This window comes from Erithacus rubecula (genome assembly GCF_903797595.1).
Source record: "Erithacus rubecula genome assembly, chromosome: 10".
NCBI lineage: Eukaryota > Metazoa > Chordata > Aves > Passeriformes > Muscicapidae > Erithacus > Erithacus rubecula.
The window spans coordinates 8,437,813-8,726,170 of NC_136662.1; the positions used below are offsets into that span (position 1 = coordinate 8,437,813).

Sequence of the window (288,358 nt, forward strand, 5' to 3'; positions counted from 1 at the left end):
TCAGGTCAGATTCTTCCTTCCTTTGAAAAACAGGTTGAAAAACCCTTTGAAGACTTCTCCCATCTTTTCCTTACCCATCTGGTTACAAATTTAATAATATTAGTCATTATCACTTTGTGTTTCACATTTGTATTCTGCATCTACTGTGCAATGCATTAAATGTTTCATGACAGTAACTCAAATACTCCTAATATGGATTATTAGTATAATCAGTCCATCCATTTTATACTCATTCTGCCAAAATATCCCAGAAATTTAACAAGAAGATATTAAATTTAGATAGCAAAATTGTGGGCTAGTCCCAGTATATTTTGTTGCCTGTGCTCATGTTTCAAATGGTTTTAAAAACACCAGAGCATTCTTATAGCTTCTATTCCCAGTTTTCACACTAGAAGTGACTGTGAATTTGTTGAAGTAGGCATCATCTGAACCTGAACACATTCACTGTATTTGCTCCTTGGACTCAAATACAAGAATAATCTACTAGAACTGCTCTTCAAAATGCTCAGTAGACATACAGCCTTGATTACATAAAAACACACGAGTGCTCTAAATATTTAGTCCAGAGGCAAGAACAGAGAGCCCTGTGTGTGGGGGCTGATCCCAGCCCAAACCCAGTGGTGCAGTGTGAACCCTTCCTTCCCCTTCCCCTTCCCCTTCCCCTTCCCCTTCCCTTCCACCTGGCAGGGGAAGCTAAAGGACCCAGGAGCCACCATAAATGTCCAGAGGTTTAATGACTGTGCCACAGCTTTCACCTACTAACTGCAAGGCCTTCTCGAGCAGACTCCAAATTCCTGCTGAAATGAAGACTTGCTTTCCTGGACTAGGCCTGGAATTCCAGGGAAACAATGGTCCTTTTCAAGTCATCTCAGAAATTTCACAGGTGAAGGGAACAGGGCAGTCATTCGATCCCATCCACAAGGAGCCTGCAAGCATTTTAAAAAGTGAAGACAGAGTTTATCATGGAAGCACTGGCAAAACTGGTTAGTGGCAGAAACAGGCAACCTAGACCCACAGCTCAGGAGACCCCAGTGAAACATCAATCCATTTGTCTTTTACCTCATGCCACAGCTTCTCCCTTTTTTCAGGCCTGGGCTACACAGCTCACAGAGCTCAGGAAGCAGGTGTCCGAGCGGTGGCACAGTGCTTTGGAACTGTGGTTTTCATGCTTCTTTAGCCAGAACTTCACCTTAGAAAGAGCAAGTTAAAGGGAGCTATTATGGGGATGTAGTTATTATGGAGAACACAGACCTTTGAAAGGACCTCAATTCAAGAAGCATCTCACAGTGACTCCAGTTGATTTGTTAGAACAAGATCAAATTCACTAGAAAACATTCAGAATGGGATGCTATGAGTGCTGCCTGTCACTGATAACACAGTGAACTCAGAACATTAAAAGGTTGCATTTGCAGATCCCTCATACTCTAAACATCCAAATGCAGTATTCTAAAGGGACACAAGAGCTCTCAGTTCTGTGAAGACAACTACAGAAGTTTCCCAGATGATTTGGTAAATATCCAGAATTCTTAAACTAGAATGTGTCACCAGTTCATGTTGTTATTTGTTATGTTGTTATTTTATTTACATAGTTTAAAAAAATTAAAAAAAGAAAACAAAAACAACAACAAAAAAATCCCAAACCACTTTCATATAGCAGTTGTTATATTGAGAAGTATTTTGCCTCTCAAATTCTGAGAACTTTTGCACTCTCTGTTTCCAGCATGTTATAGGGAATATTATGGTTATTGAACTTTCTTTAGGAGAACTTGAAGGATAATTGAAAACTGAAACTCATTTAAGAGTTCAAACCTGAACTACTTTCTGTGAGCAAATCTGAGGGAATTAACCAAGTCATTTGATATGCAAAAGTACCAGCAAGGGGGCAATATACATGCCTGAGACAAGCTAAATAATGACTGACTAGTAAGAGACCAATACTTCATACATGAGTTAGGCCTCTGACCTAGCTCATCCAGGCAGGGGAAAGTTGTCTTGATTTTATTCAACGTTGATTTTGAAATACCTCTTTCCTAGTATTACAAGGGGAAATCTGCTTCAGTGCTTACTTCACTTCTTGTCTCTGTACCATAATCAAGAATTGTTCCCCTGCTTTTCTTCCATTAAATAATCCAACTTACTGCCAGGAAACAGTTTCTTGCAGGTCAATTTGCATTTCCATCTTGAATTCAATTCTGTTCTTGGAGAAATGAACGTCTACCTTTTTGGTTTTCCAATCAATCTCATTAACAGAACTATTCCCTTTTTCTTTATGAAAAAGCAATGTTGATGTGTAAGTCACCTCAGCCTGACAATTCAGGTTAGAATGTTGCCAGGCCTACACTGCAAATCCTCAGCAGGATTTTCCTGCAGTGAGGATGCCATCAAAGCCATCAGTGGTGCTTATGTTACCATTGCTAAATACCTGTACAATTATTATATTTGGTCTTGCTTTCCTCAAGCTCTTCCCACCATACTCTAGAATTACTGAAAAAAAATATATCAAGCTCCCTGCCTGTTTCCTTGGACATCAAAAAGCTGCAAGTCACACTCCTGGTTTCTTTGCCCTTTCCTAGCAACTCCCTCCATATCATCAGGCTGAGCAGCAGCACATTCAAAAAACCCCTGACAGGGACAAGTCAAGCTCCGAGGGGAGGCTGCCGAGGAATTGCTTCTGGGGTGAACAGAAAACAAGGGGGCTCTGGAGTGTGCTCACAGGACTTGTGCTGTGCTTGGAGGTGATTTCCAAAGAAAGTGGGTCAGCCATGCCACCCTCACAAAGGCTGGTGCAGTTTCCTGCAGGGGGAAGATTGTTTTCCACAGACACCCCACCCCTGTGGCAGAGAAACGGGGCTTGTTGACATGAGGAAGGACACCTTGGTGGGCAGCTCTCCTCCTGAAAAGGCTGGAAACAGTTGCAGAGGTATGTGAGGCAAAGAATGTTGTTGGAGTACTATTTTTCAATTATTTTTTCCTCTTTTTTTTTTTCATTTTTAGAATTGGACTTAATAACTACAGTATTGGATAATACAAAGGACTTTAGAATTACTGGAATAGCTCTTTTGGCAGCCTTGGTCCTGCTTTACCACGAGAAATCCTCAGGAACTCTCCATCATTGTCACACCTTGAAGTTCCATTTCAGTTTTTCGTAAGTCTGCCTTTTAGTACAGAGTTTGAACTGTTGATGGCTTGTGACTTTGAAAAAAGCAGGAGAACCACCTTGGTATTTGGGTTATCATTAGTCCCATTCAGTCCCTTTATTTGTACGTGTGGAAGTTGTTTTTTCTTGTTTGCTGGAACTCTGTTTCACCACATTGCTGTTTGAGTTGGCAGTGCTATGCTTCTTATTAGAACAAACAGAGGTCCAGAAACCGATGAAATATAAATAGAAGGCTCACTGTAGTCTACTCTTTTCAGGGAAAATAAACATTGGGGGGTGTTTAAAAAAACCCAAATAATTCTGTGATATACCTTCCTGATTAGCAGCTAAAATCTAAATGGTTCATTTTTAGAGGTAAGGCTAACCAGAAAGATTATGCTGGGCTTTGCTTAAAGGAACCTATTTATCTCTCTATTTTTATAATTTTCACAAGTTTCCACTACTTCAGACATAGGATATTGATTATATATCTGGCTACAATGTTATATTTAAGCTTCATCAATTAGAAAATTAAATCCTCAGAATTCCTGCAATCAAGTTTCCTTTTCCTTTTCCTTTTCCTTTTCCTTTTCCTTTTCCTTTTCCTTTTCCTTTTCCTTTTCCTTTTCCTTTTCCTTTTCCTTTTCCTTTTCCTTTTCCTTTTCCTTTTCCTTTTCCTTTTCCTTTTCCTTTTCCTTTTCCTTTTCCTTTTCCTTTTCCTTTTCCTTTCCTTCCTATAAAGTAATAGAAAAGGGTGTGTGAGTTTTGTTAGAGTGGTGATTTCTTTCCCCTAAAGAAAGAAAAATAGTTTTAAACAGGTTATGTTCAAGGTTTTATAGGAACTCCAACTAGGAAGAGCAAAGAAGACAAGGAATAGGAATACAAATATAATCAATGCTATCAGTTCTGAGTTTGGCAGAATGTGCTGTGTGTGAGACACACAATGCCTGTCTCTTAGCACAAAAATGGATATATTTCCTTCACTGGGCTACCCAAAGGCAGCTATTGTCACTTTTGAGTGCCAGCCACTGGAGATGGGCTAAATTTGTAGTACCCATTACCTGTAAAGCAAACCAAAGCAGCCACATGAAACCTGACTCAGAGAGAACCTCAGAACTCCAGGGCTGAGTGTTTGCTGCTCAGACCTGAACTGTGCCTTCTCTTCCCCACCTCACACCCTGCTCTGCCCATCTTGGAGGAGTAAATAGAGCCATTCATATAGACACAGAGGAAGAATTCTGAAAGTTATAAAAAATTCCCTGTATGTAGAGATGCCTCCTACAGTGCTAACCACGACACTAATGATGAAAAAGCTGCACCCTACATGTGCAAACTGGCATCCTTTTTACTGTACATAGGATTTTACTGTATGTATGTTTGCTTTTAATGACAGCATTTCATCAAGAGTGAGTATTTTTGCTGTTTTTACTAGTTCTCATTCACATTTGCACTGGTACCTAACAAATGGATTCCTGTCCCATAGGTCAGGATTAGATAGGAAGCCTTGAAAACACAGACCTCCCAGAAAAAAAAAAAAAAAAAAAAAAAAAATATATATATAATAGAAGGACAATAAAAGAATTTGTGAATGCTTTTTAAAGCGTTCTGAGCTCCTGGTAACCCAAGGAAACCTGTTAGAAGATGTACATTGAAGTTATACCCCTGACACAGACTTTAGGCCTAGGAAGAATTATCAGGATGCAGCTGATCCACAGAGAAATTTTCACCAGTTCCAAGCAAAAAACTTCAGACTAAGATCCCCTTATCCCTTTGAAGGAATGAATGCATAAACAATCTCTGAAGCAATTTAAGAGGCAAAACAGTCTCGCTTTCTTAAAAAAGCCTGAGGACTTTTTGACTGAATATTCTTTGTTAACAGCAGCAAAAATTGAGTCATAATTAGTTAAGTATTGGAGACTGTCTTTTCAAAATAGCTAGAATAAAATTTAATTATAATGGAACTACAAAGAAAGTTGCATTACTGTAAAAAAAAATCTAGAATTCTTTTTATACCATCAGCCATCTTTTTAGCAAGAATATGGCAATGGTTTAGCAAGTGAGAATTAAATTCTACATTTCTTCTTACTTCACAGAACAAGTAGCATGTGTTTGAAAGAATGACAGAAGTACACTACTGTACTTTACTAATGGCATCTCCCATCATGAGCAGTCTAGCACAGATCTCTAATTTCTATCATACCATTTGTTAAATACAATCCTAACATCAGTTTGTTGAAAACAAACAAAACAAAATTCCTTGTTAAAGCTAAAGTCTTTCAAAGCTGAACAGTAAAGAATTAAGACAAGTTGGTTTTAATTGAGTGAGGACTACAGGAATTTGGGTAGTCTGATATTCATTCTCTTCCCCTCCTCTTCTTCATAGTTGCATAGCAGCCTCCCACTGCAGGAGGGGAAGCTAAAACCTGCTATTCTGATATTGATTCCCCCAGCCTACCCAGGTTTCACAAACCTCCTCCAGAAACCTTTCTCAAAAGCCCAATGAAATGGGAAATTAGATAAGCTTCCCTAGATTCAAACTTCTCCAAACTTCTGTGGGGAATTACAGCAAATGCACTGGGAAGTATTGCATTATGATGTATTCTGTTCCTTCTGGAATTCCCTTCAGAGAGAACTTGTGGGCAGTCCGAGCTGTAGAAGAGTTTAATCTCCTTTATCAAGTTCACAGCTGGGCTTTGTAGGATTCTGTTAACACTGTAGCAAAGCAACATTAACTTCAGGTACGTGTGAGACAGGAATGTCAACTGAATAAGTGGTGAAATAAGATCAGAACACTCCCTTAAAATACATTTTAAAAGTCCATGGGCTCTCTTCCCCCTTTGTTTGCTCCTCTACTTAATCCATTTTATCAAAGTCATAAACTTAAATTTTAAAAAATAACAAAACCAGAAAACAACAACAAACAAACCCCAAAGATATTGCCATTCTTTCTGTGCTGTGAGTGCATTGCTGAATGACTTACTTGCCTCTGCACAAACTGGAGAGATGCAAAGGCCACTTCACTGACAGAGATGGTAAATTTGTAACTCAGCTGTGTAGATTCACCTATTTTTACTGCAAGGATTAAAAACTGAAATTGGTACAATGCTCTAAACGTTTAAGAGAAAAAGTTCCCAAGTGCTCAGAGAAGACTGGTGAAAGCTAATGTCCACTGCACAGGACCATTTCCCTCTGTGCTCAGCTTCTGTGTGGGCCCACTGTGGAATGGCATGGATGCCTGATCCAAAGCTTACTTTGATGCAGCTAGTCAAAAGATTCCAGTTCATTACCAGGGGCATTTTTGGAGCCTCAATAACTCTTACAAATCTCTAATGTGATGTTTTTAGTCTGCTTCCTCTCCTAATGCCAGGCACATCACATGGACATCTGCATCCCTGTAAGTTACTCCTCTTATAATTTCCATGCCTTGTCAATATTTTTTTTAATTTTTTTTTTTTAATAATTTTAAAGGCTGAACAACCTTTCTCTCAAATTTGAAGTAATATTTCCAGAAAAATATTGAAACAAATGCCATATAGATAAGGTGTGTCCTTCTGTTCAAAGTGCATTTGGAGTCATACTGTGGGTGTCACTGTTCATCTGTGGCCTCTATTTGAATGAAGAGGCAAAAATATAATGACACTAGAAGTCTTCATCAACAGTTCATTTGTACAGCTTACTAGCCTACAATAAATCACAAATCCTGGAGGACAATATATACTGAGTCCCTGAACAAGTTTCAGAATGAAAATAAGTTAATATAAGGTACTTGTACTCTGTCTTCAGCTGTGTCTGTTTTGATTTTGCTCTTTAGAACACACATTTGTCAGTGCACATGCACACACATGCATAAACACATCATGTGAGTGGATACTGAATAAACCACCCTATAGAGAGGGAGTACAATATTTCACTGACTGTAGAATGAAGTCCAATTTTATTGGCAGACTCCAATGATACTAGACAATAAAACATTTGTACGTTTTGCTGCAGACAGTCTGGCTGGCAGTTTCAGCAGCTCTAATTTATTGTGAATAAATAATTTCCTGGAATCTCTGAGGAGTCATTTTAATGCTCCGAAAAAAGTTAAAATCTGGCATGCTGTTCAATTTGTTTTCTGTTGTTTTGAACCAAAAATACTTAAAATGAAAGAATTAAAAAACCCACCCTGATTTCAAAGAAAGTGCTTTTTAGATGTTAAATCTCCCAGTTTCACACTGGTTTTACACATGAATAATTTTTGTTTACTTCATCTTTAAATATAAAGGCATGACAAATACCATCTGTTTTTTTTCTGTGTGTTATTGCTCAGTACCAAGAGAAATTGTCCAGGTTAAAGGACTCCCATATTTCTGTTTGTTTTTCTACCCTACCATAAATTGATCATTCCTTATAACACAATGATGATCAGACCATTTTCAAAGGCAGTGTGTTCTTGAAGTATGAAACAGAAATTCAAAAACAACTTCAGAATCTGTTAGAAGCCAACTGTAAAAATATAGATGGAGTCAATTAGTTGATTCAGTTTTGCAGCCATCAGCAAAAAAAAAAAAAGAAGCTTTGGTTTCCACAGTTGCTGAGTACATTTTTTCCATGAGGCACCTCACAGCTCCTGCCAATGGAGTTATATATAAGTAACTATTGCACTTTTATTAAATTCTCATTACCTTCATGTATCCAGAAGATATCAAATAAGAAACTGAACTAAGGAAAGGAATACATTTTAATCACCAGCAGCACCTCTTAAATACCTAACATCATTCTCAGAAACTACTTTGTTGATTCTCGGCATAAATAATCTCTATACAATTCACAGAAATATAGTAAAGCTAAAATCTGTACTGGTAATAGGGAGTTATAGTGGAAAACACTGTGTAAATTTAATTGTAGGTCTCATTCCCTGTAATATTGAAAGTGTTTCTACAGACTAGTTACACTGTGAGGAAACAGCCCATAACACAAAGTAAATTGAGAAGCAGAAAAGGCTGCACATACATTTTTGTGTGACTGGGTAACATCATAAAAAAGCCAAATGCCTATTTGAACACTAGGTCAAAGAAACAGGGGATCTTCTTTTTTGTAGCAGAGTTGCATGACCCTGTTCCCATGGAGTCACTATTTCCTTTTCCTGCAGTCTTTGCAGGGAGCTGCTTCCTTCCTCAAGTGCAAACCCAGCATTACTTTCCTCACGTTTAGCCAGGCTGAAGGTGTGCAACATATTTGGGTGAAAATGGACAGGTAGCAGTGAGAGGCTTGCCTGTGCCCTAGCAGAAAGCAACAGACCTGCCATTAGCTGCTGCCTGGGCTGTTTGTTTGAGTTGGCACTAAGAAGGCAAAAATTCTTTGCAAACAAAAGGTGCTTCCCTCTGCCTGCAGCAACCAATCTCAGCCCCACCAGTTTGTTCTCCAGTCCCCTCAACATCAAGTACAAGCTACAAATTTCTGATTCCTTTTGTCTACCTGTGCTCCAGTTGTTCAATACTCTGTGAATTCTGTGAGATAGGTGTGATGAAATTTTCTCTTATGAATTTTTAATTCAAATGTGAAAAAAACTGGGATCAGGGTTAGATCTAGCCTCAACTGAATTTTACTGCAATGACGTACAGAGCTGACGGAGAAATTTCTGAAACTGGAAACTACAGCCCACAAGAATTAGAGGATTTTTAAACCCTGGTGAGATGTAACATTTTTTAAGAACAATAGCTTTTAACATTTTTATTCCGTACTGCTTTGGATAATTAATTTAGTAAGCCAGTTTGTTTGTCATTCATGCATAAAATAAATTAATATACATGTTGCTTCCTTATTCATGAAGTCTTTAAATTCAGCAGATGAAACTGTCTTTCTGCCAGAAAAAACACTCGGTTATAAATGACTGTCAATAAAAAGTAAAGCCAGCTCCAATGAAAAAGTGCGCTGAAAGCAAATACCTGTTGAATGCTGAATCTTTATTTCCACTCTTTGTAGAAATAAATACATTTATGGTTTGTTTATTGCTTGCAGAAAGAAACCCTGTTCATCCTCCCCTGCTCCACCCATCATTTGCTGGTCTAGCTACTGAGCAGAGCTTAATCACAAAATGTCTGTGTACATCAAACAGATGTTCACCAGCAGCAGAAATTCACTGTCTGGCATGAAGTTATATTGTGTTTGTAGACTCTACTGAGCACACTTTAGTTGAAGAGCAATGCTTTGTGTCACTGTATCTATATCTCATAATAAAAAACAAGTGCCCACTTCAAGTTATGGATCACCTCTATTGTCATTCCACAGCAATGTGTTTTACAGATGTCTGCAAATGAATTTTAGGCTGAACTCCCTTTGCTTCTGAACCATAAGGAAGTATGATATGCTATCTGTCTGGTATTTAGTTATTAAATTTTGGTTGAAGAGCAGTTAGAATCCCTCTGAATTCATTTGAACTCCTGTTTTAAACAAGACCTCTGGCATTTGACATCTGACCAATGGGTCTGACAGGTTTTAAGCACGTTACCTTTAGCTGGCTAAAGTGATGTAGTAACAGCACTTTATTTCCTCTGAAGCCAGCAGCTGACTCTTACCTTCATGTGAAAACTTGGATGGGGCTTATCAGCTCCTCCACAGCACTTCATGGCACTTGCCCCCTTGGGATCATGGTCTCTGTCTGCTGTTATTGAGAGGGACAGGAATGAAACCGCAGCAGCACCAGGAGCCATCCTTTCAGACTGTGTCTGACACAAGCACTGAGTGTTACATTATCTGCTTCACTGAAGCAGAAAGAGGAGACCATCAGGGAGCTGGCTGTGCTCCCTGCTTTTCTGTTCTTCCCAGATTTGGACACTCTAGTGCAACCTGTGTGCTGCCCCAGCTCTGCCAGCTGGCAAGAGTTCCCAGAGGAGAGTCTGTCAGTGAGGGTAGCTGTGAAAGAGCCTGGGAGCTGCCCTCTCCTCTCTGCTGTGATCTGGCTGCAGTGCCTGTGCTGCCAGGGCTGCTGGGCTGGCACATGCTGCCACCAAGCAGGAGCCTCCCAGCCCTGGGCCAGTCCTCACACTGGGGATGGGGACCTGCAGCATCCCCTCTGCTCACCCCTCCAAGTGATATTAAAGCCCAAAAGTTCCAGTTTGTCCTTCTGGAGAAAATTATTTAAAAAGTTTAAACACAAGCTTTTTTTTTTTAAGTACTTCTTTACCATTTTTGCTGCAAACAGAAAAATTGTGTTCTACCACATTAATTCCAAACCACAGACATTGTCTTCATTTTATCGTGAACCTTAGGACAAAATACTTTGTCAACCACAAAAAAACCCCAAACCACACCAAAACAAAACTGAGATCAGCAGACAAGGGGAAGAGCAACATATGAAAATAAAGAGCTGTGAAATTCTGCATTAAAAAATAGCATGTTGAATTAGTACACAATTATGTACAGAACTGCAGACTCTTCCAAATAAACTCATACTGGAGATTTTAAAGAAACAGTCTGCTGAAATATGTCTAGCACAGCAATGCATAAGTGCATATGGGTTGTTCAACTGAAATGACCTGATTGAAATTGCAAATTTACACATGAAATCTTAGTCAGAGGTTCTGTATGTGAGTGGATAAGGAGACATGGATACTTGGGCTATGAATATGCTCTCATTCCTACCACAAAATGACATAGAAAATACATTTCAGACATACCCTGGCAACTGAAAATAGAAATGCCATATGGTAAACATCTAAGTAATTGCCAGATTAGGTCCTTATTGAGCACTAGTCTTCCCTTTTGCAAACAGTTTTTAAACTGAGATAACTATGCTCACTGTCCAGAAGCTGGGCTTCAAGCTCAGCCCTGCCAAGCTCTTATTCAGCACAGCTAATGGGAGCACAGACAGCAGCAGGCCAGGGCTGCTGTACCCTGGATCAACTTGAACCCTTTCAGTAATGAGATACATATTCTGTCCCAAATCTTCTCTTTCCCCTTCAGTCCAAGCTTCCAAATGTCTTTTGCAGTGGGTAGTTATGAGAATATGCTAAGCTATGAGAATAGTGGTTGGCATAAAGTAACAGCAGGCTGTCTACAGCTTACCCTAGGGAATCCTCAATTTCCCTCTTAGGAATAAGTTAGGCTGAACATATTAGTGGAAAGGATCCTACCTTGAGCTAGGGACTTGTTTCAGTACAACTCCTGTATTACACTTGTCAAGGCAGTGTGGTAGTCACTGGATCTCTTTACTTGCATCACTTATCAAGAGATACTATTAATTATTTGTGCAAATATTACAAAATAGTACAATGTTACACATTGATGAGATGAACAATACCTCTCCATTACTTTCTATTACTCTCTCAACAGAGAATTCTGTTTTCTCCACAGAGATTTTAGAAGACCTGTTTGAAATTACTATCTGAGCCTAGATTTTTTTTTTTCACTTATTCAAACTGCAGAAGGATAAACTGTTATTTACTTTGTATTGTGATGCTCTAGTCTTACTTAGGCCCTCAAGTTATGCCAACATCTGGATTTATTCCTCAAAATCTCTTGTCTAGTTAGAGACAAATCCTTCTTTCTCTTTTTCCTTTGGACTAATAATGAAAAAAAAGTTGACAGAGGAGTCACAACAAACACAGATATCTTCTTGTAGTGACAAAAAGCAAAAGAAAGCCTTAAATAAATATATCCTCAAAACAAGCCTCATTTTCTGGACAAAGCAAAATTTCAGGAAATAGACATAGCCTTTGAAATCCATTCTTCTTCAGGGCAGAGATCAAGCAAAGTTTTTAGTGAAGTAAACAGGAGAGTCTAGAAGCAAGTGTTTCTATATTCAAGTGGAGTTTGAGGGTTTTCCTCAGTTAAGGATAGATTGCAGCTAATAAAAGAGTTTGGCCACTCCCAAGACTCACTTTAACTTTTGCTTCTAACTCCACATGCTCCAGAAAGGCCAGCAGAGCTACCAAGCACCACTGAGCTGTGGTCCTGCTTTTTCACTCAGATTACTTCACAAAAGCACTGCCAGATGTCCTGTCCACATGTTCTGCAGCTTTTCTGGATTCTCTGTGAAGATGATGCTTGAGAACATGTCTCAAGGATAAACCTAGACCCAGAAGATCAACTTCAGGCACTTCTGATTCACACAATTCATTTCTGGATTGGGTTGAGACAAGCTTCACCAAGTAGCAGAATCTTCAACTTGGTCATCATGGCTATTACTGTAACCAGTGGAGGTTACAAAGCTTCAAATGGATTAATGACAACTCATGCAGAGATGGGTTGGATCAGGGGATGTGGAATATGCTAGTTCCCTATTCTGGTTTATAGCAATAAAAGGGATAGCATAAGGACAATCCCTCTTTTCCTAATCAGTTCTGTGCTTAGTGCTACACAGAAATAGCAATTCCAATCTTAGGTATTAAGAGAGGAACTAAGAGTGAAACAGAAGTGTTATAATTACAGCATTTAATCAAAAAGGTCCACATGAATTGATTAGCATGCAATTCTAGATCCTCATCACAGAATAAACAGCCACAGACTAAGTTGTAGAGGACAGCAAGGATGCTGACACAAGACTGTCTCCATACAAGAAAGTAATTAGAACTACACCCTGAAAAGAGGAAAATTGGAAGGATTAAAATAAGTAATAAAATTAAGTACTCATTAAATTAATAATTACATGGAAAAGGTAAGAAATTTATATTCTCAGTCTCTCCTAGTACAAGATACAAGGAGCATCAAGCAAGGTTTTAGGATCAGATCAGAATCACAAGGTCTGTTAACTAATGAAATCCAGTGCCCCAGAGTGCTGTGGATTGAAAGTCCTTTATAGCTCACTTTTCTCTGTTAAAGAATGCAAAGAACAACAAGTAAAAATGTTGATAATGTAGCTCAGAAAACCCCACATTATCCTTCTGTAGCTTTTGATTCTTTGGCTACTGTTTTCTGTTGTTCTCAGATGATGACTTGATTCATTTGTGCCACTACTAGACCTTGGGTAATTTGTGTCATCAAGTCTTCAGCTACCAGACAAGCATTTTCCTTCTCCTGTCCTTCTTGAAGGGAAGAAAGGACAGGAAGTTTGAGAAATAAGTGCAACGGTGAACAAGAAGACACTGGAAAAGAACATATTAATTTCAAGTTTTCAGGCACATATTAATTTCAGAGAAATGAGAACTAATTCTCAAAATAAAAAAAAAACGAAAAAGCTATGTGTGACACCATCTAAAAGTTTCTTAAAGTATTTAATTCAGAATCCCTAATTTTAAAACAGCAAACTGTAGTTAGATAGTGTGAAAAAGCCCAGTGCAAAATTAAATATCTGGTTTTTTTCCTTCTATTCCTTTTCTGCCTTGGCTGTCCATCCAAATTTGAGTGCTTCAAGATGTTGGTTTTATACTTGACACATTTTAGCAACACTATAGGCATAAACAGAGTTGTTGGTGTTACAGTATAAGACAGCCTTGGTTCTCTCTGACAAACCAGCAGCTCTGTGACTCTGACACAGCCTCACAGCTGGACTATGCTGGAATAAGAAGATTTTTCTTTGGTTTACAAGATTAAGGTCTTCTGAAAGTTTAAGTGGAAAACTTGCTTTACCATTTTGCAGTTACACGTAGGAAATCTCTGCTAGGCTGCAAGAAAACCACTGGCAGGAGCCTGTGCAGCCAAGGAATCACTTCCCCTCATCCCACCCGTCACCCACCGCCTGCATTTCTCACCCTGGCTGATTAATGGTGTGCTGGCCCCACAAGGCAGCCTTGTTCTTCCCCATAGCTGTTACACTCCAGTGGTTGTGAGTTTCTCTCAAAAGTGTCAGAATTAAAGGCAAGTTATGAAAGCCCCATTTCATTCTGTTTCAGGAGTCCATCCTGGTGCTGTATTATCCAGAATGTCTGTTGAAATTAAAAGACAAGCTTATTTGGTCAGGATTCCTTTGCCCTTTCTGCCCTTCTCCATCAACATCCCAGATTTCTTCTTTCAACAGTGTTGACTTATAAACTAAATATATCAGTAAGTACAAGACTATTGCAGACAACTCCTTTAGTTGTTCAGTGTCTTTTTGTCTTTTATTCCACCCTGTCCCTTTCACCTTGTTCATAATCCAGTTTTTTTATTCCACTGGAAAAAAAAAAACCCTCAGAGTGTTTTCCTTTTTACTGCTCTTGCTTCTTTCTGCTGTGTTTGACTGTTGTGAGTGGATGTCCCTTCTACTGTCCTGCCATTCAAGATTGGAAAAATGCTAAAGCCCTCTTTTCCCACTGATTTCCCCCAGTCCCAGCTGTGGCTCAGATAAATTAGCCAGGTGAAGCCAAAAGCTCAGAAATGCACACAACTTTCTGCCAGCACTAATCCCCCAGTGCAATTTGTATAATGATAGGAAAAAGGAACCAGAAATAAAAATCACTGAATATAGAGAGAACACTGAAAGTTTATGCAATAAGTAACATTAAAACTATTTATTGCATTGTAGGACACCCTGTGTAAACTTGTAACTAAAACAATTAGTAAATAAAACAATCAATAAAGCTCAAGAGTAGGCAGCGTTTCAATACTGAGGGAGCCTTTCATAATGTCAGCACTTATCAGCACTTACTGTCTTCTAACAATGCTCTTTTTAAAAATTGACACAATTAGATTTTATGACCGTGTACAGTAAAATTTACTTTGCAACAAAATATTATTTGTTTAGCTTTTGAATTAAAGAAGAGCAACACTCCCGGGAGATACCACATTGATTAACATTGGGGTTCTTTTAATAAATGATATTTTATTAAATAACCCATTAAAAATGTGGTTAGAAATATATCATAAAGAATGTTACCCCACTATGCTCTGCAGCTCTGGTATTGCAGTTTTGATTAAGATAATTTGCAACTTCTGTAAAATACCATCTTCTCACTGTCAGCAGTTTAGAGATGCCAGAGTGCCACAATGCTAAGAAAGAGGTGAGTGCAAAAAGTGACATTTATAGAAAAGCAGACTTGAATGCAAACAATAAGTAAAGCAGAGTATGTATATAGTGTGTGGAGTTTGTGATGATCCAGATGATATTGCTGTTTCTCTAAAAAACTGTGATTAACTTCCTCTGATCATAATACTACCGAAGAGAAAAAGCGAAAATGTAAGTTCTTCATTGACAGCCCTGTTCAAATATATAAATATGGCACATGGGACAGCAATTAGTGAACAGAGTCACTATTATCCTCTGCAATCATTTCCAAACAAATGAAGGAAGAAGACTGCAAAACCATATGGTACATATATTATAAAGTAACCTGTTCCATTCTTTAGACTTACTATTACTGCTTTTGACACAGCTACAGGAAATAAAAAGCTACTGGAATGCAGACCAGGAAAATGTATTCCCAGAAGGCTTTGTAGAACTAGAAGCTGGAATCATTGAGTGGAAACAGACTTTGCAAAGCAGTCTCCCATTCTTTGCTGCTTAGATGATCTGCTCAAATATAAAATACATTCTACAAATGTGGCCATATTTGGTAGCTGTGCTTTTAAGATGATTATTGAAAGAAAGTAAAAGAAAGGAAAGAGAAAAAGAATTTTTAAAAAGTTAAGTCTCTTAATGGAGAATAGTAATGTAGAAGAGAACTGTTTTCAAAAGAGAAAGCACAAAGTCAAACAATTCATATTTTGTGTTTTCCTTCTCTATCCTTCTTAAAGAACTGGTTAAAGGAGTCATATTAATACCTATGAAAAATATATGATCCACAAATCCTGTAAAAACTGTTTTATAATATTGAAGAGCACATGCTAAGACATTTAAGTCAATACTCCATTAACATAAATATTTTAAAATATTCTTCTTCACAATACCTAGCATCAGTGTAACACCCTTGCTCTGAAATGGTAATAATTAAACTGCAATGAAAGAGTACATTCTATAAATGGAAGAAAGCTTGTGAAAAAAATGAAAATTTTACTTAGTCTGCCAATGATTTAAATTTCATTGCCAAATATGGGTAAAGTCTTGGCCTCACTGAAGGCACTGTATCTATTATTCATGGATTTAATCCTGTATGTTCTAAAGAAGTTAGCAGGAATCCTTACATCTCACACTAAACAGAGCAGGCAATAGAACAGAAGAAGAACAATGGCCTGTACACGACCTCACATTATTTGCTCATTTGTCATTTAGCTATATTGATAACAACATATAGATAACATTGATAATACAATAAAGTTTGCTGAATATTGCCATCTTGACAAAGTGTACATGCTTGTAAAAAGGGAAGTAACTTGCTGAGTTATTTAAACAGATCAGCAAATATCTCTTTGAATTGAGATACTTGTGCTCTGATGAACAGTTACACACAGCTTATGAACTCTCACAAAACCAAGATAGGAGCTCCCTATATGAGGGTGCTTGTAGGGCAGCTGTTTGGGCTGAAAAGAGCAATATTCAGTGGTCAGTCCCTGATACCCTCTTCTAGAGGATTTTAGCCAACAGGACAGTGCTACCCAAGGTCCAGATTTCCTAGAATTTATCTACTTTTTGCCTCTGGAAATTGTGTCTCAGTACAAACTATTGCCCTGCTGCTAATTATTTAAAAATAAAGAAACTTGAAGCTGTTCTGACAAGGAAAAATAGAGGATAAAATTTGCTGTACATATTGTCTATTTTGTCAAGTTGGCTCAACAAGGTAAATGAAACTGATGTGTTGTAATTAGTGCACACAAAGAATTAACTTTTGTCCTTGAAATCTAAGATGAAAAAGTGAAATACTGACAGAAGCAACAGATCTCCAAGGTATTGTATAAATCTTGTGGTCACATCCAATTCTGCTGATGCAGAAAACCACAAAGGGTGTTGTGCCCTCCACCCAAACCCAACTGATTAAACACAAGTTGCCCATCAGCTGGAAGGGTGGACTCTGAGCAGGGGGAATGAGCAGGGTGCAAATGATCCTCCAAGATCCTTTGGGCAGACCAGGCTATTGGAAATGAGATCAAGATGATCACCTTCTGCATTTTAACTCTGCCATTTCTCTTTAATCTGTCAGCTCACAATTCAATGCCTATGCTTCTGTGACATCTCTGTGGTATCATAAATACATGCAGCTACTCAGAACATTAAGGCAAAGGTCCCAAATACCCTACAACTGCCTTCATGCTGGTCAGAAAAAAATGGGAAGTTCAGTTGCTAGAGAGTGAAGAGTGACAACACTAGCTTTCCTTAAGAAGATGTAAAAAAGCCCAACTGAATCCATACATGAAAGAGACGACTGCCAGCAAAGAAATTATGTTTTCTTCCCTCTGAATATCACTGTTTACAAGAGACCGGGGTGGTAAGCAACTAAGCTAAGATAGGTAAGGGCAGGCAAGAGGAGATGTAATGAGAGATATTAAGGAGCAGAAAAGCAGATGGAAGGAAAAGGAGGGTATAGGCAAAGCAATTTCTATTTTTTGTAGCGTCTTTAAGGTAAAAAACAAGAAAACTAATGTGCTGAGTAGGTGTGAAGTCAATAAATGGGTTCAAGATACTGAAGGGAAAAGCATTTAGAGTAGATTATGGTGATGACTTTGGCAGCAACACCTTAGACTGGAAAAGTCCAGCTGGGGGAAGGCAAGAGTTGTCAAGGAGATGATGAGGATGAAGCAACAGCACCGGAAACTAAAAAAGAGTCTTAAGACTAAGTCTGCAGAAACTCTTCACACCAGCCAGATCTGAATATGCTGAACTGGGATGAATCCTTTGGCTTCTGTGATGAATTTGTCAAGGCAAAAGACATCATTCGTTCGTAATACTCAGATTTATGCTTCTATAAAAGAAAAAATCCCCTGCTGTTTATCCCTCAACACTTTATGAAAATAGAAACAAAGAACTGGAAAAGTGTATACTCTTGTTTACTGGATAACATTCCAGTAGGATGTATATAGGGTTCCTATTTATTCAAAGGTATGAAATGTCTCTATATTTACAACAAAACCTCAGTTTGCAAAAAAGATGGTGTAGTTTCACTTAGTTGAAATTGAGGAATGCCAGCAACAATGCTACAATTTTTTGCCACCACCCAAAATTAGTAGGTTAGAACAGCAGTTGCTGTTGCCAATATTTCTTCCTTATTTTAGTTGCTGTGGTTCCAGAGGTGCCAAATCAGCCTTTCTGGCTAAAAATTCAAAGCCTACAGGAAGCAAAAAATACAAAGTCTTGCAGTTTGTAATGAATGTCTTGGGTCCAATCCTACAAACATACATATAGGTAATTTTACTTGCATAGTAAATCCCATTTACTTCTCTGGAATTATTCCTATTACTAAAATGCCTCATGTATGTAGGAGTTTAGAAGCCTGGACCTGTTCTTCACTGTTTCTGCCATTTGCTGGCAATGTTTTAGTAAGGGAGATATTTAAAAAAGATCCCAGACAGGACTATGAAGAAGTCCAAAGGAGTAATTAAGAAATGGTCAAAGCAATGTAACAGTAAGGATAGAAAGACTTGTTCTAGAACTAAAGCTGGTGATTTCTGCAGGAGTTACATAAATGCACTGAGAGCCCTTTAAAATTTTTCTTGCTCCTTTCCCTCCTTTTTACAAATGAATAGAGCCATTCATTTCAATGGAACTTTTGTCTGTGTGGGTCTGGAAAGCTGTCTGAGGAACTTGCACAGCTCCAGGTAGCAAATGTTTGCAGAATCCTAAATGTTAGACAGTTTGTAACACTAATCTGGATGGCCTCAGTGCAAAGTGAAGTGACTCCGTGGAGATCACCTACTACCAAGACTAAACCAAACTAAATGTTTAGCCATACCAAGTCATTGGATACTTTGAAATATTATTAAAAGGAATCAAGAATTGGCCTTCCTTTGCCTAGGCTAATCTACAGCAGTATTGAGAGAGGTGGGAAAAAAGGCCTGTGAGTCTAAGTGTTCATGTCAAAAAAGAAAATGAACATAAGGAAGTTCATCATTAAAATTCAATGTGGTCTTCACTAAAACAATGAACTCCAAAGACCAAGGTCTTACACACTCTCAGATGCACACTCATATTAAAAGATGTCACTCTTTTGCCACTGTATGCACTTTATTTTCACAGTCTGAATATCAGTTATAAGCAGGATTTGATGACTAAGTTGCCTTGATACTAGCTTGCCCTCCCAGGAGGGCATTTAAGACCCACAGGGCACACAGTTCTGTATGTGCATGGATATAAGATGTTTTCTTACTAGTGCTTGATTACATGGCACCAGTATGTGACCATCTCTTTCCAGTAGAGAAAGGTACCTGTTTGCAGTGAGAAATGATGCATTTTATTCGCAGCTGGATTTTAATGGAGCAGGTTTAAGTAGCTTCCAGCTGTCTTTGGAAGGACTTGTCAGAATTTTCCTCTGAAAGGAATCTAGAGATATCCAGGAAATAGCAATAACTTTAATAAATCATGAACTGAAACCACTGAAAGCTGGAACTATTCAGTAGCATGAAACTGAAGGAGGAGAGGAAGAGAGAGAGAAGCAAGTGTGACAGTATGATTCGGGTGAAAAAAAAGCATTTTGAAATCTAACACCTCCTGTTGTGCAAGATGACTCAGAAAGGCAACAATTATTTCAGGAGTTGTGCTGGGGCACAAAGCCAATGACAAAATATCCATCCTTGATGCAGGTGAACAGGTCATGTCTTACCTGACATGTCTCCCAATGAGTGGCTGTGTGCACATACTTTCTTACACAGCTGCATATACTGGAGAAGACAGAGGTATTTATGGAAAATGTAATGTAAAATACCAGTCAGAACTGTCTTTTTTTGGGCAGGGGGTGGGGGGGGAGGGGGGGGGAACCAAAAACAACAAAACAAAACAAAACAAAACAAAAAAACAACAACAAAAAACTTATCTCTTTTAGAGACACATTTTGCCTGAAGTTCTTTCTTTCAAATTTCCTCACTCACTTGCTGGCTCAAGAAAATTTCACCAAACAGGAAATATCTATAGTTCCTAGTGAGAGCCAGAGCCAGCTCAGAGGGTACACGTGAAGTTGTGTGAGTGCTATCAACTTTCCTGGACTCTGTTGTAGTCCCATTTCCACATCACTGAAGGAAAAGTGATTTGTTGCTGAGTTACTTCAGAATGTCTGATAAAACATTGCCTTATATCAACAAATTGTTTTAGGATTCTCTGCCTGGATGCTCAGAGTATGAACTGAGTTCCCAAAATGTAAGTTTTAGAAAGACTTGATAAAAAATGGACCTTTATAAAGGAAGCAAGAAAATTCTTCTTTGTATAATGGCAGTCAGGAGGTCAGCTTCAGTTATCCCCATGTAACCCCTCTGAACTTGCTCAATGGGGATGCAGTGCTGCAAAGGCAGGGCAGAGCTTAGCTCAGTGTGTACATTTCAGGAAGAAACCTTCACCACAGAGCTCAAAAGAATCCTTGTGCTCTCTGCACGAAAGGTATAAAGGGGTGCTTGTTAATGTTAGTCAACACAGTCCGTTTTCTGGAAGGGCAGGGATTTTGGTAAGAACCTGTGGCAAGGCAAAATTTCTCCAAGAGGGGAAAAAAAAAGCAAATGAGAATTTAGAAAAACATAAAAACACTACCTACTCTGTACATCTTTGTAATTGTACGACACATTCCTATGGGATTGACTTTCTGCAGGAAAAAATCAACAGCTCAGTAACTGACACTATCATGTAGTGCTTTTAACTTTTCAACATATTTTTGATCTTTAACATAAAAATTATTCTAAAAATTGTTTCTTGAAAGAGAAGGAGAAAAGAAGCAGTGTGCTTGTGTGTGTGAGGAAGAGAGAAAATGAGATCTTTTGTATGGCTTAGAGAGAAAGTCAGATTAATTTAAAGACTATTGAAGGGAGCTTATATCTGGAGGTGTCTGTAGGTCTGAAATAACACCAGGAGTGGGTGGTACCCTGCTGTATTTGGTACTTTGCCCCCATCCTCTCACCATGCCAGTCATGTCTTGGCTGCTGGCTGCTGCAGGTGAGGCCAGGTGAGATGGGCAGCTCCTGGGCACTGGACCCTGTGCTGCAGCATGGGCAGGGATCCCAGCCTGTCCAGCTGCTGGCCCTGCTCAGGGCAGTGCAGGGCCATTCCCTCCTCCCAGCCAGCAGCCTGCAGTTCAGAGGCTTTGGGGCTCTGTGACACGGGTGAAGGCTGTTCCCCATTCTGTCCCAGTAAAACACTCACATTGTTCCTCGAGCTCTGTGTGCCTGCAGAGGGGGCCAGAGAATTGGGCAGTTCCTGGCCACTGGCTGCCACTGAATGTCTCATTTTAGACGACCTGGGAAATACTTTGAACAAAGAGAAGCACAATGTCACTCAATGTTCCAATATAGTATGGCCCTCCGAGGCAATCTGCTCATCAAAGTTTTTGCTTTAGTGGTTTACCAGACACTTTCAGTCTTCCCAACTCTTTGAAAATGCTAATTTTTCTTGTTTACAGCAGTTTATGTTTTTTACTTCAGCTTTTGTGGAACGTGCGCCAATAGAGTCTTAATGATCTTTGTATTTTTAAAGCATTTTGTCAGAAGCTGAATGCAATATGACTTTTCCAAAATGGTATGGAAATCATGATCCATCTGTAAATTCTCTGTGTACCACAGTCATTTATTACTTCATACTGAAATTTGAAACATGAGAACAAAGCAGAGGCAAAGCCAAATAAAAAAGCCACACCAGAAAGGAACATCTGCAAAATTCTATGAAGAAAAATGCACAAATGTTATGAATTAAACCTTTTCTGACTTTTCTTACAGCTGCACAACCTCACACTCAGCAAGACAGGAAGGACTATCAAAATATTTCCTATTCAATATGAAGAAACAGAAGCCCATACCATTTTTTGAAACATTAAATAAAAGTCTGCTGGCATACTCCAGATAATCTAACAGCTGATAAAGAATGAAAATGTGAATCATAAAACGCAATATAAAGTGCAAGCAATTTCAGCTTTAGTCTTTAACACAGTCTTTGCTATGGCTACAGTTGACTTTGTTAACAAGTGGTAAGATCCAATGGAGAAGATGCTGCATTTCACATCTGGAGGGCATGCAGAAACTTTTGCAAAAATTGGAAAACACCAGTTTGTGAAAAGGGAAGGTGCTCATAAGACCAGGAATGTTTCTGTGAGTTTTAATTTTGTTAAAGGGTTCAGTGTTATTCAGAAATAATATGCCTTTTCAAACACTTCTCTTGACAAACCAAATCATAATTGGGGAGTAGGGGAGGATGACAAAGGAAAAGATAAATTGAAATAGTAGCCAGTCATTCATCTGTAAACTCTTTCAATCAGCTGGTTAACTGACCCTTTCTAAAGTTAAAGCTTGTCTTAATATTAAGGAAAGGCAATCTCAAAAATGGGGAGCAATATCCCAGATAAACTGCTTCACCATCAGTAACTGACTGCTTACATTGAGATGTGGTCTACACCACTGAAGTCAGTGTGAGAAGGGTTTGGACTCGAAAAAAGGTAAAAAATTCTGGCCACAGAGCAGATACTACAAAGCAAAGCACATTTCAGGAGGATTTTAGGTGGTAAAATTCTAGATTACATACTTGCCAATTTGTGAATTATGTAAGAAAATTGATACATTTCTATTTATCAAGCACTTAACATTCCTCAATACACTTTCCAATATCAGCATAATAGTTATTGTATTTTGACAAATATTAATTTGAAATTCTTCTTGTCTTATGTATTACTGACTTCTGCATTGTAGGGTTTTGCAGGTCCACAGGTGTTGTGGGGCCACACTGTATGCAGAAGAAAGAAGTTTGAAAAGGAATATGTCACAGCACTGAAGTATGCTGTGAAACCTCTTTCTCTGCAGTGGAGAATGAAGTACTGCTCATGGAAAATCTTCTACTGAAGGACCATTCCCACATCACAGCTAGCATGGCCTGTCCCCTGTGAAATGCCCTGGGAACTACACTTTCAGTTTTCCTTTATTGTACTTTGCTTTAGGAACCCTTAAGTAAGAAAATATTTTGTTTCCAATAACTGGGTAGAAACTGGAACAATATCTACAATCTCTGCATAATCTTTTAGCAGAGCTGTAATGGAAAACAAAGAGAGGTGTACTAGCAGACAAACATTTCCTTATGCTTATCTGTATTCTCACTTAGAGTTTGCATGTGAAACCAGAATTTATTTATAAATAAAATATATAACTTTTCTCCAAAGCTAAATTATTCTGACAGACATTGCTATTTCTAGAAGTGAAATAGAAGTGACAATAGTCAGAAGAAAAGTGCTAACTATCAGATAAACATTATGCAAGACAAACATTATCTGTTTGTTCTAAACATTTTCAACCTTTATCATTGCTATTAAACACGGTGAATGATGTATTTGTAAGTAGGTTTACATTTTTTGCAAAAGAAGATTTGTTTGTAAGCCAAAGGCTGGATATTACATTTACAAAGACCATGCTGTTTTCAACACTAGAAGCATATGAATAAGAATATTTCTGGAAATGAATCTGAAGAAAGGTTCATAAAAGCATTCATTAAGGGAAATCAAAGATTTACAGGATCAAACTAATTAAATAGAGAAAGGGTGCATCAAGTATTTTCAGACAACATTAAAAGCTGCTGAGAGGGCACAAGCTGGGCTGTATCACTGTCCTTTTCATCAGAGATGAATGCTCATTAATTATCAACACACTAAAAAACCACCCCCATTTCCTACCTCTGACTTACTCATTCCTCAAATCTGCACTCACTGAGGTACAGGAGCACAGTGGGTCTGTGCCACTAAGTGCACAGGGGGATGGAAATGCTGGCAGTGACAGTTCCATTCCAGACTGTAAAGAACCATAAAGAGCTGCTGGTGACACCTTAGTCACCAGCTGTTAGCCACGTTCCAGCCTTTACACACAGATAGAGCTGCAGTTTCATGATACTAAAATATTTCTGAAATCCTGGAGGAGAACCATATTAAACACAAGAAAGTGTGCATAGACTGCATCAATTGAAATGTTTACATTAATTTTCATGAACAGGGGCTTCCTTTAGCTGGCTTAAAGGTTCATGTGCTTTGTGGTCAGGGTAAAGAGAATTGCTGTCTTTATTTGCAGTTCAACTTGGCACTGAAGTAGCAAATAAACTTTCTCTATGGCTGCTTTCCAAAGCAAACAGAACTTTTATCTTTACTTGAAACTTTTATTAAAACAATGAATATCACATCTAGCATGTATAAATTCCTTCTGTCCTGCACTAAAGTGGAGCATGCAGGAAGGATAATTTGGGTAATTAGCTCAAACTAAATCCTGGGTTGGAGGAAAATTCATGCATAGTGCAATGTGTTAATGTGGAAGGGTGATCAGATCTTGTGCTGCTCTGTTCACCCTCTTAACTCTACCGTCTCCAGAAAAAAGAAACTTGACTCAAATGCAGTTCTCCTGGGAACCCTGCTCTGGCATGGTTCCTTTTCTTCCATTCACAGTGAACCTTCTTTAGAAGTCATAATCTGCCCTGGAATCTGGTTTCGTATTTTGAGTCAGAAAAATACTAGCTCATTCTTCTCTTTATTCCACAGTATGTGATACACCATTTTTCTGATGCTATCAAATATATTTAACACCCCAATTAAGGTTCTGGGATAAACATTTTTAATATTTAACTCTAATATAAAACTTGGACTCTCCCCTACATAGAAAGAAAATTTACTTGAATTTGGATCCTTGATATTTGACACTGGTAATAGACTGTTCACTGTTTCCAGCCATTCATGGATATGTTCCAGATAAGTCCCTGACACATAAAAGAATTTTATGTTATTTGAATACTCTTATGGTAGCTGGAAGCATTTTTCAACAAAGGACCTCACTCAGGGTGATATATTTGGTGAGCAAGCTTTCCAAATAATTCTTCACTAAGCTGCACTGTACTGCTGCACACTGGTAATGTACATGTTAGAGATGTTGTACTCAGCACAGATGTTCCACCAACACAAGTATTTCAAGCTGAGAAACTGCTGGCTACTAATCCTACATTATTTAAAAGGAACCCTATTTATACATCTACTGCTACTGCTATGAGAATGTTGTAAAGATGAAAGAAATGTTACCCTGATATAAAACTTCAGCAAAAAAAAACAAATCCCCAGTTTTGTGGACAAAGAGAAATATTCTAGAGAATGCCAAATGTGACTTCTTGACTGTTCCTTTAACAAGACAAAAACAGGCACTTCAAGAGCAGGCAGACATTGATTTGCTTGGGGAGGTTGAATGTCTGAGCAATATCAGTTTTGTAGCACATTTCCTACATGGGGCAAGGAACTTCAGCAGGTCTATCCTGCAGGCCATTTATCTAAGAACACAGCAGATGAGAGGCAAGCAGAAGTGATCTGGGCATTAGTGGCTATGCAGCCATGGAAAAACTCAAGAACCTACCTAGAAAGTGTTAGATAATTGGATGTCAGCCTGAAGTAGTATCTGTGCTGCTATGACAGCACTGGCAGCTGAAGACACTGGCATTTATCTTTTAAACATGACCTAATTGTCATTTCTTCCATTAGTGCTAATTGCTCTAAGTGGCCCTTATGTATCAAGCTCTTATGTCAGTTGAATAACATCTGCTCCCTGCTCATGATGAAGTGTTTTAAACTAGAGAAAATTTTTCTCATATGGATCCTGTAGAGCATTTGCTCTACTCTTTCTGTCCTGTGTGCTGAGGAAGGGCAGTGTGCAGAGCATCTGTTTTACCTTATCTGCAGCTGGAATAGATTCTCCAGGCAAAGGTGAGAAGCAGAAGGGGACCCAGGGGTTACAGCAGCTACACTCAATATCCCCAGTGTCTCTTTGCACTGACACACCTGATTTCAGACCTCTGTTTAGTACTAGATTTATAAGGATATCCCAGTCTCTGAGCCTCAAAACCTCTTTGAGTCTCTAAAAGATTCAGAGAACAGAACAGAAATAATATAGCCGCAATACAAATTGCACTAGAAAACTTTAACATAAGCCAGCTTGTGAAGAGAAGGATTCTCTTTCCATGAACATGGAAAGAATCACACCTCATCCATCCTGTGATGTATGCAATCTGAAATTGCCATTGAATGTCATCCACAGATATATATAAACAACAAAAGGCATTGGCTCTGTTCCCCTCTTTTGTGCAGCATGTACAAATTCTGTTGTATTTTTTCCTTTTTGTTATTGTATTGCCAATCCTGAATGAAAGAGTTTACCAATATATAAAAAGATTTGGATGGAAATATAATACCTGCAGTTTTGTAATTTGTCTTTTCTAAAACCCCAAAACACCATGCATAGCTTTTTCAAATTGAAATCTGCAGTCATGCCCCAGCCACAAAAACATGCCTATGCTATCATGTGGATCCCAGAAATTACAGTTTGTTTCTGTAATCCTAACTGCAGAAAGTCTCCAAACTTTTTATTTTGGAAAAAACATATTTCTATGTTGTTATTAAACCTTTTAAGATCACTTTCTATGAATGCTATTATTTCAAATGAACAGGTTGGTATTTCAGAGGGAATTAAAAGGTAGGTAGTTTACCAAAACTAATACCTGATTGACTTTGTTTTGAAGAATGTTTGAGTAGACAACAGTCTCAAATTAAAGCAATTTTGTGATCCAGATCTGGCCAGGCTTTGGGCAAAGCCATTTATGTCCTTGTCCATATTGATGACTTTTCTCTAAGCTGCTTTAGAGGTGACTCCTCAGTGCTATGAACTGTATCAAGCTCCACACTGCTCCACTGTGTCTGTGGATTCAGCTTGGATGCACTGGGGTTTGTATGTTTGTGCCAGTTAAGATTAGAGACCTCTGCTAGTAGGCTTTGTTTTATTGGTGTATATTTTACCTCCCTGTCACTTACTATTATTCTTTACACAGTGCTGAGTTCCTGCCACAGCCTGGGTCATCAGAGGGATATCTATTAGTGCATCTGCTTATATAAACCATGTTCTAGTGGTAAAATCTTTTGCAAAAATCTTCATTTAAAATTACCATTATTTTGCTAGCACATTCCATAAGTTTCTGAGTTGTGACTAACTATATGCAATTTATCTAGGAAATCATGTTTTTAAGTGATATGAACGGTGCTGGTAACTGAAAATAATAAATTAAAATGCAAACAGGAGGCAGTTGTTCAGAAATTTTGGTGGTTCTGATGCAGCTGGTTTGGGCTGAGACTTTTCTTAGCCTTGTTCCATAAGCTACGATTTTCCATTCAGAATCATTTGAAAAGTGCAAGGACGCAGATTTGATGGCATTGGTCAAACACTCATTTTCTGGCCATGCTTGAGACACAGATATAAATGGATTGGTAGTCCTGTGGTGGTCCTGTGGTGGTGCAGACCCAGCCAGTGTGCCAAGAGTGGTGCGATGTCACTGTGTGATGAAGTACAACAGAGTCTCAAATGCATTTTGCCTTTTAAGAAATGCTTCCATCTCCCACACTAATAAGGGCCAGGAGGAGCTATTTCAGCTGGTAACATGGTTAACACATACTTTCTCAATGTAGTAGCTGTTCTGTCTTTCCTGTCATGAGGATATATGGATTTCATTTTTTCACTCAAGACTGAGAACAGTCGGGATTTTCTGTTTTCTGCTGAAAACTGTCAGTTTTTATGGAAGCAGAACAACCTCCCTAGGCAAAAAATGAGACTTATATCTGTGCCTTAAAAAAATTGATCTAAACTAATTTCAGAATAGAAACTTTTAGATAAATTCCTCTTATCCTTTGACACTTGGTCTACATTTCCCTCATTTTCCAGGACAGGCTTTATCAATAGTGCTTTTTGCTATGTGCTGGTAAATGTCTGCATAACTTAGAAGCCACAGGCATCCAGGACAGAGTGAAGGAACAAGCAGTACCTGATGGAGGCATAAAATAGCAAGTGTTTGTGAGAGGTACGAGGAAGGTTTTCATGCGGCTCAGTTTATCCAACTGTGAAAACATTGCTCGGGATATTAGAGAGCGGCTGCTCCGAGCTCTTTTGGCTGCTGACCAGGATAAATGGTCCAAGCAGAGGAGCTGACTGCAGATTAGTTACATATAAAGAAGACACAAAGAGAAAGGAGAAACATGACCCAAGAGAGAGCAGCATGTGGGTTGAGAGATTAATCAAGCATTTCCTGAGTTATTTTTCCCTATGTCCTGCTCCTCAGTGAACTCTACTCTTTCCCTCTTTCTCAATCAATCCCACCTTGCTCAGTTCTATGGGTTTACACACAGAGTTGCAAAAGTTATCACATCTCTTTCTTCAAGAATGCTCTCTGGTTTGAGACACAATGATACAATTGCTGAAAAAAACCCAACAAACCCCAATACAGGAAGGGAACCGTTCAACTCTACCACCACAGTTTTCATTGAAAATATTATATGAAATTCACAGACAAAACAAACAATTATGGCTTTTCTCCATTATGACATCTCCCTCAATCACACTTCCATGTCTTTTTCCCCACTCTGAACATAATTCTTACTCTTACATTTGATTCAACTGTGTGTAAGTTTGCATCTCAGATGATCTTTCTGCACTCATCAGCACTCCATGAATGCCCCTGAGAGCTCGTCAGTCATCCCATTGCCATTCTGAGCTGTGTTCAAAGAACAAACTCAAGGAGAGTTCAGACAACGTGAGAATGAGTTTATTTAGTGTTCTTGACAAGCTGGAAAGATCTCCATGTTCCAGGATACTCATTTGTATACTGAATTTTCATCCTGTTTGAATCTGGCTGAGCCCTTTTGTACAAAGCCAGTATTTTGCCACAATCTACTTAGGAATAGTTAAAAGCACTGCAACAAAATTGTATCCTAAATCTGGAAAAAAAGCTGACAAAATCTGAAATCTGTATGAAATTTGATACTTGTCTGCCCCTGATTTTATATGCAAACTGCTCAGATACCATTTAAAATATAACAATGTGAAATCTGTTGCTGATAATTGCAGCAAGCTGGAGATGATTCTACTTCCAACCCATCTAGCATCTCTAAAATAGTAGGTATAAGCATCCCTGACTGCTGAAGTAATATTGCACAGAAACCACTTGAATATAAATCTACCACAAAGACACCTGAAGGTTTGCAGTATTCAGGACATGCTCTGGTCAGCACTTTTGCTATCACAGAAATGTATAACTGCAAGAGATCTTCCTTGCAGAACTCACCCTTTAGAGCATAAAATGAGGCATTATCACCTACACAGAGAACAAGTTTTTGTTTGACCTTATCTCCAATTGTGAAGGATTGCAAAGACTAAAAGGTGCCCTGCTGTAGTGATTTTTTCCCATTAAGGTACTCTTAATTGAGTTTCCTACTCATTTTTTTCTGTCACCTAAGTTAAATAGTCCTGTCGTAAATTAAAGAGTGGTATTCTTATGATTTTAAAGTCAGACAGAGAATCAGCTCTCTAACGAGCTTATGCACATTGGAGAGTCTCACACATGACATTTGATGACCTTTTCCACAAATCTTTAATAATTTTCACTTTGCCAAGATATGATCATTTCAACTTTGCCAAATACTATATTCTTTACCTCAGCAACTTATAATGTTCTCCTGTGGAAAATCTGATCTATTGGGGTTTTTTTCATAGATAAATAAAATTTATTATTGCTAACAGTGCCATGCACATTAATGATGACCTGGTATCCCCACAGTATGATATATAGAATCTCCTTGCTATCCCACTTTTTCAATATTTCTACAAAGTAATTGGCAAATTGCTTGATAACCTGCTATTATACACCTCTGTCATCACACCTATTTCCATGTTACACTGCAGCCTGTGCACAACCTCCTGTTCTGCAAAATTAACCCATGCCATTCAAATCTTTCTTCATGCTATTTAATTCTTAAAACAGTATGATTGCAATGCACTTTGACTATATAAAGCATTTTCTATCATTCATTCATACTTATTTGAATATTATTTGAGTTTGTAGAAACCAGTGAAGAACTGTATCATTTTATCAGCAGCAACACTGATTACTGCTGCCTAGTATGTTTTTAAATGTAGTTCAGTTTCACAGTTCACTGTGCTTACAACACATTTTTATAGATGGTTGCTTTGCCATATACATGCTGTACTTCACGCAACCACTTTAATGTGTTGTTTTTACTACAAATAAATCTGTTCTCTGCTGGGCATTTATCACTTGTTTTTATGATAAGTTCATATATCTTAAATGAATGTTCTTTTAAGTCTTCTATTGCAAAACACAGTTTTAAGCTACCTTTTAAAATTCACATTTGTGTGTTGCAGTACTAATGACAGAGCACAAATGGAATTGGAATTCCCTTTCAGATGAGCAAGTACAAAGGAAAACATGTTAAGACTGTCGGTATTAAACTCCATTTTAATTCCTTTATGAGACCATTCCCTAACTCTTCAAATTCAAATATTTGTTATGCTCTCCAGTTCTACACTATCATGATTAATGCTTTCCTCTGTGGGCCATTTTTAGTAGATTGTTGTAACCTTCTCACATCATAATTTAGTGTGGCTTTCCCAAGTGTTAGACAAAGATCTATTCTCATTTTCATTCTTGGCCAAGTTTCTTCTTAGAATGCTTTGATTACTTCATTCTTTCCAAACACTACATTGTTTCATTTTCCAAAGATTATTATAAGACAGATATGACTTTGTAGAAGACTAGTGGGAGATAAATTTTCAGCTAACTTAATTTCATAATACGTGCCAAAGCAATAGTTATAATTCCAGCCTAGATAAAGGCCTTATGTCTCGGTCAAAATGACAACTACAACCAAAGTTTAGTCATAACTATGACAAATTTCACTTTCATAAGTGAGGTTTTATTCATTTGTTTGAAGAATTTTGGGGTTTGTATGGTTTCATTTGGTGGGCAGGATTTCCCCCCCAAAATCTTCATATATCTACTTTTGTTATTTGGAAAGCTCATTTGAGAGTCCCAAAGGACCTTGAATTCCTTCAAGATTAGAGTTTTAAGTTTTCAAGCATAGACTTTTATTTCTAGTTAGTAAAACATTTTAAGCATTAAATTATTGGTTGCTAAATATTAAACTTAAAAAAAAATAAGTTGTCATTTACATTTAGCTATGGTTAGTCGGTGAAAATTGTATATTTGAAAGGTGTAGTTCTATATTTATTTGAAGTTGAATCCACTAAACCACAAAGAAATGGTTTTCTAGTCTCCTGCTTCTAGAAAATCAAATAGAAGCTTGTAATTACTTGAACTGCACACCATCTTCAGCAGGAGTCAGAGGAGCTGGAGGAGTAGGTATGTCAGGGAAGTAGATCAGCATTCTTGGGGTTTAACATACTTCAGAATAACTCTCTTTGTTTAAAATATTGTTCAGTGGTATAATGAGGAATTGAGAAGCATTCATGATGTGCTCCTACTTTGAGTTCCTACTGTTAAAACTTCAGTATATTGTCATATGCTGAGCAACAAGAAATATTTTCATTTAATTTGTTTGATTTGAAGCAGGTATTTGGAAAAAAAAAATCTTAGTCCTCCACAGATTTTGAATTTTTATGTGGTTGTAACAGCTCATTTTTCTTTATCTGATTAAATGTCTATGGAAAGCTGTTCAAACAGGTTCATCAGTAACATATGTCAACCACATAAAATTAGGCCAAGCACTGCCATCTGTTAGCAGCTATTTTCTTAGCTTGGAAAGTTCAGAAAAGGAAGAGCAGCACAGAAATCAGTTCTGTGAGAGAGTATTGAGCACTAAACCGAGCAAGCCAGAGGAATCACAGAACACTCTGAGCTGGAAGGGACCCACAGGGGTCAGCAGCCCCAATAAGTGCATGGCCCATGTGGGTCCCACACCCACCAGCTTGGTGTCAGTGCCTGCCCATCTCAGGGTGAGCATTGCCAGCGGCACAAGGAGGCAGTGAAACATCCCATCACCCTTGAGATGCAGGGGAATGTTTGTCTTCTGTGGGTCCTACATAAAATCTTTCTTTGTATCCACTGTATAGCCTTGCAGTCTGAGCCCTGGAAAGAGCCACTTTTCTCTCTGTAAGGAATAGTTTTTTATCACAAGAGTATCTTTACCCAAAAGTAAAAATGTTTCAGCACCTTTTTGCAGTTTTTTTATGTATAGTATAACTTAGGTTACAATGCTAGAAAGACTGTAGGCCAACATATTTTTTAAAATAACTATAAAATCCTGAAATTATCAAAGTGATTAAGTACACAGTAAAGGTCTGCACTCAGAATGCCCTAAACTTTGGTTATTCAGTGTTATTTTTTGTGATATTCTTGAAACTGAATGAGGCTTTTTTCCCTCTTGCAAAAGCCACCTGAAATAATTTAGTTTTATTAAAATAATTTTTAAATTAATGGATTAATAATGCACCATAGCATCTGTAATAGTACTGCAGCTCCAGATCTCACAAATATTATAGAATTTATGGGACTTATAGTCCAGCTGGGAGACCTATTTAGGATGATAAAGAATCAAAGCAATGTCCTTAGAGAGAAGTACAGTTATGTAGTTTAGTAAAATGTTTTGAAATAACAGTTTAATACAGATAAGAAATTATAAATTCAGATTTGGGTCAAGCATAGTTTAAAGATTTTAATTAATTTTGACTTTCACCATCTGAAAAAAAGACTCAAAATAATTAACATCCATTAAAAAGTTTAGTTTGTAAGATCTGTGTTACCTATTGAGAATATATTGTTGTTAAATGAAATTTCCAACCATTTCTAGTTTAGACATTGTATAAAATTCTGTCTCTGCCAATTAGACATGCATTAGTCCCTCAGCACAAAGCAATTTTACCATGTGATGTTCTAATGCAAAAGGCACGACACATGAAAAAAGCACTGCCTTTGCAGAGTGGATATTTAGTTATTCTTTAGGTAGTCATTTGTGGCTTTATGAAAGGACAAATGTTAAAATAAGGAGAGAAAGGCGTTCTCTTGCAATGGGAGAGGGATACAGAAGATTACAATACAACGTACAATATAATCATACATTTACTGCAGAAAACCAACCACAGAAATATATACATTCATTCTGAAGTTCTAGTGGATGTTCACCTACTTGAAGTTAAGGCCAACAGCTCCCCCACCCCCATAAACTACTGCCTAAGGGGAGAAAACATCAACAAATCAAACAAACCCAAACAACAAAACCAAAACACATTCGTGACTTATCCATGGATCTCAGTTCCCTAGCTGCTCAACTTGAGGCTTTTGGATTATAAGATGACCTAAAGGAGCTAAAAACATTCAGAATATGCAGGTAGCTGTTTTGTAAGTTATTTTAATCAATGCATTATGAGGGTTTTGAAAACTGCCAAGCTGCAAATAAAAGCCATTCCCAATCCACAATCCTTTTAAATATCACCTGCAAAGCAAAAAAAGGAAGCAAAGTTGTTCCTCCCTTTTATCACCTAATGATTAGCACATATGCCCATGAAATTCTCTTCAGACTGACAGAATCCAAGTACATATTGCCAAGTGAGAGATGTGGATGTTGGAGCCCACTGCCCTGGGCAGTGGCAAAGTTGTGCAATTTCCATTAAATGGGTAGAGGCTACAATTCAATAAACCACGTGAAGAGGGAAAAGCAGAGGAAGGACAGCACCACACAGAGTAGGAAATGACCAGTTCTGGTTTTAGCATGACTGTAAACTAGAAGAATTTTTGCTCACCCTCTCCATAGCGTACTCCAGCCCTCACACTGACCTAATTCCTTAGTCCCAAGTCAGTGACTCAACAGAAGGATTTCCCAAGGCATGCCAGCAATGTGCAGCACCTGAGGGGAATCCCATTCCTCCTTGGCCTTACCACTCTCTCCTGAGTGCTCAGGTGTGCTGGAGCAGGTCACTCTGATACCAAAGGCTCATATACCAAAGACTGACTGCAGAAAGGACAAAACAGCCACCCCCATCACTTAGCAATCCACCCCAAATATGGGATTAATTGAATTATTTGTTTATTTGTTCATTTGTGGGGGCTACAATAAAGGTGGGGGCTCTACTCCTACCTTCCAAGTACTCCTCTTGCATTCCTGCTTCCAAGAATGTTGGTTAAGGCCTCAACTTCTCAGACTATTGTATCTATATTGGAATACAATCATAAAATATAATGTTCTTTTCTACGTTCCTTGTTTGCCTGGATAGATTTATGTCATTATTTTAAAACCAGTGTTCATTCGTAAGGATTGCATTACCACAAGTTTTTCCCTTGTCTGCATTTATTTACTCATTTTCCCATAAGAGAAGAAATAAATAACTTTAGAAATTGGTTGGACTCAGTTCATGTACTAATCATTATATATATGTATAGAAGTAAAAAAATCCAAAAAACTTGATATGGCAGTTGCCACTATAAACAAAATTAATAGATTCTAAGGCATGAAAATACATTTACTTGAAGGAAAAAGAAGACTTCTTATCTTTCAATTGGTTTTTTAATACAATCAAATTAAACAGCTTTGAGGGAGGAAAAGTAGAAAAATACTCTAGTTGTAACTGGTGTTCTGGGCCAGGTAGATTCAGTATGCTGTGTAATTGACAGTTCCAGTCTTCCCTTTCTACCCATGAGAAAAGCCTTCAGTGTCTGTTACTCTGCTGTTCAACTGGTTATGGGGGGCATAAAATGGTGTCTTTCTTATGAGAAATTCATTGAGATATACCAATTGCACCACCTGAAAATCCCCTACTTTACAATTCAAGAGGATAAAATTATGTTTAATAGTAAATAAATTGTTTCAGAAAAAAAAGTCAATTTGGAGATGGTGTTCTGGGTATACTGATTGTATCCTCTTATTACTACAGATTTATATTTGCATTCACACTTGCTAGATTTAGCTAACTTGCCACAATGAATTATTTTAAAAGTCAAGGAGCAAGGAGTTTCCATCTACAGAGGTGAATAATGATTGACTAATCTTTCTGGATGTTGCCAGTAGTAAATGTCTCCAGATTTTGGCTCACACATCTTTGCCATAATGTCTAAGGTGACAAGTAAATTCAGCTTGAAAAATGTAGGAAATACTAGTGCTGGCATATACTTAGTAGACTCAACATATCCATCAACACCACGTATTTATCCTCAAAACTAAATTATGAATTTTTGTGCCTTGGGTCTCCTACTGTCCTTTTCTTAAAAAAACGAAGTGAGAAAGATGACTCTATTTCCCTGCCTACGAATCTTTTCCATTTGCTTTTAAAAGCTACTTCTTGTTCACCCACTCTACATAACATTATTGTCAAGTATTTTTCTCTGATAGTAGTGATCACATCATATCCTTCACAAGTAGTGTAAAGATGTGTCTGTGTCTCTCTCATGACACTTCTAGTGACTGGAAAAATATTCCCAGATAAAGACATCAGTGAATTGATGGATTCACAGTTTCTGCTAAAGCAATCACTGTAACTTGCAAACCACTGCTTCCAGACATGGGAAACATCCTGAAGCAGGTAAATTTAAAATTATTTTTACATGTTGGAAGCAGTTGTCAGTGCACCACATATCTACCTAGATTTATTTTATTTCTCCCCAGGATCAACATGCAATGTCAGATATTAAGTCCTGTGGAGACACAATAACATTACAGAATTCATGCCAAGAGTTCCACCTCTGAGACTCTCTGTGCATTAGCTATCGAAACAGCTGACAACTATTTATTTCAGTTGCTCTATAAAAACTCCCTCAAACTTTCTAAAATTAGTCTCTAAACCACATAAAGATACAATTACAATCTTTGTGAGCTTATTTACATAGCTAGTATATGTGACTTTAACAAAGAAAAATATGATTGGCCCATAATAATTAACAATATCAGTTTCATCAAGAAGTGATAATGCTTTGTTATACCTCAAAACTGGTATTTTTTATAGAGGCAGAATGATCTTCACTAGAACCTGAGAACCACCTTTCTACCCTATATAACCTTCAGACCATACATTAATCAAATAACGAGTGTTAAGAAATATTTCTCAGAACAGTTAGAATTTTAGCATAATTTAAATTAATTTTACTCTGGATATTATAGTGGCTGTCAATATCATAATGTTCTGCCAAGGAGATGCAAGGTGCCTATTTCCAGTGAGACACAGATCAGACAATAGCCAATGGCAAATCCAAGTTTCACATCCTAATCTCTTGAAGTGAAATCCTTCCCCCTCTAGAAATCAAGGGGAGTTTCACTTTTGACTTTAGTAGGAAGGACTTAATTTGTAAAAAAAAAGAAGACTTCTTTATTGAGATCCTTTAATTTTGTATCTTGTTGGCTGACACCTTTTTAAGAAGTTCAGTTCTGAGATCTGTTCAGTCACAATCCTTAGTTTTGCAAACCTCAGGGGGTCCAATTAGAAGCAGAGAGAAATTTAAACAGGTATATTTTGCCACTTAACCACAGAAAACCATTTTGTACCAGACACATAAAAAGCACATTTAATTATTAAAATGAATTTGCAAGCATGAAGGAAGTTCAGGGAGCATGGTTAAAAGGTAAAGTTTTCTAATGCTGTTCAGTTTTCATGGGCTTTTACACTCTCATCTGAACTGTTCACATTAGCCAACCAAACTGTATAATAATTTATCATGATTTTCCCTTTCTAAGTAGGAAAAAATCAGTACTATTTAAACTTGTTCTACTCATTTACTTTTTAGATTACTCAAATTGAAATTTAACATTTTTCACTTTTTATTGTCAGACATCAAACACTGAAAAAGCATTTAAGTATTCCTTTTGACAGAGTCCTTCTTAATTGCAAAAGGAACCAAGTTCAGTGCTGTTATTTAGTTACATTTTAAAATGTTTCTTGGACTCTCTACAATCATTTTATTCTCATAGACTGGATGATGTCTCCAGCATGACTAGTCCAGACTCTGGATGCACGCTCTCCTGACTTTATAACAAATACTTGTCATCTGCCAAACTCAACTTGCTAGGGCTTAGTCTACATTGTAGTTGGAATAGAAAAAGCTAGGATATCCAAGCAGAGAGTTTGGTACAAAAAACCCCCAAAAAAACAAAAAAGCCCCAACAAAACAAAACAAAACAAAACAAAAATTCAGGAAGTAGACAACAAAGGCACTTAAAAGAGACCACAGACTTTCAGGGGGAAATCTCAACTGAGATGGATTTCAAAACATAAGAAATATTAAAAAGGAATCAAACACTTTGTCATCACTTGTCAAGTGGCTCTTTCAACATGTCTGTACCTGACAGATTGCTCTCCCTCCTTCCAGGAACAAAAAGACTGTACAACCAATGTTAATATTGACATTACACAGGCAAAACAATCTCATGAACCACCATGATGGACAAGAGAGGAAAACCAGAGACTGTGATGAACACATGGAGCAAATTTTTGGACATGATCACTAGCACAGTCCCCTCTCTGTACTAGTGCTTTTTACTTCTAAACAGACCAGTTTTATAAAGTCAAATAGTCAACATATTCAATGCACTTTTCTCCATGATCCCTCCAGAGTTTTTACCCCATAATTCACTTAGCTACTTTTACTGGTTTCTTTGTCATAAAACTTCTTCAACCATTTTGCCAAAGTGCAGTCCAACAAATTTTGTGGCGATTCCTGATGTGAAAATTTACGTAAAATGTTTCATTTGATTAATTTAATTATTTTTCTAAATGAGAAAGCCAGGAACTAGCATTGGGTATTTTCTGCCAAGAGAGAATCTGACTCCCTGGAGTAAGTTTTCATGAGAAAAAAAACACAGCCAGCTCAAAGTCAGGCTTTAGATGAAAACAGATAACCTCTCCTGCAGAAAAATGATAAAACTCTTCTATCACTTCCTCTGTGTCAGAAGACAAGAGCTGGAAATCAGCAGGCTAAGTACATTGGCCAAGTGTGTAATTTTCAGTATAGACTGTTGAGCTGTTACTTTTGCACGTCTCTCTGCAGTCTGATGTGGACAAAGCACAGCTGCCAAGTGTGCAGTGCTGGGACAAAGCAGAAATAATGAAGTGTTACAGCCCAATAGGGAATGCAGGTTAAGGATTTAAACAGGCAAAAGTGTGAAGGGCTGATGCAGAGCAGTCCAGCTGCCAGAAAAAGGAATAGGCAAGAGGGAAAAGTACCTGCAGTAATCACGTCAGAAGAGGCTACCCAGGCCTACAGTCAGGACAGTGGCCAGTCATTTATTAATATTTTGAAATCTGATTTCAGTTTAAACTTCAGAAAAGAGAAACTAACAAATTCTATTCGCTGGATTGAACAGTGCATATGAAAAATGCTGAAGTTATCTGGAAAAGAAAAGGACAGTGTGGGGCTGTGGATATCACACAGGAAACGTTAAATGATGGCAGTAAAATAATAATTTAAAGAAACAAATTAGAAAGCCCCACCAGCAATAAAATGCACCGATGCATGTTGTATAAAACTGCAAGAATTACAGCCTAAAAAAAAGTGGTGACCTAAAATTATTCAAGCACCTCTCAAGATAATAATAATGCAGATCCAGTATAAGATAGTTAAAAGAATGAAAAAATATTTACAATAACATGTCTAAAGATAGCAAGACAAGGGGTATGAAAATATTTTTCTTTGGATCATTTAATCTCTGGAATAATTTCCGTTCTTCCTGTTAGAAATATAATACTGAACTGAATGAAGCTCTGATGAAGAACTGAAAGCAAAGGAAGCAGAAAGGAAAGTAAGATCCCAAAGGTAAATAGGTGTAATATAGACAGGAAAATATAAGATTTAGATCTACAGTATTATTCTCCAGTCAATTAAAGGAAATGCAGCCTGTTTTTCTACCTCTATTACCCTCCCCATAGCCCCAAGATTTTAACTGGGTTCCAGATAAGCACAAAAAATTTGATCCATTTAAAGAATCTGAAGTTATTTAAATTCCATATGAAAGAGTTTTTTTGCCCTAAGAGTGGCAGCTGATAAGAGCATTAAAACACATCACACAAGAGTTTAGGAACAGAGAGGATGGCACATGAAAGTGAGCAGGACTGCAAAATAAAGCAAATGTGCTACTGCAAAACTCTCTTGCCTCATTTCATGAGTGTAATGATCCAAAGTTTAGGGCAGCAGAGTGGCACTTGCTAAACACATCATAACATTTCAATGCCTGGCCTTTAAACAGCTCAGCTGCCCTAGATCATCATGCTCTGCTGAGAATTCCAGGAGAAAAAACCCAGCTTTTGCTGAAGCAGTAACAAGGGGGCAGCCTGCCAGATTAACTTTTAGAAAAACTGGGGAAAAGAAAACAAGGCAGCAAAAAAACAGCCAAATATAATTTGAAAGCTAGGATCTTGAAAAGATACAACTAAAGTACTTTGGATTTTTGAGACTAGTAGTAGGCTAGAAAAATATTCTCTTGTTACACTAAAGCTAAAGATGGAATTGGTTCAGTTGGCTGCTGTAAAGGTGTATCAAGAAACCATGTTTTTAGTGGGCATTATTTTTATGTGTTGGCATCTGCATTCATCTCTCAAAATGAACAGGATGGGGCCATAGACACATGCCAGAGATTGATTACTCTCATTAGAAGGATACCTTCTCATTAAAACTGTGATATAAAATGTTGGAAGATCAGAGGTGTGAGTCCTCTCTGTTCATCTTTCAGATCTTCCAAATAGCTCAGCATACAGAAATTGCCTGCTCTTAACATTGTTTCCAGATGTACTTTTGGCCAGCTTTCATCTTCTATTTGGACTGATATGAATGACCTGAACCTTGGGAACATAATTATACTCTGGGACAAAAATGTTATTCTCTGCAAATAAGGAACAAAAGCTGCAAAGCAAAGATATGTGGTGACTTAACATCTAAGTTGTTCTTCACCCCAGAAGAGAGGGCAAAGGACGTTTTGATTACTCCACCCACTTTTGAGTTTCTATGTATGAGCACATTCCAACATATTCAAGGAGTTAATTACATGGCTTCAGAATCAGTCTTACAGCACTGAGTGCCCATTAAATTACAGATTAGCAATTGTGTTATTATCATACTTTTTTTTTTTTTTTTGAGAAAAAATAGACTCTTTGGAAAAAATGTAGTTGAGCTAAATAATTAAGTCAAAGCTACAGAATTTGAATTTGAACAGTGAGTACTAATCCCTCTGGTAGGGAAAGCAGGACATCCTCAAGTATTATGATGTGCAGTATAACCTTAGAAACACTGCTTATAAGATATATACATATACATATACATATACATATACATATACATATACATATACATATACATACACATATACATACACATATACATACATACAGTGTTACACTGGTGTGGGTGACATTGCTGGGCTGTGTGTGTGACACTCCCGGGGGTGAGTGAACCACTTTGCTGAGAATTCTACTATTAATTTGGTGGAAGAACCTCATTTTGGAGCAAAAGGACAAATGACCAACCAGTTATAGTACAGGTAATTCTCTGGGGACCTCCCATCACATACCAGGTACATATCTTCCATCTAATAAAAAGTACATTTCATCACTGTATAAGACACCAGGGCAATAAAGAGAACAGCACAATTCCAACTGCTAATCAGTTTGATGCCAGTCAGCCCAGCCCAACAGAGAAGGGAAATCTGAATAACACAACACTGTTCCAATTAGCAGAGCCCCAGGCCTTACTGGTGTATTTGCATCACTGTTTATTTCTACCATTCATATTCAGTTAATATTTTACAATTTCCTGTATGTCCTTTACTATACCAATTATTTGGGTAATGCATTCCAAGCAAAACTCATTCAAGCAACATTACCTATAAATGAATTTTGTTTGAGGCACTTGCTTCTTTAGAGGAATAAAATGCTGAGAAGAGGCTTCATCTTGCTGGTGAATACTGGGCTGTTTTTCAGAGTGCTCACTGGGAAGAAACCAGTCCCTGTTAGCACTGAAACCAGCAATGCTGCAGTGAGCTCAGAGGCAGCTTTTTCTCTCTTTTCTGTAAGAATTATTTTTATAAGACAAAATTACTTCCTAATTTTGATGCTGGAGTCTGTGAGTCTGTTCTTCATGGAAGAACCATACATGTGCAGCTCACAGAAAATCCTAACTCTTTAGATCACTTTCTGCAGTTTCCAACTTCTCTTACGTATGACTAAATATGAATTCAGTGCTACATAAACATCTAAATGAACCTTCCTCATCATTCACAAGTGGGATATTAAAACCACTAGACATTTGAAGTTAAGGCACAATACACTAGCTTTCTAAAATTTAACTTGAAAAGGAACAATTGATTTTACTGTAAATAGATCAAATTTGCTTAAGAAAACAATTATCCTACATATCACTGATTTTCATTTATTCAAACAAAATTGTTTCTTCCAGTAAAAGGCCACTATGAGTTCAAATATATTTCATGTCTACTTTTAACAATTGATGTTTTCTTTTAACTAAGGGCAAACATTAACATTTGAACACCATAAATTTAGTTTCCAAGCAGCCATACCATTTAGTTCACTAGAAAAAAGCACAGAAACTGTTTTGCTAAACAGTTGAAGAAAGACCAGTTTAGATAATAGACCTGCTGAAAGGGAGCATCATTATTTGACTTTTTATTACAAATATAGACAGTGTTCCATTGCTTAGGTAGAATCTGAGAACAGTTTTCCCTTTAATATCTGGCTTCTGCACCAAAATTATTTTTTTCCTTCTGAAGAAGGTAAAGCTGAAAAAACATAAGTTCTCCCACCAGTGGGAATCTCTGTCCCATCAAACAAGAGGTCAGCAGTTCACTGCTGTGGAGTCAAGACTGGCTCTTTCAGAAATATTCCTTAATCATTCTTTTTTTGTTGTTTGTTGTTCGGCTTATTGGTTGTTCTGGTTTTGCAGCAGTGGGGGGAGACAAGAAATTCTTGTTGGGATGGGTAACAATATTTTCAAAAGTCTAAAAGTTGTGTCACCACATGGAATTATACATACTAGGAACTACATTTATCTCCTTCTCTTGATATGTTCTAAGACAACCTTTCATATCTACCACATCCCTGTCCCAAGAGAAGTTCAGCAGATGTTGGACAGAGCTGGAAGATTGGCCATAGCACTGCTCTTCTGACCAGAGACTGGTGACAATTGAGCCAGGATCCACAGCATTTTACCTGGCTCTCTGAACCATTATTGCTGAAAATAAAAGTATAAAAGAGAAGCAGAGGCCAGGCTTTAAATTGCTAGCCTCCTGCCCATGCAGCTGGGGTGCCTATTTTGGTTTGTCTTTAGAAATGGAATAGGCTGATATGTTTTCAGTAGGTGGGGAATCAAACATACTAGACCAAAAAGTCAAAGTGAGTTGGATAAGTAAACAGAATATATCAAAGGAACTCAACTCCTTGGCAGTGGTAACAGTGGATTCCAGTGGAGCTTGTGTCTGGAAAATTGGACTCCAGGGCCCAAAGGGATTAATTTTTCAAATTTGTTTTACTTTCCTGTTGCAGATTTGGAACTTTGTACTCTTAGGTCTTCCACTCATTTTCTTTTCCCCTCTAAGAACTGGATAGCAGGTCAGGGAAAAAAAGTTGAAAATATGTACTAATTACACAGTAGATTGAAAGACTTCCTTTCAACTTGGTACTATAAATAGGCAAACAAACAGAGCTATTGACATTAGTCACTATCAAAAAGGAAATTATTTCTCTGATTATTCCACATATACTGTTTTTCTACAACTGTATTTTAAACTCATAACATTGCCACAATATATAATGAGGTAACCATTTTGTCACATCATTGTTATGAAATGCTATTTCACAGCATTGTAAGACACCCCCAAAAAGAGAATGTGAGCACTTACATACTGTGAGGCCATTTACTAACAAGGACCTGATAATAATGTCCTTCTGGGACTGGGACACAGTGCATTGTTTTGGGAAACCAGTAATCTTTAATTCAAACTATAAATTACAATGACTCTTGGCATTCCATCAAAGTGAAGCCTTTGCAAGCATAGCTATTTTAGTTTTTTTCTATTGCATCATTAAAAGAAACAAACTCTGGATCCTTTGCCCAAAAGTTAATAGGAAGAAACGTGACAACTTTCAGATTAACAATATTTAGAGAAATGCTTAAGGCTTCAAGTATACTTTTTAGTCTTTGATTTGAATGTCTGGACTTCTTTGAGACTAAGCAAGTCTCACTTTTAAAGTGGGGTTTTACTGCTAACAACCCTCTCTAGTAATAATATGGAATCATAAAACAGTTTGGATAGGAAGAAATCTTAAAGATCATCTCATTCTAATCCCTGTGCCATGGGTAGGGAAACCTTACACTAGACCAGGTTTCTCATAGACAAAACCAGATAAAGTAGCTGTAATACCTAAAGAAATGTTTCTCTCTCATTACTCAATTCAGCTCATCTAAAGCAAAGGGAAAAAAATCATTTATTTCATTGTATACTGAATGAAGGCCTAAATGAGTGCAAGTTAGCAGATGAAAGTCTGGTTACCTCAGAGCAAAAACAGTTAAAGCCAAATCCTTCAGCTGTTTAACCCAAGTTGAGTGAAATAGTTCATCTACTTGTAGAAAGATCCTTTCTCATCAAGAGGTATTTTAAGGTAACCCACATCACTACATTATGCCAATTCTCTGTCGCAGACATAATTCGTTCTGATTTGAGTGAAATTTTAATCAGCTGCCAGGAGAGCAAGTCCTTCACTGGTGGCATTCAAAACCAGCTCTAATACCCGAGCTGCCTTGGGAATTAGAGCTGACATTATTGTTACAGCTCTGAATGCACATACAATGCATTTTTATCTTGCACAGCTGAAAAAAACTGTTTTCTATGCCTTGAAAATTACAGAGAGTAAGCTTATAAAATAGCTACAAATTACAACAGTTGATAGCTGTTTCATAAGTGTGAAGTGCTACATGTAGATAAGCAGTGACTTGAACTTAGCTGAGAGACATTCTGAACAGCAATTACATTAAAAAAACCAAGTATTTAACCTAAACCAAACAGTTTTAGAGTTTTATTCAAAGGCAACATATCCTGTTTGGGTTACAGTGAGGGATGCCTAACACAAACAACACAAAATTAAATTCTTCCTTCCCAGAGAGCACAGGTGAAGACTTTTCCAGGAGGTTGTATCACACTCTGGGCATCCTACTTTGTGTGCAATGTATGGGAAGAATCAGGAGTGGAGAGAAACTGCAAGCTTTTCAGGTGTGCAGAACATTTGAAAGAACTGAATTTATTCTCTAAAGAGCAGACTAAGGAAAGGTACAGTGAAGCACTCTAAAAGATGCAGAACAAACAAGGGAGGAAGTTGCTGTTCATAAAAAAAAATAAGACCAGAAAGCTAATTTTCAGTCTGCAGCACTTTCTAGCTGTACAATCAATGACATTGACAAAAAAGATTGTGTGGTATGTTCAGAACTCACAGCTTTCTTTCCGTGGGACAAACTTCAGTGCTCTAGGTTTCCCAAGCCCTCCTTATTTGTTGTAAACTTCATAAAATGGGATTGTACTCAATGGTGTGCAAGCCCTAGATAATGTAAACACTGACACATAGGTATGGAAAGCAATCTTCTGAATATGAATCAACACCCAAATCTACTAAATAACTACTTCTTCAGAAAATGTAACTTGCAGCTCACACCTAAGCAGGGCTTCATCAATTTAAGACAGAATTAAATGAACTCACAGTGCCTCATCACAATAGTATTGTAGTAATTGTTGACTTATCCCCTGCTTGAAATATAACTCAGCAACAACAGTGAATTATTCCACTTTTAAGTCTGTATTCCCTTAAGTCTAGGATAATAGCATAATTTAGTTTGGAAAGGACCTCCAGAGATCATTTAGTCAAATCCACTGCTCAAAAGAGGACAAATTAGATTGGGTTTCTCAAGACCTTGTAGAGTTGAGCCTTGACTATAGCCCAAGAGAGAGATCCAAACTCCACTCCAGACAGCATATTGCTTGATGAATTATTCATAAATATGTGTTTCAGCAGGTAAGAATGACCAGGTTGGTTCTGCAGTAAGAATTGTGTTAAGCTTTCCAGGGTTTTGCAAATCTAATTTAAAAAAAACCCATTGCCTTAAATACTTTTATTAGTCATTGTTAAGAAATCTAGAAGCAATGACATTGTCTCACATATTAAATATAATTATTTTTCTCAATATTTGTCTAACTTATTTGGGTACTGATTTTTATATCATACTACTACCCCCAAAGTGGATTATACCAGAAGGATGCACTTGAACTTCCAGTGCGAGTCAAACATGAAATTGGCAGCCTGGGAATTTTCAAATCTAAGCTTTTATACTGCACAACCAGAGAATTTGTGAAACAAAATCCAGCTTTGCTTCCAAATCTCATGTCTGAAACTTCTGCTTGAAGTTGAAGATGCTGATGGTAAGTTTCCTGTGCATGCATCTGTGGCTTATCACCAGAAGTTACAGTTAGCCTGACACTCACCCAATTTCTTTGCCTAGTTAATATATTTCACACCTGCTGCCCATGTACCTGCACAGCCTGAATATTCTATAAACAGCATGCACCTATACTCCTGACTATAGAGATATTTTCTGCTTTGCTTCTGAATTCTCATCTTTCCACAATCTTAAAAAGTAGAATCCTGTAAAGGCAAAATTAAGCACTTATAGAATATGAAACAACTTTGTTGTCTGCCATCTTTATGGAAAAATATACTCATTAAAAAAAGGCAGGGGAAAAAAGGAAAAATAAGGAAAAAAACCCACTAAACTCACAGTTAAGCCCTGATACCATTTTACCACTGATTTTATTTGGTCCCAAGAACATTATAAAGCCATTCTAAAAGGGAAAGTAGGGATTTGTTACCTGGTTTCTCACAGGTACAAATCATTAGGACATGGGGACATATGTGAAGGAACTAAATAATCTTCATTCCTTCCTGAAATTCTTAAAATCTCTAATCATGCTCTGAAGAGAAAAATTAACAACAATTAGGTCATATGCTTAGTATTTCTAAAATGTGTATCTTAGTGTTTGTTGCAGCAAGGTACACCACACTTCTTGGAAATACTTGAAACAGCCATGCAGTAAGCTGTGGAAATTGGTTTTTAAGTACCAGATTTTGTTCATACATTTTTCTTTCAGTGATTTATTTAAAGCAGTTGAAAGATACAACAGTGGTTTTGCAGTAATGAAAATTCCATTTCTTGTAGCACTTGTGTCTTGGCTCCATAGCTGCTGATTTGCTCCAAAATCTATTACATAATAAAATGGGATTTCCAGACAGAAGTCAGTACTTCGTTGCTAGATATATATCAGGCAAAACCTCTTTTACACGTTGGCTGCTAATTATATGCTATTGGTTCTTGACAGAAATACTTTCTGGATTCCATTTATTTTTTTGTTCTCATAAAGATATTTAGAGAAGACCCCATAGCATACTTCCATCTTATTTTCCACAAAAATCTGTCCATCTTTTACTGGGACAAAGTGAGACTTTAAAATGAGCAAGTGAATTCGGACTCTGGTTGGAATTTTTTAAAAACCTTTTTTCCTAAATTTGACAATTTGAAATTTAAAAGGTGTTTTCTGAGGAAGGCATACATCAAAAATAGCAGAAGTAGCAGAACAAACTGTCAGAATCTAATATTCGATGAGCAAGGAAGTATTACCATTTCTAAGGAGAAGTGGTGTGTAGTGTTCAAACTTAAATACTGGATCAGGGTGAAATTCAAGATTATAAACAAGTGCTTTGCCCAGGAAATTTCCACTCCATGAAAGGGTGAATCTTTTTGAAGATGAAATTTTAACATTTTGGAAAAGTTGGTTGCTGGTGTGTTGGTTGGTGGGGGTATACTCTGTTTTGGTTTGGTTTGGTTTGGTTTTTTTAGGCTCTGAAATCAAATAATTCAAACAAATGCCGGAAGAAATAATTTGTCCTTATCAGACTCCTTCCTTATGTCTTGCAACTCTCACCAACCCTTTCAGTTATGTCTCCAAACACCATTCTCACCACAATCAACTTCTAGCTCTCCTATCCTGCAGTGTGATACTGACACCTACAATTTAAATAAGACATCAAGCTACAGCTGTTTGCACATGGCCACTTTGAAATAAATAAGGAGGATATTCTTCTATCTATCACTTTTCACACACACACAGTTTGTTTTTTCAATACTTTAAGATTTTCCATAAACACAGGCTACCTTGAGGTTTTTTTCTATGAAACTAAGGTCTGATATTGGTGAAAATGGAGCTTTTCATAATAAGTATTAACAGGTCTATTAGTACTCTGATTGGGTTTGGAAAGATTCTTTTTTTAAACTAACCAAAATTCTGGATCTCCTTTTCCCAAAGGTGGAAAGACTATTTTTAATATTTTTAACTTATTCCAACTCAAATACCTCCTCACATCTGAAAAAGACATTGAACAGTCCACATGGTGTTCCCTGAAAAAAAAGTGAATTTTATTTTAAACATATTTATGGGACCCAAATGTTTCATTCAAAACAGCATTAAAAGGTAAAAAAACCCCACAAACCTAGAGAATTTCCATATATGTTTCAAAATTTTAACTCTTCTACAGTTAAGTCCCACTGGAAGAGTAGTGCACAGATAATAAAAGTCCATACACTTCATATTTGATCATTAATTTAAAAACTTAACTAAGAAAATGGCATCTTATTTTGTGAAAACTCCAAATATGCCAGAAGGAAGAAGAGCCACCATTTCCTTCTGAGCCTTTTTAACTTTTCCTGTCACCCAGAGTTTATTCCATAGACCTCCAATCTAGAGCTGGCAAAATGTTCCTTCATTAGAAGTAAGTAAATATATTTCACAGATGTGTAAAAATAAGATTTTACTTCCTTGTGAATAAGGCAGAGGTGACCTTGCCAGTGGGTGAGGTACATTAAGCTGTAAGACCTTAGTGGAACAGCTACTGAATTATAAACGTTCACATCCTTTACCTGCAGCTGCAGTGAGCACAACTTTTCAGGAATCTGGAATGGACATGGGTGTTTTGCTGGAAGTAGGGGTCTACTTAGACCTCACCTTAAGTTAGTCCTCACCTCTGTGTTATCTCTGGCGTTTAAATTAGCTGGAGATTACAAGGGGAGCCAAAAACCAATTGCCAGTCATCTAGCAAAAAATGAGTAAACAAAAGGAGCAGAAGAATAGTATTTTCAGAGTACTTTCATGGCAGTTACAAAATTATCACAAGACAAAAATTTGGCAAAATACAGACTTGGATCAAAACTTTTCAGACGTGCAAAAGCAAGCTGCAAGTATAAATGGGGGAACAAAAAAATAGTTAAGAAAGAAGGAAAGAAATCCCCTAGATACTGAAGAAGGGGGATAAAAAATTAGGAATTTATTTCCTAATTCAAGAAACAAGACTGGACATGCTAGAAAAGGCAACACATGGCTACATAGTTTTTCTCCAAAATTACACAAAGCTTCCCTCAGAGCAAGTTCTAGGACCTGTCTTGAACCTCAGGAGTAATTAATTTTTGATAGGCTTGATTTCTTCTGGATTACCTCTGAAATCTGGGATTAAGAATTATGTGTCCATACACAATGGATTCAACAATTTTTCCTCTCAGACAAGTAAGAAATAAGGCTCAGATAACTTTTAACTATAGTGTTACCTGTTTTTGCAAGTATCAGTTGTTTGGTTTGTTTAAGTAATCCAACAGATTCCACAGATTTTGTTTAGTCTACAGGCCATCTTCTGAGCAACCATTTCAAGAACACATGCCAATAATTAGTTAAATATCCACTGTATGCCAGAGGCTGTAAGAGGTAAAAAGAATCCTTCAGCTGACTGTAACAAATAGAATAATAATATGAAACCAAGAAAAATGTACAATAATATTCCAAAATAGGTATTTCATGTTTATGAATCAATATTTTTGCATTCTGAATTCATCATGATCTCCACTAAATATTTCTCAAAATTCCCCAGAAGCAAAATATTCAAAGGGCCTAAGAAATACAGGTGCCATAATCAGGTTTGAAAATGTGACTTAAGTCAGTTTGTTAGCTGGATACTTTTGGAAATTTGTTTTGTCCTCTATATTTAAGGAACATCCCATTGATAACTGCATTGACATCTTATACTTCAAGTAAAACTACTTTGGGTAAGTAGTCAAACTCCCTCATATTTTGTAGAGTCCAGAAGACGACCCAATTCTTTGTGATTTCATGTGAAAACCATGCATGCTCACATCCAAAAGATGTGATTACGTGCAAGACAGTTCACTCAAAGGTACCACCAGTAGAACAGAGATTCTATGAAATACAAAGTTATCATGGGTACTTCAAACTCTGGTTTCATATTAGCTCCTTCTTAGTGACCTTATCCCAATTTTCCAGGTCAGATTTTCAGTCCTACACATACTGTAACTTCCAGGAACATATCTACAAAGCTCTCATTTTGGCTTCACTTAATACTCATGAGTACACAAGCATATAATTTGCTGATTTACCTTTCCATTTCCTTTTTTCCCTTTTAGCTCCCTTTGAGCAAGTCTGTTAGTCCCCCTTTTGTCTTTCCAGGATTGCACATGTAAGCAACATTAAAATCAACAATACCCTCACCATCTTTTTCTCTGTCTTAATGGCTCAGTTCAGTCCTTAGGTAGAAGTCCCTTTTTCAACATATCCACTTTATTTAAGGTGTAATTAGAAGCATGAGGCAGCTTTCCCCAGTTAATTCTGAAGCATCTGGCATTGACCACTACTTGCCTTCTGTATGTCAATGTATATGTTCACAAAATTAAAACCAGACTAAGATAATCCTTGACCAAGCAAAATGCCAAATTTGCATTCCACAATTCATAGGAAATCTACATCTACTTCACAGCATAGGCATCCTCATCCCCTCATGGACCTCAGTCTCTATTATTACGAAAAAAGAAATTAAACCAAAGGCAGCAAGTAATAAAACCAGTGGATGGATGACAGAGCAGCCTGCTAGTGACATTCCTTTGCCTCTGCTCCATTCTTTCTTCTGTCACATTAATTTATGGAAGCAGTGACAAGAAGTAGAAGAAAAAGCATATAACCAGCATCCATCAAATCTGACACAAATATTTTAGTTATAGGAGGCACTGCAAGAGGAAGCTTACAAACTTGGGGCGTAGTTTTAAATTTTGTCTCTTTTACTGTGGAGTATACTCCAAAGAGTTAGCTTTACAAAATAGCTTATCATACACACCTGAATTAATTCATACCACCATATCTTCATAATTAATTCTTCAATCAATTAAGGAGTGCCAATTAACAACTGTCCAAAAAAGCAAAGAGATGAGGTGACACCAGCCAGGAGTGCAGGAGCGCAGGCCTAACCACGGACATGGCTGCTCCCACTGCCCCTCTCATGCCCATCAGGGCTGTGGAATGGGCACAGCTCCCGCTGTTCCTGAGGGGCTCGGGCAATGTCACTGCCCCTCTCATGCCTGGCAGGGCTGTGGAATGGGCACAGCTCCCGCTGTTCCTGAGGGGCTCGGGCAATGTCACTGCCCCTCTCATGCCTGGCAGGGCTGTGGAATGGGCACAGCTCCTGCTGTTCCTGAGGGGCTCAGACAGTCCCACTGCCCCTCTCACGCCCGGCAGGGCTGTGGAATGGGCACAGCTCCCGCTGTTCCTGAGGGGCTCAGACAGTCCCACTGCCCCTCTCATGCCTGGCAGGGCTGTGGAATGGGCACAGCTCCTGCTGTTCCTGAGGGGCTCAGACAGTCCCACTGCCCCTCTCATGCCCGGCAGGGCTGTGGGAATGGGCACAGCTCCCGCTGCTCCTGAGGGGCTCGGGCAATGTCACTGCCCCTCTCATGCCTGGCAGGGCTGTGGGAATGGGCACAGCTCCCGCTGTTCCTGAGGGGCTCGGGCAATCCTGACCAGGGAATTCCTCTGCCCAGCTCTGCTGTTGCCCACCTTGCCATTCATCAGTGCCACCTCTCCGTCCTCCCCAGAACTCTCCTGGGTCTTCCAGACAGCTTGAGGTAGGTCTCCAGTTTTGTTAATGAACCAATAAATATGTAAAAGGCAGGAAAAAATTTGGTTTATATTCAGTAAGGGGAAGGAATCTTGCTGAAGGTTATTCATTCCTCTTGTTCTCCCAGACTTGGTGCTGTTCATCCAAACCACACTAAAAAGAAAGAAATTTTCATTGTCCACCTCTCTATTCCCTTCTCCATTGATACCTGTAAGTTCTGTTTAGGTCTCAAGAGGTTTTTTAAGGGCAGGAATTAAAAATGTTCCTAGGAAAGTTGCAAGGTCACGTTGGCAGCAGTGTCTGAGAGGTGCCTGGGCCTCCCCTCACAGCAGCCACCCCACAGCCAGACAAGCTGGGCCCTTGGGGAAGCTGCTGCTGCCTCTCTGAAAGAGGAGTAAGGAGAAAATACCACAAAGGCAGTGAGCAGTGAGGAAAAAATGTGTGGTACACAGCTCTGTCACCCCAAGATGAGAGAAAAAGGGGAGGAGGAAGCAATCCAGACACTCACCAGTGTGGCTGAGTATTGATCCTTGGCACTGCTTTTACCAGTGACTTTGCCAATGTATTATGAAGAAATCATAAGAGAGTCATTGCATAAGAGGGTCACGGCCACCCATGCCACCATGCCAATACCAGAGAAACCTCACTAAGGCACTGCCCCTTGTCAGACTGCTCTAGAGCTCTGCTTCCACCTCTCTCCATGCACAAAAAATTCCTGCACACCAGGCCCTGTCCCCTGCACACATTCCTCGTATAACCTGAGCCTCAATCTCTCTCTCATGTACCATCCATGCTTACTCATCTCCTCTGCAGGTGGTGGTGTCAGCACTTTGAGATGCCTGGGGAAATAAATTACAAGCTCAATTCTGCCATTTCAGACTGCTTGCCTTGCAGGCCTTGCTGTGTTTGTGCTCACACGAGTGCAAGGCCTGGAGTTGGGGGTGATGGACCAGCCAGCACAGAAGCACAGGAAAAGGAACTCAGAGTCAAACTTCCAGAAAAGGATCACACAAACAGTTTCTCAGTGCAAACTGTTAAATTCTCAATTAAAAAAACCCCAAACTAATTAAAACAAAACTCCCACCAAAACAACACAGAAATTAATTCCTTTCTCAGCAGGCTTTATTATCTCAAAGATAGTAGGTTGAATTCAATTACCGAGTTAAAAAATAAATCTCTAATTTAAATCATTTTTGAACAGCAGATTAACTAATGATATTTTTATAACCTGTACTATGCATGCAATGCAACTTCTCATTGCATATAAACAATTTTATTTCTTTTTAACGTAGTGTTATCCTTTTTGTGAGATAAATTGCTAAGATCATCTTGATAACCAAGATCTGTGATATAAAGTTATGAGGTAAATAACACTCCAGTCCAATTATGGCACATTTCTTAGCTATACCACAGGTAAGCTATAAACCATGTTTATCTGTTTGGCATTCTGTTTATCCTCGTGGGGGATCCAGTCTCTGCCATCTCTGCTCAGATCCTCTCAGCTGCTCCTTGTATGTGCTTGCCAGAGACGTCTTGTGTGCTGTGCCCTGCTGAGGCTCCCTCCTCCTCTGCTCCAGGCTGCCTTCCAAATTGTGCCTCACTATGCCAACTGGAGATCTGCCTAAGCAGCTCTGTTTTGTTACTGGTCAATGTCCATTAATAATACCACTTCACATCATCTCACTAATCCAAAAGCCATCATTACTTAAATAAAAGACAATCAAGACCTAATGGCAGGCCACCCTTGTGCTGCTGGACAAGTCAAAGCCAACTCAAGGAAAAAAAAAAACAACCAAAGGAGAAACTTACATCAGTCACTACAAATAGAATTTACCAATGTTTGGATATAATAGACATGAAACAAACTTAGCAAGATAAGATGCACTGCCTCCTAATGAAGTTTCTAATGCCCAAATTTTAGTTTCATACATGATGATGTGAGTCTTCAGCAATTCTATTGTTTTCCCAGATAGACATTCTGGATTTGCCCTACTGGAGCCAAGACCAGCATCTGGCCTCTTTACTCCATTCTATCACTTAAAACCAGCTGATATGAAGTATTTACTTATTTTATTTTAGGCTTTCCAACCTTCTATTAAAGCTTTTGGGTTTTGGGCAAATTTATTCCTTGGATATCACTTAAGTTACTACCATTCCTTTCCTTGGTAATTAAGATCCATCTCTAGCAATGGAAATAGAGTGTGCTAAAACAAATCTGAACAATACTGATGTTATTTTTTTAAATGTATAATTTTTATAGGCTCAGGAGTACTATTGCCCTTCTTAGTGTTCACCAGACATCCCTGCTGGCTCTAGCACATGACCCAGCCTTTTACCTTACACAGAGATATGTATAGAAGCTGACAGACTGAAGAAGCTTCTCATTAAAAAAAAAAAAAAATCCACCCATCTGGGACCACTTTGCTATTTTCAGTTTTCGAGCTTTTCACTAGAATCAGAAAGACTCAGTTGCAAGAAAGAATTTCCCTTCTCTTGTTGAAATTCAGAAACATATAAGTCAGCACCGCTGTGGTTCCAATCTCAGCTTTCAGCTTGAGGAGCTGAACTGTGGTCATTTGTTCTCTGTAACTACCAGAGAATTCAGGAAAACTGTTAAGATCAAATTATGCCTTTTCAAGGGCAGGCAACTCACATGGTAATGTGCTGAGCCACCACCAAGGAATGCTCTGGATTCTATTAATACAGGGGCAATTTTGTAGCATTTTCTCTAAATATGTAGCCTTACAAAAAAGCCTTATTTTCGTGCAGCTAGCACAGAGGAAAATGTGGTTAGAAACTTACTGGTTAAGTATAGTAACTTTGGCTTGAATAAGAGGACAATTATTCTGGAGTTTTTAATTTAGGAATTAACAGTTCCATCATAGAATAGGACACTGGTAAACATGAAATATTAAGAATTAGCATAATATTATGCATGCTTACAATGATTAGACTTGGATGCAATTTTTTGAGGTATGTGTTAATGAACATTCATTTACATCTTAATTTTTTTCTGAAAATTTTCTACATTCATTTACTCCAATGCATGATAAATTTGATAAAGCAACACTTAACAAGCTCTTGAAAGCAGGCTTTTAAAGTGTGTATCAGTTCATTATAAATGCTTTGACAGAAAGTTTCCAAACTTTCTCAATAGCTTGCTATCATAACAAAGTATGCAAAAAAGAATGTTGTATGTACTGAAATGCTTTAGATAACCTGGAAGGAGTTTTAAATTTCTTAAGTGCATATTACACCAGTACACCTTTTCTGTGGCTAATCAAAGCAAGAAAGCAGTCACAGCAGATCTGCAGGCAGTATGAGGTGTTTCAAACTGTTCATCCAGAAAAACACAGTTTCTATTTGCAGTCTAAATTCTAGAGTGCTCACAAGAGCTGAGACTTGTCAGAGCTCCACTGTGTTAAATACCAGCCCTGCCCTGCTACACACAGAGCTCCAGTGTGATTTCACTGTGTGAAGATGGCAGAGTATTTTGGCCTTGGTAAAGAGACCTGTGTCTCTCAGACTGCATGTAGTACTTTAAATATGCATTTAACATCTTAGAATTACTCTGGATATTTTTCTGAAAGCTATAGTTCAATGTTCAGATGTTGACAAAAAGGCAAAAATTAAAATAAATAAACAATCATTCAACATTGACTAGAACTCTAGCACACACATCAAAACTTCTACTAGTGATCACCTTTCACAGAAGGATGCTTCAGTATCACACTATGTAATTAGTTCAAGCAGAAGTATGGAATGTTTTGTGAAAAAGATAAACTTTGTTCACACAAAGAAGTAATTATTCAGGAGATTTAAAGCTAAGAATAGGAAATATTCATTCATATATTCAACCTTGAAATGGTAGCATTTATAACTTCAATATTTTGAATGCAAACATACAGATTCAAAAATAATTAAGCTGATTAGTATAAAATAGGTTTGTCAGCAGCTTTCAAACATGACAGTAGAAATGTTCTGAAGAGGAAACATCTTCAATAGCAAATTCCTTTAAACTGGGACAGTGCATGGAGAGATGTTCTTACACACCTGTGAGTTTCTACTCTTGGCCACTCTCCAGGACAGAATAAAGGGTTAGATGGATCATGGATCTGAGACTTTACCTGCTCTTTCTATTTTATACAACAGCATATGAATACAAAAAAAAGCATCCTGCTTCTTTCCAAAGATACTAGAAAAGGAATTTGCATGATACAGTTTTCCCAATGATCATACAGGATTTAAATTTTAAGTCTTTAACTTAAATTGTTCTGCCTCTGGCTACTGTACACTTCCTCAATAGACAGGAAATCATCTCTAGTTCCTGAGTAGACACAAGAAGGGTCCTCAGAGCAGATAGAGTTTCACAATGGAAAAAAAAGAGAATTACCAAATCAAACAATCAGTTTCCTGTCTTTCAGGAGCCTCGTGCCTTACTGTATAATACAATATAAACATGAGCTCTGTTTTCTCTTAGCATTTTCATTTCGGTTCATAATAAAATAAATCTCTTTATTCACATAAAAGAAATCAAATTAAAATGAAGTTGACACATTACTTTGGAAATTACTTTATGCCAATGATAAAAACAGATCCAAACCATGTGCTATTCTATTTTCATTCCATTCCATTATTTATAAGAACTGATTAAAACAAGTAATGAGCCATTCATGCTACAAGAGTCCAACATATAAAACTGACATTGCAGAAACTGTCAGAAATATAATTATTTATGCAGTGTCAGTCTATGGCCTGTTATCTCCCACACTGAGCACCCTGCTCCCAGAGTTAACTAAAGCACCAGAAAAGGTACAGACAACCCCTAAATAAAAATCCTGCTAGTTTTGGGAGTCTGGGACTTGGGAGTCCTACCAATTCAGATAGCCAGGCTGCTGGAGAAAAGCAGGAGATTTGGCAATAGAAAATGCCTGGCTCTGCCAGGAACAAAGTATTTTTCAGCTGCCTTTCTATTGGAGGATGATGTGGTCATGCTACATCTCTGTACGTCCATCAGAGGGGCTGACTCGATTGCTCCTGTCCCTGGGAACAATGACTGAAGGTTTTATAGGCAGCTCCAGAATGTAAAACCATAATAGGACAGACTGAAATTGCTTCAGGCAGAGGGAAGAGGAGGTTCTTAGCAGCTGAAGCAGGAGGGAAGATATTTTCTGTATTCTAAAACTTGAAAATAAAATCCTGAAATTAAAAAAACCCAAGTACTTGAACTTTCAGTAGTCATCCTGAGAAGTTTTTGTCATAAAGGTGTTTGAACTCCTCCTCTCTCACCTATCTAAATGCAGGAGTCTCTTCTCCCTCATTCTTCATTCTCTCCTAACCTTGCTGGAGAGCTTATCCCTTCCCAGGATAGGGATAATTGTCACAGGGACAATTTCAATTTAACAACTTGCTCTCTGATTATGAAATGCTTGTGGCTGTACTAGTGGCTTGTGCTCATCACTAGCAGAGCAATGTGAAGCATCTGCTTTCTCCAAAAGACAGAAGAGTGAGGACTGAAGATGGGATAAGCCATCTCATACTCTAAATGTAAAGACTTGTGGGATTTGTGGATGTAATATGTTTGCCTACCTTTGCAAATACAGCTCAGTATCATAAATAGATGATAATTAGGAGCAATCTAAGCATCAGATTCTTTCAGTAGGACTCACCCCTGCTAGTAAACATTCCTCTCAGCTTTTACAGCTTACTTAATATTCACACTGTATATACATAAGAGATTTTATTTTTTTCTTTCAGTCTCCATCAATAATTCTTCCAGAGTTGTATTGCATGAGATTTACACTGCAAAAACACTGAAGCTGTGCTGGGGCACTCTTCTTTAAGATAAAAGCCTTTTTTTTCTTTTTTTTTTTTAAATCAAACAACTTCAACATATTCATGCTGTCACTAAAATAGCTAAGCACCCCTAGGACTATAATGCTTGCCCAGACAAATGCACATTCCTGTCTGTAGAGACCTAGCCGGAATGTCTAGCATCAGAATTTCACATTTTGTGCAGTCAATTCTATTTCACGTACTAAGCCACAAACCCATTCTAGTTGAAAACAGCGGAAAGTCTGTTTTAAATTAGCTGACGCACATACAGTAGTAACAGAAACCACAGAGAGAGCCCAGATGTAAAGCATATACATACAGCAAGGCAACCAAGTAGGAAAGGCAGGTATCTCTTCAAATGCTTTCCAAATTCACAGGTTTAACAAACACTACAAAAGAAGAAAACAATATATTTACTGAACAAAAAGGCAATGCAGTGTTTTACATTTCCCTTTTACTAAAGCTCTACCAAATATGAAAGCAAGAGAAACAGGTAATCCCAGTGTGTCTTCAATGAAGACTCTTTATTACAGCAAGGGCTCTCTTCCTTTGAATGCACTGCTGCAAGAGACAGGACAATACCAACAACTAAGAAAGGCAAGCCTTGCAAAGAAGACATTCAGACTCACAAGAGCCATGACCACTTACCAGGAAAAAAAGCAGAAGAAAAAAATTATGTAGACAAGAAGTAAGACAACATTGCATTTTATACTACAGCTCCATAAAAGAGCAAAATGACCACCTGCATCAATCTCATTTTTAGACTACCTGAGATTGTTCTTGCTTTAATGTGGAGACAGAAACAAATGGCTGATAATTTTTTAAATAGAATTGTTCTGTTTTTCAAGATCATGATTGATGGTGTGACTTGATGTTAAAAAAACTGTTTCCATGATGACATTAAACCCATACCTGTAAATCAGTGTATTAAAGATCAGTGGATTAAAACAACTCAGGTCACTTTCTAATAGAGAACTGCATGAAATTATTTGATTATTAGATTAAATAACTAATTTATTTTAACATTGGGAGTATTTGAACTGGTTGCTCATCCAGCTCAGTTCTTCTCAGCCATAGTACATTGGTTCCACTTGTCCAAGGACATAGGAAGTTATTCATAACAGGTTAGTGCCTGAACCTATGTCTTTTGCTGTGTTTTGAGATTTTTTTAAGGCAAAGAAAAATTGTCTTGTTTTAAGTGGTAAAGCCTTGATTTATATTAAAGTAGTTCAGTAATTCAAGAAGTGTTGGCACAAACACTAAAGAAATTGTAAGTATTCAAAAGCACACAGAAAAAAGGCAAACTGAACAAATACTGAAAAAATCAACTTTGAAAACCCCACAGAAATCCTCTACCTTTAAGAAGGAAGCAAGAAAATCATGCACATTATGAAGCATAAGTTAAATATGAATCACACAGTTATGTCAAATTGCTATTATACAATGTGAGCAGCTGGCTCAGAAACAATTGAGAAATTGAAATCTTTTCTGTTCTGTTTTGGCTACAAAAGCAATCTTCTCTTTCACTCATTCAGGAGTGAACAGGATATTTATTTTCCATCAGTACTGATACTACAGATGCAAAAAAAAGACATTAGAGCAAAGTGTAGTATCTCACTAAGGAAAAAATATATTGTACAAAATGTTTCATTTCTTGTTCTGTATCAATCCTCTAGAACTTTCCTTTTTTCCCCTGTGTCCATCTCTAGAAATTTCTTTTACTTGCATAAGTTTTCAGTCCTCTATTTTTCTATAGTATTTGCTTCTCCTTTATATAATAAGCAAATCTATATTTGAAAATCAATTCTTCTCATAGAAATTTGTGGAAAACAATATTTTAGTAATAAATTTATCCAAATTAGCCTGACAGAGTCAGCCCATGACTCAAAAAAATGCAGTCTGCAGCATATAACAGGAGTGACAGAATCATTAAGTAGATTTTTACTCTGAGCCTTTTTTTAATGTCTTTGCTCAAGGTTTCTGTCTCAAACTGTCAGCTGGGGTAGCTTGGGAATGACAAGGATGAAGGGGTTTCCCTTCTCTAAAGTACCAACCATTTGGTGCTCTCATAGTCAGACTTAAAATATATGCAATAAATGTCTTCATACTGCACCAGTAAGTAATCACTGAAAATAGAACTGATCTTTATAATTTTTTTCTTAACAAAATTTAACAAGCATCCTTATAATACCAAGATCTTTGCTAAAAATCCTAAAGCTTTTTTTGAAAGATACTTCCTAGTGAAAGTAATTAATGGGATTTAAGCCTAAAACAAGGTCTTCAGCTCAAGTTCATTGTTGCATCCAGACATGTGGGTCTTCTGAAAGATTGGGGTTTTTTTCTTATTTTAATTAATTTCTGGATTTTAATAAAGCTGGTATATAATCCCAATGGCATTAGAGTTTTATCACCTGTACATTTGTGAAGAATAGCACAAATTGAGAGTAAATCTTCAATACAGAATATTTCTGGGACTTGTTGCATAGCTTCCTTCACACCTAAAAGATCCAGAAGAATAAAACTGTGGGCCCAAGCTGCAGGCTTTGGTATACTTTGCCAATCAATAAAAATCTCTGCTGAGGGCAGGAAAAATATCCAATATTTTCATTACAGCATGAAACTTGCATCAAGACAAAATATAGAAAAAACCAAACACTATTTATTAATAAACAATAAGGCAGAAATATTTCATGTAAAGTCTGTTACCTAAAGATCCCAAGCATGTCTTTCAAAAGACGCATTCAAAATGAAATGGTTGCAAAGAAGTAACAGAGAAAATAAGAACTTTTTTTTACAAGGAATGACTACAAGTACTGCCTGATTCAGTTCATCAAAGCTGATGGTAATGGAGAGTATGATAATCAACCATCAATATACCAAGAAAAATAACAAGTATTTTTAATGCAAATATATGATAAATTAGCCATCGATAAATGTAGCCAGCAAATTACAAGTCTCTTTTTAATATCAAAGGATGGACTTCTGGAACAATCTTTCAGTTACAGAAACAACTGAACTCATCTGAGACGAGGCCTGATTTATTTACAATAGACTTAATTTTCATGCTGTTTTACACATTTGTCAACCTCTAAAGTGTAGAAATGTTTTCCTAATGCTTTAATGTTTTTCTTGCTTAATCTATGTTTTTTAGCATCTATTTTGTGTTTCATTACAGCATAAAAAAATGCAGGAAACCGTATATAATGATACGATTCGGCTACTGTAATTTTGGTCTTGTGCATCTCAATGATCACATGGCTTTGATATGCCACAGTAAGTTTTAAATGCTGCATTCAGTGGTAAATGTGGTGAGCCACAATTGTAGAGCTTGGTAATGCTTGCTTTGGCTTTGCAAAATGGGATATCAAAGAGGTATAAGATCAACTTGCCATATTTGGCACCATCAAGTTTAAGTTAAACTTGTATCCTAGGTGAATGGACAGTCAAATAAAATCATTCCTCTGGAAATAGCAGGGTACTGTACATAAACTAGAAAAATTATTGGTTGTAAAGCAGTCTGGACTGAATATAACAAACTCAGCTGGCTTGAGCTCGGGGAGCTGTTTCTTTTGCTTCATAACAGAGCTTTTGTTTCAGAAGTTGGAGACCCTGTGTTTAGCCCAGCTACAAACTCTGAAATAAATCAAGCATGTGTAGGTTGGATAGTGTGTTTACCAAGGCTTCCCATGTGTGTATTATTTTGTCCTTGTACCTTAGTATGATATGGCTGCCTGTGTACTATCCTACACTAAGAAAAAATTAAAAATAAACCAAAGCCTTTTCCTTAAAATATTTTTTAAAAGCAATTATACCAGAAAAATACATTTCTAATCATCCAGAAGACACATCTACTATCACACTAGCTCCCAAAAAATGGCTGGTCCCCCCCATTCTCAAACAACCCATTTTCCTTATTTCTTGATGGCAAATGGGTCATACTCTGTGACCCATTCTTAATTCCTTTTGTCAGCTACCAACAGTTTCCTACTCCCATTGCCATTTTAACCTTCTTTCATGGACTAAACTACATTATATAACCCAAGTTTCCCATTTCAGGTCATTATTATCATTTTAAGGTAATTTCCAACTTAAATATACACCCATCCCAGGCATAAATATAACTAGTTGAATGTGGAAGTACAAGTCAGCATGAGGAAAGTTTATACAAAGTCTTTTGTACATTCAAATTTCAGCCAGTGTGTTCCACAAAAACAACTTCTGTGAAATCATTACCTTGGAGATGAAATAGCACTGTGCTTGAAACACACTGTCTTACAGCCCAAAATTTGTGGTTTATAATAATTACTTTAGAACATTACTCAGGAACAGAAAAACAATGGAAAGCAGGAAGTTGTATCTATTTTATTCAAAATGCTTTTACAGTACCATGACTTCATGTTCTTGACACCATCAGGAATGGCTGGGAAGTTTTACCCAGAGATATCGACACTTAACTGGGGTTAGAGGGATGCCTACCTGGCAGCAAAGGAAAGAAACTTTACTTGTACCCACAGACACAGTTGTGCCTTGCATTTTATGCACTCCCAAGGGAGATCTGTGCTTCCCTGTTCAGAGAATCACACTATGAGTCAGCCTTCAAACCTTCCACAGGTGAATAGAAAGACCAGGCAAGAAGTTAAAGGAATGCAGATACTGACTTCATCTACATACAGCACAACTGGCTGAAATATTTTTCAGACCTGAAAAGGAAATCCAGTTAATATTTAGAAAAGTGAGTAAGTAATTTGCCCAGTTTGTTGTGGAGGTTTTCCAACAATCCACATTCTTGATTTTATCCATTTCTAAATTCAGTTATTTGGCATTTTTCTAAAATACAAGTTTAGAACCCTCACTATTGGTTTGAATGAAAACCTGGTGAGCCAATTACCCAGTTTGATTTGCTTTCACCACTACTGAACAAGGCAAGAATCTAGCATTTTTTTTTATTCCATTAGGGCAAACACCCATAGGGATAAACTCATACTATTGCAGCTTAGCAAATATCCACAATATCAGCCTATGGCTACGTGGTTTGCTATGGTTTCTTCATCTGTATATTTCAAATCTTAGTGTTTCCCACCTCTTTCCTACAAAGATGACAGCAAAATGTCAAGGTTCCAAAATACTGGGAAATCCTTCTGGAGGAGTTGTTTTATGTATTCTGATGTGCATTCATTGATACTAACTGAAGAGCACTAGACTAAAAGGAAAAGGATACTAGAAAATCCAAATTATGCTCTACACCAAAACCCCTTTGGATTGGAAACAGCATCTTTACCTAAATATTGCTTAGGTAGATGTTCTTTGCTTTTCCATTCCTCTGTCACAAACTATTTTTCAAGTGAGAAACAGGAAAAACAACACAACCAAAAATAAACAAAAAGATCTCAGGAACAACTTTTATTACCTCACCAAATATTTTCTTCATTCATAATTTTGGGGAAAATTATGATAACCTTAATATATCATTGATACATTTGCTTTGTTTCTCCTTGTGAAAAAGTAGATTTAAGACTTTAAAAAATCTTAAAACAGTAAATAAGGATCCATTTTTGCACCTGTCAAAAAACAGTAAGCAAAGGATTCCTAGTAACAGATTGATTAGCAAGGGACAGAAAATTTCCTAATATGCATATAGTAATCTATCGTGGTAAAAATATAAGCAAAAAATCCTGTATACTTCTGCTACATTGATTTTCTTAAATTTCTAGTGAGAAAATGAGCAGCATAATCTCAGCTACTAAAGACCAAATCATGTGCTTCTGATATCACTTACTGATGACTTGCATGGACAGAAGTTTATTGAAACAACCACGTAAATAAAAGTGGCATCAGGATGAGATTATACTGTGCATGGCCTGAATTAAAGTTCTCTTACAGAGATATTTGTGTTTGAGAACTCAAGCTTGTCATTAGCCATCTTCCTTGCTGCTGGTTTCTGAATACTTATTCCACAGTAGATATTGAAATACAGAGTGGAAGGGAAGTCTACAGGATTTACCACAGCAGGAATTAGCATCAGGTTACAGCATAATAAGGAGTGATGAAAACTTCTTGATAAACCATACAGCTGGATTTTCTTTTAAAACAAATCTATAGTATTTTTAGGCATTTTCCCCAACTTAACACACTTAAATTGAATTATATGTTAAAATTCTTCTGATTGCTAAATAGACTGCCTTAGTCTGATGAGTCTCATTTTACAGACTTGGAAGAAGGAAAAAAAACCCCAAAACACAAGAAATGCTATTTACTGGTTGTTGTTAAAATCAACTTGATCTGTTTTATTTTACATAGGAATGTTGGGCTTTAAATTCTGGCATCTCAGGACTTACTCAGAGAATTTCCCCTTTTCAATTACATCATTCTCCTAGTCCTAGCTCTCACTCCTTGTTTCTTTTGGTCTAATAAATTTGACATGGGTAAAAATTGTCCTTTAGGCCTTCAGGTTACCATAACCGTGAGATGATGCTCCATAGCAGGCACAGAGAATACATAAAGGTACAGTTTTATGACAGTTCATTTACAGAAAGAAAAAACCAGCTGTCTGAGACTGCTCACATGTTTGGAGCATTACAGCTATGTTGTGAGAAGCTGGCTGAAGAATCAAATGCAAAAAAAAATTGCATCATGAAAGATGGGTGATAACTGGAGTTTGTCATGGTTTGGACTCATCATAGGAACACCAACAGCCATATGCTGAAAGCCAGACAGAGATAGACCCAGGATAGCTCCACAGGAATCAATGTATCTGCTTTAGAGGAGATTTCTTCCATAACCCTGGGTGTCAGGGCAGGGAGCAAGGCAGGATTTAAAGGCAGAGCTATTTACACCTTCCTCAGGATCAGCAGTCCAAAAGTGGTTAAAGGGTTTCCATCCTAAGCTAGGCTTTAGCAGAACTCAAACTGGAGTAAGGTTGCTTTTCAAGTAGACATAATGCAGATCCGTTGAAAAAGGCAGGTTTAAACAATTTCTAAACAATTTATTCCCTATCCTTGGTGCCTTCATATCCAAATCCTGCTTCCAGGCCCGGCAGTTTTCAAGTCTTGGATTACTACACATTCAGCAAACCCTTTTAATGCCTGAGGTGGCTTTCCTTGTCCCTTTATATGTAACTGTATGTCTACTCCCTGCCCTATAAGCATTTCCCAGGTCCTCTGCTGCTTGTGCTGAGCTGTGAAAGCTCTGCCAGATGAGCATGGCCAGTAACACTTAGAAGCTAATTTCAGGGAAGCCCCAACGTGTCTTCCTTTTTTCAGTTCATCTGAACTGAATAAATCCCTCATCAGGCCTAATTTCATCTTTTATTAAGTGTAGTGCACAATAAGCTTTGATCAAACAAGTGATACAATACACCTTTCATCACACCATGGATGGAATACAGTGCTCAACTGTTAATTTTAAAAATATCTTACTGCTAAATTTAACTTGCTTACCCTCACAGTACAGCAGGATTTTTCTGAAGCACCCAGCCCTCCTAGTTGTGCTTCCTGCAGTACCACAACAGAGGAGAATCCTTAGGAGCTCTTTTCCAAGGAGCTCCACAAGGGCTATATTTAATGTGACCTTGATCAAGAGCTCACTGATCTCTGCTCTTTTCACTTAAAATGACACTTTTTCATTTCATGCTCAGATATTTGCTGGGTGGATAAGGGAGCATATTTCTGTCACAGGCCAATTTACTGGTGAGGGAACAGCTGGGGAGGGTTTGTATTCTGAGGCAGGTCATCTTTTCCCATGAAATGGCCTTTACTGGCATTAAGACACTTTGCTGTTTTGTTATGGTGGCTTTGTAAGCTCCCTAAACATAGGTTTGACATAGACTAAGAAAGGCTAGCGTGGGCTTCAATTTTTAGTAACTCTTGATGTTTAACAACTTTTCTTTAAAAGAATTATTAAAAACCTTGGGTTTGAGTTATCTACCAAATCAAGACTCTCAGAATGCACAGTTTTAATTTGATTAAATAAAAGTGGCAATTTTTAAAGAAATGAAGATGAACAAATATTTTTAAAAGTATGAGAGGAAGCAAAGCACTGTCAATTTTTGACGGAAATTTTTCACAAACAAAATAATTTCTGCATTTTGTGTTGCTCTCTTCTACTTAGAAAGAAGCCACTGTTTTACAAGCCAGACCATTTTGCCTTTGGGGAGGGGAAGTCAGGAACAGGGAAACTCCCTGTTGAAGGGACAGCAGCAACATTCCCATGCCTGCAGCCCATTCCTGTGGCTCCCACAGCTGGAAATTAAACAGAAAAAGTGGGTAATGCAAATTTGTGGTCAAGTTTCAAAGTTAGTAGATTGTACCAGCTTGACATGTTTGAAATCAAACTGTGCATTCTTTCATTCCATTTTTTTATTGTTTGATCAATGTAGGTGTTTGAAATTTTATGAATATCCACTGTGACAGTGTGTTACTGTTCTCTTCACCACCACAACTCTTAAACATTGCTTGTGCTCCTCTTTCTCAATGCATTTTGAGATTAAATTTCACAATACAACTAACAGTCTAAGGGTAAGTAATATAAAATAAATTAGCAACTTCATTTAGTAGGATAATTTAAATTTTTTATATTTTTTGGGTCAAAAACAGTAAGTCAGTGATTTTCAGAAACATACCATAAAGTTATAATAACACAAGTTACATTTCTAAACAACGGGATGATAAACTACCATCTTTTCACAATTCCTTTTATAATAAAGAAATAGCTCCAGAGTTTTCTTGGGAATTTGAGACATATTCAAAGCAGATAATAAATTCCTTACAGGCTAAGGTAAGCCATGGGGGATACAAGCCTTGGAGACAAAGCAGTTCTGATAAATGAACCCTGACAGAGATGAACAAAGTGACAGACCCACAGGCAACTCTGAAGGCAGCAGCTCTCCTGCCTGTGAAGTTTGCCACAAAGCATAACATGCCCAGGTATTTTCACCTGCCTGTTCATTATTCTCACTCCTGTCAAAATGCATCTCTCTTGCTACACTGTCATTCAAAAAACACTCACTTTGGGCTCCAAAGGCAAACAGGCCAAATTCAGAGCTCTAGCAATCTGACACGAGCCCACTGAAGTCAATAGCTATGCTTGCTTATGTATGCATGAAGAATTTTGTCTCTGTATCTTAAAATGTGGGAAATTCTGACCTATTCAGTTAGGTGCAATTTAGCACAGGTTTGTAAGAATTTAAGGGACTATTTCAAACAGGAAAACTGCAAGATTGTAGCTTATCTCAGATACTTCCTGGATAGTTCTTCTGAGTTTTAGCATCAACACTTCACCAATCTCTTCCCCTTGCTGTTAGCATCATTAAATGGTAGACACTGAACGCCCATTTTCATTTAGTCATTTTTCCTTTCCCAAAGGGCAGAGCACTGCAAATAAGCCTTTCTCATTCACTGCTTCCTATGGGTCTTTCCAGGTATTCTCAGTACCATAATCATCTTGGGTCACAACAAAAGAGTATATACAGAGAACTAATAATCCATTTTGGTTTTTTCATCCACTCCAACATTTCTCCAACTCAAAATGATGGTAATGTCATTCTGGTTTAATTTGTGTTAGCATCATACAAATGCCCAGAAAATACATATTGATTATACTTTTCCTATATAAATCCCCCAGCTACATACCCTGATTTTAGAAATGTCTAGTTACCTTGTGATAGTTGGAATTATTCCTGGAGAGAAAAAAGAAACAGATAAATATAAACCCCAATGAGGTACACAGATATATTTACATGCTTAAAAATTAGGCACCTGCCAAAGTACTAGAAGGATCATAATCATAGCTGGCTTGCAGATGTGAGAATAAATAAAGAACAGAAATAGTACTTTTAGTTAAGATAGGTTGGATATTTTTATCTAGGGAAAACTAAAAGAAAAGATTGCTATATTTCATCTGGAATGAATTTTGAGCCTTTTCCATACCTAAAAATAAAACCAGATGTATGAAATCCTATTGGCATAAGAAGGCCAGCTTTGAAAAGGCTATTGTCTGCAAATGTGATGATCCTTAAGGTCTATCTTTAGGAGGACTAAGGGATTCTGAGCAATCTAGAGATGACAGCAGGATATCATATATATAATAGCCAATACTTGGAGTCAATGTTTTTTCTTTCAATTTCTAAGTCTTGTTCTCATATCTGTCTAAAACTTGGTAGAGAACTAGAAGACTAAACCATATAATAAATTTTGGAAAATTACTGCAGTCATCACCTGGAATCATACTGGATACAATAAGTTAATCCTTAGTATAAAATAAACATTGCCTCCTGTACTTCACAACCTGAAAATACACACTGTAGAGTCTATAAATATATCAAAGCTTTACTTTCTCCAAACACTGAGAATCTGCACCAGCACTGCACCTGCCACAGACAGGTGATCTCTGGTTTTAATGACTCAGTACGACAAAAAAATAGGCCTATTTGAACCTTCAGCATTTTGCCCACTGCATTTCAGCAATTCTGCAATGATTTCAGAGTCTTATCACAGTATTACCTTCTGGAATGTTCAGGGTTTTTTTTGAACAATGTTTTGATTTAGCAATCTTACTTCAAGACATTATGTATAAATTCATCAAAACGTTTTTTATTATTCCTCTATAACTTTCATTATGTGAATAAGAAAATTTTTTACATTTCTATAATTGATATAAAAATTACCAGAACAAGTTTAATACAGAAATATATGAATTTGGGACTCATCAGCATCACTGAAGATTGTTATCTAGCCCAACATTTATTAATTGCTATGATAGTTTCATAATCAATACCCTTTATTTGTCAGTGTCTGATCACACGAGTTTTAAAATAATGGAGAGGTAGAAAAATCAATGTAATAGAACTTGGATTTCTTTAACTAAGAATTCAAATGTGAACTTCCATTTTCCTATCTTTTTCACTGCCTATTTTATAGAATTTCATTAAGATACAAGTTCATTGAGATATATTTTAATCTAGAGTTTTATATGTTGTAGCTTTTCATCTTCCTCCCTCAACCATCACTACAGTAGCAGGCCTTGTTACTTTTCACTTCACCCCAGACTGGCTACAAATGAATCTAATTATTTTACAGTTTGGGCAATGTGCCTGGCAGACAGCAGGGCATGGACACCCACTGCTGCTTTGAAGATACATGTTGAAAGCAAAATCTGACGTTTTTCTGATAAATTTATTAATTTTCATGGTATTGACTAGAAAATAATCACTTCCTAGAAAAAAGATCAGAATATGGGCAGCTGAGATGATTACCAACGGCAATAGAATTACTGAAGCACTGTGAGCACCGGTGAAATATGTTTTTAAAGTGTTAAGGGAGAATGAAAACCACTAAAAGTGAATGAAGAAAAAATCAAACATATTGATCATTTAGTCTAACACACATTACAGAGCTGTATCACAGTTTCAGATAGGAAAAGATGTATGCAAAGATTTCTGCTCATCCTGCATTTACTGACTCTTTTGTGATTCTCACAGATCTGCTGAAAATCAGATTAAAATATTCACATTTTTTTTCCCATTAATCATCAAAATAGTATTTTCTTGACTTGCTTTTTCAAATCCATACAAACTCCCAAACAACATGTAAACACACTACCTCTGAGAGAGGAATTTTGTGCTCTGCAGAAATCTATGCCCATGGAGAGGAAGCTTAAGGCAATTTGAGAGTTTTAGTGCAATCCTTATTTCACTATTCCCTGCCACATGAACTACTCAAAGCTTTCTGTGAACTGCTGTTAACACACCCAGCCCACTGAGCTCCTGGGACTGCTCCCTAAGACTTTGTAGGGACTATGTAGTGAAAGCTGCCTCACATTTCAAAGGGAATAGTCAGCCCTAAACAGGCTTTTCAAATCTTAGACAATTAAAAGGCACCAACTCAAATTAAAAGCTTTTCTGTGCCTAAATTTTAAAGCTGCTACATGTAACTTAACTACTTTCCTCAAAGGGGTTTCTTTATTTTCTGTGATAAAAGCAGAATTTGGTCTAGAGAAGATACAGTACATGGCATGATAATGCATATGATTCAGTTTTCATCAGCTTGGACTACTAAAGTGACCATTATTTTATGAACTGAGGTGGATAATGAGAAATATTTGAAGTCTGAGAGTGCTCCTATTCCAAGGCAGTCATCAATTGGCAACCTCTGTGACTTCTTTGAGAGGATGTGTCATTTTGGAGGAATGAGTTAAATAAAATGGCATTTCTATATTTATTAAACTATAAACTACCAATGTATTCTTTCTTTTATTATTAGTTAGATGTAGTTTATGTTTTGGACCTCATCTTCTCAAAACTGGGCAGGTATGAAATGGAGTCTCCTGAGGCACAAGGCCTCCCTGAAATGTTACCTTTATTATCTCTGTGATCTTTCTCGTAGAACAGGATAACTTTTCCTCTACTTCAAAGCTTTAACAAGTGATCAGTTATGAGCTTTCTATACATAGGAAGAGGAAGTACAGGACTACCATGGGCATAAATTCACTTGCTGCTAGAAATTCACCTTCTTAACTCTCTCTATATCTTAATTTCTTCCGTTTAAAAGGGACTGTGAGGGTGGTAGCATTAATGCTGCCAAAAACTAATAAACATGTTACAAGCATGTGACACATGCAGACCATTAGTCTGTGCCTGCACTGCCTCCTTGTGTATTAGATAGGCCACCAGTACTCCCCCAACACAAAACAATGCCACAAAACAATGCAGAAGAGGGACTCTAAGAGGCCTTTCGTACTTAAACACTTGTGTTCATAATTTTTCCCAAGTTATAATTAAAACTGGACTGTGTTATGTAGATATTGGCCCATTGCTTCAAGAACAACGATTAAAGCAGAGCTAAACAGGGACACTCTCTTTGATAATATGATAAACAGCTGCCAATACGAGTAGCTGAGCTTGCCTACACTGTCCCCTTTGAGCTCTCCCAGCCCATGTATTGTATTGGCACAAACTTTGGTAAATTGTGACTCTTTGGCAACACTTAAAACATACCTGAACTAGAAGAGCAGCCCATGAAAACATGAAAGCTGTTCAGAGAGCTGTGCAGAATCAAACAATTATCTCCAATAATTATCCTGTATAAATTTTCATTTTCCCAATGATACTTCCTAACTCCATCCCAACTCCTAATTCTATATGCACATGGGTACCAAAAATAATTTAAACTTGTGACAATTCCATGGAACATCCTATTCCTTCAAGCTTAGAAGAATCTTGCTTTAAACATGCGTCATGAAAATATTCTTTCTCCATTCCAACCTTCAAGCCAATCTTATCCCTAACCTTCCCTATGTCCATTGCTGAAAACAAGGCATTTGCCACTGATAGCAGTAAGCTGCTTTGTATTCCCCAGCAATAATTCAGTGTCCTGAAGTCATCTCTTGTAGCATACCTTAATGAAGATTGTATACAGACCTGGCAGAAAGATAGCACACTGAAAATAAGATGCTAGATCTTGACCAGATCATTTTGTATCTCTAGATCAAATAAACTAGGTTGTCTATGAATTATAGTCCTCATCTCAGCCTCTCCTACTGTCAACAGCAGCCTTCCTAACACTTCAGATCTGTAAAAATTGATTGTAAACTGCAGTCTTGACACTTTCCTAATCTTAATCAGAAAGACAGTAAATCATTACTGAAAAAGAACAAAGGGCATCAGTTTCTAACATCACTGGTTTCTTCCTGCCTCTAAAAACCTTTGGGAAACTAACAGTAAATTGGATTCTAGAAAGTAAATCTTATGTCAACTCTGCCCAGAAGGCCAGACACCTCAGGGCCACAAAACATTCTCTGGACCATTGTATTTACTAGATTCAATCTGAAGATTCTCAAACATCAAACCTAAATTCCTAATCCTTCTAATTCTAATTCTTGCATTATTAATAGCTACAGGATCACTTACTGCCAATGGCTGAGTCTTATTAATTCTTATTTCCGGGAGCATTGTGGATGCCGCATAAAGTATGTTCTTTACACTTAGTCATCCTCTTCCAAAGCCCTAATCTTTATCTGTTTTCAAATTCTACCAATACCCTCCTAGAGCAAGTATTCCTACACAGACTAAAAGAAAACACAGCATGAGCCTTATAACAGTATCTGGCCAATTCTTCCCTCTATAGCCTGTGCAGAGTTCAGTGCAAATTTGTAATTTATACATAGCAGCCTCCTGTTATACTGTAAGCCAGTATCAGTCTCTGCTTTCCATTGGCGCTGTTTCTGTGCTTCCCTGCAGGAAACCCTATACAGCTGAACATTACTCAGGGATGCAGACACATCACAGTAAAAAACCCTAACCTCTCATGTGGCAAAGGTCTTGCTCAGATCTAGAGAATGAGTTCTAACTGTAAAACAAAATATAGACTCTTAGTTTATTTCTCCACCTGATGTAAATACTATTTTTCTTGTGGAAGAAAACCATGGGAGCTTTGGCTGCCAACTACATTAGTACAAAGATTGCTGACAAGATTTTGCATTTGGGTGAAATGAATTTACCTGTTGATCCCTTATTTCTCTAAGACTTAAACCCTCTCTTTTATGCTAGACTTCTTCCCAGACTGCTGGTGACTAAGGCATTGGTTTCTGCCAGTTAGTATAAAACACTGGTTTCTATTAGTGCCTACTTTCTTCCTATCTCCTTGCTTCCCACAGATTCAAAATGGGCAGTCATTCCCTAGCCCAAAGAGGTTTGCTGAGGGTCAAAGAAAGCCTTGGCTTCATCCCTCAAAACCTTAGACAATGGAACTAGGGGAGGTCAGCAAAGCTGTAAGCTATTATTCATATTAGAAAAAGGTATATTTCCCTTCTTGAATATAGAATCATGGTAGGTAACGCTGCCACTATTTTGTGTTTATGCATGTATTTGTTGACATATTTTGCTCCCTTTAAAACTACAAAAGGAGCTGGTTAGTATTTAACCCAGCAGAGATCATTCCACTGATCTCCATCGGTGAGACAACTTTTTACAACAGTTCACTTCTCTGAAGCAGTATAACTCACTTTTCTTCCTAATAATAATCATATAGCAGAAAACTCCCAGCAAACATAGATTTGCACCAGAAATGAAACAATGATAAAATAGCCACCTATCTAAACCAAAAGAATTAAATCAACAGAGAAGGCAGTGGGTGATGAATTTTAAGGCAGACATTTATTTTGCAATATTCACTATGTGCTGTGATAGAATTGGAGGGAGCATCAACATCTGCATGAAACCAGAAAAAAAAAGTCAAGTCAATATTCCTGAGATACATGGAAACCAACAATAAAAGCATACTCTTCTTTACAATGCATTGTTTATACCCAGTGAAATGACCCCTTTATATAGAGAGAGAAGTCTATCACTTTTGGTGATGCCAAGGAATATGTTATAAAAACTATGATTGCAAGAGAGACAAAGAACACCATATTTACAGTTACATTTTATTAAGATGCCTATAGCCTGAAAAACATGAAAGAGCTGCTGCTCTTGTGACCTACAGTGGTCCAAGGAAACATATTCTCTTCTCCATAGCTCCTAACCCCTCCCCCTCTCTGCCCCGAAATACAACAATGACCCATCTGTGTACATGCAAGAGAGCAATTCCTAATATTTAAACATGGATTAATCTGCCAACGTCGATGTATCAGGGACAGAACATAATGAATGTCACAGTGCTTAGTCTTTCTTTTCACTAAAACTGTCTTGAAGAGTAATGAGGAACAAAAAGGCCGACAGAAAGAACAAACCACTGTGGATCACAGATGATTTAATAACATCACACACTTCTGTTCCTCTCTGAAAATATTTTCACATTTTAGCCCTCTTTCAGATTCAAGAAAGAAAATATTTCTTCTGAAATTACATCTAAGAGTTTAAAATTTCTAATAAAAATCTTTAATTTTATAGCATTCATAAAGATTATCTGTGCTCTGAATCATTATCTATTGTTTGACACATTTTCATGGCTGCAATTACTTCATTTTGCACTTCACTAGAACACCATCATTGCAATTTAAAAGATTATAAACAATAGCTAGGAAAATAAGCTAAATGTAAATCAATTAAATGTAAATCAATAATTCTTAAATAATTTGATGGGCTGCAAAATGTGGATCTTCATTGAAATGGCGTGTAACTTTTCTCATATAACTGCTGAACCTGATGGCAATATATTACATGTCTGTGTGGCCTGATATACTTGCATGCAAAAATAACTGAGCTAGATCTAAATTAAAGTGGTCCTGATACCAGAATTCGTACAGAATTACACAGATTTTTATATTAATATAAGTATGCTACCTCACCCGAATAAATACTTAACATTTTTCCTCTTTGTTCTGCTTTGGATTGATGTAGGACCATGAAAATCAGTGGGTATCTTTCCATTGACAGTTTGGGAGATGAACCACATCCCCTAAACTTAAATAACTGTAAAAGCACTGTGTGAAGTTACTATTCTCCACACTGTGAGAATACTTGCTCTTTTTCACCACTATCTGAAACGCTTCCATTTCTTCTCCTGGGCAGAGACAGACTTTTTCCTTTTTATAGGGAAGAGTTTAACTGTATTAATTCAGATTAAAAAAAAGGCTCAAAACAAAGTCAGAGAAGTAATGTGTGATAAGAGACTGGAAGCAGCAAAAATGCTGGTGACAAAGATGCATAATTCATAAGCATGATAAGGAAACTTGAAACTTTGCAGCATATGAGATTTTCCCACGACTAACTATTGAGTAAAAATAATAAATTGCCATTGGGACTACCTGCTGATACGTAAGGAAGGACGCTGAAACACCAAGTTAATCTGGTCTGTTCTACAAAGCATCTAGTAAGTGACTGAGAACTACATGGACCAGCAGAGCAACAATAGTACTGACTTTTGTGGACCTGTATACAGTTAGGCTGTAAGCAGACAATTATATCATCTGATATTGTCTGATACTTCTGATAGAAATATTCCATAAGCAGCTGGGGGTAGTCTAATGATCACTGAGAAGATGTTTCAGTGGTGCACACAGTGCTGTTGGGTTAAATGGCTGATGATCTTAGGGGCCTTTTCCAACTTCAATGATTCTGTGTGTAAGTTGTGGCACAGAAAGGTCGGATATGGCATGTTGGTGCTTCATAGCCATACTCTGGGTGACTACCTAAGGTGCCAGAATAACCTTGAGTATCTCTTCACCGAACAGCACCCAATGCACAGCACTTAAGGGAGCTCAGATGCAACCTCAGGCCCCGCAGATGCAAACCTAATGACAATGACACCAACTGTTTCAGGAAACCAAGGACAGAAAGAGCTACGTATATTAATGGAGTACAGCAAAATACACGATATTTTATGAACGGATAATAAATTTATTAAGTATAATTTGACACATAAAATAAAAATGTATTGCTAAACCATATATTTATTAATTGCTGTAAGGCATTAAAGATCTCAGTGAAGGTAGATTTTTTTTTAAAGAACTATATACATTTCCACCAAAACATGACCATGGTCTTCTCTCATTTTTTAGAGGAGCCAGGGGAGAACCTGATCCCAACCGAGGACTTTGGCTGGACCTGCTGCAGCAGTAAGCTCTACCAGAAGTTTCAGCCTCCGGGCCGGTCCGTGTCACTACCCGCTGCCCAGGTGGGACAGGACGGAGTGCGGGCGGGAGGTTTCCCGGCGCGGAGCGGAGCTGGCTCCCCGGGATGCAGGATGTGGTGAGGCGGGGATGGCAATGTCAGCGGCGGGCTTTTCCTTCAGCACCCCGCGCTCTCCTTTCTCACAGCCGCCTTAGATTTCCCCCCAGGGCTGTGTGAGAACAAGCTGCGCCCGGGAGCGGTGCGAGGGGCAACGGGCCGGACCCGCCGCGCACCCACGCCAGCGGGCGGCTTCGGGGAGTAACTCGGGGAGACGTTTCACCTCTGCGCCCCGGCTCCTCTCACGCACATTCCTCCCCTCAGTCTTGCCCTGCCTCGCTCCCTCCCTCCCGCCGGCGTCCCCCTCCCCCGCCTGTCCCCAGTGTCGCCCCCCTGCCCGTCCCCCCGGCCCCCGCGCGTCCCCGCTCCGCGCCCCCGCCCTCGCTCCGCGGGGCGCCGCGGCCGCCTCTGCGCATGCTCGGGGCGCGGGGGCCCGCGCGGAGCGGAGCGGGCGGGCGGGGGGCGGCGGTGACCCCGGGACGGGACACCCCACCCTGTCCCCGGGCCGCTCCCGCCGCGCCTCCTGCGAGCCCCGAGCGCCTTGGGCAGGGCCGCCCTCCGCGCCGCGGGGGCCGGCGGTGCCCGCGGAGCGGCCGGTGTGCCGCCGCCGAGGCGGAGGGCGGTGCTGTGGGCGGCCGGCGGAGCCCCGCGATTGGCCTCCGCCCGGCGGCTGGCGTGTCACTCGGGCTCCAGGGGTGGCCCTGGGAGCCGCTCGCCCAGCCCTCTGACGGGATGAAGCCTTTAGGGGGATGCGGAGCTCTTTGCATTTTGAGTAAAGCCCCTCATCTCCCCTCAGTCTGAAGGCAGGGCACTGGGGAGGACGGGTCGGAGGGGCCTGTACAAGGCCGGGCAGAGCGGGAGCGGGGCGAGAGAGAAAACCTTCTCTCGGTTTATCACGTATGGCTCTATAGGAGAAGTCATCTCTGGGAATATAGTGGAAAGGACGGAGCTGGTATAAACTGAAGGCGCCCGTGTTTTAATTCACACTTGTGGGTGCGCAGCATGGAGATGCAGAGATGGTCCACAAGGTGGAAAACGAGAAGGTGGCCCTGGGACTCGGCTGTAACCGTGCTCATCACCTTCGCTTTCCTTCTCCAGGCTGCAGAGGTCAGAGGAGGTAAGAAAGCAAAGGGGAGCCGGGAGTCCAGCCGCCTCTCTCCCCTGCTCGGGGGAAGCACCCAGGGCACGGCTGAGGCCGCGTTTCGGAGGAAAGCTGTCAGAGGAGTCCCGGTGCTGGGGAGGCAGAGCGCTCCTGGAGCCGGCTCCGGGCGCGGAGACCCGCGGGGAGCCCCGGCAGCGCGGGCTGGGACGTCCCTCCCAGGTGCCGCCGAGGGACGGCTCTCAGGCAGCCTTAAACTTGGGATGTGTTTTTAATGAGGTAAAAGGAGATGCACTGGCGGGGTGGGAAAATGAAAGAAATACTTTGTGAACATAGAGATTTATCCTCTTCCAGCACTGGACTCTTGTTTTGTGGAGTATACGTCCAACTTTGTTTTGCTGAACTTCTGAAGTTCACCAGATCGTGACTGAAACTGACCGACAAGTATCTGCCTTCTCCTCGGAGGAGCAAGGAAAGGGAAAGTTGGGGGTGGAAGCTCTTTGCTCTGATTTTCTGCTTTTTCTTCTCTTTTACTTTTCTTTGCAACGGGTTTTAGTTGTGAAAAAGTTTTCCAGGGCGCAAGCGGGGGAGAAAACACACTTGCAGGGGCCCTTTGTGAGCCGTAGCGGAGGGCAGCTCCGGGGGCAGCGGCGCCCCGCAGGTGGTGCGAGCGGTGCCGGGCCCGGAGATGCCCGGGGGGGCTCGGGGGGCTCAGCCCGAGGGTCGCTGGGCTCCCCGCGGGCGGTGTCAGCACCGGAGCGCCGTCCCCTGCCTCCTCCCAGCTCTGCACCTCCCCGCAGTATCGAGTGGTCCCTTAGGTGTCCGTGGACCTGGTGGGCAGGGTGCGGCCCGCGGGGGACTCGCAGGGGGAACAAGAGCCAGGCAGCAGCGCAGCAGCCTCAGCAGAAAGGAATCGCCGCCCCCTCCTCCGCACCGCCCCTCGCGTTCTGCGCACTTCTCCCGTCCGCACCGCTCCCGCTGGGCTCCCCGCACCGCCGCCAGCCCAGCTGGGTTTTCTGGGCTGAGCTCGCAGTTCGCCGAGCTGCAGTGTGGAGTCTCCGGTGGCGGGAGAGTTCTCTCCTACCGGGGGTGAAAACGCTGCCTCTTCCTCCTTTCCTTCCTCCCTCCCACCGGAGCCCGCAGGCGCATCTGGAGGCCAGTCTGGCTGGGACTTAGGTTTTTATTTTTCTGTGGGTCTGACATCAATGAAGGGGTTTAACTCTCCGAAATGAAAGGTTTAATATTTTTATGTATTTATTATTTAAACGAGGTGTTTCTCGATCTGCATCCAGAATCAACAGGCATCCTAGAGGGAGCAGGGAAAGGTGATCAGTTTCCACTCAAGCCTTTATACCTGGGCACAACCTTGACGGTGTCAGATCGATCAGGGCTCCTGCCCCCTGCTGGCCCCGTTTCTGACAGGGACCGGAGGGGTCAGGTTTCATCCCTCTTGCAGTTCCACGGACTCGCTGGAGTTACACCAGGGTGAATTAACCTCGCACGGCTACTCGTTACTATGTGGAAACTAAATTTCTTCAAGAACACCGTTCTCAAAGGCATGATCGATTTCTTATGCCACGTTTCACAGGGGAACTCACTAAATTAAGTAGGGTTTATGTAGACTATGTTTATGTAATGGATTGGATGAAAATGACAAGTTGAAAGAAAATCTAAACCCGAACAGCACAGGAAAACTCAACAGAACTTACACTGAAATAAACTGAACTGATAGCAGACTGTGTTCAGCAACATTAGGCAGACTAATTTGGTTGTGGCAACTTTATTCAAAACTAAAAGGCTGTGTGGACAGTCTTCTAGTCTTCTGGAAAAAGGACATTCCAGAAATGTAGAACTACAGGCTTCCTATTCTTCGTAGAAGCATTCAGAAAAGAACTTAGTTCTTGACCTTTTCTGAGATACAGTATGCTATTTGCTTAGGAACTACAGGGAGCTGTGTGTTCAGGGCTTGATCTGTTATTGAAGTCAGTAAGAGTTTTTCCATTGACTACAGAGGGACTAGAATTTGACCTAATTTCTCTAGCAGAGTACAAGGGACTTACTTCTGAACCATCTGTAATGCATTCTAATCTTATTTAAAGTAGTTAAAAGATAACATAGAACATAATGATTCCTATTTGAAAACCAGAGAGGGATAATACCAAGGAATAAAATAAAATAGCATAAATGACAGGTAAACAATATGACTAAATGAAAATGCTGGATAAAATATGAATGCTGGCCAAAATCTGAGTTGCTCTTTTAAACTCTTTTAATCTTCTGTTCTTCAATTTTCTTTTCATAGACTGTCTTTATGAAAAGAAAATTACATGGTGTATTCATATGAAGTGTTAATCATATAGCAGTGACTTTTGAACGCAACAGAAACTACTGCATGTAGACAAACCTCAACAGATTCCTAAAATTCTTTACTTTTTTTTGAAGTTTCTTTATTTAACAAAAATAATCCATGGAGAAGTATGAGGTGTCATTCATACTTGTAAGAAATGGTGTGCAAAAAAGTGTTTGGGCTCTTGAGTTATTTCTTCTTTAGACAGAAAAAGTTACAGCAGTAAGAATCAACTGAATGGGAAAAGCAGTGACTCACACTTGGTCAGCTCAGTGCCCACCAGCTCTTAAGTAGCTCTTTTCAGAAAATGTTTTTGCTTTATGACTTGGCTAAAGTAAACAAAATTCAGTATTTTTAAAGACATCCTTTGATTTCCTTTCCCCTTCCTCACCTTTAATACTAAAGCTGTTGGTAATGTGTTTGGAATGAATAAACTCATTTAGTCAAAATGGCATGGCTTCAACACTATAAATTTTTGTAAGGGTTTGACATCAATGCACTATTGTAATGCTGATTTAAATTTCATGGGCAAGAAATGAAAAATCAGCCTTTTTATTATTTATGAGCTTTTTCAAGCGAATAGAAATCTAGCTCTTAATCTGAGTGAAAAAAAAAGATTTAAGAAGTCTTACTGAAAATAAGACTATGTACCTATATATAGAAAACTTTGGACTTTCTGTGTAAGCGATGAGCAGATTGGTTTCTAAAATAAGTAGATAATTCTTGCTTAGAAGTATCTTAGGAAATATAAAGGTTCTTTGTGCTTCCCACACACAGGCTTGGAAAGTAGTGGGAGTTCTAGGTGCAGAAGGAATGCAGAACTGGGCCAATTAGTGATGGCAAAAAGAGAGTTTGTGGATGCACGCTTAACATTGCTACTTATTTGTATTTGCTTAGTAAGGAAGATGTGGATCTCTTTGTGAAATGAAAGCTCTTGAATGTATCCAGCTAGTCTAAACCTGTACAAAATGGTGTTTTAATCTAAAAAAGTATTAATTTCTTCTTAGAACTATTTGTGATGTAAAGCACTCTTGATTTTAACTGATGAATTAACTTTTAAGATTGAAAAAGAATATAACATTCTAAGCATTCCTTTATTTTTCAGTGAAATTGTCTTGTGATCATTTGTGTGCATTTCTCAGATTGTTATTCCCAAAGCTGGCAAAAATGAATAAATCAAAGGGTCATTTCATGAGATGCATCTAGTGGTCCTAGCTGAAGTTTTTCAGAGTCCCAAGGATCAGCAGGTGAAATGGTCCAATCTTCCCAGAATAGTGCAAGAGACACCTGCATGTATACATCTGTTTTGCTATGTAATCTTAATTTCTTAATTGTTTCTAAGGTAAAATAATTATTTCAACTTCAGCTGCAGACACCAGACACAGAAAAAATGACTGGTATGTGTTGTTAATTCTCTAGAGTGTGTATCTTTGCACTGAATTTAGAAGGAGACTGTCACATGGATACAAGAAAGGACTATTCAGGCTGCAGGGAACAATGTCTCTTTCCTACCTCTGCAGAGAAGTTTCTCAACTTCACTTTTGTGTATATCATAACAAATTTAACTGTGCACAATACTCAGTGGGTTTGGCATAAAATAATCTCTTCCCTAGTACCTGTAATTGAAATGATAACAGGGAAAAAAATCTTTGATATAAAAACTTTCCTGGTGCTATCTTTTGTTCTGATTACTAAAAAACCCAAAAATTCCATAAAAAACAACCCACCCCCAAAGTGCCCATTGTTTGTAAAATTTGTGTCTGCAGCAAATATCAAATGTAGGAAAAAAAGTTGTCTACTTATTTTTACAAGTGTAATGCTCAAAGTTACTTATCTCCCCCAAAGAGAACCCTTCATTCTGACACAGTTGCAGCATACTGAGGGAGCCCTGACATTGCTGCTGAGGTTATACCTAAAACACACTGGAGCAATTATGTCTTTCCCGGATTTGTTTTGTACAGTGGTGAACAGTAGGGTTTCCATCTGCCAGCAAGATTAAGAAGTTGCTTTTCTTTTCTCTGTAGAGCATTCTGCTTCTTTTCAGAAGAAATCCTCCTAGCATTGGTTAATTTATCATTGTTCTGAGTATTTGTTGATAATAGGGGGGAATAAATTAGCAGAGCTTGGGAGAAATTTCTAATGTTCTAAGAATGTGAAGTCTCATGCAGTGATAGAGATTTGCTCTCTGGATGGACACAATAGAGAACAGTGGCTTAGAAGGAATTAGGTTAACACACATGCCTGTTGCAAGGGTTTATAACTGTTCTACTCAGTATTAAATACCAAGTTTACAGACTGTAAATGTAAGGATTAATTGTTGACCTGGTTATTACAATAGTAGTAGAATCTGGCAGAACTTAAATTCTTTTTAGCACATTAGCACACATAAGGGACTGTAAAAACCTTTGTGAATTTCAGGTCTGGGACTTCACTGCAAGTCCAAGTGTTAATGTACACAGTGTGTGAAATAGAAGGTATTTGGGAGAGCTCATATTATAGAATCAGAGTGTTTGCTGCAAACCAAATTGAAAGATGTATTATAAAAGATGAATAAAAAATCTTAGATCCTGATCATGCTATAACTAATGTCACTGGCAGCTAAGCTTTGTCTATGATAGAAATTAACTAAGTAGAAAATCAAATTATGGTCACATTTTTAATGTACAACCTACTCTGTCCCCTACCTGTGTACCTCACCTTATTGAAATGACTATAGTAATCTGATAGAATATCAAACATTCACAGTTTATAGATAGTTCAAGACTTTACAACCTTGGTGTCTGCATAAGAGGAATTCCTACTAATATTGGTAGGATACAGAACTGAATCTGATTTCCTTGCATTGCTCTCACAAGAGAGATGATACCTTTGACATCAAGGAAAACATGGTGAAAGATTTTAGTTAATAAGTTTCTCTATCAAACTAATTAGGATTACATTAAATGGCATAATTTATAAATCTTGTCCTTGGCTGTATTCTCTGCTGAAAGCTGAAAAATGTACCATTGTTCCATATTTGAAAACTTCAATTTATTGGAAGACATTTTTGAACTCTTATTTTATTTATTTCTCAATAAATACCTTGATGACAAAACTTCTAAGTCGCCTCAGTTTCTTTCATGTTTAATTGCTGAGGGAACACCTTGTCTCTTTCTGTAGCATGAACCATTTTTAGACTGTGTCTCATTTTTTATGGTAATAGAAACAGGATACTCAAGAATGTAATACTTGTTTTGCTGATTTTCACAGCTGGAACTACTGTGTCTGCAGTCTGTACAAAAAGAACTTTTTAAATCTGTAGCAGAGGCCTCAATATAGTTGGGCACTTGGAATGCAGTCCTAAAAGATTTTGCTGTGGTGCAAAATAAGAATAAGTCCATAGAAATATGAAGACAGATGTTAAAGTATTGTAAAATAGTGGATCAATAGAGGTCTGCACAGATGATGAACAAGCCCAGTCTTCTGGGGATAGCAAATGAAATGTTTCATGGAATCACCATTAGGTCTTTAGACCTTGATGGCAGTCAGTGCTGCTAAACAAGAGATAAAAGTACAATCTATCCCATCTCAAGAGGTTTTGAATAACACAAAAGCCACATTATGTAATGAAATACATTATGATAAAAAGCCTCAAAGTCTAGGTTACACTTCAGAATGATACAATTTAATGAAAACTTGAAATAATTATCCTTTTTTTTTTTTTTCTGAATATGTCCAGTAAATAAATCAGCCTACAAGCAAATGTTGTTAAAGATCTGAAAGTGTAGTTGTACCTAGACAAATTTTCCATTGATTTCAGTATAGAATATAAGTGGTGGTGGATTGTGGTTTTTGGGGTTTTGGTTTGTACTGTATGAGTGTTAGAAGTTGGTCTTTAAAGTGAGATATAGTTAGTAGTTGGTATCAAAATTGCCTACTGTACATATCTTGACTGTCTTGCATAGCCTTTGAAATACTATAATGTATTTAGTTGATTTTGTAGCATAGGAAGTTAATGAAAAAATGCAAAATAACTGGTGTGGTAACAGAAGTAGCCAGTTCTGAGAAGTTTCACAGAAGCCTCTGTTGGTGAAATAATCAGTCCTAGGCTATTTAAAGCATTCCTGTATGCATCTGGATAATCTCTAGTTCTGTAAACATTAAATATGAAATCACTGCCATTACACCTATTTCTAAAAATGTCACCAATCAAGATTCCAATTACATAATTCTTCTAGGAAATTCATGAAGGAAAATTCTTAGCAGGTAAAACAACCTTGAACATTTTATGCCTAAAAATATATATAGGCAACATATATTCAGTTAATCTCATAGATTTATATTCAGATTCCTAGGAAAGTAAAAAGCAGCTTAATTTTCAGGAGCACTATGTAATTAGGCAACTCTGTTGTTTTCATTTTTGTACCTTGAAGATGCTTTGTAACTCACTTTTGCAGCCCATAAAACAGAGAGTTCATTTTATCCAGCTCCATAAAGTCCATCTACGAAAGGTATTGGAAGCTTCCCAAAGGACACTGCAGAACCAGGGCTTTGATGCTTTGATGCTGGTGCCCAGAGCAGTTCTTCTGTTACAGGGCTGGGCTCTCAGCAGAGTTGGGAGGCAGACGATTCTCAGACTGCCAAGCCCAAAAGCTTGTGAGAAGGGCACCTCTGCCCAGAGCTGGCCAGTAGGAAAAGGTGAGGACAGAAGGGTGCCTGATCCTTTTCTGGTGCTTAGACACCTATGGCCAAACTGCAGGGAATCCTTACTTGGGATACAGAGACTGGAGCCTGCAGTGGGAAGGCAATAGAGTCCTTTGTGAGAGCTGCAAAGCTCAGCAAAGCAGTTGGGCATAACACGCTTTTCAATTCCTGCTTTTGGATTTTCTGTATTAATACCTAACAGATGAAAAATGTAGCAAAATAATAAATGTAGATAATATTATATGTATTTTCTGTTTTTAAAGGATGTCCAGCATAACTGCCCACTATAAGTAAAAGTAGGCAAGAGTAAAAATAAGAGCAGAAATATTCTTACTACATTAGAAATGGCATAGTTTTCGAGTAATTGATGGGTTCTGTTTTGTATATTAAAAGTCAACAGACTATCAGTTTATCAAATTCAGATTTTAATGCTGCCAGTAAAAAAAGAGGGGAAGACCTCTTACATTCATTAGGTCTTAGACCATTTAATGGGTACCAGTTAGAAACTTTCATCATAAGAAGTGTTTATATTTACTCACCTATAGAATACATGGAATGTTCTTAGAATGAGTTCTTAGAATTATAAAGATTCAAAGTTTTAGGAGAAGTAAATAAACTAAACAGCAAAATGTTATATATTTAATAGGTAACATAGTTTCAAAAACCTATGGTGCAGACAGTACCCCTTCTACTTATGTCCTTAAATCTAGAAATCCTACTAGAGGTAGCCTCTTATGAAAATCTTGCTCACAAATATAAGGAGTCCCTTCATTAGTACTCAACAACTGCACACATTTTAGCTTACCAGATCATCATAGCTTGTAGGTTTTAAATGATCTGTTACAGTGACATAAAACTGGACTCAACTTTGAGGAAACACTCCATTTAGAACTGAGGATTAATGTTTCAAGGCTCCTTAAGTTTTAGTTTTTGCAGTGGTTCCATTGGAACAGATTACTGGCAGAATGAAGCCTATTTCCATGGAAAAATATGAAGTAAAATAATAGTAACTTAGAAACATTAGTCTTCCTAAATTTCTCATTAAATTTTCTCATATAATTCTGTGTACTGGGGAAATTTAAGCTCTTTTCTACTCTAGAGGTGTATCTCCCTAATTAGGAGTTATTGATTGTAACTCTTAAAGGCTTTTTGTGAAGTGAGCACTGATAAATTTTCATTTTCACATCAATCAAAAAAGTGCATTGCTGAATAATTATGAGAACTCAAGAAGTTCCCTGTTTATTATAACAGAAAAACATAATACTGTTTAAAAGTACTTTTTACTCTATCAAAAAGAATGAAAGGCAATTTCTATAGGTATTGAGAGTGTAGTGAACAATGAGTTGCACTCTCAGTTTGCTAAGGTGTATCTGTGTATAAAGAACACTGTCTCTTTGAGTTTTGTTATTGTTTACATACAAAGTATGTCCCCCAGCAGGAAATCTGGAAGCATCTTGTAAATTATGTAGTTAAACACAGCCTTTAAATAGGGAAGGATCATTGTGCCTGTGCTCTCTCATAAAGCTGAGAGACTAACATCATGGAGTTAACAGACCAAAATCTAAATATAATAGGATTTTAACTTCTTTGTTTATTAGGTAATTGGAAAGAAATAAACATATTTTAGTCTTTATGAGCCATCTCCTGGGCAGTTTCTTATGGGAATGAGCTTTGTAGCCAGACATTGCCACCACAGTCACTTTCCTGTCAGTCCTGGAGGGTTCCAGTTTGAGGTGTGATGGTGAAGTCCTCTCTGAAAATGCAGATGATGGTTTCCTATCTTCAACATGATTTTACCTTATCTTCAATAGCTGTCCTGAGCTGTCTGGTGCTTAGGCACCAGCACCTTCATCTGCAGTTCAGAAGTGCTTGCTGTACAGTTTATAGCAAGAGAACAGATGTCAAGCTTGGTACACCCTATGTGCAGAGGTTCAGGGCTCCATTCCCACTGCAACTTGGAAGGGGTTTGCTACATGTTCCATGTTAAATAGAAGAAAACTTAAAGTGTTGGACCTTTAGATAGGACCATTCTGACTTCCATGTTCATATTTGAGGAATAATAAAACTCGTTCAAATGTTCTCTATTCAGTGAGTTATAGATTTTCAATCTGTATATATTCCAATCTGTGTGTACCATCCATGTGGAATTGTAGACACTCATGGAATTGGCACATTAACTGCTTCTTAACACAGCTGTACCTAGGTTAGAAACCTGGATGATAGCCAGCTAGCCCAGATGGGTCAAAAAAGATTTCTGAAAAAGCACAGGTATATGATCAATTTTTTCTTCTGAAAAATATTTTCTGCAATAAAGTGTTCATGTCATTTTATTTGAATGAAAATAATATATAGAATTTGTCAATTTATTTATGACTACATCAGGCTTAAATTACTAGTAAGATACTGTGATTGTAAGATGATACATATGCTAAGAAACAGAAAATCAGGTTTTTCATATGCTTAAATGTAAATTTATTGACACATATGCATTGGCTACTTAGGGTGGTACAGGACAGAACATTCTACTTAGGTGAAAGAGTACACCTCTATTCTCAGTGTGTATTAATGGCCTAACATCTGCAAACCTCACACTGACAGTAATGTCACTCACTAAATTAATCTGAGTGAAATTTTATAGAAAGAATGTTGTAGATCAAAAAATTTTCAGTATTGCAAAGTTACTAAAATAAAGATAATTAATCTTTAAAAGTTATTGTAGCTAGAAAGATATGTGTATCTTTTACTCTTTCATCCAGAATTATTAGAGTTAGCATAATTGTAAAGATGATATTGCTGCCAAAAGATGCACTGTTGATCCATCCTTTTTGGGTTCTGTGCAGTTTACCTTTGTAGGGTCAGATTGGCTTTGCCACAATGCAGAAATTTAATGGTGGCTGCTGAAGCAGAAACAAGGAATTTTATTGCCATTTACTAAGTTCACCATGATATCAGTTACAGACAGATACATATTTTATAAACTAAGAAGAGGTGATTAAGTACCCTTCATTTAATCACTGTCTACATTTATATAAATCCAAATGTAATGAACCAGATATGACCATTCCAATGCAATTTTTCTTGCATATGTTATAACTTGTCCCTTTCTTGTAATGTCTATTTTTTACCTAAAGTTGTGTAATCATCTACAAGGAGCGTTCCCATAGGGAGGCAGGGAATTTCTAAGCATTTTTACTGAAAATTGGGGTCATCCTTAAGAGGAGGAGGCTTGATGTCACACGTTAAATCAGTCATGAGTACAGGCTGTGTTTCCATAGGCCTTCTGTTTCTGGTCTCCTTTACAGTTTCTCAGCCCCTTCTTTCTCTGCTATCATAACTCCACGGACAGTTTCCACCAAGAGAAGGTCAGAGCCAAGTTGTGCAATACATTCAGCTCAAATGTCAGGAAGTCTAAGTGAAGGAAGCAAGTCCTCTGGACTTTAATAATGAATGTTGTTTATATTTGTGACATTAGGGCATGTCAGAAATGAATCTGCTGTTTTCTCCAGATTCTGCTTGACTCCAGATGATACCACACTGAGCAATGGTAGTAATTGTTAGGTGTAATGCATTATAAAGGCAGCAGAATTTGATCCATATATATTATATCAGTATTATTAATAATGATATATCACAGATTTCATTTCAATTTAGATATTGTGGAGTGAATGAAAGCTATGATATTTTAAACTGTGATTATATGATAGTAATGTAGTCCATATTTCTACAGACTTTTAAAATCTTTAATGGCATTCTATTTTTACAATATAGGGTTATGAATTAATAGAATAGAAAGCACTGTTGTAGGCTTTAAAACAAATATATTATTGTCTATGGAGGAAATCTAGGCTTGGAAATGCTAACCAAAATTGGAAGTAAATTTTTACATGCATTTTCTTCCTCTCCAAATCTTTCCTCTCGGAAATCAGATGAAGCTCCCCTCATGTATTTCATGCTTGATATTCTCTCCTGACCTGGCAATGTAGAAGTGTGATCTAGCATCCAGTTTGCAACTACTTAGCTTCAGTGAATTCATTTAATTTCCAGCAGAGATATTTTGATTGTTTTTTCTTAAGTTTCCTAGTGGATGAAAGCTAAAGGGAAAGGAAAAGTAGGGTAAATATGACTTTGGAGTTATATGTAATATGAAATGCTCTGGACCAAATGTTCTCATCCATACCACTATGGAAATCTCACTGAGTGAATGGATCTACTTCAGTCATACCACAGTCATGAAGATTAGAATTTGACTCTAGATTTTTAAATATTGAAGTTACAAATAATTTTGGGTTGTGAGATGTGATGCCATTTTTTCTTTGTGTGTTTTACTGTTATGGCATTGTCTGCCTTGCCTGCAAGAGGTGGCCTTCAAGCATGAGTGCAACATGGCCATAAACATCTACATAAGGGATCTGCTTTCCAGGTCTGGGTCTTGGATTTTGTCAAATTTGCCCTGAGTGCTCTGGTGAACAGAGCTGAGTTTTCAAAGCTGATGTCCAGGTTTCGTAAGGAGAATTAACTCCATCCCAAGAACTGGTGAACAGAGCTGTTTACATGATTGTTATTTGTTATTTCCTTGCCATCTGAAATCTTGACACCAAATTGGAAGGATACAAAAGCATTACATTATATATCATTAATGTGTGTTTTTCTTTACTTTTTGAGAAAACTGTTGGGAAAGGTAAAATCATTTAGTCATGCTGTTTTACACACCATAAGGAAAGTCTCAGGAAAGCCCTCGACCTGTCAATATATGGGTTCTGTTAATGTTGCCCCAAAGAAATACAAGCTGAGATCTTAGTTTGTAGACCACACAAACAGGCAAACTCATGCTCATAGCATTGGTGCTCCTTCTGGCTATTGTTTACCATTCCCAGAAATCATGTGGGAGCAGCATGTAGAGAAGAGGTGGTTTTTAGAAGGAGCAGAAGCTGTCAGGATGCTGTTCCGTGACACTGAACACTGCAGGACCTGTGGAAGCTAGCAGAGAGAAGCCACAGACTTCTCTTCCTGCCTATGAGTTGCCTTCCTACCTCTCTCCCTGGTCTTCTAAGCAGGCAGTGTTGGCTGTGTGAGGAGTGCTCATTGTATTTTACACTTTGAGCAGGTTGCCTGTAACCATTTGGGCCTGACCTGCAGTTTTTCAAGTTTCTTATTTCAGACTGTGTCCCTACACGTGTGTGTTCTGTGGCAACAGCAACTGCTGCTTTCAGGAGAGGCACAGAGCAAGTTATCTGAGCAGGCATAGTGAGCTCATCAAGAATTTTAAAACTGAGCTAATAGTAGCATTGTAAAGCCTACTGAAGGCTTGTTGCTATAATAATTAAAAAAAAAAAATCATGAAATTCCCTGAGACAAAATGTCTACAGGCAAAAAGAGGGGTTTTCTGCAGAAACCTCTCTATATGGTAGCCCCAGCCATGACAGCAGAATTCATGCTTTTTATACATTTCTGCTTGGTATTTCTGTTATCTAAGACTTCTAAAGCATTTCTTTACTTTTTACTTGTTGGCTAAAATGACTATTTGAACTCTTTAATATAAATTAGGGAGGCATTTTCTGTTGTCATGTGTATGATTTTAATAGGTCAGCCATGTTATCTTTGTGAATAGACTAATTACCATTTTTGTGTTAATGACTTCATGTAGCTTGTCATTTCTATGTAACTTGTCATTTCTGTATAACTTGTCATTTCTCCTAACTTGTTGCTTCTATGAAAATTGCATTTCTAGTAATTATTTTAAACTGACTAGTCCTGCTATTTTTGTTTTGTGAATCACAGTTTGTGAAAATAAATTAATGGTCAACTGTGGACCATTAGCAGAATGTTTGTTCTTATTATTTGGAATTTGTGGTTTGAAGATTGTCCTATTATTATTCTGTTTCTTGTCTGGAAGTTTTTTAGCAGCAGAACTAGCAGGGAGTAATGAATAATCTTGTTTATGGGTGAATAGTCTCCCAGTCAGCCAGGCAAAGAAAAACCATTATTCTGAAAAATAATGAAGAATCTGGTACAAATTATAGAGAAGAGCAAAGGATAAAGGAATGTAGCAATGGTTGACTTACACAGTGAATTGAAAATTTTACTAATATTTCTGGTGACTGGTTCTACATTACTGGTTCAAATTAGCATAGGTTCATCAAAAATAGCTGTTGGTTACTAGAAAAAAATGGGCAGCAGTTCCTTCAGAATGTTCCTTCAGTATGTGTGGCCATTCCTTCAGAACTGTGTGGAAGATCTATAAAAAATAAATTATATCCATTAAAATTATTTTTTCATTACTCAACAGAGAAGTTTGACTAATACTACAGTATTTTCACATTATTGAAACTTTTATTTTAAGAATGTTGAAACATAATTTCTTGAATTTGCCATATATATTGATTTTAGGTAAATTCAGGTGTGTACTGCAACATTCGTTTCCAATGTGTTAGCTTGCAACAAACATTGGATACTTAGTTTGTGTTTAATACACAATGATGATCCAATGTGAAAAGGAAATAAAAAACTGCAAGATGTGAACAAAAATTTCAAAAATTCACAAGCATTTCCTTGTGAATGTATTTTAAGAAAGAAGTTATGTGCATTCTAGGCTGACTGAGAAAATAAAGATTGGTTTAACCACAAAGTTGAGTTTTTCATATTTGGCAGTGTCAGGAGATGAATAGGATGAGCTATTTAAACTTAAATTTGTTCACATCTTTGAAGATAGTTGTTTAAATAGTTGAATATTCACAGGCAATGGATTTTGAACCTTCAGTTGATTTTTGTTGACATGTAAAATGAATGATAACAGACAATAAAACAGCTATAATTAATGCCACAGTGTAGTACAAAGATGTGAAGTCAGATTGACCAAGCTAATTTCTCAGTTTAAACGTTAAAAGTAATTTAAAACTTTGTCTTCCCAAATAAATTGGTTATGGATTTGCCAACATGAAAACTGTGGAATAGTCCCAGTGAAAAAAGTCTACTGAAATTCTGTTTCCACTCAAAAAAAAAAAAAAAAAAAAAAAAAAAAAAAAAAAAAAAAAAAAAAAAAAGCATTAAAAAAGTCATGATTTGTAGGCAGTATGATAATAAGTGGGTTCATTTTTCCTAGGAGAAAAGACATGCAGTGTGCTGTTTTCTCTCACTGCCTGTCTTGAAGTGCTTGTTCATTCAGTGCTTTGTCCTTTTGCCATGGAGAACTTTTATATATTAAGGCTTTTTGTTAGCTTTATATATATATATGCAGGCTTTTTTGTTTAATTTGCATCAATATCAGTACAAAAACAGCTCTGGATTTCAACTTTAGATTGTTAGACACTGAGCACGGATGCAGTCTTACCATACTTGGTCTCTAAAGTATACATTTGCATTTAACTTGGAAATAATGAAAGACTGTAATTCTATCCATTTAGTCCTTGCAGGCACAGCAGGTACATTTTTCTTTCTCTAACTTGGATGTGAAATTATTTTAGCTGCTTCCTTATTCCTTTGTGCCTGAGAAAGCAGTTATATGTAGTCAGAATATATTTTAATGTTAGCAACAGATGGTTTTGTGGTAGCAGATTATTAGCAGCTGAATGCTTCTGAAGGTTTTGTGTAAACTTTGAAGATCAGTTCAACTTCTCAGAAGTCACTCATTAAAAGCATGTATTGGAAGTTTCAACCAGCAAGATCCTCAAATTGGTGACTTTTAGTGTGTAGTCAGGTAGTTTGAAAATCTGATCATAAAAACCACATTGGATGGGATGAACTCTTACATATTCAAAAATTAACAATCCTTAAAATAATATTATGGTGTAGGAGTAATGTGCAATAAGTCCAAATAGGATTCAGCTGCTGCTCTGATTAGACATATATGTTGCAAAGGAATTAAAAACCTTTTTGGGGGCTGCGTGCTGTAGAGATGCAAGATAAATAATTATTTTCGTTGTTTTTGTTTTTTTTTTTTTTAACTTTGCCAGCTGAACCTGTTGATGTGCTAAAAGCATTAGAATTTCACAATTCTCCAGAAGGAGTAACAAGAACAGCAGGATTTTGCACAAACAGAAGGAATTCAAAAGGATCGGATGTTGCTTACAGAGTTTCAAAAACCGCCCAGCTGAGTGCCCCAACAAAGCAGCTGTACCCAGGTAAGATTGGCAGAAAGCTCTCACTTCTCTTCATTACCTTGCTGCATATGTTTTTATATTCTCTAAAGCATGGCATATAGTCCATCTTCAGTAGCACAAACCACTTCTCTTATCCCTAGAGTTGGGACTCTTATGAATGGCAGGATGGGCTCTATCCACCAAATAGTTCAGGTTTTTATTGGCTTCAGTTATAAAACTCTTCATCAAATTGTGTTACTGGAATTGACTTTTAAGTCACATTACCTGTTCTTTCATGATGCTATCTGATGGAAACCTTATTTGATGGCTTTGGCAAGTTTCCACCTGTTACAGTAGTGCATTTAAGAGTAATTGTACATCCTGGAGTAACGCTGCACTGGGAGAAAAGAGTTGTGGTTGACCATTGTGAAATCATTCCCAGAAGTACCATCTGGTAATAATTACCTTAGAATATCTGGGTATTTGGGGGACTAAACAAGGCTAGTTGTGGATAGATGTGATTTTATCTTCTCTCAAATTTCTCTGAAATGAAATAGTCAAATTTTGGGAAAGATTCCTTGGATGTTACAGAGTCTCTTATTTCATTATTTTGCTATCACTTGTCACTTGACTCTCTACTGAGCTGAGACACATGACTTCTTTTCAGTCACTTTTCTTAAACAGCCCACTTTTTCCCCCTAGGATGTTGTGTATTGAAGACTACATGCCCAGACAAGCTGAATTATTATCATCTGCCTTAAGTACTTTGAACATATCTTTCAGATTAGCAGTGCAGATAGGGCAGGTACTCAGTGCTTTGTAATAGTTTCTTTAGCTTGTGTTGACAGTCGTCTTCTTTCTTGTCCATTTTTTTGTCATCGTTTATTATGACATTAGAAGGTATAATGTAAAGTTTATCATGGAAAATCTTTTACCAATGTCAGGAAAAATTTTTACCAATGACTCACCAGAGTAAATGAAGTGTTTTCTATCTGTTGAGCTTTGATCCCTTCAAAATAAGATGTCAAAATGATGTATAAGCATGGTCTATGTTACTATGTTTCAACAAGCTTCCATAAAAAAGTTAGAAATGGATGGAAAGCACATAAATTATCACTTCAGCAGACAAAATAAAAATGTAGGACTGGAGGTTTCTGGTTTAGAAGGGTAGTATGCCATTTAAAGAGCAAGGAAAATTCTACACATTTTGTTTACACATTGTAATTCAAGAAATAAAAACTTGTCTTCAAGGAAGAATCTAGAATCTTTGGAGTTTTCCCACAATACCTGTCTTGGAAACAATCTTATATTTTCTCTGTTGGAAGAAGGAATTCCAAAATCAGAATTTGATGAATTCTTACATGCTTTATGTAAAATGTAAACAAAAAAAACAAAACAAAACAAAAAAAAAAGTAAAAATTATTTCATCTTTTCTGAACTTATAGCTGTATATATCACTTTGTTTACAGGTGGAGGTTTTCCAGAAGATTTTTCAATATTAATGACAGTAAAACCTAAAAAGGGTATTCAGTCTTTTCTTTTGTCAATCTACAATGAACAAGGAATTCAGCAAGTAGGTGTTGAAGTTGGTAGATCCCCTGTATTCCTATTTGAAGACCAAAATGGAAAACCTGCCCCAGAAGACTATCCTCTTTTCAGAACAGTCAACATCGCTGATGGCAAGTAAGTGAAACATTTTTAAATGGAAAATGTATTGCAGACCACTGTATATGTGATTATCCATTTTCAAACAGTTTCCTTAAATATTTAAATAAGTCAGAAACATTGTTTCTTGGTATAGTACAAAATTAGAGGAGCTTTGCAGTAGAATACAGTTCCAGCTCAAATGGTGCATACAGCTATTAATGAAACAAACCACCTTTTTAATCTGCCATTTTTATAAATCAAGGGTGAGGAAATAGTCATAGAAGTTAACCTGACGCAAACTAAACCTATGAAGATTCTTCCTATTTTCAAAAGTCTCAAGCTATTTTCAAAAAGTCTCAAGGAATATTCTCACTAAAAGAAATGTCTGGCCCACTTGTAGGTGGTAGGCAGTGTGAGGGCAAGTTGACAAGACAGCACAGAACTTCTTCTATCCTGGGCCAAACCATCAGATAAATAAAATAATTTTAGATATCTATGTGTAAGAAAATCCTGTATAAGGAAATCCCGTGTATAAGGAAATCAAGAAAGAATAAGCTGGACCATTAATCCCAACAATTCAAGGATTTATACTGTACCACAGTAAAGGATTAATCTCAAACACCCATTGCATTGGCAATGCAGTTGTTAGTTTTTTGTAGCTTTGTAGACAAGCAATCATTTTCTGGGAATGTCATTCTAGTGCTTGTGAAAGGACATTTATTCTTTCAAAGGCTTTTTATTTGCTGTGCTGCAGTCCAAGAGGAGCAGCCACAGTCTTCAGAGATACACAGAAATAAATTTTACTAAAGCAAAAGAAAACAACTCAGAAAGGAAGAATGAAAATTGAACTATAGTAGAATATGTTTATGAAGCAATAAAGGAGAAAAAAAAAAAGTAATTGTCTGCTTGGCCTATTATTACCAGACAATTAAATTATATGATGAATCCTAGATTGATTCATTTCCCTAGCAGAAGGAATAATAAAAAACAAAGCAGCACTTTTTAAATGGACTTTTGCTAAATAACAAAGCTTTGACATAGAATTTCCTCCAAAATGTTGATAAACTGGCAAAAATTAAGAAATAAGAATGAACTTGGTTTGGTACCATTTCCTATAGTGAGACTATACAACTTCTAAATCAACTGCAGTCAATCCTAGGCACAGTGAGCTATGATTTCATGCTTTCAGCTTCTACACACTTTCAAAAGATAAGCCAACAATTTTCTTCTGACTCGGCTATTTTATGAAGGATCTAGGACAACAATCTTCATCTCAAACTGAGATATATTTAAAAAGTGTGAACAGTGTAATGTGCCTGAGGATGCATGGCCAGTTTGCTTTTATAATGGTAGTGTTTAACAGCATTCCAGAGAAAACATGGAATTATAGTTCTGGCTCAGTGATACTGTTTGGCAGTCAGATTCCATTAGCTTCAAGGTGTTCCTTTTGATACACAGACACTCTTTGTAACAATGATCTAAGCTTTCTCTCTGATTTAGGCAACCCTAATGCTACAAATGCCAACTAAAATAATTTGATTCCAGTCTTCCTTTTACCAGTCACTGGTATGACATATTTTGCATTTTTTGCCCTGGTCTATCAAAGATTGTTTAATCTTTTTCTCCATGCTGGATTACAGAGTGGTCTGCTTTTGTTCTTAACCATTTGTCATAGCAGAGACACTCACAAAATTATTGTAGTTATAATTAATGATTATTCATAAAATTTCATAAAGAATGTAGTAGAGTTGGGCAAAACATACAAAACTATTCTCAAATGTCTCCAAAATAAACTCACGTATCAGTACTCTGAATCACTTCATTCACTTTTTTGGTGAATATTATGTAGGCAAGGTTGTTGTTGCAGGAATAGTGCCAAGTATTGGTAAATATATATATGTCTGGAAAAGTATCTATGTTGGAACTGCTGTATGTGTTTAAAAAATCCCTGTAGGTATGGGATACCTTCAAATATGCAAAAGAACATGGTAAAATCTGGGTGGTTGATCACAGAAAAAATAATAAATTGTAAATAATAAATAATAACCTGCTTGGTTAATTATATTTGCACAAATAATTTGGAAAATCGCACACATTCATAAAAAAGAATCTGCTGTCAGATTGCTCAGTCTGTTACAATGTAAAATGTTCACTTGGTTCTAATTTGAGTTTGGTAATATTCTCTGGTTAAAGCTGCAGAGAAGGTCAGTTTGAGCTTCACCTTACAGAGGGTGTTCACAATGAGCTGTGGATCAGACTCCTTTGTGCTGAGGGAAAGAATGTACACAGTGAATAGTCAAACCACTTTGTACACTTGTGTATGTATAGAAGAATGAAATTAAAGGAGATGTCTTACATTTTATCTGTGAAGTAGTTGGTGCACCATCTCTAAACTGATTTACTAAGAACACAGTGACCTAGTTTTAAAAACATAAATTACAGTCAAATTATATTGTGGTTTTTTTTAATAGGTGGCATCGAGTAGCTATCAGTGTGGAGAAAAAGAGTGTTACAATGATTGTTGACTGTAACAAAAAAGCTACAAAACCACTTGACAGAAGTGACAAAGCAGTTGTGGACACCAATGGCATCACTGTCTTTGGTACCAGGATTCTGGATGAAGAAGTTTTTGAGGTACAAATCAATAATGAGCAAATGGAATTGAGTTATTTTGTATTGAGTAAGTTGCTTAATACAAACCAGAATAATTTTTTAGGTCAAATGCTGGTATAAAGTAAAAGTTTCTGCATTATGCAGAAGTTAGGATAGACTGAAATAAAAGAAAACAGGAAAGAGTATTGTTGGAAGATTTGGTGCATTTTCCTGTCCCTTTTGTTGTTACTGGAAGAGAGGTGCTTTTTTTGTCTTTCTGCCTAATATTGAGATACCTGAGATATTTGGGAGAGTTAATCAGGGAAATTTGTGTAGTATGATACTGAATCATTTTCTTTCTGTCTTTTTTAAACATTTGCAGATATATGTGTGTGCTAACAGTATTTGAAAGCAGGGCAGAAGGACTTGGAAAGTTTTCTGTGTAATATGAATCTGTTATAGTGTTTATCCCACTTATTACTCTTTCCAGTAAATGGAACATACTTTGGCAATAAGGACATATATGTTTCCATCATTTACTGGCCAAGAAGTACATATAGGAAGGGTAAAATGCCTTTAAGGAAATAAATGCCTTTTACTAAATCATGAGGCCTTTCTGGGTAGAATCCTGATGTCAATAATTATTTTTACAGACTAATTATGAAGCTTCTAATATCTACACTATTTATATTTATTTTATAACATTCTTATACCAAGTTTACAATTGACACATTTAAATTAAAATTGAAAAATAAGAAATTACAGATTGGTAGTTGTTTTATCTACAGAACATCTGTGCTCTATAAATGTCCACAGTTTTAATCCTGGCTTTAAGCAGAATATATGCTTGAGAAGTGACATAGGTATCAAGAGGGGAAATAGGAATTTTGAGTGTAGCATTGTGGCATTGTTACCTTTGTTTTCCATGGACATGGTGAATTGTGGGCCTTTTGAATATGGAAATTTCTGGGATGATTTAGTGGATGAACCAGTATGAAATGTTTGGCATTTGCAGCCTAGTTCACCTGTAGTTCCCCAATACAGTTTGCACATCTGAGGAACATTATTTTCTTTTTGAAGATGACTTCCACAGTTGCTTTTATCTGGGATGTGACAAGGGTTTTTTGATCTCCTCATGGGATAATTGTTTTCATTAGTATTTCTTTCTTAGCTGAGAAACCAGCTTCCCCAGTATTTGTTCCCCACATAAATAAAAATGAATTCAGAGGGAAATAAAATTAGGTAAACTAAATTTTTTTTAGTGCTTTCCATGTGATTTTAGATCATAATAGAAATTAAAGTGGCAGAGTCTGGCATGTTCTTGCAAAATTTGTAGCTATCCTAAAATTTGTCCCAAAAGGAAATGCACAATAGCTAAACATGGATTGGTTGTTTAACTCAGTGCAATCCCTGAATAAAAATATCTGTGTGAAGTTTCAGAGGTGCTGAAATGATTGTACATGCCAGTTTGTAAATAATTTTTTATGATACGTGCATAGAGGGAGATATTTATCATTTACCTTAAAAGATGGAAAGGGATGTGGTAGAATGCAACTATTTTTTAGTGAGCATCTGTTGAAAGAGTTGGTAAAGTTGGATGAAGACATAACTTAGCAAATTTAAATTAGCACTTTAATCAGAATTTCCAGATTAATTGAAGAAACCCAAAAATAACTCTGCAAGTCAAACTCGTGTGGAGTTAAAATGGACACAAGGATATAACTTTACAGAATTTGCTAGAATGAGTTAAAATTACTTTTCTCTGAGGGTGTTGTCACTTGTGGAAGGAGAGAAAAGGAAAGTAGTGGTATCTGGTTCTCTGCCAGATTTTTATTCTGAAATCTGGTACACTAACATGGCAAATCAGTGCTTCAATTTCAGCTGAGACCCACTAAGGAGGAGTCTTTGGACTCACAAAAGAAATTGTGCAGCTGTCTGTAAAGTCAGTTTAGAGGCTGAATCTTAAGATTCAGTACTTAGAACAGCAACATTTCTACCTTTTTTAGCCTCACTGTACATTTCTGAATTTCTTCAATGATTAGGTTTTCTTATTCAACTGAGTGCACCTCTCTTCTCTTTTTTTATTCAGAAAAATCAACTGCCACCTTGTAAGGCTATTCTTGAAATTGATGGGGGTTTAGATTAAGTGTCAAGTCTTTCTTAGATTAGAAGCTTGCAATCCTTGCTTTTGGGATAGGTTTCTGCTTTCTTTGTTGCAACCACCATGGAATAAATCATACCTACATTCAATTATCTAAATTTGTAGGTAAAAATGTGGATTTTGAAATTAGAATGTACCTCAAAGTTTAAACAAAATACTGGGCCACATACATTTTTAATGGATCATAGAATCATAGAATATCCTGAGTTGGAAGGGACCCACAAGGATTCTCGAGTCCAACTCCTGGCCTTGCACAGAACTCACCAGGAATCACACCATGTGCCTGAGAGCGTTCTCCAAATGCTTCTTGAACTCTGTCGAGCTTGGTTGTGACCACTTCCCTGGGCAACTGTTCCAGTGGCCAAACATGCTCTGGGTGAAGAACCTTTTTCTAATATCCAACCTAAGCTTCCCCTGGCACAGCTCCATGCCATTCCCTTGGGTCCTGTCACTGTCACCAGAGCAGACATCAGTGCCTGCCTCTCTTCTTCCCCTCTTGAGGAAGACACATATTGCAATGAGATCTCAACACTGTCTCCTCTTCTCTAGGGTGAACAAGCCAAGGGATTCTGTTCTAAGTCTGGCCAAACTAAACATAATCTAGTTCATTTGAGTTTGTCTACTGTTTCTTTACTCTCTAAACAGCATTCGTTTTGTTTTATTAGCAAAAATTTATCCATCCGTTAGTTACTGCTGCTACAATTTCTAAAGTTTGATTGCTGTTCCCTGAAATCTAACCCTACTTGGAAGTGTTGTGATTGTGTGTTAAATGTTCTGTTTTTCTCATTCATGGTGTCTCAGAGTGACATTTGGTGATTTCATGGGTCTCCTTGTTAGTATTTCTGTTATGAGCCCTGCTGTATCTTGAGACCACAAGAGTCATTTAAGATACACATAACACAGTGTGTCTTATTCTGTGTGCAGGAAATTCCAGAAGTTATCTGGTCATGACATTAGATTTGACTGTTTAAGACCTAAAAGTGTTTACTAGAGACTTCTCATATGACATGTACAGTCTTTGCTAGTTTAAATGTAGGAAGCCCCAAAAAACAATTACCTTTTGCTCAGAGTGTCAGAAGGATTAGTCCATGCATCACAGAGATTGTTTTATCTTGAGTAATAATGGTATTTTTACTCATAATAATAATAATATGACCAATGATTTGGTCATAGTGGGGCACTCTTCAGTCTCCTCAAACTGAATGGAAATTTAAAATGTTGAAATAATAACCTGTAGGTACTTATAATGAGCTCTCAGACTTCAGTGACCTACTAATTGAAGATGATACTCTTTCTTTTTGGTCTTGAACCAATGTGTGCAGCAGAACACAACTGCACCAAACCCCATTCCATCTCTAAGGTAACTCACTCCCATTGAATCAGGTGTACAAAAATGACTCCAAAACACTAATTATTACATTACATTATTGTGACCTCTTAACAACTTGATTTTGAGAAAGGAATTACTCCTTCAGTCATATTGCTCTAACATATTTGCATGGATCATTCATTTAGAAGCTTCAGAATAAATATTGTTCCTGTAAGGAATGTTTCATGCTTACTTTCAAACAATGTTACATCCCCATGGCTCAAATCTTCTTTTTTCCTAATTGTTTTATTTTAAGTTTGTAATACAAGATTTAGCTAAATTGAGTTCTTCGTCATTTTCTTATATTTTATTTTTGTTCTTAATATTAGTCTGTGTTTTCTAGGCAGTTGTCCTATCTGTGTTCTGATTCTGGTAGTCTGACTGTTAGAACACAAGAATATGTTATAGCACACTGGCAAATTTTAAGTGCATACATTTTAATTGGTGTGACATGACCTCATGACATAACTTTCTTATGATTATCAATAATTTCTGAATAAGTGAGCATACTGGGTATCCAGAGATCAGGTAGATCACTGGAAGAAGGAAAGGGCTGATTGGTGTCCTGAGAACAAGATAAATTGCTGCCAAATTTTCTGGTTTTGTATATACAAAACACAAAATATTCTTTGGTAGGTTTACCTACTGGTGCTAAAGCTAAGAGGCATTTTTTTAGTGGTGCTGTCAGGAAGATTCTGGTTTAGCTGTAAAAGCAAGAAAAAATTATCTAAAGTATTTTTTAAGTCTAGTGGGCAGCTGTATGTTTTGCATGAGAAAATTCCAATTTGCAGTTGCCTGCTGCTCATGCCTGAATATAACTGCTAATCTGAGATTTTACCTTGTGCTTTGTTAATATAGAAATCAATATGATGTTAAAAACAAGACAGTGAATTCAGCAAGCACTAAGCATCAGGTGCATACAAATGATGAGAAGCAAATTATAAATTGTGAATGTGTCTTAAAATAATAAAATTATGCTGTCTAGAAACTGTATTATTATTAACTGACAAATTATGAGACCTTCATTTATACTGCTAAGCCCTTGCTCACTGAAGTGAGTCTTTTGATATCAGTGGGACTAATTTGCAAATGCTTGTTTTTGAAAGACTGTCACAACATTCCTCAAACTTTTATATGTGTCTTTTGGAATTAATGTCTTCTGTGTTTTCAAATACATACTGCAAGAACAGCTGGTTTGTAAATGCTTTCTGCAACTAAGAGAATTCCCAAAATGCAAACCAAAAAAAAAAGGAAAAAAAAAAAAAAAAAGAAGAAGAAAAACTGAGTGAGATGCTGATACATGGCACCTAGTAAAGGAATTTTGAATTGTATCCATTGAAATATGTTTGTAGCTTAAATGTTGTATAAATAATAGGAATCTTTTTATTCTTTGCCAGCTTTAAGGATTTGTCACTCCTCATTTAGTACTGTTGGTGTGAACAGTACAGGTTTTTTATAAGTATTGTATAATAAGTTAATAACTAACAGAATCTTTATGCAGATATGTCTATATAGAGAACTCCTTTTTTTTCCTTCAAACTCTCACATCAGACCAATACCATCATTTTTAAGTCACTTTGCTGTAATTGAGAATAACAAGACAAAACCTGATGTATAAGACTCTTATTTAAAGCCAATGAAAGCTTTAACAGCACAGACTTTATGAATTAAATCCTTGCAGTAATACTTGTTAATAAAGGATTTAGATTTTGATACTAGGCATTAAACTGTTCCCATGAAAAAAAACGGTAAAACACTTGTGTAAACATGGGATTCCTATTTAAGGAGATAGGAATAGCTGAGTGAGCAGCTGGGGATGGGCTGAGGGTGCCCTGGCAGCAGTGTGGGTCAGCCTGCAGCTGAGGACCTGTCCCTCACATATCTGTGAGCATGGGAACCCCAGAGTGCAAGGCAGACTGCAGCAGAATGAGGAGAACTTCACTGCTGCTCAGGTTTGCTGTACAGAGCAGCCAGCCCAGCATGGAGTGTGGAAAAGGTGTCCTCAGTATCCTCTGTTTGACACTGCCCTGTGGAGCTGCACCACCAGCTCATGGAGACACTGCCAAAATTATTACCACTATAGTAATTTAGTAATTGCTGCTGAGCCACTGACTGTCTGTGTCAGACTAAAATAATTGGAATCAGCCTTTTAGATATCAACACCAGAGTAAGTGGCACCAGAGTATTGAGCCCTGAGAAGTAAAAAAACCACCACCAGAAAAAAGTAAAGCAAAGCAGACAAATTTTTTCATTTCAGAGACACCTAATAAAAAACAGAATTTCTTACAAAAAGCTTTGCCTTGTTTTGTTTTACTTTATTCTTTTTTATCTCAAAGAATGGTGATCTGGTGTTTATTAATATTTTATAGTATTTCCAAACATATGTTCAATAAACAAAGGTAGATCCAGTTTCACTTTCTTATTTTTGGAAGCAGGAGGGGAAGAGAAGAAGGCAAAGTTCTGGTAATTGATTGGGATTAAAGTTCATTTTCAAAGAATGTTCCCAAGAAACAAAGGAATGGTCATTTAACTAAACTTTCTGTATTTACATTTAAAATTAAAAACCTGAGATCAAAGAATGCTTCATGCTGCATCAGCTTCAAAAAATCTAACAGATAGGATTTATTATTACCTCATTTATTATTGTGTCTAATACATTTCAGTTTTAAACAACAGATGTAAATAAGATTTCAAAGATACACAAAAATGTAAGAGATTTGTAGATCTTTTATCTAGGAAATAGGATGTCCTTGAGCACACGTTTGTGCCTGTGTCTGTGTACACTTGCTGTTGCATAGGCATTGTAGTAACATCTAATATCTCAGCCAAGAATTGCAGTTGACTTTGTGAACAGTTATGTTTTGAAGGTCAAAAATTATAATTAGATTATCAACCTATTTTTTAACCAAGCTGAATTTATCCTTCTATAAGCATGGAGTTCAAAGAATCAAGAAGACACTGATTTCTGTGGAAACTTTGACCTGTACAGTTTTCTGCTTTCACAGTTTATTGTTTTTACAGTGCTTCATTCTGGCACACTCTAAATATCTTTCTCCAGCTATATTATGCAATGGGCCTGAGTTATGGAATATTATATTAAAAGCTCCTGGAATTCCTCAATCCCTCAAATCTTTGCAGGAAGATTAAATGAATTCTGCAGCAGGTTTTTCTAAATTCTATAGTAATAATATCCATGCTGTCTAGACTTTTGTTCTTTGGAGTCTATAGCTGTACTGTCACATAACTAATTAGAGAAAGTTGGCACAAATACCCAGGTTATGGTATTTGTGCTGATTTCTGCTGATCTACTGAAAAATTCACTTTGTAATTTTTAGACTTAGCCAAAATATTAAAATGAAAGATACTGATTTTGTTCTTCTGAGTTGATTTAGTGCTTAGCACTTTTTTTTTTTATTATCATTTATGCAGACATCTTTAAAATCTAATTATCCTTATAAGCACATTTTATACTATTTGGTACTATTATTTATACTATTTATACTATGGTACTAATTTTATCCAGTGTGAATCAGGAAGATGTATTTTGCCAATTCTAACCATTCACTCTAGTTGTAGAAAGCAGTTTTAAACCTCTAATATATAAATTACTCATGTAATTAATTGCTGGGAGGCTTTTTAGTTGATTGCCTGGCTGGTTGATTGGTTGGTTTTTGTTTTTTCCCTTCAGAGCTTTTGAGTAATGCTCACTTGCTATTCCCTGGATAAAATAACTTTCTCCTGGCAGGGTCATTATTTTATTAAGATTTTTGTAAAAGAGATATCCCAAAATCTGCCTCTGAACTGTTTGGGTTTCTTGTAGAACTAGAGAACAACTAGGCCATTAAAATTTTACAGACTGGAAGAAAACATTAATTTCTGCACTGATTTCTTCATACAGTGCCCTTATAGCCTTCTGTGAATTTTTGCCTTTTTAGCAATGTGGCAGTTGATAGTAGAGATGTCTTTTTTCAATGATAGAGACTTTTATGCAATAAATAGACTATAAATAGACTACTTTATGGTTGTAATTCTCTAATGCACCATATTTAGAAAGCATTAGTAAGATTACCTAGTTAGAACGAAAAGAGGACATTTCAAGAAGACAGATAATATCTAAAACTTTTTATTAAGTCAATTAAGGCAATAAGCAGCCATTAACATTTATTGATATAACATTGAAATAATTAGTTCCTTACTAGTCAGGCCCTTAATGATTTACATCATTGAGAAAATGTGACACCATATCTTACTGGAAATTTTCTTTGTTCCTATTTCTGCTGTGGAATCTAAGGAAGACTCGAAAAATTTGGAATCACACGTAGCAATTATTACCATGAGGCTAACTAAAGCAATAATTACATGAAGATGTAGCCGAAATTGGGAAGAGAGCTTGTTAGTTTACTGGTTTCCTCCAACTTTGGTCTCCATTTTCTTTTTTTGTTATTCAACACTGCATTTTTCTAGTGTTGCACTGTTTTACTATCAAAGCTGTTTCCAGCGCAGATACCCCACCTTGTGCATTATTGCTTTGAGTTGTTCATCCAGTCCTGGAGGCACACATACACATACATTTTCTTGTTCCAGGATGTCACTGTGGAATGTCTGTGAGATTCACAGAGGAATTTTCAATGAATGAATTCAGCACACACTTCTCATTCTTGGCTGGGCTGTACCTTGTAGTAGAAGAGTTGATGTGAGTGAATGTGTGTGCAGTTGTTCCAGCAGGCAGGAGTTCTACTAATATGAGCATATTCTCCTTCTAGCTCTCTAGCATGGTTCTCTACTTTTGCTCTGGCATGCAACAAAGAATTGAATAGTTCCTTAATCAAAAGAACTCTTTTTAGTACTCTTGGAGGATTCTGCAAAGAATAATTTATTTGAGGAGTATCTCTTAGAAGGAATCCTTCTGTACCTGGTTTTCACACTAGGCATAATTGGTGCACAAGATATTTTAGGATTCTCAGGCAACTTTTATAATATAACTATAAGGCCGATTCAACAGCCTCTGATTTTAATTATGAGCATATCCCTGAAATAGAGAGGAATGAAAGCATTCATAGAGTTTAACTATTTTTATTCCACATTGTAATGAATTATTGAACTGTGAACACATTGCCTTTGTGAGTTATATGTTGGCTTTGACAACAACTTAGTGCCTTTTCTTATAAAGAATTTAGGATCTAAACTAAGTATTAAGATTTAAAATTGGTCCACTTTATTTCCAAAGTTAATTGTTAACATTAGATAGAATACCTTGCTGGATGTTCTCCACTGCCTCTGGGCAACTGAGATGTAGCTTTCATCTTTCTTATCCCTGATTAGCAAGTTACCTTAAATATCTGACAAACCATTGTTCTAAGGGTTATCCAGGATAAAAAAAAAGATTGTTCTGAGGCAGTAGGTTATGATTCTCAAAGGTGAGCTAGGCTTGTAGAGATCTTTGGGGCAAGTTAAGGATGCACTTTGTTGCAAGTATTAATATGACAAAGTGGCTGTGTATGTCTGCCTGATACCTCACCACACCTTCTCTGCATCTGCCTCCTGCTGTCGTCCCCCTTGCCTCTGACACCAAAGCATGGTGGATGACAGGCTCAGCAGAGACATGAAAGGCTTTACTTCTGTAACATGCTAGATAGGCACTTCCAACTTTGTGAAATTGTCTGAGCAGCCTTAGCCAACAGATGTGGTCATGACATTTTCATAGAGAGGGAAGAACTGTCTATACACAGTACCCTTTTGTACTTCCTTTTTTCTCTATGCACTTTTCAGAATGCTTTAAGGATGCTCAAGTGTATTTCTACATTTTAATCTATTTTTCTTTCTCCTTCTCCATTTTTTGCTCTCTTGCTTTCATCATTCTACCCCATAAGACTTCCTTTTTTCCTGAAATTTTCATATAAGAAGACATATGTATATATGTTTAGATACCTCAGTATTTTATACAGATCGACTATTGGAATTCTTAATGACATATAATTCAAAGTTCTCAGGATTTGTGCAAGTAGATCTTTATGTGCCTCATTTATGACTCCAGGTCATAAAATACGACTAGATTATTTGTAGTTATTTGCAAGAAACTTTATAAAATTATATTTTGGTCTCACAAAGTCAAGCAGTTACAATCAAAGAATGTGTTTGTAAAGAAAATTCTGTGGAAAATTTTCAAAGAGAACGAGTGTAGATTTGTCCAACAAATGCCTTAGAACTGTAACTAAATCACAATAATGAAATCTGCAGTAATGTGTGTGCAACTTCTTGAGTTGATATGATTGGCCTGATCTGAAAGGAAAACTCTTGGACTATTCTAACAGTACAGCCAATACTTCACAGAACAAAATATTCAAAGAAACAATTTAATTAGCAAAGACAGAAACTAAAAACAAAAAATAGAAAAGGGAAATGAATCATTTACTGTAAATATTTTTATAGCACATCTTGAAGAAAAGAGAGGGAAATTAAATTTGGGATTCCAAATGTAAAATCATTCGGCTCCTCAGTAAACTTCTCACACATGAATAGCCAGTAGCAATTAATGTATTCTGTAAAAATGTATGTATTCTGTGCAGGATTTCTGAGAGCCTCCATCTATGTGGAGCCATGACAGGCAGACAGGCAGGGCTGGGAAATACAGTAAATGGATCAGGAGCAGCTTTAACCAATTTAGGGACGTTTAAGCCAAGTGGTAACAGCATACTGAGTGCTTCTTGCAAACACACAATCCAACAGAACTCAGTGCCAAAATTCCATGGCATTGAAGACCAGTACAAAGCTCCAGAGTACTGGCTGTATTCCTGGACCTGTGTTCTCTTAGGCTCTCTGACTAAACAGTAGTTTCAGTAGTTTGGGCACAGCTCCTGCTGGCTGGCACTCTGCGGACACTGAGACCTGTCCAGGCACCTCAGACAGCCAGGAATGCTCAGGGCCAAAGAGCAGGACCATGACTTGAACTCAGCAGGGTGAGGACAGAGGTTCTACACATCCACGTCTACGTCTCCCAAAAGGGGCACTTACCTCTATTGTCTTACACTTGCTTATTCTCTGTCATTTTTTCCTCTGCCTCACTTGGTTTTAATGTGGTTGGTGAAAGAGAAAGGGCAAAGCACTTTGGAAACACTTTGCTGGAGATGGGGAATGTGTATCCCAGGCTGACAGTGACTACAAAACCTCTCCAAGCATTTCAGCTCTTGAAGGAGTCATGGAAGAAATCAAAGGGGGAATTTTTCTCTATGTGTAGTAGGTTTAGTAAGATGTTCAGATCAGGAAGCATTAGTGAATTAAGGAAAATAAAGGTGATAGTCCAGAATTGCTGACAGAGAAACAAACTGCTGCATTTGTAGTATTTCTGGAAGCTTAGAAAAAAATATTCTAAATCTAAATTAATATGAGACACACATGAGTGTATAAAAGTGAAGTGGGCTTAGAGTACTGAAAAAAGCAGACTTGTAAAATATAGCCATTATGTGCTATGAAACTGTTTCCTACTTTATTACTGAAAAATTAGTAAAAAAGTTGTAGGGCTAGTATAACTGCAGATTATTGATTGATTGATTTATTTTCAGATTGAGGAGATTTTGCTTATGTCTCTATTTTTTCATTTTGAAAGGAAGGCATGTTGCAATTATTATTTACTGGTTTAAAATATTCTTCAGTTTTAATTTGTTAAAGGTTACTGTTGTGATAGATGTGAAGTGATTCTGGAAGTATTGAGAGAATTGTGAATTTCCCATCTGTAGACTTTCATCACTTATGATATCTTGTCTTTAAAGACAAAACAGGCACAGGTATAATAACAAAATACTAATTTCCCCCTATTTTGGGTAAAACCAGAAAAAAATTATGTTAGAAGTACATAAATCTTAAAAATCACCCTCTTGTGGGGAAACAGTGAGAAATTGAAATTAATGGGTTTTGACCAAGAGCGTGTGCCAATTTCCAACAAACTTATTTTTATGCGAGCATAAGAAGCTCCCAGATGAGAAAATTTATAGTGGAAATGTTGGCAGGAATTAACCTAATGCTGCTTAAATAGTACCACTATGTTAATAAATGTGCTGGATACCAGACAGCTTTCTGTGGAAAATGATAAACATACAAAGTCTCTGTAGGGCATCTCAGCAGAGACATTTTTATTATACAGAATAGTGGGTCTCTTTCTGTGATGTTTTTTTTTATGCATGATATTTGGGAATATGGGGGCAAACCCAACATTTTTTAGCAGTTACATTTTCTGAGCACATTCTATAGTGTGTATTTACACAGTGCTCACTTAATTATATTTTATTCAAATAACTGTCTCTGGTAAAGATTTTTTTGTTTCATTTCATTTAATTGTCTCCTTTGAGAATGCATGTGTGATGCAAACTCAGAATTATACTGTTGATCACTTGCATGCTGAGCTGCATGCTGGTAATAGGAAGTGCCCTGAATTAAATCTTAGGAATTTAGACTGATTCCCAGTGAAGAAGTAAACAAACAGCATGAAAATCACAGATCAGAACTTACACCTTCCCAGTCTCTACTTTAAAAGCCAGACATGATTTTAAGCCAGAATTTTGCACCTAGTCCATTTGGTATTAATTTTCATTGTTTTGCCATGTGAACAATACCTATTTTTCATAATAGCAGCAGAAATTAAGTGGATATGTTATTTATAACCACAGATGGAAATATCTGAGCATTATGTGCCTGGTTTTGTTTCTGAATGCAAACTGTGTGCTCCTGATGAACTGTAGACTACCTTTGGTTTTGTGACTCAATCTGCATATGCTTTCCTGCAGGGTGAGATCCAGCAGCTGTTGATTATAGCTGATCCCAGAGCAGCATTTGACTATTGTGAGCATTACAGCCCAGACTGTGACTCCCCAGTGCCCAATGCTGCTCAGGCTCAAGACCCTCGGGTTGATGAGGTGAGTAATCACTCATGTATTACTGGATTTATTGCACATTAGTGGTTGTGCTGCAGAAAAGTTACCCAAGAAACACTTCCAGCTAAATGGCACACATTATTCTAGAGGGGAAGAAATCAGGTTGCAGGAGTGCATTCATTTTAGCTGTCCACTTATTTATGGCAAGCATTTGAAGAAACCTATCAACCTGGTGGTATTTGAACAACCAGCATTCACAATAGAGTTAAACTGTAATTCTTTTAAAAAATTATAGCAGTATGAGTTTGTTTACATGTGTATTTATTCTTCCTGTGTAGGTTTATAATTTTACTGATGCTGGATATCAACAAATGCCACATTTGAAAGACATGGGAGCTTTGAGTATCCTACAATTGTAAACTTCTTCTGTTAAAAGTGTCCTGTTTTTTAATAAGCTGCATGCACACATGCATGTGCACACAAAAGTATTTCAGCCAGTTCCACTCATAGGAGGTAAACCAACAAGGACAAAAGGGAGTAGGAATTTTTCCCAGAAACATGAAACATATTTAGAGAAACCATTAGTCACTGTAGGCAGTTCTCACTCCCACAGAGTAATTCACCAAGGTCAAGATAGTTCCTCATATGAGACCTCTGAGCACTTGTGTATATTGCTGTACACATTCTGAGTACTTGCACTGAGCAGTGTAAAGGGAAAAGCTTTTCCAAAATGTAACAAGTCATAACTGAACTTGGCTCTGGACAGCCAGTATGCACACCATGTGTGATCTGACTGGTTATTACTACTGATTGCTCAAGAGATCAGCATTAAAAACTTGCTGAATTGTTCTTAGATGTCTACGTTGAGCCTGTTTTGGGACTGAGGTTTTCCCAAACACATGATGATTTTATTTGTTGTTACTATTTATTCTGACTGAAAATTATATCAGCAGGAGGCAAAGGGCCATAGGGTGCAGAACTTCTTTCAGAGGGACTCCCTCCCACATCCATTCCATCTGAGGTGTAGTTCAAGATGTGTCAGGTCACCTACACACAGGCAGAGGACTTTACACTGCATTACAGTGTGTGGGGTCTGGACTTTTCAGGAGGATCCCAGAGGACCTGCTGTCCATGTGCCTGCATACCTGGATCTCCATATTCCAAACCAGAACAGATTGAAAGCATATTGCTGGTAATTTATGCAAAGGGAAAAAAAAAAAAAAAAAAAAAGATAGGGAGATCTAATTTTTTTTTTTTTTCATAATTAAGTTTCAAAGAAAATTTAAATTTTGCTTGGGAACTTTCCTGGACTTTGCTGCGATTTGGTTACTCTTCAGTTTAGTGGTTTTTAACGTGTTTTTCAAAGGCCTCTTTTTCCCTCTTGGTAGCAAACAGAGTTTGTTGGAGTATCTACAGACAAAAAAGTAAAATCAAATATCTTAATTTGTAGAGTAACATTTTAAAATTAATTTAAAAACAAATTGAAAAGCACTCAATGTTTAATAAAATGGAGAACTGCTGTTTCTAATTATTTAATTTTTCACTGAGACTATTGATTTGTTTATTTTGCTTAGTTTTCTGATCTAAGACACAATTTCTTTGTTGTGCTCCATGAGTTTATGTGCCACTTTGCATACATATTCCCAGTGAAGTCAATAGAGCTCTTCAATGTGTAATGGTGATCTAAAATAATCACATCAGTAATGCTCCCAACGTGATAAATATGCAATTGAATAAAGGACTGACTGAATTTATAGAATTATAGAATTGTCTGCTAAATAGTAAAAAAACCCCAGCTTGTTGAGGCAGGCTACTTTGCTGTCTTTTGAGAAGCAGCCTGTCAAACTATAGAGATAATTTATTTTAAGGAAATAAATGGAACAAGCTTTATTTAGGTACTGAAAGTAGTTATAGAAGATATCAGTGCTGATTTTTGTAAACTGTAATTTCAAAACTAAAGAAGATGTTAAAAATATATTTCCAGGTAGTCTATAAGGAAAATTATTGTTTTAAAATGCTTGATTACATGTTTTGAGTAGACTAAACCTTTGATTAGTCATATCTAATAGAATTTATTGACTTAGACTTTTGCAAAGCTTCTGACTTGTCAACATATGATATTTCAATTTTTTAAAAAAGGCATTGTGTGGTAAAGTACTTGACTGACAGATTCAAATCTGGGTGACTTATTTCAGAAATTACTATGAACAATGAGCTGTCACTGAATTAAATTTTTAATACAGTTTCCTAGTAATTGTGCTAGAAATATAGAAATGTGTATAAAATGGATGGCATTAAAATGTCAGAGTCATGATACTGCAGAGAAGTAAGCAGTGATGGGAACACAACTAAGGGCAATGTTACACACATACAAGCCAAAGAAATAACTGCAGGGCAGACATGATGGACTCAGAAGCACACTGCAATGAGAGTCTGCATGCATATGGCAACAGAACAACCTTTCATCTGCAGCAGATTGTCCCCATCTGGGACAATACTAATCATGCTGAAAGCCAACATGGAAAGATTATTGTTCAGCTTGATTGGTTTCATGGTTTGATCTTCAGTGTAAATAAAGAAGTAAGAATGCACATGCAATATTACCTCTGCATGCTGTCCCTTGAAACATAGCCTGCACCATCACATACGTGGCTCACTTATTGTGTGCAAAGATCCAGGACAAAAAGAATATACTGGCTGCAGGCAAATGGGGTGGGGGGAGACGAAAGATAGATAGTTTCAGTTAGGAAAATGTCTGCTAACATTTTTAGGAAAGAAAGAACAAATTACCAAAATGGTGAATCTCTAGATATCGTCAAGCCAAGGGTAGATACCTTTCTGAAGGTTTGGGGAAATGTTATTCATGCTTTAGTTGACTCAGTTATAATTTGGCTGTAGGAAGTTTTGAAGTCTGCAAATATACAAGAGTTAGTCAAGGTGGTCTAATAGTCCCTTTTGGCATTATGTGTCTGAGCCTTTGAATTACTGCAGTCCAGAATAAGAAACTGATACTTAGCTTAAAGATAAATTATGTGATTTCGGAGCCTATTAATGTGTGTTTCCAGCACTGATTACAAAACCAAAGGAAATAGTGGACTTTTCATCAGTAAAATAGAAGATCATGTTTGTGAAGATGAATAGGATTTCTCTTGAAATTGCACACTTTTGTAGTTTCCTGGCAAGCTCACAGCGCAGGAAGGCATTTAGTCTGCTAGTTGGATTATTTTTAGGCCACTAAAGAAGCATCTAGAGAGAAGGATTTAGGCAAAAATATATTGGTTTCAGGGCATAAGTACTTTGTTTAGTTGAATGTAATCCTTATTGCTCTAGGCAGTGCTTCTTTCTCCAAAGGAGCAAATAATCAAATATCCAGCATTTTAGGTTTGGGGGCATTTCTTTCAATAGCAGTGCTGAGTCATTTTCTGAATTTATTTCTACCCTATGCCCTCTTTCCAGTTTGGTTGGTGGAATTGTCTATGTGTTTGTTGTGGGAAGGGTCTAAGATTTCCTCTAGACTAAAAATAATTATCAACCATAAAATCAGAAAAATAATGGAATATATGAGTTTCCATTAAATGAGCCTGAGAGTGCATGTCACATTACTGCAACATCAGAAATGAAATATTTGCTTCCTAAAATGTTTGAGTTTTTCTCAAGGCCTTAAGACCTTCACTGTGCTCTCATATGTAAATTTACTGGACACTGATTTGTAATCAAATTGTCTTTATTAATTATACCTTAAATGCTGCATTGAGATTTCATTTTTCTTGTTGTTTTTTCTTTTGCATCTCATTCAAACTGTAATTTGGGTGATCCAACAGAGAGGATTTCAATGCCTATTTTTTACTTACAGGATCTACTCGTGCCTGAATCAAATGCCAAATTTACCCTAAACAAAGTTCAGGAAGAGTCAAGCATCTCACAGTGGGATTCACAAAAATAGCAAGGACATAGAGCTAGTCAGCCCAGAAAGGGAGGACATATCTTAAATTCTAGCCTTGTCTGCAGACCCAGCTGTGCTGTCTTGATCCCCCATGCCATTCTTCTCCCTCAGCAAGGTCAACTCCTGCATCCACATTTCTCCCTTGCTATAAGGGGTGAGCTAAGGATTTCAAAATATAAGCTTTGGACCTGATTGGGTCTTTATATTTCCATTTTCGTTCAGTCAGTCGCTTTCTGGACCCAAGTGACTGTTATATGTCTGAGCACCATTTATTTAACTGGGCAACCTCTAACTCCCTTTTGTGTTCAGGCTCTGCAGAATGTGTTGCACTTGGCTGCTGGCCAGGGCTGTGGCTCAGAGTGAGCAGTTCAGGCTGAGCTGTGGGGATAGATGAACCCTCCCTACACAGAATGCTTCTATTCTGCTGGGATTTGTTCATCAGACCTAAGTGTCATTCAGTCTGAAAAGAGGAGAGCAGTAGATTGATAGTAATATCCACACACTTTACTCTTTTATTTATTGTAATTTATTTTGAACTTCAAGACATGTTTTAATTGAAGTGTTTATCAGTCTTCTTGTTCTTCCTTGTGAGTAGCCAGGTAAGGATCTCTGTAGGCTGTCAAGGTCAAAGTGATTATCTCAGCATCATTGACTACACAAAAAGGTGTTGCCTAGGAGTTCAGAAATCTTTGGGTTTTTTCACACTGAATGTATGACTTGGCTTTAAGGATCTCATATAGGTTTGGAATTATATTTTAAAACTATCAACATTGCTTTTCTTCAAGATACAGACCTATACTTTTCTTACAAATACCTTATGAACAGTCTGGCCTCTGTCTTGTATTCAAACCCCTTTTTACTATAAATGGAAATGTATTAAATTCCTTTCCAGTTCAATCATATATGCCAGCTCACAGAAATTAGAGCAGTGACAGACCTAGCCAGTCTTCATCATCCTTGATATTGGGCAGTATATTTTCTGGAGTACCATCAGGTCTTGTTTTCAAAGGAACCAGCTATCAGGCATTCAAATCTCCTCTTGAAAGATTATTCTGTAACCCAGTGAATCACATGGTCTGACTTCTGCTGAAGAAATAGCTCCCCAAAGGAACTCGGCTTCATTTACTTTGGATCTATCCCAAACTAATGGATTATATGGAGACATGAAATGTTTTCCTTTAATGAAATGAATTTGGTAAATTAAAAGTGCAAATGGCTCCCAAATATGTTGACTTGGAGGCTTCAAGCATCCATTTAGAACATGTTAATTTAGTGTCCTTTGGAGTGTTTGGTCAGAAAGACTAGTTTTCTGAAAAATGTAGAAAGATGATTATTTTTATGTTTATGTTTATTGTTATCTTTAGAACTGCAGTTAGCTAATTTAGCTGATATTAAAAATAATGATCTTCCTAGATCTCTTTTTCTTTGTGCAGATATACAAACTTTTTATATAAAGGAGTAACATAATAAAGAACATTAGGAGTCTTATTCTCGTTTTGAAACAGAATGTCTTTGGAAACTGAAGATATTATTCTTCCCTCCTTTTGTCTCCTTCCTCCTATGAACATTATATGGACTATATGGTAGAAGAGACCATCTTTAAACCTTTTCAACTTTCCTTCTGCCCTAAGAATGACATCTTCCACCATTTATTTATTTATATTACTGCAGCTGATTTTCAAAACTCTCATTTTGCTTGGCACCCTTAATTTTATTGCATTCTGTAAAGTGTGAGTGAGCCTAGAATATTTCAGTCATCTTTGACTCTTTAGCTTGTTCATGATTTAGCATAATCTTTAGGAAATGAAAAAAATAGGCTTATGAATGTTTTTTTGTTTAGGATTTAGATTATTAATTATTTTCATTTGGAAATGTAAAGCAAAAATCGCTAAAATCTATGTTTGGAATGGGAGGTTAGGTTTTTAGAGTATGGATAGCAGAAGAATCGGTTTCCAAAGTAAGGTTTCCTTCAGAATATTTAAGTTATTTCCCAGTTCAAATAGGCCTTGCATGTTGCTGATCCTCTGCTTCTAAAATTCATCTGATGAAGAAAACAGTTCATCTCTTTAATTGGAATTGCATGATGATCTGGTAGTGTAATATAATCACTCTGGTAAAGAAAGCATGAGGTCATAATGGAAACATTTTGTCCCATCAAAAAGCAGCAGGTTTCATTCTTCCTTTCATTTGTAAGAAAATAGTCATATGTAATATTCATTACAAGAGTACAAGAATGGCTGTTTAGTAACTATTGGTGGTCTTACTAGAGAAGAAAGAAAAGCAAGAGGAAGAAAATTGCATCACATCTGAAGTGTGTTACCTGATGTCTCTTGGCTGAAATCCCTTGCTGAGTTTAACCTATTATTTGTTTTGAAATTCTAGATCCTTTCTCCTTTACATTCAAGAGTGTACTTATTTATCTTTCCTTTATTAGTAGTACAACTATGATAGATTTCTGTGAACTCCCCAACTTCTGTGAGCTGACAGCAGGTTTTATGTATCCAAAATGTATAGGAACTTTTCTCAATGTTTGTTGAAGTCAGACTGAGTGGATCATACTCCTGTCTCTGGTCATAAAGGTGAACTTTTGGCTGTGTAGCTTCAGAAGGGGTATGGGCCACATATCCATAACTGTTAATGGCAGCTTCACAGCAGGTTATAAAGCCATTAAATCTGTCCCTCGTGTTGGTATATTTAGTCTTCATTTACCTGACTAGTCCTTCACTAGTCCTGTTGTCTCCTATTAAAAACTGGAACAGCCTTCAGCAGATTAAGTTGGTGAAATCATTCTGTGAGTAAATCATATTTCTAATGTGCATCTTTACATCAGCTAAGGGTGTAGAGATGCATTCCTCTATGTGGACAGATTGTGCCTCAGGAAATACACCTGGAAGATTTTGCATTATATTTAACTCTCTGCAGCAGGACCCCTGGAGTTCAATACAAAACATATTCTCTATTTATCAGCTGGTGTGAAATATGAGAGTTGCTGCTTTTTCAGAAAAAAGTCTTGGGAAAGGAAGGATTGCTAAGAATAAAGTAGAATGTTTAGGCTACTACATATTTTCCCTTGTCCTTCTTTTATTGGTGGGACTGCAAAGTATTGTGATTTCAAAACTACTTGAATATGTTTTTGGCATAGTGACCACATGTCCTAGCTTGTAAGTTCAAGAATTTTTGTAATAACCTTCTGATACTGTGCTCTTAGTAGATCTCCACCTGCTTGGCAGTAATCTGACTCCAGCATGGAAACTGTCATTCCCCACTTGTCATCTATTCCTATTATTTCTTTCTGTCTGCCTGCATAGCAGTGCAACCAATATATAATCTTGATTTTGTGATCACATTTTGCATTTAAAGAAAGTTTCACTTTCTTTAACAGAAATGAGTGAAGCACAATACCCAAAAGTATTTTCTGTGTGATTATGCATGATGCAATAGATCTGTCCAAATATTTGTGCTTTTTTGTATGTTTTCTAGTTCTCATTCATAAACTTCTGACTTTCTGACCTAGGCCTCTTAGCATAAATATCAGGTTATTCACTACTTTCTTTTTTAATACTAACATACTTGGCACAGATACTTTTCCTTCCTTTTTTTCCCCCAATCTACATTTCTGTTTAGTTTATAGCCTCTGAAAAACTATTAGTAACCCACTGTTGCAATTTTATTAGTCATGGTTGGCACAACTCAGCATAGCCATTCAGCTTACCTTAAGAAAAGCTATACAACTGAGATTTGGAAAACATTTATAATACTGAGCAACACAGTGTTATATTTTAATTGTCAGTTGGTCAAAGTGACTGCTGGAATGAATGCTCCCAGTTTTAGAATAGGTTTACAATGCTTACTAAAGAGGAATCTATGTGTCTATAAGTTGCTAAAACAAACTCCAAACAGCATATTAAACTTAAATCTGGCTAATTACATGCTATTTCTCTCAGAAATGTTGCTCCACTTACTTCTTAAGATACTGGATATTATTTAACATAGGTAGTGTCTTTTGCTTGGGTTCCGATAAAAATTGCATAGCAGAGTGTTTCATTCATATTGTTTGGCTGAGAAAGCATTTAAAAGGATGGAATTGTTTACCACTGCTAGGATGGAATGACTGAATTTAGAGAGGTGTATTCCACTGATTTTTTTTTTCCATGTTGATAAACCTAGTTTGTGTGGAGTTCTTCAGAGAAAATAAGCAAATCACTTGCAGACATTTTTATAATTTCCATATATATACTGCAATTTCAATGTCATTCTGTAACTATTTCAAAAAGTCTGGTTTTATCCATGTGGTTCTTCATTTACTCGCTTTTTGTGGCTGCTTACGGTCTCCCAGAAGCTTGTCATTGCATTTTCTGCTTTGGGTGGCAGTGGCACACTTCTTAGAGACAAGCTGTATTGAGCTGCATTTCCAGAACTGCACAAATCAGAAAAAATGCATTTATACCTTGACAGATCTGTAAGTGTATCATTGCTGCACATGAGGATCTTCACCACTACAAGTTATAGGTCAAACATGTTTCTTTGACTTCACTGGGGTTAGGACTGAACCTTAATTTGCTGAAGAGGGAGAGAAGAATCCTGTATCAATAACCACGGCTAAGTCTAAAATGCTGCTGGTTTTGAAAAGCAGAGACAGTGTTAACTTTTTTTAGTTATATAAAAGATACCACTGATGAAATCAAAGCACTGCTTACATTATACGAGGCAGATTGTAAAGTGCCCATATACTTCACAAAGAAGATATTTTCCACCTAAAATGATATTTTGTTATTTAAATGTAGCTTGAAGTGTTCTTATTAATGTGCAATATAGTTTTGAATGAGTACCAAAAGTATGTTGCATCCTTTTTAAATGTTTATCAAGTCTCATGACTAATCAGTTTATAAGTGCAAGGGTAGAAATAATCAAAGGACTATTGAGCAAAAAGCATCTGCCTTCTGAAAAAGAATGCATCTTCTTTTTAAGAAAAGCTGTTGGTCATAGTAAGACTTTGAAGAGTCACAGGAGTGCAGTAATAGAAGCCCATGTAAAAGGATTTTTAAGTGACTAAGGGCCATTCAACATTAGTCTTATACTTGCTGAGGAAAACAACTTCTGTGCATTAAAATGATAAGTAAAAAATTGTGTGAAAATTGCCAGAGGGAACAGTTAAACCAATGTTTTGGTCACAGGGTAGAATATAGTTTGGAATATGGAGATCTATTTTAATTTGTAATTTCTTCTAACATGTCCATCTCTTTCTGATAATGATGACTTCTACGAATCCTCAGACTGATTTGGAAGTGTAATGTACTAATTCTCTCTCTCATCAATATAATGAAACAAACAGATATTGTCTTCATTTTACAGACAATGATGCAGAGTTGTAACAGGAGAGAGGAGATTTCAGAAGGGACAAGTTCACCTGAGGCACATTTGAATATTTCTTCCTAAAGGGAAAGCAGACCCTTGTCCAGTCTCTGGCCACACTTCTGCCTTCTTTTGGTTCCCAGGGCTCATAAAGAGAACTGGTAGCAACCAGGAGACTCCTTTAATTTATCAGACCAACCAGTTCTTGTAGCTTTCAAGCACGGTAGGAGTGGAAAGATAGTTTAAAGCTGCCCTTTCTTCTCAGTTTGGATGAGCTGTACTCACTGCAGATAATACAGAGACCAGGATCTTCATGGCACAGCCAAGAGTACAGCTCAGGAGTTCCTGGCTCTCTGGACCATGATCACAACACTACACAAGCCAATTCTAAAGCTACTTTCTCTTGTAAAAGTTTGTGTGGCAAATCTTCATTTGATAAAAAATTGTAGAAACAGACCTATGGAGCAATTGACAGAAGCTGAATCTGAAATGAAATGACAGCAGTAAGGCATTTGCTCAGGAAATTTATACCATGGAGCTGCCTTGATTTTTGAACTTGACATCAAACAAGAGGAAGATAGCCATGTTTACTTGTGAGCTGTGGCCTCTTTCCTGTATCTGAAATTATTTATTCATGTCTGATACTGGCATCTCTGCTCTTCTGGTCACCTGAAAAAAAATACAGGTAAAAGAGGTATGATTTGAAACTTAAAAGATTAAATAAATATATGGTTTCACAAAAATCTATTAGTGCTCCCAGCAGTCAAAATTATACTTGGTTCTTCTTTGCAGTCCAATAGAAGAGAAGTTTTTTCCTGGCCTTACTATTTACTTTTTTACTACTTCTGTACTGTGCTTTGAAAGAAATAAGAAGTTGTGAGGTTTTTTTCTCCCAAATGAATAATTGCATTGAATTGTTGATAGTGCCTTAATTTTGTTAAACTTTATTCCTAAGTAAAGGTGAAGATACTTTCCAGTATTGCTAATCTAGTTTGCTACCACTAACATGGGAATGCCTGATATTTTTCCATTTGCAATGTAGTACACACCAGAAGATTTTATCGAGTATGACTATGAGTATGGGGATGCAGATTATAAAGAAACTGATTCTGTAACAGAGGGACTCCCACTGTTCGAAGAGACAGTAGCACAAACAGAGGTAACAGAATCTGATCTGTTTGTTGTGTGGTGTCCAGCTGTCTCCTACCACATGGTTTGTCAATTGTCTTTGTGTATAAGCTTAGTGCTTTCCTCTCACTCATTCCTTTACTTTGTAGTTGTAACCCTTGCTTTCAGTTAGAGATGGAAGGTCTCACGGCTGACAGCATTCATCTTGCATTTGGTTACCCTTCTTTCATTCACCTTTCTCAATTTCCTTTTCATTTTATTTATGTTTTCCCATTCCATCTTTCATAACATTTGCAGAAAAAGAAAGCCATGGTCAAAAAGAAGAGGACAGTGGCCGCTAGCTCAAAGGACAAACCTCAAAAGGCCACAACAAAAAAAACTGAAAAATATGCATCCAAGAAGAAGAAAAGTTACCAAGCAGCAACAAAAGGCAAACTAGGGGTAAAGGTAGCCAAGAGATAATCAAGATCTTTCCCAGACCAAGACTGGAAGATCTTTGATAATAAGAAAAAAATTTACCTAACCCCCACTAGATGAATACATCTGGCTAATACCATAACCTGAACAAAAACAATACCTCTTGAATTTTCATACAAGATTTTTTAATTTTTTTTTTTTCATTACTAGGCCAATGTTATTGATGGATTTCAAGATTATAACATACCTGAAAATGACTATGGGCCCCAGACAGAAGCTCCCTCCAGAACTACAGAAGCAAATGAGGTAATAAGGACTCTCAAGAAAATACTTGTCACACCAGGTGTCATTCATTAAAAAAGTACAAATGCATTTTGAAAGGATGGATTTCTGTGTAAAAGATACAAACTCTACCAACACTTAATGTGATTTTATACAGAAACAGCCAATATCAGAAACTACTATTTTGTTGGGCAGAACTCCCATTAATTCTGTAGAGATCTGCCAAATCTTCAGCCTGCAGAGTTCATGATTGTGAAAGTAATTCAGTGATGTATGGTGTGGGAATGTGGTGTTGCTGCTTTCAGTGTAGATGTGAATGGAGCTAAGCCTAGCATAAACCAGGTTAGATAATAGACATTGTCCACCTGATGTAATAGGAAGAGCAATCTCTAATTTTTCCTGTAATTTTTAAGATGCAGCATAAAAGAACCTAACAAAAGACAAAGAATGGCTGCCACCATAGCAGCATATGGAAGTTGAGTCAAAAGCCAGTCTCCTTTTAATAGTTCTTCAGCTAAAAAAACCAAATTATGTGATTTTCACTTGTTCTATTCAAAAGAAACATTATAATTTGAACTGTCAAAAAAGATAAAATTATTATTTTGACTTATGTTAGAAAGCATATTTCTAGAAAGCCACATTAACAGCTCTAAACATCATTTTGTTAAAATAATACACCTAAGCCAGTGTTGATTAATATGTTTGCATATTAATTAACACTAGTGTTAGAAAAATGATGGCAGATTTTAAGAAACATTGTTCTCATTTTTCTTTTGCCTTTTCCTTTCAAAATTAAGATTGTTGCTTGAAAGATGTACAAAACACTCCCTCACCCCTTTCCCCTGAATATTTGAAAAGAGAAATAGAGTACCCATTTGTTCTGTGGTTTTCCTCCTATGTATCTTGGAAGATAAAAGTGAATTAAGGTATGTTTTACTCATTTTGTTGTAAAGCATTCTTGTGTTCAGTCTCATGTTTGCTTCTCACAAATTGATTAAAAAATGTATCTAAATAATTCAATTTCCTGGGCAATTCTAAGCTGATTGCAGAATAGTAGAGCTGTAATAAGGTAGATTCAAAGTGCTAAATGCTCTTCTTGATGAGAGCACTTCTTGATAAAGATACAATTTAGAATTTAGGCTTAGAATTTGTTCTGATCTGTGTTTATTCCAGCTATAAGGTAGAAGTGACACTTCTGTAACTAATGGAGTTAGGCAAGTGTTAAATCAGAATCTGGCCTTTTACTTTAATTGCAATATATTTCAATATTATTATTAGATCAAAGTATTTTAATTATACTGGATGTTAATTAACTTCTGAATATTTTCAAGATCATACTACTTCATATTGTCTGATCATTTATATTACCAATATTTGAACTTCAATTTCTTTCAAAATTATACTGTATACAACATTATCAATAGACCTCTGTAACAGAATAAAACAATCCTCCTTTATTTCACAAATAGTTTTGTACATCTCAAATATAGCATTCTTTTAAACTGCTTTAGTGCTTTTACATTGTTTGCTTGGTTTGACAGCTTACATGATTTAAGATGAAAGCTTAGATTTCAGAATCAGATTAATAGAAATTAATCTGATTTGTGCTAGTGGAACTTAGACAAAAAATATGTAAATTATCATGACACACAAAAAGTCATGACTTTTACTGATAAATAAACTTCAAAATCATTAATGAGAAAATAAGTTTAGCTCAGCATTAGTATTTATAGACAGAAAATAAGGTAAAAAGACTGGGCTTAACTAAAGAGATGCTTGCACGTCCTCCACATTGTTATTGTAAAAAGATCTGAAGTTATTCACTGCTCATTGCATGTGTCCATTCATGAATGTTGTAAGAGTGAAACCAAGCAGCGAAATTCAGCTATATTTGGCACTAAAGTAACATTACGCAAGCAGTACACATAATACTGGATATATTGAATTCAGTGGTTTTGGAAATAAAAAACCAAAGCATATGAAAACATTACTTCTTTGTACTACTTATACAAAGATCTTTTAATTACTCTGAAAGGCTGAGCTTCCATTCCTTCAGACTCTAATTAAAAGACAATATGCTGTAGTTCTACTGTTCTTTCTTCTTTTGACAAGTCATCATGGTGGATCAGCGTATGCTTACATTGCTTTACTAACAATAACAACATATTCCTCCTATTCCCAAATCTTTGCTACTGATACGAATAGCAAAATCCTGTTGAAGAAGTATTTGCTGAAGAATACATAACTGGAGAGGATTATGATAAAAAAACTGAGGCAACTGAATATGGAAGCAGAGGAGTAGACCTCAGTGAATCTGATCTGCTGGTAGATGGAGATTTAGGAGAATATGATTTTTATGAATATAAAGAATATGAAGAGAAACCAACTGATTCCACTAATGAGGAGTTTGGTCCAGGTGTTCCTGCAGAGACTGATATCACAGAAACAAGCGTAAGTTGACTGGAGTCATAATGCAGATTAATCTAATTTAGCAATTCTTTTATAATTGCACAGTTCAGAACTGCACAGACCCTGATCCAGAGCTCCTTGTACACATTAGATATGCTATAATTTCTAATAGCCTTTGGAGCAAGGCCATCCTCTTGTTTTAGTAATCTTGATCTTTTTATTTTTATCATGTGAGATTCTTGTCTCATTTGCTGAAGGGAATAAGGGAGGGTGGAAGATGGGAGGGAAAGAAAGAAGGAGGTGGAATTAATAAAATTAATTATAAAATTTAAAGTTTTAAAAATTTTTCTAAACTAGAGCTAAAGCTGGAAAGAACATAAGTTCTAATGCAGGTACAAGTACTCTAATTAATATCTTCATATGATTACTTAAGAAATTGAAATGCATATAAGTGTCCAGAATCCTATGGCTTTTGCTGCTTTCCAGGAAGAAAATTAATGACTGGAAAGGTTAAGGCCAGCACCCTTTCATGAAAATAAGCTTAGTCAATGGTGACAGGTTTATGCTCTTGCAGAAATGATTTAACAGCTCAGTATATAGAAAGAAAGATAGGGTGACATGGTGGATCCTGTGAATCATGCTCTTCATTCTGAGTTTTATAGCTCTCTTTCCCTCTGACTCAATCACAGGCTAAACAGCAGGGCTTTAACTTTCCTTTAGTTGTGACAAAATTCTTATTTACCAGATAACCAGCTGTGGAAGCTGCAAAGTAAACTAATATGGCTAATACTGGAAAGAAAAAAAATACCATTTGGATCTTTTAATTAGGAAGATCCTTAATATAGTAGAAAAAGAGAATTTTGTTTGAACTATTTTCTCAGTCTTATCTTTATTTTCTCCTCACAAAGTCAGAACTTCAGTTTACAAAGGATCCAAGAAATAACAGCAAAGGCTGTGAGGTTGCTTTTCCCTGCCAACCTTGAAACCCATCCTTCTATTTCATTTACCGCTCCTTTCTAAACCCTGTTGGGGTCATTGTATTTTTTAATGATCCTTATCTGTGCAATGTGATACAAGTGTACTCTTTTCCTTCTAGCCCAGATGGGGAGACTGTGGCAGAATGACACAGAAAAGGTCAGATTATCTGTGAAGCAAAGAGCCCATAAGGCACCATTTGTGCCTGCTTTAAGCAAATGACTGTGTAGACTCTATCCCCTGGTGTAAATTTCAACTTAAAATGCCTTAATACAAAGCTGAAGGAGTCAGGAATCTTGAATTAGAACACAAGCTCTGGTCTGTGCAAGCTTTATTACAGTTCTCATCTGCTCAGCCAGAGATATGTCATTTTCCTTTGGCATATGGACATATTTATAATAACTGAAGTTCTACCTATGATAAAAAAAGGCAAGATGGAAAGTACTCAGTATTTGGGAACTTTCAAAAAAGGGAAACATTTCCAAAGATGGAAACCCTGATGTGATTTTTTACAAGTAATTTATGTTAATATAATAAAACATGATTGTCTATACCTCTTGCTACTCAATTTTTATGAACTACCAGTGGGTTTATGAACATCATTACTAGTGAGATCTGTGTCTTCATAAATCAGTGCAAAATGCACAGTCTGTGAATTTGTTTTTCTATTAAAAAAAATTTATATTGAAATACTATAACATTATCCTTACTGTTATTACTGATCCCCAGCTATTTTAAAGTAAATGTTGAATCCCTCTACTGAAATAAAGAAAAAGGCTTTTTTAATTTTAAGATGGTCAGAACTTAATTTCTAGTAGGTATGTTAGCAATCAAGAGAGGTATTTCTGAAGAAAAATATGTTATCTCATGGTTTTTAAAAAAACCCAGTTCCCTTTTCTTTGTTTGAAACTTGAATCTGTTTCCTCCATTAGTGTGTGTAATTGACATATTGGTTTAGGTACTTCTGTTACCTTAATACCAAACCCAAACTTCCCACAGAGCTCGTCCTCAAAGAATTTGATAGTTGTTGCTAATTCAGGTAGTGACAAGGCATTGATTATCTGTGAAATATTCTTTAGTGTCCACAGTGCCATTTATCTCCTTTCTCATTTATGCCATGAAATCACAGACCCTTCTCATGTTACTTTACATGTGGTGGATGTCTCATAAATGAAATTAGGAGCTTGGAAGGTACTGTCCATATTGTCCAAGGGATCTTTCTTTCCATCTTTACGCTGCTTAATTCATAAAGCCATGAAGAATCATTGTCAATTGCCAAGAATATTTCCAATCAAATAAGAAAAGAAAGAATGTTGTGACTTGCACACAGAAGTTTTAGATTCTAAGTTCAAAGTTCTAATGTAAAGAATGGGATAGACACTCATGGGATCCACATCTTATTCAGAAAGTATAAATTGATAGTATCCAATAATGAAGAAAGCATGCATACAGTTTGTGCATTTTCCATTTCTCCCTTATTAAGTATTTTTGATTTATATGGTTTGTACCTGTGATGTATTTTTTATAGTACAAACCAATTCCAGCTTTAGCTTTCAGTTACAGGTTGCTGCAATTCTTTATTGTACCAGGTCCTTAGACCTTCTACTTACTTTCCTTTTTTGGGCTGTTTTTACTGGCCAGGTGACAGGACATGGAGCTTATGGAGAAAAAGGCCAAAAGGGAGAACCAGCTGTGATTGAACCTGTAAGTACAGATGTCAGGGAGTTTTTCAGTAGCACTGTATAACATATATTCACTGTTAATTCATCATTATCAAGTATTGTTGTTCATGATAGGATGAACAGCATCCACATTGTCCATGATCTCTGAAACAGTTTCTGTAATGTGGATGGTATAAAATGATTACTGAGCATGGTCTGTAGCTACTCCTTCGGTTACATGAAAGACTAACCACATGTTCCTTAAAAAAGGAATATCCTGTGCAGAGGAAACCAGATCATTGATCTGATCTTCAGGCCATCTGGTAACTGCATCTTGGACAGATCTACCCAGATAACTTTCAGCTTAGGCACAGGTAACATCACTGCAGGTTTCAGCTAGGGCAGGGAAGTCTTCCTCACTATTAATGGCACACAGTGATTCCAATTCTCGTTCTAGTAACTGTAGAGAGAAGATTCCTGGAAAAGTTTATCAAAACTCTAAGGAATGTTGACTTAAGTAGTTCAGATAAAAAGATTTTTTATGTTTTTCTACAAAATAATAAATGTTGTGTTCCATCCACCCCTAGGGTATGCTCATTGAAGGACCACCGGGACCAAGAGGACCTGCTGTAAGTAGATTAATCACAATTTCCTTTATTGCATTTGATTTATCCACTGTGCTTTTATATTCACAAGTTAACACAATATTGGTCTTATTATAGTTCCCAAATGTGTATCAGATTTAGGACTTCTAATAAGGGAAGAGAAAAGGGTCATCTCTAGCATTTTAAGTGACAGCAGGCTACAAGCTAATGGCATGTGAAAAATCTCAGTTTTGAATGTTGACTATAAATCTTTGTAAGAAAAAACAATATGCTACCTTATAAATTAATTTATCCAAATATGTGGTCATCATAACTTTCCACAGAAAAAATTGTTTAAAAGTCTGCAAGCATTCATCATGATTATGTTGTTCATTTTCTATAGGGTCTTACAGGTCCCCCAGGTTTACAAGGTCCTGTTGGTCCTCCAGGTGACCCTGGTGAAAGGGTAAGTCAACAAACAGATTATCCCATGCATTCATGGGACATCTTGCACTAGTTGCAACAAGGATGAATTAGATCCTGATCTGAAATAGATCCAGAGGTTAGAAACGTCAGCAGAACCGAGGCTGATTCATTCAGCGAAGCAAATCAGCTAAGAATCTGGACTAACATTTTCTTAGTGGTAGAAATATGTGCTGTAAATACAGAAAGACATTTAAGTTCTGTTTTGTTAGTATTTTTCTGTTTTGATGTGTTTAGAAATATGCTAAAGTAATAGATGCAAACATTTCATGGGAATTTCAATTAATTTTTTAAAAATCAGTATGGCTTCAGCTAAAAATATGTACAAATATAGAGAAAAACAATCTTTTCAGAATCAAAACATGGGAATATTGAAAGTGATGAATAATATTGAGATAATCTTGGAAGAATTTATTGGTCATATTAAAAAATATGTTGCTTGAGGAGCCTATCCAGTCATGGTAGTTTAAATAGTTAAAATTTAAGCTCTTATTTTAATCTTCATGTTCTAATAAGCCTTTTCTTGCTGCCACCACCAACACAGTTTTAAAACAGCCTAAACATATTTATTTGAGGAAAATATGCTGCTAAAAGTCTTTCCTGTGTTTTATGAGAGATAGTTTACTGCTGAATCCAGCATGTTTATGCTGTTTTTTATATATAAGATGTTGTGAAGATGCTATCAGAAAAATCCCAACAATGCTTTACCTTGCTAGTAAGTCAGCATCCACCCTTCTTTCATATTTCTGTCTTGTAGATTAATTGAATATTCCAAAATTTGAACTTGTAAAATGGGAATTTTAACACCTAGTAAGGGAATAACTACCAATTCCTAATAAAAACAACAACAACAACAACAACAACAACAAAAATAACAGTACTTAGTTTTGTAATTGGCTGCTTACTGAATTCATCATAAGGAAATTCTTGACTAAGCACGTCATGTGCCTGTCACAGACCAGACACGACACAAATATATAATTGCAGCAATTAGGCTGAGAGGAGAATGGATTGGGAGCAGCCCTGCAGAGAAGGACTTGGGGGTGTTGGTGGACAAGAAGCTTGACATGACCCAGTAACACACACTTGCAGCCAACCGTATCCTGGCTGCATGAAAGAAGCATGAGCAGCATGTCAAGTGAGCTGGTTCTGCCCCTCTGCCACTCTTGTGTGCCTCTTCTATGAAGACAGGCTGAGCTGTGGGGGAAGGCTGCAAGAGAAGTGGAGAGAGACTTTTTACAAGGGCCCACAGTGATAGGACGAAGCGGAAGGTTTTTAAATGGAGAGAGAGCAGGTTTAGATTAGATACTGGGAAGAAATTCCTTACTCTGACAATGGTAGGGCCCTGTAACAAGTTGCCCAGATGGCTGCACCATCCCTTGAAGTGCTCAAGGCAGGGTTGGATGGGGCTTTGAGCTACCTGGTCTAGTGAAAGGTGTCCCTGCCTATGGCAGGGAGGTTGAAACTAGATCTTTAAGGTCTTTTTCAAGCCATTCTATGAGTGTAAATTTATGTAAGTGACTTATTATGTAAGTTTTCTCTTACATTACCATATTTTTTTCCTCACCTTTTTTCTCTCATGTCTTTATTCTCTTAGGGTCCACCTGGTCGCCCTGGTCTTCCTGGTGCTGATGGTTTAGCAGGTCCCCCAGGTACCATGTTAATGTTGCCGGTAAGTTATGGGTACAGGGTAAGCAGCCTACAAAAACTGGGAGTGTCTTTCAAGAAATGTATAGGTATTTTATTTTCTCATCTAATTTTGTCTGTGGAATGAGTGAATGACACAGAATTTCTTTTATGGCTTAAGCATTTCAAATTCATATATATGGTACCTTTCTTTTCCATATGCTTTAGCTTCCTCATGGCTGACAGATTGGAACCTACACAAGTCAATTACAGACACTGAAAACCACTTTATCTTTTTAACAGTAACTATATTTTGCTCCTGTATGTCCCAAACAACGAGTTTGCTGTTGTACAGAGGACCTGTACTCCCAACAGGCGTGTGTGCTTTCAAATCTCATTGACATGGAGATTTTTAGGTATTCCACGCTTCAAACTGGACTTCAGTGTCCTCTTTGAAGAGTGAGTGCATCCTTTGAATAGAAATATATGCACATAGCCAGCTCTGCTCCCACTGGAGTCAAAGCAAAACACCATCTGTTTTAGCAGGTGGAGGAACAAACCCAAAGCTGTTAAAGTATCTTGTAGCACTGGAGTACGAAAAGCACTATGTGCTTGGAATTAGTTATTCCTAACTGTGTATATGGATGAAAAAGATCTGTGTCAACTCTGGGCCTAGACAAACTGTCCAAACTGGACAACTAAACTGTTGTCAGCAGTGCAGGATTCATGGTCCTGATACCCAGTGTGCCTGTGCCTTGGGAAAGCTGTGCTTCTTGTTGCAGCCTAGCACTTCTGCAACATAGCAAAGCTGACAGTAACAGTGCAGGAGCACAGGAATGAGCAATTAAAAATGTATTCAGTAATTTATTTTGAAATTGTCAGAAATTACACACAAATATCAAACATTTTTCAATTTTGTGTCTGCCTTAATTTTAAATACGCTTTTAATGTTGGTAGCTGCCAATGTTAATTTTGGTACATATTTTCATTGACTTTTGCAAGTAAGTAAAAGTCTATTTTGGCCTCTTTTTTAAGTGAACAAGGAAACATCAAAGGGAAACCAAAATCCTATGAAATCAGGAAAATATTTGCTCATAAGGGATTAAATTTAGCCTTCAGTTACTATCACCAATGCCATCATACTCATGTTTGATGCAGTAGCCTCCATGCAGCCATCTTCTGAAGTTAGCAGAATAAACTAAAGACTGTGACCTTGTGACTTTGAAGTGGTTTGCACTGTTGCAGCAAGTAACAAGTATAATTTAGATTTGATAAATTCTAAATCCTTTTCTTGTTTTCATCCTTGCAGTTCCGTTTTGGTGGAGATGGTGAGAAGGGCCCAACAATCTCAGCTCAGGAAGCTCAAGCACAAGCTATTCTCCAGCAAGCTAGGGTGAGCACAAGGAGCCAAAACCTAATTTAATTTATATCCTGCAGGAGGCGAAGTCAAAGATGGGCGATATTTGCTAACATATTCTAAAACTCTGTTAGTATAGAACTTGTGTGATCACTGGTAGCCTTTTCTTGACACCTGGTGTTCTTTTTGTTTGTCTTCTCAGATTGCTATGAGAGGTCCACCTGGTCCTATGGGACTCACTGGAAGACCAGGTCCTGTGGTAAGTAGACAAAACAGGGGCATAAGTTTAAGAACATGATGATGTGGCCCATGGATCTCATTCTGGCACTGCCTACCCCTCTGTATTTGTACTTACTTTGTACTCAGTCGAAATTAATATTAAATAATTAAAGCTATAGTTTGTGTTCTTATTTGAGGTCTGCAACGCAACCTAAATAGTAAATGAGTTTTTATTGTAGGTTTTGTGGTATTTGGACAGAGCACACTGCTGGACTTATAAAACTAGAGAACAGTTTTACATAAATGTGCCTCTACAGTCAATCATCTCTGTAATACTACTAATACAATTTGTTGTAGTAAATGTGAAACTCTACAGAAAGAGATAATAAAGCGAGAGTTTGCAGAATCACCTTTGCTCAATATTTAAGCTAAATCTGAAAAGTTTGTAAGAGGCATTTCTACAAACAAATAAGAGCCACAGATTTCTAAAAGAATTACACTTTATTATTTCAGTCCTGAATTTGACTCAACTGCTAGCACCAAATGGCCTGGAAATGGCTCTGTGGATGTCAAAATATCTTAATATTTGTATGGAGTGTGTACACTTGTATTTTTAAGCAGATTTGTAAAAGCGCAATTCTTTTCTAGAGCAATTCTCTTCCAAAGTAAATAGTAGCTACCAAGCAGAGAATCTGGCTCACAGACTCCTGATTCATCACATTTAGGTATGCAATGCTTAAAAAGAGTCAAATCTATTTGGTCTATGTAACAAACTCATACATTATTTCCAGCAATGTATTTAATTCAAGAAACTTGCAGGGTAACATTCAGTCTGTACAGACAAAGATCTGGAACTGCTATAAGCAAGGAGGACTTTGCAAAGGCTGGTATCATACTGACAGTATGTAGCAGAGGTATATCCTGCCTTCATACTCATGATTTTGTGTTTTAAAAGCCTTGATTAATTTCTGTATGCAAAGTTCAGCAAATTAATATTAATAGTAATTTTGCTTCTAAACCACCAGGAGGCTCTAGAAATCCAACTTTTTGATCTAGAAACATTTTTTGGGTGCAGTTCCAAAGCAAGTTTCTTGGTCTATAAATTGTTTTTTAACCCAACTTCTTCTAAGAATTAAAAAGTTGGAGCTTTTATCCTTTATATGAATTTAATTTTTTTAAATTAATGTGTAGCAAATAAGAATCATTAGTAACGTATTAGTCACTAAAAGTTTGAACACAGCAGTGTCAAAGCCTGAGTCTAGCCTTAGTTGAGTCAGGTGTTCACCTGCTTAGTTAATACAGCATAAAAAATCAATGTCTGCCTACAGATAGGAAATGTAATCAATTATATTAATTAAAAGTGGAGCTTACATCAGAGAAACCCCAAGAGACAGTCACCACCTACCAAAACCAATCCTCTCTCCACTGCCAGTACCAGCTCCGGATCTGATTTTCAATTTGCTTAGGACTTGAATTAATACCTGCAAGGTCAGTGGGGATCTTTCCACTCCAGAATGTCAGACTCAGCACTAAGCCAAGCCATTAGATTACTTCTTTCTTCCAATGTTAACTAGAAGAATTATCATTTTCCAAAGTTCTGCAACATTGGTAACAAACTGCCGTATCTTTTTTCCCTGAGACTGTATTCTATGTGTGCATGCCAAGATTTTTTTGGTCTATTTTTTCTGTTTTTGTGAGACCTCTAGCTTACTCTTACTATGTCTGCCTCTGATTTCATGTACAGTATGAATGAATATTTGGTTTTGGCTTGTTTATGATTAAAATTTACTCCTAAAATCTATGTCTTCATTTCATAATTGTAAAGAGATGTAGTTATATAGATTCTCCACTTCTTCAGGATCAGGTACACGAAGGACTTGATTAAAAAATCACTGAAGTTCATTACAAGATTAGACAGGGTGTTTTTCATTGACTACACTGATCTTTGGATTGAACTCTGAGACTGTTATTTTCTGTTCAACACAGAAATAAAGGAAGAGGTAGCTTTCAGGTCTGTCTTATTCCCTACAATGGATGCTTTTCTGATTGCATTACTTATGTTCTTACTGTGCTCATACTGAGCTCTCAAATGCTAATATAGAACAAAGAGTTACATTTTGCATTTAAATCCATGGGAGTTTTCTTTGGTAAGAGAAATATTTCTGTCCAATGTTTAGATCATGATAAATTAAGGTAGATAAATCTGGAGATGCAAATGGACAATTCACACCTCCTGATGAATAAAAGATTATTTACTGTTTCTACCTGTAATTCATGTATGGAAATAGAAAATAATTTATTAATTTAAATAGACTCTTGTATATTAAACCATATATGTTGTTTTTTTTAATCTAGGGTGGACCTGGAGCAGCAGGTGCTAAAGGTGAAAGTGGTGAACCAGGTCCTCAGGTACAATAATATTCCCTATTATGCTTGAGCATGTTTTAAGATAGTTCATTCATATCAATTAGAAGAAATCAATCAATTATATGCTTCCTGCATGCAGTTGAAAAAAGATATCCTTCATAATACTATCTGATAATTTCAATGGCTTGATCAATATTAAAATTGTAGTTAAAATCAATAGCTTGATTGTTGATTCTGAAATATGAAAGTAGCAATCTTTGTATAATAAGGAGGAATTATCACATGTAGAGTGTCATCAGTTGAAAACTTGTTTTAATTGTGTCACTTTGGGCTCTTTCCTCTGTTCAATAATGATATATTAGTCTGCAACTGGATGACATTGGGCTCTGAGCATATCATATCTCATAAGGTGGAGGAGGTTGAATTTGGTTGGCAATTAAACAGGCTATTTCCAAGAAAGATGTGACGTAGGAATAAATCTTTAGGAATCAGTGCATGTTTTGCTTCTCAGCCTACTATTATATAATCTTCTCCACAGTGATGTCAAAGAACACTGAAATACATAGAAATCTTTCAGCTTAAACCAAAAAGCAATAAAGAGATTGTGAAAGATATCATGAAATAAGAATCCAGAACAATGATTTTGCCAGCTCTCAAGCGGTATCATGGATTTGATGCATTACTAAGTGCCTGTCTTAAAACTGCACATGGATACTTCCAGTAGAAAAACTATTACAATAAAAAGAGAAAACAAAAAAGCATTCTGAACAGTTGTAAAGTCTTTCAGTTTGCTTGCTTACATTTTTAATGTTTTTTTCTTTTCTTACACATTATTTTTGGATGGCTTGTCCTTGCCATTGCTTTTTTGTCACCTGAAAATGCATTTGGATGGAGGATGAAAAAATTTCCACTGTTACACTATACAGTTGTCAGTGAAAGTTACATGTGTTTGGAAAGTGAAATGTTTTTTCAGTCTGGGGTAGTTTGGTGCCTCTCTAGTCAAACCTATGTTGTGTAAAGCTAGGACAGCATATGAGCTCCTTACTAGCACAACTCATGTTTGTGTATATATCTGAAATATGTACTCTTTGGTTTTCACTGAATAATTGCAATGGGAATAAAATGATTTTGGCATGAAAGGAAGAAGTTTTTTTCAAACCAAAAATCTTTAAAGCCGTGAAAGGAATGTAAGAAACTTACATGTTAAAATGATGACTTTTGCCATGTGTAGTGCCATCTCATGAAAACTGGTGTTAAAATTTGTAGTGCTAAGGGCAGTTTGGATGCCTAAGTACTTTTAAAACTAATGGGAATCTAGGAAGCAGAACGCATCTCCTAGGGAGAAAAATGCAGCTTTGTGCAGAAAAAAAATCTTGCCTTGTTCTTGAGGTGAGTTTTTTTGCTAGCTTTCTGCTGAAATTAGTGGAATTCTAAGTATTGCCCTCTTTAAATTCAGGGTCCTCGTGGAGTCCAAGGTGCCCCTGGTCCAAGTGGAAAAGCTGGCAAAAGGGTAGGTAGCATGTAGAGCAGTTCTGCTCTGGGTAAATATTTCTTATTTAGATGTCCTTAAATATTAATTGAATCCATTATGCTTTGAAATGTTTGCCCCTTTGGGTTTTTGCAGGGACGTCCTGGAGCTGATGGTGCCAGAGGAATGCCAGGAGAACCTGGTGCAAAGGTAAATAATAATGAGACCTGAGGCTTTACTTCAGTCTTGGAATGGGCTAGACAGATTTTATGTAGGTACCACAGTTTCATCCAGACCAACCCAAAATTCTTCTCTGAAGTGAAAATACTGAGGTTTCAGATAGCTGGGTCAGATGCAAGAGCTGAGAATGAATCATCCATTTAAAATATGGTAATTAATGGTAATTCCTAGTAGTCTGACTTTGAAGGAACTTAATTCTTGGGATGTGATTTCTCTCTTTCTGAGTCAGTTTCTATTTACAGAGTATCAGTAATAGTAAAGTCAGTTTTGCAAATGCAAAGTGCAGTTGGAACCAAGCTTTTCATTTCAATGTGAAAATTATTTTTATAAATAGCATTACTACAGCACAGTGAGAAAGCTGTGGCATCTTCTCTTGCTACAGTTTGTAGAAGCAAATTTTATGTGTTTGATCTATATGCTCAGCCCCATGTGTTTCATTCAGTAACAAAAGTGTACATACACCCAAGGTGTAGAAAGTAACTTTTAGGGGAAAGGCACTATTTATTCAGAGAATGTAACAGTCATTTACTAAAACTGTGATTTCTTTCTAGGGTGACAGAGGATTTGATGGTCTTCCTGGCCTCCCTGGTGACAAAGGTAACCGGGTAAGAAGAAAAATATGTACATTTATTCCTCACTGAACTAACAGAGTCCCAGAAATAATTCATTATTCATTAAGAACAGTACTAAGGGCTGAGGGGAAAGTTAAAACAGAATGTCAGCTTTTAACTCTACAAATAATAGGTGTTCTATCAGGCAATGTATTCCCCATGAAACTTTTGAGTAATATCAATCAATAGACAAAAAATATATAAATTTGTAGTTTAAATATATTTGCAGAATTTAGATCACATCTTCAGCTAAGTTTTTCTTGAATTTTTCTTAGTTCAGGAATTTGCCAGTTGGACTTCAAGTCTTTGCTCTAAAGGAAAGAGTAATAGGGAAAGGAAATTAGCATGAAATTTCTGTATCAGGAGCATGCCAAATTTTAACTTGCTTAGAAGCTTGCTCAAAAAAGTCAATATGAATATTTCATTTAAAAACTGAATTGTTTAGTGGGGCTTTTTCCAACAACTGCAGCTTAAAGAAAGGTCACAGTCAAGTCACATAAATTAGGAAAATTTTTAGCAATATTTAAAACAACTTAAGTGTTTGTTTCTTTTGTCATACAAATCTATGGAATGAGACTTCATGTTTCCCTACAAAGTGCAGAAATAATCACAACCAGGGATTTCTGCTTCAGATTGTGCCACTAATGTAGGTGCTAGCACCCTGCTGAGTGTCCCTCCTTTACTGTTGTCCTGGTAAGTGCAGTGCACCATGAAGGAAACAGTGAATGGGAATGTCAGCAAAACCACTTCCAAACGTGCTAAAGCTCAGTGACCAAGGAATTATTACCTCACCCTCACCCTTCAGTGGGTAAGCACAGTTGTACTTCCTAGAAAAGCTCAGTTGTGTTGGCTACCAGGCCCTAATGTAGTTCTTTTTAATAGCATCTAAGGATACCCTTTTGAGTTCTGTTTGCAATGGGTAAAGGATTTCTGCTGTCATAAAGAATTTTTTTACTCCTCTTTCATCACCCCTGTTTAGGTAAAGAGTGTAAAGCAGTCAGTGCATCCCATAATGGAAGCCCAGTGTGCTCAGCAGGCCAACAGCAGAGGGGGCTCAGCATTAAGCACTTGCCACCTGCACTCAGAGGGCTGAGCAGAAATTTGGCCTGAGTCAGGCAGTGTGTGTCTGCTTTCCAGCCTGGAAGATTAGACTTGTCTGTGATACCTTCCAAGTCATAAAGAAATATTTATTTGTTCAAATATTCCAATTTTTCCATATTTCTGTTCCAAAATTAAAAATTTAACACACACCTCCTTTCCCTACCCACAAAAAAAAAAAAAAAAAAAAAAAAAAAAAAAAAAAAAAAAAGCCTCGGTTTAAATTTTCAAAATAGTAATAAAAATAATTACTTATTTTTGTATTCTTTCATCACACTGTTTAAAAATCACTACATTCTTGTGTTTCTATGGAAATCTTCTGTAAAAATATGCACTATTGTTCTTGTGAATGCAGCTCAGTTCAAAGCCAGATAAGATGGTTATAGCTCTTGGAGTCTTATATAGTGACAATATATAATGCAAATTCAGTTCGGTTCTCATTGGCTTGCAATAACAAACACAAAGACAAGTGAAATACTTCTGTTGAAGTTACATTTCAGCTGTAAAAGAATCAACATTGAAAATTCATAACTTTAGAGTAGAAGTTTCAGGACTGATTTTAGAATTAGTCATATTGGACATATGAGGTGCAAACTGAATTTCTCTCTTAGGTTATGTCTCTGTCAAACACAGGTTTGGACTTTCAGTGTAGAACAGACCACATCACGTGATGTCGTATTTATTTTAACCTCATTGTCTGTGACTTTGAACTTTTTGTATTTAGATTTACTAGATACACAGCTGTTCTTCAGTATAAAAACAAGACATTTTATACTTTTAAAATAGGTCCAAAGAGAAAGAAATTCAGGCTTTAAGAGAACACTTGAAGGGAAGAAATAGAGCTGAAAAACTGAGAATGCTGATAATGATAGGAAGTTTTATTCTTACCGAATGACAATACCAGGACATTGAATGCACACTCCTAATCTATATCTAAGTACCATGTGATTGCAAGAACAGAAAGGTAGCCCTTAAAGGGATGAGCTATTTCAGTATTTGAAAGCCTGAGTCAGTTTTCACCTGGATATTAATTGGAAGCCAGAGGAAAGACCATGCTTCTCATGTGTCATCTTTCAGAAGTGTCATCTAACATGTAGAAAAGCACATTCTCTACCTGAAGATAATGTAGAGTAGTTGCAGAACCTAGCAAAATACATTAATTGCTGTATGAATTAATCTTGAAGGTGTTAGAGAGCAGTTAATAAAATTTTACTTTCCCTTCCATGCTGGGGGAGGACAGAAAGGCAGTAGAATAAAATCCTAACATCCCTAGTATTGGGGGATGTGCTCTGGGTATATGAGGGTTACCTAAAATTCCCTAGGAAAGTTTGGAAGTGTAAAGAAGAGAGCCACTGAACAGTGACTCCATATATCTCTACCAGAATCCCCAGCAGTGGTCAGGCTCCTTGGAGACACTGATAAAATTAAGGCAAACAGCATGAATACTTGGGTGCTGTCCAATGCCAGAAGGAAGTCACAGTCTCAAAGCCTGCTGCCCAGAAGGAGGTCAGTCAGTGGTGTTTGAGCTCTGCAGCACACTAGTTCTCTTCAGGAACTGGGAAAGAAAAATAAATCCTAAAAGTATGGTCCAGAATCTACTGAGGTTCTGCATATATAGACTTGAAAAGCCCCAGCCTCTGAGGGGAAGTGTGGAAGTCTGGCTGCCTTCCAAAGCCTCAGACAAACCAGTCCCAAGGCTCTCAGTAGCTGGTGCCAGGCTGTATGGTACTGAAAGGTGGTTAGTAAATCTCTGTCTAGTCCTGGGCCCTGCAACTGGTTTCTTAACTTCTGCCCCATGGACATGTCTTATTTTGCTGCAGTAATGCATTGTGTAGGGGAGAGGGAAGGTGGTGATGAGATGAAGGAAAATGAGGGTAACACTACCTATGGTAGATGTAGCTTGTGTATGTTCTGGGGCCAAAAATCACAGAGTCAGAGAATCACAGAATATTCTTCATTCAGAATTGGAAGGGACCCACAAGCATCATCAAGTCCAACTCTTGTTACAGAGTGAAATTGTACAAACACAAATTATTCATTGTTTCAAAAATGCTCATCTGTCCTTATACTAAAGTAATGAAAGATTTTACTGAGTACTATAACTTACAGATTTTTATCACTGTGTCAAGACATGTTTTGATACATCAAACTTCATCTAACGTATTTGTTTTCATTTCCCTTCCCATCCATTATTGTTTCCAGCAGCGGAAAGTTTCCAGCAGTTCTTTTAATGACTTTCTTATCCTACAGGGAGACCGTGGCCCACAGGGACCTCCTGGCTTACCTGGTGACGATGGATCAAGAGTAAGTTGCTTTTCACACAGGAAAATCTAGAGTGAATCCTCATATAATGGGAGTAAGGTCATGATACATGTTTGTTTTTTCTAAAACCTGTTTTCCTTTTGCACAAAAACAGGGAGAAGATGGGGAAGTTGGACCAAGAGGTCTCCCAGGTGAAGCTGTAAGCAATTCTTTCTTACTTTTCTGTTACAAACAAAATTTTTTTCCATTCTATTGTTCTGAATTGCAGGTATAAAAAATATTTCAAGTATTTGTATATAGAGAATACAGTTTCTGGCTGAAAAGCAAAAAAAATGGACAGTTTTGTTAGGTTTGAAACACCATTTACAGAATTAGAATTAAGTCAAAGATATATCCACCTAAGTGTATACAACTTCCAGAGCCACAAATGCTATTTCTTAGTTGTGTAAAATCAGTCACTGCCATCCTTGATACATCAGAATACAGACAAGCCCCTGTTGCTTTTAAAGTGTTATTTAAATATCTACTTATTAGAAAGTAAGGCCTGGGTTGTCCTCTTTTTTCACACTACCATGCATCATCATTTTACACTTGCTTCACATACAGAATTTCCACTCCTGTCAGTTGGAATTCTGCAGGTGCTGTCACTGCAGGACAGAGTTCTGCATTGCAGGCAAGAAATCAAGCCTCAGAAAGGAGAATTTTACCCTAAATGTCTGACCTACTGCTGCCTACTAAAAAAGTACAAAGACATTGCTACAGCCAGTGTCAGTGATTTGTGACTGTATCAGACATGGGGAGACAGGAGACTCAGTTCTGCCCACTTTAGCAGCAGAACATGGATGATGACACACTAATGAAAACTAGTACTCATTCACACAGTGTAGAACTAAAAGATTATGTTATAGACCAAAATCTTGTTCACCTTATTTATGAGAATAGCCATTGGTCTTTTGTGAAAGTTTTTAGGGATAAGAGCAAAAAATCCAATTTTTGTTTTTCATAATGTCTTATATTTATTGTAATAAAATTTCCAGCAAATTTTAATTGCTTATTGGATCCTTACTACTATTGGATAAAAACACTGTTTTGTAGTTAGAATAGTATATAGCATATGACACACCATCATGCTTTCAAAAGAAAGGAAAACAAATATGTATGTTAATGTTGAGGTCAGACCTTCAGGCCAAGACACAGCTGAAATTTTAGTGAAAGATTCTGTGCCAATGTTCTGCGCCAGGAAATATCAATATCAATCTCTCACCTTTCTCTATACAGAGAGAGGCAAATCAAAGGCTAAACCAGAGCTTGCCCTTCCACTGACATCCTGTTCAGAAATATAGTGCCCTTGAGGAAAATCTATTATCAGTGAATTTTTCCCTTTCTTCTTTTCTTTCTTCCTAAACACACATGCTGCCTTCCCTTCATCCTTCCTATTCCCTATTCCATTCCTCAGCCAGTCCTGCTCACAGCATCTCTGTTCAGAAAAAAATCATGCAGGTGTCAAAAAGGGTTTTTTCTCTTGCAGGGTCCACGGGGATTGCTGGGCCCCAGAGGAACACCTGGGCCCCCTGGACAACCTGTACGTATGAGCTGTTGAGTATTTGCACTTTCCAGAAGGAAAAAAGGAAGCCCACTGAAAACTGCTCTTGTTATATTGTTTTTTGTAGGGCATTGCAGGTATTGATGGACCTTCAGGCCCAAAGGGAAACATGGTGAGTGAGTAAACTGGGAATTAGAAAGATTCTAAGAATGCTTTCCACATTCTCTCATCTCTGCAACTATGCCATCCCTTCCATTTAATTAAACTTTTATGTCAACTATTTGGATTCATTATGATTTTATATGGAAAAGACAAGGCTTCTGTTACTTAGTTTTCAGCCAAAAGGCCTGACCATGCTGTCTCTCAGACTCCTTTAGCACCATGGACTCCAGTGCTTAGGTCCTATGTGTGGGCTGTTATGCTCTATTAAAGAAAAGGTCATGATATTCATTAGCATGAAAAAATTTCATACTGGAGAGAAAGTTGCTGGTAGACTTTAAAGAGGGAAGAACAAAGATGAGTTTGTACTCCTTTTAGTGCTGACAATGAAGATCTGTAGTGCAGAAATGCAAGCCTAATGCCCTACTATTTTTTTGCATGGTAGGGTCCTCAAGGGGAACCAGGACCTCCTGGTCAGCAAGGAATTCCAGGCCCACAAGTAAGTGTAAAAGAATTCTCAAGAAATACAATGTCATGTGCAGCAAATGTTTAATAAATGGAAATTACTGAAAGGTTACCTTTTCATGTGCAAAACCGATAAAGCTTCGAGGATTTTATAAATAATGCTGCAAATGTGCCGAGGGCAGTGGGAGCAGAGTTTTCAAGTAAGTTTTCAGAGGGATTTTTCATTCAGGAGAAAAATGACTCATTCAGTGTTCCTGGAATGCAACAGGAATGGCCACACCTGGAGGAGGGTTCTGAATAGGATCTTGTTACAGTCCTACTGCCAGAATAGTGGCTTGTGCAAAAGGCTCACACAAAACTCCTGATCTAACTTGTAAGGGGGGAAAAAAGCCACTTATATTTGCCCGTGTGTTTAAACAGATTAATGAGGGACTTTTAGTAGGGTGAATGTATGTACATTGTTCTCCTTGGTTTCTCACACTGGTTTCTTTCTAACAGGGGCTTCCTGGTCCTCAAGGTCCTATTGGGCCTCCTGGTGAAAAAGTAAGTTACAGCATTATTTTGTTATTTCACAGTCAGTTCTGTGCCACAACCTCGTGTATGAGCTTGAGGGCTTTGCTATCTTTTATGGAATAGTAACCTAAATTTAAATATTAGATCTTCCTGAAATCATTAAGTAAATGAATAACAAAATAAATACCCAATGTCTCCTCTCAAACACACTTTTTCATTTCCTCCCTTTATTTTGGATTAATTTTCTGTTATTACCTTAAGTATCCCATCTACAATATTAAGCTATTTGTACTTGCATTTGTTAAATACTTTGTTAATGTCACAGCAAGCTGCAAAAATTATTTTTCTTTTTGTTTTTTTAATCTCTTTTTTATAACGAAGTTTTACCTATTCAAGTCTGATTCTGTTCTGTTTTCAAGAATTATATTATGATAACTCTGCAGTGTAATTGGTACACTGTAGTCTGCTTTGGTGGCTTTTTCTTCATCTGTTTGCACATGTTCTTTTGTGGTGTGAAACCTGTCTTCTATTCATTAGAAAAATGTCACTATTGAATTTTATGCTAATTTTATTTTTCCCCTTTTTGCTGAATTCCTTCTCAATTAATTATTTGATTTTTTTTTTTCTCCTCTTCACTGTTTACCCTATTCTTTTGGAGAAATTAATTCTTTTTACTTGTCAGTGTGCTTAAGTATTATTCTGGCAAAATGGACAAGTTCCATGATACCTGCATTTCCTAGGCTTTCACAAAGGCATACCAGGCCTTTCAGCTATGAGCACTGGGGTTCTGTACCCTGCACTCTTTGCCTCTTGAACTTGATAACTTTCATTGGTGAATCCTTTTATTCCTGAAATTTGAAATAGTACTTAATTTTGTATACTGGAGAACTCTTCCCCACCTTTTGTTATATGTCTGCACATTCTTAGGGTAATTCCTGAAGCCTGTACTCAGGCAAGCATCTCATTGAAAATTATGGATCATTTCTGTAGGCTAAAGATTGTAAGAACTGGCCTTGCACTTATATATGGTATGAAAGTGTCATTAGTTTTATTTTTGGCATATCCCTGATATCCATATCAAGGGATTCAGGTATGACTTCATTTTCTGTCCTTAGCTCTTAGGGTCACATGTGTTGGACACGTTTGCTGTTGTTTTTAAGATGTGTGTCTGTTATTGCATTTAGGGACCACAAGGCAAACCTGGCCTTCCTGGCCTTCCTGGTACTGATGGGCCTCCTGTAAGTAAAGAAATATTTAATCCTTTGAATGTTTAAATACTTTTACTGAATGATAAATACTTCTGGATACCTGTGTTACAATAACAAAATTGAGGGGAAAATCAATGTTAGTCCTAGTTGGTAACAGCATTATAAAATCCCTCTAAAATCCCTGTTTCTCTTGAGCTGTTAAAACTAAGAGAATTACATTTTTGAAGCAGCTGCTAAAAACATCTGTGTGCTTTTTGAAATGTGGCCCCTGATGATGAAATGCCTCTGCAACATCTTCAGGGATGTGTAAATAACCCACTAGCACACAAAGGGCCAGATACTGTTCCACTGCATCCTACCATGTCAGTCTGGCAGAGCAAATCACCTGCAAAAATGTTCACCACTTGTTCTCTGAGGGAACATGGAAGACACTAAATCTTTCTCAGCTTCCTGGCCTGAGGTGTGTATGTGTTTGAGGTGCTTCTTGCATTGTCTAGACCGGGACACACCTAAGCCAAACTGTGTGATTGCCAGGGAATTCAGCTTCACTCTGAGGCTGCAATCCCTGATGTGAACAGACTGTAACCACTGGAGCATCTTAGGCATTCATCTTAAATGGAAGCATTGGCCATAATGGCATGCCCATGCACTTGTTTTCTTGCAGCAAAACCATAATTTTTTATACCACTAAGAGCCATTAGACAATCTTGTTTCTGAGACCTTGTCTATCCTCTCCATGCAATTGTCCCTTACAATTTTTCTTTTAGGTGCAATCTGCATTTCTTAAACCTGACTTTTCACAAGGCTTAACAAGGTCACTGCCAATATAGTGCAAATACAGAACTGTTCCCAGGGCTCTCACAATGTAGCCTTTTACCTGCCAAAGTACCAATTTAATGGAGAATGTTAAGTGTGCAGTGATAGTCCAGCTGAGTGTCTGTATATTGAATCATTGTCTAAACATTTGAATGTTTCCCCTTATCCTTTCCTGTATACTGGAAACAATATTAATTTTGAAATACAAGCATGATTTGTCATCTGCATCTTGTTAAACCTTCGGAGCAGGGGGAAAGTTCTGTTAGAGATAACCAGGTGTCAGCACAGGTCTGTACCTGATACACACACTGCTGTGGTGGGTTGATGCCAGTCTGCAGCCAAGCACCCACCTGCTCACTGCTCCCAGCAGGGTAGGGGACAGCACCACAAGGGCAAAAGCAAGAGAACTCCTGGGCTGAGGTAACAACAGCTTAATTAGTGGAACAAAGCTATGCACACAAGCAAAGTAAAAGAAGGGATTCATTCATTCATTAGTGCCAATCTGCAGGCAGATGGCCAGCCACTTGCTGGGAAGTTGGTTATGAATGACCTCCTTCCTCCTCCTTTCCCTGAGCTTTTATTACTGAGTGTGACATCATGTGGGATGGAATATTTCCCTGGTCAATTTGGAACAGTGTGCCAGCTGTGTCCCCTCACAGCTCCGTGCCCTCCTGCAGCCTAGTTACAATTATCTGTTAATTTTTAGTTTCATTACATTGACTTTACATTCTGCAATTGAAGTGCAAATTATGTAAGAAAGGAAAACAGGGGTTTGAGTGCTATGGTATTAACGTCAGTGATACAGAGCAAAGTCTAAGATGTAAATTTATTTTGTTCAAAAAGCAAGTCACAGTTTAGAACAAAGACACAGAACATTGAAACTAAATCAGCCTTCTATTGAATCTTTTGATGAATTCTGTAATTCAAAAAATATTTTTAGGAATGTCTTCGTTCTACAAAATAAATCACACTTGTTTCAAAATCAAAGGTGAGAGTCTCTTGCATTAAAAGCCTCTTACTGCTGAAACATTAAGCAAACAGGACAGGTCAGCATATTCCCAAAAATATTGACATGAATGTAACTATTGTCCAGTTTTTCCTTTGCTATTTAAATTAAATTGGTATTGAAAGTAAAACATTTCCTCAAAATTTTGTGTGTCTATTCTAATACAGAAGAAATGTGATTAATGACCTGAAATTTGAATATTTAAACAATTGTGGTTTTGTAAAATTCAAAATTTCACTCCCAAAAGTTTCTTGCTTTTAAAATCAGAACATTTCTCTTTAAACAGGGTCACCCTGGCAAAGAGGGTCAGTCTGGAGATAAAGGTGCATTGGTGAGTTTTAAAACTCTTCCATTTACACAGATTTCAAGAAAACTTTTGGTAGTTTTTCATCTTTATGACACATTTGTTGCTTACAAGAACTATTTAAGAAGACAGAATAGAAAAAAACCATAATAGAAAACCCATGACATATTCAAAGCATCTTTTCACAGACAAGCATATACATTAAAATATTAGAGATTGTAAATAATATAAAGATTATTCTTTGAAATTAAACCTCATCTTGGAGTTGGCAGAGTGTCAATGAAAAGTTGCAGACATTTCATACTTGCAACTTGCAGATATTTTGAGTTTTCAATTCTGTTGTATGGAGTACTCACAAATGTTCTTCAGAACCTGCTTTTTTTTTTGAAGGTATAAAAATGTATTCAGAAGATGAATTTTTTAGCTCATTTTCAACTCAGTGTAAGTGTAAAGTTGTTGATTTTGTTACCCTGGAAGAGCCTAGGAGCTCCTTAAAGTGTTCTGCTTACTCAGCTTTGACCCTTATTTATCCAGAATAGCACCTGAATTCAGTCTCAGTTTTCAGGGACAATACTAAAAGGTTGTATTCTGGATGACAGGATGAGTGAATTAATAGGACATTTCAGAAAGTGCAGCACCAGTGACATCAGCATATTATATTTGTCAAAAGTGTTGTTATCTGTAAAAAGCTTGTAAATTTTATCCCAATTTCCTAAGAAAATAAAGCTTATACACAGCATTTATGTTTTAAAAGTCCAGGCATCTGATCATCTTATGTCTTTTGAACTTACTGATCAATTTCTGCCAAATTTGAAAGTTCAGTTTCACAGAGATGTTAACAGTCCAAAGGTTTTGTGAAAAGACATATTGGAGAGAGGTAAAAGACCCTATCAGTGTCCCATTAGTAAAAGATTTTGTTATCTGTCCATCTCAGGCATAGGAGAATCAGCAGAGCAGCTCAGCCTTGCACAGACTTACCATTTTTCCAGGCTTCCTGTGTTCCACCCTTCACAGAACTCAGTTTCTTTAGGCTCTGCCATCAGGTTGCATAGCTCCATGTTGAGCACCTTTAAAATACTCAGCAAAATGTAACTGAAAGGATCCAGGCACAGGTCAATACTGATAGCACTATGAGCCTGTTAGCTTCCAGGCTTGGGATGTCTTTTTTGTTCTTTTTTTAAGACCATGATTTTAATTATTCCCATTGTTTTGGTTTCTATTTTTGACTTGTGTCATCATCATAATTGGCCTATACATTTTTTCCAATAAAACACCACTGGTTTCTAACCAGCATATTTTTGTTTGTTTCTGATTGTTTGTTCCTTTTACAATTACCATTGTTTCAGATAATTTATATTAAGGATAGATGCTTCCCAAACATACAAGTTAAATCCAAGTTCACAACTCTATTAATAGTTTATAGTGACATTGAATGGTGCTTTTTAAAGCCTTAACTTTTCTTAGTGGCAGACAGCCCAGTGTTATTTTGCTGTCTCATACATTATAGTGAAAGAATAAGGATTAGATGCTGAAGAGAACTGCTTGCTAACCAAAAACTGTACAAACAAAGGTTCTTTGCTTCAATATATTTTAGGGGCCTCCAGGTCCTCAGGGTCCAATTGGATATCCAGGTCCTCGTGGTGTAAAGGTAAGATTTAGCTATTGCATTCCTCCTCTCACACCATTTGAATATATGCATGTGGGTAATTCTTTATATTTTTCCTTTAGGGTGCTGATGGTGTACGTGGACTCAAGGGATCCAAAGGTGAAAAGGTAAATCTGGCTGAAGTTAATTATTTTCCCTTTTTACACTGCATGCTCTTCTGTCTCCTTCACTGCAATGTTCTTTATCTTACAGCAGTGAGTTTATTTTTGCCTTTCCCTAAAGACATACCAAGCCCAGTGCTTAAAACAGTGATCTTCAGGGTTATTGACACCAGTACAAAGTGAATATAAAACCTTCGTTTATTATAATGGTTTTCAATACCCTTTGCACCAGTTTAGGTAACGTCTCTAAAGAAGCCTTAAGTAGAGAATTAGAGGTCCCCTCTCTTGTTAGTAGGTACTATAGTGGGTATTGAGAGACTTGAGCATCAGAGACATTTGTGGTGACAATACTGGTTTTTATCTGCTTTGATAAAGCCATGAGATAGATCTGCATTTTTCATGTACATTGGGCAATGGCTTTCTAGGCTCAAAGTATTTTGTCACACATTTTTGGCTTTGCCAAAGTGATGGACAGCCCCAGTCAGATCCATATATATGAATGTGAAGAAAGCTCTTATTTCCCCTAATACCATTAATTCTGTGTGTAGAGCTCTTCCTAGAGCAAACACCAACCACTGCAATCTGGGCTGACTCCTGATGGTCTGCAGTGGCTGAAACTGCAGCCAGTGTTGGTTTAAAGTCACACTTCCTTCAGCACTCAAAACAAGAGACACTCAAAAGACACCATCAGTCACACCTCCTGAGCACACAGGCACATCCACTCTTGGGGCTCTGCTGGCTAATATATATATATATATTTGTGTGTGTGTGTGTCTGTGTGTCTGTGTGTGTATATATATTTATATAGATATTTATAGATATTTCTAAAGCAGAAGACTCAGTCTTGCCAAAAAGCCTGGATTCAGAACTTGCTTCAGATGCCAAGAGCTGCTGTACATTTTCAAGCTTTCCTTAAACCACAGTTTGTCTAGACTGCATGCTCATTTTAGAGCTGCTCATTAAATCTAAGCTGAAAAAGGGTGTGTTTTGGAGACTGGAGACTGGACTGTTCAAAACCCCAGCTTTTTCTTGTGCCTTACTGGATGATGAATGTCCTGCTTGGACACAATGATCAACTTGTATATAGATACATTTCATATATGTGTGTATATATATCAAGTAATACTGATTAGCACAATGTCTACAATACCTCCATGTTCCTAAAATTGATCTCACAGTTGCAGTAAAAGTGAATTCTACTGAATAACTCCAAAGGTCACACAAAGATATTTCATAGTTTGTTTTCTTAGTGCTTTAGGGGTGTGTTCACAGGTCTTTCTTTACTGAAATTATTCAACATGGGGGGAAAGCACTGCAAGAGAACAAAATAAATAACTTTATCATACAGGGAAGCCCCCAGAGATCTGGATTAGTCCAGGGATACCAGAGGAGCCTGTTTCTGTACTGACCAGTAAATGTGACTAGAACTCTTTAGCTGTTTTATTTTTTGTTACCATTAGAAGAGGAAATAGAGCATTCAGCTCTCTCTTCCCACATGGAATAAAATCTGCCTCTTTAGGTCTCAGTAGCTGGAACCTCAGTGTGAAAGCTGAAGAAGAGTTTCAGTTCATTTGGTAGCCATTTGGTCAGCAGCTGGCACATGGTCAATCCTTGCTGAGGATACTCTTGTAATTATTACTGGCCATATTACTGGCCATAACTGAGTAACTTCTACAACTGAAGCTTTTTTGATGTATTCTTCACATTGAGTTTTTAATTTCTTTCTAAATTTTAGAAAAAGTCACCTTCAAATTTTAAGATAACCACATAAAACTTTGTTTCATCATAGAGAAAGCATGGAAAAACTGGTTTTAGACTTGTTTTTAGCTTATTTTTTTCAATGAATTAAAATTTTGGCTCCTTTGGGGTATTTTATTTACATTAACACATTTTATTAAAAAGCTTTATTTGCTTGTTTAATTTGTTTTGGAGTTTTTTTGTTTGTTTTGGTTTGGATTTTTTTGTTTGGTTGGGTTTTTTGTTTTGGTTTTTTGTTTGTTTTTTATTTGTTTGGGGTGGTTTTTTTGTTTTTCCTTTTGATGCCTCTTTGTCTATTTTGAGTTGTTTACCATTAGCAGATCTGCTTTTACCACCCTTTCTAGGGTTATTTTTGCATACTCTATGAATTCCAAATTCAAAATCTATCTCATCTGGTAATCAGGGAGAAGATAAAACTTTTGTGGGCCCAGGAATGCAAAAAGCAAAGTTCTTTATGAACATGAGGATTAAATACAAAGTTTGTTGTTTCATTTTGTTTTGTTTTTTTTCTTCAGTAATGTGGAGAACATTGTCACTCTCTCCTGGTTTTATTGACAGTCCAAATATTACTCAGATTCAAAGTCAGCAGTATTACTTGAGCATATAAAAACTAATAGCATCATAGTAAAATGCTTTATTGTGTTATTATTCATCACAAAGACATTTGCTGCCATGTTACAACTTAGCATCAGATGAAAATAGAGTTTTTGTTGCCTGGATTTTGGAACAGTACTTCTACAGAATCACAGAATCACTGAGTTGGAAGAGACCCCCAAGATCATTGAGTCCAAGTCATGCCCTAACACCTCAAATAGACCATGGCACCAAGTGCCACATCCAGTCAGTTTTTAAATACATCCAGGGATAGTGACTCCACCAGCTCCCCAGGCACACCATTCCAGTACTTTATCACTCTTTCTGTATAAAACTTTCTTCTAATATCCAACTTACATTTCCCTTGGCACAGCTTAAGACTGTCATGTGTCCTCTGGTTCTCTCAGTTGCTGCCTGGAGAAGGAAACCAAGCCTGCTCCACCTGACTACAAACACCTTTCAGGGAGTTGTAGGGAGTGATAAGGTCACCCCTGAGACTCCTTTTCTCCAGGCTGAACAGCCCCAGCTCCCTCAGCCATTCCTCACAGGGTTTGTGTTCCAAGCCCCTCACCAGCCTCCTCTGGATGCACTGTTTATACTGGAGCAAGACATAAACAACTCTGCTGAACACGTGTAGATTTCTGCTTGTATCTGAACTAACTCATACAAGTGTAAATGAAACCTCTCTGAGTACTGTGCTTGTACTTCAACATGGAGACCAACTAAATTGCTTGGAGTAGATCCTCTGCCAGAATTTGCCAGGCAATAAACAAATATTTTTTATTAGAAATAGCAATAATGTGTACCTGTTTTGCCATTCTCTTTAGATTCAGTCTTAATACTAATTTTGTTTCCACTTTACTTCAAGCACTTGAGCCAATGAGAGTAGGCAGGGCTGAGCATTGCTGGATATCAAACTACTGTAGAGATCACTACTTGTTTTAAGTTATAAGCATTATTATGTTTGGGTTTTGTGTCAATTTATTAAGATGTTACAAGCAGCCAATTTTTCAAATCCTTTCATTATTTTATTAAGGCATTAGATTAAAAGAAAAACTACTTAAGAGGAAGTTCTGCTATCAAAACAATAATGCTGATTTGTCACCATTTCTTTTATTTAATTGGATGACTATTAAAAGGAATGATAAAAACAGGAGTTAAGAAAGGACTTTGCAAGACAATTCATATTAAAACAGAATAATTGTTTCTACCTTAAAATAGACTTTTGAACAACTGTTATTAAGAGTTTCCAAACTTAAAACTCATTTCATGTAGTGCACTAGTGTATTTTCTATAAAGCAGTAGTAGCCAATTAGATTTTCTGGTGTCTGAACTTCCCATTTTATATACATAGGTCATTCTAATCTGTTGTGAATTTATTTTCATACTTTTTTTTGCAAGAAAATAAAGTTCCTCTTTATTTCTCAGTCCTTACATGCATTTCTGCATTTTTTAGGGTGAAGATGGTTTTCCAGGATTTAAAGGTGACATGGGTCTTAAAGGTGACCGGGTAAGCATTTATTCATAGCCCATTTATTCTTAAAAGTTTAAATGTTTTTGTTTGGAATGGATCTGAAGTGAATGAACATATTTAAACCAAAAACAAAATAAAGGCTAGTATTTTAAAATATGTCTATTCCCTGTTCATGCAAAATTCGATCCCAGAGATATGGATCTTGTGAATCAAAAATGGCACAATCATAAAGAGCAAGAGAATGTCAATCTTGAATATCCTTTTCACTGAGCTTCTTCCTAGGGAATCTCCTTTTCCAGACTCCAAGATTTCCAGTATTTGCCTGAGGAAAAGTTATCTATCTAGGATAAAGATATTTCCATTCCAGCCCAGCATTTTGCACACCTCTGCCAAAATACTGTTTATTTAGCTCAGGGAGCAATTACTTCCTTTCATAGGAAATGTTGTGGAGGTTGTAAAAAAGCTTATCATTAGAGGCTCCTGGCCTGTTTCTGTAGTCTGTATACATAAATAACTATGAAGATGGTAACTACATTAGTACTTAGACTATTTTCTTTCTATAGATTGCCAGGACGCCTTCTCAAAAATTTAGGAAAGGAAAAATAAAAATAGTTTCCAAATGCAGCTGTCTTCAAGCAAGACAACTAGGCTCTAACACTCTGAAAGTGATATTTACTGCCTAATTTTTTTTATATTTGCATTTATATAATGAACATAAGTAGTGATATTTTCCTAATAGGAAACTAGACAGGGCTTACAGCAACCTGATGTATTTGGAGATCCCTGTGCACTGCAGGAAGCCTGGTTGACCTTTAAAAGTTCCTTCCAACCCGAACTATTGTATGATTCTATTCTCTGTTTAGATTTACTGAAATTTATTTTGAAGTAATTGTTGGTAATCTTTCCAATATATGCATGAAGGCCATTGTTCCATGTTTATATGGTGATTTATTTTAGGGAGAAATTGGTCAGCCAGGTCCACGAGGAGAAGATGGCCCAGAAGGTCCAAAAGGTCGAGCGGGTCCATCTGGGGACCCAGGTGCTGCTGGTCCAGCTGGGGAAAAGGTCAGTGGCCAGAAATCAATATAAACATAGATGGATCCCATAATCTCCATCACTGATAAACAAGCCTTCAGATCTGCAAAATCTTTTTGTGACACTACTGCAGCAGACCACTGGGGTTCCCATTTGATCAAGGATTGGGAATCCTTATCTTGTAAGGTAACAAAGAGCATTGTAGTACTCCACCAGTGCATAAGGCAACTCCATTTTTATCCCAAATTACATACAGTGCATGCCAGCTGTGGCAAACACAATGAAAATTAAGTAGCTGGGCACAAAGGAGGATAAAGGTGCTGCTGAAGAGTGAATTAATATTAAGTTATATCACAACAAATGGTAACTTAGAAATTTTTTTAAGTGGAAAACATTTCCTGAATAAAAATCTAAGATAGAGTTGGCAAAAGAAAAAGGGGTTGTTAAGAGGGAGAACTGATAAAAGGATGGTGAAAAAAGAGAGATAAAGTGCAAGGTACAAATCTCTGCAGAATCCTGGTTTCAACAAAAAACATTTGAGTTTGGTATAATGGATGGAAAAGAGGCTGAGAAATATGTGTGTGGGTACTGTCAGAAAGGAAAGAGGATTTCAGCAGTGGTAATATAAATAACTGGATAAGTATGATAATATAAAATAACATTAAAATGATGGTTCAAAAATGTATATGCTATATACATTTAAATGTAACCATATTATCACTTAGGTAAGAAGATGCTGATGAAAATATTTCCCTTTAAATTTTTGGTGAGCTGTAGCTTCAATTCTAGTACTTTCTTGAAAAAAATAGGACAGAAGGTGCATAAACCAAATCAAAAGAAAGCAAACTTATTTTACTAGTTGGTAGTTTTAAATTCAAATCTGAGTTATTATTAGTTGTAATTCAAATTACTCACTATGAATATATGTTTTCAACCATTTCTTCTTCACTGTGACATATTTGGGACTCTCACAGTATACAAGTCAAGAATCTGAATCCCTAAATATCAGAAGATGTGTTAACACTATTAGCTGGCCTTGGAATTTTAGATCCACATTTTTTCCTTTTATAGGAATACCTACAGTTTTTCTTGCTCACTGGAAGAAACACATCTTCTGTGGATATTCTATGGATACTTGGCCAGAATGGAATGGGTCAGAGAGGAATTCTTTGGTGCTGGTCCTGTGATATTTATTTTAGTGCAAAAACTGGAGTAGTTAATGTGAACTTTTAGATCTTCCTACAGTATTTGGAAAGTCTGTAAGGGCAGACATAAATATCTTGTTCCTTTGTCATTCATATAATATATTTAATGCAAAGGTACTATTCTTGTAAGCAAAGCAATGAAATTACCACAGTAGTTCTTATTCTCTGTGTTCATCTGATTCCATAATAAGAAATCTCTATTTCCCAACTAAGTCTGAAGCTAGATTTGCTTGGTTAATGAAATATCAAGTAGGGTGCCAAAAAATTAGGAACATATCAGAAATGAACTCATAATAAAATATATCTGTATTCACACTCCACCTAGGCAACTGGGCTTGCTGACTCAGAAAATCAGGGACAAAACTTTCACTGAATCTGGCAAGAGTTTGATGTGCTGTCATGCTGCACAATGTTTAAATGATTGCAATGCATGCAGCTTGTTCCAGGGGGGCAAATAACAGGCAGCATTAAAAGTAGTTTCTTAAATGTAAAAATTGTTCTCTATAGTGTCTCACCAGACACATGTACTTACATGAATATGATAATACTCAACATATTTATTTATGTGCTGTATTTTTTACCAATAAACATTTTTTGGGAAAATTTCCTTCCCCATGGAAATCTCTCCTTCCTATTTTATGTTATCTGTGGTTACTGCAGAGTACCATATAATACTTTACAGTCATCTTCTCCAGAGATCTTCTCCAGAATTTGATTTTCTAGAACACAGAGAAATTCTTCCCCAGAGTTCCCATCTTTCAAAGTGTGAAACTGCTTCCTTGCCTTTGAAAGTGGCCAACCATCACTCATCCTCTAGAGGTCTAAAGAGAACAGCTCAGTGGAGTAGGGCCCTGTATTTCATTTCTGGGAATGGTTGATGTCAGTGCTGATCAGTCTTTTCTGAACATAGCAAGTTGGTAATGGTTGTTGACAAATCCATTGTCAGCAAATAATCAGTAGGGTATAATTTATCATAGTCTTGGTTTAGAACTATTCAAGAAAAGAATTGATTCTTCAAATGCCTATTCATGAAAGTCAGCCATCACACAGTATAAATTAAAAATAATTTCTTCTCTCTTAAACCTATTACCATCCTGATTTTTTAGAGAATAATTATTGTTTAATGATTTCAACCACATAGAACTGCACAGCACTTCATGGAAGGAAAAAACCTTTGAGGTATTGATTTCTCTGGATTCATTTATTGGAGCAGGATTTTTGCATAAGTTTGGGACTAAGCCCACTGGTAATGAGAAATTTATTTAATATTATATTCCATGGAGTATCATCACTCTATATTGTGGAAAAATTGTGCTGTATAGAAGCTTGCTGAACCACGTAGGTGGATTCAGTGAAATGTAACACTGCCTTCTCATTGCAGGGTAAGCTGGGCGTGCCTGGACTGCCAGGATATCCAGGAAGACAAGGTCCAAAGGTGAGCTGGAAATGAGCTGTATACTGGGTGCTTTGACACTGGTCACAATAGCACCTGTTTAATTTCTGTGTTTGGGGAAGCAGGGTGTGGACATCAAAGAAAGGGCCATTTTTCTCATTTTCTTTCTTTACAATCATATTCTGAAGAAAAATCTTGTGCAATGTGGGATCCCCTAGGTCAGGATCCCTATGGAGCACTTTCTTTTCTCTTCTTAATATAGTACCCTTTAGCATCTTCTCCTGTTGTTTGTGCCAGCATCAGACTGGCATGCACTAAACAATTGGAAAAGGAAGGAATTGTTGACATTCTTGATAGAGGATAGGCACTATATTGATTAATTGATGCTGATAGTGATAGGAATTTTCAGTGTGTGCAGAGATAATTTGTGTGATTATTGCTTCTTCCATGGAATAAACCATTTCTTTGAAACATATTACAGTTTTCTTCATATTTTCTTTTAGTTTCTTTTAAGAAAAACATGAGAAAACACAATCCCTGGTTAATATAAATGCCTATATCTATCCTTCAGCTACTTTACATATTTGGACTGCAATAGAAAACTACACAGAGGGCTTCTGGTTTAAAACATTTTTATGAAACAAATTTCTATCAAGTTCATCCTAACACATATATAGGAAATGGGCATGCTAAATAAGCATCCTCTGATTAGCACAGTTGCAAAAATTGTACATGTACAGTTACATTTACATGTACATTTACAATCAAGTCATGACTATTAGAGCTCCATCATTTGGTGTGATTTTTTTTCCAGCCTTTAACTTGAGAAAAAAAATGGATTTCACAGACTAGAATTTTCAGTTTCATTCTTATATAAAGTTATAGCTAGTGAAGAATTAAGAAGAAAGAAAATTAAAGGAAAATTAATGTAAAAGGAAAGGGAGGGAAGAAATATACTACTTTTCTACTATCAATCAATATCAGTAAGGATTCCATTAGAATCTGTGTTAGTAAAATTGTACTGCCCCTAAGTCTTTTATGGATAATTGCAATGATTTTGTAAAACAACATTCATTAGAGAAGAAAGAGGAGTAAGAGCAAGAGAAAAGGAAATCAAAACAATTCATTTCAAAGAGCACCAAGAAATTACATTTTAGGGGTTTTTTATATGCATTTTATTTGTCAGTGAAATGCTAATAGCAATCTGCACAGACATGGATGCATTATGACAGCAGGGACTCTGGCTAGTAAATTTTAGTGGCCAACCCTCCTGGTCTGTTAAAAGTATATTTTATCATGGTTATCACCTCTTGATCCCAAGTTCCTTATGAAAAATTAACACTGTGGCAGGTAAAAAGTCTGCTCTCCCACAGAACTGTATGCCAGAAGCAAAGAAGGAAATAGTCCTGTTTCCATTACACTGGGCAGCTGGCAGAAGGAAAGGGGAGGAAAAAAGGAGGAGGGACAGAGCTGGGAGCAGTTTCAAGTCAGATAATCTCATTAATTCTGCTTATGTATGAGTTGCATGGATCAGTTAAATGAAACTGTCCATTGGTTGGTTTACGGCGAATAAAGAACTTGAAGTAATTAATTTACAGCTCAGTAAAGTGAATAGAGAATGTGGCACATCCTTACCATTTTTTGGAATTATTTTTTAAAAGAATTATCTTACTGTGAGGCAACAAGGCCTTGTTTGTCTTCATTATCATACAGTTATTTCTAGTGAGCTGTTACTAATAATTACTTCCCTGCTTTAAAAAAAGGTGCAGATTTAATGAATACTTTATTGTCTAATAAGATGACAAATAATGTCCATTCTATATATTGATTTTTCTTTTTTTAAATGCTTTCTGGACTTGAGGCATTATGGTAAGTTTATTTACAGCTTTCATAAGTTTATTTACAGTTATCACAGTTGCAAGTTTGACACGAAAAATGTACCTGACTTAGGAATTGTGTTTTATGTGTCTATTAAATGTTGGCTCCACCACAGTTTTGCTTTTGATATCCTCTGACATTTGCATTGATTTCTTGCATAGGGCTCAACTGGTTTCCCAGGATTTCCAGGTGCCAATGGAGAGAAAGGTGCAAGGGTATGATAATTCATTCTTGCATAACACTTAATTAACTTTTAAAATGCAGCACTGGGGGAAAAGTCTGAAACTTGAGGATACAAGTTGCTATCTAAAGAATAATAAAAACAGGTTTTTCACATTTAAAATGGACCTCTATATTCATGTAAAACAAGACATACTGAGGCACTATTTGCAATTCTTTAAGGTATTAATCTAAGATACAAGAACTTGGACACTTTCTTGCTGCACATACTGCCAAAATTATATAATTTGAAAAAGAGAATAAAAATCACCTTTCCTGGAGGGCTTGGAGGTTTTTTTGGACAGTATAGCTGAGTGAGTTGGCAAGAATTATTTTCCTGTATCCCATGAATTATCCTGCTACCATGCAATTTACCCTCAAGGAAATTCAACTTGTATTTCATAAATATTCTGACTTGCCACAAGGGTTTTTTTTTTAGACTTTGCTTCAAAAAGGCAAAATATACCAGGCAAGATGAACAACATGTACTATTACATATATTTAAAAAATGTAAAATTATATCTTCTGTTGCTTTGCTTGCTTGAAGCAGGTGAGGGGAAACATGCTATGCATGTTCTTCAAATTATAACAATTAAAATAGATTGGAAAGAAGGTCACTGTACTGTTGTCTCTAAAGCTCCACTGAATATAGCAGGTATGTTAGAAAGATGGTGAAATTAAGAGATGAGTCAGAATTTATAGCTGATAGCAACATCAAGTCAAACAGATAATATATATTATTATTCTTAAAGCAGAAATTCATTATTTTAAGATGAAATATATGAAATCCATTAACATTTGCATTACTTATGTACAGTTTAAATTGTTCTTGTATTATTTTAGCTAAGAGAAAGATCCATTGCTATGTACAGGCACAAGCAACAAAGCAATGCTCAGTCCATGTGTGTTGTGAAAAAATGAGGCAACTGCTAATAAAGGCAGCATATTGGAAAAAAAAACCAAAATCATAAGAACAAACAGGAGGCTTGAAATTATGAAAATTTTACTATATTGATGCATTTTCAGGCCTTCATAAAGCTTTAGGTTCAGCTAGGGTATTAACCATGTAATTAATACCATCAAACTGCTGGTACTGAAATATTATGCTGATTATCCATGAGCCCATAACTGCAGATTTTTCCATGAGAATCAGATATTATTGTTTTATTATTGCCTAAAGGGTTATCATGGTGTTTTATGCTACCACACATACAGGTACTAGGAAAGACAGACCCTTTCCTTGAGAAGATCACAGGCTGAGTAGCATTTCAAAAACAAGACATAAATTTTATTCTGATAAGTGAAATAAAATCAACAGGGGGGAAAAAAAAAGAGGAAAAAAAACCTGTCAAGAAAACAGGTGAACACGTTTAATTGGTTTCCAGTAAAAGAAGCTTTGTGCTAAAACATCTCTGATGATTTTTCTGTTGCTGGTTTTTTCACCTCAGAGATTAGAAAGTACCAGTCATCAAGTTCCTTTCTCTATCTAAAGAATACTGTCTTGAATTTTAAGATTCTTTGCATTACAATGCACAGCAATTCCAGTGCAGAGCTTAAAGGAAAAATCAAATTGAGCATGATTAATAGATATATTAAAACAAAAACTCAAGGACTGGTATTCTGCCTAGTTCTGTGTGTCTATCAAGTGTGCATAATTTTGGTAGGTATTACAGTGCCCATTTCTGTTATAAATGAAGAGATCCTTGCCCTTTCTTTTCTCTATTAACCTGCAGAGCTCTCCAATGGAGACTGGGAACTTTGTTTTAAGGCTGTTCACAATGCCAAGTCCTCCAGACTGCTGCAGAGGGACTCTGCTTGTTGTGTGCCACCTTCAATGCTGCTTTAATGTAGTTAAAATTGCTCTAATGCCTCTGACAGAATCTGACTCTCAGGCACATTCAGTGCATTTAGCCACAAGTCCCAGTGAACTCAGAAAGATAACCAATTTTATCAAGGACCATGGTTCTGTAAATTGAAATGCAAAGTAGATAGTTAAAGGTAAAATAACATTTAAACTTAAGGGAGTTGTTCTCTGCCTCCACTTCAGTAATAAAACTTTATCTCACAAATAGAATGCCTGCTAAGATGATTTCTGTGAACTTTTCTTTCCAGGGATTGCATGGCAAACCAGGCCCCAGAGGACAGAGAGGACCAACAGTAAGTTCTTTTGATTTGCAATTTAGAGGCTTCCCTGTGTAAATTGTCTCCACTATTCTGTGAAGAATTACCTTCATTAGATCATAAAATCCAGCATTTATCATCAAGTGTATCTGTGTTAAATTGACAGGGTCCAAGAGGCTCCAGAGGTCCCAGAGGTCCCACTGGTAAACCAGGTCCAAAGGTAATTGTCAGGCACACTTTATAGATTGGCTGCTGGCTGTTTCTTTTACACAAATGAGAATCCTTGAACGTTCTGTCTTTCCTTTGCAGGGCACTTCAGGCAATGATGGTCCTCCTGGCCCACCAGGCGAAAGGGTTTGTGAAAGCCAGCTTTGTACATGTGTTTATCCACTATATAGGAGTGTGATTTGAGGGTGGGAGGGGTGTTTTATTTTCAGTTCTCCCTCTCATATCTCTGTGATACTTTGACAGCTTAACCAGAACTAACAAAACCTCAGGTCCAATGATGCTTTTCACAAAGTCATGAATGGAGTGGCTGAAGTTTGCTTAAAGCTTCTTCCAATTGTATCTGGTTTGTGCATATAGGAGAGAGAGAGTACATACACACTTTGTGTTACATCCATGCACTTTGTATACATCCCTGTGAACTAAAGCTGTACTCACAACTTAGACTCTTCAGAATTCCTCACTTACTGCAGCTTACTGCCTGTTCATTGGATTAGCAAACACTCAAGCCACATGCAGAAGATGCTTTTTTGAAGCAGCTGAGTTTTTTTGTTCTAATCAGCTAAGAATTCCCTTCAACCTATTTTCTGCATGCCTCAGAAACTCTATTGTTATCTCTAAAACAAAATTTTGTGCTTGCTATTATCTTACTAATCAATACACAAATCCACTCCACAGTTCATTGTACAGGATTGCAAAGAAAAAAGAGTATTAATAAATTGTATTTATAATGGCAGTACTTTAAAACCAAGTCAGTTTAAGTGGATGAGCTTTGTGCCAAAGTATTTTTGCAAAGCTTAAGCTTTAGTCATATTTTGTAGTCTGCTAACCTTTTTCATATAGGACACCTAAAGATCTTCTCCCAGTATCCCTAGCAAGGTGTTCTTTCTGTGGAGTGTCACTCTTCAGGAGGGAGCTCTCTGGGCATTTTCCCCAGCTCCACAATGTCACTTTTTTTGGCAATGGGATGGAGAGAATGAGGCACAGACCAAGAAAGGAAATGTAGGTCACTTTACCCTGAGGAGGATCAGAGGCAGCCTACCAGAAGGGGAATAGTAGATCCTTGTGGAAGAGGAGTTTGCTGACAGCTGCAAGAGTTTGCAAGGAAGAGAAATTGTGGGGTACTAAAACAATGAGCAGATCAATTCAAGATGAAGGCATCCCTTGAGAGAAACTGATAAAAGCAAAGAGATGAAGAATCATAAAGCACCGTGTTTCTCATCACTTGTGTAATATAAGTGTGAGGTATCTATTTGCTTCCCAAGAGGGGTGAGTGTCAGACAAAAAATAAAACTGTCATCTCTACTCCTCTGAGACTATTTCAACTACCAAACATGAAAATAATAAATAATCTATCCTGCATAGCTACTGTTAAAATGAAATTTAATAACAACTGAAAATGTAATTTTGATACCATGCTGTTAGTATTCTAGTGCTTTTTCTCATATAATCAGTCAGTCCACTGACTTGAAACCTGCAAGCCATATTGTGGATGAAAAGAAAAATGTGAAGTCTTTTCCTTAGAAAGCCTCAAAGCATGAAAACAGAGGGAATTATTGAGAGAGAAGGTGCATTTAAATGTAAAATTTTGAGTTGTGTGCCTATTACTCAGTTTCTGAGACTGACCGATATCATTCTGGTAATTTGTAGCTGAATTTTATTCGTTTTCCTCTATAAAGCTCCACCTTTTTTTTTTTTTTTTTTTTTTTCATTTTTAGCTTTATTTTATACCCAGAAACAAATGAGCAAAGTTAATTTGTTTACAGACATGACATATTGAAAAATTACTCAAACCCTCAAATGAAGCATATTTGTGTGTTTTGAAGGTTTCAGAAACAGACTTATACCTCTTTTTTGAAAAAAATTATGGATAGGATCTCCATTTGCCTAACATTTCTTAATTGATTCAGATTTAGTATTTCAGTATAACAGAAGTCTGCCCTGGGATAGGATTCATTTAAGATCAAACTCTCCCAGGCTGGGCACAAGGGATGCTCTCCCCAGCTGCTTTTGTGCTTTGCCCATTGCAGAGGCAGCTGAGCTCTGCAGGCCTGGGCTCTGGAACCAGGCTTGTGGAAGTCTGAGCAGCAAAAGGGTAATTTGGGAGATGTGGCCTCCTGCTTCAAGTCTTTTGCATCAAACCAACATTTCTAACATATTTGGATGTCATAGGAAACCCACACATCGTACACCAAATAGAATAAGATAAAGTCTTGCACATATGGGTATATAACTAAGCTGTGGAATCATGTAAAATTAATAAGACTCTTAAGCTTTCACTTAGTACATTAAAAACTAAAGAGCAAAAAGGGCTTTCATAAGCTGACACAGTACCTTTCAGCATATCAACAGTAAATTTTAAAAGCTGGCCTCTGGGGTATTTTTGCTAATAACTTTAGAAAGAGTCATATAAGCTAGTACTCAGTGTAAATATCTATGTGTATAAATATTTTCATGTGGATGTACATGCATGTGCACACAATGCACTAAGTCAGTAGATCATCTTTAGCTAAATTTTTAAAACCATGCTGCATGACAATTTTCTCACTCCATATATCTATATATATATACAAAACTATAAAAATAAAATGTTCATATATCATAGGATTTTTAAACTATTTTTCATAACAGCAAAAATGCTGTATTTAATCCTAGCTAACTCTGCAAAGTTTATTCTATTTGGAATATGTACTGTTGTACTGGTTTGAAATATTATCAGGGTTTATGAGTTGCTGAAGATGAATATTTGACTGAAAGTTAAAAAGATGACCAAACTATTAACTAAATCCCCTGGTGTATGCAACATGGAAGAACAGTGCTTCTAACTCACAGTTAGTTCCTACTTTATTATGCACAGTTTTAGGGGTAAGATGCAAACATAGCTGATGTAAGCAGTTTTTCTCATTTTTTACTGCATTCCTACACAAGCACTATTGCTTTCAGGAGATCCCTCCAGTGTCTGTGCTTGTGAATTGTTGCAACCAATATTTATGACAGTGTGGCTGAGGCTTTATTCTTAAATCCAGACATTACCTGCAGGGTTCCTGTATTTTATGACTGAAGCAAACTTTCAATCCAGTTTGAGTAAAACTCCATTTGTTTGTTTGTCTTTAATCCAGGGACCACAAGGGCCTCAGGGACCTGTTGGATTCCCCGGACCAAAGGGACCTCCAGTGAGTATCTCTGTTATTGGAATGGTAATGTTTGGAGAGTCCCTCTGAAGTGAAGAGTTGAAAATGTATGTAAGGGATGGTTTATGTATAGATTACAGATATTTTTGTTGAGCCTTAAGGGTTTGGAGTCACATATTCTAAGAATGACTTGTATGATTGATTCACTGAGGAAAAATGAAGAGGAAGGAGGCATTCACTACTAGCAGAAACATACAGAAGTAATAGTAATGAGCTGCCCCCTGAACCAATTTAGGCTCTTCTGGTGTGCCTCTGCTCATGTACAGTACAAAAGCAACAAACAACCTGTTTGTTTTTTTCCTTCCATGCAGTTGCTACTTTTATTTCCAATTCAAAAACCTGAAATTTCATCAAATACTTCTGTAATGCTTAGATTTGTTTTGAGTCGTTAACCAAAGAAAAAATGGAAGTATAAAGAATTTCCATGATTTCTGAATTAACAGAAATCTATTTTGAGCATGTTTTCATTTCATATCAGTCATTCTCCAAGCAAATGTTAAGACACAATAGGAAGGACACAAGGAAAAAATATTATTCAATTCCTAGCTAGCTAATATAGGAACAGTTAAAATTTACCAGGACTAGTCTAGAAATAAACAGAGAGCAGAGATTCTGAAAGCTAATTGCACACTTTTTTGAGGATGGCTAAGAAATTGGTTGATTTATGTATTTTATAATTTCAGGGTCCACCTGGAAAAGATGGCTTGCCTGGACACCCAGGACAGCGGGGTGAGACTGTAAGTACTGTAAATGTACTTTGCTGTGTTAGTGTTGTCCTAAAGGTCATGATTATGTGATCCAAACCAAAGAAATAGACACTAGAGGGAAAAAGGAAAGAGGCTGGCACCAAGAGGTTATATAACTGCACTTTCCTTGTAGATGGGGCATGAGAAAGCTTTATTTTGCTGCCATGATACAAATGTGAGGTTATTCTCTGGTATGTCCAGTTCATAACATCAGAATGAGATTAAATATTCAATAGAAGTAAAAAAGATTAATACCTAGGTCACAGTTTAAATTAAGATTTTTCAGACAATTACTCTACGGTACTTTTCCCACTGAATGCCATGTACCAAAAATAGTAACATAAAAAAAAGTCTTACTGATGATAAACAGCTAGGAAACAGAAAAGCCAAGACATTTGGAAAGTAGAATCAGGAATGATTGAAAATAAAATAAGATTTTGAAACTATGTAACTCCTTTAAGAATCACAATGAATAAGTTCTGGCATCAAAATGAAAAAGATACTATGTAATTCTTTTAACTGAATTGTCTTTAAAAAACACACTATTTCTGTAGCATCAAAACGTTACTCAAATTCCATTATTAAATAAAAATTCTCACTTGGATTTTTCAGAGGTAGAGAAAGCCATAAATTAATTTATTGCAAAATTTTCTCAGCATGTACAATGTGTTTTAGGCTCCAGCTTCATTGGAAATCTGTTAGTGGCTGCTGAGTCATTTCCACTGCTGAAAGGAGGAGCACAGAGTAACACATGCCTCTGAAAATGTCTATTTTCTTCTGCTAGTATTGTAGCACTGTGACATTGTAATGCTTTGCAATCATAGTGGCTTTTTGGTGTGTGAAACATTATTGACTCTTTTGTTCTTTTCCTTTGCAATGATGCAAAGATTGTGCTGTGTACCGTAAAGATCAACTGTAATAATTGTTTACAGTGCAGGAAGCTCAAACTTGTTCTTTAGTCTGCTGTCAAAAAGTTAAAATTTTCTCTTTAGTTTTACTGCTTTGAACATGAGCCAGTAATGTGCCAGCACAGCAAAGAAAGCAGAGAGCATCCTGTGCTGCATCAGGGGGATCTTTTCCTTCTGTCCAGCCCTGCTGAGGCCAGGAGCAGTGTCCAGTTCTGGTTTCCTCAGGACAAGAGAGAGCTCCTGGAGGGTGGCCAGGAAAGGACCACTAAGGTGATTGAGGGACTGGAGCATCTCTGCTGTGAGTAAGGACTGATGGAGCCAGGAGTGCTCAGCCTAGAGAAGGCTCAGGTCTCACCCAAGTGCAGAAACACCTGAAGGGAGCTGTAAAGAAGAGGGAGCCAGGCTCTTTCCTGTGGTGCCCAGTGACAAGAGGCAAAGGGCATAAACTGAAGCACAGCAGGATCCATCTGAACATCAGGAAGTGCTTTCTCTGTGTGAGGGTGACCAAGCACAGCCACAGAGTGCCCAGAGAGGCTGCATCTCCATCTGAGGTGTTCAGAAGCCATCTGGACACATTCCTGAGCAACCAGCTCTCAGCAGCCCCATTGCAGCAGAGCAGTGGCACAAAATGACTCCAGAGGTCACTTCCAATCTCAGCCATTCTGATCGTGTGACACAGCATGTAACAAAATATTCAAAATACAGTGAAATTATGGACTCTGCTACTGTGTGAAATTTGAACCAGGTCCCTCAGGATTCACTCTCTGCTATGGTTCCTAATTTTGTATCACTTTGGGTTCAGTAGGGTTATACTTATAAAATAACTGGAGTAACTTAGGAGCAAATTATGCTTTTCATTAGGATTGTTTTCTGCCTTATGTGTTTGTAAACTTGGGCCAAAATAATGTTTAAAATCTTTTTCCCCATGGATTCTCATATATGTGTTTTATAGAAAACCTGATAGATTTAAATCAATCAGTAGGCTGTTGACTTTCTTTTCCTGATGAACATATCCACTTCAAGTTTTTTAAAAATGTATAAATAGAAAACTTTCATTACACTCACTGGTAGATAAGGGTATTAAGAATTCTGTTTCTTATTTAGACACATATCTTATTATAAAGTTCATTGGTGCATATGGGCATTTCAGCAATTAGGGAATTAGGATAAGAGACATAGTCAAGCATAACAAATTAGAGAGCCAGATTCCCAGGTTGCACTCTGCAGTTTGTTTATGGAATAATAAACACATGTTGACATCAGCCAAGGTAACTACTGGTGGAGAAGAGGCTGCAACTTTTCCCTCATATACACTTTGAAGAACTGGCATTGTTTGTTGAAATTATAGACACAGGAACAGTAATATCATGGTAAATGATTTGGGATAAAGAATAAGCATTACACTGAGAACCAACATTATGCCCATTTGTCCTTAGAAGTGATTATAAATTTCAGTGATGTCAATCTCAGTTTGGCAGGAGACCTCAACAATGAACATTGCTAGATTGTCTGCTGTTATGGAGGAATCTAGAGTTTCATGTTTGTGAAGAGATAAAATAGAAATATACTACTTGTGTCATCTATTAGAATTAATTGAGGGCTTTCTTCTTGATACAATAAAACATTTCATTAAATTGTCTTTCACAGAAAATAACAAAAAATAGAGGCCACCTAGGCACTTCAAAACACACACATGAGACATTAGTGTAATTTTTAAAATTCTAAATATTTTAGATGAAGCTTGAGTAGCTGCTGCTGCTATTTCCTTTACTTTTTGCATATTTAAGAAATACAGGAATAGATAGGCTTGTAACAGAAGAAGCTAGTGAACCTATCATTAGCAGCAAGAAACAAAGTATCAATACACTCTGCAAAATCGAGACTAGGAATTCTCAAGGTGCTTTCTGTAAGTGGGGTGATGTTCAACATTCTCTGTCTTTCCTGACAACAGGCTTACAGAGCAAGCTTTGATTGTGTAAAGGAAGGGACATGGGAATGATTCCATCTGGAGCAGTTCTGATTTTCTGTCATTAGAACAAAGGGTTACCTTTGTTTTTTTTTTTTTTTTTTGTGTGTTGTTGTTTTGGGGTTTTTTTTGTTTGGTTTTTTGTTGTTGTTTGTTTGTTGTTTGTTGATTTTCAAATCTGGACCATTTCAGATGTCTGAGGGAGCACCTGGGTTATGGGCCACAGTGAACCCTGGTAACATCTGGCTGGCAGCAGGAACAGAATCAGACTGAGACAGAACAGCTCAAACAGAACTGATGGAATAGGGCAATATCAATCAAACTGCCCAGAGGAAAGCTGAGCAGGGCCAACATTTGAAACAACTGGGGCCAGGTGACCCCTTTGTGTTTGCACAGTGAGCAGAGCAGGAGGCAGACAGGCTGTTAGGCAGGCAATATTGTGTAGGACCCTAATGTGACCCAGCAGGAATGCACTAACACTCTACAACATTTAAAAGAAATAATTTAGCATAAATCAAAGATGCATTAATCAGTGCTATTATAAAGTGACGTTCTCATTCAGTTCATTGACTAATTTTGGCCTATAATATGGAGCTGCTGATTAGCAAATGAAAATTCTGTAAAATTTGCCCATGTTTAAAAACTTGTCTCAAAAATATTTCCTTTCTATTCTGTTTTTGACACCACATTGGTTTTTCATTAGCTTCATTCTTTTTGTGGCACTAATGTTGCCTTTTCTACCATTTCTATATAACCTTCACCTTCCCTGGATCTTTATTACTTTTCATTTACTTTTTGTCTCACCTTGACTTTATCTTTAATGCCCTTCCAACTTAATCCTCCATCTGTGTCTTTCTTTAAAAAGCATTTTTATGTTGGCTTTTATGATTCATAATATACATATGTAAAAATGTATTTTCAACTGTCTTTTAGCTTCATCACTTATGCATTCAAACTCATCTAATCAAGTCCTCCTAGAGAGATCTGTAAAACTGATGGCAATTTTTACTGCTGTACCACCTCAGAGAGATGGGAACTGAGAGATGGAAGAGAGATTAATCAACATTTCATTTCTAAGCATACACAGACAAAAAAGATTTCTCTTTTTTATTTCCTGAAGAGGAGTGTGTGACATGGAATTTCTCATTCAGCTCTTCAGCACAGATATGAATTTTGTTCTTCTATAACTTGTAAAGGGTAATATAATATTCTACAATTATTTCACAGGGTTTTCAAGGAAAAACTGGTCCTCCTGGTCCTGGTGGTGTTGTTGGCCCTCAGGTAAATAATTTCCCTTTATAGTTGACTTCATGAGACCACGGTTTAATGGTTATATTATGGATAAGACAGTTGCTTTTGCTGTATTAAAAAGACCCTATCAATGGGTATATTAACTTTTGTAACAAAAGTTGCATAATAATGTTAGAAAGCTATACTTAGTAACTATCATCAGTGATTCCATAAAAAAAAAAAAAAAAAAAAAAAGGGTTAGCTTTCCACTTAGTTTTATGTATTGGTTTGAGGTTTTTGTTGGTTTGTTTTCTTTCAGGGGTTTTTTATGTGATTATGAAATTGGTGGTTTACAGAAGTCAACGAGACAGATTTCTCTACCATTAAACATATTAGAAAAAACAATGCAATATGTCAATTTCTTGCCAAAGAAAAATTTTCAGTAACTTTTAGATTGTGGAGAGATAAATTATCAAAATTCCATTTGGTTTACCTTATTAATTTACAACTTAATCAAACATTTAGAGCTTTTTTTAGCTAATTCCCTCAGTGAAACTTGTCTGCTAGGGAATCTGAAGAGAGATCTTTCAACTCTCCTGCCTTACAATTCCTATTATTCAGAAAAACAACAGTACAGAATGTTTCAAGACAAGAATAGTACACGGATTTCTCTCCTGTGTCCTTTTTGTAACCTTCTCCCATACACGCTGTGTTTTAAAGCTTCAGTGCTTAAGGAACAAGGTCAGGATTTCACTCTTTGGAAGCTGCACAGACGTGTCTGCAGGCAAAATGCAATGCAAGATTTATTTTATAGGACAAAGATATTTTGTAAGTCAGCCTTGCCTGGAGGGAAGGTGAGGAATGTACGCTAAGCAATGGCACTGCTGTTTGGTAAATAACAGCTGGATATTGAGAATCTGCTCCTCTCCACTTCCTCCCACACCCCAAAAGACATTCAATACCTTCAGGTGACTAAAGTTGTGCTTTTGTGCCTAGGGTCCTACTGGTGAGACTGGACCAATTGGTGAAAGAGGCCATCCAGGCCCCCCTGGTCCCCCAGGTGAACAAGGCCTCCCAGGTGCTGCAGGAAAAGAAGGGGCAAAGGTAAGATGTGGCTTTGGGGAGCAAAGAGACAGGGACAGATAAACTGCTGACAGTATGACATTTCAAATCATCATGTAGACATGAAGAATAAAATCAGAATATACAGTGTAAAATCATGATTGGCAGGTTTCACCCAGAAGGACTTGGAAGATTGGAAGTTTCCAATTTTAGAGCTGTGTCTGCTTCCACTGAAATAATGAGACTTCTCTTGAGCCAAAAATTAATATCTTTGTAATAAAAACTTCTAAAGTTTTTTTTGTATATACTATGTATTCAATACAGAGATACGAAGTACCGACATTTTCACACCAAGCTAGAAAATTGCACATTGGCATTTAAAGTCAGATGTGTAGTGAATAAAAGGCAGAATTTCACTGAATATATTTAACTCCTTGCTAAATTTTTGGCTACCACTGGGGAACAAGAAAAATATTACTTATCTAGTTACTATGTAATTCCATTCAATTTTTGATTATAAGTGGGTATCAAAAATTTTTATTGAAAGTATATTTAAACATATTTTTATGGCTTATTGTGTTTTTCAGTATTTGTATTCCATAACTGATACTGTATTTTGTCAAAGTTCATTATAACTGTAACCACAGACTATTTTACTGTTAAAAGAATTAGTGGGTGAATAGCTGGAGCCACAATCTTTGTTTTCAGCTATAACTAGGATCTGGTAGTTAATTTTCATCACTCATTGTACACCTAATTTTTAAACATATTTTTTAATCAAAATGTAATATGTTTCCCAGGGTGACCCAGGCCCTCAAGGCATTCCTGGAAAAGATGGACCAGCAGGTCTTCGTGGTTTCCCTGGAGAGAGAGGCCTTCCAGGTGCTCAGGTATGATACAAGCACTGGAGCAATTGCCATGATATTTCTAAATAAAGAAACAATATATTAACTCCTTTATTTCATGAACTCTTCTACTGTGCTTAAAATAAATGCAATAAGAGAACTAGATAAGAAGAAGGGAATTTATTCAGGTTTGTTTCTTTGGATCTTTGTATGTTTCCTATTATATGTGTTGCAAAATTACTCTTGAGCTTTCCAGGTTAGTAGACAAGCTTTTTTTTCCTTTTATTTTTTAGGGTCCAGCTGGTTTGAAAGGAGGAGAAGGCCCACAGGGTCCACCTGGCCCAATGGTAAGTAAACATAATAATTTTATGGAAATAGAAGCAATATTACCTAATAAGCTTTTTTCTTCTTTACATGCTGTGGTGTTTTCATTAATGCAGTCTGTAAAACAGCAGGCAGATCACACTTCTACTAAGTATCCACACTAATAAGCATGCAGGGATTATGAAGATAATAGAGAATATCTGAAGCCTTCTGCCACTGGAATTAGTTATGACATTTACTTGATACTGGTCACTTACACAAATGGGTTTTGAGATTAGAGGTTTTCTGCAGTGCAAAATTCCATGGATAGTGACCAGTGGGCTAATGCTGTTGTGGGCTTGCCTTGGCTGGATGCCAGGTGCCCACCAAACTGCTCCATCCCTGCCCTCTTCACCTGGACAGCAGGAGACAATATACACTGAAAGGCTTGTGAGTCAAGATAAGGACAAGATCAGCCACCAGTTATATCATGGGCAAAACAGACTGGGAAAATGAGTTTATTTTCAATCAAGTCAGAGTAGGATAGATATGGAGAAACAAAAACAAAGTCTGAAAACACATTCTCCCCACCCTCCCTTCCTTCCAGGCTGAACTTCATTCCCAATTTTTGCTTCATCCTGCCCCCAAGCAGTGCAGGATGACCCTCAGTTCATCACACATTGCTACTCCTTCCTCCTCATGGGGAGGACTCCTCACACTCTTCCTCTGCTCTGGTGTGGGCTTCTCTCCACAGGGCCACAGGTCCTGCCCTGATCCTGCATCTGGCTCTCCATGGGGCCACAGTCTCCTTTGGGCACCTCCATGGGCTGTGCATGGATATCTGCTCTCTCTCTGTTGTGCATCTTTTCCCCACTTCCTAAATTCATTATCCAAGAGGTTCTACCCCTGTCACTTATGAGTGGTGTGAGCTCCACTGGACATGGGAGAAAGTGGCATCTTCTCCCAGCCCTGTAACCCCCTGTTACCAAACCCTTGCCATGCAAACCCAGTACTCCTGTGTTCCCTTTGTACAGCTGTGTAAAATCATGTTCTGCAGGAATTTTTCTTTTCAGCATTTTAAGCTCAATAGTAGAGTGGGCTTCAAGTTGCCTGTTCTCTGTTGTCATGCTTTTTTGCAAAGAAGTTCTACAAGGATGCACTGGCATTCAAAACATGGTAGAGTTATTCCCAAATGTGAATTGTGTAGATTTTGACAGTCATCTTGTCAACTTATTTCTTTCATTCAGTCCAATTGAGGTTAAAAAAGAAAAGAATCAATCACGGCTATTCATGTTAGAAAAAAAAAGTAATGGAGGAGCTGAATTTCTATGTGCTTCAACAAAGCTCTCTTATGTCCTTGCAATTCATATTCAGATTAGAATGCATTAAACAAGGATAAAAAGCCACACATAGTACAGTACAAGTAATACATAGGACTTGAATTCTTAAAATGAATTATGGAATTATTAATGCCAAAAACCTGAATTTATAGTTCTTAACAATGTGCAGCATATATATATTCCCAAAAGGCACCAAAACAAAGAAGGAATGGAATGGAATGGAATGGAATGGAATGGAATGGAATGGAATGGAATGGAATGGAATGGAATGGAATGGAATGGAATGGAATGGAATGGAATGGATGGAATCTAGTAGGGAGAGTCAAAAGGGATATCATCTTACCCATCTGAAGAACCTGAAATGTTAAAAGAAAGGATGAATCAAAGTCAAGAAAGCATAGACCAGAACAGTCTTTTCAATGTAAAGGTCATGTCTTGGTTTTTTGTTGAAGGAGCCCCTCGGGCTGGACTGAGCTGTCGAGCAGGTGGTTCAGGTGCAGTGACCCAGAGCCCCTCTGAGCACACAGAGCAGCCAGCATGGGCAAAGCTCAGAGCTGACCCAGTGTGGCACAGCCCCCTCTGCTGCCAGCCCTGTCCTCACAGGAGCTGGGCCACTCCTGTCAGGGGTCCTCAGAGACACACAAGATGTGAGACACACTTTATCTGGTTGTCTGTATTCTGAAATCAATATGTTTGAATTGAAGTTCAGATAATCCATGTTTTTCTTAATTCTTACAGTGTGTATAAGTTAATGTTTTAGCTTAAAACACCAGAGCTTTTTTGAGGAAGATGTCTCAATTATCCCCATTTACCATCCTTTGGTTCAAATCACAGAGCTCTCTCAGAGCTCATGAATAGTATTCCTTTCATGTGAAACTAAATTGGTAGAGAAAATCCAGGAACACTATTAATGCTCCCCAGCTAATGGGAATTCAGTGCCAGACTGAAATCATCATTAATTATAGTCCAGAAACACACAGAGCATGGGTGTCAGGAGCACACTACCAAGGACTTCAGTTCAGAAACCCCTTTCTGTTGGGGCCATTCTTCCTGCTAAGATAAACAGTCATAAAAAGAAAGGAGGCTGGGATATTTTGCATACAGTTTTTCCAGTCTTTATGAAATAGATGCAGTAGTAGCAGGAGTTGAAAGAGAGTTTGAAGGGCAAAATTTATATTTTTTTAAATATATTTTGAGCTCAGTGTAGTGCAAGGGGGACACTTGAGGTACTAACAGGACCAAGTTGCCCTTAAATTATTCCAAGAGTCCTCAGTAGGGGTTTTTTTCTGTTTCATCTTTAATTACTAATTTGTTATCTTGAAACAGTATTCTGTGTAAAAGGTGTGTAGGTGCCCTTAATGCTGGGTTTCTGTGCACTTCAAGCACCACAATTAAACCATGATTGCTTGCTTTTTTTCACAGAAGCTCACAGCAGACCGTGAGCATCAAATAGTCTGAAAATATTTTCCCATCTATTTTTAGCCAACAGCGGGTACACACAGAAGTGTAATTGTAGTGGAGTCTTCATTTGCCATTTCTAATAGGAAGAGATTCCATGCCACTGGCTGACTTTGCTCTGATTCCCTGCCAATGCCAATTGTTTCTAACCAGCATATATAGTCAATTATAAGCTTTATTTGGCTGGTGCGTGCATCTGCAAGCACAGCAAACAAACCACTGCTCCAAATTCTGTGCATATGCCAATTGCTCTGTTTAGAGGCATTTGGACAAAAGAAAGAGATGCATGAATGCATGCCAGAGCAAGAGGGGGTTCTGCAGGACTGAAGGGGAGTGTTTTCATGGTTTGGGGTTTTTTTGGGAGGGGTTGTGGTTGGTCTTCTGTTATTGTGGGGGGGAATTTTTGAGGTTTTTTTAACAGTTCTCTTTTAGCTGCTGTCTTTGTTGCTTCTGTTTGTTTTCTTCCCTTCTCCTACTACAGTGTGGAATGCTGAATGCTGATGAGAGAAAGCTCTTTGGAATGTCAAGCAGTCATTTTTCATTTGCTCATTTAGGAATAGGATGCTCAAATTAGACTCAGAATAAGCCAGCTGTAGGCTACCCAATTATCAGTGCTGAAATAGAGCTATCTTCATCTATCTGACAACATTTTACAATCATGGGGACCTTCACTTGTTGAGCATTTTGTAAACCATCAGCAAAAAGTATTGCTACTACTATACAATGTATACATTAGCTGTCATTGCATATCTCCTCACACAAAGTGAGATAAAACCAAGGTTGCTAATGAGTTTGTAGTATGTATCACAATACAAGACAAAACGTGTCTGTAGAAAAGTTTAAAAAAAAACCACCAAAAAACCAAGCAAATTAATAAAAATATTCCAGGATGTGAGTACTGCAAGACCAAAGGTTAACAAGTGGTTTCATAACATAAGGAGCTTGTTTCGTGGTGTAAGAGGGACCAGAAAAAAAACCAAACCAAAACAAAAACAAAACCCCATGAACTAACACAGAAAGAGAGAACAGACTTAAGAAGCTGCTTAAAATACTTCTCTGAGCTGGGACTGTATGTACTGCTGTGCTCAGAGGCCATTCTCTCAGAGAAAGGTGCAGTTCCTTGAAAACAGAAGGTGTAGTCCCTTTTCACAACTCAGGTGAAATGCAAAGATAAATATGAAAAGTTGGTTGATTAAAAAGAGCTACTGAAAATTATGGCCTCTGTTAGTGTCTGCTGTCTGACACAGGAAAGATCTATGAATTATTTGGGTTTTTTCCTCTCTATTCTTATATCCTCCTGATGAGATGACATAAAATTGTTTAGCTTATGAGAGCTGACAAGATCAGAGACCATGGTAGTATGGCTGTAGGGTAATGACTTTCTCTTGTTGAATTCACGGAAGCCTTAGGAACTAAAATTACAGAAATAGGACAGGAACTTAGGCAGCCACCCAGACTTAAAAAAAACCCCAACACCTGGAAGGATAAAGTCATCTATGATTTTCATACAAATACATACAAATACTTTGAACACTCATGCAAATTTAGATCTTACTGAAATAACTTGCTAAAATACTTTGGAAAACCATTCAGTACTCTCTTCTGTCACATTTATGTGGAGGGAAAAACACCTTAATATGAAATTAGTGCCAGTTATGCTAATGAGGTCAGTACAGGACAAGTATGATACGAGTAAAAGTGAAAAACATAGAGTCCTTATATGTGAAAGCATCTTAAAATTCCAATATCTAAAATACAGCAATTTTTATTCTGTTTAAACTTGAACAAAGGGCTATTTAGAGTCTCAGGGTACACCACCTATTAATTTTGTATTCTGTGATGTATCATCCTGCTTCTAGAATATCAATTGGTGTCGTGAAATTACCTATCTTAACTTTGAAGTGTTGCAAACTGTCTTGAAGGTGTAAAGCTGAAAAGTTGGGGAAATATTTTTGTACTGCAACGAACATATAACGGTACTCTCTTAATGCAAGAATTGTAAATTATTTGTAAGACAGAAGACGAAGATGCATGTGTCTGCATTACCTTTAATTTGTAATACTAGATTTTTAACTTTTTCTGTGCCTATCTAAAGATGCCTGTACATAAAAAAACCTCTTCAGTAGAACAAAATAAATTAGTCACTATACTTGAATGGCTTTCTACAGAGATGAACTGAAATGCAGAAATATGATCATCACAGCAATGAAGAGCACGAAGCTTTCCTAAAAATTTTGCTTGTGATGTGGCTTAGTTCTGTATTTTGATATGGTGAATATTCTTTCATCAAAGTAGTATGTTAATATATTTTGAAAACAATAAGTTCTTGAAAACAGGACACTCTCATTAGATGAACAAATACAGGAAGTGGTAGTTACAAAAAATGAGATTAGTGTTGTACGAACTGTATTGATTATGAACTTCAAGTCGGTCCTTTCAGCCTTTATTCTTTACTTGCACGCACGATGGATCGGTAAGCTCCAAGCAGCCGAACTGTCCCGATAAAGAGCTCAGTGTCTCAGCCCCTCTGTCTGTCTGTCTGTCTGTCGGCAGGGCTCGCCGGGAGAGCGCGGCGCCGCGGGCACCGCCGGCCCCATCGGCCTGCCCGGCCGGCCCGGCCCCCAGGGCCCGCCCGGGCCCGCCGGAGAGAAGGGCGCTCCCGTGAGTAACCCCGAAACCCGCCCAGCATGCTGCTCCCTGCGGGGCACGGTGCAGTTGGTGTTCCCAGAACACACAACGGCTCATTTCAGAGTTACAAATATGGATGCAGTTAAACAGTTCTTACCGTGCTCTCTAAGACCAGGGGGGGTTAAATCTGTTGATATCATCAGTCTTTCATTAAACCTCTGTACCCAGCCACTCTGCACTGGAGTACAAGTGTATTTGACACCAGCTTCAACTAGTACTTCACATAACTCTCTTATATATATTCTCTTACTGAAGTTTTCATTACTCTCCTATGTTAATGTGGATTGCTTCATTTTCTTCAAAACCAGGGTGAAAAAGGTCCCCAGGGTCCAGCTGGACGGGATGGAATACAGGGTCCTGTAGGACTTCCTGGTCCTGCTGGTCCTAGTGGTTCTCCTGGAGAAGATGGTGACAAGGTGAATCATTATAATTGACATTAGTGCATCTGGGAGAAGATCTATCAGTACAATTCTTTGTAGCTTTCCTCACAATAAATTGGGTGATAAAGCAACAAATCTTATACCTGCCTTCCTCCAAATTCCCTCTACCCTACTTCAAAAAATACCTAAAAGCCTCTTCTGTAACCAAATGTCTGAGATGTCATGGGACACTAGAATTTGTGCTAAAGAACATCTATCCTGGCAAGGAAACAAGGGTGAAAATGTGGCAAAATAAGGCAAATTATGACAAAATTGATTTTTGCCTATTTTAGAAACTTAGTCTACTGGATGAGTAAGATGAAATGTCTTCAGTAATATACAGGGATTCAGAACCACCCGAGGTTATGTTGGTAGGCTGAGGGTGTCAAAATAATTATGTTCACAGCAGAGATACTCTGTTGACCTCTGGCAGAATTTAGAACACAGCACCTTTCAGGATCATCTGGTGTGATTGGCTGACCCAGCACTTCTCTGTTAGTTAGCATAGGGTAAAGGTAAAGATTTCCACATTCATTTTTGTGACTCATGAGTGTTATTTATCCCACAGATAGTATTTTCTGTGATTTAATTTATCTTTTATTGTTGTAAAAAGAAAACTTTTTTTTCTAATGTGGTTTCTTGGTGATTTGAATAATTTTGAAGTTTTGAAATACTGTACACTCCAGTGAGAAGCAGTTGTTCAGTCATAAACAGTCACATGAGTCTGTAAATCAGGATACTTTCGTTATAAGTTCATATCGAAGGTGACATGAGCAACACAATTTCCTTTATTTAGAGCTCAGTTGCATTATACTTCAAAACCAGGTCTTGGTGCTCTTTTCAATTCAGCAATCAATATCTTGACTAATATGACATACTATTGATCACTGCAGAATTGCTCCCTTTAGGCTTCACACTTGAAGCAGCAGCATAAAACAAAGAATAATCATATCAAAGGGGACATTTAGAGATACCATGATATTGATTTCAGCTAAGTGTGAAGGAGACCATTTTAAATGAGTTTAACTTTTAACTTTCAATTACAGGGTGAAATTGGTGAACCAGGTCAGAAAGGCAGTAAAGGTGACAAAGGAGAAAGCGTGAGTAGCAAAATCTTTTGTGCTTTGCATCTATTCTTTACAAATAAAAGGTATTCATGCATAAAGTATGCAGGTAGCCTTGCTACGTAAATGAGCAGAAACAAAGACACACTCCTAAAACATGCCTTCAAAATAATTTTCTTTTAATGCAACACTAGAGGTTTGGACTTACAGATCCAGGCATGTATTTAATATTGCACATATTCCTAGAGCTTTCAGAATCATTACAAAATATAAACTGCATTCTTAAGCACTCTCCTGTATTTAAATGAAATTCCTCCATTCTGCATTTGAACTGGAGAGACCAAGAATTCCCATAGCCTCTCTTACTGTGTTGAACTTCACTGACTGCAGTGTGGGAACATATCCAGCCTTGGCTTCTTAACCATGAGGATGAAAACTATGGAGACTCAGTAGAGGAATCTACTAATGTAGTTTTATCATATCTAATTAGGATATCTAATTCTTAGGGAGCACAATTAACTGATGGCAGATAAAATGGCTTATACAAGTTTTTATTAGGCCTATAAGAGAACATAGGACTAATCAGATTTCTACTGTTTTGATTTGACATTTTTCTGTCACCAAAAATTAATTCTAAATTTCAAACACTTCCTTTTGTTATTTAGGCCAGACATATAAAATTAAGCTTTTTTCTCACTGTGAAATTTGAGGCTAGAAAGAATAAAATTAGTCTTGATTTATTTCCGTTTGATTGTGGTTTCTTTTCTAAAATACAAAATGGTATGTTTTTACTTCAGTTCAATTTCAAGATAAACTGGTACTTTACTTGAATACTTTTCCTTAAGAAAAAATGGTGAAGTAATGGCAGAAAGATCCCTTTTATTGTTCCATTTTAACACTATTCACAGTTATCAAAACTTCGAACTCAACACCGGTTTTCAAGGCTAAGTATATTTATCTTGAAAACAGTGTGATTTTTGATATTAGCAAGTTACAGAACAGTATATTATTTCTAAAATTCGCACCAAATTTATGGCTTATATATTGCCAAATTATGTTTATGGGAGGATATGCTCAAACAATTCTCAAACAATACTCAAACAATTCCATAGGCCATAGAATTACAGAATCACAGAATGGCTTGGGCTGTAAATGAACTTGAGGATCAGCTAATCCCAACCTCTGATCCAGTTTCACTTCAGGCTTTGCATGTGACCACAGGCACATCCTGTTTTCCCCTTTGCCATGGCTCTCCATTAGAGATGCATTGCATCAGAGAAATTCCAGAAGAAAACACAAGCTGCACTCTTGTGTTTCAGAAGATTTTAGCATAGCTAGTTATGCTGAGCATTAGACTGTGACCACAGTTCCCACAGTGAGTACTGATGCATTTGGACTGTTCCAGGAGACCTGCTTTGCAAATAAAGTGTCTGCAGCATTATCATTTGGGAATGTATCCTGGATTCCCAGTCTCAGGGTTTAATACATTAGAGAATATTACACATTTTTTTGAAGTACAGGATTCAGTGTTGAGGCCCTAGTGAGTGTAACTCCAGCTGAAGTCACGTGTCTTCACGTGTCTATTTGCCCTCAACTGCAGTCATTCAACCCTAACAATTTCAGAATGTGCTTATTTTAAATCTGCTTTCCTTTCAATGTGCTGACAGATGCCTATTGGGGCAGGGAGAAAAGACTTGTTGGTCACCTCTGAAAGGTTCTGAAGAGGAAGTACCCAGTTCTGAAATCACAGGACATAAAAAACAGATATTTACAATCTCAATGCACCCACAGAAGGCCCTGGTGGCCATTTAGAGCCTGATCACAGCAAGGATCCTGATCAAAGAACTGATTCATCTTTCTTATTTAAGAAGAGCTGGAAAAATCTTCAATTCCCCATTGAAACTAACAAAGATTTATTTTTGTGGGTTTGAAAATACTGTGCCTAACTATGCTGGCATAGTCTAGCTAAGACAGCACAAGTTTGTTGTTGATGTGCTGTCCTCTCTTGAACTTCAAAACCTCCACAGTTATCACAGCTGCCTTTATTAACTGAAGATTCTCTCATGATTCTGATTAGGTTTTCTCCATTTGCCCTCCAGAGCAATGATAAAAAAAGAACCTGGCCATGTGTCCAAATAACTGTTCATTAATCAATTGCAGAGTATGTTCCAACAGCACTTTATATCAAAATGGGTTTTTAAATGAGTTTAAAAATGTGCAGGCCTCATTCCAGAGCCTATAAAATGAAGGAACACACGAAGTTTCTCAAAGAGTGTAGAAAAATCCATGCATCCCCAATCCCTTTCTCATGGTAACACTTCCCAGTCAGCTGGAGTGTTCCTCAGAGTCCTTTCATTTAGGTATGTCACCACAGAGGCTAGAAAGGTTTGTTTCATGGATTGCCATCAGGTATGGGACTGTAAAAGGGAAGAAATACAGAGCTAGATGCTTCACACTCCCTAGAAAATAAAATGCTCTAAAATATATATAAAACCCAGAGAAGGAAATAGACTACAAGACTTAAGAAGTCCCTTTATTTAATTCCCCCTATAAAGGGCACAGTGATCCAATTTTAGCCCTAGCAAAGTCTGTAAATTATTCTCTTCTAAACCAGAATTTGAAGCCTAGAAGTTGCAGGCAATTTGGCATCTGAAATAGACTAGAATTAGCCAAGGCCAGGTGTTTTGTGCCTTCTTAGTGTCACTCTTCATCAGTCCACTTCCTCTAGTGTTGCAAAAACAAGATTCAAACTGCCACATCATTTAAACCTCATCATAAACTAGTATCTTGCATTTGTACTCTGATAGCTTCATTATATCACATCTGCATGACTGACTTCTAATTATGTGCAATATAACTTAGTTATTAGTCTGCAGGGAGAATGAAAAAAAGATGTTCCTCTCAGAGGCTGGGGGGTTTTTGCCATTCTGTTAAAAAGAGACTTAATATCAAAGAGAATGTGATTCCCAGTGCTCAGCAAGAACTTGCACTTTTTCTTGTCTCCTGGAGGTCAAAATAAGCTTTGTGCCATTGCAACAGTAATCAGCACTTTCATAAAAACTACTCCAAATAATAAGCATTTGAATTAAAGACAGATTTTTAGATGATTTAGATGAGATGTTTTAAAGGTTGAGGGATATTTTGCAGAAATCTCATTGAAAGTTTTGATATTTTTAATCGTGGAAAAAAATTTCATTTTGATTCATGTTTGCATGAAAATCTATTCTGAAACATTAAAAATGAGCTCCTAACAAATGCCAGCATTGTCTATTATAGATTTGAAAATCTGAGTTTTTGAGACAGAAATAGAATGGAAAGGACTTGCCAATGGTGCTACATCCTCCATGGAGAGCCATGGAAACGCTGAATAGATTGTGATCGTGCAAGCCGGGTTTTCTCTCATGTCTGTATTTGCTCTTAATCTCATTGCAGATGTCACAATCACTAACTTGTGCTTCTGGATGTGTTTGTTGCAGGGTCCTCCAGGTCCACCAGGTCTGCAGGGTCCTGTTGGAGCCCCGGGTATAGCTGTAAGTAGCTCCTGCAGAGCCACCCCAACCTTGCTCGACTCAGCTGACACTGACTTCTTTGGACTGTTTGCTCCTCACTCAGGAATAGATTTCAAAACACCACTAACAGTTCTGTCCTGCCCACTGCCCTGCAGTTCTTTATTGTAAACAAGCCTGCATGGATGTTACTGTATGGCAGATTTACAGCAGGGCAATAATTTGGCAAAATTATTAAAAATAAATTATGCAAACAGTGAATGGTGGCCATCCTTTCAGTGGACTTGTTTGGTGGTGTGTTTGGCAGCTCAGTACAGATGCAGTTAAAACAGTGTCTCTTTATAAAATACACCTGATACCAAGTGAATTAATTCTTACTTTTATTTAAAAGGCTCTGAATCCTTTTACCCTGAATATTGGTAGAACTCTTTGCTACTCATATTTACATAGGTATTCAACAGCTAGAATGTTTATGAAGATGTGATAGAGAGGGGGAATTCAGGGAAAATTTTTGTGAGAAATGCAGCACTCATATTAAACCAGAGCATGTGCTGGCATTCTGTTTGTGGAACAGACTTCATCCAGCCATGATTGTGAACGTGCATTTGTAAAGACACTTGCTGTAGTTCTGAGCCCTTTTGTAGTTGTTTTCCAGTCATTTCCATGCAGCTTTTCCTGTTGTTATTATCAGAGCTTTGATCATTTTGCTCTTCATTGTTTCCAAACAGGGAGGTGATGGAGAGCCAGGCCCAAGAGGTCAGCAAGGGATGTTTGGGCAAAAAGGTGATGAAGGTCCTCGAGGCTTTCCTGGACCCCCAGGCCCTATTGGTTTACAGGTAAATTCCTTTATTATTTTACCTTACATCTGTAAGAACACCAATTTCTATGTCAGAAACTGAATGACTCCTGTCTTCTGTTAAATAAATGATAGAACCAGTTAATTAGAACTAAAAGATTATGGGGTTCATGCATAAACAACAAATTTAATGCTGCAGGACTTTATATATATATATGTATATCAGATATATCATAGCATAAATTATCCAGACTCCCACCTGAGCTCTGAATAATTCTGGCAATGTTTTTAAAATCACCTATTTTAGTATTTCTGTGTGAGTTTCTTGGTTTTTCTTTTTCCCTCAAATTTATTGTGTCACCTAGTTTAAGCATTCTAGGACTACCTATACATTTACTATAATATGAAAAACTCCTTTCCCTTTCTTTCCATTTTAATGCAAATAGGTCTTTTTCTTCTTTTTTCACCATCCTGCCCCCTCCAAGTCCACAAGTTTGATGTGTAGATCTGACTTACATTCTTTCATATTGATTTAGAACTAATAATTTATACTTATAGTTTTCTTCTCTGTGTTTAATTTTAGGGTCTGCCTGGCCCACCAGGTGAAAAAGGTGAAAATGGTGATGTGGGCCCAATGGTAAGACTTCTTCCCCACTGGTCACTCTGAAGGACATAAATGTTCTCCATATATTATTGTCATTTTTCTATAGCTCACTATTTGATAAGATACTCCTGAATTTAGTATGAAACATTTTGTGTAACATAAACTCTCTCTGGGATTTACTTTGCTTTCCCTCATCTATCCCCTCATCATTAATATCATTTATGTATACAAGATTTATGTAACATGAAAAAATACTGAAAAATAGATAGCAAAGCAGATGCTCTGTGTGCCTGAGACAGGACAGTGACAATCAGGTTCAGGAAAGGGAAAATAGATGCCACTGCACCTGAGCCTGGAACTGCCTTCCTGAAGTTCAGGCCATTGTTATTAACATACAGTGTCAGGTACTTGCAGGCCAGAAGATGGTAAACACTGGCTCTGTTTAATTTCCTTGGGTGATGCTCTTTCCAGCTGTTTCTCCTGCTGACAGAATGCCCTGTGGCCTGTTCCTGACTGCCATGTAAACTCTCTACTCTAGACATTTGCCTCCAGCTCCCTGTGCCAAGTCTGGATGCTTCACTCCTGCCCATCTGCAGGCACCATGGTGTAGTTCTGGCCCAGGGCAGGGCTGTCACAGACACTTGAGCTGCTCCAGGTCTCTGTCAGTGGGATGGGCATGCAGGGAGCCTGTAGGGAAAGAGCCAGTCCTCAGGGGGTTTTAAGCACTGGGTCATGTCCAGCTCAGGTACTGAGTGTGTGACACAGCCTGGGCCTCCTGTCACCTTGTGAACTCACCCAGCAGGCACCAATCTGGCCCTGCTGTGCACCTGATGCATGGTGAAGATTAAAAGCTCTCTACAGATTGAGTATATTGTTTTTCATTGGTCAGAAATTCTTCATGGTTGTTCTATGATTCTGGTATCACCTTGTCTCTTTGATACAGGGTCCACCTGGCCCACCAGGTCCAAGAGGTCCCCAGGGTCCTAATGGAGCTGATGTAAGAATCTAGTTTTTTGTCTTGCTAATTGAGAAATAAGCACTCTATGTTGGATAACCATATTTGGAATAACAAATATCTTTTATCACTATAGGGTCCTCAAGGCCCCCCAGGCTCAATTGGCTCTGTTGGAGGTGTTGGTGAAAAGGTGAGTGTGGATGGAAACCCCCTAGAAAGAGAAAACATTGGAATAGGAATGCTATATGACATTCATTCATTAAAATTATTTTCATTGCTATTTTCAGTTCTTTATTCAGAAAATTTTCTGCCAGGATGTGGAATGAGTTTATTTGGGATTTGTTATTTTCATATTTTACCCAAGGAACATGCCAGATTGTTCTTCCTTGTTCTTAAAGGAAAGATGAGTTATGCAGATGATGTGATTTATTTGAAGCAACAGAGTAAATTATTACATAGTTCTGAGCAAGCAAAAAGTTCAAAATAGAGTCTTAAAATGCTTGTTTATATTTATTTTATCATGCTGCATGACCTTGACCACGTCACCTATATAAGCCTAAAAGTATTTTGCTGTGATGTTACAGATTTAACATTAATTTTTTCCTGAATTTTGGAATGGGAAAGAAGATTCTGAGTGGAGCATAAGATAGAGAAAACAAAATAGAAATATATTTATATTTAGGCCACAATATAAATTGCTTATTGAGAAACTATGTAGGTTGCTCTTGAGTATTTAATGATTTGCCACAGATAATCACATATATTCAAAGAAACACTGATGATAGTGAATCCTAGAAAAGCCATCTCTAGGAATGTCACTACTGGTAGTTTTTCAGAAAGCTTTCCATATTGTTAACTTTTCAGAACATGAAGCAAGATTTCCCTTTTTCTAACTAAAATGGTCTTTTAAAAGAATCTTCATGTTTCATGTTCTTCATGTTTTGTTTTTTTTCCTACATGCCCAACAACTAAATCACTTGCCAGTGCTTATGATAAAATAATATAATATTTGGTTTGATGGAGAAATATCCTGCTTTGTCTCCCTTATTGTCCTTTGACACCAGAGGGTACTGATCCCAAACAGATGTCACTGTGCCAAGCTGGCAGTGCTTCACTGCAGTGCTTCTTTCTTAGGATGTGGCTCTAAGCACCAGCTCACCTCCTGGGAGCAGCAGCATTCTGCTGTTTTCAATCTTTTTTCCCCAAAATTACACAAGATACACAAAAAATGATCCTCTTCTGCTTGACTGCATTATTAACAGGCTTCTAATGTCCCAAGTTCATGACATTTTCATCCCATCTACTTTTAAAAGGATCTTAGCCTCATGAAGGGCTGCAAGATTTGTTTTTTTCCCTCTGGGAAGAGTACCAAAAATGTGACACAATCTAAGAGTTAAGAGTAATAAAAAGTTACTAGGAAATTAGAGTCTGTATGTCAGTGGAATACAGAAAATAATAGGCATTGTGGGAAGAAAAGATTTTCCTGTGACTACCACTGAGAAAAATGTGAATTATGAGAACATTTGGGGTAGCACCCAATTATATTCAGGGTTTTAAAAAACCCCACCTTGTATAATATTGTGGCCCATTGAACTTGGTAGGAATTTTGTCATTGATTTCAGTCACTTCTTTAATTTTCAGTATTGCATGATCAAATTATATTCCAGTCATTTTCAAAACACATAGCCTTATACTGAACTCCTTCCTCCTTTGTTTCTCCCTACAACTCATCTGTGAGATTTAGAATCACTGTTTGTGATGATTAGGCCATGAAATTTAATTCAAGAACATAAAGTTCAGACTGCTTATCATTTGGTTGTCATTTTTTATTTCCTCTAGCTTATATTCCATATTCTCTCTATTCACAAAGGGAAGCTTCCAAGTGTATTTTTTTGGAAGTTTATAATAATTGTAATTACTTTCCTCCCTTCTCCTCCTCAGGTTTTAGTGCATGCCACGGTGTTTTCCTTGTTAGGATATCTTCCTTCTTAATTTCAGTGCCATTTAATGAGATTTCAAGCTGAGATATCATCAGGAGTTGTTTTGTCAGGGGGAGCTGCAAGGGGAGGACAGGTCATGCTTTTAAACAAAACATGCATTTTTTCCTTTCCTTTTCTTCCCACACATTTTTCCCCCCAATGTTTTTCTTATTATGTCAGCATGCTTTGGCCTCTGCACCCCTTTCAGGAAAGACACACCATACTACAGATAATTCAATGCAGTTAGTGTAGAATGTGGAAAAACATTTTGGCACCATCCCTACCACTGTTGAGAAGTAGGTTTGCTCGCTTGCATATTTTAATGGTTTGACTAGGAGATGTTTTTGCATTAATACAGGAGTTTCAAAGCCCCCTTATCTTCTGGCAGAGATAAACAATTTTTGTCACACTTAGTGCCATGCATTTTTAACTAGCTTGTTGTTTGCCCTGCTCTGCACACAAGGGCCTGAATGTTCAAAGGCATCAGTGCTGCAAATGTTCCTGTAGCCCTGCATTATTAATGCAGTAACCTCCACCAGGGCCTGGCAGCCTGACACTCAGCAGAGCCATTAAATGCAGCTGCCACACCGACAGCAGTCGCTTTCTTCTGCTCTTAATTAAGAAAAATGGAAAACCAAAATGTACCTACAGATGCTTATCTCTAATCTGATATCAAAGGTCTAACGTGCAGATATTCTAAATTGCTCATGACTTCTCTAACCTGTGTCTTAGTATCTACATAAGAATTTACAACAGAAGGGAAATAGATCAAGTAATTTACATTACTTCCACAAAACCAAATTAAATAAATTTGCCTTTCCAATTTAGATTAATTTGTGATAACTGCACTGAGCACTGTGCTGTTCTTGTACCCCTTCTCCCTTCCACAGCCTGTTATAAACCACCAGAGTTGGAGAGCAATGCAACCCCAGCATCTGCAGAACCTAAGCATTCATTCTGTAGCCTCTCAGAGTTCAGACCTGGTTTATATGAAAAAGTCTGGTGCTAGAAAACCACTACACTCATCTGGGTTTAAATTTCTTCCTATTATATTGTTCTAAAAAACTTTCCAAAGTAGTACACTAATAAGGAGTCCAACACAGTAAACAAGTGAGATCAATAGTTCTCATGCTAAATCATTGATTTATACTGCAGGTGGAAGTGAGATGACAGAATCAATTGAGTATCCTGGCTCTTAGTTTAGAAACATGTTTGATAAGTGTTCACAGAAATTTTATGTGTGCCTATCATTTTCACACACGTATGTGTAGACACTGCTAAGGTACCTAATCAAGGTGTGTCTGCAACAGTTTAGGCTACCTGAATATCCATCCTAACAAATTACTTTTAATAACTTTACATTACCTACTGACTGCGATGTTTTTCTCATCGTTCTCCATCTCTCCAACATGCTTGTAAACAAGAGCCCCCCAAGAAAACACAGCCTTAGAATTTCTCTCAATTAAATTTATTTCTCCACAGAGCCATTATATATAACACATATGGATACCTTTCCAAAGGGATTCTCTTCTAGAGTTATAACATCTCTTTTATTTTTTTTTTTTTGTTTGTTTTGTGAGAATGGCAAAAAGGAGCAAAACTAACTTCACTAACCAGTCAGTTACAAAGTTGCCTCTAATTGTTAGAAAATGAAACACCATGTCCCAGAATTTAACCAAAAGGTGGCAGCCTTCTATCCACTATCTGTGCTTTGTATGGACAGTTCTCTAGAATTGATCATAAGGAAAAAAACATTTTTTAAACCTTTAAACTTTTAAATAATGTTTTTTAAATGTTAACTTTCAAAGTCCTTTGCCTAACTTGGTAGAAACCATTCTGCTTGCTTAATCCAAGGAGGTTCAGAATTAGGCAAGTCTGCAAAATGACATGACCCTTTCCTGTTCAAGGTGTCTGTCTTCTTTTTGAAATTCTGTCAGAGGAAGGCTTTGCCTAAGAAAGACCACAGTAACTTTTAAAAGATCTGAGCTGCTAACAAAAGAGAGGAAAATCTCCAGAGATGGAATAAATCTATTATTAGATCATAAAATCTGTTTCCCAACAGAACATGAAATATTTCCCATGGAGAAGGTGCATCAGATTCTGAATTAATGCCATTGTCACTAAAAATGAAGAGAAAGACAAGGGCCAACAAGAGCTTTAGATTACACAGGTTTCAGTAGCTATAAATATGCACTCTGTAAATATATAACAGTTACGATCTTCTCTATCAAAACACTGTTTAACTCCCTTAACAGTTATCTAAACCAAATATAGAATTTCATAGTACCTAATACTTGAAATATAGAAATCACTGTCAGATAAAACAAGGACTGCATACATGGAAGAGGCACATTTTTAGTAGACAAATGATATAGAAATATTAATGTGAGATTAAAATTTAACTGGTCTCATCTTTCACAAATGCCCTTTAAGGGAACATCTTGACATTTTCTAGCCCTTCCAATTTCTCTGTTTTCCACGCTGCTGCTTGCTGGGGAGCTGCTGTGCACAGAGCCATGACAGTGTGTGCTGGAGTAGGCACCCCCAGTGCTCCCCTGTGCTCCCAAGTGAGGGTCAGAGGGAGCCCAGTGTAGCATGATAGAATGAAGATGTGTTTATCAACAGGAAGAGTGAGAATTGTATTACAAATTAAATGTGGATCATCATAAATTACAGTATATTAGGCACAAAGGCAGAAAAGAACTGTCTCTGTGAGAAGCTGCCAAGGGGATTACACTGCACAAGTGCCTGTCAGCAAAGACTGAGCACAAAGAGTACAATCAGTGCTCCTAAGTTACTGTTTGATTTTGTCCTGCCATGGGCTCACCTTTGGAAAAGATCTATATAGTGGACTCTGTGGATATAGTATGGTTACTAACTGGAATAACATATTTTTGCTGATACCAGACTTAATGTTCTGTTGCTGCAAAAATCTCTTTGATTGATAACAGGCATGTACAAAACCCCAGTGCTAATGATGCTGCAGACTCAGTAAATGCTATGCAGAGAATAAGCAAATTATTATGAATTTTCCTAGAAAACATACTTAATGCTTATTGACCTGAAGCATCCATTACAGGTTTGGTTTTGTTTTAAAATGAATGCTACATCACAGAAGTGACTTAATATTAAACACTAAAAGGGATCATTAATTTTTGTGGTTGCTACAAATTTAAGTATATCTGATAAAACATACCAGAATTTCTAAAGGCACATTCACCCTTTAATAGAGGCCTTTTTAAAGGGCATTTTAATACTGCTCCTAAAATGTTGGTTGTCTGTTAATTATCCCAGTCTGGAATTCAGTTGAGGGGTACTGAAATATTTTCCTTTAATCTAATGAAATATTTGCACTGAGCCAAATTCTGGTCCCAGTGAGGTTATCATGCTGCCATGACCTTCTCTGAGAAATAGTTCAGTATCTACACCATAAGTTTCAGTTTAAAATTGTATTTTATGATTTTACAATTTTATACTGACCATGTGGAAATGACAGACATGCATGAATTAACTGAAATGTACAATGAAGAGGGGCATGCAGGTCACACAGGTTAGGAAAGATACACAAATTCATTCCAATTCTATGAATCCAGTAAATGATTGGGTAACATGCATTTTCAGCACTGAACTACTCTTGTTCATAGATGTAATTATTGATAGCATTCCTTTGGTTTGGAAAAAGAATATATTTGGGGGGAAAATTTCCCCCATTAGCAGTTGGATTGAAAAATCCTTTGGGATAAGAGTATGTATTTCTTATCTAAGCAGTCCATAACAATCACGAAGCATATTCTGTTATCCTTCCATGATTTGTGTCTCTGTGATGCTAATAACTAAATATTCTACTAGCAGAAGAGTTTTCTATAAAAGTTTATGAATCAGACCACTGAGCTAGAAAATAATTGGTCATAACTAATCTTTAAAATGAAGAATTGAAAAGCCAGCCCTTGAGATAACACTGTGTATTAGCTCAGAAAGAGACTGAATTATCTTAAATGTTCACTTAATAGTGCACAATCTTTGACCTGCACAGATTTTCTTTTCATATGGTATCATACTGAAAGCCATCTGCTTCACAAAATAAATTCCATCACTGGTAAATACACAGCACACCCTCTGTAGCCTGTGGAGGAAGTTTTTATAACTGATGCTATTATTTCATCCTTAGGTTTTTTTAATATAACTTTTTCTTCTTCTAACAGTAGCTATAGCAATAATCACAAACAGGAAATTTGCAGTATATGGGATAATAAAGGGGAACATCTTCCAAAGCCCAAAAGAAAATTTAGTCTCCCTGGCTCAAGAAAATATTAGTTTGATGTATTATCTCTCAAATTTCAGACTCCAGTTCTGCAAAACCATATACATAACTCAACCCCCTCTAGGTAGACCAAATAAAAAACAGTTCTTATAAACTGTTTACATAAATAACATGGAAAGAATATGCAATACCAGAAGTTAAGAAATATTCACTCTAATGACTCATAAGTTTATTTTTATGCATCTATAGGGTGAGCCTGGAGAAGCTGGTAACCCTGGACCTCCTGGAGAATCTGGAACAGCTGTGAGTATTTTGTTGTCTTATCATAAACATTTATTGTGGTGAACTGAGGTATTTGGCAGTGCTTGCTTTGGTAAGTATGCCTTTCCTCAAGATCATTTGTGTACTTTTGTATGTTTTCTTAGAATTTTCAGTGAAGAACTTACACCTTTAAATTTGTTTCCATATAATCATATCCATATCTTGTACTAATGGAAGATGGAGACTTCCCAAAAGAATATCTGTTTTTCCCCTCCATAAGTATTAACTTTGGCTTGTGTGTTTTTCATTCTAGAAACAGTTTACTGTTGCAAACTAGGTACAGAATTTGGCACCTGACCTGAGACATCCTAATTTGCCACTCACATGCCAGTATTTATTGAGGAGTAACATGGCCCTTGTCTAAAAATGAGTTTGCCATTGTGATCCTTTTTTTGGCCATTCCATTTCCAGATAACATTTTTGTGTTTATGTGTTTTCCACAGGGTCCAAAAGGCGAAAGGGGAGAAAAAGGTGAAGCTGGTCCACCTGGAGCAGCTGGACCACCAGGTGCTAAAGGACCCCCAGGTGATGATGGGCCTAAGGGTAACCCAGTAAGTGAGCTTCATAATTCTAACCTAAAAAACACTGTGAAGCATTGCTGAAGCTGTGTGAATATAGAACCATAGCATTTCCTACAACTGCACTATGTTCATTATATGCTTCATAAAAGATTTGTGATGAGTGCTATCTGCTTAGCAATGGATAACACATTCCTTATTTTTTTCCTGATGTATCTAGGGCCCAGTTGGTTTTCCTGGAGATCCTGGTCCTCCTGGGGAACCTGGTCCAGCTGTAAGTATATCTTAAAAATAGTTTTAGGTCCTAATCTTAGTTTGCACTTAATTCTAGTTGACCCTGTCTGTTTCTTGTCTGGGGATGAGCTCTTGCCTGTGAAATCCATCGTTTTTCTGCTCACGCATTTCTCGAGGCTTAAAAATGTTTAGAAATATTTTTAAAATTTTGAAAAATAATGTCCTTGGAAAATGCTTTGTAGAAAAATAATGCTTTTATATTCATATATGAGAGTTAGTGACTTAAATTAGCTGAATTTTTAATTTTGTATATTTTCCTTTAATTCTGTAGGGTCAAGATGGTGGTGGTGGAGAGAAGGGTGAAGATGGTGATCCTGGCCAACCGGTGAGATTTTTCTCTCATTTTATTTTACCTGCATGATGTCTCTGATAGTAAGAAAGTATCTTTTGCCAAATCAGTGGTTTCTATGCAGACACACTAAAAAATATTTTCAGAGTGGATGCTTTTTCTATTACACTGAAAAACAACTATTTATTTCCTTGCAGAGGTAGAACTGCCCATATTAGAGTAACACAATTAAGCAAGAGCTCAATTTCCTTTAGAAGTAGTGAGTGTTAAAGGAGTTGTGCTGGAGCTGCTGAGGAGCACTAAAAATAGAGCAGATCTGAGCATAAGAAAGAAATGCTGCTGACAAATAATCTTCATTAGCTGAACTAATGAAATTAAGCCAAGATCTTAAGCAGTATCTGAGCAATATCCATATTAAGCATCAAAGTTCTGTGTCTGTAGATTCTGTCCACTGAAAGGGGCTAAAATGGCAGATGTCCATGGTTTTTAATAAAGATGAGAACTTCATCCTTCATTACTGCTAAGTTTTTAATTTTCTGTTGCAGGGTCCACCAGGTCCTTCAGGTGAAGCTGGCCCACCTGGTCCTCCTGGGAAAAGGGTAAGGAATATCTCATGTTCTCTTGTATTCTTCTCCTTCTGAGAAACCATGTCCTAGAGAATTTCACCTACTTGTTCCATGCTGGGACACTCATATATGATGTGTATAGTTTCTTTTAAGTAATGTAATGGGAGAAATGAAAAAACAGAAACAGCAGAGAAAGCCCTTTAACATGACTAACACAGAATATAAGAACAAAAATACATAGGGAAGAATGTATTGCTTACCCATAGAGATGCTTTTTCTTTTCACTCAAGACTTCAGTGTCTCATGAATCAGTCTGCTAACAGGAGTGAGTTGGTATGACAGTAATAGCAGACATCATCTTTTCATAATTCCAATGCAGCTACTGTGCAAAACTATGTCATCTCCTCTGCATACAAAATTAACAGGCAGATATTTCTGTAACTCATGAAGCTATTCTATTATTTCTAAAGCCTTTGAAGGTTCACAGGCTTTACAACTACAGCTAATCAAACCCAGTAAATAATGTTGCAGTCATAGAACTGTAGTAGATGCATCAACCCTTAGGTCTGCTTCAGAGAGCAATTAGATGCAGTTTTTAGACTTTAAAAAACAGAAAAATTGGCATTATTAAATGTGAGCTGAGAATTATTTAACAAAATATGTTAAATTGCTTGATTTAATGGGCTTGAGTGAACTGACATGCCTAATTAGTTTTATTTATTTTACACAGTAATCTATTTGCTCCACCAACATCCAAAGTATTTATAATATTCTAAATGATTATGGTAGCATTAGCAACCTTATCACTAAAACTGAAATATGGCTCAATTGAATATTAGCAATTAGTATGTTTGCTTGACATCAAATTAAAACTTCCTGCTTTATTATACAGAAAGGCAATAGCTCACTCCTCACAGATGGGCTATATTCTATCTGATTGTAACAGGACAAAAACCCCAATTTCAAAGCACAAATTTGATGCTACCTGTGGTTTGACACATTTCCATTTTAGGGAAAATGCATGGCTAAATATTGCAATGTAGTCCCTTCCTGAATTTTGAAGAAAACATTTTATAGAATCAGATTCTACATTATTTGAGAATGTTTCAAATTTGTAGGGAATCTTTATTATATTGGTGTTACACCAGAAAAAAACAGAGAAAGATTGAAAGATTCATACTTAGCTGGAAAAAATGCTTTTCATTAGTCTTCATCACTTATGTGGTAGAATCAATTTCAAGAAAAAGCCAAACAAAAGTCTTTTAACTTGGATGGAGGTCACAGTTTCAGCAGTAATATTGCTGTCTAGGAGGTACAGCTCTGGCTATACTACTAGAAACAATATTCCACCCCATTTTCTGTATTTCTGTCTCCAAAATAACAAGGTGGCAGAGCTCAGAATTCATATTTTTAATTAAAGGCTCTTGAAATCCTCAACAGTAGGCTCCTTATTTATTTTGAATTCATTTTCATTCCCTCTTCTATTCTATTTTGTAACTGACCTGACCTCAGTTTTACTGCCCAGTTTTCTGAAGTCATGTTTATTACCAGGTGTCAGAGTTTTGAGCACTCTCTGTTTAGTTACAGAGTTAAAAAGTTTCCTCAGCCCTCCCTGGGAAGCAAATTCTAGTGAAAGACATGGACATAAATCATTTTTCCACTGTATCTAAGAAATTTATAAGCCAAAACCATAATCTACAAAGGGTGACATTTGTAACATAGTAATTGATAAAGTCTTTTAATTTTTTTAAATCATTAAATAGTAATTATTATTTTACATATTATGACTTCTTAAATAATCTGTGCATGCATCAGATCAGAAAAATGCATGCTCAGAAGGCTTTATACATCAATGTAGTTTAGCTTCAAGTAATTGTAGTAATTCTGGCTGCTAATTTAGAAGCAGAGATAGAGACCGAACCCCTCTACAGTTATGTTGTTATTATTATTTTTCTGAAACTTATCCCTTGCTTTTCTTTTGGGATTACTTCTTTTTGGTTTGTCACACAGTAGTGGGTAACATTGCTAGTTTGAATTCATCGATTTCCATCTGAAAAATGTTAAAAATCTCATGAGGACAAGACACCATCAGAGACTATTTGTCCTTCAGATCAATCTGCAGTCCATACAGATCAGCACAGACAGCACTTCTTGCCTGTGCTGCTCCCAGCCTTCAGTGTGCCAGGCACTTGAGCTCTGGGATCTGCTGTTGGGCTGCTTTCCCCAGCAGTGACAATCAGATGTCCACATCACACACACATAAACCTCCATATACCAACCAAAATGTATTAGAATTTAAAGCTCAAGACTAAGATACATTTTTGTTCTCAACTGGAGGCCATACCATCTTCTTCCATTAAAAGAAGAGATGTCAATACTGAAGCAAAGCCAGCAATTTTGCAAAGCAGAAGTTTATTTGGCTTGTTGCCTTTAAATACAATTTGAATAACTTGGGGAAAAAACAGTGTTTCTATGAAGGAGATTTTTTTTTTCCATTTTGGTTACAGCATGCTGCTGCATCAGCAGGGTGTACTCACCACTCAAAAATGAAGTTGATTTTCTCTCTTGATTGCAAATGCAGAGAATACCTAACAATATGCCAGGTTCCTATCTCAACAGGCTGATGAAATGTGGTAATTGTTTTCTGTGTTGGAAATCATATTTTAAGCCAAATGACAGACAGTTATAAACAACAATTTAAATTATTTTATTGAAATATGGGAGAACAGATAAAAATATTCAATAGGTTCACATAGCAAAAATTGAGAACGAGTTTGTTCCCGCATGATTTCTTTTGTCTTCTCGATTCATAAAATGTGTGGGGCAGTATGTCCAAAATTTCAGTGCAATGTTCATAAAAATCAGCATGGTAGCTGGGGTGATGAGGGGGAGAATTGAGCAATAATGTAAAATGCTGCTGCTGAGATGCTTTCTGCCAGTTACATTTCCCAGCCCAGGAAGGGCAGTGCAGGAAGATGAGTAAATAACAATGAGCAGTTTGTGCCTGCAGCAGAGGAGCAGCTCCTGCAGCAGCTCTGAGCCTGGGGCAGCCTTGGCACTGCCCCACCATGAGCACCCCTGCTTGGCACTCATCACTCATTGTCTGTATTTCAGCCACCACATGGCTTTAGCCCTGCTAATTAATTCATGCTGCAGTTGCATTTCTAGATCATGCAGAGACTATATTTCTCAAGTACACACTATCACGTTCAACCCTTTTCAGTTTCTTAGGGTGGGTTATATTCCATATGGGAACTTCAGGGCAAGGTATTTTCAAGCAGTAAAGGCAAAGGGCATGCAAATTAATTCATGTAAGAAAACAAGTCATGTTTCTAAAATGTTTCTGAATTTATTTATGTACCTGTTGATCTTTCTTGTTATCACTGCAAACTGTGATCCACCCAACAAATTACAACCTGCACAAAGGGGTACATGCATCAGACCTTATGAATTATTATTGGAATAGCAGGGATTCAAAATATTTCTTCCTGTTTTAAAGAGTCAGCAATTGGCTCAGGGCTTTTAAGCTTCTCTGTATTTTTAAGAAATAAAACTAAGTCATTTACCCCTAACAGCTCTTAAAAATACCAAAGAAAAAGGCTGTTGATACCCACAACAAATGGTTGAAGTCCTCTGTGGGTAATTCAATTAATTTGGCATTATCTTTGATATAAAGTCTGAACTATCTCTGTTGTCCAAAAGGTTCATGCAGCGCTGCAGATGTTCAGTGTCACTCTGGAGAAAGCTTAATTTCAGAAGCAAATGAATGATCCTAATATACTTCTATGTAAATAGCTATAAAATGAATATAAATTTTCAGGAATTAAAACTAGTGGAGTAACTCAAGGTGTGTGCCAGTAGCAGTGGATAATGAAATATATCAGGCTATAAAATGTTTGGGCTAAATTCAGCTCTAGTATAAAAAATGGCTTTAGATCAAACAATGAGCTCACAAAGCAAACAGGCAGATGCTTGACTGGAAGTTCTTATCTGTAAAATTAAAACTGTGTTCTGGTGCTTTACCTTTTGGGAGCCTGAATTGTAAGTAAATTGAAATAATTGAATTTTTCTAGTTGCTAGTCTTCAGAACTTTTTTTTATTTCCTACATAACAATCTGCTTGTTGCATTAATAAACAGATGAGTCTTACAGAGATTCACAAAATCACAGCATTTGAGCATGGTCACTTTTCTTTCATTTTCCTTTAAGCTGCTCACTGGTTGGCAAGGAATAGCTACTTGTAATAAAGACATTTCCCAGGCTAAAAATTAACCTTGTAGGAGAACAGTTGGTGCATTATCTTGAGTGCATCTTTTCTAAACTAAGCATATAAGAGAACCATTTTCTGAAGAGTACATTAAATTCTAGACAGTGCTCCTGTTCATAACTGAAGCTATGAATATTAATTACCTGACCTAAAAATCAGCCCTTGATGTTTTGGAGGAGAAAAATGTCTTTTTATTCTTCACTTTCATATTTAGTGGACAATATGTCAATTTTTGGCTGTCCAAATGTAATCAGACCCCTTACTGAACCCATCCCTGACTTAGAGAATAAAGAAGTATTTGCCACGCTGTGCACTGTAGAAAGAGAGGCCTGTTAGGAATCAGTGGATAAACTACAGTGAATTGATAGAAGTCAATGCAAAGCAAGTTTAAAATTAATTGTTATTGTATATATAAATTAGAATTGCTTTTTGTCCTTTATATCCCGTTCTGGTTTTGGGTTATTTTTTTCCCCAAGCTAATTCTTTGGTTTGAACCCCATTATCTTTTAGATATTCTAAAAATGCAGAAAGTTTAATAGGGGAATAAGAGCTGTTTGGTATTTTTTATCCTGTGAATAAAATGCCAAAAAAGAAATTTAATCTTATTTTGCAAGCATTTGCTCCTTATTAGTATAGTGGAGATTGCACTTTCAGAATTTTTTTCACTGGTTATATTTGAAAAAACCTGAGATTATGAGCTCAGTGTCCATATTTTACAGGGACCTCCTGGAGCAACAGGTGCTGAAGGCAGACAAGGTGAAAAAGGTGCAAAGGTAATACACTGGGTTTTTTTTAAGCATAGATATATAAACTATTTATAATTTAAAAGTAAATTGATTATGATGCACTGATTGTGGAGTTTTTCAAAGTAATAATAGGTAATCTTTAAAATCCAAATTCAGACCCAGAATTAGTAGCAATATGTAATGGAGTGGACCCTGCAGTGCAGGCCCAACACAGCTCACCTGTACCATGCAAGGGGAGTCTGCTCTGCTGGCACCCCATCTCCCTGTGAAGCCAGAGACATTTCACTTAGAAAATCATCCTGTGCAGAACTCTGGCTTTTGAAAAGCACTTTGCCTCTTGTACATCCAGTGCCAAACTCAGCCAGCCCTCCCCCTCTGACCTGGTCTGTTCTTTCCAGGGTGAACCTGGTGCAGAAGGAGCTCCTGGAAAAACAGGGCCAGTTGGTCCACAGGGACCTGCAGGAAAAACTGGCCCAGAGGGTCTCCGGGGCATTCCTGGCCCTGTGGTAAGTAACAGAGCACATCATATTTTAAATGTTGCATTTCCTGTATATCTCTGGTAAAGCCAGCTTTTTGTTTTTTCTAGGGAGAACAAGGTATGCCTGGAGCACCAGGTCAGGATGGCCCTCCTGGACCTCTGGTGAGCATCCTTTTTCAGTCATTGAAGTCATCCAATGTCAGTCATAGAAACCTCCAGAAACATCACCAGAAGATTTCTCATCTAACATTTCAGAGTTTAAATATTCTGTTAAAATCTGTAGCTCAGTATAATAATGAACTACATGCTTACAAATGCACAGACTTCCTGTCAGCTCAACAAGAACTTTTCAATGCATTACTGCAACTTTATTTTGGATTTTAAGAAAGTAAAATTGATACGTAAAAGTTTCTGAAGTTAGGTTTCCCTCCTTCCCCTCCTATTCTCCACAGGAGATTGCTATCAGGAGAGTATGATTTGCAGTAGTGCACAAGACATGGCAGGTGAAAAGTCTGATTCTGCATTCCAAAAGCTTAAAAATTTCACATTTCATTCATGAAATATGTATTTGCCTAGGCTTTTGCATCTAGTGATATCCTGAAGTGGAGATGGAAAGCATAAGCACTGAATAATATTTCTTACATGAAATGCCATGGCATTTTTGAATATGTGCCAGGTGGAAAAGGTCTCTTATCACTCCTATCCATAGCAGAAGTTGTCCACTGCTACCAGGAGAGCAGTGGTGAGGAGACACAGACTTAGGGTAGCAGCTCTACTCCTCATGGACACATGTGCAATGTGAGATTAACAGGCTCTTAAAAATTCATGTCTTTTGCACAGGCACTGAATGGCCTGCATTTTTTACCTCATTCTGTACAAAGTACACAAAACTAGCATTGCCATTCATATAAAATCTAAAGATTTTTAAATCAAGAATTTAGTTGACCCTCTGCTTCATAAATTTCTATTCATACAACCCTTTCTACATTTCTAATTATAAAGTAATTTAAATACCAGTGTAGCATCATTATGATTTTTTAAAAGTACATTTCAACTTCATCTTGGACTCTAAATCACATCATCAGTCACAACCTTGAAGCACTGAATGTGTCCTTTGATTTGAACTGCCTTTAGTAACATTTCAAGAAAACATGATCTGAGCAAGATGTTAAAACTTGTTTTAATATTACTTCCCTTCATTTATATAGGGTCCACCTGGCTTGCCTGGACTGAAAGGAGACCCAGGTTCCAAAGGAGAGAAGGTATCCTTTGCTCACTGGTCCTGTCTTTGTAACTTCAGCCCAGTCTACAATCTGTATAAAATTAGCAGAAAGAAGCAGTAGAGTTTGTATCAGCAAAGCACCACACTGTGCCTATCAAACAGCTTCCCACAGCCTTAATAGTCATCATGAAGTTTTAAACCATATCCCATATCCTGGAAACACCTAGAAAGAAAAAGATTATGGCCTGTGTGGTAATCTATTGACCATGTGATCCCTGCAATGAAAATCCCAAAGATATTGATGTAAAGATGTCAGATATTGATGTCAGATTTACAAGAACAAAGCAAGGGGAAATAATGAGTATTGGCCATTTTTATTTTAAAAGAACAAAATATAAATATTTAACAGCTATAATACTTTTGAAATAATGGATTGAGACATCTGGGATAGCATTTTTCTATGGAAATTGATTGCTTGGCAATAAGAGAAAAAAAATGTAGAGAAAGAGAGATGAATATGACCATGCCTTCTGAACAGCAGGTTTTGTTTATCTGCTTGGATCAGCTGTTTATGCAGCCATATCACATGTGGAACTCTGTGAAATGCTGATAGCAGCTACATGTGAAAACTGGTATGAAATTTGTACCCAGGGTACTGTGATTTTTGTACCAGTTTCAGTAAGGTACAGATATTTCATTGAGTAAGCAGTCACAACTTGCAAATAATCTGAAAGTTTGAAGGACCATCTAAAAACAATACATAGGCTTTTAGAATAATTTGTTTTCAGGCTGATTGTTGACAAGCAACAGTGGTAACATATTAAAGGTCTAATTTACTTTCATGTATCTTAACTATATTTTCTTAAATCTTGTATAGGGACATCCTGGTTTGATTGGCCTGATTGGACCTCCAGGAGAACAGGGTGAAAAGGGTGATAGGGGTCTTCCTGGCCCACAGGGATCCCCTGGAGCCAAGGGTGATGCAGTGAGTACAACATACTTGTGTTCATATATTCCAGGCTTCCTTTTGAAAGATATAAAGTTGTTGTAAACATTTAACATCCAGAGTGTCCTGCAAGAGGTTAAAACTTCCTTAGGCATTGTACAAATAAGAAAAATTAAAGATCTTAAAATGAGATTATAGAGTGTTTGAGAAAATGAAGAAAACATACATCCCAACATGCACACAGAACAGGTTAGCAACAAGATAAAAGTAGCAGCAGCAATCTCATCACGTTTACTAATTGCATTACCCAAAGCAGCTCCCTCTCTCCTAGTTTCTAAGCCATGTTTTTAGGGCACTATGTAAAATGTGAGGTTGCCAAGCCAATCTGAAAAGGAATACAGCTGTGACAATCCACTGCAGTCAGTGTAAGAACAACAACAAGCAACTCAGATTGTCAGATAATATTTTAAACTTGACAGCTATTTTGGCCTGCAAATGGCCTAACTCAAAACTCAGCACAGTTGGACACTTTATGGGACTACCTTTCTCATAGATATGATTTTTTTTAACATAGTCCAGTATGTAGAATAGTTCTGTGCTTATTCTCTTATTCCTTTTTAGGGAATTTCTGGCCCTGCTGGTCCACTTGGACCCCCTGGTCCTCCTGGATTACCTGTAAGTAATTTCATCCAACCCTCCTGTTCTAACCACTCCCAAGCTGTGTGCAACACACTCCAACCAGAGTTATATCTTCTTGCCCATAGGGTCCCCAGGGTCCCAAAGGTTCCAAAGGATCCAGTGTGAGTAACTCTCCTTTACACTTTTGCTCTTTTCCTCATTTTTCGTGTGTGTTATTTTTAAACTTTGTGTAGCATGGTCAACACTGCACTTCTTTCATTGCTCTGTAGGGTCCTGCTGGTCAGAAGGGTGACAGTGGCTTACCTGGTCCACCTGGTCCTCCAGTAAGTAAGAATTCTTATCTTGCATTACACTGACATGATCAACCTGTTTTGACAAGGGTAGAAAACAGTATTTGGGATCTAAAACATTAGTGATGGTTTGAAAATTAATTTTTCAGGAAACAGATGCACCAGGCACAGAAATACACATCTGCACTGAAAAATCCAGACGAAACTTAAAGCAAATAAATTTTAAAAAACCAAAAGAACACCCCTAAAAACCCCTATAAACCTCCCCCCAAACAAAGAAGCCCCTCATGCAATAATTTTTTCATGTGTTATATTGAAGCACAGAAAACATAACTCTACTGGTTTTCCCTGATGATAGTCTTCTGTTTCCATATTTATTTTTTACATCGTAACAAACTAAAATGAAGAGTCCAAATCTGAGTGAAGTGTCTCAATTTCTTGAAACTAAATATTGTTTCCTAGATCCCAAGTGGAATTTTCAACTTTTATCATAGGAAACATCCAGAGTTTTCAATTTTCATAGAATATGTCTGTGTTTGAGGGAATTAACAGGTATACAGAGGAAACTGTAAGTCAGTTCTGCATGTCACTTGTGTGAGGGCTACACACTCTTTCCCAAAAATCAATGTAGTGAGAAAAGTTTAGAGTACAACTGTTTGGCCTTTTATTATTTTTCCCCCAAGTAAATCAAAGCACATAGGTATGAATTTAAATGAAAAAAGGTAAAATAAAGAAATAAATACCATGACGAAAGCCTATTCAAAGCATCTCCATCCCACATGCTGTGGTCCTTCTCTGCTGAAAAACAAACAGAAGATATAATTAGATATGTTGTTTTCCACTTAGGGCCCTCCAGGTGAGGTCATCCAGCCACTGCCAATCCAGTCACCCAAGAAGACAAGAAGATCTCCTGACTATATGTTATCTGATGCTGGTGATAATATTCTGGATTATTCTGATGGCATGGAGGAGATCTTTGGCTCCCTGAATTCACTGAAGCAAGACATTGAGCACATGAAGTTCCCCATGGGCACTCAGAATAACCCAGCCCGGACCTGCAAGGATCTGCAGCTCTGCCACCCCGACTTCCCCGACGGTGAGTCCCTGCTGTACAGCACAGGCACACCTGGCCAGCCTGGGCTCTCCGGGGCACTTTGGCACCATTCATCCATTACTGCTACTCAGACAGTTGCACAACAAATACAGTCTCATGGAATCCATTTTTGCAGGCATAACAGTTTAAAATATAATACATGTTCTCTTGGTAAGAGTCAAAGGTCTTTAAATACATAACCTGATCTGGTTTTTGAGTTAAAATCTTTTAAAGTGATGAATAAAAAGCAGTTGTTTTGAAAGTTGGGTCTTGCATTTCCAGGACAATCTAAACAGGACCGTGATGAAAGAGCTTAGTATAACAATATGAAACAGCACTAGTATTACATGAGATTATGTTCAAGAATGATTCTCAAAAACTTTGCTGGTCTTTTAGCCCGGGAAGCAATAATTTTCTCTACTGCATCAGCACTGTTTTTTCTAGATCACCCAGAAAATAGGCATGGAAGTTTCTTTGATACTGTTCAATTCTACCAAGTAGTAGTGTAATAAAATGCAAAGTAATATGAAGAGTGTTCCTAAGAACTATCTTGATTTTATTATTCTTTGTTTTCTTTTTTTCTCCTAAATAATTTTACCCATCTGAAAATTTTTAAATGAAAGCCAGCCTCCACTAAATTTTCATTCTTTCATAATTTTTTTCAATTGCAATGCATATTTTTCCCAGTTCAAAGCAATATTTTTCTGCCTTTAAATGGGAGGAAAAATAGATTTTGACAGTTTAATAATATTTTATTGCTTTCACTCTAGATAGATACGAACAGATGGTTGCCTTGAGGAGTAGTTAAACAGTGTATGCGCTATATGAAAAGTACATATTTTATAATTCAGTACCCTCCATAATAAGGAATAGTTTATACAGAACACATTCACCTTCTTCATTTACCAGTATTTGTTTCTTCTTTAGAGCTTTCTTAATATAAAAGTAATCTTATTTTGGTTAAGATAAAAGCAAATGTGTTCATTAAAATTCTAAAATCTCCAGGGGTAAGACTTACAGAAAAGAAAGACTGTTTTCAATATACAGCCTAAATCAACAGAACTGTTAAAGCTCATAAATGCTTTGCCTATGCCCCATATTCAGAAGACAGAATTGGTGAAAGGATTTGTCATTTCTCTTTGAAACCTCCACTATTTGTTTGAAACTGGATTAGAACTGTAGTTGTCAGAAAGTTGTTTGCTGTCCTGTTTGTGAAACATCTGAAGATAAGAACCCTCATCAGAGAAATCATCATTCTAATTAGAATAGCAGATTTTATAAAGCACTGACTTTGAATGGCCCTTGGATGCAACTAGTTTCCTGCCCAGCCTTCACTGGTGTTTCAGCTTCATAACTCAGGAGTAAAAAGGTCTTTGCTTCAGGTGGACTCCTCTCAGTGGAAGCTTTAGGTGCTTGTGCCAGCTACAAATCCAACAAGCCCCATGCAGACACCTCTGCATGCAGATAAGGAAGGAAATCACTCCAGATTTAAACCATTCTGATAAAATATTTTTTCTATGAACTTTGGAGGACCATTAGGTAGCAGTGGTAGCCTGGTTCTTTTGAATACAATTTTTATTGTATAAGGCAAATATTTTTCATTTGTATTAGGGGAATATTGGATTGATCCTAACCAGGGCTGTTCTGGAGACTCCTTCAAAGTATACTGCAATTTCACAGCAGGTGGGGAAACTTGCATCTACCCAGATAAGAAATCTGAAGGAGTAAGTACCAATCTGTGTTTTCAGTTAGCTGTTGACAGTTCTTACTATGCTGTTACAATGTTGAACTAAACAGGATAATTACATTGCCACATTTTCATGTATCTGTCTTTCTAATTACATTTATATTTGCATATATCTGAATGGAACAGTAAAATGGTACAGAGTTAACAAATACCATTTTCAACTTCAGACAGGGAATCTGTGCACCTGCTTGCTAACATTTCACTGCATTTCAGAATGCAACACAGCTGAGCAGCCACTAACAGTACATGATTCAGCATTTGTCACCTAAAAGCTAAACCTTCCTGTGCTTCTATTGTGGGTTCATTTATAGCTATTTATTCCTATGCAAAGTAGATGTAAAATACTGTATTATTGAGAGTATCCTTACTCACTGCTATAGATTACATCTGCTGGGGCATATGGTGTAGAGGAAAGCTTTCTGAAATCTTGTCTAAATGACAGGGATCTATTAGCATCAACACTAGTGAAAACTCATTTAGATAATTCACAGCAACAATTTATACCAGCAGTTTACCCAACTCTTAACAACCATCCCCCTCAAATAGAACTTCCTCTCTGTTGAATTCCATTTGAAGTCACTAACTTGAAGGCATTTGTGACAAGAAAAACACTTTATTTTAGACCTTTAGTGGCTGAGATTTCAGGAAGAACCTATTCTTTATTATCTGGTGTGATATTTGTCCTAAGTAATGTAAAATCTTCACATATGTCAACATATGTTTCAAATACTTCTTTCTCTGCTGTTTGACCACACAGGTTAGAATTTCATCATGGCCAAAGGAGAACCCAGGATCCTGGTTTAGTGAATTTAAGCGAGGCAAACTTGTAAGTTGTAACTGCAATCTAACTGTATTCACAAATCAGGTACATGTTTTCAGCAATCAGCAGATCACGGGGAATTTTATAAATATTTACACAGTGAAAAGACCTCCAGCCTTTTTGCCCTAAATATTCCAGCAGCTACCTTTTGTCCTTTTGTCCCTGGACAGCAGAAGCCTGTATTGTCTGTATTGTGCCACAGTGATCCCAATGGTCACCTGCACAGCTGGTGGTGAGGATCTGGCCTCTGGCAGACACACCTCACCACCAAACCTTAGGAGAGCAGCTGGAGCATAGATCCCCCAGCCAGTCTAGGTAACTGGAAATACACTGAGTATGCAGAGGTGAGGCTGCAGGCTGACTACCTTTATGATTAACTAAAACAGATAACCAAACAGGTTTACACTATAAGGTAGGAGTAATTCTCTGTCTGTCCCAGTAGAATGAAGCTGAAATATGTCATTCTTCATCCTAAATATAGTGCTACATCATGTAAAATCTATTTACTGAGTCATATTGACCTTTAAAACTTCATAAAATGTTATGTTGTTTGATAATTTTACTAAGGGCATTTATATGGTTCTCTTTTGTCAACAATAATTTTGGTTTGCACTGTACCAAAGAAAACAGATAAATATTCATCTAATTTTTTATATTTTCCAGCTTTCCTATTTGGATGTTGAAGGCAATTCCATTAATATGGTCCAAATGACATTCCTTAAACTACTGAGTGCCTCTGCCAGACAAAATTTCACTTACAACTGTCACCAGTCTGTAGCCTGGCATGATGCACCCTCTGACAGCTATGACAAAGCACTAAGGTTCTTGGGATCCAATGATGAAGAAATGTCTTATGACAACAATCCTTACATCAAAGCTCTCCACGATGGCTGTGCAGTAAGTAGAGCTTCAAAGAGTCTTTACAAAACCAACCTGTCATTTAAAGTAGAAATCAAACAAATCTATTTTTTTACAGCTTTCTTCTGAGAAAAGCTTTATAAACTTTACTTGTCATATTCCGAGATTTAGTGGATTTTTAACCACCATACACTAGTGCCATATTCAGTTTTCACCCATGTACCAAAAAATAAATAACCACAAGGCAAGCAGCAGAAAGTGAACAAACTTGGAATGGATGCAGGCTGTCAGCACCATGGTGCTGAAAGCAGACTATCTGCTATTGTGTATGAGCATAGTATAAGGGAAGAGCAGAAGCAAAAAGATGAGAGGAGCAGCCTATAAGCAGACTAAATTTATACTAACAATCAAGATATACACAAATAGAATATTTAGTGAATACAGCAAAAACACGTATCACATTAGTCCTATTACCCAAATATAGTAAATTAATTTAATTATTTGATATGTGACTTTGTATTTCCTTTTCTTGTTTTGTGTATTCAAAGCCAGGTGAATAAGTTTGTGGGTTTTACTTTTCAGAATCCTCCTTTAGCTAAAAATCCCCAGAGGTGTCCAAACATGCATCAGCTCTCTGAGCATTCCTCTTTCAGGGTCTCTGTGGGCATAGCAAGTGTTGCCACTTCTCAGAAATAGAACAGTCTCTATTTAACTCTTTGAAACAACGGCATCAAAAGAACAAGTGACAGTTGAAGCCTCATTAATTATTTTGGGGTTTGATATAGGAGCATTCTGAAGGCAATTTCTGAGAAGTCAGAGATACAGAATTAGAGATCTGAAAGTGTATTCCCTGAAAGTGCCAGGATATACACCTGGCTCTGAGGCAGAGATGTAGAGACTCTAACACACAACTGCTTCAATTCAGCCTTTCAATGTGTCTTGTAGTTTCATTTCACTTTTTTCATCCACAGAGGGTAAATTAAATGTAGAGCTCCAGAGAGATCTGAAAGTTACAGCTGTCACTAAACTGAGATCACTCACATCTGTCAGCTTGGATGCTCATTTGAACTCCAAGACCCTGGAATAGCTGAAAGGGGTCTCAGCAGATATGAGACCATCTAAAGGAAGTGCAGTGCTGATAAGTGATGTGATGCCTGGGCTGTGTGGTACATAGAGGAGCTAGAGAACCTTCTTCAGGCAGCAAGGGTTTGCCTTCAAAGCAAGCTTCTAAGTGCAGCACTTGGCAGTTCTGTCAGAATACTACTGTCTTTCCTGTCCAAACAGCTGCTCTTATATTTTGTGAGGCAGTTACAGTCTTTCTTCTTAGAAGTGAATCTTCTCTCTTTCAGAACTAATTAGTGATTTTCTTTTCACAGGGAAGATATTCTCACTGCTGTGAGAATATTATTGTTTATTAAATAGTACAGACATGAACTGAGAATTCTGTAAGAAACATGACCTATCTTAGATTATTTGTCTTTTGTGGGCCTACTTTAGTAAGTAAAAAATATATGGGCCATTTTCCATCTAAAATCAGAACATTCCATGTCAGATTTTTAAAATGAAATCATAAGAAAACATAATATTTAGGGTTTGCAATGTCTGGTGCATGATAGAGCAATGATTTAAAAATTCTACACTTAAGGGATAAACGGTGAAGATCTACAGCACATGTTAAATGCTCAGTTTTGTAACAGTTTGGGTTTTTTTCTTCTTTTTTTAACAGTCAAGAAAGGGCTATGCAAAGACGGTGCTGGAAATCAACACGCCCAAAATAGATCAAGTGCCCATAGTTGATGTGATGATCAATGACTTTGGTGATCAGAACCAGAAGTTTGGATTTGAGGTCGGTCCTGTCTGCTTCCTTGGTTAAGCTTAAGACAAAATCAGATCAACACAAATGTTGCACTTTGGTGCTACCAACCTACTTCATGCCACATGCAAGTTTTGAATAAGGATGGCATAGAAAATGTCTTGCTGTGTATGTCTAATCTAGAAAGTAATCATTGCCCTTGTAGGGCCAGAATCACATGACTTAAACTTATTTTGCAAAGGTGCTGTGGCACAGACAGACAACGTAGGGCTCACTTCAGGAACACCCCCTTTGCATTCCTTTGGTGCTGTACAAAACTAATGACAATGGTGCTCCTTCCATTATAACAAAGAGTTGTTGAGAAAGTGTTTAATATAAACTGTAATTATTCTATGTACAGTACTATACTGTGATTTCTCTGTCCCCCTCCAAAACTTGCATGTGTCTCTGAATTGCATCTGGCTCTTATTTTACAATTACAAACTACATTGTCAATACTGTGTATGTATTCTGAAAAAAATAAAACTGTAATTGCTAGTGAAGCCAATCCCATTTCTGATGAATAATAAAATCCCTTTGTATATATTGTTGTTGAAGAGCTTTGTTATTTGAAGTCGCCAGTAAAATTAAGGTGGCAAAACTGGAAGATCTTGAGCAGCACACTCAAACAACTCCTTTCTGCTGATATCACTCTGTGACAATGAATTTAGATAATGAAATGAAAGCACTTTCAAAGGTGCTGTGTTCCATGGTGCTATACCTCAGACTTTTTATTTTCTATTCTAATTCCATAATTTCATAAGATAACTGTATATACCTAAAATAAACAAGTTTATATTTTTGGGTGGGGAAAATATGTAAGAAAAAAAACCAAACTTCTGTGTAAGAGAACTGTTTAAAATCTGTGAAATAAATTAGTCATACAGCTTTACAGCTTTCCTTTTATTTTTTTTAAAATCTCATCTGGATTTGTTTCCATTCTGCTTATTTGGACTACAAATAAGCTAAAAAAACTGGATTTGAAACAGTTATTTATGATTTTTTGCAGTGTTTACTTAGATGTTTATGTAAGCAATGATGGATGTTTGTTTCCTGAACTGGATACTAAAGGTTTCACAGAATAACTATACAATATTTGCCCATCCCATTAATATGAATTATTTTTCTTCCTGTTGCTCCACCTGAAGGCCAGGGATGCAATATGTCTAGGTCATGTGATTCTACACAGTTGCTAAGCAACATAGGAGGGATGCTTCTAAAGAGCTGTCTTTGACCCAAACCCTTCACTGTTCAAACTCACCAAAAAACATTCTGGTTCAGCCTTCCCTCTGAACATTTTATTCAGGTAGTTGGAAGTAGAAAGTACATTTTAGCTTTACAACACAAATCCTTTTGTAATTATTTTTCATAATATATGTAAGACTTGAAAAGAAATGTTTGTTTCTATTTCTTATAAATTGTTAAATTAAATAGTACTAGTTTCTGCTGGCTCATTTCCAACTGGTATTTTCTTATGCATGTTTATTCATGTAAAAGTGAGATTCCAGAAGCCAACTTCTTGCTGTTCATATTTTATTTTTGAACCAAAGTTTGTAACTGTCACCTCAAAGAGGGAAATACAAATTTTATTAATAAAATCAAGTCTTGTTTATCTGGATTGGTCATTCTCTTATTTCAATGTCCAAAACTCACCCACTGCCATTCCTGTAACTTCATTCTTCTTCGAGACCATCCAGGCTCAAAAAAAAAAAAGAATGTGACTGCATGTCCTGGCAAGCACCAGGCAACAGCAATGGGCAGTGTTAACAGAGAGGGTGCTGATCTGGCCATTGGCAGTAGGCAGCAGGAGTAAGTTCACAACAGGCTGGGATGGATTTATAGCTCCAGCTAATACCATCAAACACAAGACAGGAGGCTGATACTCCTTCCCCAGCCAATCTCAACCTACAGTGACTGTCCATCCCTCAATGCTGTGCTTATCCTTGCAGGACTCCATCAGGTAGGCAAATGACCCTATTTATTAATAGGAAATAGAAGACAAGAATAAGACCAAGACTTGGAAAGTAGTGGAACACAAAATGTCCAGCAGCTTGTTTTAGACTGTGGAACCAGAACCAGTGATGGGTCCAGTGACATGACATATGCCCCCTTCTCCAAAAAGCCTTCTATCTTTTTAATCTGCTACCTGCTCTTTATGAACTCCAGCTATGTCTAGGATGTGAGGGCAGCTGCAATAAGTTTGGCAGAGGAGCAGTCAACTTCTCATGCCCATGGGGGCTGGGTTAAGTTAGGACCTGACCTGTTTGAGCCTATCTAAAAAAAAACCTCCTCATCTGAGTGCTTTAGGGTGAAAAATACAGATGGTTGTGGTTTGGCAGTCAGGATTAGTCTGCAGCAGAATGTTGTTTCTAAGAATGCAATGATGTATTCAGGCATCCAAATGAAACCAAATCTTTTCCAGAATTAGTCCAAGCATCTTGCCAAGGTTTGTGTCAGCAACATCACAAAGGAGGAAATGAACTCGAGTCTTCTACACTTTTCAGCAAGGATCCATCTGGTTTATTCTTTAACCTCTATTAAGGCCTTAACCACTTACCTTACTGTTTATCCTTGTCATGAAAGCATCTCACTACTGCTTGTTATCTAACTCTTCTTTGTCCATTCTCTTTTTCTATCTGCTGTTCTCTCCAAGTTTCAGATTAAAGGGGGAAAATTGCTATTATATATTTTTGCCTTTAAACAAGAATTATGCTCTTGGTTGTTCCTCTTTTTAGCTATGCTTAAAACCCAAAAAAACAAACCAAAAGGGCACTTCAGAACAGAAAGAAGTTCCACATCAAAACTCACATATTGGTCTTGCTGTGAAAAAAGCCTCAGATTTTATAGTCAAATCCTAATAGCCATAAAAACATAAAACCTCAGATTCTTGATATGATATTATAAAATATATAGAAACAAATAAAAAACTCTGCAAGTCAAATTCCTTACTCAACCAAGCCCAAAATAAAACAATGACCAGTATTCTTTGTACCCTAAATTAAAGACCTGCACAATCACAAAAAGACTGAAATTCTTTTATGACATCTGGGTTTTACCTATAGAAACAGAACTTGAATGTTCTGTGAACTTGAGGGTTCACCTTACCTAAAGGAGACTGGGTAGTTTGTTTTGAAAGTTTGCTTCAAGCCCCTCTAAACTGAAAGCCATCCTGGAGATGGTTTCTTCACTACAGACAAAGATTGTGAATGTGTTGCATGGGATGGAGTAACTCAGCACACAGCAAACCAAGACCAAAAATACTCCAGACTGAGGTAATGTTCTGTCCAGAATAGCATGGGCATACAAGAGACATTTAAATGGTAAGCTAAAACTAGAGTGGCAGAAACTGTTCTGTGTGCATGAGGGGAGTTTCTTTGCCTCTCTCTCACCCAGGATAGAGGAGTATCAACTCACCATGACTTGTACATCTCTTGGAAGACTTCACAAAATGCAATTAAGCTAATTTTTTCCCAGTCCAGGTGAGAGCCATTATGGCTAACATCAACAATCACCTTGCGACACAAAAAGCTACAAAGCTTCAAAAAATAAGGACAGTGAGCTGCTTAAGATTCTTCCCATTGGGAACAGCTTTGTTAGTTTTAAAATTAATCTTACATGCTAATGGCTGGAAGGAGAAGCCTTAATAGCCATTGATTTTCTATTGTAAGCACACTCATTTTTCTATGAAAGGATATCTTCTATTGTAGATGCACCAAAAAAAATAGAAAATTACAAAGACAGGATATTAAATGTCATGTCTATGATATTTACCTGGAAATGTGTCTTATTTGTCTTCCTTTTGAAAGCACATAAATTATCAGAGGCTCGTTGTTAGTTCAGTGAAAAGCAATGCCAAGATTATTGCCAAGGAGAAGATTGCTCTAAAGCTATTTATACATTTTTGTTTTCAGTAAGAACATTGAAGATTAATACAGTGAGGAAGGCTGCAAGCTTACAGATAGTCACACACTCTGCTCCAACCAAAATTGGCCTTGTTTCTTTCTCAGCTGTGTGAATGAAGGCTCTGTTCTAATGAGAGAGGATGCAGCCAAAGCCCACAATGTTTTGTCTAGGTTGTCCAGGGAGCTTTGGCAGACCTTGACATTGTTTCCAGTATCTCAAGGGTGGAAGAAGTGATCTCCATCAAAACACACCTAATTTCACTAGGACAGACAAGAGTTGTTAAAACCTCAGCAGTGGGACTGGGATCTAAGTGCCTCTATGCTTCCTATTATAATCTAAGAAATAATTTTTTTAACATCAAAAAGGCAGTGTAGCTATATCTTGCTGAAACATGAAAGAACTCCAGCTTGCACTGTGATTAAAATGTGGATGAAAATGAAAAACTCAGTCCATCCAATAAGGTGGTGGACAGAAACCAAATTAATTATCTTCTAGACCCAGAAGTTCTCTAAACTGGATGTTCTGTTGTGTTTTTGATGGTTAATCAGAAGAACCTTTCTGAGTTCACAGGACTGGTACATGGCTGCCCAGACCCCAGGGGCATCTTAATAACCAGGGTGAGCACAGGAGCCTCACACTCAGCTCCTTCCAGCTCACCTGGAATATTTCACAGCCACAGATCTTGGCCCTAACCCCCCCCTGGGCTGCAGCAGAGCAAGGCCAGTGAGTCGTGGCTGCAGAGGCCCAGCCTGAAAGCTCTGAAGTTCCCCAGAACAAGTAAAATTAGACATAGCTACAGCAGAGCCATAAAGCTGAGGTTTTAGATTAAAAATGTTAACTAAATGAGGAGACTCAGGATGTGACTAACAAAACAAAAACATTACAATATAATTGTTGTTTCTGAAACGGAAATATTGATTTTTTATTTGTTAGTTTACTCAGAATGTTACTCAGAAAGCCCACACAAGTCAGCCAGGGTATATCATAGAGCTGCATGACTTCTAGAGCAGGTCCTCCTCATTACATATTAAGTGGAATGAGAGGTGGAAAGATTTAAAATTAAGTTGTTTTTATTGACATAAAAGCTTTTTTTTGGTCAAATATTAACTAAAAGGAGAAAAAAAAAAAAGGTAAGGTTTTGGATTCCACCCTTGCAGTTTTTTGAGCCTTTGCCTGTTTTTGTTGCATTATCATCTCAATGGCAGCTCAGGTGAGAAAGTTGCTCTGTTTTTTAGTCCTGCTGCCCAAATTAGCTCACAAAATAACACAGCACAATGTCAGGGCTCAGGCTCTGAAGAATGCTTAAATTGATAATCTTCCTAACATTCTCTATTCAGTAACTTTCTGATTTGGATGGATAGGGATCACTTATCCCTTTGTCATTCTTCAGAAGGATTTTAGAAATATCCACTTTGCTCTAAGTCTGCAGAGTTGTTCAGTGCACAGATATTAAGATCAAAGCTGTTTACTGTCAGAAAGGGCCAAAACCAGAATTTTATTTTGTGAAAACTTTCACAGCACTCTAAATTCTGAAAAGAACAAAGTACATCACCTTCCAACTTCTTCCCCTTTCTAAATTGTGATGTTTTTGTCCAAACTCATTGAAAGTATTTGATTGATAGAAGGAAGCCCACTGGTATCCACACCAACATTGCACTGGCCCCATAGTTAGGAGGCAACAGCAAAACTGATTTATAAAAGTACACCTGCAAGTGGCCAAGATTTCTGTGGGAAACACCTGCAGCACTGCCTGCAGCCACATCCTGTGCCTTGCTCTCCCTCCCCTCCCTTCCACACTCACCTCTCTCAGACACTCCTGGCACTGGCTCCTCTGCAGGGCCTCTGTTCTTGTGGAGCAGCCACGTTTGGCTGGGGCACTGGAAAGCACATGAGATCAGAAAAGGGGGATGAGATCCATAACTTTTAAGATGAAGAGAGAATGGATGACAGGGGAGGGTGAGCAGATTCAGAAATCAATATACACCCACATGAACATGCTGCCTGACTCAAAATATAAAGTCTGACTGGATCATCCAGATTAGGAACAGGCAATTTCTGTGTCCTTTTCCTGCCACAGAGAAGCATAAAGACCAGGCAGCACTGAGGGCTGTCTCTGAAAGGAAAGTCAGATAAAAACAATGGGGAGATCAGCTCACACTACGGGCCCTCTGAAACCTGCCTCAGATTTTTAAAATTGACCTATTCCCTTTTCTGAACACATTGACCTCAAATCAAGCCATATCTTGAGGAACCACATTTGAACTAGCATCACATCTTTCCATGAAAATATTCTGAAAATGCAACAAAAAAATTTGAAATGTCCATATGAACTGAGGACACCTGATAATGTTCCTGATTAAATGATTCTTGACTTTTCAATGCATTATTCAGTTTTGATGTGTGCATTCATTTCTCATGTTTTGCATAATATTTCTGATGACTGTATGCACAAGTGTACCATGTAGAAACAGCAGTGAGCCAATGTGATTACTCATTAAACTTAATGAGAAGGTTAGAATGATCTACTATAAAACTAAGATGAAAGCAAAATCACAAATTTGAACACTAACTGAAACATAACATAACTGAAACATATGCAAGTACAGTTAGTTAATACCCTCTTAACATGCAGAACAATAAATACATCATATAGATATACAGCAAATTTGGATTCATGTTACCCAAGTGGAACTCAGCTGTGACAGTGTATGAAATGATACATTTAACTCTAATCAGACACATAACTCAGAGGAAGCAAAACCACAGAGTACTTAAGGGCTCTATTACACCACTGGAATATTTTTGATAGCCAGATAGCACACTGCCCTTTTCTCTTTAAACACGGTGAAGGAAGACAGAGCTTGATGTGCCTGCAGATCTCTGTAAATAAATGCAGGGTGACTCCTACACACAGAGGGCAGGGCTGTAACAACATAGCAAAAACCAGAAAAGGATGAAGCCCAGAGCCTGTGAACAATGTATGTGTGACAAGGGAGAGTTAGAGAGGAAGATGACCAAGCACAGCTGAGGAATCATCAAATCATAGAGTATCCCGAGTTCAGAAGGACTCCCAAGGATAATTGAAGTCCAGCTCCTGGTCCTGCACAGCCCATCCCCAAGAGTCACACCCTGTGCCTGAGAGCATTGCCCAAACACTTCTTGAACTCTGTCAGGCTTGGTGCTGTGACCACTTCCCTGGGGAGCTGTTCCAGTGCCCAAACACGCTCTGGGAAGAAGGAAGGGAAGAACCTTTGCCTAATATCCAACCTGAGCCTCTTCTCAGCTTCACATGAGTTACCTGAATCCCACCACTGCTCACCAGAGAAAGAGATCAGTGTCTGCCCCTCCATTTCTGCCTGTGAGGAAGTTGTGGACTGCCCTGAGTCACCTGTGTCTCCCCCACTCTTACCAAGCCAAGTGACCTCAGCTGCTGCTGATGTCAGGTCCTCTCAAGGCCCTTCACTGTCTTGGTAGCTTTCCAATAGGTTCAACCTCTATTGTGGCACCCAAAACTGCACTCAGGGTGATACAGTTTAGTACTCCAGTACACTCAAAAGCCCTTCTTTAAGAGGTGGCTATAAGGAGACTTTTAGATGTTTGTTCTGACCAAAGCTCCCTGCAGAGACCTGGCTTTGGCACTCCCCATGTGAGCTGTCAGGGTCTGAGGCGGGCTGTGCTCTGCCAGGTGGCTCCATAGCCCACAAAGTGACTTTAAGCCCATGTGTGTGTGACAAAAGGGATGGACCTCCCCTTACCCCTAGTCAAAACCCAATGTTATCTTTTTCTCAGAAATTTTCCTCCCCGCAAATCTCATTTCTTCTAAAAGCATCATATTAAAAATGTACTGCTCACAGCACCCACAGAGTTTTATGCATGTGAAAGAGGTGGAATTGCATTTAGTTGTTACCTCTTGAAAGGCATAATTAAGGGGGAAACAAATACCAACAAAATCTCAAAGCCCACCAGATACAAACCTTGCCCCCTCCTCCTCTGACCCTGTGCACGTGCTCCAAATCCCTGCCCATGGTGCTCTCAGGGCAATGGCACATCTCTGACCTTTCTCCACCATGCCATGCAAAATGCTTCCCATGAGTTAGCACCACTCTGGGGGGCACTCCCAACAGAGCTTCATGTCTGCATTCTGAGGTGAGAGACCTTTTTAGAGTGAAGGATTGAAAAGGGTCTGTTTTCTTTACCCAGGTGTTCCTGTGGTAGAACAGGCTGCAAAACCTGAGTAGCTGTGAGCATTTGAACAGCAGGCATGTAAAGGCAATATTTAAACAACTCTATAAATGAGCTAGGGATGTGTGTCATTGCTTTTGAAGATCTAAAGAGTTTTCATGCTGAAAACACTTCCACTGAGACATGAGTCATACTAAGCAGCTTTGTGGCAGATACGGTAGCTCCTTTTTCATGCAATCTCTTTCTCTGAAAGCTTTGATTGAGAACTAAGCCACATTAAGGGTTTAGTGGTTGAGCCTGGGAGCCTCCTTCAGTAAACTCCTTCCTGAATTAATTGCAGCTGGAGCTCATCACCCATAATAACATTTTCAGAATCTTTTCCCTATTATCTTTCTCTGTCAGGTTAAATTCATCTTTTTGAAGTGACACATATTAAACACTGTAAAAGAGGAACAAAAGCTTCACTACTCAATAGGGAGAAGCAGCACAGGGTGTGGTTACTGTCCACAGGTCTGGTTTTGCACTTGGTGAAATATGAAGGACATTTCAGCAGAATTTTAAAGATAAACATTTGAAAATAAAGAATTCTCTCATCTACAGTCTATTACCTTTAAGGATCCTTCTATATTCACAGCTGTAGGATGTTTCTATGCAACATGTACTACAAAGTGAGAGACCTGCACCACTCTTACACATAGACAAGCATCAAATTAACAGCTGTGGTTTAGGCTGGGCTCTCTTGCCCTGGTTCTCCTTATCTGTGAATTGTCTTAGGCTGAAGGTATCCTACAGAAACAAATGGAATGATAAGTCTTGCTCAAAATACTCAGCTGCCAGGCAGCCAGGAGAGGATTGCAAGTTAAAACACTCCTGAGGGTTAGAACTCCAGGCCATGGTAAATTCCTAAATCAACAAAGGTGCAAACCATGCATTCTATCTTGCTAGACACTGATCCTATAGAGATTGGAAAAAAAGGTCTTACCCTAATGAGCTAAAAATCCAGTTATGCAGGAAATGCAGACACATTGTAAACACCTAGGGATGAAAGGAGAGAAAGGTTAAGATAGTGTTGATCTGTGTCCCATCTGAAAATAAATGAAAATTCTCTCTCTGCTGCCAGAACACTTGGGAAAAACCAAACTCACAAAAATTATTTTTCTCTAATGCTTTCATGAAAATTCTAATTGAAAAGAATTGCTTGAGCTGCAAATATAAGTTATGTATCTTACAGATATCCAAAAGTTTTAAAACTAATCAAAATAAATCATTTCAGTAGGCTTGGATTTCCTGTACATAGGTAGTAAACATTTCGTTTTTCAGCTTATTAAAAGCTTTAATATGACATTTGGAAAAAAATATCCCTTCAGTCAATAAGACATTTTAAATATATGCCAGTAAAAAAACATACAAAATACAGTTTTATAGAAGTTCTTCATATAAGTTTAAATTAATCTAAAAATACATTCACTATCCAGTGTGGTGAACTCAACCACTTATAATTATGCTTGGTCTAATTTCACAAAACTTCCATGTTTTTTGATGGTATCAAACCAAGAAAGCAGAGAGCTGAAGGCTGATACCAGGTTAAGTGAAAGGGAATCAGAACCATTCTGCTTTTCTGACTCCCATTATGGTAATGTGATCAGTACCTTGACAGATGCTAAGAAGAATAATTTTGCTGATTGACTTTTCTTCAAACCTAAGGCTGTGGGCAATCAAAGAAAATATGAACATCTGGCTGAGCTTTTGATTGCCACGCTCATTGCATGATATAGCACACCCAAATAAGCAACAATTAGTACAGCTTGTGTCAAAAGACCCATCAGTTAATTCAAATTAAGTCAGGAAAATTGAATCCAATTGGCATTCATGCATATTTGTATGCACAGTTTAAATAAGATTCTTCTGCATCACATTATCCTATATTTACAAGGGAAACACATGCAAAGTTTTGTGATTTAAGAAAATATTTTCAAAAGCCTTTTGACTTCTTAAAGCCAAACTTCTGGGAAAACTCTGTGTCCTGTCAAAGAGCATATTCAGTCTAATAAACAAAAAATGTGTTGGCTTTCTCGAGTTCATGTTTCTCATTTCTTAAAAATTTCACAAATTTGGACAAGTTATTCATAGGCATTTTGTCAGTAGCAATTGCAACAAAGCAGAACTGATATGTGGTAAATTTACTAGCTAATCATTACAACAGATGATGGCCAAGATAACTACCAGATTGCAGTAAGAAAGAAAAATCTGAAAGCTGAAGAATATTTTCTTCAAGTTTTTGCTTGATTCTGAGTGTAAAACCCTGGGAATATGTACTTTCTTTTTTTAAAAAAACAGCTTTCCTGCTGGGATTCTATTTACGGTAAATTAGGTTGCGTGACAACCTGAAATTAAAACTAATCAAAGGCAAAATACAAGTTGTGTGCCTAATTTTTTAAATAGCAAAATTTAGAAAAAAAAAGTCAAATTGATTTTTTATTTAATTTTAGCACCTTGCAGTAAATTAACTTTAGTCACTGCATGGCAGATATTGTTTTCAGTTAAGGTGATAAAGTTTTATTTATAACTTCAGTGCGAAATCTGTTTTTTTTTCTTAAAATATAGCAACAGACTCTCGGGTTGAGGTGCTATCTGTGCTCAGCTAACTATAAGGGGACTTTACTTCAATCTCAACTAAATCTCAGTTATCTTTATCTGACTTGATCTAAAGGCTAATGCAAACCAGTGTATCTCAGACAACATGGGGGGGGACAGGGGCACATTGGCAGCCCAGCTTCAGCTGTGCTCATGGTCTGGGGTCACACTGCACCTGTGGCTCCTGAGTGCCCAGTGCTGTCAGAGCCAGGGAGCTTCAGAGCAGAGCTGGGAATACCTAAAGTACTGACAAAGCAGGAGAGGGACCACACAACAGGAGAAGGCTGGGTGAGTCAGTCAGGGCTCACATGCTGCATTATCAGCTGCCACTGGTGCAATGAGTGTGGCCAAGCACCTCTTACAGTCTTTTATTTTTCTTAGGGTTCCCTTTGTTTTGATGCCATTGGTTTTCCTAATCACTGACTTCTGTGAATATTAAGACTCAAACACACTTGAGAATAATAAGATCAATTCATTAGAAAACTGTTACTATGCTGCCTTTATAAATCAAGAGTTAACTTGTGATCCATAACTTCAAACAGTCTTTTAGCAGCTGTTTCCTTTCCTTTAAAATACTAATGTCTCTTATACATCCATCTTCTGATTCAGAGGTTAAGAGTTCCTCTACTAGTGTTACCTTTAGAAATACAGTTGATGGAAAATCCCCTAGGTAGTCAAATATTATGGTCCGGTTACTCTCAAGTCCACAGGCCCCTTACAAATGCTACTCAAAAATCAATATCAATCCTTCAGTGCCTTCAAATGATGAGGAGTAAAGGTCATAATAATGGTGATTGCCTCCAAATAACTGTTCAGTGATTATACTGCAGTGGCCTGGTAGTCCAAATCCCCCTCAATAACTTTCAAAATGGATGCATGCTGGGAAATGTAAAATCATCCCTAGCAGGCAGGTCAGTAGCTGCACTTTCTAGTCAAGTACCTACTTATTTACTGTGTTTCTCTCTCACTATTGATATAAGATTTTGGAGAAGAAAGTCTGCTAAAAAAAATGTAAGCTGCAAAACAGTAAGTCAGCATTTCAGACATGTTCAGCACAGCAAAGAGTACTGTGCACCACAGGAGAATCAGCTGGCAGCCCCTCCCTTTGCCTGTTTTATTTATTATGAAAGTAGACTAAGGGGAATACAATTTCAAAGACTGTGGTAGTAGGGAAAAAATCACTCCAAATGTAAACAACAAAGCAGCATTCATAGTTATGGCCTCATATTTATTCTCTGAGTAAAGCAGCTGCTTTCTTGGAGTCAGGAACAGGGTAATACTTAGCCATTTGAAGTAGTGCAATTACTTTATCACTAACACTCTGAATGGAGTCATGGCATTTGCCTGGAGTTCAAGGTTCCATGGTTTGCACATGAGAAGTTTGTAGTGGACAGTATCAAAAGCTCAGCACAGCCCAGGTCAGCAGCCTTTGCTTTGACTCTCCAGAGCCAGCTGCACCACTGGAGTAAGACTGGCCATAAACCACCCAAAGCCCAAGTTGCCTGAGAACATTGCCTTCCCACCTCATTATCATCTGCATGCTGATACTGAATCAAAACTAGCCAATCAACCAAAATGGTTTGCCAGGACATCAGGGTTTCCTGCTCTTTGGTTGAATCCATGCTTGACCCATGTGTACAATTCACTCTCAAAAATGAGACATTACAAAGTCCTCTCTCTCCAGGGAATTCTTGGCAAAAGAACACTCCATGTTTCCTAAGCTAGGAAGGCCATACAGAATAGGCAACCTTGCTACATTTGCACTTCACTCTATCAAAACTTTTAAGTAAAAATACTGGAAATATTGTCCATATACATACATAGATCTATTGCCAGGGATGCTGCTTGCTACAAGACATAATAAAGCAAGGATATAATTTTTAAAATAAAAATTAAAAAAACACATTTGGAAATTGAAAAACAGTGATGTTTTTGTATGTTAGAATCAGAGTTACAAAATAAATATTGAAGAATGAGAATTCCCAACTTTCTTTTTTTAATCCTGAATTGGATTTAAAGTATTTTTATTTCAACTATTTCTGAAATATTAAAGTTTATATTCTACCAGTATTCCTATCAGTTTAACTGTCTTAGCAAGTTCTGGAAAACCAGCCTTTTTTGCAGACATGCTGTACCACCATATTGAGCTCTACAGCATCATTAACCATAATAAAATCATTAGCACATCTTTTTTCTGCATGTATAATATAGTGTTTGTATGAATGCCTATTGCAACTGGAAATATATTGTGCCATCTAGCAGCTGACAGTTCAGGCAATGCATAAATATTAGAACAGAGAAAAGCTTAGTGTGATTTCAGAGCCAGTTTCATTGAAAATTCTCTGAACTGGCCACTCTCTTTGTGCCATCTGTTCTCATAGGACATTCTGGTAGCTGAGGGGGATTTTGTTTCAAAAACTTTGAGAACAAATGTTATGTCCAAATATATTCTCTGCAATAAGCATTAAGTAGTGCAATAAATTAGACTAAGTACCTACCCAGGAGTAAAATTTAGGTTTTACAGGCATGAGTGCTACCAGAGGTACCAGACTCGAGGAACCCATCATGATTTAGACCTTAGTGGTATGGCAATAATAAGATAACTTAAGCAAGCTGTTGGCTCAATCAGTCAACTTAATCTCAACTGTGTGCTGGTGAAGTAATTTTATCCACATAAGTTGATTTTAGTCCATTAAGACAGCCTTTTTACTTCATAGTGTGCATAGTCATTACATTTCCCTACCTTCATTTGTCTTCATTCAGAGGAGCACTCAACCACCTTGGTGCTTATTGCCATTAACAAGATTGTGGTTTACCTTAATACAGTGTCAAATGAAGTCACAAAAAGTCATGTGGATGACAGAAAGAGAAACTGCATCAGTGTGCAGGTTACCATGTAGATGAGAAATATAAATGAGGGATGAAATGCAATTTAAGCAAATGCTCAGATGGAAAACAAATGTGCCATTGCAGATAAACAATTCCTGAAGTTGCTGTATAGGAGTCCTCCTTCACTTGCAATTCTTGCAATGGGATTGAAAATCAGAAGAAATCAGAATTGTTAAGTAATCAGGAAATAGCAGATATTTTCACTAAAGCTGTATTTCAGTGTTATCTTTTGCTGACAAGATAAGTATTATAAAACATAGAGAGCTAACTGCATGAGTATCTCTAAAGCTTGTGTATTAAAGCTCAAAAGTTCATTTGGCAGAGAGACTAATAGGCCTAAAAGCTTTCTAGTTCATTTTAATACCTTCTGTTTTTCTTATTAGTGCTGGCACTGATATTCAGTTATTATTGCAGGATCTGATCATATTTACAAACCCTTGCTACTTTTCTCCTTAGAGACAACATCTGAATCACTTTTGAATATCTAGTAGATGTTCAAGATACTGAGTTTTTAGCTGCAAGACTTTAAATACCATGTGAAGCACAGCTACAATCTCTAATTACTGTACTTAAAAAGTAAAACTTTCCTTGAAGACACTGTCCCATATAAGTACCTACTGCTGGTTTTATCCTCTGATTCAGTTTATGCTGATCATGGAGGATTCAGGATCCCAGATCAGACTAATCCTATACAGCTGTACAAAGTCCCTATGTTAACTTTGTCTCCAGCACTATTATGCTCTACATTTCCAGCACTACTTTTAACAAAACAGTCTTTTACTATGAGTCCTTGGCCTCCAATGTTTGGTAGAAAAAGAAATATAACTCCTGAGGCCAAAATGTATTATGGAAGAGCATTGTTTTGCCTTTTACAGTACTGATCTTAGTAAATTTTAAAATGCACACTCAAGGGAATATGCTAATTTGACTAAGTACTCCTCACTTCACTGAAGTATCAACTTCTATCAGCATCTCAGGTTTGCTCCCCAGCTCTTGTATGAAATGAACTCATTGGGGCTGTGCACAGCTAGTAAGTCCAGTTCTTTTTTAGAAGCAAAACGTTTTGTCACTGTGCAGCAGCATATGACCTGCTGAGGTCAGACCAGATGCAGATGTGTTTCAGAAACACTTGCAATTTTCATTTTTCTCTGAAATTAAAAGTAAAAATGTCTTCAGGATAAGAAACATCATTAAGGATGGGTTCCTACATGTACTCCACTGTGTACACCTTAATCTCATTCCACATTAGCCATAGGGGAGTTAATAAAATGCTCAAAGTGAGCTTCAGTGAACATGCTGAAGCAGCAGGTAGGTTAGAAGAAATCACTCATCTCTCACTGGCATAGCAGTCACATTATGAGTGTGGGTACAGAGCTGAAAGGAACAAAAGTGATGCTATCCAAGTTCAGAATGCCTCGATCCATCAAATCACAACTACTCCCCACCAGCAAGGAAGACCAGCCCCAGCTACAACCACCACAAACTAATTTTGTGAGTAAGAAGCAGTCCAGTAAATGATCTCATCTGTGTGTATTAACTAATACATATAATCTATATATAATCTTATAATTTATATTTCTGATACCAACACACCTTTTTCTTAACTTTTTTTATAAGACTAGCTTTGGAAGCAGCTTTCTCTTTGAAGAGCTTCTCAACTCTCTTCCCTGCCTGCCCCTCTTCACCACGTTTCCAGAAATACAATCCCATGTATTCACATTTGCTGTTTTAAGCCCACACTGGGACTATGTAAATCAAATCTAATCTGCTAAACTGCTAATTGCTGAAGTAATGGGGTTTTTTTTGTGTGTGTATATTTGTATGTGCCTGCCTTGTCAAATTTCCTGACCAATGTGTGTTACCAACAGCTAACCCCAGTACTGCCATGCAGCTGCAGTGAGATTCTCCAGAGAATCTTGGCCTATTCTGCTCTCTGAGGAGAGAGAAAAAGCGTCAATATGACATCCCACTCCCCTTGAAATCTCACCAAATCAGGAACAAGCTCATGCAGGACAGCTTGCTCTAATTCTGTCAGTGTTTACACTTAAGGCAAAAAGGGCCTGACTCTGATGACTAATGGTACAAGGACACTGATGTATAAAACTATATCAATTAAAAGGAAACATCTACTTCTTATATTAATACAAGAATAAAGTCAGAAATCTGTGATTTTTTTCTCCGCTAATTAGATTATGCATATATCATTATAGTCATTATTTTATGGATATGTGGGAAAAGAACATGTATGATTGACCTTCAAATCAACCTTCAGCTTGACAACCTAGATCGATGTATTATCCAGACCTCTATTTCTCATTCTGTTTCAACTGTCAAAAATATTTTTTGTCATAAATAGAAACACCCCAACAACAACAGAAAATAAGATACAGGCAGCCACCTTGCAAAGTATCTGTTCTTAAAATTCTCTTTGTCTTTAAAGAATCCCAAATTTTCATGCTGCTTGCATAAATAGCATCCTCATCTCTTGGACTGGAGCATTCATAATGGAGATCAACGATTTACAATGTTTCCTTGAGGACAGACACAGAGGTGACATAACTTACAGCTTAATGGCTTTTTGTTCACTGTGTGGGAAGGTCATAGGAGATCTCAGGTCCTAGTGGGTCTCAGACCATAGGGGGTCTCAGTTTCAACGAAAAGGCACCAGAGACAGAAACTTCTGCACACATACTCTATAACTTAACTGCAAAACAAGCACACAAGTGGTTTGCACCACTTTTTGAAGTCCATTTTAGTTCTAATATGTGTTAAAAAACTTGGAAGATTCTCCTTATTTTTCTTAGTGGATATAGAATGATTGAGAAATTGTAAAAAAACCCCAACATACTCTTAAATTACACCCTCAGATGGCCAGGATTCTAAGAAATGAAATTATTTTTAACCCATGGTACCCTCAAAAGCCATAAATGTCACTGGGCTTCTCTTGTTGTGAAGACAGGTAAGGAGTGTGTGTCTGAGTCATTGTCAAGCCTCACAGACTTGCATTCATTGCAGGTTCAGCTTTTGTTGAAGTAAATTAGCAAGCCTTAGGAAGAGCACAGGCTGGGGAGGTGTCCTTAGGCCAGCAGTAATTAGCTCCCCTAAGAATCCTGCAGCCACGAGGTGCTGTTAGCATTAGGAAATATACTGCACTTTGAAAATGTAAAAGGATTTCAAAGAGCTCATTGGTACCAGATTATTCACTACTGGGATTTCTGCATTAGTGTTTTCAACTCCTATTATAAAATTATAAATAGATATTCACACAAATTTGTAAGTTATTTTTGTGCAACCAGTTATTGCGCATATTACTCAAAATCCCAAAACATAAGTTTTCATTAGGAATATCCCTACAAACAAACAAAAGTTTGTTTTCATTTATTAAGGAGCCAGAAAATCTGATAATTTTTGGTTTTTCCACTTGTTTACTCCTTGAAAAAAGTTTGTGGTATGTATAAAACAACAGAATTCTTAGAAGTTTAGAAAATTATTTTTTTTCTTCCCTGATGATACTGCAAGACTCAATGACAAAAAGCCCAACAAACCACAGAAGGATTTTGTCAGCTTTTGATAACAGGACAACAGAACAGAAATGTAAGCTGCAAAAGGCTTTTTTTTGATACAAAAGATCAAGATTAATATGAAAGTTATGATAAAAAAACTAGTTGAAGGGGAGTCACATAGACATCAGAAAAAAACCTCTTTCTCAAGGAAGGTAATGCTGCTCAGAGAGAGATTGTTCAGCAAGAACACCTTGAGGTATTTGAGACTCAGCAAAACAAGGCCAGGACTGGCTGGACCAAGCTCCAGTAACAGCAGCACCTCAAGTGGGGCTTGCAGTCAATAACTCCCAGAAGACATTTCCAAGCAAAACTACTCCTACTGCAATCACTGAAACTACTCAAGAATCATCTAAGAAAAAGATTATAGGATTTTAGTAAAAAGGTTAAATATGGTAAACCCCCTAAATACAGAAATAAAGACTGATACTGAAATTCTAATGCATAAAAGAGCAAAGTTTCAAGTAAGGAAACACATATTCCTCAAAAACACCCTGGAATTTAGTGCTTTTCACTGAGTTTTCCATACTAAATGAAAGCTAAGAAGGGACCAACACCTTTTTTTCCTTGCAAGTCATCCTAACAGGAATCAGATACATTTACTGTATCACAGCAAGAGTCTGTGGACAGATAAAGTATTTACTGAAAGTTACCCATATCATCTGTTACCTGCATTTCAAAAATAAACATGTAATTTTATACAATAGAAATCTGTTAAAAGATAAGTCCTATCATTTCAGCATATTTTCCTTTCCAATATTTCACCCTCAAGACTTCAAACAAGAAATTTTCTTTTAGTTTCCCTTTCAGCACTGTTTATACTCAGGCATTCAACTCTACATTTAATGTTAGCAGGTAAAACAACTATGTAATAAATAAAAATAAATAAATAAATTTAATTTCTCTCTGGTACTTGGATCAGTGTATTCCCAACAGGCAATAAACTGATACTTTACATCCTGAGAGCACATCTTATTGACATACTAAAGAGAGAACCCAGCACAAAACCCACTTTCCCTTCCTCTTAAGTACATGCCTGACCACCTTGTAAGACTGTTCTCCTTTTTAAATTAACAAATAGATCATGATTCCACTACAGTTTCAGATACAGCAATTTCAAGTGACTCACCTTCAGTCGGGGGAGAGTTGGCTCACGCTACAACTGTTCATAATTTTAAAATCTGGAGATTTATAGTTCTCTTGTGTACCAGCCAATACCAAAGATATCATATCTGTAGCAATAATATTTTTCTTGCACAGGGATTTCCCCATATTTTTGGACAGAAACTTCCGAGAGAATGATGTTTGAATCATGGTAATTTCACTATGAAAAAAAAAAAAAAAAGAGACCTACATTAACTAGATTCAGAATTCAATGCCTGTATCAATTCCCTACCTGAACTACATGAAACAAGTGACCATCTGCTCCACCTGCCCCTAAGGAATATTAATATCTTCTCTCTTTGCTGCCCTATTCATCCCCTTTCCCCCCCTCCCTGCTTTAGCTTTAAATCCTTCTCTTCATATAACACTACCCACCTATTTTTAACTCATGTCTTCCAAATCTCCACTTGGCTGCTCACCTCATCAACATATGGTAGATCTGCTCACTGGTGCTACAGACCTCCTATCTGGGACCATTTATGAACCATCTTGTAGCTGGCACAGTCATTTACATGTCTTAAAGGCATTTACAAAATGTCACCACCTCAGAAAACAGCCTCAGAAGAAGCTGCAGTCAGACCCACTTAAAGCTCTTGATCTTCAATTTGTTCACTCTGTAGTGGATCATAATTTCAAAAGTTAAAATAAAGCTAAATGTTAATTCTGGTATTATCATTCTAATCATCCCATTCTGATCTTAAGGCTTCCATTTGATCTGGAAATTTCTCTTATATTGAAAAGTAGGTATTTGTGAGATTAAGAAACTATTTTAGTATTTATATTTTCCCCTCCAAAAGAAGAGGAAAGATACATTTCTACTCTTAATTTCTTCCACTCTTAATTTATTTGGAATACTAGATTCCCTCTTTCAGATGTCCAGTGAGAAAAGTGTACCTAATGAGTGTTCTCCTTTAAAAAACAAAATGTAAGGATGTTTGTGACCTTCAAGGGCCTTACTGCTGCAGTTTGAGTCTCTAGTGATTATCTTAAAGCTGTTCAATACTAATTGGGTTTCATATAAATTTGTAAAATATTTCTTGTACATCAGCCTAGAAACAATGCAGAGCTGCTCATCTGAGCTTTTCTAACTGTTCTTATACCATCAGCAAAGGAATTCTTGTACATAGATTTGTCATAATACCTTGTTAGAATTTTTTATTTAACAACAGCCTCTTGAAGTGAAGCAAACCCAGGAGAAGAATAAGGCTATGGTGAATACAGTTGCAACACTAATTAACAGACATGCTAAATATGAATGCTTGAGTAAGAATTTATTTTTTAAAAAAAAGTGTATTGCATGTCAAGCAGCCAGAAAATACTTGGAAAATCAAGTTTCATTTCCTTGAAAATTTGACATTCTGCATTAGAATATATTGAGCTGAAATTTAATTTGCTGGGCAGCAAATTAAAGCAAGGGCCTTGTGTGTGCCCCTATGCATTATTCCCCTGATGTTGATGTTTACCTCAGCTGCCCTTTGGGTAGACTGCAGAATTTGGATGAATTTATAAACTTAGCAGCAATTTCTAGGCTCTAAAATACTGCAATACAAAGTACTAGCCGCAGTTATCTGGAAGAGATTTACTGATTAGGCAGCCCAAGTTAATTATTAAGACATAGTAGTTTTAACCCTGCTGTCTTGTTTGTAAGCAAAACAAAGGAAATATCAGCAACAGACACCATGTTCTGATACTCTGAAGAATGCCAAACAATGTTTATATAAGAAATCTAGAAACTCATCTGAGTTTCCCTGAAGAGAAAAAAAAATTTAAACAACTGGTGCCTCTACTATATTGTCTCAATATCTCTGATATTGTCCTCAAGTATGTGGAAGTGCTAATATGCAATGTTCAAACTAATTCTGGCTCAGAGGTGAGGTCTCAAGGTACAATGATTTTATTAATCATCCCCTGGTACTGATTTTACTCTGCTAATATTAATTCTTTTTCTCCATCATGTGATGTCCTTAGGGCTAGGCTATGCTTAACCCAAATATTACCTAAAAAGGAAGCTGTAATAGAGATGATTGATATGATTTGTCTTTATCTAGTTAATTACTTAATTCTGCACTCACTTTCCTTTAATTTTGCAATTTCCTGAACCAAGAGAATGAACTGTTATTGCCAAATGAAAAGCAGAAAAAGAAAGGGAGAGGTAGAGAGAGAGGAGATGGAATCTTCATTTGTCTGAATTTCTCTGTATCTCAACTTCTACTTTGCATTCAGGTAGATTCAGTGCTAAAAAATCCTCATTAATAAATAAAAGCAACCTTCTAACTCTGTATTGCTTTTGGTCCTGAAGAACATCAAAAGACTGTGCAAACCTAAAGTAAAATGCAATCAATTACCAAACTCTGGGGATTATTTCACCGAAGCAATTGATTTAACTTCACCACTGCAGCCACCTCTCATTGGAAACATATCAGCTAGTTAACAGCACATTCATAAAACAAGGTAACAAATTACCTCAACATTTCCTAGGGAATAACCAACCTTCCAGTCTTTCACAAGACAGGTCAAAAATCCCCTTTTTTTTTTCTTTTCTTTTCACTTCAGTTAATACAGTCTCTACCATACCTACAAGAAATGTATTATAAAAGAAGGGAATATAACTGAAGATTTCATACAGTAGAATGCATGGCTTAGGTTTCAGTAAATAGATAATGGGATCTTTAATGACTGCATACAACAAGGATTGGGAGTTGTCACATCAAACTGCATTTCTATTTAACAGCATGACAGGAAATAGACTTCAGTGAAAAACACAAGTCAATTTAAAAATGCAGGGTTTCCATCAGTGAAGATATTCTGTCCATGTGGATTCCAGAGGGAGTACATGCAGGACTTTGAGGACTGACATTTCTCTCAACAAAATGGAGAGCTCTGATCTGGACAAAGAGCACTACCTAAAAAGGGAAAGGGCACTATCTAAGATATCATACCCAAAGTTACTTATTTATTTCTTTGTCTTGATATACATTTTTGGTTCTATCAAATGGGAAAATTATTCCTTTTCTTCCCATCTCTTGGGTTAGGGTCACATCTTACTTTCACTGTGTATCTAAAGAAACAACACTCTCTGTTGATGTTGATGCCCTTCAGACACTTCCCATACTAGCGATAAGCAACTTATATTTCCCTTTTTTCAAAAGTGATAAAAAATCTAGAATTTCCATTATCACTCAGCAAGATACTGCAATGTTTTTCACTGTGTTGTTGGTTATGAAAAGCTACATGACATCATTCAGAAATGAAATAAATCCATTTTCACCACTGATACCTTTTTTCTAACATTATTCAGTATGTGGATCATCTGTCTTGTATTCCCATGACCAGATACTGAAACTTAGCTTTAAAACTCAACTTTTCTCAGCAATCATAGTGTCAGGTACTAGAATCTTTGTCATATCACAGGGTTTGGTTAGGGAAATCCAGCAAGGTAAAATCATTCAAGCAAACACAGTTACACAGAGAGAATCAAAAAATCACAATATACCCAGCTGGAAAATAGAGGAGCCTGAGTGCTGAGTGGCAGCTGCCATTCTGAAGGAAGTGCTCATTAGCAGCTGCCAGTGGTCATGCAGTAAGCTGGAAATGCCTGACTCCAGCAACTTAATAGGCCAGAAATAGCCAAGTGTCAAGAACACAAAGTGCAGATCACCAGCACTTCAAAGCTCCTCTAATTCCTGAAAATCTTTTTGGAATTATATTCCTCTTGAAATCTGTTAGCCCATGGATCTGCCTGACCTCCCTGCAGCTTGCTTGGAGTCAGCTCTACTAGCCTGCAGGTGTGAAACAGCATTTTCCTTGCTTGTAACCAGTCAGAATAAAAAGAGGGTTATAAATACTGAAAGAGATTGCCAGTGTCTCAGGACAGTGAGAACATGACAGTGCACAAGTTTATCTAAAAGCACACAAGGACTGTTCAGGTAATAGCACTTCTCTGAATAAGAACTTTCTCTAGCTTTGGCAACAACAACATAACAATAATGTTTTATCTTCTTCCCCTCAAATCAGAATTGCTCTCAAATTAGCTCTGTTCTAAAGAGGACAATATAAAACATAATTCAATCTTTACTTGATATGTAATTACATGTATAAAGAATTGCCTTCACTAAGGCAACTTTCAATTTTTTTGTGATTTATTTTCATGTTTTCTCTTTTTTTAGCCAAACCAGTAATACAGTACTGTTAATCATCCTCAGATATTTTTTCATCCTAGTTATTGAAAAATAAAAAAACTTTATTGATAGATACTCTAGATACCTCATAATTTGAGAAGAAATTTGCATTCATGAATGGTATTTTTTATTTTGCTGATGGTATTAGTAGCTGAATACCTTGTAAGTATATAGGACGTATCCAAGCACTCAAAAAAGGAAAGATGTATATAAGGCAGCATTTCTTTAAGTAGAAATGAAAAGTATGATAAAGTAGTAAGAGAGTCACTGAAAGACATTTGGCAGCATTGGTTATGTATGAAAATAATCCAGCTGCCATCTTATTTTAGACAGTCATGGGAGTCTGACTGACAATCTAAGAAGCTGTCATTAAAGGGATCTGAAAGCTTGATAAAGTAGAGAGAAATCAATTTTTCAAACCCAGCCAATCTTCAGCTCGGATGCTTGGGGAACACAGCAGAATAACTGACTGGTGTAAAGGAACTGGAAAAGTTAAATTACTCAAGATATTACTGGATTTGTCCATTTGTTCTTTCACACAGTTTGCACACATGAATATTATGTTCACAGTACATTTTTTTTTTTTTCAGTTAAAATGAACTCAGCACTGCCACTTTTGGATTATCTTTTTTCCTCACGTGCAGTCATTGTAGTTACAAAATAATTACTTTCTTATTTTTTTGCTAAACATCTTCACCTCCCAGTACCATTTCTATTTATGTGTATTCAAGTGTCTAGGCTCTGCTGAAAGTCAACAGACTCTTCAAAGATACTCCCACATTTATTTTATGGAAAATACCTCTGAATGGACAGTCCAAAAGGCTTAAATCACTTCTGGGACTGGGACAACACTGTTGCCTCATGTTTTCTCTATGGCTGTTTCCTAATAATGGAAGTTGTAGTTCCCATGTCTGTAACTCATTTACACAGCTTTGAAAATGTAATCTGAGATCTCCCCTGCATTGCTCAGCTTCAAAGAATTCTCCACCTTCTCATATAATTTCTTTTAAATCTATAACTTCCAATTAAACTTCTACTAAACAAGTTTAAATAATATATTGCTGCTTTAAAATTACTGAATTCCTCTTTTTGTTTCATGCTCCCTCATGCAATGTTTTAAAGAGTGTACTTACATATAACATTTTGAAATTGCTTGGGCATGTTGGGTTTTAAAAGTGATCAGATTTCAATTACCAATAACAACCTGGCAGGACCTCAAAAATTACCACAATTCTCAAAGGGTGTTTATTAAACTTTTAGTGGTTTCTCCTCTTATTTAAAAACTTTATTCCTTTTGCACAGAAAAAATTCTAGATGATTTCAAGAGGACTATTTATGCCTAAAGCTACTGATGATAAAAGAGCAGTACTGTTTGCTCATATTCTATTTTTCCATATTTTCAGCTATTTAATATTCATTCCTACCTTTCTATGTACTAAATGCTTTGCAACTTTTAGATGATTGTTGTTATAATTTTTAACAGTTCTTCTATTTGTTTCTAGTGACATCAGATGCAATTTTTATCCTTAATTTTATTGAAATAAGCATTTTGGGTTTTTTCCTTATATCATAATCCCCTGTAACATCTCACAGTAAACAGCAAGTGGTTCTAATCAATCTCTTTCCACCTATCACTTATTCCCATGAATATTGTCTTCTAAGAGTTCTATGGGTTTGGAACTATACATTGTATAAAACTGTCACGCAATTTTCATTTCTCATGATCCATTATCACAAGATACCAGATGTGCACTACTTCTTCTTAATTACCATACTTAGGGCATATGTCATAGAATTAACTGAGATAATCTTTGATCTGGTGTTTTCTTCCAACACTGGGAGAACACAATACACTCACACAATATTTAGTAATTGCTCATAGGAAAAGCAATTTGATTGTCTGAGCAGCAAAAAGAAGCCTTCAAAAGCTGCTTTTCCCATGCATTCCTCAGCCTCCTTTAGTCCACTGGGCTTGATAAATGCTGTGTTGAAGAACTACCTTCTTCAACCAGCAAAATCAAGTTTTTTGTCAGGTAGGAAAAAATATGCATGCAAGAAAATATGTTTGCCTAGTCCTGAATGATATGATATTATTTTAAATATTGATTCTTCTCTCCTAGATCCTCACAGCTCTTAGTAATTACAGCATTTTAGGACCAAAATTGCAGAGATAGAATAACCTGATGTCCAAAAAACAAAGCTTCTTTTACAAAATTAAATTAAGAATTTTTTTCAAAAATTTTAAATTTAATTTTGCCTCCAGTAAGTACTTCTCAAAATAATGGATATTTTAGCCTGCATGTTTCTTACAGTCTGATTTGCTAAGCACATGCTGCCTGTATTATACCACAGAAAATCTCTTTTCAGAAGGTATTGTGTCTTGGCCACCTGGGAAAGAGATGCTCAACAAGTCCTTGCTGGGTTGTACAGCTCACAGGTTCAAAGGTCCATTAGGACCAAAGTCTGTCATGATGATCACTTTCTCTTCCAAGAATTGTAGAATTTTCAGACTAGCACTCCACAGTAATATTAATGTTAAGGTTTTTTTTAAAAATAGTTTGAAGCAGATTTAAGATGTATAAGCATATTCATCAGTACTATTTTTACACTGCCAAGTAAGCATAAAACTCTGCTTTAACTTCTGAGGAAAAGTAGAGAGAAGAGCAAATATTCAATGGGAGAGGGAATGTCTGTCTCAAGAGACTGTGCTGCTTCATCTAAAGCCATCCAGAAAACACTGTGTGCCAATCAGTTCAGTTCCACTGAGTGCTGAAAGCATGAACAGGCAGGTTTACATTGCAAACTGAGGCTGAACTTGGCACTTTGGAAGCCTGGCTTCCTTTCCTTGCCAAGTTCTCTCTAATCTTAGCTGTGCACTGCTTCACTAGGCCTTAGGTTTTGTCTTACTTTTCATGATTTTTTTGAATGGCACTAATACAGGAGTGCTCACAGTGGAAGCTTCTAAGAAAACTTTTGAAATATTTAATTGGTAACAATAATACATATTTCATTGTTTGACTTAACATTTGACCTACTGCAAATAAAACACACCTTTGTTTTCTGCAGTAATATTATGTCAACTATAAAGTCAGTTGGCTCTAACACAGGGCTTTACTTTTGTGATTATATTTTTGATGCAACTTTTCTAACAAGGTATTTAAATTATATTTCTGAAGTTCCCAATCAGAACTCCGAGATGTGTTTATTAGCAAGAATTCAGGCAAATAGTGAAAGATTATCCAGAAGTAAAAGTTTTAGAATACCTAGCAATTTTTAAATATTTTTTTCTTAGAAAGAAAAAAAAAAAGCCTATTCAAATAGACTATGATCATCTTCTTCTATTCAGCACTCTTAAAGCAAATTTTTCAGGTGGTATAAATTGACAAGACTTCACCAAAACCAGTACACTTTGCAAGTCTGCAAGTTCTAACTACAAGCTGCAGTTCTAACCCTTCATTATCCAATTATTCATTATCTTAATACAGTTTTACAATTTTTATTGTTCTGAACCATTACTTTTCATGTATACAGAGACTCTCAGAATTCAATGGCTTCCAGCCATTCTAATAGCTCTAATTGCCTGACAGTTCTTCAAAATTGGATTCCAAAGTACTCAGAAGTGCAAAAAATACAACCTGCATTTTAGAATCTACACGCAAAGTTCCACCCTGATCTATATTCCTTAACTCTACTGCAGATAGCTGAGAGCTAAGTCTGCTGTAGTTTGCACTAATCTGGATGATCTCACCAGATCATTCAGCTACAGATTCTTCAACAAGCACTGTGATGGTTTCTAGTCCTGCAACATCTTCACACTTCACAGTTTTTAGGCATTTCTATCTTATGGGAAGGATTATTCAGATTCAATTCTTCTCTGTAGCAATAATAGATTCAGTATAATTCAATAACACATTCAATAACACAGACAGTTCTGTCCTGTGTGTCTGAAACCATCAATACTGCTTTCCTGGGATGAGCCTTTTGTTCATCATTTCCAGCTAAGTGAAATGACTTGTTTGACATAAAGTCTCTAAAGAGTGCCTCACAAACTCTCCAAAAAGGGACATGCCAGAGACAAGCCAGAAAATGGGGCAGGTTTTTCAAAAGCAGGACTGTTGCAGGTAGAGCTGCAGAGAACTTGCAGTGCTGCTGGCCTGTAGGCAGAGACAGATTGCACTAATTTAGATAGCTCCTTGGGGCTTTCAAAATTATGCCATGGGCCATTCCATGGGTGTGAGTTATGAGCTGCAACTCTTTGAAGAACAGCACTGAATTTCACCTCAATATATAGGCTCTGCAGCCTGATATATATCATGTTGACAGAGCCACTTCCTTCCCATCAGAGCTCTGTTACTCAAATCAGTGAATTCAGAACTTATTGAGGTTAGCATCCAGGGCTAGTTCCTAATTTTTTTAATTTGGTAGGGATACTTAATATAATTCAGATCAAGCTTTTATTCAGACTTCTACTCTGTAATTTCCTACACTTTCTTGTATTTTTGTTTCAAGCACACAGTAAATTACCTATTGTAAAGAAAAATACTACTGATGGATTCATTACTTAGTTTGCAAACTGAGATTCAATTCCAGCATATGAAAAGGCAGGACTAGATAGCGAACAAACCTCAGCAGGAAGGAAAAAAGATGATGAGGAATAAGTCTTTACCTGATACATTATGCCAGCTTCTTTCTGCATGTTTTAGCTTTTCACTCTAGCTCCTATTTTTTAATTACCTCATATTTATTTTTCTTCTTCTTTGTACACTGATCAAACACGCAGTTTGTCTTTCATAGAGAATGATATTGCAGTCACACTTTCCATCAAAGCATTGCCATTGTAGTAAGTGATGGTGATTTCTGTCACTAGAGCATGTTACAGTCAGTATCAGAAAACACCAAATAATGAACCCAAGGAACAAACAAGTTGCCATCAGATTAGATGTCTGTTTTCTTCTGATCCAAAATGTCTCTTCAGATGACACTGGAGGTGTGTAAAGATTTCTCCAGGTGACCCTCATTAAAAAAATGAACCAATTACTTCTTCTAGCAATAAAGCTTTATCAAGGATAAAATACATTCTAATTTGATACAAATGTTTAAAGAGAGATGCTACAAGGCATTCTGGACAACAGCAGGCACAGTTCCACAGATCCTTGCTAACTTGGCACCAAGATTTCCCCAAATGAAAAAACAAAGGAGCTGCATCCTTGTCTAGCTTGGCCTGCAGAGTGTGAAGTCATAAGAGAATGATGAGAGGCTCAGAGACATTTTGCAGCTTGGCTAATCTTTCAGGGGAATCAGTGAAAGACAGGCTGCAGTGAGCACCATATTCCCAATCACCTCCCAAAAAGCCTTCCAGGAAAAGAGTGGAAATCAATGTTTTTGCACAGGCACCACTGACATTGCACAGAAATTTGAACATTCTGTAGCTTAGTCCAATTCCCTAAAAAATTTGGTTCTGCAACTGTCCTATCCTGCATCACACCTACAAAAAAAAAAAAAAAAAAAACAAAAAAAAAAAACACAAAACAAAACAAACAAAAAAAAAAAACAAAACACCCCACATTTGCATTCCTGGTTTTAAGCAGCCTTAGAACTTTGTGTATCCAGGAAGGCAAAAAACAAGTTTTGTGCAAAGATAAGATCTTTTGCATCTTTCACCATTGCCAATCAGTCACATCCAGCAAAAAGAGGAAGTCTCAAATCCATCATTGTGTCTCAAAGAGGTTTGTTTCCTCTCCCAATATTTCAAGTCTCACAGGGCTTTGAAAAAGAAAGTCATACTTGGAGTTCCCATGTTGTCCACAGAAATTGAAAAGCCTGAATTACAGCACCAGATGCTTAATATTCCAAAACAGTTGGTTTGTGTCATGTATCACAAGCCAGATGCTTTATTTTTCAGTATCTCGTCTCACCTTTTTGCTTCATTTCTCATGGTACTTCCCTAGGCATTACATGAGCTTTTTTCTCCTTTTCTTCTTTTGCAGTTTGGGAAACTGAGATAAAGTGAGTTCAGAACATGCTCAGCTACCAGGATTGACTTTATTAAGGTTTATGTAGACAACTTGCAACTACTGGTATTGTTATAAATTATTCCTTCTGCTTTACTGAAGAACTGTAACTACTTTACTGTAAAAATCAGTTATTAGATTAATATACCAGAGTAAGACTACACCAATTTTTACAAAATTAATAATTGGTGGATTTGGTGTAATATTACCTGGCTTCTGTGGAATTTTGTTAGCTGTTATATTTTTGCTATCAAGACCACAGTCTGATAAATGTTTCTTCTCCATCCCTCCCCAAAAGATGTTTTTCTTTTGATTATTGTGATTGGTTCTCACTATCACAATAAGTTTCCCCTCCTAATATTAATTCATCAAAAGTAAAAGTTAACTAATATTTGCAAAAAACCATAATTTCTAAATTCAAAATAGTAAAAATACAGTTCAGTATGCAAAATAGATTCAAGCATACATGTTCCTGGAAGACTCCCTAATTCCTCCCCTTTCTCCAATATCTGTATATAACAACTAGAAGTAGGACTAGAGCAAAACCACTTTGAGTATACTTTAATACCTCTCAAAGAAATTTTGTCAGACACAACTTGTTAGTCAGTGCTCTCTTTTTGCAAATGGATAATAGAGTTGGCAGTATTCAATGCACAAAAGGACTAGAAATTGGCTTCCTTGGCAAAAATATGCTTCTGAGTCAGCCCTCAGCATCTCTTTTCAAGACAATGCTCCTTTGCTTCAAGTACTGTATTCTGCCACTTCCAGAGCAGTGGTGATCTGCTCTCCATCCCCTGCCATACCATGTATTCAACTCCCACAGCTTCATTAGAACAAGGCTTCCTTTTATTCATTTATAAAATGACTAATTTCCTCCTTCTGGACTTAGATATACTTTTTTCATGACAAATACTAATTTATAGATTACATGCTAAGCTTAATGATTTTGATTTCTTCATTTTCCTGTTAGAGTCTGCTTGTCATTTTCTAGAATTGGGTGGCTGTGTGAACCTTACTGATTCCAAGTAAAATTTATTTGGCTCTGAAAAGCAGGCAAGATGGACCCTTCATCCATCACTAATTAACTCTAGAAAGCCATTAAATAGCTAGATTGTAATATTTAATTTATACATAAATTAATCTTTGCATTTCTCCTTAGAACTCATTCTCTATTCTTTTACCCTTCAAAGACAATTGTCACTGATTTTGAAGTTTGTCATACTTCTGTATATAATCACTTCCTTTGGCAACTATCCCACTGTTATTTCATTGGTTTGAACCTACTGGCCTGTTCTGACCCAAGTTAAGCAGTCTAACTTTTTCTTATTACTGCTAAGATTTAAGCAGATAATTTAAGAAAGCATATTTCCAACATAGTGGATTTCCTCTGTTTCCCCCCTTGTCTTGAATTCCATTCCTAGACATGGTCTTCTATTTCTCACCCATTCTCCCCACCTCAAGGGAGGTTGTGGTTAAGCTGCAGAGAGAATTGGCAGAGAATTTCAGGAGGTGGCCTGGCACTGGTCAGGGACACCACAGTGCACACAAGCCTCCTCTAGGAAAGTTCTGTCTGCCTTTGCAAGACACAAGTCACTTCTAACCTGCATTTCCATTGCTTGGGTTAAAAACATTACCTTCCTTTCCTTTGCAAGGTCATAGTGTTTTAAGCAGCTGTGATTTACATATAAAAGCTGTAATAATTTCTTCTTGCTGAGAGTCCAAAGACACACAGGCAGTTAATTTGGGTGACAAATTCAGATGGTGCAGATTTCAGATTCTATACATCTTGTCTGCAGCCTCCCTCGTTCTGGTTCAATAGTAGTTCACATGAGATATCAGGCTTGTTGCAATTTATGTTTCACTGCATTCCTCCTATGGACCCTGCAAGCTCTGCCAACCCCAAGAATTTCTGTTAATGAGACAGACAATTCATCTGCCATCCCATCCTCCTCAGTCCTTTAGCTTCTTAACTGCAAAAATGAACACTATTCCCAAGCATTCTGCTCGACACAGAGTGGGGGTTTTGAGAGATATGAGAATATACCAAGGCTTTTTTAGGAAACAGTGAGCCTTTCCACCTAACATTTTGCAGGATTTTCTCTCTCGCCTCTCAAAAGGTCAAGATTTCCAAAGAACCTAATATTTTTTTCACTGAATCTTTGTGTCCTCAAAGAAAAACAACTCTACAGTTCTAGTTTTAATTGCTAATCTTCTTCACCACTTCTTATACAGAAATAATCAAGGACTTAATTTTCTAAATATTTAAAAGAAACCACTAAATTCCTATCAGTGCCAATAGCAGAAGATGAAGGTTAGATCCTAGCACCCAACAATCATTATAAATTCAGCAGTCTAGTGGAATCCACAATGAAACACAAGATAGATGCTAAGCTTTTGGGGTTCTTTTCTAAGAAAGGAACATAATTTCTAAACTAGAAACATATCTTGCAGTTACATATTAAACACTGGGGAAAGGGCAGGGAATACCAGAGCTTACAGCCTATATCCAGGTCTCTGCAGTTAAGAAATAAATAAATACTTTTTAAAAAGAGTGCCATCAAAGTGTGATCAATAGATTAACAGCCTGACCATTAGGTGGTCATCATGTTCAATTGTAAGAATACTTAATTCAAAGCAGGCTCTTCGGCCTAGCCATTAGGAATTTCTTTTGCTAGAAAGGAAATTCATATATCCTGGGTTTAAAAACATGTTAAGTGGTAGGTTTTCAACCCAGCTGCACCAAAATACCATTTTTGCTGCATGCAAAGCACTTGAACAACTGTATGTATGTTCCAGGCCTTGATGCTTCTGGGGCTAAAAGTTTTCATTCACTAAATTAGTTGCCTGTTACCTACCTTGAGTACCAACTAGCCCAAAGTTCCCACCTCTTTGAGCTGCATGGGAATGGGGTGAGATGGAGCCATTTCTTTCCACCTTAGCCTTCCTAACCAGACACAAGTTATTCAGAAGTAAATCTCTCATAACAAACCTACAAAATGACATTCAGAAATTACTCATTCTGATATCCTTTAATCAGTGGATATCCATTCTTTCATTAACTAGTATAACTGGAAAGGCACGATTAACAAGCTGGAAAAAAAATCCCTTTTGTGTAATTTTTGAAGTAGATCAGCTGGGTACAAAACACTGTTTTTTACTATTCAACCTTGACCAGAGTTAGAACTTGTTAGTTGTCATAGCAATAGAAGCATTCAGGTGGTAGGAAAGAGAAATTAGCAGATTCCAGTTGAAACTGCTCTGGTAGGGTGTGTTCTCAAGAAGATTTATATACCAGGCAAAGATTGATAGTATTTACATTTGGATGTAGTTGAATGTTTTGAAAAATCAGTCAGTATGATAAATACGAGTTTCTTATTATCTGCTATAATTTTATCCAGCTGTCTTTTGCCAGAATACACCGACTGACTAAACATCTTTCTAAAAGTTATTCTAGAAAAATATATAGGAATGAAATTAAATATTATTTCTTTTTCAGAAAGTCAGTGCAAAAAATATAAACAGAAATATTGTATAGCTAATTTTGCTGGAGGCTCTTTGACATTACTCTGTATCATCAGAGGCATCAAATTTACTTTGCTTTACAAGCAAAGCAGAGCAATATTGTTACATCAGAAAGTCCTTGGAGCTTTTAATAAAGCCAGCTTGAACCTCTAAAAGTTGGGATAACTTGCATCTGGCCTTTATTGTCAGAGTATTTAATTAAAAAAAAAAAATCCATGTGTGACCATGTACGCTAGTAGCCACTTTCTGGCTTGGGATATACATATTAATTTTTATTATAGAATTTTTACTTTTTAAGTTTTCATTTCACTGATATAAAACCATTACAAGTAAACCAATTTAGGTTTGGAGGGGGTTTTATGGGGAGAGGATGTTGTTATTATTGCTTTGAGTGGGTTTTATGTGTGTGAGAACCAGCAAGGAAGAAAAATTGAGCTCTTTTCAATGAAGACTTCAGAAAAAGTACTCATCACAAGCTCAGCTCCACCTAAGCAGTTCTTGACAGACACTTGCCTAGTGTATTCTTCACCATCCCCACTTCTGGGGACTACACAGCCTTTCTGTGAAATGCCCTGCAGTGTAAACAGTGTTCCTTATAGCTGGGAAGCTAATCTTAATGTCTAAAATGTTCATGCTGTAGTTGCCATCCTTTTCTCTTACACACAGTGAATATGGAGATCAATGTGGTGTCTCCATCTTCACAGTAATCTTTAACATCTGAAGACTGTTACTATGTCTGGTCTTGGTAAGGATCCATTAAAAAACAAACAAAAACTGTATTTATCTCAGGTCATGTGTTTATGGCACTTGCCAAGTCAGCTTGGATAACTCCACTGTTCTTTCCTGGCTCAGCTGTAGAGGGAAGTATGTAAAACCTGCCTAAGTAAAAAGCAAGGGCTCTTACAAGAGGGGCAAGATAGGAGCCATCTCATGGCTTTCATGAGTCAGCTGGCAGGAAAAAATTCTGATGGGTTCAGTACAGCAGCCTGTGTACTAGCCTGTCTAAACAAAACAATCTGAGTCTTGCAACTGTTCCTCAGTGATCTTGTAACCTACTCCTGATTTCCCTTCTCCAAAGTAAACTTCTCACCTTTAAATTTCAAATTGAACCTGGAGATAATATTGAAACTTCTGTTAAGCTTATGTTAAAAATAGTACAAACTATTCTATGCCCTTTACATCTTGCTATTTTCCTTCCTCTTCTTTACAGCAGAACTCAATGGAAGTGCTGCTAAGCCAGGCATACCACACCTTCTACTCTGCAGTTGATTACCAATATTATAAAGAGCACAATACTTCACACTTGGCTTCCCAGAACTGCCTTCCATTTTTTTAGGTTTTGGGGTTTTGATGCTTTTTTTTAACATTTCCTATTTGTCCACACAATTTTCAATTCTACTCTTGTCTTCTAATTTGCAGCCCTTCCCAGTTTGGAGTCAAGCACTGAATGCTCTAGAAAGGGCTCAGCAATTACACTTCCCATGCAGTGCTCAATTCTGCATATCTGGCACAACAGGGTTTGCACACTCATCTTGCTGCCATTAGATATGGCCCTAATTATGTTATGTAACAGGTAGAATAAAAATACAAATAATTTAATAATCACAAAAACAACACTGCATTTTAATTCCAAAGGGAGTGGAATGGTCACCTTTGAAAACAGGCTGCTCATATGGAAAATACAGTATGTATTTTTTGCTTTGAAAGAGGGCATTTAATTCTCTGACCTTCATGAGCAAACCCAGCAATAGCATTCTATGATTTTTCTCTCTTTGTTTTATAATAGTTGCTCTTATTTCCAGTGTCAATGCAATACTTGGAAAACAAAATTATCTAAGGCAGTTGGATGATCATTGCATGACCCTTGCAACTGAAATAGTCTATTCTATTCTGTCTATTGTATTCTGCATCTGCACAATCAATCACATGTTACTGCTCCTTCAGGCAGTGTTACCTTGTACTTGTATCTATGACTGTATTTTTATGTCATTTTAATGGGTGGCCTGGTATTAGTTTAGAACTGGTTATTGTTGCATTTGAAAAATTGTAAATTTTATATTTTTGATCTAAGAATTCTGACTTCAGAATCAGACTTCTGGAATAGTATATGGAGGGAAAGGGTACAACACACAAATTATATCATAACATTTTAAAAAAAAATTGTAATTTCTCCTGGGATATGGAAAAAAGAGGAAAAGACACACAAAAGATTCCAAAAGCAAGTGTTCAAAATTATAAAGATGTTCATCATCCATGTTTTAGAGATAAAAATCATAATTATTGGTGAATATTTCTGTATGTTTGGAGCACTGTGGCTTTGAAGCACTGGAGAAAAAATAATGCAAGTTGACTCCTCAATTCCCTGTCTGTGATAGCTTAAGGGCAAAAGCAAGGTTCTGTGTAAAAGCTGAAATAAAGACACTGAAATTGACATTAAAGTGCAGGTATAGGAATATCCTCATGGATTTTAATATACTTCACTCAAATTGTCTCTGCTACTCCCTCTGAGGGTAGAATTCAGACACTGACAAATTCTACCACCATTGGAAACTCAGGAAAACTGCCCTGTTTCATTTGCTTGGTATCATATTGTTTCAGTTCAGAGAGCAAACAGGCTGAAAGTCTGGGAGCATCTTCAACGCTGAACCATTTTAAAGAAATGCATTGCTTTACAATCAAGGAAATCAAATTAAATTCTGTATTCCTTCCATTGCTATTGAGTCATAGTTCTCACTAATATTTTTTTAAAACCCAAACAAAACAACTAAGGCAGATATGTTGATATATTTCCAAAGGCAGTAATATGAGCTAATTATACTCTCACATATTAATTGCACAGGTATCAGTTAACCATTGCCACTTCACAAAGTTCAATCCATTAATAGGAACAACATATCCAACTTTCTATTCTTTATTATATGGATTCTCACTTTCTTTCTTAATCATTCTTCCTGTGTCTCCTGCTTATCACTACTCTTTGGATATTTTTAGCTCCTTTGCTCAACTCTGAGCAGAAATAGCATAGCTCCTAGGTATACCTGCAAATAGTGTTATGGAGAAGTCTGACACCTCTATTTGTATTTTAATTGTTGTTGTGATTGCACTGAAAATACATTGCTTTTTAACTTCAATATTATGGGCTTGGAATGCAGAGGAGTATAGAACCAGGTCTAAAATTCCAGTTCCTCCCTTCATTTATATTTTCTTAATATAAGCTCATTTTTTCATTTCCCTTTTTTCACAAAGGTAAGTTCTCAATACAGGCAAGATCATTTCTCTCCCACTGCAGAAAGATGTTTAGGACTAGTTATATTTCAGTTTGCTCAAAAGATAATAATGAACACTCATTCTGAGCATTTTTAGCCAGCTTATAATGTTTAGACCAGTGTCTTTTTCCTAAGGGCTCATTAGATTTTGAAGAATAATGATTAATTGCTGAATACAATGTATTTTTTACAACACTGAGAAATGTATGGGTTATTGTATTCATATTAAGCAAGTAATTAATTAATATGTCACTTGAAGTATCCACCACCCTCATTTACTGTTTCAGGGGTCTAATCTACATGCATTTCCTTGCCAATGGCTGACCTGTTAATTGCAGCATCAGCAAGGCTACAAGATTTATTGTTGGCCTACTCTAGAACAGCCTCATTTAAGGATGAATCTACAACAGTGGCTGAAGAATTAATTAGAATTATTGTGCAACTTATCCAACAATTTTCAAGACAGTTAGGGCTAAATAATCAGAAAACATCTCTTATTTTTCAAAACTACTGCAGCTAGATCAATAAGGACACATCCTCGTGCCTAGATGCTCTAATGTTCTCAGATGACAGTCATGCATTCAGCACACACATTTCACATGCAACATCAGCAAAGCCTGCCAAGTGTTTAAAGGCATGTTTATGTGTCAGAATGTGTATTTCACTATTGGAATTATTTGCAGAACTGGCTGAGCAGCTGTGGGCATTAAGTACACACACACATGCATACCCACCCCATTTCTTTCTGCAGTACTGTCATGATGCTGTCACACTGCTGTCCCTAGGATCACTTCTGTTCAAAGTTATAGGATAGGAAATAATATATTTACCTGATTTCAGCCTGTTTGCAAATCTTGTATTTGATTTTTTTCAGTGTTCCTTTTCTATTTGAACCTAATGCAAATAGGAAACTTGCAGTAATTTTTCAAAATTATTTGCACTATTAATACTTTAAAGATTTAAGAGTTGTCCTTCAGCATGGGGTTGATCAGATGCTTGTATGGTTATATAATATGCTTCTCTTGAAATTCCTATTATAGAGCTGTTGTAGCCTTAGTGGCCTAAGGGCAAATAAAAGCCAAAGACTACATGGAGAGGGGAACATCTGACTGTAGCAACTCACCTGGCTGGAAACGTCACAGGAGTTTTCAGACCTGCCATTGGAACACATGAAGGAACGTTCATCTGCTGAAGGTTTAATATGCAAAACAAACCCTTCAGATGCTTCACCTGCGAAACGACACTGTGACTCCTTACAAACCTTGCCTAAAGTTATTGATCAGAAAAGACAGAACTCCCATCTTCATTTCCCTTACCAGCTGGAAGGTCAACGTGGTGGACAGCCACATCAGAGAGCAGAGTGGAAGGTACACTAAGACTTGGATAACAACAGATAAATTGGAGACCTCTCCTTTCAGTTACCTTATCACATATTGTCCACTAGTGTTTTTTCTCTTTCTCTTCCTGACATTCCTACCAGTATAAAACATATATTAGAACAATTCAGCCCTAGAAAGAGATGGTGAATGGTCACTAAATAACCAGTAGCCTTGACACTTCTGTACTAAATGAAATGTACTTTGCTTTTAACTTAATAGCAAAGAAATTGAGCCTTCATTTCTGTTGCTGACAGTTCCCATATTTTCTTAACTCCATTTTGTCCTCTCCATCTCAACAATAATACCTCCATAAAGATCTACATTCTCCATTAAGCTATTTACACTGAATCCCCCATATTGTAATTAATTTTCAAAAAACCCTCCCACTATTTCCTGAAATGTAGAATGATTCTTTAAAATGTCAAGTTAAAGTGGACAAAGTACTCAACCCAGAATGCAAGACTTTGCTCTCCACTATAAGACTTTGCAATAAAGAGACAAAGTTTTCCTGAGAAGGCAAGAACTTAGGTCAGCTAATCCTTGTCAGAGTGAGGGGTGTCTTGAATCAAACTAAGATGATAAATTCTGCCACAGACAAACTACTACTACTCATCAGAGTTCTGTCATTACAAGGAAAATAGTGATTCTTTTAGTTTCCATTCTCCTCCTGCTTCTCAAATTCCTTCATAACATCCAATTTTGTACTTAGTTGCTCTGATATCTCAGGCACTTTGCCTCCAGCTTGTGAACCAAATACTGTTTTTACAGGCTTGCTCCACTTTATGTCATTTGTGATAAGTAGCACGAGAAAAGCATACAATGCTAGGGAATCACAAAAGGTTTTCCTCTTGTTATGAATGTTTGTTTGGGCCCCTCCCCCCACTCCAAAAAAATAATTTCTATAATCTATTTTCTTGCCACTGCAGAAGCCATGACTCTTGTTAACATTCCAGTGTTCTCACAAAAGGAAGCCTCTTTGTTCTCCTTCACTGCCTGGTGACTTCTATCACATCTGTGAAAAGTGCAGGTTTTGTCTTTGCAGTCCTGAAAGTATTCCACTACTCCACAGCATCCCCCACTTCATGCAGACATATCTAGCTAGGGTTTTCATTCAACAAGGGGGGCCTAAGGAACAAAAATCTTAGGAGATTATAGTTCACATTACCCTTGTACATGGTGACATGACAACTCTGAAAAATAGAGAGGTAATTATAATTTGCACTTTTGACATGGCATTTGCAATTTTTATGGACTTTTTAGTCTCAAACATTGATATTAACTGTATTTCAGTTCAATGTATTTTCCCCTTTAAACACAACTTCTGGAAAGTATTGTATTACTAATGCAATGAGTCATTTCTCCTGATCTGACATAATCAAATAAATATCAAAACAAATGTATAGTGTTGCAAAAACACTTCTATTAAAACAAAATATCAGAAGTGGAAATGTAATATGGCAAAGAGAAATGCCAAGCAAATTATAGCTTTCATAAGCTTTGCTAAATGTCCAAGCCAAATTACTTATTTTATGGAGAGCAGAGAAATGGACTTTGTGCAAATTCCTGATATCATTCGGGTCTCTCTTTTTCAGAAGCAAAGTTATAATTGTGTCATCATGACTCAGTGGAAATCTGTTTTCTCTAATATTGCCTTCAGTTCCTTGAAATAAACTCTTGTGAAAACCTCTAAGGACAATGTTTCTGTAATGTAAAAGTACATCATTTCCTGAGAATGTTCTTTTAATAACCCTGTTGAGCTGGGGTCTGAGAGATGCTGCTGGATCTTGAATACACGACTCTAATCTGTTAATTCATAAATAGAGCTCAACACTTTAATTCACAGTTCTGTAAATGAGTAAGGAAATTATTAGATTAAAGATTATTTATTTTAGCTCTCCCAGATATTCATGCATATTAAGACTGAAATTTACTTTTGTGAAAGCTCACATATTTTATAATTACTAGCTTAAATACGAAAATTATGAGAAAACATATCTCACACCAGTTGATCATTACCTTAAAAGTCTTGGTCATTTAATATAATTACCCAATAGTGCATTTTAATTTTGGCATTCTGGAATTGCATTGTAAATGTTCTTTAAAAAAAATTTTAAAAATAGCCAAAAACTCCAAGGCATTTCAGTTCATCTGCTATATGGCTTTAGTACTGAGTAAAATTTCTTTTCTAGGCCAAAGCATTTTACTATTGCAATAAAATATTTAACACTTGATACCAACTTTCCCCAGGTAATGTTTTTTATATTTTCAAAATATCTTTACTTTCTTAGCCAAAAAACTAGAGCAAATAATATATTTCTGACTAATAGTATGATTCCAAAACTTTCAAACTCTTTTTCTCCATAAACATGCTATTTTCTCCCACAAAGAAATGTTCAGACAAAAGACATTGAGACTTTGTTATGATGTCATTGTTAATGATAAACATGTAGGTTGATCTAGAAAGAAAAATGTGGCCAAATGATGCCAGAGTTACTCGATAAGAACAGGGCTGAGTGTAGAGATTTCCACCAGCAGCAAGGAGCCCAGCCCAAAGCTGTGCTATCCCAGAATCACACACACAACGGGGAGGTTGGAAGGTTGGAACCCTGGAAACTGAGAGTTTTAGACTTTCTGTGCTGACCTCCAAGAAAACACTGCTTTTGACCTAAGGCCATAGAGAAAGCTTCCAAAATTGAATGATAGAACTAAGATCACTGGTGTGTAGTTTAAATAGAAGTGTGGGATATCGCATAGACAAAACTTAGAATTTAAGGTTTTAGAATAATACTAATATATAGAAAGCAAGATGGAGGTTTTAGCATGGAAGTTTTGTCTTTCTTCTTCACCTTCTTCTTCATAGGTCTAAGTGGCATTTTTGCAATTGGATAGAAAAATCCACGTTGCGGGTCATAAGTGTTTAGTTATTGGGTTAAAAGTAAAAATAATTTAGGACCACTGGAGCCTGGTCCCACCTCCCTGCTCAGGGAGATGCCCTAGAACACATTACTCTGGCTTGTGTGCAGATGGGTTTGAATTTCTCCAGAGGAGATTCCAAAACCTCAGTTATGTAACGTGCTGCAAGAGAATCAGTGGCTTCTTGTATTTTAAAGAGTTGGTAGAAACAGAAAGGAAAAATCAGATCTTTTTGCAGAATGCTTCTTAAGCCAAGGTTTTCAGCTTTAATCAGGTCAAAAAGGGAAGTCAAGCATAGAAGAATTAAGCAAAATGGAGACATTTAAGAAATGATGCAGCTAGAACCCATGATGAGACATGATCAGATTCTTTTATGTAACCATAGAATACAAACAAGGTTAAAGTGTAACTTCCCCTCCTTAGAAAGTGAACAGTAAATTAGGTGCATCTATTTAACACATTCTGATAATGACTACAAAATATATAACAGGAACACTCAAATTTTGCTAAAGGATCTACTTTCAGAAAAGACAAAGACATGCATTCCCTCCCAAGCAAGCATCTAAAATTTATCCCTAACAGGCTGTGTCACATTTTACTATTTCTTCACATTTTAAGGTTTATTAGGATTTTAGCAACAATTATCTTTTCTTTCCTAATGGAACATAAAATTGTACTATTTATGTATATCTTTTAAGAAACATTTATAGTGTACTAGTTGGTTTGTGATTAATTTTCAAAGTTCCTTTAAATCAAGTACTTTTCTTTTTTTCTGGAACTGGCTCCTGTAGTGCCCAGATCAGGTCTGAAGGTCAGAAGGGTCTGGTGCCAGCTGGCTTTGCACTGGGTCCATGCATAGCTTAGCCTTTGCCTTTGTAGGAGAAATGAAGGCTAATGCTCCAACCTTCTGACTCAGGCTCAGGAGAGGCACTGATCATGAGGCAATTTCAGGCCATACAGGCATTTTGAAAAAATGGTTTGAGGTCTGGGGGCTTTTTCCCAGCATGATGTCAGCATAAGCTTTGCCTTACAGTGGTGTGACTGAGTTATATTCCTGGAGACCAGCAGTGTTACCCATTCAGTTCATTCAACATCTGTCAAAAGTCAAGATAACCACACACACTTCAGCAAAAAACTTCCCTAAGAAAGCACTGTTTCTGTTCTCCAGGTTTAACATCCAGCATGGAAAGAAGTCAAAAATCCCCAGAAACTACACCATTTTGATTATTTTTCCAGCAAGGTTCAAGGATATTTTTTGCCATAAGTTGTATCACATTAGATTTGTCATCTGCAGGCTGAAGTTGTTATCAAGTAGTTCCCTTTTGTTTGTTGGTTTGGTTTTTTTGTTTGTTTGGGTGGTTTTTTTTCGCCAATGTTTTTCTCAAGTTCTCCTTTTTTAATGTTGAGTCTACAACAAAGCACACACATGCCTAGAAAAGCCTAACTTCATCCACTCTTGTATCACATTTGCCTTTATCATAGATATCTTTGTGGCCAATTATTCCCCTAAATTTATAATTTTACACCTTCCTCTTTTTTTTTTTTTTTTTTTTCCCTCATTATCTCTTTAAGTAGAGATATGTTTGCTTCCCCATTTCCTGAGAGCTATGAGCATGTGTATGGACAGCTGCCACAGCTGAGGGGTTGAGGAGGTGGACTTGCAGGAGCATTTGTCTGTGACTTGTTACTTGTAGGTAATAATTTAGAAACCTGGCCTCCAATCTAACTTTTCAATTTTCTTTTAAAGCTAATGGAATATCATCTACTTCTTTCATGTATAACCTCTTCATTATAATCCTGCTATTCCAAGTCAAGCAGTTACATCAAATACATGACATTATTATAGATTGAGCAGCTATTCCAGCTTCCCTTATGTCCCTGCTTTTTGCTTCCAGTGACTTTTTTTATACAGGCCTTCCCAGTGCAGTCTCTTTTAACAGCAGCAGATCAATCATCTTTTCACACACGATCAGGTATCACAGACTGCACTCATTCCAAGATGGATTTGTTCTACCTTTATAGCCTGTTCTTTAGCTACAATTGCACTTAAGGTCACACTCTGATTTAGCTCTTTCACACAGATTGCTGAAATATTTCTCCATAATAGATATTTTTACTCATAATATGACTAAGTATCCTAAGAGAAAACTCGAAATGATATTAAGCTTTGTTTTTATTGTTTGACAAGGGCTGTTATAATCTCAGAAGAAAAATAATGCACCCCAAAATGTTTTGAGTACAATAAATTATGCAAAGGATTCAGCAGAAACATGCAAAGGCCAGAGAAAGCAAAGCATCTACTGTGAGTGTCCATGTAGGGAACACATGTCACAGAAAAGACCCCAAACTCATTTTAGAGATGATTCCTGCTGCCACTCAGGAACAAAGGATTCAGGCTCATGGGGACTTAGGAGAAAGGAGGTAGCATGTGCATTAAGGACACCATGTCAACTGAATGGAAACTAAGGAGTGTGAGCTGCTCACAGGGAAGAAAGGATGACCTGGTATCAAATTATCACACAGTGCCTCTGATTTTATAACTCAGATTGTACAAACTTCTATCATCCAACAACTGTCATCTTCAAATTCTTTCTATACAGTCATGAATCTATTTTAATGGGATAATCTCTTTGCAGCATATAGTTTTTCAAATATATAGCATAATTAAGGTGTGAGATTGCTTGCGCCTTGTGAAATGCAGCTGTGCTAAAACAAAAAAATTCAACTGCTAGTGAAATCAGTGGTTACCAAAAAAAAAAAAAAAAGAAGAAAAAAACAACCCAAAAAATGAAGAATGCAAATGGCAGCTATTTCAGACAGGGTGATATTCTGTGTCACAGGATCTTGTTGGCAGATAATTACTCTGATAATAGCAGTGCAGAATTTATCCTACAATCAGAACTTTAGCCATCTACTTTAGATCATAATACATGATAATTTACAAATTCAAAACCACTAGAACATGATCTCATTTAAATGTCGCCCTCCAACTCAGCTGTTCCACTCTGTTTTGTATTCCTAGTCTCATTTCTTTACTTGAATAGAAAACAATACATTTTTTAATTGCATTAGCCTTAAGAGCCCGGGAGAAAGTGAGCCAAGTTTTCTTTTCCCTCAACAAGTATTGACAGGCTTATGAACTGTGTGTCAGGTACCAAGAATAAATAAGAATAGTTCCAATGAAGTTCATAATGTCTGATAATTCATAGCCACTGAGGACCCGAATTGGATTACAAATTGCAGAGTCATTTCTTTCCTTAATTATAGCTATGCCACCTCACTGGAAAATGAATTTCTACAGGTGGAGCTTAAAGCCTGATCTTACAGAAAATTTATAAAAGGTCATGATGCATGAAAAGGAGAGGATTTCACTTGGTTTTCACTTCCATCTGAACATTCACTTAGAATATGAATGTTTGTTTTCCAATTTGTACTATGGTAGTAGAATTTTTAAGAATATTCTATTGAAAAAATGAGCTTCAATATTGGAAATCAAACCCTGCATGTGTTTGAGATGCAGCCATGGCTTTCAATTGTTTTCAAATATATCTGTAAGCAGGAATCTCAAAACAGCCTTAAGAAACTCCAAACACTATATACTTCTGTAGACTTAAACTTCCATAAGAAGTTCCCTGACTAATATTAAAACTAGTGGAGTCTGAAAAGATTATTTTTTTTGCTGCAATTGTACAGAACAATTGGAATCTTCAGGGAAAGCAAACACAGCTGCAGCATCTTGAATAAGTGCAGTGATTAAGTGTACTATCACAACTGTGGTAATCCATGTTCAATTTGAACTCAGACTGAAACAAGAGAATTGGAAGGCTGCTGGCATTACCAGAAATAATGTGTGTATTACAGTGGAGAGGACAGAGAGCTTGCTCAAAGGGAGGAATGCAAAGGAAGAACAAAGGAGCTCTGGATTTCTGCTAGAAGGTTCAACATGTAGGAAAAAGACAGCTACAGGAGCTAAAACAATGTGGCAATAACAACTAATGTTTATTACCTAGGAGAAATTTAACCTGGAAAACTAAAAGGTGCTTTAACTCCAGAAAGTAATCTGATTTAAATGTATCATGACTTGACCTCTCTATGATACAGAACAAAACCATTTAGGAGGAAAATACATTCTTGCAATAATTCCAATACATCTTTTCACACCAAATCATTCATGTATATCACTGAAAAAAGAATCTTTCTAAGAGGGGCAAAGTTCTTCCTTTTCTTATTACAGCCACATGTGGGAAGGAACAAGAACAGATGGAAAAAAACCAAAAAAGGTATGCCAACATCACAATTTGCATCATATTTGACACAAAATTTTTGCTTCCTCTCTCATCAGCTGGATCCTTTATTCACTATTCATTCCTTTTATGAACCTAATCATGATGGGCTTAATCAGACAGAAAATAGTATACTTCATCTCAGCTTTAAGTCAGAAAATCAGGAGGTTTCTCTGAGCTCTGCCATTTGTGCTGAGCAATTGCTTTGTCCTTTTATTCTCTAAAATACCCAACCACAAGACAGAGAATGCAAACACCTAGATACAAACTGTGGGGCCAGGAGATAAAAAGCACTTCCTAAGAGTAAAGTACTTTTACTGCTTAAGTTCTTGATTCAAATTCCTGAAATACTCTGAGGTAGCAAGGTCAAATTTTAATTTACTTTAGTAAAATAAAAATTTAAAAGCTGGAACAATTAAAATCATCTGGGTTAAGTGTTCCTAAATTTTTGTTGTGTACTTTAAAAGAAAACTTGTTTTACAATCAGATATATCACTAAAGAAGAACATTCAGCAAAACAAACTTACTGAGGTATTTTATCTGCATTATTAAAACTTTTAACTACTTGTGTATATGAAAGAAATCAAACTTATCAGCAAATTCCAGGGGTTTGTGACAGATTTGACAAAAGGAAAAAAACTGGTAGGGCATGTTAATTTCAGCTTCATTTTTAAAAAGGTATTGGGGAAGAAGAATTGAAAAATCCTTGTGCTAAAGCTCTAAGTCACCCAAGCCAACTTCTTCAAAATGGAAAAAAAAGTTACTTTCAGTATAAATATATCAGATAGAAAAAATAATAACATCCTGAAAATAATACATTTGTAAATATTAATAGCATATTTTAAATAATTATTTTAGGTTAAAAACAGAGAGGAATTCTTTTAGTTTATCAAGCTGAAAGTCTTTGAGCATTTGTAGGGTTTATTTCACTCTGTAAAATGCATTGTTTTGTTCAGTTGTGAAAAGTTGCAGAAAATATTATTTTCTTCTCCAAAATAAAATTCCATTCCTGCTCGGGTCTAGTAATTAGCAATAATTATTTCCATATTAATTGGTGCATACTGCCTTAAAATGTTCTGCTCAAATGTTTATTTTTTATTCGTATCTGATCAGCTGAAACATCCATATGGTTTGCTTTGGAAAGATACACTGAGCTTGTTTTCAAAAATAACATGGGCCACCAGATATTCACTCAGTCAATTTTCAGAAAGCTCTATGAATCAGAAACTGGCATTTCTTAAATTACTGGGTGCCTGACTTAGCACAATCTGTCATTGATTAAAAAACTAAAAAGTGGTGAAATCCCCTTGGTGTTCTTTGGAAGAGACACAGATGGCTCCCATCTCCCTGAATAAGTTTTATTTTGTTTTCCTCCTCTCAAAAGGGAAACTTGGTAACACCGTGACAAAAAACATACTGCACTGAATAAGTTCAGGCATTTTATGAGAAACTGACACATTGTTTTAAAGGAGAATAGAACTTTCTTGGGAACTGAAGTGTTTATAGGATTATAAAATGCCTGGGATGACAGCACAGTATATACCCAGACAATAATAGTGCTGAAATTCTTGAGTCCCTCATGGTTTTCTCCAACAGTTTTCTACAGCTATGATATCTCATACATTCAATAACATAGATGAAAACCAGAGTTCCACGGGACAATCGCTTCCAGCTTCCCAGCTATTTGCTAACAGACATGGAAAAATGTCACAATCTTCAGTTCTATTCTAGCTTCAGGAAAACAAACTGCTGTGGTAGGCATAGCTCCACTTCTATTTCACCATTTAAAACTGCTTTTTAGCATTGTTTTTCTGTAGCTGCTCTTTGTGCTTCCACCCAGTTTCAATCTTCCTTACCCACTCAGTCAATCCCCTTCTCATCTATTATTTACACCTGTACTTTACTCTCCAACCTCTTTCCTCCAAATTTCCCTATCCAAATTCTCTGTGACTTCAGCAGTTTCTGCTCATCCTCATTCTGTGTAGTGAGGGAAGAATTTTCACATGGCTCAAGGGAAGGCAGAAGAGAGCTACCACCTCTGTGTCATCCAAACTGCAGGCAGCTAACAAATGCCAGTCCCACTCAGGGTGGGCTGGACTAGAAACTGCCCTGAAAATTTTTCAACTAGATTGTAAGGGAACTGGATATCAAAGAGAGGGGGGAAAAAAAGAAAAATTTCGTTTTCATGGAAGGTCTACATTTGTGAATCATTGTGGCCTGAAAAGGGCAGGAATGCACAGAGTTTTGTCTGGTTTTCAGATCACAACATGGATTTCCTACAGTAGAACTGCCTGTATGAGCAACTATTAAACTGCATTATCTCAGATATGCAACTGTATTAGCAGCAGCTAAACTAATATTACACTTGGACCTAGTGTAATATTAGTTTAGAGCTAAAGGACTGTTCCAGCTGCAGAAATGCAGTGGTTTAGATACCTGCCATAAAATTAAAACTAACAAAAATCTCACAACACTTCCATGCAGTATGTTCTATATTAGAAATAAAGAGCAGTTCTGGAGAGCTTGGATTAAATGGTGGACATTAACATTTCTAAATCTAGTAAATCTTTTTATGAACAGTAAATCCTAAATAGCAAATCTTTTACATGAACAGCTGTTATAATCATTGGAGCTAGGATTTATACTAGAGTAATTGGACCTAGGTTTAAGGATTTCCTACTTCAATTGTGTTTAACTTCAGTTTGACATTATTCTAATCAACACTGAAGTTAGTAATCAAAACTCATAGCTAGTCATGCATAAGGGTACTCTAGTAATTTAGCAATTTATATATAAAGCTCATTTGTTTAGCCAGCAATAACTTTTCTTATGTATACTCATCTCTACTGTGATCAGTAATCTGGGACCATGGAAAATCTGAGGCATTATTATACAGTAAAGCCTGTCAGAGAATTTAAATTATCCATACCAGGACATTACTGTGTTATTCATTAATACATATTTTGATGAAATTGAGCTAATATCATAAAATGAGATTTTTAAATGGCTTTAACAGGAATATACAAATGGCAAAACTTGAAAAAAAAAGTAGAGGGAGAAAGTTAAATTGGCATTTTAAGCAGCCTTCTCAAAAGAATTTCAAATTTCCTAAGAGATGACCAGCAAACTACCTTTTGTGCACAGAAGAGTCCCACTTAGCAGCTCAGGCCCTGTCATTTGCCCATACTGCTAACCACTATGATATTTACAGATATTTTTCCAAATTCCATCACTTTTCTGTGTTGTTATCTAAATTTCTCATCAGAAAGAATAGCTGAGGCTGTCCTCTTTATTCTGCTGGGGCAGAACTACCCCTGAGGACGCACACAATTAACAACACAAACTCACAGGATTTTTCACTGACCTGCAAGTAATTATTTCAGTGTACACCTAGAAGTTGACTGTAATCCTTCTCCTTTTGTCCTCTAGACAAAGTCATCATCTGTTGGGAGTTTTGGGAGGTGGGATTTGTTACCAGAATTGTTTGCCTTTCTGACTGCTACAGCACATCTTCAAGGAGAACTTTAAGAAGCTGATCATAGCTGTGGCTGAAGGGATGCAGAAATGCCCCTGAGTGCTCTGCAGGACCCTCTGTCAGCAGCCTGAGTGCCATTGCTCTATTGAGGGAATAAGCAGGATGAACTCCACATTGCAGAAGCAGATACATTCCATTAGGAGAGTTCTGTTCTGCTATAATTTTTGAGTGTACACAGCACAACTGCAGTTCTTCATTTCTACCTGGATGAAAACAAACCAAACTAACCAGAATGCAAGTATGTGCTGTTGAAACATTTTGCAGTTTAGTCCATGTATTTAACCATGATTCACTGGGATATTTAAGGAATCAGGTATTTGTGAGCTGTTAGAAGCTTGCTCATTTGTGCCAAATACACTGCAGAACTTCACTGGTCACAGTAAAAAGACCTAAATGAAAGCTACTTTAACAAAAATGAGCAGAGACTAAAGATTGCTCCTTAAAATAATAAATATTATGGAAGAGTGTATGGTTTCGGAAAAAAAAAAGAAAAAACCCCATAAATCTTTACAAATAGAGCAACAGAAAAAAACCAATTTAATGTGGCAGTAGGAAACATGGATTTCCTCTAGTCAGACAGAAGATTGGTGTATATACAGAACTGGGGAGAAACAATACTGAATATACAATAACAATTCAGTAAAAAGATATCTAGAAATAAATACCAAAATATAAAGTATAAAAAACTTAAAAATAGGCAATAGAAATAAAAAATAGAAACCCCACAGTGCCTGTATTTCTAATAGAAACCTGCCTTGTGTTTATCACTGCACTATACACACTGCATTTGAATTGCTATAATTATACATCTGAATATGTATATAATGAAAATGGGGTAATCAGAGGCAAGTACTTTTCCAAAATTTTATAAATAGCAAATTTATAATATATCAACAGATGTGCTGAGAGGTAGCTGGGGTTGTTTTTTTTTTATGAAGTGATGCTGAAAATTAAAATGAAGAATTAATGTATGATTTGTAGTCTTAATTACATTGGCATTGGTTGATTATAATGGCTCTTTTAAAAGATTGACAAGATTTGGAAAAGTTAATGTCCACCATTTAATCCAAGCTCTTCAGAACTGCCCTTTATTTCTAATATAGCACATACTGCATGGAAGTGTTGTGGAATTTTTGTTTGTTTTAATTTCATGGCAAGTATCTAAACCACTGCATTTCTGCAGGTGGAACAGTCCTTAAGCTCACAGAGTTGTGCCTTCTCAAACTCCTGGAATGGTGCTATCCTTCCATGCTGGAAGGGAAGTTTTGCAGACTCTGGCATGCCAATACTTTGGGAATGTAAAAGGAGTCTCTGGGGCTGAGAAGTGACTCAAAGGAGCCCTTGAGTACATCACATCAGACATGTTTTATCTCACAACACTCAAAGTCTGCTAAAGTCATTGCAGCACTTTGTTTGTATGGGAAACTGATTTTTCCTTATTTCCTCTCAAATGTAACCTATGGACTACACCCAGAAAAAAGAAGTGTGAATTCTTTGGTGCTATATTCCCCAGGACAAAACCAAAATGGAATGCATTTTTGGATTCACTGTATTTAAAAAAAAATTCTGCTTCCCTTCATATTTAGAGAGTATTTCATTTTATTCTATTCACAAATACATTCTATATTTTTCCAATTTATAATCTTATCCTGTAGGTACAAATGTTCACATCAATAATTGGCTTGTATGATAAAAATGCGTAATAGTGCTTTTATAGCAGTATTGTAATAGCTTTGGAATTAATGATTAACTCAAGGCTAGAGAACAGCAATTATTCAGCTGGATTTATTTGGAAGGAGCAAAATCTCCCTTAAAATTGCTTTAGCAAAACAATTACTAGAAAAGAGAGAATATTAGAAAGAAGAAGGTAGCCTCAACAAGAATATTGTTTTTAAAGTGCCTTACAAAGAAATTGGTATATTTATCTTACCAAAAGCTTGAGAAGGGATTTAACTACTGTGTGTAATTATCATCATCAGAGGAAAATGCAGGATATTTAATGAAGCAGAGCTTTATGTGAGTCATTTTAATAGATACTTGCAACCTTTCTAAATCTGAAGGGTTAATTAATAGACTAAATCTTCTAATGACTTCAGGCCCCTGCTTCACCTAACCTGTCCTAGTAGAGGGAACCATTCATCTTCCCCCAAGAAAACATAAAATTAAGGTCTTTTCCACCAACACAAATATTCTTTTTTCTATGAAAAGATGAGGTCACCAAATCTTAGGCCAAATATTAGAATCAGTAAAGTTTTATAAATATAAATGATATTATGATTTTTTTATAAATTTAGTTTTTCTTTTCCCTGTCTGAAGTAGCATAGAAAACAACTTGACAACTAATTGACAGTAATTGACAACTTCAGCAAAAAAAAAAAAAAAAAAAAAAAAAAGCACCACTGTAATTAATTTTAAGTTCATCTCAATGGAAATCAGTGACAATTTGTCCACTGGACTATTCATGCATTAGCACACACATTAGTGTGTCTACATTAGTACAATGTAGTTTTGCATCCTGGCCAAAGTCTTTCCCTGTGTGTGTGAGACACAGTGCAGAGCAGAGATGCTCCTTCACTTGCACTTCCCATCTGCAAAGCCTTTCTTGGTCTCCTCATGGAATGACAGCCCCTGGTAGAACTCCTGTCCTAAACACAAGAGAATGCCTAATGAACTTGACAGAAATAACTCCAAATTACACTAAACTGATTTTTCTCACATAAATATGATGCTTAAGCACTCCATAAAGAAGAAAACATGAATCCAAAACATGGGAATTAATTCTGATTTGGAAAGGCACCATATGTAAATGTTGATTACTCTTTGATTATGTTGATTTGGGAGGGGGGTTCATAATGAAGGTAATACATTTTTTACTTAATGTGTGCCACTTTTAAAGGACTGCAGTAAGACAAGTGCAATCAAAACAGCAGATTTAGTTTACTCAGTCAGGAGCTATAAGCACAAATGCTTCTGATTTCCAAACTTGCCACAGTGAATCAGATTAAAGGCCCCATGCTGTGAACAGCAAGGCAAGGACTGTGCTAAAGCATCAAGGCCTCTCAGTCAAAAGGCTGACACTCACCAAGGTTACTGAAACACAATAGAGAATTTTAATTGCAACAGTATTTCAAAGCAAGCCAAGTCAAATACCAGTTTGAGTTCAATGATACCAATACATACAAAATTATATCACACTACATTTCATAGAGCATCCAAAAGTCTTGTAGAACAATGATATGACATTTTGAAAATCCAGGGATTTATTTCATCATAACGTAAGTTTCTGTGAGTTCTTACATTCCTTACAAGTATGAATCTCCTTGATTTCAAGTGGTGGGTTTGGTTCTAAGTCACTTAGGCTCTTCTAAAAATCTTATTTTCTATCAGAAGTTTCTCAAAAACGTTACTCATGCTTTGGATAATTATTTCACCTCAAGAGTTCCTTTTCTTATTTTACAAAAGCATGCTGGATTTGATAGTTGTGAAGAAATTAAGAATCTGGTTATTAAACTTTTGGCAGTTTTTAAACTCCCAGAATTGATTTCCACTAGCATGTTTAAAGTCCTGTTTAACCCTTACAGAAGGTAAATTAATTCCTTTAACAGCTCATTTGTACAGCTCCAAGTAACTCATAAATAGACACTAACAGAAATTTCTAAAAGTTTCAATACAATCCCACTTTACTAAACTATTACTTTGTTGAAAACTACCTTGTGCAAGAAGCGACTTGAATGATTTTGCACAAAAAAAAAAAAAGTTTCAGAGAAGTTCCACCTCTCCTCTCTGCAAAAATATACTTAGGCAGGGAATATGCCAATGGATCTGATCACTTCTTTAGAAATACCCCTCAATTTGGGTCTTCATTTTACCTAACTTGTAGCTTAACAGCTTTGTTATTTATCATGCCTTAATGTAAACACTTCGAAGCTGTTGCTACTCAGTAATGTTCATTATAAATAGTCCCTGTGGGAAACACCAGCTTATTTCATTAAAACTCCTGCCTGCTGTTAATTGCTCTTAGGAAAACATGAACAAATTAACTGTGTTTTAAGAGACAGTGGTGTAAATTTGTACACTTGTGTGCTTAATTGCTGGGGCATAACGATTTTCCTGACAATCCTCTGCTGTTGCACTCAGTGTATGATAGTTGGCAGCACCAGCCTGTTTTAACCAATACCAATTGATGTTATACAGGTTAAAAAAAGAAAATATGGCTTGAAAACCACAGGGTTCATCATGCCAGCCCAGACACAGTATCATTCCGGGTCATGAGCAATCAATTTTTAAGTTTTAATGAACCTTTTGTGTGAAAGAAATATGCTCATTAGCTGGGATGATTAATGTATATTAAATGAGCAAATTAAAAGTTCCAGAACATTTTTACTATGACAGTTGTAAATATAGAATATGTGACACTTTGAAGGTGAAATCAAGGGATTACCACAATTCAAAGAGACATGTGACTTTGTACAAATTGTAATAACATTCAGTTAAAATAGTGCAAAAGAGCATTTAATTTAAATGTCTTCAACCAGAATGTTAGTAAATATGCTCTATGGAGTAAAAACAGCAACTTGCCCAGGAATGTATAAGCAAAAATAAAATCACCTTTATAAAAAAGATTAAGTAATGCTTGCAACAAATATCTGCCAAAAAATAAAGTTATTTATTATCTTCCTCACAAAAACCTATAGCATTATAAACCATTCCAGATAGTTATCTGAGCTTCATCACACATGCCTAAAGTCCCTTGGAAAGTCTGTGGCTGGAACCCCAAAATGAAAAGGAGTTGAGTTAAGAGTAATATGGGGCATATATTTATATGTCATTAAAGAAATCTTTACCCTCTCTCCTAGGACAACAAACTTGAATTTTTATTTTGTGTATTCAGCATCGTCCTCTGATTTTGGGGGAAAAAGCACTTCAGATTCAGCTAGGCATCTAAAAATTGGCAGTGTGACTGTCATTAACCATCATTAGCCACTTGATCTCAAAAAAGCCAAAAAACCTTCATGGGTAACAATGGAGAGGGATGCTAAAAATGCTGGTGGTTAAGTAAGCCCTATAGAATTGATAATGATTAATTTAATTACACTTTTGTTAACATGCTCAGTCACGAGAATCTCTTTTTTCTCTGCAAAGTCATTTTTTTCCTAATTTGACATTTATCAGAACATAAAATACCACAAAGACCAAAGGACTTAGAAAAAGTTTACCTGATGCTTAAATAATTCTCTGAATTTCCTTGTGTAATCTTCATCAAAATGACAGGATCATGTTAAATACATCCCTGTATGCATAAGGATCTCTTGATTCTGTTAATATGCAAACTCTAGAGTCTGTGACATCCAGCCTTCTACTTGCTGTGTTAAGGAAACCTCAGGCTTTTTGCAGCAGAATGTGGAAAAAGCAAGCCAACAAACAAAAGCAAAACATGTCATTCTTGGTTATATGGTATGTTTGCAGAACAAAAGCTTTTTTGTCTTTTAACATATAGAGGAAACAGAAGTAACTTGAATTGTAGCAGTCAGAGGAGCCCTGTAGGGAGTAGGAAAATGAAAGGAAAACAATTTGGGGTAATTTATATTTTTTTAAAAAATGTATTTTGAGTATCTTGTTTACTTGCTTATTTGCACTTTTTCCCTATTTCCCTTGAAACTGCAACTTTTTAGATGCTAGCAGTACAGATTTAATAATTCATCTGAAGCAAAAATATGACATTTTAGGTCTCCACCAGAGACTGTAGCTTCTACACAAAATTAAAATATTTATCTCAAACCACTGAAAATCTTCTTCTGCTTAATATGAACTCAGCTATTCAAGAGTGTCTGCCACATTCATGATGTGCATAAGCCAGACACTCTGAGCCATCTGTAAAGATCAAATCACAGTTCTAATTGAGAGTTATTGCAGAAGTGTTGCAAAGTCTAGGTGAAATTGGTAGCATTAGTTTAATGGTTGGAATCCACGACCTTAAGGGACTTTTCCAAAGTAAATTATTCCATGATCCTGTGAAAGCCATAAATGTGATGCTATTACTCCAGCCCATGCATAAGTAGCTCAGATTGTAAAGTGCAAAAATCTCTAAACCTTCCTCTCAGAAAACCTTTCCTCTAAATACCATGCTCCCCAATCCTACACCTTAATCGTACCATTGTGAGGAATATGAGAGAGTTTTCTGTAATAACATGGAAATTAATAAAGGCATGGCAAATAGAAACCTACTGTGCAATCTTAGAGACCCTACAAAGACTGAAGAAAACACTCACTGCCACTGCAAAAATTCAACACCATCACCTGACCACAAAGTCAGTGGGGCTTGTATAAATCTTCTCCCTCGCCAACGGAAAAGGAAGTGAATTAATTCCTGAATATGAGCTGCATCAAAAAATCATGATGAACTTGACTCAGCAAGGGTTAAAGGAATGAAGTGAAATTGGTTTATATGTGCTACATAGATTGAAGCAATGCAACCTGACAAGGAAATGCAATTCTCTGGCTTTTTCACTGAATGAACAGGTTCAGTGTATGTTTCACAGCTGCAAGAAAATTAGATAATCTGCAGAAAAAACAAGTTTGGATCAGCTAGAAAGGACATCAAGGACAATATTCATACTGCATTTTAATGATAAACAGTCTGGAAATGTCAATGGTTTTTGTGTCAAAGAAAAACTACAAGAAATAAGAACATACAACAGAATTTCCAGGTCAGTGAAAAACCAAAACCTGGAAAAACACCAATGTACATTTTAAAATTCATCAGCACATTTGGGGTAATATGTAGCCCAAGGAGATTTCTAGGATGATTCTATAACTGTACAATTTGGAAGGTACTCTTATTGTTTGGATTTCCAGAAAGAGCAAAATGAAATAATAAGTTTCCCACAGATCTTGTTATTTGGAAGCTGAGTTATCAGAGAACAGGTCCAGAAAGTGAGACTGGAAGTGTTGGGACAGGTTTTGCTGGTGGAGGTGGTGCAGTATTGTAGACTCCTGCACTGGGGAGCAGTGACAGGTATCCACAGAGAAGGGTTCAGCTGGTCTGGAAAATCACCATGTCTGGATTCTGACCACAGCTGCTAACTTGTTCCAAAAACAAAAATGGCTAGCATTTTGGAAAAGGTCATACAAGATCTGCCAGGACAGAACTGCAACCTTAGTACATAAGAAATAGAATTTTTTTAGGATTTTGTAATGCCTAGGGTTTTGTACTGTCTTGCATTTTTTAAACTTACAGTCAAAAATAGACTAAAAACTTGCAAATCTGCAGTCCTTTGGGATTGCATTTCAAAATTCACTACAGTAAGTGCTGAACCACTCAAGTGTGAATAATGAAATAAAAATCAATAGTTTCTTTGGATCTAGGGTAATTTAAAGATTAGGTTGACCAGAAGGGCAACCAAATCTCCTTTTTTTTGAAGCCAGAAAATAGGCTTAATGTGCCTTACTACCTGGTAGAAAGATTACCTCAACATCAACCACGCCAAAACCTATCTGGAATGCAAAAACAATAAAAAGGGGCATATTTACTAAAACAGATACTACTTATCTTGAGCTGACAGGTTAAAGGAGAAAATAGAACCTACATAGTATATTTGACAGTGACTTATGGTAGGATATTTTTTTGACATCAGTTCTTCACACCATTTTCACACCATCAATGTAGCAGTTACATCACTTTTAATTGAAATGCATTTTTTTTCAAGTCTTTGAAAAGTTGTTGAAAGTTGGAGGGTGTTTTTTAATGTAACGTTGTAGAACATAAGGAAAATAAATTAATTTCCCTTAGATTCCAAGCATATTGAAATAACACATTATTAATATTACTGGATCTTTCATAAAACTTAAGAAAAAAAATAAAATTGTACATTTGAGCACCTGCAGTAAGTTCCAAAATACTAGAATTAAGGAGTAATATATTTTTTGCTACTGTCATTATTCATTCTAATATCAGTAGTATTCCGTGTGAGCTCAGCTAGACCAGAGCCATCAGTGTTAAAAATCTTGTTACAGGTTCCTGAACAGATTACAAGAGGCAACAAACGCAAATTATTCTTCAATTTTCAACTATTTGTTATAATAAATAACATTAAGAATCTCACATCAGCTTCTTACCAGTTTCAAGAAGTAGATTTGATCAAACACACAAACATAAATGATTGTATCATAATTCCATATACCCTGGGGCTACAAAACAAGGTTTTCTTTCTTACATTAATTATAGAATTAATTAATTCTGCAATTAATTCCTGCAAACACACTATTGCAAATCAGAATGTTTGGTCTTCTTTGTTAGACTATGAATGACCAAAAAATTCCCTCAACAAACAAGGACAAGGAGAGCAGAATTAATCTGGCCTTGAGTTTTATAATTTAACAGGAAAACATACTAGAACTCATATGCTTGTAATTCCTGGTTTTGTCAAAGAACATCAGGCATGGAGAGACTAATTTTAACTCAAGTTTCCAAAGACAGGCTGTGCAAGGCACCTACAGATGCTGCCCCATTTTCCAGGCAGTCTTAGTTTGGTCAGGCGAGAAATCCAAATCCATGAATGGTTTTTGCAGTCACAGGCTTTCCACAATAGAAACCAACGTTTAGTTTCCACCAAAATAAAGTGCTCTGAGAGGGAACATGGCTTTGTATTTCTAAAGTAATCCACTTGTATTGAAATTTATTGAACAAAAAATATTTAAAGAGAAGGTACCTGACTCGTAAACTACTAGGGAAAGACAAATATACTAAATGCCCTGCAACTAGAAAAATAAATCAATCAATTTTTAATTGACATACTAATTAGGTGAATGTATAAAGCCAGACACAATCCTTTAACTATGTTTATTTAATGTATTCATTTTAACTGTTACTTTAATGTTCAATGGCTGCAAAAAGCCCCAAACCCAGAATTTCTCTAATAAAAAAACCACAAAATCTCTCTTTAGGCAGAACTTTTCACTGATTCAGATTTGTTCCAGAATAGATGGCACAAAGTAAGCTCAGAATGTTTAAGAATCTTACATATAGCCTATGCTCTGCTTTTACTGAAAAGTGAGTCTAATTTTTTTTTGTTGTTGTTAATTACATTAACTAAAAGTAGTTTACCCTCTGCTATTGTATAATTTAGTTGAACTGCACTAACAAAGAAGCACATGCTTACTCAAGGACACTGCACTGAGAGAAAACACAACATCCACATCTCAGTGAAAGCAGAGTAATTTCCTGTAGTTCACATGGGCCTATCTGTGATTAGGCTTAGGCAGCCAAGACTCAACTCTGATGTACTGACATTCATGGCAACTTCTCACTGCCTGCTCCTTGTAACTTGTCAGAATACAGGGCATGCTTAATGACTTCAGTTAAAAAATCAATCACTTTCTCTGATGCATGTCACACATTTGTTGTCATAAAGCATTGGTAAGTGTCACAGGAAGAGATATGCCTCCCAGAAAACTAGTGAAGCCTAAAAGAAGCTGAAAGCAGAAATTAATCAAACACTGAGGCACACTTTACTGGGACAGGTTAAACTCTGGTGGGTCTCTCATTCAAGATATTGCTGTATCTATTGAAGTTTGTGATTAAAATGTTTTGGTGATATCATGCAGTCTGAAATAAAAAACAAAAAGTCTTGCATAAGATACAGCAGGCTAGGAGCTTGTCAGAGTATCAGTTGAAACAGCAGGTTCCAAGTCATTAAATCTCAGTTTATATTATGCTCCAGAGATTTCTAAAGTAGCAGAAGGTTGTGCATTACTGTGTAGGCAAAATAGGAAAGACAGATGTTGAACTGACCTCTTCTCACTGCAATCTAGCCCACTATACTAACAACTGCACTAGTGATGTCTCTAAAGGTGCACAGTGAACACCACAAGAATAAAAATGAATAGTGAATTCACAAAGATAATATAACCTGATTCACATTGCAAAAAGTGTCAACATCTTTGTGGGAAAATTTTTGGGGGTCAGTTAATAATGACAAAAATCACTCTCTAACATAACCAGATTATTTCTGACCAATCCTAAACAAGAAAAGAGAAAACAGAAGAGATGCTGATATTCTAATTTAAATTATCTGGGAAAGTTTAAGTGAGGGAGCTTCAATACTGAGAGGCAGAAAGAAACATCATAAAAATGTGCAACTCTGCTGCAATTACCGTAAGCATAATTAATGTAGTTTGAAACTTCTAGTGTCTGCAGGAATTTGAGAAGCCAAAACAGAAAAGCAGTTTAATTTTTAATGGTTAGTATTATGTTATGCTTTTAGGGTTGACTGGGCATGCATTTAGTGCTGTCATTATAAAATAATTAAATTGGAACTTAAGAAGAACAAGGGATTCTGACTTCCAAATTAAATGGCAGGAAGAAAACGATGGATAAACAGGTCACACTGAGAAATACTGAAGGAACTTACACAGCTTCAGTGCCATCAGTATCCAGCAGCTTAGAAAGGCTGAGCAGTCTATTGCTGTCCACTGATATTTCTGTTTCTAGCTGCCATTCCTCAAGAAAGATGAATAACTACTAAACACTAGTGGTGAGCAATAAACTCTTCTCTCCCCTTGGCATACTCCTGGCCAGTTAAGGGTGATGATACAACTCTTTACAAACCTCCCCATAACCAAAACAATAGTTTGCACTCTTCCAGAGCATTCAATGCACATGTATTTACACCCTTTGTCATGGTAGACATGTTTTGTAAAAAGCACTTATACTGGGACAATTGTTTCATAATGAGAAGATTTTTATTGTGTATTTATTTCTCTAATTGATAGTAAAGGCATCCAGACAAATCTTGGACAAAACCCTTGCTACTATTTCTATGCAGCTATAAAAAAAATTGTTGATGAGATTCTCTTTAACATCTGTACCAGCCACAGAGACAGTCAGCTTGCTAGATTTTGTATTAATTGTTTGTCTTTGTCATTTCAGAGGGAGGTGAAATATCAATCCTGATGTGTTCCTTTAAACCACTGTCATGATCCAGAATAGAAATACCCATGCAATTGGGAATTGTGTGAGGAAATGTTTGCTACATATGACAAACTCATAGTGCTGTTTTAACAATGTTAGAGTGAATTTGTCTGCTAAATGAGAGCGCCTTTCAGTATTAAAATGACTACTTACCACTTACAAAAATAGACATATACTTATTTCCATTTCAGAAGAATAGCAGTTCTATAGCAATTTGTTCATTTGAGAGTTTAATAGAGACAAATATTAATTTTTTCCTTGAACTCCACTTATAAAAAAACATACAACTTGTACCTAGTAACTTTGTTTCACATAAATTAATTATCTGCATAGAACAATAGAATTTTGATTTTTCTTAATTTCAATTTCAAAAAAAACACCTATTGTTAATTTTTCAGAACGACTTGCAAAACAAAGCCCTTTATTAATAGTGAGGACAAAGTTAACTATGCATCATGTGACTTGACATGAATAATTACTATTTGCATGATGAAAACTGCATCAAGAATCACCCCATAGTTATAGTATCTCCCTCCATCTTTGCTTCCATTTGTTTCATTTATTTTTGCACTTATACTTGAGAATGAACATTAAATAAGACAAGCCAGGAAAAAGAAAGAAATGAACTTAAGGTTAACAAGAGCAATTTAATTCAAGAATGGAATGGTGGTGATTGACAAAAAAGAAGATATATTGCTTTACTTTATCTTGTTTCAGAAGATCAGTGCAAAGGAAGGAGATTTCTGAGGAGGGAACAACCTACATTGTCACAGGCTTCAGCTTAAACCATGGCAATGGTTTAGGCTTGCAATTGCAAATAAATTACAGTCATTAAGGCTCAGATTTTGAAAAGGAAGCAATAACTGCTTATACCATGTCTTGGAAATACTCTGAACAAACAAAAAACTCCAGCAATATGTGGAGGTGAATATACAGAAAAGTAAAAGATGGATTTTGTACTCAAGTTGTTTAAAAGATTGTTCCTAAGTGCTTCTAAAACAAAGCAGTGATGACATAGTAGCAAATTAAGAAAACATTTAAGTGCTGTGGCTTGCAGGAAAATTACTGAAGAAACAGAATCCCTTTCCCACTTGAAAGAGAAATTCCTGCAGTTCTGCAGCTCAGTTGGTGTTCTAATTACACTTTGGCACAGTCTTTCACAGTCAGTGCCCAGTATATGCTCAGTTACAGAGTAGCATGATTAGCTCTTCTGAGTGTGAAAATTTGCAATAATGTTGGTATTTAGATGTCTTGATCAGAACCAAAATTTAAGTTAACACCACTGCAAGATTTGCTGAATATCTCAATTTGTCTTGCAATCATCATCAGACAGAAAAATACTATTTAAGTACTCTCTAGTGACAGCCTGTTTCTCTACTGCAGAAAAACAATAGTGTAGCATCCACTGGTTTAATTTTCACTAAAAAAAGAGAACACACTTATATTAAGAAACTCCACTTTCTTTAAATGGACTGGAAAAATAACTTTTAAAACTAAACTTAGTGTTTTAGAGGACAAAGTATTCCGGTTCCAGATATGCTTAATGGCAACCGTGAAGTATGGATCAATAAAATACAGTAACTGTCCATCAAAAATATAAAGATAAACCTAAAAGCTGTGCAGTGAAGCATGGAAAGACCTATCTTTTCTTCTTGAATGTCACAGAGAAAAATAAATACTTCAAAACAGTAGAACAAATGGTTGAGGTTATGTAAGAGACTGACAAAACCAAAAATTGAATTGTCTTGTGTATGCTACTAAGAAAAGATATGAAGATCCATTTAGAATTAGCTACATATTAGCATATGACATATTAGGAGCTGGTGAATGTACAAAGATTAATACAGATAAGGAAAAAAAAAAAATAGGCTTCAAAACATGCCCACACTGATTTTTTATAAAATACAGGAGCACCTTGAACAGCTCAATTTCAAATGGATCATGGGGTGGATTAGTTAGAAAAAGCTTGCCTTTGATCCTGTTCCTTAAGAGCTGATTAAGGGAAAAAAACAACAAACACCAGTTTGGGCTAGCAGTTTTGCATGCCCACAGAGAGACAACCCACTTGAACAAACTAGACAATCAACTATGTGCAACTTCAAGAAATTGCCCACAGGCAAGCAGGGACTAATAGGGTAATATTATCTGCACATGTTGTAAACTTGTAAATAGCTGAGATGTCCCAATTTTCACAGGTTTATATTTTTAATAGGGTAGTGGATGAATTCCTGCACCATGGATAGCATTTTCAACTCTTGCAGTGCTATAGTGGAATATGATGTATTCAGAGAAATGTAAATAACTGAAATTACCCAGCTATGTCTTATTTCTCCTAATAGTTATATATTTTAATGTAAAATGGGGAGAAATAAAGAAAAACCTAATGTAAGATCTTGTTTGGGTCTTATTTTATCCCATGCTTTGTAACTTTAACAAATTCCATCCCCTCATCACCTTTTTAGAAGAAAAAAAAATTTTACAAAACACCAAACTTTGCATTTGCTGTATTGGACATGCAGCAACAAAAATCACAGACCTAAACAATGTAGGAATAAGAACATCACCTAGATACAAATCAAGTGTATATTCTAAATTGATCACTTTACTCTGTCCTAAACTAAAACGTTTGCAAGTTGATTTCTTTTCTTCTCAGTCCTGGTCAGGTTTGGGCTGTTTAATCACCATAATTTAGGAGAAACTGAAAGAGACATCTTAATGAGGAATTTGGCTGCTTGCCAAGAAATCAATCAGGTGATGTTTTGCAAAGTCTATCACTAACCTCATTAAACTAGTGAAGATTGAAGCTGTGACTTTCTCAGTTCATTCCCTTGAGGCTGCACTGAAGTCTCTCAGTGAGGAGCACTGAGTGCATCCTCAGATGTGCAGACTGGACACTGCCTTGGGCCACAGATACATGGGGCACATCTCATATGGTCACAGAGATGGAAATGGCTATAGGGGTAAGGACATTTTTTATTTGCTGCAGTTTGTTATGTAAAAATGGAGGGAACTTAAGCCAATGTCAGCTTCACCTTCCAGGCTCCCAGTGTTTATCTGGCTCCCAGTTACTACCATGGGGATTCATCCTAATGACAAGCAAGCTGCTGGGAGGTGCTCTGAGGTACAACAAGTAGCAAACAGACTGGCAGAAGCCTTTGTTTAAAGCACAGGTGTTCTAGAAGATAAGAAAGCCCAAAGGAAGTGATAAGAAGGAAAGTGATGCATGTAGCACATTGCAGCCGTGTTCTGCTCACCTGGCTGCCAGAAGCAGGCTCATAAAAAGCTTGCTACTCCCTCTCCCTGTCTCAGAGCTGGTGCCATTCTCTGATCCCCTCCTGTTCTGTCCCACACGATCACATAGATATGAATTCACTTTAAAATGTCACACACAGTGCCACAATTCCAATAGGAATAATAGAATTTATTTTCTAATAACAGCATTAAACTTAAAAACTACAGATGGAATTGCCAAAAAAATTGGTATATACTTACAAAATTCCAAAGACCAACTTTCTTAAACTGTATAAAACCAAATGCTTGCTATAATTATTGCAACTCTCCAAACTAAGAGTTTTTTCAATATATATGTTATAAAATATTTGTCTGCTCACCAGCTCTTAATCATCTGAAAAAGTTCCCTAACCTCTAGATTCTTAATAAATTCCAAGTTAGTGGGATTTGATTAAAGACTTTCTAGCATGAAAAAGTTTCTTTTTTTGCAATTGTTACATTTGTTCAATATGACATCCACTCGCATGCTGCAGTCCAGCATAAGATTCAAGTTCTATTTAAAACATACTTAATCCCACAGGCCTCTTCTTTGCATAAATCAGCTTGTTCTCCACATCTCACAACACTAAATAATGACTGAACAATGTTATCAAGAGTTGGAATTAGACATTAATTCACTCAATGGAAGCATCTAAACAGCAGTCTGAGAAATATTACCATATTACCAACCTATGACATATACAATATATCATGAAAATATGATATTGAAAATTTAAAGGTTTCAAGTATATACACCCTGTTGAACTCAATGTTCAGAGAAGTACTCTTAAAAAGTAGTAAAATAGTTTGGTCTTTGATATGAACATTTCCTCCTTGGGAGAACTGTTGTTTTTAATTAGACTGGAACACACAGGCATTTATTTAGATTTATTTACATTTATTTTAGAAGGATCACATTTTACCATAAAGAAACACTATAAAAGAGAATCATCATTGTTAATCCTACACAATGAAATTACAGAAATTAAAGGAAAGTATAATCTGACAGTTTCATGCTTTGCTGTTTAATGGGTCTAACTTAACCTGGTCAGTTCTGACCAGTCCAGTTGTGATACAGTATTTCACAAATGAAGGATGTAGGCATAAGTTAGTCCCCAAACCCTTCCCCACAGTGATAAAAGAGGAGCTAAGGAGAAGGATAAAACTTAATTTCCTCAGCAAACATTCTCCAGGAGATCTTCAAGAGAAAAGCTGCAATTTGAGGCGTAGTCATAAGCATTAAAAATGAGTGGGGAGGTACATGTTATTGACTCTTTCTTAGCAGTTACTCAGTACTAATCGACATACTTTGTTTTCTTGTTCAAAATCAATATGGTAGGACAACTCTGCATTATTTTTAATTAGCTAAACAGTATGATTTTTAAAAGTCACAATTTCTCTTTCAAATAAAGATGCAATAACTCAGAAGTAACAACACAAAAACGTTCAATACATAACTGCAGCTATGTTATTAAAGATATCTGGATTATTTGGAGTCAGATATGTTTACCAGAGCTGAGGTAGAGAGGGTCATGGGCTGAGGTTTACCACCCAATGAAGCTAAAAACAACTCTCATAGATTTCACAGAAATACAAATAAAACTATAGTGAAAATTACTCTACAATACCATCCAGAACAGTGTGGATCCCACTGACCTTACTGGCATTGATATTGCTATAATATTTTTTTAAACAATTATTTTATCTGTAGTGGTGCTCCAAATTTGAGTCACAGGACATACTGCATTAGAAGAGGATAAGTGAAAAAACAACAGGGCAAGGTTCAAGAAAAGCAGTCATGGAAATATTTACATGAAAAGTCTGAGTCCAGTTCCCAAATTATCCTAGAATCTCCACTGGGATTTCATTTAACACTGAATTTACTCATACCAGAAATAAATACCAGCTTCTCATTGTATAGGTCTCCAAAGACCTGAATGCAACTCAGTTTCAGTAGCATTGCTCAGCAGCTTTTCACATATATGCCTAGCTTGAATTAATTTTCATAAGCTGTTTCTAGTTTGAATTCATTTTCATAATGCTGTTCCAAGGGATCTGAAAGGATTAGACATGCTTAGAAACATTTCTAAAACGTTAATTTCCTGGGTTTGGTTCCTCTAATTTTTCACTATACCACCACTGCACCACTATTCAGGGAAAAAATTCAACAGATTTAAACAATTCCTCAACCTCTCCCTCGCTCCTTTTTCTTTATCCCATCATTATGGTTAAGGCATCCTCAAGAACCACATGCCAGGAAGATGAACATCTTGGGTCAAAAGTAAAAAAATAATCTGGACTTCTTATATCACAGTTAGTTATCAAAGTATCATGTTTACCACATCAAGACAGGAAAACTTGGTTTCCTTGGGACAAATTTCAGGTTTTCTATCAATCTCAAGAGGGTGAAAAGTGAGACCCTTACCAACAAAGAAGGGAACATTTAGAAAAGATGCATACTGGGGGCTGCTCCTAGTGTGAAGGATGAGTCCAGTCTGACCTTGATGTACAGGCTTGTTTTCTCTGGAAATCAGAATGTATGTGCAAGAGGGGAGGAGGTGGAGACCATGAACAGGTAGGGATCAAGTGTTCTGGATTGCATCAGCTCTTGAAGTGCCACAGAGAGTTCAGGGTCTCAGAAGCCACGTAGCACTGTGAAGTTTCCCAGTCTGAGAAGTGTCCCCAATCAGCTCTCAGACAGAAGATGGTGATCTGGTACCTCTCTGCAAGGCATGAGGTCACCTTTGTCTGCTCAAGGAGCTGATGTGCCTCCCAGTGCATCTAAAAGTGAATTTTTACAACACCCCACATACCAGTGACTATCTATTTTAGGAATGTCTCAATGGAAATGAGGAAGACTGAGAGAAAGGGACCACAGAAAGACACAAATGTGATGTGATTATACTAGAGAGCCAAGCAGTGATCTCTCCTGCTGAACCACCACCACTGCCAAGCTTTTGGTAAATGCTAAAGCAGAGTAGATTTGGAACACAGGACAGAACTTCCACTAATGGAAGCTGGAAGTGCAGCAGTGGCCAGAAGAGAAGATACAGTCTTTGCTGGAAAAAAGCATGTAGTAATCATTGAAATGGTGGTCTATGAAAGTAGTTAGTAACTCACAGGAAAACTCATCTAAATACGTGAAAGATTTTCTGATGAAAAAGCCCTGTCCTATCTATATATTACATTTTTACTCCTCCTGTACTAGTTTTTTTTTTTTTTTCAAAACAGGTAATTTGTCTTTTCACAGATACAGAGGATATTTTGTAAGATTTCAGATCACTTCCCATCAGACATAAGCTTTATTTCCTAAAATAAGCACAACCAGAGAAACAGGTGATTTAGGAAACAAATCAGAGCCAGTGCAATTACAGCAAGACTTGACTTGCCTTCAGAATGTAACCTTGATGTCTGCAAATCAGATTCTAATTTAAGTCCCAGTAGGAAACTTAAGAATTAGAATGCTTATCACTACCATGGTGTTCTGTGTTATTGCATTTGGATTTTGACATGCAGCATCAGAGTATAACTGGGTGAAAGAGTATAAATATATTAACCACCTGCCTACCTTTATTTTACTTTTTGCAAATTCCTGTACATCTCAAACTTTACCCATGTAAATACACTGAAATCAAAGGGACTATAAGGTGATAAAGGTTAAGCAGATGCTAATATGATTTACAAAATCTGAGCCTTAAAAATCAAATGGTTTCAAATAAGGAGTAAATTCAGCCACCTCTGATATCTATCTCCTCTGGGTTCTTTAAATTTTCTTTACTTTCACAATCTGCTTTTTGTAGCAGAACCCAGTTCTACAGACTTTAGCCTTATTTTCTTTATACAATCCTGTTAATTTAAAAAAAGGTTAACTCAATATTACACATAGAGAATCACAGTTGAATGTGATTAATTTCTGTAACTGCCAAAGCAGCTGCTATGCATAGTGTATATGTCTGAGCAGTCATATCTTAATTTAACAAAGAACACACAGCCCTGTGCAAGACAGCTATTCATCACCTTGATGAACGACTGCCAAATGGAAGTGAAGTACCTGGTGGCCTCTCAGTGTCCAACACCCACAATCTGCCTCATCAGCAGTCTGCAGTCAGTGCTACCACCAGAGAGCAAGCTGGGCATGCTGGACATGTCATCCTTCCCCTGTACAATCCCCAGGCCCAGCCAATGACCCCTCACCATCAATACCAAGCCATTTTTAGGCAAACTTTTCTCCAAGTAGATGACCCTGCTACCTGAACCTTAATAAAAACCCAGCTCTAATCACTTATCCACAGTTAGTGATACTTCCCCATCTCAACCTAAAAGGCTGTTTTCAAGTGGCACATGCAGTTCGCAGATTAGTGTTAAGAGCCTCTTTCTGAATGCACACCTTATTCTAGCTCATTTGTATTTGCAGTTCATGTGTTATGATTGATTTTATATATAATGTTTATACATTAAACCTACTCCAGACATTCTTTCTAGTAATAAAAATTATCCTTTACCAGCACTTTTGGAACTGCAGCAATAACCCCAATCTCTTGTTCCCTTTACTGTGTCACACTCAGCCTCTGAAGTCACTGATCTATGTGCTGGGGCTACCTGTCAGCATCAGTCCTATGCTGAGCCTGGCAGCACCTTTGGAATCCCATCTATGGCTCACTCTCAATTACATCCATATCCCATGCACTGCCCTGCACTGCTTTACACCAGCACTTCCTTACTTCACTTCATCTGTCACTACCATGAATTAAAACATGCATCTCAGCATTTTTATCTCTGCTGATGCAGCTTCAACCTTTCAAGTAGAATTAATTTTGACCCACCCTGTAAAAGCAGCGTAGAAAATTAATAAACTAATCTAAATTATTTTCTAACTTAAGCAAACTGTGTTTTATTATGGGAGATGAGAAAATTAAACTCTCTTTTACTTTCATTTGAGAGACAGCATCCTACAGAATACTCACATACTGCTCTGACACTTCCAAAAAGAACACCATTTCAACCTGCTTGTTCTGTTGCTTTTCTAGAAATCAAAGTTATTCCAGTCAGAGAGGGAGCATATGCTGTCACAGTACATCTGAAAATAGTGTGTACATTGGCCAGCACTGAAAAGAGTGAGAGCTGAAATGCAGTAGACATGTTCCACTGCAAAAACTCCTTGAAGCCATTTGCCAAGGAAGTCTGAAAGCCTTTCCTTGCCTTCCTGGAAGATTCTTACAATTGCACCAGCAGGCATACTGCTCCTGAAGTTTGCAGACACAGCTGGCCTGGCTTTTGGAACTATTGGAACTATTTGGAACTTTTGCAACTATTCAATACCTTATCATGGTTCTCAGTGCAAGTGCCTGTGCTTTCTAGTGGGAGCCAGCCCTGGAATCACAGTGGATGCATTTCCCTCCTAGTAATGTCTCCCCCCAGTATCCTTAGAGTATAGATGAGTACATTTGATAGATATATATTGTCACCATTTTCTCAGTTTGAGGGTGATCTCTCCTGTACCCACACCAAACTTTTATTCTCTTTATATTTGAAGTAGAGGGACAGGCTGAGCCTCTAGTAACAACACATGACTAAAAATTATATGTGGGTTTTATGATTCAAATCTAATATAAAGACATCCTAGATTTAGATTCACTTTTTAGAATAGGCACAAATCTTACAAATATACATGACCACGAGGACATTGGTGAAGTTTTTCTACTATGTCATCTTAGAGTCTGTCACTTTGAATGACTATAAAATTAATTATTTTTAAAAATGCTGACTATATACTTTCATCTAGTATATAATTTAATTACCATATCTGGTATGAAAATACATCTAGAGAGCTGCAGAATAAGCAAAACATAATATGAAACCTGAATTAAAGTAAAACTCTCTTGTGGAGTAATACGTGTCTTTTCTTTTTAATATGATGGAGAAAAAATAGGGTTGACATGATGGTGTTTTAAAATCAGAAACATCAACGCTGCATTATAAATTTTTCTATCTCTCTTTGTACTTTATATTCATGTAGCCTTAAACACTTGTGATTTCTCATCTCCAGGCATTCTAAGCATGCTTGAGAACCAGAATAAATGCAAACTCAGAAGCCTTCTTAACCTTAAGATGAAGGAAATTCCATTAAATTCCTCATGACATTCTCTATTGTCATTTCAGCACATTTATGATAAGAATATGGAGCTGCCTGTTTTCAATGACTCTTCAACCTGCTATCTACTGGCTTGCCTATCTTTTTAATAGTGCTTTGTATTTCAGAGGATAATACTGATAGGTTCTGAAATGAAACTATCTCAGTTTCAAAAAAATATCCTCAGACATTAATTTTAAATATGAAGTAGAGCTATCTGTGTTTAACTTAAAATTGATTTATGGGGTTGGATTTAATGTGCTAATTTATCACATTAAAGTGAATTTATAAGCTGTGAATCTTCTTTTCAGAGCACCTTGTTTCTATTTCTTCATGAAAATATTTCCTCTGTCATTTATCTGGATATGAACACTATGTGACGATAAATTACACACCACAAGTTTCCACATACCATCACACTCCTCACCTTCTGATACAGAAAGCTCTCTTAAAATTAAATTAACAGAAATACATGTTAACATGTTAAGAAATAAAGCAGGAACATGGTTTATGGGATTATGCTAAACAGTGTAACAAATTAGAGGACCCCAAATATGAGTATTTGAGTATGCATTTCATAATCAACAAGATAACCAAATAATTTTCAAAATAGGAAGTCTACTCTTTATTATTTAGGGTAAATGTCTGGAAGCAGTTACTTGATTTTGGGTACCAAAACCAAAATAAAAATCAATATTGTTTAATTTTATTTAATTGGTTCATTTCCAAGGTAATTATGAACTAAGGGATACAGACAAGCATCCACCTAACTGTCCCTGCTTTCTGCCTGTAAATATTTTCCCCACGCGGAACAAAAAGCAGGGAAAGGAGTAGCAGGTCAGTTATAGCTGAAAAATGTTGCCCTACTTCAGCGTAATTAAAGTAGCTAAAATAAAAGAACACAACATGAAAACACAGCAATATGTGATATTAAAATAGAAAAGGAGATTAAAGGCTGCAATGAATTCCACTTGATCTAGATGTGTGCAAATAATCAGGATATATGACATGATACAGATATTGTATCCTACCATACACAATGCGGTCTAAGAAGCCAGGACAGGTATATAACACTATTTTTTTAGGGTAAAAAATATATAACTCTTGGAAACAAAGAAATATAACAGCTGAAAATTCTGCAACTAACACTCCAACTCTACACTGAAGAATTATAGTTTAAAATTTAAAATAACTCAGTCAACCCAATTAGACTATGCTCCACCATGTGCATAAGCCCAGAGCCTCTAACATATATTTTTGATTTGAAAATGCTGTCTCTAATCATTTGACACCAATATTTCATAAGTTTCTTGGCTGCCAGCAACCACATCCATCTGTTATGCTGGCAGTGTGCTCAATCACAAGGTGTGTTGGATCTCTTCATTTTAGGCACCATTGCCAGAGAAATATAAAACCCTTTGGACTGAGTGCAAATGCATTCAGAAAGCACCAGCTAAAGGCTTTTTGGATGGATCAACAAACTTTGAGCAGAAAATAAAGTACAAAGGAAAGAAAGTAATAGATCTAAAGACTGTAATAGCTCTAACAGAAGTCTTACCTTTTCTTGAAGGAGTGAGTAAACTTTGAAAAGAGTCATTACCAACCAACAAGTATCATGCTAAGTGATACGTCCCAAGAGACACACATTGAAAGTAATAGCACCATTTTCTATTTCTTCCACAGAGTTTAAAGACCACTTTCTGATTTCTCTTTCACATATGTGCACATATAAATACACAAGCATTTACTAAACATATACATATGTATAGCAAATATTATTCACACATAACAAAGATGTGCATGTTATATATACATATGTATATGTATTTACACATAATTTTTACTGACAAGCTCTCTGTGGTTCATTACAGCTACTAAGGAGCAAAATCTACTTTGCTGTGAAGTCTTTTTGTTTTTCCCTGGGGGAGGAGGCAGTCACTACATGCTTCTGCATAGCAAACACATTTTCCTGCACAGTTACAAGGAGGAAAAGCCACACAAGAGAGTATGGCTAATCCATTAAGACAAGTTCTGTACATTCTAGAAAACCACTGCAGCTCCAACCTTGCTTCATTTTGAAGGAGAATTAGGAAAATGTCTTTACTTGGGCAAGTTTTTACAGCCATCATTTTCTTGCTACTGACTACTAGATTGATTCAGAAGGATTAATGCATGGAAATCTCACTGGAATTTGTGCTTTTGTTTTTTTTTTCTCTGCAACTATCAAGAGATAATATAATTTCTCAGCTATAAAATGTGGTACCTGCAGACCAAATAATTTTCAAATTATTTCCATTTATTCCACCAAACTCATTCAGCTGTGTCACTCCTCAACACCTCAGTAAAACAGACTAAGAGACGATTTTGGAAAAATGTTCCTAAATTTTAGTTTCCTTTTTATCTGCACAGTCAGCCCCCCAAAAAGAGTAAATTCACAGGCACAAAGCTCATTATTTTTAAAATCACTTTCAGGTACTTGGGCTTTTTTTCCAGAAAAGTGATGACTGTGCATATCAGGAGAGCAAAGGAGCAGCATTAGAACCCCTGCACTCAGCTCAGGAAGTGCTTTTCATTACCAGCTGTCACCAAGGGCTCAGCCCTGTGGGAAGAATCCTGTTCTGCCTGCTGCAATTCTCTCTCAGCTGTTTGCCCAGGGGCTGCACCAAGGAGCATCCTCATGCCAGCAACATTACAGTCTCCAGCAAGAACTGATCCAATCTGGCAAAAATGGGATTTGTCTCTGCTGACTGTGACCAGAACAGATGAAAGCATCAAGGTCCCTACACAGTCAATGGCTAAAGTGCCACTCCACAGTAGCTAACTGCAACTACAGCACCAAATGGATGTTCAGATACAAACTCGCCAAGGATTAGGAGATTTTTTAGCAATCAAAAGTGCTTCATGGTATCAGCTACAGAAATGTTGGAGGAAACTACAATATATAGTATTAGATGTCAAAAAATGACAGTAAAATGTGAAAATATTGATCAAACCAGAAGAAAAATAAAGGTCTGCAGTATAACAGACTACTTTAACTAAAGTAGTGAAACAGTAATACATATTTCATTTTCAGTTCTATTTTCATAAGAGCAATTCTGCGATGTTTCAATCAATTACTGATACTTTGTTATTTCTACTTATTTGAGGTATGTGCCACAGAACCTTCACTCAAGAAGCACAAAGTATGAAAACTTCAGTTTACTTACCACAGAATAGTTCTTCATCTATAGCTTGGTTTGTTGATTGCTGTCATTGTGAACTTCAAATTATATGGGTCTCTTCTTAATCTGGAGGAAGACAAAACAATTCACCTCTTGTAAAAACATTCCTGATTTTTGAACACAAAAATACATATGCAGCCTGCTCTAAAAAACACTACAGTGTATCAAAATTAAATCTAGAACACGACTCCATCACTTTGACTACCAAAGCAATGTTTTCCAGCAACAAATATTCCAGTTTTACAAATATTGTACACTAATGTCAATGTGAAATGATGTCTGTGTGTGGCTGTACAGTAAGACTCTGCAACTCTGCAAGAAAAAATTGTCTTTTTCTGCAGTGTGACAGTGAGCAACGAGGATTGATAACAACTGAGCGACATCCAATTTCCTCAGACTTTGGATGTTCCACCTCTCATATGCAGGAACACAGAGTTCTTCTTTTTTTTTGTGTTTTATCTTCTTAAATATTGCCTTTCTTCCCTAATTATTAAAGACTAGCTTTCCACAAACATTTATATAAATTTCAATTTCATTTATCAGATTCCTATAATACTGCAAAATGGTAGAAAATAGACAAATTCATGAAATAATATAATTTCTAAACTCAGAAATTTTTAATTTTTTTTTTTTTATTTAAGCTCCTTTCACCTGTGGGAGATGAACTTATATCTGAATCATAGACTGGCAGCTATATATATGGAATTTGATGTGGGAAAACTGAAAGAATTGTGCAAGTCCCAGTTTAAGGATGAAAATGCTTTTGGCTTCAGATCTTAAAACAGTAAATATTATAGTACAGTAATCTGCTCTAGTATATTTTCAAGGCTTTCATCACAGAAATAGGAAAGTAGCCTTGTAAATCAGTCAGGACACTACATCCCACAATTAATTATTTGCCTTGTTATTACATGAACCTTTCATTGAAAAGTAAAAATCTCTCTTCTTCCCAATTTCCATTTTTGTCTTCCTTTCAAAAGTTACCTGTAGCATTATCAAGCACATGAAGTCATACCCATCTCTAGTGATATTTGTGGAGGTGATATAGTTCTGGTTCTGAGAGAACACCGTCATTTCATATTGAAAAAAAATCAATCAGGGAACTATTTCTCCCAGAGCTTTCCATACTATTCCTGCTAGCCCAGGCAAATTACATTCTTTGAAAAAGTAACTCATAAAATAATTTTTCCAGAAAGCAATCAATAAAAGCTCCTTTCATCAGTCTCTGCTTTCCTGAGAAATAAAGCCACTAGCTGCACTTGCATCTTTGACAGATGATTTAAGTGAATTTTTCTGTACATATTCCCTCTCTCTTGCGCATACAAGTTGCAAAACTGTTATTCTGTAGACCCTATAAGTTCATTGAGATAGGCTCAAGCTTTCAGTAATCCTGGAAACACAGCATCTGACTTCAATCCTGAATGAAAGCAAACCAGCCCAGCTGGAAACCTAAAAAAGTATGACAAAGGCACACTGAATGTTCAAAAAGATAAAAGAATTTTCATCAAAGTTCAACAGAATTTTCTCTAAATGAATAATAAGAATTGCATTATTGCTACACAACAAATACAGATGCAACAAATCCTTTTCGATCTTTAAGAGATTGCATACATTTTTCTTACTTGGTTTCTGATTGTAGTATGCTTTTTTTAAATATCCTACACTCACATTAAATTATAAACCTATAAATTATTTTAAAATAAGGCATAGATACATGTATAATTATTTCCTTAGCTGTATATCAAATTATATAATTGATCTATTTCTAATCCTAAGTAGTGATAAAGGCTTGCAATAGCAGGTAGTATTTTATCACTGGTAATGGTTAATGAACATTCTTGTTCTATAGCAGGGATGTATTTAAACTTTCCCTACTTCTTAGGATAATGTTGAAATTATCCTAATTTAACTTAGAATTAAAACAAAAGCTAATTCAACTACAAGAAAAGCTATTCTAGTTATATAAGCCTTGGGATGAAACCCTCACCTCAAATGAAACACTTGAATTGAAAATCAGCCCTTTACACTTGCTGTTCTACTGGCCTAGAAGCAATACAGTTACAGCTCATCCACTCAATCACTTCTGATTTCCAGAGCTTTTTTTTCCAGAGGGATGTTTCAATGAGATATCTAAATGTATTTTATGCCAAACAGTCCAAATATTAACAGAACTGACTTTGGGTCATATATCTAAGAATAATTACAGAAATCATTTCATCTGTCATGTGAAGCACCCAGAATAAAATGAGCTGCCACAAAGCATTGTGTCATGTCAACATACACATGCACACACACATTTTATACAGAAAATATTGCAGCTGTTCACCTTCCCTCCTACAGGGACACTGTCTAATGTGGCAGCTTTCCCTGGGGAATATGCTATCATTAGTTTTCCCATTTGGTACTCTTCCATGGAGAGAGATTTTTCCTGTACCAGATTAAATCATGCTAATTTCAAACTTGAGGCAATCATATCAAATTGATATTTAGAAACTGAAGACAGGGAAGAGATGTTTGGTAGATGGTGTGAGAGGAAGTAGCAATGTAATAAACATTCTCAAAATCATCCTTGCATATTCTGTATTTCAGAAGCCCTTGAGATTTGCATTGCTCTATTTACATTGAACATTTCAGCTCTAGTAATTCCCACTCTCATATCCACTGTCAGAGCATCACTGGCAGCACTGCATTTCTGTGTTGTAAGCACAACTATGGCTCCTTTTTGAACTTATTCAGCAAGTTCTTCAAACAGAACCAAGCCTGTTCCAGCAAAAAGCATAAATATTACAAATAATCAATAAATAAATAAATATCTCTGACAATAGGAAAAATCATCTTAAAGAGTTCCACTTCACTTATGGGAAAATAAAAAGGTCATTGGATGTTAAAAGATTGTGTCTGAACAAAGATTTGGGAATTTCATTCAGGGAAAGACAGAATTGTGTTTAGAAATGTCAGATTCAGAGGTAAGAGGCCATCAGGGATGCTGTCGCTCTTGGGAAGATGCAGAGTGAGCTTCTCTTGTCATGGGCAGACTATTTTACATTCCTAGGAAAGGAAGTGATGGGGGGAAGCAAGAGAAAAGCAGTTCCCTCTAAAAGTCTGTGAAACTTTGAGATTTTTCTGTTTCAGACAATATGGCTTTGCTCATATAAAACATGAAAAAAATCAGTGTTATTAAAGTATTTCTGAATAGTTTAAAATTGCTGTCTCAACTGAGTTTATACAAACATGTGTATCATGCATTTGTGTATTGATATGCATAAAGATTATGTATTAGAACTCATCTTGCAGCTTGCAGAGCTACCATGTGAAATACATTGTTCAGAAAACTTCAGGCTACTTGTTATTGCCATTATACAATCATTCATTGCTGTGTAGCTATTGAAGTTTTAGGTGAGCTAAGAATACTAATACTGTGCAATAGCAACTAAAACAGACAGCATTGAGTACTAGTCTATATAAGTGAACTAACAAGACACTAAAAAGCTTAAAATTTATTATTTTCAAAAATTGGACACAACTGTATTTTAGTTTAGTTGCTGTTGACTCCATAAGGTCAAAAACGGTAGAGTTTACAACACACATCTGTCCTCAGAATTCCTCAACAGTAATTCTTCCTCTTCAATATTCTTTTGAATATTTTATTATTATTCCTCAGAAAATTCAATTTAATTAAGATGGAAGCATTTAGAGTTCCTAGTTTGGATATTATGTGCTGCTTTCAAAAAGCACTTGCATATGCTAAGTGGAGTGCTAATAATAGACCAGTACAATGCAAAGTTTCTTTCAAACTTAAAACCTTCTGAGAGATTACTTTCTTGTAGTCTTGAGGACAGCTATTAAATGTCAATTCAGTATTGCTTTTGATTTCCTCAGATTTACTGAATTGAATGAAGCGAGGCACAAGGGAAGATACCCTCAACATAAGCCTCCCAGGCTTTTATGTTTAGATCAAAGGGTATTGATTTACAATTCTGAGGATGAAAACAGTGGTGAAGAAGCCCAGGCAGCTTTAAGTAAAGTACTGACATCAGTGACAGATCTGATTGTAGCTGTGAGAGCCATCAAATAAAAACAAGGCCAATGGCCTTGTCAGAAACATGCTTTCCTTTCCCCACCCTACTTGTAACACTGGTAACTATGTGAATGCAAAAAAATAAAGTACAATAAAGGTAGGCAGAGTAGAAAAGACAAACAAAACATAAAAGCCAAACCACTTATATGTCCCAGCTCAATCACAGAATGTATGTGAGTGAGTTGCTGGAGGACCACAAGCAAAACAGCAGCAGAAATGAGTGCAAGGAAAGTAAGATCTCTGTTGTGCAATACAGTGGGCTCTTACTCAAGTCCAAACATAAACCCTTTGCTGCCTCAGTAGTGAGAGGAACAGACACTCTTCTTTTAAAGATGCAGCCCATAGCCAGGTGTTATCCAGTACTAAAAGCTCTGCAGATCACATCTATGCTTGCTTTGTTTCAGGGTGTTATTTTTCCAATCTTCCAGCCATTTTAGTGTTTGCATTCATCAGGGTCATTTTAACAAGAGAGAAGAAACTTTTGAAGTAAAGTGGATCTTTTTTAATGGTGACAATCACTTCTAATATTCATATGGGTGGAAAGTCCTCTTTCTGTTAGTCAGCTGATTTTCCTTTTTAAACCTCATAAAGATAGCAAAAAAAAATCATAATCCTAAATAAATGAATACTAAACAAGACGAAAACATAGCATATCACAAGTTTTACAAAGAGCTTCCATGCTCAACCAGAATTCCAAAAGGAATGAAACAAGTCTGAGCTCTAAGATTCCTGATGAAAAATTCCAGGAGGAAATTAAGGCTAATTCACTTTTCTCTCTGAGAAAAGGCAGTGGAAAGAACAGCTCAGAAGCTACCACCTCCTAGGAGTAACACAATTCATGACATCCCAGCTCTCTTGCTATGTCTTACTGTGCTCTCATCAGCATCCCTCCTGGTATTCCTCAAAAAAAAAATAAAAAAATAAAAATAAAAAAAAGCAACAAACAGTACAGAAACTGTAAAGCTTGCCCTGAAAGATGGCAGAAGAAGGTGGAAAGTGTAACATTTTTTTCCTTCATATAAAAGCAGTCTTCTTCATCAAGCCATAGTGCCCCTCTACATCCAGGGAGCATAAAGACTGGTGACCAGCCCACCATCTCAAGGCAAAATCACTCTGTGCACTTATCCTGGGATAGGAGATAAATACAGAGAGCAATCTTAAGAAAAAGAAGCTATCACAGAAAATACATGAATGTATTATAAGATCCAAGCATATATGGTTCCCTATCCTATTTGAAACATTTTAGGAAATGGAAAAGAAAGCATGATAGGTCATAGATAGGGTGCAGAAGCCTTCAATTAAATCCCTCTCCTGTCACTGAATTTCCCTCAGCTTCTTTTTTGGCCTCAGAATGAATGCATCAGCTTAAACTAGGACTGGTTGCACATACACTAGCAAAGAAGGAAGGCACATAAAGTAAGAGTAATGTACAGATGAAAGGGACATCAATAAACAAATCAATTTTTTCTCAAAATATTGCAGTGTCAGCAACTATCCAACAATATTTAATGCATTGCTTTGTAAAAATGAATTACTACACTGTGTATTGTTAAAATATTTCATGTAATTACTTAGAGTTATCTGAACATCACTCTGCACAATAGACTTCAAAGTAAAGTAGTAGAGGCCAGTCTGATCCATGTGCAGACATGGGCAAAAGAATTAATCCCTTTTGGCAGGTAATAGGGAGTGGACAGAACAAGAAAAAGGTATAATCAATAAAAAAGAGGAACTTTTCTGTTACAAACACAGTATCTTAGGTAAATTTTAAGTAATTTTTTTCATGTATATGCTGTTTTTCCTAATATGGAAGAAAATGGACCTGGATTATGAAAACTGTGTTAATCAAATCAATTGTTTTTTAAGCACTTGTGCATTGGAAGTGATATACAAGCAAAAACTATATAGAAAGGGATTTTGTTTTGTCTTTATCCATTAATTCTAATAAACTTCACAGTAATTTTTGTGAATATGGTTACACTGACCAATTTTTTCACAGCTTCCCCATAGAAAAATCAGAAATAAGAAACGTGAGGTGTTTCAGCAAATTCCCATGACTGTCTACAGCAGGAAATGAGAAATGGGATTGATCAATGTTTTTAATCAGACCCTGTCATGGGGCATTGTTGCACTTGTTACAACAAATGTTAGGTAACTTTGCTATTAAAGCAGAGTTTGTTGCAATTTTATTATGTCAACATTATAAATTACAGATTAGTCTTTTTGACAACATCACAGACACTTAAAATTACACCTGTGATACCAAGAACTATCTATTTCATCTCAGAAAACAACCACTGTCCAAAAATGGATGACTGAAAAGAAACTTGCTTTCACTACTGAGGGATAACTGAAGCTCAGAGAGGTGTACAGCTGCTAAAAGTTAATATACTTTATATATTGCAATTGTATTTCAAGAATAACCTAATTCTTAAATGCACTTATTTATTTTACCTACTTAGGTCAATAAATAGGAAGTTTAACCTCAGCATGATTAACAAGAAAAAAAATTAATTATAAAGTACAATCACAATCTCAATTCTCTTACAAAAAATAAATATATAGCTATTTTCTAATTTTTAGTTTATACAAAGAAACAATGAAGAAAATTCTTTTTCAAAGACATGCATAATACTAATCATCACATGGCAGGATAAAAATAGCACCAATACAGTATTTAAATGTACTAGTATCTATTGTAGAATAGCATCCATAAATAGGATTGGCATTAAGGTGACAAAAGAAAATGTAAAACAAAATCATTCATGCACAGAATTGGAAATACTGTATTTGCCTGAAACTGCTACACTACACAGATCACATGAAATGATTTCTTGTTTAAGCTACAAATCTAATGCTTAAATTACTTATAAACCATTAGCCTAAATAATCTCAGAGGAATGTAATTACAAAGTCCTTCATGTCAATTATACTGAATACGAAAACAATAAGTAGCAAATAACTTTACATAAACAAAAACTTGCTACCATTAAAGAGACCAAGAAGATCTGTTATTGCTACACACTGGGGCAAAGAAATAATTATAAAGTGAAGATTCATCTCATCAGGATTCAGCAGCACTCAAGACTATGAATAACTCACAAAGGGTCTGCAGGGCAACCCAAGTGATGGAATCAGAAATGGATCAGAATGTCTCCATAAATCACAAGCTGATCTAGATTTCACAGGAAGCAAATGTAAGCAGTTAAGAAACCAGCATGCACTTGAGAAGAGGAATCAGTTATCATCTTGCTTCAGGGCTGCACAGCCACTTTCTCATCACACAGCTCTTGTCCTTCCTGATAAACCCACTCTTAAATTTAACCACATTACATCCCACGAGTGATGTAAAGGAATATTGAGCCACCTTCACTGCACAGATAACAAAAGTAACTTTTTTCCAGAATAATTTCAAATGTACTGAAAAGTGAGACTAAAATAAAAACCAGAAGATCATTCCCCTTTAAACAGCAAATCAATCTAATTTTCTAAATAAATGCATTAGTACAAGTAGTGTGTAACTCCCTTATAGGGAGAAATTGAGGTCCTCTGAGTGATAGCTACAGTGAGTCTGAAGCTGCACAGATAAATTGGCCATAACAGATCCCAACTCAAACCAGCCCAGTTAGAAATAAACAAGTCCCAGGTAAGGCAGGGATTAATTGGTTTTTAACCCAAACAGGAGACCCCAGTCAACCCCATTCAATCCTGGATACAGACATCTCACTGGCCAGTGAGCTGGGTGCTGTTGAGACCTTGACAATCTGGTGTTCAGGCTCAGGAATTGGAACCCTCCATAAAAGAGATGTCCATGAATAAATGCTGGCTGCTGTGCGTGATCTCAGCATGTTCAGTGTGTGCCTGTCTCCAAAACTGTGACCCAACTAAATACTCTACATGAACATTCATTTTCTAGGAGGCTCTGAAAACATTGAAACAAGGAGTTAACATTGCCTTTAAAAAATATTTAACATGACATACTCTTCCTATTTTTACAATAAAAAGGAAAGAATCCTCATCTGCAGATGCTGCAATTTTTTATGTGTATTAACATGATCCCAGTGAAGCAGAAAAAATCTCTAACCAATAATAAAGAAGGAAATTGCTAATGTTAATTAGCAATGATGTTAATTAAACAGATTATGAATGCACTGCAAGACCTAGTTGCAAGGAAGGATAAGAGTAATCAACATTTCTCTCCATTTCTACCTTTCTTTTGGAAAATAACCTCCCCATTTGCTAGCCCACTCTTCTATTTTATGGCTATGATGATGCTTGAATCCAGCAGCTCTGTTGTGCCTAAAACAAAATTCAATAGAAGACAAAAAGCAGTTATAATTACAAATCTGCAATATGGATTTCCCTTCATTATAGCCACAGAAAGACAAGAGGTTGAAATACAAAAGAAAGATTATGAAATACATTTTTAAAAAATTTCTCTCCTTATCCCAAAATGATTTTCAGCTTTTATATTACCTTGCATGCAAGTTTGACTTGATAGAAAATAATGATTCATGATAAAGCAATGAAACTCATTTCCAAACTTTGGAAAACTTTAGTGCTGGGTTCTGTTCCCAGAACTCTTTTAATCTTCTCTAGTTGTATTCTCCCAGTAAAGCTGCATAGTTAGGCCACAATTTCACAAACTACTAAAGCATGTGTTAATTGCATTTTTAAATCAATACTTTATACCAATACTTTATACTCAATCACCCTAATTTCAGAGTGACTCACATCAGAATTTTACCACTTTTACTTGCAATTAACTTTCTGAAAGCATGACTGAACCTTAAGTTTTTTCCTTATTCATCCAGCATTTTCTCAGGCTCTCCACATATCAAAGCAATGCTGAATGATAACTGAAGCTTTTCCTCACCATATACCCAGTACTAAATTCTGCTTCTAAGACAGCCAAAAATACTGTAAACTCAGTAACAATAAAATAATAAAACATCTTTGTCTTCTCCTGTAGCTGTTGTCTTATGTGAGCACATAAACTGTGAATGTTTTCTAAATTTCCAGAAGCATTTGAATACACTTAATTGGTGTTTCCCTAAAGTGATTTCCTATTTCAGGAAACATCTCAGATCTTTGGAAAAAAATTCAATGAAACCCTATGATTGGACAAAAATTAATTAACTTCTATTCATATGTACATTATCTTTTAGTAGCTCACAGTATATTCTATAGCTTATATTTAATTAAATTATCATCAGTTACCTTAATTTCCTTTTTATCTGCATTTTAATGTAGGATTTTTTCCTCCCCAAAACCACAATTCCCAGCTCCTGTCTGCATTCAGGAATGATTCTTGTTTCACACCCTTTGGAAAAAAAAAAAAAAAAAAAAAAAGGAAAAAAACCACAAACTATATTTCTAATGTCTTTGCGTTATAACCTCTAGGCAAGAGTATTCTCAAGATGATACACAAAATTTCCTTAAGTGTTTTTCAAGAGCTTTGAATGTTTTTTCTGTTAATGTAGCATTAAATCATGAATTTGTGGAAAGAAATGTTATTAGCTCAAACAATTAATATCTCAGTATGATCATTTGCTTCTAGCAATGATTTTTGATTCATTAAATATAAAATTGTATTTTGGTACTATAAAGAAAGATGTCATGACTAAAAAAAATTGGGGGAAAAGTCAATCAAAAAATTAAATGAAATATTTCAGTAGAGAAAGAAGTAACTGTGAAGAAAAACAGTAAAAAAGTGGGATGCTTAGCACTTTAAATTTAAGAAGAAATTGTATCAGTGAAAAAAACCCCAACCCTGTACTCTACAAACTGCACTCTAGAGACTCACTGCTGTGTAGAGCAGACAGAAACCCACAAAGAGTGCTCATACTGTAAGAGAACACTCTTCCTCTACAAGGTATAATTTACTTGCCTGGCCCAAGAGAAGATGCAGGTCTGAATTCTGCACTTAATTTATCTCAGAAAGGCAGAATTCATATTTCATTATACTTTCCTATTAACTTGGTTTCTATACCTTATCACATATTAATCACTGCAATATTAAAGTCAATTTATCACTACTGTATCAGCTATAAATAACTAAACAATGAGAAGCCCATCATATGTAATACAGGAAAAGCCCTTTTGAATTTTCTGTGGATTCCTTGTAGAACACTTGTATAGTCAGAATTTATTTTAATGAGAAGTTGTTTGAAATAATACCTTCAAAAGCATAATTAATATTGTACATTAAAATAAAGTTCTAGGAAACTGAAGACAGAAGCTATAAAAGGTTCAGACTTTAATGAAAAACTGATCCTTACATAACTGATGTCCTAAATACAGCTCTATTTGAATTCATTTCATAACTAATTTGCAGGTCAGTCTACCTGTTTCCTGTCATTTTAAACACCCACAACCTCACAGCATACCATGGCATGAACCATGGTCCTTTGTTATCTGGTGAACTAATTAGCTGTAATTATTGAGTTTCCACTGACTACACTCCAGGTATTTAAAAATCAATCCCTGCAGTCCTTTTGTGCAACACAGTATTTTTCAAAGAACAGAGAAGAGGCACAAGAAGTATAATTTCAGTTTTGACTACACTTCTGAAATTAATGTGAAGCTTAGTTAAGACCTGCTTGTACATGTGCACATATACATGGAATAAAATCACTAAAGCAGCATGGTTTGTGGGTTTTTTTCCTTAAGGGTTCATTCAGGTGACTTGCATTTTTTAAGATACTACTATTTTTTAGGAAGAGGTGGTGACTATATATTCTGAAAGGTAGATAACTGACCCAGGTACTGATATTTGTGTCTCAGGTTTCCCTGTATATGCTTTCCATTGCTGGCAGTGCCAGTGGAACTGCACCCACAGCATTCCTGCTTGACTCTGTCCTGAGTCATTGCAGACAGTGTTCTGTCTCTGAATATCAGAACCTGTGTCTCCACATAAAGGAGATCCTGGCCATCCTTCTCAGGAGCACATCAAAGCTGTGCTCCTGCTCCCTCACTACATCAGCACAGAACAGCAGGAAAGCCCTGAGAGAACTCAGCAGTGTTCTGAGTGTGGATTTGTCTAAGGTTCAGATGGCACAAAGAGCCACGGGCAGTGTAGAGACCACAGTGAATTGTGTTGACCATTTCACTTCAGTGCAGGTATTTGAAAACTGCAGTAGCCTAAGATTGCTGATGTTCATGTCCATTAACTGGGTATGTAAAAAAACTCTGTAATGCTGAGCAAAGCCTCCCTCGCTCTCTGAAGGCACCTGGCAGACAAAAGTTCATACAACCCATTGGTTATAGAGTTGGTTGTAATTTTGTCCCATGACACTGAGTTTAAGTTTCCTTGATCTATGAGTGTCTTTGGACTACAAGCTTCAACACAAAAATGTCAGGGGCTTTAATTTTCACACTGTTCTTACTATATATAAAACTTATGATAAAACTTACTATGTATCTTACTCTGTATAAAAGCCATTTGTGTCCCATGCTTGGGAAAATAAGGAAGCTTAATAATTTTTTGCAGCAGATACCACTGATTAGGCAGATAGTAAAAGAAATTACTCATAAAATCTTACATGCCTAGGAAAAAAAATCAAGATGTGGGCACAAAGGAACCTAGTAATACTAAAATAGACATGTCTCTATCTAGATACTGTGTAACAACTTGTACTTATCTAAAACTTGCAATTGTTCATTGTCATCTGGGATAATTTAAATACCCTGCCACCCAAACTGCTTTCAGCTGACTGGCTTTACTGATTTGAAGAACCTTTGTCAAGTGTCTGGGTTGAGTCTGCTCCTGTGTGCAATAACAGATCCTATCAAGGAGGCTTCACTGTATTTCTTGCAGAGTGATACATTCATCCAGAAATTTTGAAGTATTGCATAAACATCCATAAATTAAACCTATTACACTGTACCAGAAATTCAGTGATTTCTCCTTTGTTAAATGAGGTATTATGTAGGCCTATTCCCTTGAGGTCATTGAGATTTCTGCTGCACAAAGAAAATCAGAACTCTAGTCCTGCCTCCTCAGATACAAAAGTGTATGGTTTTGATCCAGCAATTAGTTCTAAATTGACAAATATAAGAAAACTTGGGTGTGGAAAATTGTGCCTAGGTTTCAGCAGTGTGAGTACATTGAAATGCCTGATGTGCACAGAGACAGCAGCTGAGCTGCAGGGCAGACACGAGGCATGGTAAGGTTGTGCTGGTTTGGGTACAATTCAGTGAATACATGTGAACTTTAGCATCCCCTGTCATCTTCCTCCTCCTGCATCCCTGGAGTATTGCTTTGTCCAAGTATTTGGGGAGCTGACCTTAACAGAAAGTGTGAGCTGAGGCTGTCACGTGGATTAGCCATAGGGACAGAAATCCTCTTCTGACACATCTGAAAAAAAGCTCTAGCTGCCCTTGCACAACATTTCCCAAAGAATGCAGGGCACAGCTCTCCTAGCAGATCACCAGTCTATCTTCCTGCTAACTCTGACCTCTTTATCAAATCCCCTCTTGTATTTCAGTACGTTCTCTCCCACACACCCCCTCCATTGCAACATCAAGTTCAATGACTCTCAGGGGCTCTGCTTCTTCTTACCCACACCCCTCTGATCCTGAAGTCATGCTTCAAATCAGTTGATAAGATTGCAAGAAAGGATAAAGTTACAAAGTCACATTGCTTTTCATTAAAGGAGCAGCAATTAAATACTTTTGCAAATACAAAGATTTTTCTATTTATAAAGGAAAATAACTAAGTACAGTTTCCATTTGTACACTTTTGTATTACTAAGTCAGCCCATTTGTAGTCACACAGCTTTCCATCCTTTCCCCATACACAATCAAAGTCTGGCTACATTAGTAAATACTGCTAACATAGAAAATAATTTATTCTCAGCTGGTAAATAATGAATTAAGATTCAGACTAAGGCACATTTCTCATAGCAGAAATGCAGCCTCTGGAAAACAGGGCATTTATAATATCCAGATTCTCAGGTATAATAGCATAAATGATGATGCTACAGTAACTTCAGAAATAAATCTTTCTCTTAATTGGAGCTTAAAATTTGACACTCAAGTAAGACATATGAGTCATATATACATGCTTACAGTATTGAGCCAGTTTGTATTTGCCATCCTGCCATGCTTCTGACAAATTGCAGAGAGGAAGTTCTAACTTTCTTTAATCAGATTGAAATTACATAGAAGTAACCCCATGTTACCTGGCTCCTATCTCCTATTACCAAGATTTACATTATCCTTCCACATTCTCAAGAGAACTGAACTTTCTGTGAAGATTAATGCTACACTCACCTCACTGCACATTAATGTAGAAGACATTATTACTTTGAGCCCCAGGAGTTCCCACTGGGAAATTATATTAAATCCATGCACTGTCACTCCAGGCATCCTTACATGTCAGCTGTAGACCTGCTTTAACTTCAGCCATGGCTGATAGCAGGACTTTGGCCAGAACTTTGATTGAAGTATGCACCCACTTAAAAAAAAAATTAAAAATAAAAAATCTATATATAGCTTGGAAATACAAACCAATGCAAAACTACAATTGTTTCTTCCTATGCCATCCCATTGGTTTCTATAGGAACACTAGAGAAGCCGTCAAGTTGCACTTTGAAATATTAATATTTTTATAAAAGTATATATTGACATAATAATTATATTGTTTAATGTAAGGTATTTGTCTGTAAAGATGTGTATTTCAGAGCACTAGTATTTGTAGAGATTTACCTCTACATTTTTAAGGGAAATATCCTTGAAACTGTTCTAAGGAAAATTTATGGGAAAAGATAAAGATATTTCCTACATATTCTCTATGTCTTCTTGCCCAAATAAATATGGAAACACTGAGAAATTTCAACATCCTGTGGTGTCATCATTCTTTAGAATTAAATTAATACAGTCTGTGCAGAGACATAACAGGTACTCTGCAACTGCAGACTTACTTGAGTACTTATCAAACTCAACTTTCCCTTTAAGCCCTACAAGATTTTGGGTTAGGAAAGGAAAATAAACACAAGTTGCTCAGATCTGAAAACTGTACAGATGCTTTCCTTCTCAGATGCATCCCTAAGTGGTATTGTAGTAATTATATATACAGATCGAAATTATATGTATCAATTTTGGTGCAGAAGTTAAGAGAACAATGGAGGAGAGTGCTCGTGAAGACTGTCTAAAACTCTTTAAAAATCTTGGAAAGCAGGATCTTATTCAGCAGCCCAGCAAACCAGCAACCCAGCAAAATTCCTGGCATGAAAAATCTGTCTCTGTGGATTTGAAGGTTCACTGATGGTATTAAATCCCACAGGTCTGCAAACTGCACCTTAACACCTGAAGTAGCAAAGCTCAAAATGATGAAACAGGCCAAGAAGAATCTATGATCTAAAGGTTCTGTTTAACTTCACATTTAATATTTGGAGCAAGAAGCAAGTTTTGATGTATTTACTATTTCTGTGTAGCTTTAATATGGGTAGCAACGATTTAATGGTTAATTAACAATTAATCTTCTGATTCCGTATTATTGATTTCCAGTCTTAGAGTCAAGGCTCCCTTCCTGAGAATTCCCAGTGGAACAGAGGCAGGCAACATGCAAACACAAGAGAGGGGATGAGACTGATAAAAGTGATGCAACTCAACTCAGGCACTTACCACATATATTATAAGCAACAATTAAAAAAAAATAATTTTATGATTTTAAATAAATATCATGAGGGCTTTACTTACCACAACCCTCTTCTTTGAAAATGTGCTGTTATCATATTTTTTATATGTTGAAACTCTTTCTGTTACAGGAAATAGAACCCTGCAGAGTTCTATGAAGATAAAAAGATTGCAGGTGAAGCAGCTCTTTGGGAAAAAACTGTCCTGTCAATCACATGCTTGTCATAGTCATACCCTCCATCCTGAGAAGATCTACTTCCAAGTCATGCCAGTTTCAAGCTGCCTGTTTGATGAATGCACTCAGCTTGTAGCAAAGAAGTATGATTTGTGAAAGCTGGGTTTGGATCCTAAAGGCTTCTTATAAGATTTTACGATTCTAAACTAAATGTCAAATGAAAAGTGGGACTTATTTTGATAATTTAATTTTCACATTTTAAGTCAATACAAATGTAATAACAAATAGCACTATGGAGCAAGAAGCTACTTTTTTATTCTTGCTTCTCATAACAGCTTAGATTTTCACCTAAAACATAACAGAAGAATTCACACTATTTCCCTTGAATTTTTTTTTTAATTCTGTTTGACTTTAAAAAGGTTGAACTTGAACTTAATCACTACGTGTCATAACGCACCATGAAATACTATGGTTTTCATTTATAGCCCTCCCCACTATCTCAGAATACTGCAAACATTTCCACAAAGCATTCAGCAGCAAAACATGGCCAGATTCACAGATGTGTCTGTCTCTCTGAATGTGATCCAGATACAAAAGCCCAGTGAATATGCATGGCCTAGACCCTGTGCAGCTTAGGTGTGTTAACAGTCATGTCAGCAAAATTGGTACATAGAGGCAGTTTTACTTTTAGAAGGCAACACTATCTGAAACTGAAATTGCACCTTGAGCTGAGAAATCATTTTTTCATCATTAGACCCCAATTCAGAAAGATACTGAAAGAT

General features: G+C 36.9%; 1 protein-coding gene and 1 long non-coding RNA gene across 3 annotated transcripts; one reads left to right on the plus strand and one right to left on the minus strand.

Annotated features, from left to right (window-relative positions):
- The first annotated feature begins 75,120 nt into the window (after positions 1-75,120).
- COL11A1 (collagen type XI alpha 1 chain) lies at positions 75,121-203,291 on the plus strand. 2 transcript variants are annotated; one of them, XM_079314065.1, is made up of 68 exons: positions 75,121-75,522; positions 90,484-90,651; positions 92,079-92,292; positions 94,728-94,890; positions 107,156-107,284; positions 117,580-117,696; positions 117,963-118,106; positions 118,293-118,388; positions 120,570-120,815; positions 123,390-123,452; positions 123,997-124,038; positions 124,397-124,459; positions 126,074-126,148; positions 127,412-127,495; positions 127,662-127,718; positions 130,034-130,087; positions 131,502-131,555; positions 131,670-131,723; positions 132,305-132,358; positions 135,713-135,766; positions 135,879-135,923; positions 137,253-137,306; positions 137,395-137,439; positions 137,872-137,925; positions 138,390-138,434; positions 139,589-139,642; positions 141,721-141,765; positions 143,333-143,386; positions 143,467-143,511; positions 147,314-147,367; positions 148,289-148,396; positions 150,953-151,006; positions 153,004-153,057; positions 155,174-155,218; positions 155,349-155,402; positions 155,492-155,536; positions 158,527-158,580; positions 159,282-159,335; positions 163,446-163,499; positions 164,445-164,552; positions 165,311-165,400; positions 165,649-165,702; positions 171,010-171,117; positions 171,453-171,560; positions 172,610-172,663; positions 176,104-176,157; positions 176,862-176,969; positions 177,513-177,566; positions 178,477-178,530; positions 178,625-178,678; positions 184,978-185,031; positions 185,493-185,600; positions 185,788-185,841; positions 186,133-186,186; positions 186,696-186,749; positions 191,702-191,755; positions 192,127-192,234; positions 192,315-192,368; positions 193,415-193,468; positions 194,306-194,413; positions 194,996-195,049; positions 195,139-195,174; positions 195,283-195,336; positions 196,150-196,399; positions 198,008-198,120; positions 198,901-198,969; positions 199,627-199,860; positions 201,548-203,291. In XM_079314065.1, exons 1-68 carry the CDS (start codon positions 75,408-75,410, stop codon positions 201,692-201,694), a joined length of 5,568 nt encoding a protein of 1,855 aa, XP_079170191.1. In that variant the 5' UTR covers positions 75,121-75,407; the 3' UTR covers positions 201,695-203,291. The 2 variants fall into 2 exon arrangements, with proteins under 2 accessions (XP_079170191.1, XP_079170190.1); XM_079314064.1 differs by lacking the exon at positions 117,963-118,106.
- LOC306805854 lies at positions 193,516-196,105 on the minus strand. The gene is made up of 3 exons (XR_013775306.1): positions 196,047-196,105; positions 195,317-195,379; positions 193,516-193,651 (listed from the first exon to the last, which is right to left on the minus strand). It is a non-coding gene; the product is annotated as an uncharacterized lncRNA (long non-coding RNA).
- Positions 203,292-288,358: the final 85,067 nt, after the last annotated feature.

What these genes read in the sequence shown, in the direction of transcription:
- COL11A1 (XM_079314065.1), top strand. Translation starts at nt 75,408, where the DNA reads ATGGAGATGCAGAGATGGTCCACAAGGTGGAAAACGAGAAGGTGGCCC. An exon ending in CAGGTGACCCTGGTGAAAGG is followed by an intron (nt 124,460 to 126,073) that starts GTAAGTCAACAA and finishes TTATTCTCTTAG; the next exon opens with GGTCCACCTGGTCGCCCTGG. An exon ending in CCACCCCGACTTCCCCGACG is followed by an intron (nt 196,400 to 198,007) that starts GTGAGTCCCTGC and finishes CATTTGTATTAG; the next exon opens with GGGAATATTGGATTGATCCT.